At 36.0% G+C, this 278158-nt stretch overlaps 6 protein-coding genes across 14 annotated transcripts; 2 read left to right on the top strand and 4 right to left on the bottom strand.

Moving 5' to 3' along the window:
• Positions 1-19003: 19003 nt before the first annotated feature.
• Positions 19004-63815, bottom strand: UCHL5 (ubiquitin C-terminal hydrolase L5). 6 transcript variants are annotated; one of them, XM_082703950.1, is made up of 11 exons: positions 63373-63815; positions 55156-55219; positions 53671-53776; positions 38265-38390; positions 38121-38182; positions 37903-38033; positions 35901-35964; positions 31136-31238; positions 29669-29782; positions 26505-26603; positions 19004-21351 (listed from the first exon to the last, which is right to left on the bottom strand). In XM_082703950.1, exons 1-11 carry the CDS (start codon positions 63602-63604, stop codon positions 21307-21309), a joined length of 1146 nt encoding a protein of 381 aa, XP_082560076.1. In that variant the 5' UTR covers positions 63605-63815; the 3' UTR covers positions 19004-21306. The 6 variants fall into 6 exon arrangements, with proteins under 6 accessions (XP_082560076.1, XP_082560077.1, XP_082560078.1 ...); XM_082703951.1 differs by lacking the exon at positions 63373-63815 and adding an exon at positions 63156-63255; XM_082703952.1 differs by lacking the exon at positions 63373-63815 and adding an exon at positions 63156-63255 and having other exon boundaries at positions 29669-29779.
• RO60 (Ro60, Y RNA binding protein) lies at positions 63373-92507 on the top strand. Its single transcript, XM_082703944.1, has 10 exons — positions 63373-63510; positions 73721-74316; positions 78123-78343; positions 79052-79198; positions 79653-79790; positions 82852-82968; positions 84330-84443; positions 84715-84861; positions 86251-88129; positions 88173-92507. The coding sequence occupies exons 2-9, from the start codon at positions 73737-73739 to the stop codon at positions 86401-86403; spliced, it is 1617 nt and encodes a 538-aa protein (XP_082560070.1). The 5' UTR covers positions 63373-63510; positions 73721-73736; the 3' UTR covers positions 86404-88129; positions 88173-92507.
• Positions 92508-95974: 3467 nt separating this feature from the next.
• On the bottom strand, positions 95975-102057 carry GLRX2 (glutaredoxin 2). Of its 2 annotated transcripts, none has more exons than XM_082703954.1 (4): positions 101631-102057; positions 99895-99958; positions 97109-97285; positions 95975-96253 (listed from the first exon to the last, which is right to left on the bottom strand). In XM_082703954.1, the coding sequence occupies exons 2-4, from the start codon at positions 99955-99957 to the stop codon at positions 96122-96124; spliced, it is 372 nt and encodes a 123-aa protein (XP_082560080.1). In that variant the 5' UTR covers position 99958; positions 101631-102057; the 3' UTR covers positions 95975-96121. The 2 variants fall into 2 exon arrangements, with proteins under 2 accessions (XP_082560080.1, XP_082560079.1); XM_082703953.1 differs by lacking the exon at positions 101631-102057 and adding an exon at positions 101254-101463.
• A 22075-nt stretch (positions 102058-124132) lies between these two features.
• On the bottom strand, positions 124133-127019 carry LOC309850264 (uncharacterized protein). Its single transcript, XM_082703955.1, has 2 exons — positions 126327-127019; positions 124133-124516 (listed from the first exon to the last, which is right to left on the bottom strand). The coding sequence occupies exon 1, from the start codon at positions 126809-126811 to the stop codon at positions 126491-126493; it is 321 nt and encodes a 106-aa protein (XP_082560081.1). The 5' UTR covers positions 126812-127019; the 3' UTR covers positions 124133-124516; positions 126327-126490.
• On the top strand, positions 126822-249203 carry CDC73 (cell division cycle 73). Of its 2 annotated transcripts, XM_082703945.1 has the most exons (17): positions 126822-127152; positions 129832-129937; positions 132226-132295; positions 137210-137272; positions 137355-137407; positions 140664-140752; positions 151199-151415; positions 153909-154007; positions 156723-156801; positions 158653-158717; positions 208560-208617; positions 215301-215336; positions 216129-216216; positions 228313-228474; positions 231816-231916; positions 237377-237518; positions 238446-249203. In XM_082703945.1, exons 1-17 carry the CDS (start codon positions 127022-127024, stop codon positions 238480-238482), a joined length of 1596 nt encoding a protein of 531 aa, XP_082560071.1. In that variant the 5' UTR covers positions 126822-127021; the 3' UTR covers positions 238483-249203. The 2 variants fall into 2 exon arrangements, with proteins under 2 accessions (XP_082560071.1, XP_082560072.1); XM_082703946.1 differs by lacking the exon at positions 237377-237518.
• B3GALT2 (beta-1,3-galactosyltransferase 2) lies at positions 187153-194942 on the bottom strand. 2 transcript variants are annotated; one of them, XM_082704158.1, is made up of 2 exons: positions 194343-194942; positions 187153-189802 (listed from the first exon to the last, which is right to left on the bottom strand). In XM_082704158.1, the coding sequence occupies exon 2, from the start codon at positions 189673-189675 to the stop codon at positions 188407-188409; it is 1269 nt and encodes a 422-aa protein (XP_082560284.1). In that variant the 5' UTR covers positions 189676-189802; positions 194343-194942; the 3' UTR covers positions 187153-188406. The 2 variants fall into 2 exon arrangements, with proteins under 2 accessions (XP_082560284.1, XP_082560285.1); XM_082704159.1 differs by lacking the exon at positions 194343-194942 and adding an exon at positions 190228-190398.
• Positions 249204-278158: the final 28955 nt, after the last annotated feature.

Below are 278158 nucleotides of genomic sequence, written 5' to 3'. Positions count from 1 at the left end.
TAATTTTCTTTTCTTTTTTTTTTTTTTTTTTTTTCTTTCTGAACCTCTTTTTATCCCCATTCTCCCCACTCACGATTTGGGATCTCTTCTGATTTGGTTAAAGCATATTTTCCTTGGGTTGTTGCCACCCTTTTAGTATTTTACTTGCTCCTTCATATACTCTTGTCTGGACAAAATGACAAGGCGGAAAAATTCACCACAAAAAAAAAGAACAAGAGGCAGTACCGAAGGCTAGGGACCTAATCAATACAGACATTGGTAATATGTCAGATCTAGAGTTCAGAATGATGATTCTCAAGATTCTAGCCGGTCTCGAAAAAGGCATGGAAGATATTAGAGAAACCCTCTCGGGAGATATAAAAGCCCTTTCTGGAGAAATAAAAGAACTAAAATCTAACCAAGTTGAAAACAAAAAAGCTATTAATGAGGTGCAATCAAAAATTGAGGCTCTCTCTCCTAGGATAAATGAGGCAGAAGAAAGAATTAGCAATATAGAAGACCAAATGACAGAGAATAAAGAAGCTGAGCAAAAGAGGTACAAACAGCTACTGGGCCACGAGGGGAGAATTCGAGAGAGAAGTGACACCATAAGATGAAACAAAATTAGAATAATTGGGATTCCAGAAGAAGAAGAAAGAGAGAGGAGCAGAAGGTATATTGGAGAGAATTTCCCTAATATGGCAAAGGGAAGAAGCATCAAAATCCAGGAGGTGCAGAGAACCCCCCTTAAAATCAACAAGAATAGGTCCACACCCCATCACCTAATAGTAAAATTTACAAGTCTTAGTGACAAAGAGAAAATCCTGAAAGCAGCCCGGGAAAAGAAGTCTGTAACATACAATGGTAAAAATATTAGATTGGCAGCAGACTTATCCACAGAGACCAGGCAGGCCAGAAAAAACTCGCATAATACATTAAGAGCACTAAACAAGAAAAACATGCAGCCAAGAATACTATATCCAGCTAGGCTATCATTGGAAATAGAAGGAGAGATAAAAAGCTTCCAGGACAAACAAAAACTGAAAGAATTTGCAAACACCAAACCAGCTCTACAGGAAATATTGAAAGGGATCCTCTAGGCAAACAAAGAGCCTAAAAGTAGTCGATCAGAAAGGAACAGAGACAATATACAGTAACAGTCACCTTACAGGCAATATAATGGCACTAAATTCATATCTCTCAACAGTTACCCTGAATGTTAATGGGCTAAATTCCCCAATCAAAAGACACAGGGTATCAGAATGGATAAAAAAACAAAACCCATCTATATGTTGCCTACAAGAAACTCATTTTAAACCCGAAGACACCTCCAGATTTAAAGTGAGGGGGTGGAAAAGAATTTACCATGTTAATGGACATCAGAAGAAAGCAGGAGTTGCCATGCTTATATCAGATCAATTAGATTTTAAGCCAAAGACTATAATAAGAGATGAGGAAGGACACTATATCATACTCAAGGGATCTGTCCAACAAGAAGATCTAACAATTTTAAATATTTATGCCCCTAACATGGGAGCAGCCAACTATATAAACCAATTAATAACAAAATCAAAGAAACACATCAACAGTAATACAACAATAGTAGGGGACTTTAACACTCCCTCCACTGAAATGGACAGATCATCCAAGCAAAAGATCAACAAGGAAATAAAGGCCTTAAATGACACACTGGACCAGATGAATATATCACAGATATATTCAGAACATTCCATCCCAAAGCAGCAGAATACACATTCTTCTCCAGTGCACATGGAACATTCTCCAGAATAGATTACAGCCTCGGTCCTAAATCTGGTCTCAACTGGTATCAAAAGATTGGGATCCTTCCCTGCATATTTTCAGACCACAATGCTCTGAAGCTAGAACTCAATCACAAGAGGAAAGTTGGAAAGAACCCAAGTACATGGAGACTAAACAGCATCCTTCTAAAGAATGAGTGGGTCAAATTATAATGAAAACACAAAAATCTGTGGGACACAACAAAGGCAGTCCTGAGAGGAAAATATATAGCGGTACAAGCCTTTCTCAAGAAACAAGAAAGGTCTCAGGTACACAACCTAACCCTACACCTAAAGGAGATGAAAGAAGAACAAGAAAGAAACCCTAAACCCAGCAGGAGGAAAGAAATCATAAAGATCAGAGCAGAAATCAATGAAATAGAAACCAAAAAACAATAGAACAAATCAACGAAACTAGGAGCTGATTCTTTGAAAGAATTAATAAGATTGATACACCCCTGGCCAGACTTATCAAAAAGAAAAGAGAAAGGATCCAAATAAATAAAATCATGAATGAAGAGGAGAGATCACAACTAACACCAAAGAAATACAGACAGTTATAAGAACATACTATGAGCAACTCTATGCCAACAAATTTGACAATCTGGAAGAAATGGATCATTCCTAGAGACATATAAACTACCACAACTGAACCAGGAAGAAATAGAAAGCCTGAACAGACCCATAACCAGTAAGGATATTGAAACAGTCATCAAAAAATCTCCAAACAAACAAAATCCCAGGGCCAGATGGCTTCCTGGGGGCAATTCTACCAAACATTTAAAGAAGAACTAATTCCTATTCTCCTGAAACTGCTCCAAAAAATAGAAATGGAAGGAAAACTTCCAAACTCATTTTATGAGGCCAGCATCACCTTGATCCCAAAACCAGACAAGGATCCCATCAAAAAAGAGAACTACAGACCAATATCCTTGATGAACACAGATGCGAAAATTCTCACCAAAATACTAGCCAATAGGATTCAACAGTACATTAAAAGGATTATTCACCACAACCAAGTGGGATTTATTCCAGGACTGCAAGGTTAGTTCAACATCCGCAAATCAATCAATGTGACACAACACATTAATAAAAGAAAGAACAAGAACCATATGATACTCTCAATAGATGCTGAAAAAGCATTTGACAAAGTACAGCATCCCTTCCTGATCAAAACTCTTCAAAGTGTAGGGATAGAGGGCACATACCTCAATACCATCAAAGCCATCTATGAAAAACCCACCACAAATGTCATTCTCAATGGAGAAAAACTGAAAGTTTTTCTGCAAAGATCAGGAACATAGCAGGGATGTCCATTATCACCACTGCTATTCAACATAGTACTAGAAGTCCTAGCCTCAGCAATCAGACAACAAAAGGAAATTAAAGGCATCCAAATCAGCAAAGAAGAAGTCAAACTATCACTCTTTGCAGATGATATACTATATGTGGAAACCCAAAAGACTCCACTCCAAAACTGCTAGAACTTGTACAGGAATTCAGTAAAGTGTCAGGATATAAAATCAATGCACAGAAATCAGTTGCATTTCTCTATACCAAAAACGAAACAGAAGAAAGAGAAATTAAGGAGTCAATCCCATCTACAATTGCACCCAAAACTATAAGATACCTAGGAATAAAGCTAACCAAAGAGGCTAAGAGTCTATACTCAGAAAACTATAAAGTACTAATGAAAGAAATTGAGGAAGACACAAAGAAATGGGAAAATGTTCCATGCTCCTGGATTGGAAGAATAAATATTGTGAAAATGTCTATGCTACCTAAAGCAATCTACACATTTAATGCAATTCCTATCAAAGTACCACCCATTTTTTTCAAAGAAATGGAACAAATAATGCCAAAATTTATACGGAACAAATAATGCCAAAAATTTATTCGAGGAAAGACCTCGAATAGTCAAAGGAATATTGAAAAAGAAAGCCAAAGTTGGTGGCATCACAATTCCGAACTTCAAGCTCTATTACAAAGCTGTCATCATCAAGACAGCATGGTACTGGCACAAAAACAGACATATAGATCAATGGAACAGAATAGAGAGCCCAGAAATAGACCCTCAACTCTATGGTCAACTAATCTTTGACAAAGCAGGAAAGAATGTCCAATGGAAAAAAGACAGCCTCTTCAATAAATGGTGTTGGGAAAACTGGACAGCCACATGCAGAAAAATGAAATTGGACCATATCCTTACACCACACACAAAAATAGACTCAAAATGGATGAAGGACCTCAATGTGAGAAAGGAATCCATCAAAATCCTTGAGGAGAACACAGGCAGCAACCTCTTCGACCTCAGCCGCAGAAACATCTTCCTAGGAACATCGCCAAAGGCAAGGGAAGCAAGGGCAAAAATGAACTACTGGGATTTCTTCAAGATCAAAATCTTTTGCACAGCAAAGGAAACAGTTAACAAAACCAAAAGACAACTTACAGAATGGGAGAAGATATTTGCAAACAATGTATCAGATAAAGGACTAGTGTCCAACATCTATAAAGAACTTAGCAAACTCAACACCCAAAGAACAAATAATCCAATCAAGAAATGGGTAGAAGACATGAACAGACATTTCTGCAAAGAAGACATCCAGATGGCCAACAGACACATGAAAAAGTGCTCCATATCACTCGGCATCAGGGAAATACAAATCAAAACCACAATGAGATATCACCTCACACCAGTCAGAATGGCTAAAATTAACAAGTCAGGAAATGACAGATGCTGGCGAGGATGCGGAGAAAGGGGAACCCTCCTACACTGTTGGTGGGAATGCAAGCTGGTACAACCACTCTGGAAAACAGCTTGGAGGTTCCTCAAAATGTTGAAAAAAGAACTACCCTATGACCCAGCAATAGCACTACTGGGTATTTACCCTAAAAATACAAATGTAGTGATCCAAAGGGGCACGTGCACACAAATGTTTATAGCAGCAAAGTCTACAATAGCCAAACTATGGAAAGAACCTAGATGTCCATCAACCGATGAATGGATAAAGAAGAGGTGGTATATATATGCAATGGAATACTATACAGCCATCAAAAGAAATGAAATCTTGCCATTTGCAACAACGTGGATGGAACTAGAGGGTATCATGCTTAGCGAAATAAGTCAAGCAGAGAAAGACAACTATCATATGATCTCCCTGATATGAGGAAGTGGAGATGCAACATGGGGGGTTAAGGGGGTAGGAGAAGAATAAATGAAACAAGATGGGATTGGGAGGGAGACAAACCATAAGTGACTCTTAATCTCATAAAACAAACTGAGGGTTGCTGGGGGGAAGGGGGTTGGGAGAAGGGAAGTGGGGTTATGGACATTGGGGAGGGTATGTGCTATGGTGAGTGCTGTGAAGTGTGTAAACCTGGCGATTCACAGACCTGTACCCCTTGGGATAAAAATATATGTTTATAAAAAATAAAAAATAAATTAAAAAAAAGATTTTATTATTTTCTATGGCTGCGTAGTATTCCACAGATCCATTTATCAGTGGTCATTTAAGTCATTTCCATATCTTTGCTATTATAAATAATGCTGTGATGAACATAGGGGTACATATATCTTTCCAAATTCGTATTTCATTTTTTTCAGATAAATATCCAGAAGTGGATTTGCAGGATCATATGGTAGCTCCATTTTTAACTTTTGAAAATCCCCCATACAGTTTTCCCTAGTGACTGTACCACTTTACATTCCCACCAACAGCAGGCTATTGTCCTCTTTTCTCTATTTGCTCAATATTTACTTCTCATCTTCTCGATAATAGCCATTCTAACAGGTGTGGGGTGATATTGTGATTTTAATCAGCATTTCCCTGATGATTAGTGATGTTGAGCATCTTTCCATGTGACTACTGACCATCTGTATTCTTCTTCAGAAAAAATGTCTATTCGGCTCCTCTGGCCAGTTTGTAATTGAATTATTTGGTTTGTTTGTTGGTTGCTATTGAGTTGTGTGAGTTTGTTATATATTTTGATTATTAATCAGTGGGGTTAGCATAATGAAGGTCCATGCAGTGATGGCAAATACCTGTTGTCATGGTTTTAAGAGAAAGGGAAAGGAGAGAAATTGATGACAGTGAATACAGATCATGCTTTTAGAAGGAAACTTCCTCCAAACACATACAAGGAATTTGAGTGTTAGTTGTTGAGAAAAGTAGAGTCAAGATACTTTTTTTTTTAAAAAGCTAATTGGAATGATCCAGTAAAAGATGAAAAAATGATACTGTAGAACAAAGAAGAGTGAATTTTAGAATGTTTTCTTGGGCAGACAAGAGGGAATGGCATCTAATGAAGTGAAGAAGCCAGCTTTCAGGAAGATGGGTAGTTCATCTGCAGGAACAGGTAAGAATGCTGAGGAGGTGCTAATGCTTTTAAGTAAGTAGATGCAGTGGTGGAAGTCTATGCAAGTTTTCTTCTGGTTGGTTCCATTTCTCAGTAAAGGAGGAAGTATAGTCATCAGCTGAGCATAGGAGAGATGTTGAGATTTAAGTAAAATGAAAAAAGTCACCATATAATCACCTCAAAAAGAGAGATGAAATGGCCTTGGGATGTATAGAATGCTTACCTCATAGAATTAAGGACCCACTAGAGGTGCATGATCATAATTTCAAGGGAGACAAGGTAACTTGGTTTCATGTTTTTCCACCAGATCAGTTGCAGGTTCAGAAGAATAGTGATTTGGACTTAACCAGAATGTAGTTTTGCCAAAAGAATAGCACAAAGAGAAGGGCAAAGGAATTCAGGGTGTATGCAAGAGAGGGCTTGTACTAACTGACCATGAAACTTAGGTTGGGAAATGAGAGAATAAGGATGTCAAAAAAAAAAAAAAAAAGGGCAAAACTGGAAATGGTGTGGAATTGATGGAAATGAGGATTCCAGTGGAGCCAAAAGATTGCTGGAATTAGAATGCTGGAAGGAGCCAGGACGGGAGATAAGAGGTGGTGTTCAGAGAGATTAAAGAGATGCAAATATTGGTAATAATAAAAGTCAAGGGTATGATCGCAGCATTGAGTGACTTGAGGGCAAGACTAGAGCAGATCACTGAAGAGGAAGACTACAAAGCGCTGAATATCCAGGACACTGTGCACTGAAATCATCAAGAACTGAAACAAGAGTTGTGTAGGACTAAACAACTAAATGGCTCAGGAGTTAAAATTACAAAGAAATGAGGGGTATTGAGAGCAATTATGAGTCATATAATTTGATGATATGAGATCTAAAAACAGCAAGTTTCAAGGAAGAAAGAGGGAGAATGAAAGAGGTACTGGTGAACAAAGGAGACAAGACCCACCCAATCTCAAGACCCAATGGGAGGAAGAAACAGCAACTGCTGTAGGGCAGTGGAGAAAGTCACATTTTTGTGAGAGCAAGAAGGTAAAAGCGATGTTTAAAATGTAGACTGAGGACATAAATTACATAAACTACACTGTGGGCACTATGGAAAGGTTTCCAGAGTCGGAGAGGGTGGCAGAAGGACAAAGAGTCTACAGGTGATAGAGGGGGATAGGGAAGACCCAGGAGTCTGTGAAGTTTTATAGTACAAAGAGCATGACGGGCATCATGCTTTATTTGTCCATTCCTTTCCATATTCACGTTTTCTCCCTCTTTATCAACTCTCCCTATTACAGCAAGTGTGATCGTATAAAATTGCAAATTTGACCATGTCCTTCCCCTTCTTAAACCTCTTCAATGGTTTCTATTAATCTTAGTATGACGACTAAAATCCTTAGTGTAACTCACAAAACTCTGCACAAGCACCACTCCTAGCTCTCCAGACTAACACATGCATTTGCTTTGTGCACCCCAGTCATACTGTCTTTTTTAGCATTCTAAAACACTAAGTTCTTTCCTGTCTCACAGACTTTGTACTTCCTTCTGCCTAGTACTTCCCTCCACACACAAACCCCAGGTTTTGCCTACTTAACCCCCACTTGTCCTTCAGATTTCAGCTCAAACTGTCACCAAGACAGGTCAGGTTCTCCTGTTTGATGATCTCATAGAGATCTTTGCTTTCACAGCACTTAAAATGGTTAGAAATTATGCATTAGTGGTTATCTGTCTCACATCTGTCAACCTCACTAGAGTAAATCCCATGAAGACAAAGATAATATCTGTTGTTTTTACCATGGCATGCCCAGAATCTCATTAACCTGATGCTCAGTATATGTTCAATAAATATTTATTAAATGACTTGATCTAGAGGACACTGTCTCCAGCACTACTATGAGACAAATATCATTAGCCTTAAACCATCTATGTCAATGTTCCTCCTTCTTCTTGGTAGAGGAATCTGATGTCAGAGAAACATTAAAAATAGGATTTCAGCTTTAGAAAACAAAATTTCTTAGTATCTAAAAAGCTATTACAAAAGAATAATGAAAATATTAACACAGCAATAGAATAATGGCGTAAATACGTGACAGGTACTTCATTAGCAAAGAAATACAAATGGCAATTAAACACACAAAAGATTAACTCCACTAATAACCAAGGAGCATGGAAACACTATCTATGCCATTACTGCAGAGATAAGAACTACATATATTTTTATTGAAATTACTGTCAATTTTTTTAAATGATTAAGAATTACTAGTAAACATTGACAGTTTTTACATGTAGAAATAAACAGAGAAAGAACTTCATTGCCTACTAATGCTGTCCTGGGAGTGGTCTGGTTTGCCTGCTTACAAGACTTTAAAATTAATTAATTTTTTTTAATGGATGAAATGAACAAAGCACCAATAAAATAGTAAGGAATTCCCAGTCCAAAAGAAAAAAGAAAAGAACAGTTTAAGAAAGAAAAGAACACATGAAAGATGTTTTTGCCAAAACATGCTGTCCTTGCTCTTTGAGGAAGTTATCACCAGTTAGATTTATAAGACCACAAGGCCAATACCCAGTTGAAGCTCACAGAGCAAGACCATGTCTTTGCATCCATGTATCCCCAACACAGCATTAAATCTCACTCAGAGTAGATGCTTAATAATACCTTTTGGTTGAATGAATTAATGAACGAACAAGCAGACATTCAAGCCTATCTTCAATCTTACTTCTTCTATTTTAATACTATCATGTGGTATTTATAGTAGGGCTTCTGTCCTGACATATACTAATGCTAAAATATATCATCCAAAATTCTTTAAATGTAGTTCTATCACAAGGCTCCAGAATTATCTACATTTATTTATATAGGTATCCAGAAAAAAAGTTGATTTTCCTTTTTCATGAATAAAGGTTGCATATATAAATGACTAGATTTCAAATTGGAGATGTTTTGTCAGAATAGTTTATACAGATGTTTCCCAATTTTATAATGGTTCAACTTAACAATTTTTCAAATCTTCAATGGTGCAAAAGTGATATGCATTTGGTAGAAACTATACTTCAAATTTGGGATTTTGATCTTTTCCTGGGCTGGTCATATGCAGTATGATGCTCTAGTAATGCTGGGAAGCTCCCAGTCAGCCACACAATTATGAGGGTTAGCCCAACTGTAGGCTAATGTAAGTGTTCTGAGCACATTCAAGGTAGGCTAAACTATGATGTTTAGTAGGGAAGGTGTATTAAATGCATTTTAGCCTTAGAATATTTTCAACTTACAATGGGTTTATCAGGGCTTAACCCCATCACAAGCTGAGGAAGAACTGTACTAGCTTACACTCTCAATACTATCTTAGAGGTTAAAATTAGCAAAAAGACTGCTTCAAGATAATAATACAAATTAGATGTATAAGTTTATAAGGCTGTCAATGCAGGAGGCAAAGAGACCCCCAAAGCATAGGGATAAAAGCTTGGGAAACATAACCAAACTTTTTCTAAATATCATCTGTGTTTTAAAAGAAAAGAAAGTCATATAAGCATGATTTCTTATGTTTAGACTCAACCATGAGAGACAGCAAGAGAGGGCCAGAAGTGTTTGTGTCTAATACAAAGAAGCTTTAATAGAGCAGTATTTGTTTTAAGGGTTAGTCATATATACATATGTGAAATTTGTTTGCCAAGTGCTATTTGAATCTTATAAGAAAGGACAAAGTACATTTCAGCAGATAACACAACATAGGCCAAGATCATACAATAGTAATAGCACAGCAGGGCTAGAATCCCAGGTCTCCAAAGTCCAAGTCTGGTAGTCGCCCTCCAACATACTTCACCAAGAGGTTACTATTTGAGAGTAAACTGGTATGCAGAAAGTTCAGTGGCTTACCTGTGACATTGTGTTTGCCAACTTCAAGAAAGTTGGCAAGAGGTACAGTTTGTGGAATGATAGCAGAGGCTAGAGTGGCCAAATTACTCATGAAGTTATACAATGAGGCTACTTAGGTTGACACACCACTGTCTTTTATTGCAAATGTTAATTCAAGTAAATTTTAGTCTAAAATCTGAAAGAGTAACTGCATCACTCAAGGCGATCGCTGTATTTGCAACACAACTACCCCAGTAACAATCTGTGTGCTTCAAAAGAAACACTTCCCACATCATCTTAAGTATGCTAGGTATCCCAAATATGTAAGTTAGATATAAACTATTTCAGGCATGCATTATTAAGGAGGGTCATAGTGGTGATGATTCCTCAAACATCAGTGCTACATAGGTTACAGAAAATATAGACAGAAAATTCATGAAGAAACCAGATAAAAATAAAAAACTGAAATAAAATGAATATGAACTTAAATTATAACATATTTGAAAACATTTTTTTGATATGAGAATGGGAGTAGGAAAATATCAGCCAGAAAAGTGATAATAATGGAGTTTAAAATTCTGATATTGTGTCTCTAGTACCGTGTAGCAGGATGCAGTAACATTTTGGCCAAGAGGCGTGTAATGCACCAGGCAGATTCGGTTGGTGTCTAGTACGGCTAAACATCTCATAGGTTATCACAGCCAGTACCTCTTAAAAAACAAATAATTTCCTTTGGACCAGTTCTATAGTTAACCTGCCTTCTGGTCTTAATTTGGTTTCCTTGGTAAATTTATCTATCTACCAGGGAGAGAATGTATTGATAGGTTGATAGGACTGTCTGGTCTGCTTGGCTGTTATAATTGTAAAGTAAATTAGTAAATTGTCTTTCAGGTGTACATTAGTCTGTAAGTTTTATTAAGTTGTCTCAATTACCCAATGTCCTTATTACCTTCAGTGAGTGTACACTCACTGCCTCAAATCATAAGCTGAAAGGGCAGACCTTGGACTTTGGTAACTTCACTGGGAGACACAACCTGGGAGGCCCAACCTGGATAGCTTGTTAGTCTCTAATCAAAATCACCATAATTACCAGCCCACACAGAGCCACTAGATCCCAGAGCTCACGATTACCACTTACTCTATGCATTCCTTAATAATTCAGTAAAGGGGGGCGGCTGGGTGGCTCAGTGGGTTAAAGCCTCTGCCTTTGGCTCGGGTCATGATCCCAGGGTCCTGGGATTGAGCCCCCACATCGGGCTCTCTGTTAGGCAGGGAGCCTACTTCCTCCTCTCTGCCTGCCTTTCTGCCTACTTGTGATCTCTCTCTGCCAAATAAATAAATAAAATCTGTAAAAAATAATAATAATAATTCAGTGAAGATAATGTCTCCTAAAAGCTTCTAATAAATCCATAAATAGGGTAGTTATTTCACCCAGGAGCCTCCACTTCTTGTTTCTGTCCATAATGCAACTTTCACCCCTAAGATTGAGGGAAGGAAGAGTAAACTGGTGATAGGGAGGGAAAGAAGGGAGGGGGAAAAGGAAGAAAAATAAGAAAGGACAGAGGGAGGGAAGCAAGGTAGGGGAGAGGGTGTTGACAGTGAGGAAGAGAGGGAGGGAGACCCAGTTAGTTGGGTTTGAATCCTAGGTCTACTGCTTACAGAGCTGTGTGAAGTTGAGTAAATTAGTTTTAGTTTAGTTTTTCTTGTTTTTTTTTTTTTTAAAGATTATTTATTTATTTATTTGTCAGAGAGAATGAGAGCGCACAAGCAGGCAGAGTGGCAGGCAGAGGCGGAGAGAAGCAGGCTCCCTACTGAGGAAGGAGCCCAATGCAGGACTCCATCCCAGGACCCTGGGATCCTGAACTGAGCCGAAGGCAGCGGCTTCACCGACTGAGCCACCCAGGCATCCCACACTGTTTTAGTTCTTTAGTGTCCTCATGAAAGTGGGAATAACAGGATGCACTTCTTATTTTGTGAGGACGAGTTAATATGCAAAAATACTTAGAACAGTGCCTGGCACATTGTGACTGATTTTGCATTTTCTTCCTCCCTCCCTCCCCTATCTCTCCCTCTCTTTCTAATTTTCATTTTCAATTCTTTACTTTTTTTTTTTTTTTTTTTTTTTTAATTTTAAGTAGGTTCCTTGACCAACATGGTCAGGAACTCAGGATCCTGAGGTTGAGTCACATGCTCCACCAACTGAGCCAGCCAGGCAACCTGTATTTAATTAGCCAACATAGAGTACATTTGATGTAGTGTTCAATGATTCATTAGTTGCATACAATACCCAGTGCTTATCATATCACATGCTGTCCTTAATGCCCATCACCCAGTTATCCCATCTTCCCACCTGCCTCCCATTCTGCAACCCTGTTTGTTTCCCAGAGTCAAGTCTCTCATGATTTGTCTCCCTCTCTGATTTCTTCCCATTCAGCTTTCCTTCCCTTCCCCTACGATCCTCTGCGCTCTTATATTTCACATGAGTGAAATTGTGTAATTGTCTCTGACTTATTTCACTTAGCATAATATCCTCCAATTCCATCCATGTCAATGCAAATGGTACATATTCATCCTTTCTGATGGCTGAATAATACTCCATTGTATGTATGAACCACATCTTTTTTATCCATTCATCTGTTGATGAACATCTTGAGTCCTTCTACAGTTTGGCTATTGTGTACATTGCTATTATGAACACTGGGGTGTAGGTGCCCCTTCTTTTTGCTACATCTGTATCATTGGGGTAAATACCCAGTAGTACAATTGCTGGGTCATAGGGTGGCTCTATTTTTAACTTCTTAAGGAACTGCCATACTGTTTTCCTGAGTAGCTCCACCAGCTTGCATTCCCATGAACAGTGTAAGAGGTTTCCCCTTTCTCCACATCCTCACAACGTTTGTCCTGTTAATTTTTAGCCATTCTAACTGATATAAGGTAGTATCTCATTGTGGTTTTGGTTTGTATTTCCCTGACAAGTGATGTGGAGCATTTTTTCATGTGTCTGTTGGCCATTTGGATGTCCTTCTTGGAGAAGTGTCTGTTCATGTCTTCTGCCCATTTCTTGACTGAATTATTTATTTTGGGGGTGCTGAGTTTGATAAGCTCTATATAGATCTTGGATACTAGTCCTTTATTTTATATGTCATTTGCAAATATCTTCTCCCATTCTGTAGTTTGCCTTTTAGTTTTGTTGACTGTTTCCTTTGCCATGCAGAAGCTTTTTATCTTGATGAAGTCCCAATACTTCATTTTCACTTTTGTTTCCCTTGCCTTTAGAGATGTATCTTGCAAGAATTCTAATTCCAGAATTAGAATAGATAATTCTAAAGCAATAATTGTAATTCTACTGAAACTGCAAAAATCCTAAGATCAATTTCTTAAGTGCAGAAAATATAGCACAATGCCCAGATTATGAAAACAGTATTTCCGTAAGTATAAAAATAACAAATGAGCCTGTGCTTGTTAAATTTGAATGTGCACAGATATTAACTAGGCATCTTGTTAAAATGAAGATTCTGATTTCATTGTCCTGGGATTCTGCATTTGTAACAAGTTCCTAGTGATGCTGACTCTGCTGGTCTGAAGATCACACTTTGGGTACCCAGGTTACAGATGATTTTATTTAAATATATAATACAGATATAGATACATAAGATGAAAAAGTAAAATAAAATATTTTCTAATGCTAGAGATGGAGCTAGAGACTATTATGCTAAGTGAAATAAGTCAGAGAAAGATAAATACCATAGGATTTCACTAGTAAGAGGAATTTAAGAAACAAATAATATGGGGGGAAAAAGAGAGCGAGACAAATCATAAAACAGATTCTTAACCATAAAGAACAAACTGAGGGTTGTTAGAAGGAAGTTGGCAGGTGATTGGTTAAATGAGTGATGGGTATTAAGGACAGCAGTTGTTTTGATGGGCACTGGGTATTTATATGTTAAGTGATGAGTCACTAAATTTTAATCATGAAACTAATATTACACTATATGTTAATTAACTGGAATTTAAGTAAAAACTTAAAAGTATAAAAAAGTTAATTAATTAAAAAATAAACTGCTGTAAGAAAAGCCACCAGTGGGGAGTACCCCATAAGCACCATTATTATTATTGTTACAAAGACATAGGTATGCCTTAGATTACACCATAAATATATCACTCAATATGTGATAGACACATATATATACATATACATACATAAGCTGCATTTATATTTTGTTCATATTTAAATGCATTAGGGGAAATGCATTTAAATGCATTAGGGAACATCTTACTGAAAGAAATCCTAACAGGGCGCCTGGGTGGCTCAGTGGGTTAAAGCCTCTGCCATTGGTTCAGGTCATGATCCCAGGGTCCTGGGATCAAGCCCCACATCGGGCTCTCTGCTCAGCAGGGAGCCTGCTTTCTCCCCTCTCTCTCTGCCTGCATCTCTGCCTACTTGTGATCTCTGTCTGTCAAATAAATAAATAAAATCTTAAAAAAAAATCCTAACAATACTTTTGTCACAAGAATAATTGGCTAACTTATTATATGATTTATTTACTTATGGTTTAGAACATGAAAGTAATATAGTCTGGTAGGAAAAATTTCAAGATCTCAGAAACCTGTAAATTTGGGGCACCTGGGTGGCTCAGTGGGTTAAAGCTTCTTCCTTCGGCTCAGGTCATGATCCCAGGGTCCTCGGATCGAGCCCTACATCGGGCTCTCTGCTCAGCGGGGAGCCTGCTTCCCTTCCCCTCTCTCTGCCTGACTCTCTGCCTACTTGTGATCTCTCTCTCTCTGTCAAACAAATATATAAAATCTTTAAAAAAAAAAAAAAAGAAAGAAAGAAACCTATAAATTTAAAATGGAAAATTCCCTACTTCAACCTTCTACTTCTAAGCCCCTGGGCTATTAACTGTTAAGAATCTGGTGTGACACTTTTGGGGCGCCTGGGTGGCTTAGTGGGTTAGGCCACTGCCTTCGGCTCAGGTCATGATCTCAGGGGTCCTGGGATTGAGTTCCGCATGGGGCTCTCTGCTCAGCAGGGGGCCTGCTTTCCTTCCTCTCTCTCTGCCTGCCTCTCTGCCTGCTTGTGATCTCTCTCTGTCAAATAAATAAATAAAATCTTAAAAAAAAAAAAAAGAATCTGGTGTGACACTTTCAAATATTTTTCTGTTTTTATATATACACATATAAGATTTTTTCCTCAGAAAATGGATTTATACTATATCACTATAGTGCAACTTTCATTTTCCTTAAAAACAGATCACAGACATCCTTCCATGTTAACGCACAGAATCTTATCTCATTATCTTCAATGATTTGCATAGTATTCCAACATACTATTTTCCCATTCCCTCTTGCTATGCTTTTAGGTTGTTTCCAATTATTTGCTATTACAAAGAATGCTATGATAAATCTTCTTATACATATCTTTACGTACTTGTGTGAACACGTACATAGTATGGTTCTTGGAAGAAAATTATTTTAAGGATATAAACCACCTACATTTTGAGAATTGCTAAATTGCTTTTCAAAAGATTTATACCACTGGTCCATCAGCCTGCCCATTTATGCCCACACTGTAAACTGGATGTTTAAAAGCACTTTAGTTTCCTGATAATCTGACAGGAAAAAGGCATCTCTTTAAATTTTGATTTGTATTTTTTAATCACTAGCGGATTTACCATCTTCTATGTCACTAGCTATTTTTTAACACCTTCTGTGAATTGCCTTTTCATATCACCTGCCAATTTTTCTCCTGGGTAAGAGCTCACTGTAAATTAGATACTAATTTTATATCTAATATACATATTGCATTTTGTTATGATGAAAATTTGTTTTCTTGCTTTTAAGTTTTTAGTGTATTTGTACAGAAATTTCTACACAGTTAGGTGTTTCTCTTCCAGATTTTTAAAAAATGTTTTATTTCTTGCTTAGAAAGCTTTTCTCTATCCCCAAATAGTAAAATATCCTCCCATATTTTTCTTATTATTTCATTGTTTTACTTTTCATATTTACTTCTTTAATCATGGTATATATCAAACTGTTTTTAAAATACACTTGCACAAGACTTTTCCCACTAATTTTATGGTTTAGTCATTACTATACTACATTGCTACAAGAAAGCCTTACATAAGTTTATGCAGACTATCTGATAAGCTTAAGAAAGCACATCAACCAGTGGCCCTAGTCTTTTCTACATGTAATTTTTATTCAACCTATTTTTATATTGAAAATCAAATCAAAATCACCCCAAATCAACTTTCCTAAACCATTTAACTATCACACATTATTAAAAATTAGCATTCAGAATTATTGCATGTTGGTTCTGCCTATATGCAATCCTCTTTCATAGTGCTGTCAGTCCTGCAGAGAATATGCTCTTCATTTAGATCTCTGCTTCAGTATCATCTCTTTAAAGGTATTTTCCATGGCCATCCTATCAACCCTCACCTCCCTCCATTCTTTTGACCTGTTGTTTTTTTTTTTTTATAGTCTTACCAGTACTTGAAAAATTGTACAGGCTTGCCTATTGCCTCTTACCATGAGGTCAGGGGCTTGATCTTGTTCACCACTGCATCTCCAGCACCTAGAACAACTCAGATATATGTTGAATAAATTATCAAAGAAATCCTCAAGACATTAATATAAAGTCAAAAATAAAAAATACTAGGTATGCTTGAAGTGGTGACCCTTTGACCTCTCAGTCATTGGATTTAAGCCAATTAACCATGTGTTAAGAAAAAGAACAAACTGAAGAACATTCATGTTTGACAGATCTAGGAATTCATGTCAGTTTTAAAAATAAATTCCTGGGCACCTGGGTGGCTCAGTGGGTTAAGCCAATACCTTTGGCTCAGGTCATGATCTCAGGGTTCTGGGATCGAGGCCTACATTGGGATCTCTGCTGAGCAGGGAGCCTGCCTCCCTTCTCTCTCTCTGCTTGCCTCTCTCTGCCTACTTGTGACCTCTCTCTGTCAAATAAATAAATAAAATCTTTTAATAAATAAATGAAAATAGAAAATAAATTCCTCCCCCCAAAATCAAACTATCTGGTTTGCGCATTTTGTTTCTATGCTTTACTTCACACTACTAGGGGCTTATTAAATACAACAGAGCATACTTATATATTGGAATACTAAGCAACCATTAAAAAAAAAAAAAAGCTATGATACAAGCACATTTATTAATAAGTTTGTAGGGGCTGGGAAGCATGCAAACAAATATTTCATTGTAATCCCTCTTTCATAAAAACTAAAGTATTTATTACATGTGTGAGTATAAACACATTCTCTGGGGAGATATACATCAGAACACTAACAGTGATTATCTCTGGGTAATAGGATTAGATTTTATTTTCATATTTTTCTTTTCTGTATTTTCTCATTTCTCTAAAGTAAACATGTACTACTCCTATAAAAAGAAAAAATTGTTACCATAGAGGAATGTAATAATGTGTGATGGAGTGGACTTGCCAGCCTCCTACTAAAATGCCTTCTTACTCTGCAGAAACTGGAGAGCTAAAAACTCATTTCTTAGATTCCTTTTGCATAAAACCTAATGTAAGTTTTGAAAGTCAAAAGTAAGGCCTGTTGCTTTAGCTATTCTGAGTGACAGAGTTTATTCTGAGTGGTTTTCGCTATTCTGAGTGTTTAACTGTGGAGAGGCTAAATTTCTTTCCAGTGCTAGTATATAGTCACCACGTGACAACACAAAGTTGCAGCACATTCATTCCCAGACTGCGCACCTGCAGCAGTCCTAACAACAGGGAGTCCAGTGGGGAACCCCTTGATTGCTGCAGATGTAGCAGTTCTGCTAGTTCGCCAGTAACTAAGTTTTGCTGGGAGTCATTCCTGGAAACCCAAACTTGAGCCTACTCTTCCATATCTTTCAATAACCCTCTAACAAACTAAGTTTCAAAATGCTCTTATAACCCCATTCCTCTTCAAATAGCTAGAGTAGTTTGTTTCTTGCAAATAAGTGTCAATGATACAAAAATGATAAATTGCATATCATCTGTTTTAAAAATAATATATACTACGTAAAGCTATTTTGGAATATGCAGGCATGCAAACACAAAAATGCACCCATACTGGGAAAAAAAGAATCACTAAATACACTAAAATGTCAATGTAGTCATCCCTGATGGTAGAATGATGGGTAATTTAAATTTCATTTTTGCTTATCTTTAAAATTTTTTAAAGGAAAAATCTTAAAAGCCTTTTTTTCCCCAAAAGACACAAAATCCTCCTACGGCGGCAGGGGGCGGGGGGAGTGATTTCTGAATGTATCTTGAAATGTTTTAGGCAACTAGATTAACAGAAGTTATTAATCTGCATGTAACACCATCATACACACAGAATATGTATCATGGTCTAAATAGGGGAGCAAGTCCCCATGGCTCACGATCTAAGAACAAATTATTTGTCTATTCTAGTGGCACAGTCAAGCTATCTGCTCTCTGTTAGAAAAAGGGCAGCTATCTTGGGAACTAAACATATGAGGTGAGACTAGCCAGTGCAGCAGCTGTTGGCAAGCTTTCTGTGTTCATGATAACAAAAGTATATTGCTTAAAATTGGCTCGTTATTGGGGCGCCTGGGTGGCTCAGTGGGTTAAAGCCTCTACCTTCGGCTCAGGTCATGATCTCAGGGTCCTGGGATGGAGCCGCACATCAGGCTCTCTGCTCAGCGGGGAGCCTGCTTCTTCCCCCCTCTCTCTCTGCCTGCCTCTCTGCCTACTTGTGATCTTTCTGTCAAATAAATAAATAAAATCTTAAAAAAAAAATCTGACTAGTTATTTAAAAAGGCACAAAACAGAATGGAATATGCCTTCACCTACCCAAGAGTTAAATGAGATTTCAGAAAATAAAGGGCAAAAGTGAAAAGAACAAAGGAGACTTTCTTTTAAATACTCCTGTCAATACATCTTTTCAAGAAAGAAAAAAACTTCCCACATAACTGACATTTATACATTTCTGGATTGCTCTTCATTCATCCATTTTCTCTACCCACCAGCTTCATGACTTAAGACCCAGACAAAGACAAATTGTATTTCTTTATTCACTGGCAGACATTATCATGAAGGATCACAATGCATTTACATTTATCAAAGAAGAAGCAGATAAAAGAAACCGTTCTTAAGCTATGGAAATTCCTATCAAAGAATTTTATTAGAATTAGATTAGTAAGAAAATATCCTTACACCTATTAACAGTTTTATAAAGCTATTTTTTAATGTCATTTGATACTGGTTACTCTTGTTAAAAGCATCTTTCAATGATACGTTTTTAATTTTTATAAAGAAATTTTGGATCTTTTATGGTTATTGCTTTCTTGACCTAAGAAACCTTTGGCTACCCTCAAGTCACAAAGATCACCTACGTTTTCCTCTAAAAACCTTTGTACTTTAGCTATTAAAAAAAGGTCAATGATCCACCTCAAATTCTTTTTTGTGAGGAAGGGGGTCTTGGTTCATTTTCTTTCCACATGGAGGGTTAGTTGTTCTGGCCTCATTGAAAAGACTTTCCTTCTCTGTTGAATTGCTTTGCAACCTTTGTCAAAAATCAGGTAACCATATAAAGGTGGATTTGTTTATAGGCTCTCTTCTGATTCCACTGATTGACTTTGTTGTTGATCCTTATGTTAGTATCACACTGTCTTGATGACTGGATACTATTGACTATAATATTCCTTGTACTGCTTTACAAAATTTAAGCCTCTATAATACAGGGTATATAAGGGTACCTGGCTGGCTCATTCAGTAGAGCATGCAACTTTTGATCTCAGGATCGTGGTTCAAGCCCCACGCTGGGTGCAGAGATCACTCCAAACTAAAAAATCTTAACAAAAACAAAAACAGGGTATATAAATTAAGTCGAAAATAATTGGGATCAAGAGAAGCCTAAAATAATCCTTAATAAATCACTTTTTAAAATTTTATCATGGGTTTGAAAACACTCCATAATTACTATTGTATCCAGAGCAAAATATATTTACCCACAAACAAATGAAAAACTACAAATTCCTCTTTATTATTTTCAACTGAAATTATGTGTGAAAAATATTTTATTAATTTTTCTACTCAATTCCCACCAGATTTTTTCACATTAGTTACTTAGTAATACCACAGTGTAGTAAGTTTTAAAATAATCCTTAAAAAAAATTCATGTGTTTGAAGCCAGAAGATGAATACACAGTCCGTCTTCATGTTTAAACTTCTCCATAATAAACTGTTAAAAAGTCATGCATCAATTTCAGAAATGTATCTAGTTTAAAAAAAAAAAAGTAGATAATTTCCTTTCTAAAGAGAAGTTCCATAAAATCCCCTTTAAAGTTTAACTATGAAAAGATTAAGAGTAAGAATACAATTTTTCCATAAAATAAAAAAAAGCAAATCCCAAAAGTAATTTTTAAAAATCCATTGTGAGCAGACTGTACATGGTTCTTGAAACTATTGGGCTGTACCAATTTCATTCAAACTGGCAAAGAAGGATCTTCTACCACCACATCCTATTTTTTTTAAAAAGCAGATAGCCTAAACTGTCAAACCTCTGATTTTTTTATATACAGCTTAGCAGCCAGAAAATGCTGCCAGACTGAGAGTAACACCAAAAATCTTTTAAGATTTATCATTTATTCTTAACCTGAAATTCTACTTTGAAGCATAATACTTATACCTTCCTAAAATTATTCTAATAATACATAAATAAATAACCCCAAACACTTAAAAATTCTGCTAAAATAAATTGAATGTTTATTACTTTTTCTTCTGGCAGCAATGAAAATCACTAGAATCTATACTTTTGTCTTTTCCAAATGATCTGCATTAAAACCATACTTTCTCGAGACAAAATTCAGTTTTAAAATCCTCAAAATGTTTAGATATAATAGACAAATACTGATTTTTTTCACTAATGATGAGAAACAAGAGATCTAATTTAATCAAGATCTGACATTCATAAGTTTTAAACATGTAACTGAGCTAAAAGATTGAGATATTGATTATAATAATTACAGGTAGAGAATATCATTTATGCAATTTCTAGGTTCATCATGATAGTATATATCCAGAGAACTTCTCTTATATATAAGAGAAGTTCTTGGATCCAATGTCAAATAATGGAATTTGGGCAAGCACTCTTAATATCACTTTTATTTAATATGCACTACATGCACATGATGCAGGCTGGGAAAGAATCCATGCATTAAAGACAAGACAGACTGGTACTATTGCCAAACGTGCATTGAATCAATTAGAATGTTGCTCAAAGTTCTTTATACTTAATGGTTTCCATGAAAATAAGTGCAGAAGCAGAAATATGTATGCATCCCAAAGCGTCGTCTTCATTTGGTTTCCTGTGCTTTCTTTGCATTCTGTTTTTCTTTTGCCTAGAAGTTAAAGATAGTATTCTATAAAATCTTAAAAGTCCATTTTAGATCATGTTAAAATGTGTGTACATGGGCATACTTAAGCTGAAAGACTTGAAATTCATTGTTTTTAAGACTTCTAGAGCATTCGCTTTCATAACTCAAGACTTGCAACATACCACTGCTGGACAAATTATAGTTATGCTCTGCCCCTCAGTAAAAAAGGATCATGTGTGGTTTACAGTTCTTTCTTATCTGCAACTGAAATGTATTATAATTGTAATCATTTCAATATACATAATTACTCATTCCACAAAGTCATACTCATTCATAAATGCTTCAAAACAATATATTTACCTATGTGCCCATTTCTCATTCAAACTGAGTATAAGAAAAATACTAGTTTCTGCATAGTTGGGATTAACAGAGTATCACTGAAGGATCACATATCTGTAGTATTAATAAAATTTACTTATAGAACCTAAGAAAAATGCTCTCATACCTTATTTCATTTGATCTTCATAACAATTATATAGCTTGAACCCAGTAACTCTATTTTATTTTTCAGCAGATGAAGACAGAGCTTATTGATTTCACACTTGAAAAAAGTCACACCGCTAGTATAAAATAAAACCGCAAGAGGTCAAAAGACACCTGTTCTATAGTGGTGCTTTTCAACGTGCATACCAAAGACCTGGGTACCCTGTTATAATGCTGTTGAATAAAATGCCTGAGATTCTAAATTTCTAATAAATTTTTAGGGGATACCAATTCTGCTGGTCTTCAGATGACACTTTGAGAAATAAGATTTTAGAGAACTACAATATAATGTTCTTTCCACTATGCCACTTGAATCAGCAAGGAATAGAGTTTTGCTATTATGCAACTAAGAAAAAAAAACTTCCTTGGATGGAAAAAATAGGGTAATTAGAACTACAATATTTTTATAATGTATTAGGTAGTATAATTATCATACAGCTATATGATAAAATAGTGTTATTCCTTAGAATATATTAAAAGGAAATATACGTACTATATCAAACTGCTTACATAAATATTTTTAATTAACATAATTTATAATTTGATATGTATATAATTTTTATTTTTAAGATTTTATTTATTTATTTGACGGAGAGAGATCACAAGTAGGCAGAGAGGCAGAGAGAGAGAGAGGAGGAAGCAGGCTCCCTGCCGAGCAGAGAGCCCAATGTGGGGCTCGATCCCCAAACCCTGAGATCATGACCTGAGCTGAAGGCAGAGGCCTAATCCACTGAGCCACCCAGGTGCCCTAATATGTATATAATTTTTAACAAAGAAGCTGTTTCTAAATAATAAAAATAAAATTTCTGATATAATTTGAAATAAAAATATGTATTTTTCCCATATTGATCTCCGAATATACTCTGAACATACAGACTGTTTAGTAGGATTAACAAAAATAAACTTACTGGTTTATAACGTAAACTTTATAACATAATTAAATGAGCAGACATATAATGCAGAGTGTGCATACATTTGTTAAACTATATAATTCAGATAAAAATAAGTGAAATAAGTTAAAAATAATTATTACCATTTATTGAGGACTTATTTATGTACTTTATAGATCTGATCTCATTTAATCCTCAAGAATGTGAAGTAGCTATGATTCCTAATTTATAGATGAAGAAATGGAAACTATAATAACTTGCCTAAAAGCACCAGCTAATAACGTATCTTCACTTTAAAACCCAAAGCCTATATACTAAACCGAAAGCTCAGACTTTGTTAAAAATAAAAAACAATATTACATTTCTAAATAGTATGAAAAAAAGGTACACTGTTATGTTCTATACAGTATGCTAATGAAATATCAAAATACACTGACCCAAGTGGATAATTCTGTAACCGTAGATATCAATGTAGATATCACTGGGAATACCAACTGTTCTTCTATCTTATTTCCATTAAGGAATAGAAGAAGTAAGTTCTAAAGATTATTACCAATTGAAGCGTAATGTTTTAGTAAAATGGGGACAAAATTCAACATTGTGAAGGTGTTTTGAATCCCCCCAGGGCAATGGAATCTATGATTTTACATTATGGTAGGTTATGGGTGATTGTTAAAAACCTGGAATAGATAATGATCCAGAATTACTAGGTTAAGATAAAAATATTAAAAGAATTATAAGTATACCTGAACTCAGTAAAAGTTTCACAAATGAAATTTTCATCTAGCTGATTTTATATTTTAAGAAATAGATTTGGTATATGCCATAAGAAGTTTTATAACTATGTACTTTTAGGTTATTTCCTGAGCAGTTCTTACGTAATGCATATTTAACGCCTCAGAAGATTAGAAGCCTCATGTAACAAAAATACTTATAAGGCTAGACCTTAACCTAATTCATTATAGCCATATGGCTTCAGGAGAATCAAAGTCTTGATCTTTTCTTTATTATTCTATAAAATAAAAAGATTTTCAAACGTAAATATTTTTATGCAAGCACAGGCTCTAAGCAACTATCTCAGTTACTCAGGAATCTGATCTTGGACAGGTTTGGCCATTTAACTTACTGCCAAGAGTAGCCAAATTTTTCCTCTTTGGTTCCCTCTCCCTCTTTTATGCTTTATTCTTTTATTATTTTCCCTTGGCATAGGGGGCTGAGGGGTAGGGGAGGAACAGTTAAATGTACTAATTCTGAGTAATTTCAACTTACCCATTTCTGTATTCTACATGTTATTTTTCTTAGAAGTAGTACTATTAAGCAATTACCACTGTTAAAGATTTTGTATTATATATAATTACAAAATCTCATCATTATTTTTTTTTATTTGTAACATTTGTGTTTATCTGCAGAAAGTGATATTCAGTATGATACAATGATTTTTTTTTTCAAAATGAGATGAATACATTTGTGGTTAAGGAAGCTGATTTATTGGTAGAGAATATTGATTCTAACCATGGATTTAAAATTTTGTGGCTGTGAAACTTCAAGTGGCATAAAGCTATTTAAGAGCTACTCTGTGCTCCCCCAGGATCTTCAGCATGAATTGATTCTGGCACTTACTAGAACAATCCTATTCAGCACAATACTATAATTGTTTATTCCTTTCTCCAACTGTATCATGAACTGCTTAAGAGAGAAGAACGTGTCTTAATTATATGTACATCTACAGACTTTAAGAAGTTCTGGAATATAGTTAAAGCTAGATAAATGTTTGACAAATAACTTTAAAATTTCAAAAATTTTAATCAAATAATCCATCTGAATTTCTTTAGATTCCTTAGGAAACATTCCTTAGGGTATAACAGACTGATTCCTTTAAAGGAATTCCTTAGGGGCTAACAGATACTGCATATACACAAGGAATAAACATAATTTCAATATTGCTTATCCAATATTATTAATCAAAGAATAGTCTGAAGAAATAGGCAAAACGTAGATGAGTAACTATCCCTTCAAAAAAAGATGCAAACACAAGAACACACAGAGCTGGTGTCCCGCTAACACAAGACATTCATACACTGCCACCCTGTGTCCAAAATGTGAAGCAAGAAATTACGGTTCCAATGCTTGTTCTCCCTACTATGCTTTCAAAAAAATCTGGGGATATAGTCATTAAAAAACAAAAATGGTTGTTTTCCTAATTTGCATCAAAAAGTTTATCCACAGGCCAATTTTAAAGCAAAATACACATATTTTAAATTCCTCTAATAACATTTGTCTGGCCTTTAGTAATATTTATCTACAGTTAGAATCTGATGCAACAGATCATTTGATTTAACACAATGCTATTTTATTATTATTTTAATATTTTTAATAGAGAAATATTTCATACTGTTTCATACAAAGAACACAGTATCTAGGAACTTCTGAGAATCATAGAACCCTAATTGTTTAATTTAAAACTTTTAAAATCAGTTTCCCATCTTAGAATTTTTTAACTTTAACACCCTGGGATACATGAACAGAAAATCGTATGGAAAACAGTAGACTTAGCAGTTTTCTGCAATAATTTGTGCACTAAGTGCAAAAGCAGAACACACATGTTTCAGGATCCAAAACACTGTCTCATTTCCTTTTGTTTACGATGATATTAAAAAAGCTGGGTTGAAATGTATCTTTGCTTCAGAAAGTTTAAAATTAATAAGAAACATACCAACGATGTACTCTGCTCTTAAGTTAATGGTCCAAAATTTTATTTGCCTAGTAGTGTCTTTTCAAAGTGTTTCTCAAAATTCAGTACACAAACCAGCTGCATTAGAGTCACTGGGGTAACTTATTAAAGATTCTTTCCCCTATCTGAGAAGAACTGAGGAGGGACCAGGTAACATGTATTTTAAGAGTATCCAGTAATGGTCACTTTCGGAAACACTGACTTACAGTATGAACTTAAAAACAATTTAACTGCATTGCAACTATGCAATTATTTTATTTAAGAGCCTTATACTACGGAAAAAATCTTAGAAATCAGCATTTTTCACAAACGTATGTGAACTTTCTTTCGGGGGAAGGAATACTAGCTTAGGAACGAATTAAAAAATAAAACATTTCTTAGTCTAAGCTATAGTTATTTTTCCCCCTTCAGTGTCCATTCTAGTTTTAAATTACATGATAATCCAAATTTTTCCTAATATAAATAACAAGAAATCTACTGTTTCAGTCTTTAAAATCAAAAATTTGCTTTCAACTACCTTAATGGCACCTGGGTGGCTCAGTCAGTTAAGTGTCCGACTCTTAGTTTTGGCTCAGGTCACAATCTCAGGGTCATGAGATCAAGCCCCATGCATCAGGCTCTACATTCCGGGTGGAGTCCGCCTGAGATTCTCTCTCCCTCTCCCTCTGCCCCTCCCCACTACTCCCTAATAAATAAATAAAATCTTTAAAAAATATTTTTTTGCTTTCAGCTTACAGACAGGAAAATTTTTAAATTTTATTCTAATATTAGGTACAACCTAAGTTCTTAACACTAAGGATTCAGGACGGCTAAAGCAGTGCGGCAATTCCTTATTTTATTTTATAATATCAGGTTGAACTAATTCTCATCTAGAATATAAAGCAATAACTAAAAGCAAAAAAAAATTGAAATGGGAATGCTTCAACAAATTTTACCTCTATTCAAGTCAAGATGTTTATCTTGTTTTGGGGGAATCTAAATCTAATTTAAGTATTCATCAGTAAAATACTTACCTTTTCTACTAGTGGTATTAACTGTTGGTGTTCTGCTAAAGTCTTTAATAATTCCATAATGAAAGGCAGGTAATTATGCTTCCTTCTGATATTTTCAATCTGAAAATAAAACAAATATCAAACCACACTAAGTTTCTGACATTTTGATCTTTGCATCCAACTCAAAACAGAAATGGGAGTAAATTTTCCATTCTCACAAGAAAAAATATTAGAAATAATGAGATTTCATCTCCATGAGAAAAAAGACTAATACAACAAAACATGTGACTTTCTTGGGTGTGGCTTCCTACTCTTGGCCTAACAAATAACACTTTTAAAAGTCTAAAATTATTTATGAAAACTTAAGAGGAAAGTAAATTTAAGAAGCCCACATGATAAATTAACACTCTTACTACTACAACTATACAAATAATCAGGTCATACCTAAAGAAACCAGCTTTACTTTGTGATCAAGAACAATCTTTCTTTCAATTACTTTTAATCAAGAAGACAGACTGTAGGGACAGATCTGTACTTCAAGTGAAAACCATGCACTGACTCCTGGGTATTTACCCCAAAGATACAAATGTAGTGAAAAGAAGGGCCATCTGTACCCCAATGTTTATAGCAGAAATGGCCACGGTCGCCAAACTATGGAAAGAACCAAGATGCCCTTCAGCGGACGAATAGATAAGGAAAATGTGGTCCATATACACTATGGAGTATTATGCCTCCATCAGAAAGGATGAAAACCCAACTTTTGTAGCAACAAGGATGGGACTGGAAGAGATTATGCTGAGTGAAATAAGTCAAGCAGAGAGAGTCAATTATCATATGGTTTCACTTATTTGTGGGAGCGTAACAAATAGCAGGGAGGACATGGGGAGTTAGAGAGGAGAAGGGAGTTGGGGGAAATTGGAAGGGGAGGTGAATCATGAGAGACTATGGACTCTGAAAAACAATCTGAGGGGTTTGAAGTGGCAGGGGGGTGGGAGGTTGGGGTACCAGGTGGTGGGTATTATAGAAGGCACGGATTGCATGGAGCACTGGGTGTGGTGAAAAAATAATGAATACTGTTATGCTGAAAAGAAATAAATTTAATTAAAAAAAAAAAAGAAAGAAAGAAAACCATGCATTGTCTAGAGCACCCCTCCCAAGTTATGTGATTCTAGTTTGTTACTGCCCTTTCAGCTATTAAATATTCTGTCTGGGAGAAGTTCAATTTACTTTCCTTTTCTCATAGGAAAAAAAGACAGTTTACATTTTTAGTAAATTCAACATTCCTTTACTTCATATAAATTTGAGCTGCTTTAACTTCTTATTTTAACTAGTTGTGATATCTTACAGGTTCCTTCAATTAATTAATCAATTAAATAAAATCTTAACACATATTCATATTATAGCAGTAAGAGAATCATTTTACCTTTCTGAACAGACATTTTCAAGCAATGTAGTAGGTAAAGATTCTGAAAACTTAATCTGTATTTTATCTTAGGCTAATATTAAAACTTAGTGATGAAATAACCCTGCATTAAGAATATGTAAATGTTGGGTACTTATTTTTATATACCACATAAAATGGAAGATTAGTATCTAAACTTTCATCCCTTACTTTCCTATCTTCCATGAACTTGGAATTCTCTGGAACCAGCCCCTACTACTGTCAACTGAAGAAATCCTACAGTCCAAGGTTGATTTATTTAATTTAACAGTCATTTATTGGCTGGTAAGTATGATGCGAAACACCATGCTAACGCTTTGTTGAGCAATAAAAAAGAAAAAAGGACAATTCTTGCCTTCAACTGAGCTTCAAATGAGTAACAATGATTTTGATACACATGAGAAATGACATAACTACCATTTCCAAACTTATACAAAATTCAAAGCTCCTTCTACTCTTCACTCTCTCTGAAAAAAGCTTATCAGACTGCAAGTGAAAGAGAATGACAGTCTTAAAGACAGACTTGCTTTATATTTGACTCTGAATTATACAAATGTTTGCCATAATTAAAATTAAATTAAAAGTTTTTTTAAAACCCTAAATAACTGGAAAGGAAAATAAAACAAACGAATCCAATTGTGCATTGGTGATATACCCACACCAAGAGAAAATTGGGGACAGAACCACATCAAGAAAAAATTTTTTCAAGTGAATTTAAAAATAGTAATTTAACTGTATAACCAAAATGGGGTATACCCTAAGGAAAAAAATAAACTTCAGAAAAAACTGTATTGTTATTAACACTAGTATTGCTACTCTGAACCTTTCTATATATATCCATAGGTTTTATATATATATAAAATATACATATATTATAAAGAAAACAAGTCATTACGTTAATATTGTTAGGAATCAAGACTTTCAGCTTAAAAGAAGAAATGCAAATGGTTAATTTCAAGTATAATGCCCTTTAACTCATTTTTTTTTTCCTTTTAAAGTAGGCTCCACATCCAACATGGGATGGAACTTGAATTCATGACTCTTGAATTCAAGACTCTCATGCTCTAACAACTGAGCCAGTAAGGTGCCCTAAGCCCTTTATTTCTAAATTTGGAATTTATTTCTAAATTTATTTCTAAATTTTTACTCTAAATTGAAGAGTAAATTCACATTGTACAAATTCACATTGTTTTTTCTTCAAAACTAAAATAAGAAGCAAACAAAAATGTATTCCTTAGCTTTGAAAAGGCCTAGATATAATGACTAATCAGGATCACTGAGTACCCAAATAGTGGTTTCTAAATAATATTTCCCACCAAAAGAACCCAAGGTTTCTTTAAAAAAATGGCTAATCCAAGTATGAAGTAGGAAATGTTCAAGAGGAGTCTGAAACATCTTGTCATACTAGAAATCAAGGAAGCTATCAAAGATGAAGAAAATCATATCAAAAGGACTTAGGACTTGAAATGGATCCTAATAGCCAAAGATAAGACAATTTGATCATTTATTGCAGTGAACTGAAGCATCAAATAGGTTAAAAATTTGTTCATAACAATACTTCAAAAAAAAAAAATCAAAAGAAAGAAACCTCACTAGTTACACCTTTGTGGGGTGCCAAGGAACCAAGTCATTATTCTGAAAACTAGTAAATGATGGGTAAAACAATCACGTATTCAACATATCTTCATGTCAAAATATACTACTCTATATTAAAACAAAGGAACAAATAAAATAGAAAACATACCTTATATCTTTTTAGTTTCTGTACTTCTTCTTCAATAAGCATCTGGTTTTTGGCAACCTCTGACTGAATAGCACTTAACATATTACTACCCTGGTCTGTATCCATGGGTTCCTCCTTAGGGTAAAGAAAAAAAAAGAAAACAGCATACCCTAATGATTGAGGCTTGAATCCAAACTATTTTAAAATGATAACACAGTACAATTATTTTCAAATTTTACTTTTTTTCCTTCCTTCACTATAAAGATTTTATTTATTTATTTGAGAGAGAGAATAAGAGGAGACATGTTAGCGGAGAAGCAGACTCCCCACTGAGCAGGGAGCCCCACGCGGGACTTAATTGTGGGACCCCAGGATCACAACTCGAGCTGAAGGCAGACGCCCAACCAACTGAGCCACCCAGGTGCCCCTCAAATTTTACTCTTAATACTGGTGACAGAATACCAGTCTAATTGCAATGTTAAAGAACAAAAGCCCTAAGAAAGTGCTTCCCATATTTCTATGTTCTACGATAACACATACGAATTTTTACCTAAAAAAAAATCTATACTGCAATATACTATAGTGCTATAATCTTTTATTCAGCCACAAAATGCTTGAATATGCTATTAAGAAAATGTCACCTAAAAAAAAAAAAAAAGAAAAAGAAAATGTCACCTAAAGAATATAAAGAAGATATTATTACCAATTATCTTCTCCAATCGTAATTACAACAAAAAAACAATTACATAGACTAGTAAAGATTTTATGTAAATCTAAATGTACCCAATTAATTCTGTGAGAAATATATTCTAACTTGCTCAATTTCATAATGAAATTAAATAGTTAATTGCTAATACTTACTTAGCATGTAATGTTTGTCAGTCTGTTTTAAGTTGTTTACATATATTATCTCAGTTAATCCTCGCAATAGCCTTCTAAGGTAAATACAATTCACTTCATTTTAATTTAAGAAATTGAAGCACAGGGGCTCCTGGGTGGTTCGGTCAGTTAAACCACTGACTCTTGATTTAGGCTCAGGTCATGATCTCAGGGTCATGAGATGAAGCCCTTCATGGGCTCCATGCAGGGCACGGAACTTAAGATTCTCTCTCCCTCTCCCTAGCCCCCTACCACTCATGAGCACGTGCTCTCTCTCTCTCAAAAAAGAAAGAGAGAGAGAGAGGGAGGGAAGGAGGGAGAAGGAAAGTGAAGCACAAAGAAGTATATTCCAATTCACACATCCACTAAGTGGCAAAGCCAGGAGCTAAATCAAGGCAGCCTGACTCGAGTGTGTTCTCTTCATCACCACTCAGGACACTTGATTAAATCAAGAAGGAAGGAAGGGAGGAAGAGAGAGAAAAAGAAAGAAAGAACAGAGAAAGAAAAAAACAATGAGATCGGATAAAGAAAGAGAAAGAACAAAGAGAGAGAATACCTTTCCTGAGACAACTGAACTAGAACTTTGCACTTAAAAATGTGGTCACAAACCTCAGCAAGTTGTCTTTGTAACTCTGCTATCTTCTGTTCGTATATCATTTTTCTGTCAGACACAATGGCCATTAAGTTAAATCGAATTTCGCCTTCACTGTACCTAAAAAAAGTTAAAGTTTATAATGTAATAAAGAATTGTAACACTATTACAATTAAGATCTATTGTGACTACCCCATGGCTCTTTCGGATAAACACAAATACTATCAATTGGCTACAGTGAAAATTGACATTTAAAAAAAGCTTTCATATATGAAAGGCTATAACTGCAGGAAAAAAACTAGCTAAATTTAATCACAAATATTTTTAAATGTTCTAAAATAAAATTATATCACTAAACATTTGAAATAAAAAATTTCATTTTCCTACTTTCATAAGAAATATGGCAACCATCATTTACTTCAGATCTCATAAAAAAATAACTAAACTAAGACCTCCCAGTTGTTGGATTAATTATTATGGCATTTTGGTGGTAATTAACTGTATTCCTAACTACATACTTTTTTCCAAGTCATGATGTAGCTGCCATTTTTAGTCCATATATTTTTATATTTCACTTATACTTTACATTTAATTATAAACTATAAAATATTGTATAATATTTTACTAATATAATGTGGTTATATCCTGTTGCAAAGTTTCTGAACGCTATTTTATTTTCACTACTCTGATACCAGAGTATCACAATGAGACATCTCACAGTATAAGTTTATTTATGGTAACGATTGACATTAGAATTACTGGTAAGATGTGTAAGTGGTGCTTAATCAAGATGAAAATATACAGAAAATCTAAGCCTGTTTTTGCATTATATACTTAACGACAATTTCGCATAGTTCTATTCACTGAAAGAGTATAGAGCACTATAACTACATGCTTTAAACCATGTAAAAATGTTTTTAAAACTCTGCTGTGGACAATGATCATATGATCTCACTGATATGTGGAATTTAAGAAACAAGACGACAGAGGATCATAGGGGAAGAGAGGAAAAAATCAAACAAGACGAAACCAGAGAGAGAGATAGACCATGAGAGAATTAATCTCAGGGAACAAACTGAGCGTTGCTGGAGGGGACGGGTTGGGAGGCATGGGGTGGTTGGGTGATGAACACTGGGGTGGGTATGTATTGTAATGAGCACTAGAAATGACATAAGATGGATGAATCACAGACCTGTACCCCTGAAACAATATATTATATGTTAATTAACTGAATTTAAATTTAAAAAAATAAAATAAAACTCTGCTGTGGAACTTCCATTTCCTCATTTCTCTCACTAAGAAAATACCAAAATAAAAACACCAGACATAATATATATTTTTAAAAAGAAAACGAAAGCATAAATTGAACATTCAGAAAGGTGGAGAGAAGGCAGAGAAGCTAGGGAACCAGGACCCAAAAATAACACAGTGATGAACTCTGTGAGTCATCTTATATGCCTTCATATAGCCTAGACCTGGAGTTAAAGAAGCCAGCAGCTAAGAAATACCAACAGGCACAGACAAAAAATGGACGAGAAAAAGTCTATTCCTTCTATCCAAACAGGAAAGGAGCAACTCACGAGACAGAAAACTTTTAGATAATAACCACTCTACCATAGCTAGACACAACCCGAAAAAAACTGTGCCCCAACTCTACCTACCAGCAAAGACCGAATAGGGATATAGGACTTTCATCCCTGTGGACAATACTGACACCTATTTGCACCTATTTGCAGTATCTAGAAGAAACTAAAAGGGAAGCCAAGTGGGAAGTTACTACCATACAGTGGTAAAGAAGCCTCTCCCACTCCAGTGACAGTGAAGCCATGTGGTAAGCAGTAACAAGGCATTCCTACTCCTTCCAGCAAGGGTAGTATCAAGTGGACACTTTTTTGGGGGCCAAAACTGCCCCCAGCCCAGTAATAACAAGGAACCTCTTCCCATCTCAGGTATCAGTGGAAGCAGAGTGGAAACCTGAACATCTACTCCCACCTGGCAGTAATGAGGTAACATCCTGATTTACTCAGCCAGAGCAGTGCCCATATAAACCAGCTTAACAGAAATTTCATTTAAAAAATCCAGAGTCTTGGGACACCTGGGTGGCTCAGTGGGTTAAGTGGCTACCTTCGGCTCAGGTCCTTGGGATCGAGTCCCACATTGGGCTCCTTACTTGGAGGGGAGCCTGCTTCTCCCTCTGCTTCTGCCTGCCACTCTGCCTGCCTGTGCTCTCTTTTTTTCTCTCTCTCTGACAAATATATAAAACATCTTAAAAAAAATAAATCCAGGATCTTTTTATATAAAACTACAAATGTCTAGGTCTCAACCTGTAATCATTTGTCATATTAAAAATGATGAGGATCTCAACTCAAATGAAAACACTAATCAAAAGAAAACAGGGCTGCCTATATCACTATGAAATAAAGTAAATTTCAAAACAAAGAAAATTTACTAGAGAGGGACATTACGTAATGATAAAAAGGTCAATCCACTAAGAAGAAATAATGATAAATGTTTAGTTTACACACCAAACAACAGACCTGCAAAATACATAAAGTAAAAACTGATTAAAACTGAAATGAGAAGTAGACAAATCCAAAACTATCCAAATCTGCAAATGACATGATTATGAAGAAAATGCCAAGAAACTCACAAAGAACTTCTAAAGCTGGTGCATGAGTTCAACAACGTCAAAGTATGCAAGAAAGAAAATAACCAACTGTGTTTCTACATACTAACAATAATCAAAGAAATCAAATATGAAAATAAAGTATCATTTGTAATCACTCAAAAGACTCAAGTACTTGGGTACTTTATTATCTGACAAAACATGTAACAGACCTGTATGCTAAAAAGTACAAAATGCTGAAGAAAGAAATTAGAGAAGATCAAAGTAAATAGAGAGACAATACCATGATGTTCATGGACAGGAAGACTCATCATAGTAAAGATGCCAATTCTCCCCAAATGGATAGAAATGTTTCACACAATTCCTATCAAAATGCCAGCAAGAATTTTTGTAGCTATGCACAAGAATATACTAAAACTTATCTGGGAAGACAGAGGAACTATAACAGCTAAAACAATTTTGAAGAAAAAGAATAAAGTTGTAGGTATCAGTTTATCTGATTTCAAAATTTACAATACAGCTACAGTAATCAAGACTGTGTAGGACTGTCAGAGAGCAAACAGGTCAACAGAACAGAGTAGTGAACCCAGAAACAGACACATAAATACACCCACCTGTTATTATAATGCTACCAAATTGTTAGAGGAAGGATAACAACAAATGGTGCTAGAGTAAATGGACATGCACAGGCAACAAAATGAACTTTGACTAACTTCACAACATGTACAAAAATCAATTCAAAATGGATCACAGACTTAAATGTAAAATGTTAAAACATAAATTATTTAGGAAAAAAAGACAAAATCTTCAGGATCTCAGGCTAGACAAAGAATTCTTAGATTTGACAACAAAAAACAATTCATAGTAGAAGAGAGTGATAAATTAGACTTCATTGGGATTAAGAGGTTTTGCTCTGTGACTGTACTGGGAGAATTAGGGGATAGGCTACAGACTGGGAGATAATATCTGCAGGAACATGTCTGATGAAGAACTAGTACTATCTATCTAAAGAAACTCAAGGCTCAACAGTCAAAAACAATCTAATCACAAAATAGGCAAAAGGCATGAAAAGATTTTCAACATCATTAGTCATCAGGGAAATACGGCTTGAAACTATCATGAAATATCACTACCACCTACTATAATGGCTAAAATAAAAAATTTTGACAAAACCAAATGCTAGTAAGGAGATGGAAAAACTGGATCACTCATCCACTATTGGTAGGAATGAAAAATGATACACTCTGGAAGAGTCTGGCAGTTTCTCAGAAAATTAAACATGCATTTACAACTCAGCAATGGCACTTCTGGGCATTTATCTCAGAGAAATGAATACTTATGTTCACACAAAAATGTGTACACAAATGTTTACTGCTGCTTTATTCATCACGGCCAAAAACTAGAAGCAATCCACATATCCTTCAATGGGTAAATGAAGGGAAAAAAAAAAAAAAAAAAAAAAAAAAGGTCCTACCCATACCATAGACTACTACCAACCATTAGAAAAGAATGAACTACTTATTTACTTAACAACCTGGATAAATCTCCAGAAAATTATTCTGAGTGAAAGAAGCCAATCCAAAAAGTTACATATTGTATGATTCCATTTATATAACATTCTTTAACTGAAAAAAATGGTAAAACTAGGGATTAAAGATGGGAGGGGAGAGTGGCAACAGAGGAAGTGGTTGTGGCTCTAAAACCGTGACATGAGAAATCCTTGTGCTCATGAAATTGTTCTGTACCTTGACTGCATCAGTATCAACATCCTAGCTGTTGACACTGTACTCTAGTTTGATAAGATGTTACCACTGCTGGGTAAAAGGTACATGGGATCTCTCCATATTATTTCTATAACTGAATGTGAATATATAATCATCTCAAAACAAGGGTTTTAATTTAATTTAAAAATATGCTTAAAAACAACTCCACAAAACAACCATACAAAATATCTAATGGAGATCTGCATGTTTAACCTTTATAAAGAGGACACATTACCATGTAGAATTTAAATATTTCTGAAATAGATTTCTTGAACATATTAATTCAATCAAAAGTAGATGTTCAAGCACTGCTAAAATAATAATAAAATACAAGATGAAAGAAAATGTTTAAAAACTAGAATACTATGCCAGTGAGATTAGCTGAGCATTTACTTTTGTATCCTTTTTTCTATGACTGGCCTCACTGCGCTGATCCAGTCATCTTGATTGCATGCACCTAGAAAGAAATTTGAAAGCAATTAAATCAAATGAAATCAACAATAAAATTATTTCAAAAGTTAGTCTAAAATATCTTTTTATAAATATTTTGGGAAATTCAGGATGGTAAAAATCCTTTTAGCATAACAATGTTAAGCTTCAATTTAAAGATAAAGACAAAGAAAGCACGAGTATAATTTGCATTACTACATTATTACATCACTTAGCAGGTGCTCAACAAATGTATGGAAAAGTAATTCATTAAGGAGTTATCCCATTAAAATCCACAACTTTGTGAAATAAGAATACCATTTTACAATAGTAAAACCAAGGACTAAGAAAAATAGCACACAAGTTAGTAGCAAATAAGGATTCAGTCCTTATCAGCCTGACTCCCCACCATAACTATAAAATAAAAAACTGAAATCTATATACATAATGCAAAACTAATTCTACCCAGTTGTATTAATCCTCTTTTTCACCATAATTTTTAGCACAGCCACTAGATGTACAGCAAAACTAGCTGTTCTACTTTATCTTTTACTTCCTTTGTATTTGAAGGTTCTAATAAATACAGAGTAAGTGACCAGATAGAAGCCAACAGAGAAAATACAGAGATCAGCTTAACCACCAAACTACAAAAAACTTCAAAAGAATTTTTAAAAATTCTATTTTTCTGTGACATAAAAAATTAAGTATTTTTAAATACAGAGGTAACATATAAATCTTCATAGATGAATTACTGGTTCTATGCAGGGGACATGGTCAAAAAGTATAAACAAAATGAACCTAGGTTCATTTTTTAATCTAATAGAACTACAAAGTTTTATGAACAGCAGATAACTTATTAGGTTTAATAAGAACAGGTTTTGTTGAAATTAAAATGAACCTAATTTTTTAAAAAGGGAAACTTAATGAACTAAAAATAAAGAGTTAAAATTCGTTGTGAGCATGTGATTTTAGTACAATATCAGAACTACCAATTTTACCCTTACCTTGCTAACCATTTATCATTTTTGCTTAAGGTTAGAGATGGGTAGAATTGGGACATATCTACCCTCTGGTTCAAAGAACAGCATATTATTGCACTATTTAAACAGAAACTTCAGGGGCGCCTGGGCGGCTCAGTGGGTTAAAGCCTTTGCCTTTGGCTCAGGTCATGATCCCAGGGTCCTAGGATTGAGCCCTGCATGGGGTTCTCTGCTCATCGGGGAGCCTGCTCCTCCTCGCTCTCTCTGCCTGCCTCTCTGTCTACTTGTGATCTCTGTCTGTCAAATAAATAAACAAAATCTTTTAAAAAATAAACACTTTTGTAGACTGTTAAACCCTGAATTAAAGTGATTCTGAATGATCCAATTCTAAGTGAAAATATTTTAATGCAAAATGGTAAGAAATGCTTACTATCTGTTATCAGTAGGTTAAAAATGACAAGAATAACTTAATATTCACTAAAAGAAGTAGCTTTTTAAAGTTACCTGGAAAATTAAAAAAATAAATTATATAATCTATCCATGGGTTAAAGAAATTTTCTCTTAGAAAAAAAATTAAAGTATTAATATGTCCTTCCTGTTATTTAACCTCACAAAGAAATGAAAAGCTTATGACTTTCATGACATTATACTACCTTACAGTCACCTTCCCCTTAAAATCTAAGCAGAGGGGCGCCTGGGTGGCTCAGTCATTAAGCGTCTATCTTCTGCTCAGGTCATGATCCCAGAGTCTTGGGATCGAGCCCCGCATCGGGCTTCCTGCTCCAAGGGAAGCCTGCTTCTCCCTCTCCCACTCCCCCTGCTTGTGCTCCCTCTCTCGCTGTGTCCCTGTCAAATAAATAAATAAAATCTTTTAAACAAATAAATAAACAAAATAAAATCTAAGCAGCACTGTGGCAAAAACAAAGGAGAATACACTATTTTTTTCCTTGTCAAAAGTGCAATACTTAGAACAGGAACCAGATTACCTAAATCAATTGGTCCTTCTCTTAATCCATCTAATTCATACAATCTTCCATTGACAGGAACATAACTGACAAAATGAAAAGCATCTTCTTCTTTTGCTGATGTCTTTGCATCAAATTCAAACATTTGCTGTCTTCAGTGAAGAAGAAGAAAAAAAAAAATAGTGAGAGACAAACAAGCAAAAAAGAACAAGTGTTTATTTAATAAAAAGTCTCTTTACCTGGCAAAACTGTTGTGTACTTGTCGGATCACATCTGAATTGCTCAGTGCCAAACCTTTCATCTAAAATAAATTGTTAAAATATCCTATTAAAAGGAGAACTATTACAAATAGGACATTTTAGGAATAATAAGAGTATACTCACAGCTGCATCAAAACTTTGTGAAAATTCTTTAAATTCTGATAATGTCTCTCCCAAATGGACATCTTGATGGGTACAGTTCAATAACACACTTACTATAGCTTGGGTAGCACAAGCATTGTTAATTACCTATAAAACATAAAAGCAAAAATATTACTAATTTATTTTTTAAAAAGCAGCTTTTAACTAATGACAATGCCCTCTAAAACATGAATAACGCTAATAGTTTTCTTTTTTTTTTTTTTTTTAAAGATTTTATTTATTTATTTGTCAGAGATAGAGGGAGAGAGAGCAAGTGAGCACAGGCAGACAGAGAGGCAGGCAGAGGCAGAGGGAGAAGCAGGCTCCCTGCCGAGCAAGGAGCCCGATATAGGACTCGATCCCAGGGTGCTGGGATCATGACCTGAGCCGAAGGCAGCTGCTTAACCAACTGAGCCACCCAGGCGTCCCGCTAATAGTTTTCAAAATGTATTTCATATAGTCTTAACATAAACATAATAAACATGTTTAATTCCATTCTAATGTATTTTCAGGAATTTGCTGCAATTCTGGAGTTGAGGATTCTAGGAAATCAAATAAATAAACTCCTAACATCAGTGAAACCAACCAGTTAGGGTAATAAGACAAATCCTTCCTAATTGTAAACATGGCTGATTAAGCCAAAATAACTTGTCCTTCCTCCTATTCATACTTCTTCCTAAATTCGTTTCTGCCTCTCCAAATTTAACCCAAATTTCCGTATTCAGCATAAGCTCCAACTCACCTAGGTGGCTTTTAGAGAAATTATCCAACAACAATTGCTATTAGTTTCTACCTTCGAGTTCCTAGAGAGGATACATTTTGTCCACACATTTTTTTCAGCTCAGTCCTATACAGTCTTCACAGAGCTGTCATCTAGTTGTTAACAATTTATTTAGCAAATTATGTGGACCTTACATTTTAGTAAGAGTGAAAAAACATGTAGATAGCACGTACTATGTGCCAGGTACTTTTCTAGGCACTTCACGTGTATTAATTCTTTTAATTCTCTCAACAATCTATGAAGACGTAGTAATATTATTATCCCCATTTTACATTAGTAGAAGCTAAGGAACAGAGAAGTTAAGTAACTTGCCCCAAGGGCACAAAGCTAAGTAAGAGGCAGATAGTCCCAGTTCTAGAATTTGTGCAGTCAGCCACTATGTAGGCTGGCTCAGCCATTATGTGGTCTCTCTAACGAGATTATAACCTACTGTGGTCAAGGGCTTCTTCCATATTTCCTATAACGCCTATACAGTGTTGAGATTATAGAGCTAGAAAGAACCTCAGATGATCAGTGTGAATACCACCAAGGTTAATTATAAAGTTGAACTAAATTTGGTGAATGACCTTTAAAAAAAATACAGTTTAGTACTATTGCTGTTTATTTTGTTACTACATTATAATTAAATACTATTTTCTAGAGTCGTTCCAAAATGCTAACTCACTTATGTGTTTACAATTTAGCAAGCTATTTATATCCTGCCATATTTCAGAAGAAAAACTTTCAATTATCTTCTGTATTTAATTCTCATAGTCCTCTACTTATTACATTGCCAGAGGCTTTTGAGGTCTTGTGAAATCCACCAGTTCTTACATCATTTGCAGCAGTATGTTTGAAAAATTCCTCAATGAGACTGCTTTCTCTACTAGGAAACATTCTCTTCTACCCAGTTCTCAAACAAATACAACAATACCACCACATTTCTGATATCCTCTCTGATAATATCTTGTACTCATAACTATATTATAACTGACAAATTAGAGAAAAGTAACAGGAAATCTAGAATCCAATTAATAGTGCTGATTTCTTTTAATATGTATTTTTCTCTGAATCACAATTCTTTAGTTAATTTGGAGAAGAAATTTCAATGAATAAAGGAGACTACATAAAGGTTTGGTTTACTAAAACTTAGTAAGACTCAGTGTCCCCTTACCTTGGACCAAATTTATCTGGGATGAAATTATCTGGGAATGCGTTGTAGGAGCAAAGTTAGAAGAAGTTAAAATTTATACTCATTCAAACATTCTTTCAAATTCTCACATTAAGGACATACTATGTACCCAGTGCCAGGTTAGATGCTGAGGCTATGGCAGAGAATCCTCTCAAGCATTCCTATAATCTAAGGACTTCAAATCTGTAATCCATCACTTTAGAAAACTTTTTTAAAGAATAGGGAAAAAAAGCTCCTTCCAAAGTAATCAAGTTACATATGTTAAACATGCATTTTTCTTATAATCAATTTCAATATATTTTTTTAAAAATCCAGTGGTTAATACTTCCCCTTCAATATTAATAATGATACACACTGTCTATGATTTACTACAGCTTATTTTGTGTATGAAGAATAGTAATCATGGTGTGCCTGGGTATAAAAATAGCTTTCCAGATTTAAAAATGAGTCTAGCGCCACCAAGTGGTTATGCTATATATAGCATAAAACTGCCAAAAGAAAGACCTTAAAAAGGGTACCTCCATACAGTCATTCACATATTCACTAAGCACCTACAGTGTAGGTGTGCCATACATTGTAGTGTGTGGGATGCACAGTGAATGAGAGAGAGGTCTTTCACCCAATGAAACTCACATAAGAATCATCTTACATCCATCTATTTGGAAAAACTTTTAGTTCCTGTCACAAAAAATTCACTGCAGCATAAATTATTTTACAGTTCCCAACTTTTTAAGTCTCTAATTTATCCTGAGTATTCTATTATATGCTCTGGCATGTAACACATTTTCAAACACAGTAGTACAGTTCAACAGTTAAAAAAAAAAAAAAAAAGGCCAGAGTAAGAGGTCACAAGTAGGGCTGGCCCAGAAAGAACCTTAAGAATTTGGTTTGAATTCCTTTGAGAGAACATATATTCTTTGGTTCATCCAGGCTCTCCCACTCCCTGTTTCTTACAGACAGCTCAGTTCACGCATGCATGTTGCCAACCTTATACTACAGCCATTTGATTAGCAACCCCTGGACTACAGAATAACTTTTCTCATAGTTTATACAAAAGAATATAGTGGGTGCTCAGAGGAATGCTCCTAAAATAGTTTTAAGTACTGCATTATAAATCACAGTCAATTTTCACTAAGTTGTAGTTATAAAATAAAAATGTTTTCAGTATTTGTTTATAGTCAAGGGGAAAAAAAGGTTGAGAATGAAACTGTGGGGTCCTAAAGGGAAGGTGACTCTAAAATAAACACAAAATCGAAAAAATATATATGTCCTGCCTATGAAAAATTTAGAAAAAAGTCCATACATGAAAAAGAGATGAACAGAAATCCAAAATGATGAAGGAAGAAATCATCTTTAACTGAAGTATCATAGCTTTCTCAATGAATGTAAAATTTTAACAGAGCTTTGAAAGCTTGACAGGACCTAGAGAGAAGAGAAGGAAATTCATTTAGGGAAGCAAGAGGGTCTGAACAAAGGAACAGATTCATGTGGTATGTTCAAGAGACAATAAGCGTATTGGTTTGTATTAGAATGGTTGTGGTCAGGGTATGGCATCATTTGTTACCTTGAAAATCACTGGCCTTGAGCAATTAGTAGTTTGCCCTAGGAGCAGATGATTTTTAATAGGAAAATAACATAACAAATATAGGGTTTTTATTATGAAAGATTCAGATGACAATTTTCAGCAAGGACTGAAGATGGCTGAGAACAGAAACAAGATCAGCTAGATTACCCTATGAAACAGATATGAAACAATAAAAGGTGAGATTAATGGCTTTTTAAAACCTGTATCACACAAATATGTAGTCAAAATTCTAGGAGTCAGGAATACAACAACAACAACAAATGCTGGGTGTCTGGGTGACTAGTGGGTTAAGCATGTGCCTTTGCTCAGGTCCGGATCCTGGAATCCTAGGATGGAGCCCCGCATTGGCTCCCTGCTCCAAAGGGAGTCTCCTTCTAGAACCCTCTGTCCCTCCCCTTGCTCATGCTTTCTCTCAAATAAATAAATAAAAATCTTAAAAAATAAAATAAAATAAGGTTAAAAAGAGTAAGGGCATACTAATATCCATATGAAACAATTTTGCTTTATATGGATATTAGTATCCATATGAAAGATTTTTATAAAATGGAGAAATTTTTAAAAAAATCTTAGCAAAACCAAATCAAGAAGAAAGAAGTGTCTTAAATGGTCTTTTAACTATTAAATTGAACCAATAGTTTAATGTATATACTCACAAAGAAAATACCAGGCCCAGAATTGACTATATAGGCCAATTCTAATAAAATCTGAAAAAAAGGATCATCTAAACTTTATATAAATTCTTTGGAACAATAAAAGAAAGAGGAAATTCCAATTCATTCCATGAAGCTACCAAACCCATAATACTAAAACTAATCAAAGCCATTAGGAGAAAAGAAAATTAAGGTCCATTTCATTTATAAATACAAATGCAAAACACTAAACAAATAATACTGAATTAAATCTGACAGTACATAAAGAGAGAATATATCATGACCAACTGGGCTTATCCCAAATATGAAGGATGATATAATATTTAGAAAAATCATTAACATAGCTGACTGCATTAATCGATTAAAAGAGAAAAATAAACACGATCATTACAGTATGTGCAGAAAAATCACTTGAAAATTTTTCACAATAAAGACATTCACTAAATTAATAAAAAGAATGCCCTTACTTAAAAAACATTTAGAAAAATAAAAATAAAAACCAGAGTAATCATCAACCAAAACAAGAAAATGGTAAAAGCATTCCCTTTAAAATCATGATAATTTTATTGAAAGTCTTAGGCACTAAGAAAAATAAATTAGGGGGCGCCTGGGTGGCTCCGTCATTAAGCGTCTGCCTTTGGCTCAGGTCGTGATCCCAGGGTCCTGGGATAGAGTCCCACATTGGGCTTCTTGCTTGGTGGGAAACCTGCTTCTCCCTCTCCCACTCCCCCTGCTTGTGTTCCCTCTCTAGCTGTGTTTCTCTCTGTCAACTAAATAAATAAAATCTTAAAAGAAAAAAAAAATAAAAGAAATCCTTAAAAAAAAAAAGAAAGAAAGAAAAATGAATCAGAGGTGTAAGGATTTGAAAGGAGGAAATAAAACTGTTATCATTTGATAGAGTAATTTAGATAGAACCCCCTCAAAAACACCAACAAACAAATATTAGAGATAAAAGAAGAGTTTAGCAAGATAGCTAAATATTCAAACATAAAAGTGAACTGCATTTTTTGGCCAGCATCGAACAACCTAGAAAATTGAAAAGAAGATAGGACTTATAATTATAACAGAAATATCAAGGAGTTAGGAGAAATCTAACAGAAGAGGAAATTACCTCTACAGAGAAAATTACACATGTTAAAGATAATAAAGATCTAAATAGATACATACTATGTTCATGACTTAATATGAAGATATAAATTCACCCCAAAGTGATATTTATAGTCAATGCTATTCCATTCAAAATTCCAACAAAATTTTTCATACAACTTGGTTAGATGACTCTGAAATTTAATTGAAGAGCACTGGGCCAAGAACAGAAGGATATTTCTAAAAACGAGCAGGGATGGAAGACATGACCTATTAAATAGCAGACCTTATGAAGAAGTGAAAGCAATTAGGACAGTGATACTGGCACAGCGACAATCTGATGAGTGGAACAGAGTCCAGAAAACACACAAAGTCTGATATACAACAGAGGCAGAATGTTAGATAAGTAAGGAAAACAGATGTTTAATAAATGAGGCTAAAAAAAAAAGATGATCCATATGGGAAAAGATAAAACTGAACTCCTATTTCACATGCTATACCAAAACCCAACTCCTAAGGAATTACAAACATAGATGTCGAAAATTCAAATGGAGGGGCACCTGGGTGGCCCAGTGGGTTAAGCCTCTGCCTTCAGCTCAGGTCATGATCTCAGGGTCCTGGGATTGAGCCCCACATCGGGCTCTCTGCTCAGCAGGAATCCTGCTTTCCCCTCTCTCTCTGCCTGCCTCTATGCCTACTTGTGATCTCTCTCTCTGTGTCAAATAAATAAATAAAATATGTTTTTTAAAAAATGAAAATTAAAATTGAAATACACAGGTAAATATCTTTTACAACTTCAGATAGATAACAATTTATTAAACAAGATATAAAAAGCACTGGCTCTAAAATATAAAATTCTACTCCTCAAAAGACACCCAGAAGGGGCACCTGGGTTGCTCAGTGGCTTAAGCCTCTGCCTTCAGCTCAGGTCATGATCTCAGCAGGGAGCCTGCTTCCTCCTCTATCTCTGCCTGCTGTTCTGCCTACTTGTGATCTCTCTCTCTGTCAAATAAATAAATAAAATCTTAAAAAAAAAAAAAAATACACCCAGAAAAGGTATGCCAACTTGCAGAAGCAGTATCAAGAACTCATAAACAACTCCTACAAATCAAAAAGAAAAGCATAGTTCACCCCTTAGAAAAATAAAAACAAACAGAAATTTCACAGAAGAAACACATATGTCACTTTCAAAATGTAAAAGGAGATGTAAACCAAGACCATGATGAAGTACCATTTTGAAACAAGCTGGCTGGCAAATACCTGACAATACCACATTGGAGCATGCCGCTACATAGTTACTCAGATACTGCTAATGGGAGTGTTATAGGAGTATCTACTTCATAAAACATTTTGATACCTTTATGTATCATATTAAGTAGTCATTTCTACTTCTAGGTATACACCAGGAAAAATCTGCATATATACAGCAGCAGACATGTAGAAAAATGTTTCTAGTCACACAATTCATAGTAACTCAGATGCAAAACTCAAATGTCAGTCTAGGAAGAGTAAGTAAATAAACCTAGCATGTTCAGGCAATTGATCCTATACAGCATGCAAAATAAAGGAACTATGAAGATAAACAATTTATAGAAGAATCTTAATGATATATATTAAGACAAAAAGTAAGTCCCCCAAAATCACACAGAGGATGTGAGAGAGGAAATGAAATGAAGCATTTATGTCAAGAAGTTTTAAAGTGGAGCCAGCCGGGACGCCTGGGTGGCTCAGTAGGTTAAGCATCTGCCTCCAACTGAGGCTCCTTGTTCTGTGGCGGTACCTGCTTCTCCCTCTGCCTGCCACTCCCCTGCTTGTGCTCCCTCTCTCTCTGACAAATAAATAAAATCTTAAAATTAAAATAAAATAAAATAAAATGGAGCCAGGAAGCCAATAAGGAAATGGCCTTATGCACATCCTCACAGGACAAAAACCATGAACTTTTAATTGGGAAAAAGGGAAAAAATCCCAAGGACTCTGCCAAACACCTGCAACTTGCAGTAAGACTTTGCTAAGTGAATGCCGTAACAACCAAACTATATTCAGTCAAGACTAGTCTTTTCTGAGCCAACATCAATCAAAATTCTTTGTAAACAAAACACACAAACATTCCTTTTGTCTTAAGACCCTTGATTTTTACTACCTAGGGAACATAATTTGGGTTGCTACCCAAATCTGTGCTCCCCAATTTAAATTTTGAGACCCCATGTAAGTGCTTTTATTTCAGCACTGCCTGTTTTCTCAATTGGTAAGCATAATACTCTCTATCTAGTCAAAATTTTATATACACACCCCTTTTTAGGATTACAAAAAATATAAAAGAGAAAGCAAAAGGGGATGCCTGGCTGGCTGAGTCAGTCAAGCGGGTGACTCTTGGTTTTGGCTCAGGTCATGATCTCGAGAGGAGCCCAAAGCCTGGCTCTGTGCTCAGTGTTGAGTTTGCTTCAGATTCTCTCTCCCTCTCCCCTCCTGCTCAAGCTCTCTCTTTCCCAAATTCTATATATAAAAAAAAAAAAAAAGAAAAGAAAAGAAAGCAAGGAAATAATATACCAAATCCAACATGAGGATTACAAGGGATGGAGGGAGGGAGGATGAGTTATGCTGAACAATGGTGAGAGAGAAGCAAAAACAGATGAAGTTTACTTGCGTAGTGAGTTCTTAGGTGCTTACTGTATTACTTAAAATAACTAAATAAATAGGAGTCACGAGTATGTGTCATCAATCAAGGATTATCATAAGCCTATTTCATGTACCTAAAGATGAATTTTTTAAAAAAGGAAAGACGAAGAACACAGGCATCATCATTAATTGCTATGTCTTCCCCCTTCATCCCCACATCCAATCCATTACCCGTTAAGAGTGCTAAGTATTATTCAAATCTGTTCATACTCATCTCTACCACCAGTCTTTCACCTACTTTTGCATGTCCTTCTGCAAAAGCCTCCTGATAACTAGCCTTATATTCTATACCAGCATCTCCTCCTCATATGCATTCTCCACACTATGGCCAAAAAGATCTCTTCTAAATAAAAATCTGATCATGTCATACTACTTTAAATAAACACTTCAATAACCTTCTATTACTCTTAAGATACCAAAAAGGAAAAAAAAAAAAAAAGTACAAAGTCTCAGTCATGGCCTAAAATACCATACATGATCTGACCTCTGTCAACATGTTTGCCAGAAGGCTGATATTCTCTAATAACCATCTTCTTCTTCTTCCAGATGAATAAAGTACCCAAATTTTATCAAGGTCCATGACCCTGGAAGGAAGACAACTTTCCCACTCCCCTTTGCTGCTAAGTACAGCTATATGACTAAGGTCTGGCCAGAAAGAAGTAAACATGTAACATAGGGAAATTCTAAAAAAATGTCCATAAAAGGAGAGAAGTGTGCTGTCCCCTTTCTGCTTTCTGGAAAGTCCAATTAAGACAGAATGGCTAAAACTCCAAAGTAATCTTTAGAATAGAATCCACACACAAAGGAACACAACAAAAGAGCCTGTAATTCTGACAGTTCTTGGAAGTGAAAGAGAAAAACTTCTATTTCTTATAAACCAGTGTGTCTCTCTACATCTAACTGTACCTAATTCTTTTTTTTTTTTTAAGATTTTTTATTGGGGCGCCTGGGTGGCTCAGTGGGTTAAGCCGCTGCCTTCGGCTCAGGTCATGATCTCAGGGTCCTGGGATCGAGTCCCGCATCAGGCTCTCTGCTCAGCAGGGAGCCTGCTTCCTCCTCTCTCTCTCTCTGTCTGCCTCTCTGCCTGCTTGTGATCTCTGTCTGTCAAATAAATAAATAAAATCTTTAAAAAAAAAAAAAAGATTTTTTATTATTCATTTGACAGAGAGAGATCACAAGTAGGCAGAGAGACAGGCAGAGAGAGAGAGAGGAGGAAGCAGGCTCCCTGCTGAGCAGAGAGCCCGATGCGGGACTCGATCCCAGAACCCTGGGATCATGACCTGAGCCGAAGGCAGCAGCTTAACCCACTGAGCCACCCAGGCGCCCTAACTGTACCTAATTCTGATTAACATGCTGCCTGTTCATCTCATGCCATCTTCCCCTTGCTCTCTATATGCCAGCTACAACTGGCCCTCTTTCAGTACATTTTACTCTTATTCCCTTTTACTATAAAGCTGCTATTAATCTGGGATGATCCTCAACCTCTTTACCCCAGTTAATACCTACTTAACCTTCAGACTTCAGTTGAACTGTCGATTATTCAGAACTTTCTCAGATCTCCCTAAAGGGGTCAAGTCCCATTTTCATATATATAATAAAAAATTTAACCTTGTCCAAAAAGAGGACTTGCCCTTGCCCTTGGCTTCTGGGAGGTAAACTCTAAGCTCCTGAAAAGCCAGGCCTCATAAGAGCATCTTTGTTTACCTGGGGCATTTGGTCCACAAAGGTAGTCACTGTGACTTCGGGGAGAATTTGGTAACTAGTGACTGAGGTCAGCCGTGGTGGGTGGTCAGCCAGGTCTATGAGACTGAAGCCAAATAAAAAGTCTGGATACCGGGGCGCCTGGGTGGCTCAGTGGTTTGGGCTGCTGCCTTCGGCTCGGGTCATGATCTCAGGGTCCTGGGATCGAGCCCTGCATCGGGCTCTCTGCTCCGCAGGAAGCCTGCTTCTCTCTCTCTCTCTCTCTCTCTCTGCCTGCCTCTCTGCCTACTTGTGATCTCTGTCAAATAAATAAATAAAATCTTAAAAAAAAAAAAAAAAAAAGTCTGGATACCAAGAATTGGTTGAAATTCCCTGGATGACAATCCTCTGTATGTACTGTCCCATATGGTTACCAGGAAAGTTAGTGCCATCTGTGACTCTTGGGAGAAGACAATGGGAAGCTCTGAGCAAGGAACCTTCCCATACTCTGTCCCATCCATCTCTTCCCTTGGCTGAATTTAATCTGTATCTTTCACTGTAATAAACCATAACCGTAACTCTAACAGCTTTCAATAAAGTCTAAGTTTTTCTAGCACATTATAGAAACTGAGGGTGGTCTTGGGGACCGCCCCCAAACTTTCACTTGTCAGAAGTGAGGGCGGCTTGGTGACCATGGGCAGGGATTATGACTATTTATCATTCTCCAAGCACCTAGCACAGTATCTGGCACATTGTAGGCAATCATGCTTTCCTGGAAGACTGACTAAGTAATCAGACAAACCCAGTACAATCCTAGCAAGGACCATCTAAACAAATAAATTGGTGGAAAGTGAAAACAAGAGAATGACATCGAACAGCGAAGTACTACCAAATGTCATTTTTTTTTAAGATTTTATTTATTTATTTGACGGAGCGAGAGACACAAGCAGGCAGAGCAGCAGAGAGAGGGAAAAGCAGGCACCCCATGGAGATTCTTTTCTTAATACTTCTTAATCAGTGATCCACGTACATGCAGTTCCACAATTAGAGTGTATGATCAGCTTAAGACACCAGTATTACTATTACCTCTCTAAACTGATGTAATTCCACCCATAAATACCAAAAATATTTAGTTAATATGTATAACCTTATCATAAATAAATATAATTTAATTACATTAAATTATAAATATATATTTTAATTATATAAATATATAAATATTTCATATAAATATAATTTTAATTTCAATTTTTAAAAATTTAATTACATTAAATTATAAATATATAATATTTTAATTATATAAATATATAAATATTTTATATAAATATAATTTTAATTTTAATTACATTTTTTAATTTTCTGAAAATAGGAGACTCCTGGATAAAATCATTATTAGTTACTGAAGCCTAGAATTAAGGATTATATATTTATGTAATACAAAGTTTCTGGCATAGGCTCAAAGGAGGCATACACTAAAAAGACTAAAAGATATTTTTGGGAAATACTGATTCAGTTCAATACGAACTGCTGAGGTAATACAGTATAAAAAATACCCAGTATTACTGGAAAATCACAAATCCTTGACATTAATAAATATGGCAGGAATAATATAATACAAATGAAACATTAAATTTTAGTTAAGACAGAAATACAGACCTAGAAAAGTATTACAAATTCAAACCCTAGAACATTTTTCTTTAGAGTACTTTCTTTTACCTTAAAAATACTTAGACCTCTATAAATCATTAATGTTATAGTGTTAGTTAATATTAGTGTTAACTGTAATACTGTTAGAGATAAAGATCTCAGTCTACATTTATTGGATATCTACTATGTGCTAGGGACTGTACATAAAAACAAAACCTCAGACTCCCAGGTTCACAATTTAGTGTGAAAGACATACAGAGTGGAAGAAATTAAATGCACACATACACACAGAGAAAATGTTCAAGAATATAAATAATTTCTGTGGTTATCTCTGAAGCAGGGATTATAAGGGACTTTTATAGTTACAATGCTTAAATTTTGTAAAATGAGCATATATATTTATATACCTTAAAATATAAAAAAATCTTCCTTTACAAGGAGAAAAACACCTGAAGGACTTTTAAAATTATCTGTCTCTGGGTTGCCTGGGTGGCTCAATGGGTTAAGCCTCTGCCTTTGGATCAGGTCATGATCTCAGGGTCCTGGGATCAAGCCCCACGTGGGGCTCTCTGCTCAGCAAGGAGCCTGCTTCTCTCTCTCTCTCTCTCTCTGCCTTTCTGCCTACTTGTAATCTCTCTCTCTGTCAAATAAACAAAATGTTTTTTTAAAAAATTATCTGTCTCCTACTTTTTCTCTACTACCTAGATCCTGAAAATCACAGCCTGCAATTTTGAAATTAGAATTACTGTTGTAGGGACACCTGGGTGGCTCAATGGGTTAAGGCTCTGCCTTCAGCTCAGGTCATGATCTCAGGGTGCTGGGATCGAGCCCCACATCAGACTCTCTGCTAAGCGGCGAGCTTACTTCTCCCTCTCTCTCTGCCTGCTGCTCTGTCTACTTCTGCCTACTTGTGATTTCTCTGTCAAATAAATAAATAAATCTTTAAAAAAAAATTACTGTTGTACAATAATACATAAGTACAAGTATTATAATACATAAACAAATTAGTTGTGTTAGAGAAATAAACAAACTCAAAATGTTGATCATTAAGAGATTAGTTAAATAAATTGTAGGACATTTACACCAATAAATTATAGGACACTATCTTTTAAAAAGACTATGTCATGATGTGGTCGAGAGCATAAACTTCAGAGCTACAGTGCCTGAGTTTGCACCCCAGCTCTGCCAATGCCTAGCTGCATAACTTGGGTAAGTTGCATAACCTCTCTGGGCTCAGTTTCCACATCTGTGAAATAATAAGGAATGTATAAAACCACAAAGTGTTGTTGTGAGTATTGGCTACTACAAATAAATTAATACATAAAAATAATACATATGGAAGTACCTAATGAACCTTAAGAAAATGTTAGCTAATACTGAAATGTGTATGGAAATGGAGCAAAGCCAAACTTTTATCATTAAGTGAAAAAAGATGCAAAATATTTTGCATAACAATCCAACTTTAGTAAGAAAATTATAATGAGAATATGTTAGCATATAAAAAGACAATGTGGGAGATAGTATGGCATGTGGAATCACAAACCTAGGTTTTAGACCTGGCTTTAAATTCTGTGTGACCTCTGAAAAATAAGTTAATTTTTCCAGATCTCAATTTCTTCATCGGTAATATTAGGGTAACAACCTCACAGAGTTGTTGCAAGGATTAAATAAGTAAGATATCTAAAGCATAATAGCTGATACACAGTAAGAATGGTAAATGTTGGCTACTGCTGTATTGTTTTCATTATTGAAATTAAGAGGCATGCCTGTCTTATTCACCATTATACCTCTAGTACCTAAAACAATGCCTAGCACAAAACGGGTGCTCAAAACGACTTGTTGATTAAATGAATGAGTCAAACCATTAGAAGTGGTTAGTAGAGAAGGGTGTGGGATTACAAAGTCAGTCATTCTTATTACTATATATTTCTGTACTTGAATTTTTGCTATCAGAAAATAAATACACGATAATATTCTCTTAACCCTTAAAATAAAAGAAGAAAGTGATAATTTCTCTAAAAAACACTCAATTTTAAAAAGCTGGAGGAAAGTGGAAAGTAGTAGTAAGAAGAAAAGGGAAAACAAGTTCCTAAGTGGAATGGCAAAGGCTTCATCCAAAGGACAGTAGTGAGATTTAGCCATTTTATTTTCAACCTTTCTAAAGGTTAAACAGATTATCCTAAGCAATTTTTTGAGTCTCAGAAATGAGTGCAATTTTCAAACAATGTCATCAAATTTAGCTTAGATTTTAAACATTAATCAAACCTCTTTTATCATTCTCTTTTTCAGCTTTTCCAAAAAATGGACCAAATGTATGGAGGCATATAATAATATTCACCACTGCACTGTATATACTAAAACAGCAGTTCTCAAGTGCAGTCCATGGACTCCTGGGAATTCCTAAGACGCTTCTCAAGGGGTTCATGTGCTCAAAAATTGTTCCCATAATAATTCAAAGATAGTTTTTGACTTCTACCCTGCTTTCACATTTGCACTGATAGAATAACAGAAATAGATATAGACATAGTATCTATAGCAGTATAGAATAGCAACAAATAACACTGCTGGTATTTTAGCACCAAATCTGGGCAGTGGCATTAAACTGTTTCATCGACATAGATAGCTTAAAAAAAAGAAAAAGAAAGAAAGAAAAAGAAAAAAAAAACAGTTTTACTGAAGACTGTCTTTAATGAAGCAGTAAATTTTTACTAAAATCTGACTTTGAAATACAAGTCTGTAATATTTTACCAAATGAAATAGCACAAATAAAGCACTTCTGCTGCAAACCAAAATATGCTAGTCATTTCAACAAAAGGCAGTAGTACGACTCTTTGAGTTGTGAGCTAAGTTGGCTACTTTTATCGAGGAACATCTTTTTCATTTGAAAACACAAATGGCAGACAAATATGGTTGTTCAACAGGGTTTGCAGCAGGTATTTTTCTTTGAACTGAGTGAAATGAGCCTGTTACTTGAAGGAAAATCCCTGACAATATTTGGTTTTATTTATAAAATTTGAACTTTCAAGTGAAAATTAGAATTTGGTAAGATTAAGATATTCCACTATTAGTTTAAAAGTTTCATGATACTTAATGACTTCTGATGATACACATGTGATTTATTGATAATGTATGTAATCAAATGTGTCAACATTCAGAAGATCTGTATAAGTCGGTGAACTTTCAAAATGACCAATACACAATGTTATCAAATGTTGCACGAGTAAAAGACCCATTTGCACAGCAAGATAAACCAAAGTTTTTAATATAATAAGGAGTAAAGTTCAATGATATGGTTTCAGATGTCACCTGCAACTAACCTTTAAGAAAGCAACATTTTTAGAGTTTTGATATCAAAGAATATCCATAATTCTCTGAAAGACATTAAAATACTCCTCCCTTTCCAACTACATATGTGTGAAATCGATATATCTTCATATATTTCAGCCAAAAACAAAACAAAACAAAAATACTGCAACAGATTGAATAAAGCAGCAGAAAGGAGAATCTAGCTGTGAGCTATTAAGCCAGACATTAGATCTGCAAAAATGTAAAACAATGTAAAATGTAAATGTAAAGCTTCTTTCTAATTTTTTTTGTTTGGTTAAGTGTGATTATATTTCACTAAAAAATGTGTTACTTATTTTAACATATAATGCATTTACTGTTTTTTAAAATCAATTAATGCTCTCAAAATGGGGGCACCTGGGTGGCTCAGTGGATTAAGCCTCTGCCTTAGGCCAAGGTCATGATCTCAGGGTCCTGAGATGGAGCCCCCGCATTGGGCTCTCTGCTCAGCAGGGAGCCTGCTTCTGCCTCTCTCTCCCTGCCTGCCTCTCTGCCTACTTGTGATCTCTCTCTCTCTGTCAAATAAATAAATAAAATCTTTAAAAAAAAAAATTTATCTCAAAATGTCTGTCTTAATGTCTAATATAATAAATATTGATAAATATAATCCATATAAACAGAAGAGCTCTTTGGAGATCTCAACAATTTTTAAAAATGTAAAGCGGTCCTAAGACAAAAAAGCTTGAGGACTGCAACACCAAAGACACAAAAATGAAATAGACTTGTTTATAAAACTCTCAAGACTTCAGAGTACCCAAGGAGCATACCTGCTTTGCAAAAAATATTGTGTCAAGTCTGGAGTCCTGAACTACAGAGCCTGCTGGTTCTTCTCCTGGCTGCCACTTGAAAAGAAAAATTAACCCATGAACTGGCCTACAAAATAAAATACAAATTAGTGACACCAAAACCTGTTTTTTTTTTAACATGCTGTCAATACATTACATTTTAATCAGCTACTTAACAAATACACTGCAAACAAAGTAAGTTTGAGAAAATTTTTTAAGATTTCTATTGTCATTGAATCACTAGAATGTTGCCTAGAACATGGTTAATAAGCCTTAAAATTACATTAGATAAAACAGAATTAAAATAAAAGGTTTATTCTCAAATCTGGGTTATGCACTTCTACCTTGTACCACTTCACTAAAACCTAAAAATAAGAACATCACAAGACTAAAAGAAGCTGTTAACCGTAGACTGAATTTTAATCTATATGAATAAAATTCACATGGGATATTTATAGATAAATGGCTTATAGCATATATATTATAAAATATATTGTCACCTTTATATAATTGTTGGATTCATGAAAAATCATCAAACTGCAGTATGAATGGATGCTATCTTATACATAATTAAGTCATCCACTTCCCTAAAGGAACTCTTGTTGCCCATGAAACATTAAATCACCACTTTAGGATTCTCTCCAGTCTTTTATAACTGTCTTCCATGCAACAAAACCCTTTCTTAGCCTTTAAAGACAGTTCAAATGACACATTTTAATTAACCTTTCCTGATCACTCAGCCAGAATTGATCCCTTAATTCATCTCAAGTCACTGTTCTTCTGTGGGGAAGGGGAAAGTAGGGAGAAGCAAATGATCTCTTTACTATTAAAAACGGTAGCTATATCCCTACAGTCCCCATTTCCCCTCTAGAAGCCTACTCCTTGTCACATTCCAAGAATCCAAGAATTCTCCCCCCAATGAAAATTCCTCTAGCCCTCTATTCACAATACAGGGTCAATGCTTGCGGGCATGGAGATTGATGTTAGGGGAGTCTTAAAGAGGTGATTTGAGTCATAAAGATGGGGAAAAGGAAGGTATTTCCTAGAATCTGAACTGGAACCTCCCCAAAAAGCAATGTGATAATGTATAGACAAGTTCTGAATTACTATTAATATAGGTTATCTAGTAAATATGCTTTTGTAGATTAACTTATTATGTTTTTAATGTTAAAATGTGTCCTGTGTTCTGACCCCATTGATCTACAAGTGAATATTGTAAAAAATCAACCAGTCAACCAATTCTGACATGGAATTACAGAGACTTACTTTTTAATCGCTTAAAAGTTACCAATATGAGTCTCAGGTCTGGGTTCTAAAATGAGAGTAATAGTACCTTTCTCACAAGAGCAAAGAAAGACTTAAAGGAGATGATGTAATCATTCTAAAGCAAGCCAAGTAAAATAAACAGAAAACAGTCTGCTTAAAGTACGGACATACTATTTTTAACACAGCTAAGATCATACTTACTTTAATTTTTCAAAATTCTCGGGCTCTAAACTCCATATTTCTTCTACTTGGGCTCCTCGGCAACCTGATACAAGAAATCATTTCTTTAGAAAACAAAGTAGCTCATTTTTTTTCCTTCATCATTAAATAAAATGCTAACTGGAAAAAAAATGCAGTTAGGGACAATGAGATAAGATAAAATGAAATGGTAAAACTGATGAAGTTCACAGCCAAATCCTTTTACTTCTTTTACTACTTCCTAGTTATTTGTAATGGGAGTATATTACTTTTATAATTTAAAGAGTTTTCAAGAGTTTTTCACTGAAATGCCACCCCAGACTTCTCAGTCTCTCTCAATCTCTCCCTCTTCTGCATCTGCTCTTTTCATTCAACTGCCATTTGCCTAGTTCTTCCCTTGGCCCTCTTCTTTTTTTTCTATACACTTTTTTTTAAGTCATAATAAATAACTACCATTTAACACTGACTTTCACATCACATGTTTAGTTCTGACCCTTTTCCTAAATTCCAATTCTATATTGTCTTTAATATAATGTTATTTTCAACTATCTCAGAGTCCCCCAAACATACCTTTCCTTAGGATAGTGTTTCTCAGTCAGGTGATGTTTTCTGTCCCCCACTCTCTGCCCCTCCTCCCCCCGCTGCCTGGGAAAGATTTTATAATGTCTGGAGATATTTTTATTGTTACTACTGTCATCAGTGGGAAGGCCTTGGCATCTAATGGATAGAGGCCAGAAATGCTAAACATCCTATAGTGTAAAGGACAGCTACCAACAGTAAAGAATCATTTGCCAAAAAGTCAACATTGCCAAGGTCGAGAAACCCTGTCCTAGTGGTATGTATCATAGTAACAGTGTACTGGTTAAGAGGTAGGCTTCAAAAATACCAGGGTTTGAATCCCGGGTCCTCCATTTACTTGCTATATGACCATTTAACCTCTCTGTCCCCCAAACTCATGGAGTTATTATGAGGAATCAGTGAGAAAATTTAGTATGCATGAGATACATTTAATACAGTGCCTAGCACACTGTAAGGATTTACTCTTAACTAATATTACCTCAATACAAAAAACAGCCATATTTACAGTATCTTCTATCTGTAATGTGCTTTAAATGCATTTTCCCTAATCACTGCAAGGCAAGTATTATACAGAAGTTTAGGGATCTTAAGTGTCTTGCCTAAATTCACTATAGTTAGTATATGCCAAAAAAACTAATAAAACCGACATCTGGTTCCAAAGTCTGGACATATTTTAATATTCCAGATTATTTTCAAGTAAAAGCTAGAGAAGCCTTAGATCTACCTGGAAAAAAAAAAAGTTGGGTAGACCAACTACATGACTTTGGGCATTCATACCTTCTCAGACTCAATTTGTTCTATTCAGCAAATATCTATTAAGTACCTTCTCTCTCTCTTTTTCTTTTTTTTTTTAATTTGTCAGCGAGAGAGTGCGCACAAGGAACAGCAGTAGGAGGAGGTAGAACAGCAGGCAGAGGCAGAAGCAGTCTCCCTGCTGAGCAAGAAGCCCTGCGTGGTCCTCAATCCCAGAACCCTGGGATCGTGACCTGAGGCAAAGGCAGACGCTTATCCTACTGAGCCACCCAGGCATCCCTAAGTACCTGCTCTGCATGAAAAGATATAAGTACAAGGGAGAGTTACTAGATTGTAGTAGAAAACATGTTGCTAGACATTCACATATAGGAAGTTAGAGGAAAAAGCCTTTTAAGTGTGACCTGTATTTTTGAGTGTCAAAAAGGGCACGGAAAGACACTAAGGCTAACACTGGTTACTGCTATTAGAAATCAACTATAAAAAGGCCCAACATCAAAACATTGTACATATCATACTAAAACAACAAAAATCCACTGAATAAAAGTGTCCCAAAATCCTATGCACAGGGTGAATTTCAAGTGGTGACACCTGTTTAAACCTTATGCTAAACACACAGTCTCTTTATATAAAGAAACCATAATATTCAACTCTTAGTACCTATCGTCTTATACACATTCAATATCTAATATGCCCCTTATGTACACTCGATTTCAAATAATGTATGGTACAGGAAAGAGAAAGAAGCAGTGATTCAGGAGAGCTGGATTCCAATCCCAGCACTACCTTAAAATTCTTAACCTTGAGCAAGAACACAATGTCTTTGAGCCTCCCTTTCCCTGTGTATAAAATAAGGTTACTCCTCTGCTTCATCCAATCCACACAGTTCTTGTAAGGTATACATTACTAAACACTAAATATAAAGAATCCCCTAATGCAGACTTCCTGATATATGTTAAGTAAAAAGATGGGGGCAGGGTGGGGAAAGCTTTAAAAAGTTAACAAAATGCTGGTATTTCACAAATACCTTTTATGTGCCAAGCATGGTACTACCTCCTGGCAAGGACAGAAAATAATAAACTATTGTCACAACACTTAATACTATCACAACTAGGGGGGGCCCTGGGGGTTCAGTCAATAGATCCTCTGACTCTTTATGTCAGAGTCCTAAATTTCAGTCCCACACTGGGGGTAAACGAAAGAGAGGAAGACAGGCAGGAAAGAAGGGAGGGAGGAAAGGAGGAAGGATTTCACCACTAGTAGAAAACAAGTAGATACATTTCAAAGACAATGCAGAGAATTTACATATGAAAGAATTTACATATCAAAGTTAAGAGGTAGGAGAGACCACGGCTGTCTTTGCTGATCAGAGACACTTTCCATGGATAACTGAACTGGGTCGTAAACAGGCTGGCCATAGAATCTGTCATCCAAACCAGAACACACTGCTCCGAAGTGAAAGGAAGTACTAAATTTAAAATATGTTTGAAATATTTATGTATTGAAAAACACATTTGCATTATGATACTGGTGGCTTCATAAAACAGTTCTATTCAAAACCTAATTTCAAGAAATAGCTCTCTTAAAAATATCCTGGCACATTTCTCCCCAAGAAAAATACCATGGTAGGGTCCTCCCTGTCGCCAGTGCCTTAAATTTAAATTTAATGCTATCCTCCAACAGTTTTCACAATCTATCATACCCCAACCTAACCAAGTCTACCAGAAGTAAAGGCATGGTCCTGGCTTCTGTACCTCCTACCAAAAAATAGCACCAGTTATCTTCACTAATCATGTTATTCCATGTTATTTAGTTAGTGATGTGACCAAATAGGAAAAACTGGATTGTGGGCACTCAAGCACGCACTTCAAAAACAAAAACTAGACTCAACTATTTGGGAACCTCAAGTTGGAAAGCTGTTGACTTGTATTCCTAATGAGAGGGTTCTATTTTGGGGGCCCCAACAATTATAAGCAATATTTGTTTCTAGGGGTACCAGGTGTACTCTCATAAGTATACCTTTACTTTTTGTGTGAAACCAGTCATTAACTTGCTTCTCTCCTCAAAACAAGGTAACATGTACCTCAAGAGAAATCATAACTGACCTTGGCAAGGCAACTCTATATTGGCCCCCAAAGTCATTCAGATTTGTCTCAACTTCTGCGTCAGAGTTGCGGATGATGGAATTCTGCAAGACTTCTTCCTTGCAAGTCCAGGAGGAGTCCATGCAATCACTAAAATCACTATATACCTAAGTTCATGCCTTAAGTAAGATGAAAAGTCAATACAAAAATTTAAGGAGAAAGCCACCTGCTTTCTAAGGTAAACACTACAAGAGATGAACAGACTTGGTATCTATGGGTCAGGTCCGATTAATCAGAGCAGCTGAAGGAAAGGCAAGTTTGATATAGAAAACAAGAATGGATTTTGTTGGGAGACAACTTTCAATGAGTTTCTCCTGTTTCTACTTGTCTTCTGAAAGTTCTGGACTATCTTTTCAAGGATGTTATTTTGATAAACAGACATAAGACAGAGACAGTACCTCCCCCTGCGGCAGAGATAAGACGTATTTTCTGTCCATAGAATATTCCTAACGGTAAAGGTTGATCAGGTTTGTTAGCAACCTCTTTAATTGGAAGTCCCCTAAGCTCAGGGTTCCTTAACTATCACCAAGATCCATGTGTGCAACATCCACCTGGATCCATCCTGACTCCCATGGACCTGTAGGACAAGGGAACCAGTGCAAACATGAATCTCCAGCTGCTTACTGTGCCAACAATAATACAATTCTTTTTCTCTTTATCAATATATCAGTACAATCTTTTATAAAACAGCCAGACTAACCCATTGGCTGGCAAATGGTAAAATATAATAGCATATATTTCTTAACAGACATCAGATTTTATCAAATGCTTTTTGTGTCTACTGAGATAATCATATAGTTTTTATTTAGCTTGTTAATATGGCAAATCACACTAAATCTCAAATGTTAAACCAACACTGAATTCCCAGGATAAATCCCAGTCAGGCATGATATACTGTCCACTTAATATATTATTAGATTTAATTTCCTAATATTTTGTTCAGAATTTTTGCATTTATGTTGATAATGGAGTTAGGTCTATAGTTTACTTTCCTTATAATGTCTTTGGATTGGGAGTTAGGGTAATGATGGCCCTCAATGAATGAGATGGGAAATATTCCTTCTTCTCCATTTTTTGGGGGAAAAGTTTGTGTAGAATTGGTATTACTTAACCCTGAAATATTTGAAATAATTTATCAGCAAAGAAATTTTGGCTATAGTTTTCATTGTGGCAAGATTTTAAGTTACAATTTTAATTTATTTAGTAAATATAAGGCTATACTGGTTATTCTTGTTTGAGCTTTGGTAATTTTTGTCTTTAAAGAAATTTATACATTTCATCCAAGTTGTCAAATTATTGGCATAATGATGTTTAGAATACTCCATTATCTTTTTAATCTATAAAATCTATAGCAGTATCCTCTCTCTTACTCCAAATATTGGTCATTTGTGTCTCCTTTTTTTTTTTTTTTTTTTTTTTAAGATTTTATTTCTAAACCATCTCTACACCCAACATGAGGGTCAAACTTACAAAGCCAAGATTAAGAGTCACATGCTCTACCAACGGAGCCAACTAAGAGCCCCTGCTCTTCTTTTTCTGATCAGGCTGACTAGAGGTGTATCCATTTCATTGATCTTTGAGAAACCAGCTTTTAGTTTCATTGATTTCCTCCACCATTTTTCCTTTTTGTTTCACTAATTTCAACTCTGATCTGTATTATTTCCTTTCATCTGCTTACCTCAGGTTTCATTTGCTCTTCATTTTCTAGGTTCTTGAAATGGAAGTTGGGGTCATTAATTTGTTGTAGGAAAAGTAAATGCAGTCCCTGTTATTCCATTTTGGCTGGGAATGGAAGTTTACAGCTTCTGTTTTTAATCAGTAGACCATCACTACTATTCTGGTGCATTTATGAATTATGTATGTACTGCACCAATTAAAACTGTAAATTCTGCTTGTACTCCCTCAGTTTCTTAATAAGAACTTTGTTTGTCGGGGTGCTTGGGTGGCTCAGCTGGTTAAGTGGCTCACTCTTGGTTTCGGCTCAGGTCAGTATCTTGTGCTTGTGAGATTGAGCCCTGCATCTGTATGGGGTTCTGTGCTCAGTGAGGAGTCGGCTTGAGGATTCTCTCTCCTGCCCCTCCCTCCCCACACCTGCACACATGCTGGAGAACTCTCTCAAAGAAACAAATTAAAAAAAAAAAAGAAAGAAAAAGAAAAAAGAATATTGTTTTACCATGATGTTATAGTCTACTAAAATTTGTATTTATATATTCACTGACTCCACAATTTTTCCAGTGAAGAAACTTTCAAAATAAACCTACAATAGCTTTCATAACACAATAAGATTATCTACTTTTTAAAAAATAAACTTCAAAAAGCTTTTTAAATCTGAGTTAGATAAGAGAAAAAAAAAGGAAATGATTGGAATAAACTGATTTTCTCTTTGAGGTATCTGATGATGATATACAATTTGCATCATTTAACTTTTTGCAAACTTTTTCTGATAATGTAGCCAATCTTTTAATAGCAATTCCTTCACTTTTCATATGGGCCAGTACAGAAGATACATTTACATATCACTCTAATGCATGTCTTTTAATCATTTTCAATTTTAAGTTTTCTATACATATGGGACTGAAGCAATAACTGTTAATGGAGTGGATTTAAAAACAAACTTGCTTAGTACACTATTTCTTAAAGTTAACTTAAAATGTCATAATAGTTAAGGTTTTGAAGGTAAACCTGCAGACATCTCAAACTCATTACTCAAAAATGGATTCATTTTCTTGTCCATCAAGCTTGTTCACCAAGCTTCATCAGCCACTCAAGCTAGAACCCATGGAGTCATTTTCACCCTTTCCCTTACATCCGGTCAGTAGTCCTGTTGATTTAAATGGAGCAAAATTACTGCAACTGCCTCCTCCTCTTGACCCCCTAACTTTAGGTCAAGCTGATCACCTGACTCCAACCACTTTATGAAACTGCTAGTTTCTCTCCCTTCATACCACTTCACCCTGCACACAACACCTAGTAAACCTTTTTTAATTACAAAAATGTCATTTCAGCATTCAAATATCTTTGGCAGTTAAGTCCCCAGGAAGTACAGGGCAATCCAAACTATACAACTCAGCATACAATCTGGCCTCAGTTTACTTTTCAGCTTCAGATTCAAACAGTTCTCTTGACTGTTACATTATTTGTTGTTTTTTGTTTTGTCGCTTAGCTAGCTGTTTCCTGTGGCATATACTTTAAAATTACTACAGTTTATGTTTTTTCTTTGCTCTTCCATGACCTGTGTTCCCGTAACATTTTGTATATACTCTAACATAGGAATTAAAAATATTAGTTTGAGGGTCAGATCTTTCTAAGAGCAGTCATGGTTTATTCACACTGAACATTCCCAGGCCATGCCAGTGTGCCTGAGATACAGTAGGTAAACAACACATGCCTGATGAATTATATTCGAAATATTCATCTATGCACAAGAGACAGTATCTATATCAAAGTTTAGTTTTCATCCCGAGTACAAGTTTTAACATAATAGCTAGAATTTATAATCTTGAAGAAATGTAGCCATTAAATAAAGCTACTGCCCAAAGAAAAGAATGGGAAGATGGACACAAAAGGATAAAAAGTCAAATATGCTGACTATTTAGGATGTAAGACAAGAAACATGGTCAGGGAAAAAAAGAAGAAAAAAAAAAAAAAAAAAAGCCCTGAGAAAAGCATGTGGCCTCTAGTCTTGAGCACCAGCTCAAGAAACCACACTTTACCGGAAGCCAAAAAACGAGCCGGGAGAAGAACTCGCCAAGTGGCTTGTCAGTCCCATGCAGTCGGCGGGTGCGAACGTCCGCGGAGCTACTCACACCCTCCAGGTGTTCTGCTCTGAGTAACCAGAATCTCGGGCTCCTGCAAGGCTTGGGCCATACGCACCCCACCGTCGAGGAGGTACACCCTAGCTTTTCCTGCAAGACTGCTGGCCTGAGAACGTGCACCCAGGCACACCTGCCGGGTAAAGGGAGCGCTCCCCCCGGGGCAGCGACCGTGGAGAGGGAAAGATACGTGCGTGAAGGGCGGGGGCGAGGAGCGCTCAAGTCAATTAACAAGTCCTTGAGTGCCGAGTCCTGAGGATACGACAGTGCACCAGACAGACAGGATCCCTGCCCTCGTGGTGAAGCTCTCAAATTTAGGGCGGAAACGCGACCGCCCAAGACTGAGGAGGGGACGAGAGACCTCCGCGATGCAGGCTTCTGGAGTCTCCTCCCTTCGGACGCAAGGCGGCGGGGGCCGCAGAGAACCACTCCATGCCCAGCTTGGGCCTCCTCCCGTGACCCCCGGCCCAGGACGGTCCCTTGTCTCTCACCGAATCCTTTAATGAGCTCGGTGAAGACCCCGGGGTCGCTTTCCATGAGGCACCACTCCCCAGCATTGCCCGTCATGGCCCCGGCCACACACCGCCCCTCTCCACCTCAGGATCCGGCCGCCCCCCGCACCAGCTGCAGTCAGCCACTGATCTCGGCAAACCCGCCGCTGAGCTCGTCAACCCCACGTCACCCCGCCTACTTCCCGACAGCCTCCGGGCTCCGTCACCTGCAGCGCGACAGAGCGCGGGAGGACGCTCTAGCCACCCAGGAGACAGCGAAACTCTTCCTAGGCCGTGCAGGACCCGTAGCGGATTCGGAAGGGGCCGGGGCTTAAGAAGACAGGGCGGGGATTCAGCGCGCCGTGGGAGGCCACATCCGGGATCCTCGCCAGTCGGGGGCGGGGCCAAAGGAGAGGGGCGGGGCTCGTTCCCCCGGAGCCTAACCTGGAGGAGTCCCCGGCGGCAGTGGAGTTGGGGCAGTTAAGCGCCCGTGGGGCTGTAGCATCTTCTTGTCGTCTCTCTTGAAGCGCAGGGCTTCTCCCGGTGGCGCGGTGGGTTCGGAGGGTCGGCCGCCAAGCGCAGGTGAGGAAACTGCGGGAGGCCGGCTGGGGCCCTTTGTGCGGTCTGGGCAGAGCCGGGGACGCGCAGGGTTTGGCTGGTCCTCCATGTCCGTCATCCAGCATCCCAGAGGCTGAGGCCGGGGCCAACGCTTGGCAAAACCCTCGTTCTCCCCCGCCCTGCCTCTGAGTCCTGCCGTTGCTGGAGAGCGGACCCAGCATCTCTGCGGGCACAAGCTCGGCTGGCCCGGCTGGGACGCTTCCGAGGGTGGGCCCTTCCCAAACCCGGGAGCGCTCCGTCTTGTGCTTCCATAGCGTTCCCCAGGCCAGCGTCCGGAGGGCCTGCTTTAGCTTTACTCCTCCTCTTCCTCCTCCTCCTCCCGCGGCTTCTGCGCGGAGAGGCGTTGCCCGGGATGTGGGGCTTGGAAAGAGGGATCTTTGTGGGAAGACAGAAGGCGAATTTATCCTCCAGGGAATGACAAGAGGAGAAATTCTGTAGTTCGTGGGGATGATGGACAAGCGTAAGGGGATGCGATGCCTCAAAGAAAAGGAGGTTGAAAAACGTCGTGTTTTATTCTAAAAGCATTTGTAATGTTTCTGAGATGAAATGAGTTAACCCAAAAAATGCCTGTTTTCGCTAAACCGTGAAATTGCCCTCATTCAGCAGGCTTTCGCAGAATACTGGTCTTAAGATTAAAATCTTCAGGAGTACGTTTATTTATGCATCCCTCCTTAAAGCTCCGAATTCCAAGAGAGGCCTTTGGATTCCAGAGAAAAATACTTTTAGCAGACAAAACTGATTCCTTGCTCCTCAAACAGGTGACCTGTACCTCGGAGTTAGCGAGCGCTGTGTTACGGACTCTGTGAAGCCACAAAATAAGCATGACAAATATTACTGAGAGAAACAACAGGACAGTTTGTATATTAAAACAAGCATGGCTATGGGGCGGCTGCCTGGCTCAGTCGGTAAAGCATGCAACTCTTGATTTCTGAATTGTAGGTTTCAGCCCCACATTGGACGAAGAGATTACTTTAAAAAGAAAAAAAAAAAAAGCATGGCTGTATTATGGAGTAGAAATGAAAGTTTGCATCAGGTGTTTGATTTTTTATTTATTTATATATACTGTCTTGAAGTTTCAAAATAAAAAGAGGAGACGGGTTGGGGGGCATGGATTTCTGTTCATTATCTGTTCCGTTAAGTATACTAAATAGAAAAGTTTGTGAGGCACAAGAATCTAGCTTTGTTTCCTTAATAAACCATTCCTAGAATGAGTGTCACTGGAGCCCAAAGCTGTTTGTGATCATTTGTGGTATATTTTAACCTATAGTACTACTGTGAACTTGAAAGTGCTTTCTGTGCGGAATAAGTACTCCTAACTAACATTTGAAACCCAGCTCAATATAGTGCCTGTTGTAGAAAGACCAAACTGAAAATTTAGCCCTTGACATAACCTAGAAGTAACCAGAAAGGAGGGTGAAAATTTCTTCAGTTGTGTTAACATTTAATCCCAACTTCATGTGAAAATCCAGATTTCTAGGTCTTTGAGAAAAATGAGAAAAAAGATTAGGTAATAAAAGGTCCCTACTACATAGCAACCAGTTAGCTGAAAGTGTGTGGCTTCAGGATGGCATGCTGTCAAGTTTGCCACAGTTCCTCACCACTTTTTATTGCATCATTTGACTTGATCAGCTCAGTTACACTACCAGTCTGAATGATGTATTTATTTTAATTTGTGGCCCCAGTTTTTGCAGTATGGCTTCTTTTAAATTTTCTTGCACACTCATAGATGTGTATCAACTTTGACTTCATTTAGAAAGGATTAAGCTGCAAAACCTGTTTGACCTCTTGGGATAAAAGCATTTTCCAAATAACAAATGATCAAGAGACTTTGGAAAGATACTCAGATGTGTACATTCAAGAAAAACAGGAACCCAAGAAAGAGTGTTAGTACTCTTAAAATAAGATAACTATAAATGTTCTAATGAACACAAAGCAGAAAGAAGTGCTATTACATATTGTGTATTAATTACTGGCATTCACTGGTTTTTGCATTCAGTATTAAGAGAGAAGTGGGCACACAAAAATGGCCACAACCAATTTCACATCGTGGCCATACCTTTAAAAATTCTGTCATCTATTTAATTCTTCCTAAATTTTCCCTAAACTTTACTGAAGTTTAAAACAACTTTAGCTCTATTAAAGTCTTTGGAGTAATGTGCTTTAAGAGCACTGGATAGGACAGGCCGACCCAAAGAATTAACTATCTTTTTTTGTAGTTGCTGTTAATCTGGATTTACAACACTTGATTATTCAGGAGTGGATTAATTGATGACCAGGCTCTGACCTCATTCACTGCCCAAACTGCCTTCTAAATCACTGACAGTGGAGCTTGAGCTTTGAAGAGGGAGATGATGGGAGTTGGGAAAAGGGGAAATTAAGGTCCTGTGTATGTCTGTGTGTATCTCAAGTTGCTTTCTAAAGATAAATATAAAAATACAGGGTTAAGGGGAGCCTGGGTGGCTCAGTCGTTTGGGTGACTACCTTCAGCTCAGGTCATGATCCTGAGGTCCTGGGATTGAGCCCCTCATCAGGCTCCCTGCTCAGTGGGAAACTTGCTTCTCCCTCTCCCACTCCCGTTTGTGTTTCCTCTCTCACTGTCTCCCTCTGTCAATTAAATATAAAAATATTTTTTAAAAAAAGTACAGGGTTAAATATCAGTTGAATCTCTATTTATTTATATAACTTCCCAGGTATATTTTAATACAGTCAATTTTTAGTTTTCATTATTTTAATTGATTTAATGACAGATTTTTGAGATAGAATTCCTATGTCATGAAATTTGCTATTTTAAAGTATGCCCTGCAGTAACTTTTAGTACATTCACAGACTTGTGTTGATGTAGGCAGACTGGGTCCATGGATCTAGAAGGAGTCCTACAGGACCAGCCAAGAGGGTCTTTGGCTTTAAAAAAGGATAGAAATCAAACACCACCTGAGAGGAAGTGAGAGTAGAGTTTATTGAAGATATATGGAGAGGACAGATAGAGACATAGTATCTGAGAGACTTCAAAAGGAAAGGAGAGTGAGTCTCCTTTTGCTTGGAGTGTGGGGTTTTTATTGAGGATTGCGATCTGGTGTGCATGTCTTCTTAAGCATCCAGAAACTGATCAAAACAAGGACGAGGACTCAGGTGTCCTCCTTAAGTCACTTACGCCAGAAGGCTTGGTGTCAGGGTATCTACAGTCTGGTCTGCAAAATGTACATGACAAGCTTACCCTGTCACTCCTATCAAAACTGAAATAAGACACCACCTAACAATCACTAGGATGGCTACAATGAAAATGACAATAGTAAGTGTTAGGTAAGGATCTAGAGAGATTAGAACCCTCATACATTGCTAGTGGTAATGTAAAATGATGGATCGATCATATGGTAACTTTATATTTGACCTTTTGAAGAACTACCAGACTGTTCTCCAAAGTGGTAAGGGGTTTCTTTTTGGGGGTGGTGAAGATGTTCTGAAATTAGACAGCCGTGATGGTTACACTGAGATAGGGAAACTGAAGGGACTCCATGAAAGACTGCTTTTTTGTTCCTTTTCTGGCTTCTAATCTTGCCAGGACCTGTACCTCGACATTACACGTGTGCAATGTAAGGGTCCAGCAGTTAATGATTTCTTTGGAGTACTCCAGCACAATTGATAGGAATGACAGGGCACAACCCCTCAGGGTCGATAATTCATTGGAATGACTCACATAACTCACTAAAAGCAGTACCCTTATGATTATGGTTTTAATATAAAGGATATGACTTAGGAACAGCCAAAGTCAAATGTAGTCCAAAGTCTAGAGGCAGGAGAAGGAATACCCTTCGTGTGGAATCCTGGCAGTTCATACTCCCAGGACATGAATTTGTTAACCAATTAGGAAGTGCTACTGAACTTTGATGTTCAGAGTTTGTATAAGGGGTTTTATTACGAGGCATGATTATGATTGGTTGACTTTGTGGTTGGGCCCTAACACCCCTCCTGGGAGTTTGACCTGGCCCAAAATTCCAACCAACTCTTTAATCAAATGATGAGTCTTTCAGGTGACCAGCCCCCATCCTGGATCCCAGCTTGAATCACCATATTAGCATAACAAAGACTCCTATCAATCTGCAAATTCCAAGGATTTTTGAAGCCCTGCCAAGAAACCGGCACAAAAACTAGATACTCTTTTATTATACCACTGTCTTATCACCCAGCCAATTTTAAAGTTAATTTATATATTAGCACTGAGGGACGGGGAGAGTAGCTTAGAACTGCTGCCATTCTGCTTTTCATATTTCACTTTACAAATTTGAATCTGGTAAATTTGCACAAACAAGTAAAGGGGCCATTCATGTGATCTGTCCCACTGTTTTAAGTTGCCTCCTGGAAAGAACAGTCACAGAAGCATGTGAATAGCTGAGAATTTTTTTCCTGCAAAAATGCTGAAAGGGTAGGTCTTAGTGGTTTCATTAACATATGCAAGGGTAAGTAAGATTCCTTTGATGAGGCACTGAGTAAGTAACTACATTTCTTACAACAGAGATTACAAGGATTACCTTTAGGGATAGCTCTTAAGCATCTACCCTTGATTTAAAAGTTCATTTTTCTTCTTGCTCAACAAAAGATAGCTTGACTAATGAAAGACCCGCGGATCCCCTTACCCAAGAATCCAACACTGCCACTGGATGCAATCAGCAAGAGGTTCTTTATTGTTACGCAGGCGCCTGCGGGTGGTCAGCAGCTCCTGCTAGCTGAGCACACCCGGCTGGGGTGGTGCCGGGTTTTTATAGACAGGTACAAACAAGTTTTGGGTGGGGCGCAATTGATTGGTTGACAGAACTTTTGAAAAAGGCATATGTGGAGTTTGCTGATTGGCTTTGGGGACCCACGCGCGAAGAAGAGAGAGGCGGGAAGGGGGAACAAGCTGATTGGTTCTGAGGGCCCGCGCGCACGGGAGGAGGCAGGGAGGGGGAACAAGAAGGGGGAAGGTAGGAATGCCATCATGGCGTCTTCTATTATTTCTATAAGCCAAGCAGTTACAGAAGGGCAAAAGAGCAATTAATAAGCAATTAATAACCTAATTTACGCCTAAAAGCCAGCGGTTCACAGAAAAGCAAACAAGCGGTTAGTTATCCTATCTTCTAGGGGAGGGGTTTTTCACTACCTAATATTAAATATATTAGAAAAACTTTCAAAGAGATACTGTTCTGCTCAGAAGACGTTTTTGCTCTGGACTCATTACTTCCTCTGTAACTTTTTCATGTTTTATTTTCTTGATTGTATATCCACTACCTGCATATAGTACATTTTTTCCTGGTTACAGAATTTATCTTAAAGGCTTGAATTACATTGTTAATTCCACACATTGAGTCTTATTTTTTCTTAATATTTTATTTATTTATTTGATAGAGATCACAAGTAGGCAGAGAGGCAGGCAGAGAGAGAGAGGAGGAAGCAGGCTCCCCGTGGAGCAGAGAGCCCAATGTGGGGGCTTAATCCAAGGACCCTGGGATCATGACCTTGATGAGGGAGCAGGAGGCTGGCTGAAGACAGAGCAAGAGCTGGCGCCTTGCACCCCTTCTCCACTTGTCCCCCCTCCATATGTGTAGCATTCCTCAGGCACCCCTGACCGCCATAAGACGATAAATAGTTAACTTGCAGGGATCACAATCCTGCAGAACAGGAATCTCCCTTGCTCTACAGATGTCCTAGAGACCTAAACAGGGAGGTTACCTTATCAATAGCACAAATTTCCAGAGGCAAATGACTCTCAGTTCCTGAAGCCCTCATGTCTCCCTCCCCACCATAAACTGGAGGAGGCTGAAGTAGAAGGGAATGTAAATGATAGCAGGATCATAACACCCCCACCAAGAATCTCCCAACTATCTTGGTGTTGATGCCTGACCTAAAGACGACATTGATCAAGCCATAAGGGCAAGGCCTTCCTTAACATGTGAAAACTCTTGCAATCTCCCATGCCTTCTCCTCACCTTCCCCCAACCGCAAGATATATAACCTGCCATCCCTCTCAACCTGGGGCAGCAGCTCTTCCTGCCCACAGGTCCTGTCCCCGTGCTTTAATAAACCACCATTTTGCACCAAAGATGTCTCAAGAATTCTTTCTTGGTCATCGGCTCCAGACCTCAGCCCACTGAACCTCACCTAGGTTTTAGAACTTCATCAACCTGAGCTGAAGGCAGAGGCTTTAACCCACTGAGCCATCCAGGCGCCCCGAGTCTTATTTTCAAAATAAATGTTTTACAAGGAAGAAAAACCAATCATACATGATTCTTAGATGGTTCAGAAAATCACTTTAATACTGCTTAGTTATCCTCAAGTATGTATTACTGATATGGTGTTCTAGGTTCAGGATACAAAACTAAACCAGATACCTGCTCTTAAGGGAACTAATATTAGCTAGACATACTCACAAAAAATAATAACAAGGGAAAGAATTTGGAGGGGAGGGAATTTTGAGATTTGGATTGGGATATTTAAATCACACCTCTGGGGTTTTGGTCAGGAAAACTGTTGTATTAGCATAACCTGATAATTAAGTATCATTTCAGTATTATTCTTCTAACAAATATAACTAATAAGCAGGAATAGCCAGGTTAAAGTACCATCTAAGGGTATTTTTGTAAAAGCTTAGAGATGAAGCTAGCAATCCCAAATGCAGTAAAAAGGTCAAAATAAAAGAAAATTTTCTACTGGAATTAGCAATTAAGTAGTTCGTCTTTGAGAAGCATGTTGTTCTCAAAATTTTTTTTTTTTATTAAAAGGCAGATAAAAAACCATATTAAAAAGGGTAAGAATAAATAGCAGAAGCATCATCTGTTGCACGAGGACTTTCTGCCTATACTGCACTGGGTAACTATAAATCAGTCCCTAATGACTAATATAATATGATCATTACACTTTAACACCTGAGGTCTAGGCCAGCTCTAACATTGACTACTTTACACCAGAGCTTTATTTGAACTATGATGCTGATTATTTCCAACCCAATTCAAATCATCCCTCCCCTCCCCAGTCACATTCAAAATGTGAGGCTCTCCATTCTCCCATGAATTTATACCCACCCCATTCTCATTCTGAGACCCAACCTCATTGTTCCCTTGCATACCAGACTACCCACATTAGGAACTTCCTTAATTTCTTTACTCTTCTCTCTTTTCTCTAACCCCTCTTCACCCTTACTGAAGGAGGGATCTCTTTTGCTGTCAATAGGCCATTCTCAACCTGGATGCTCTAAAGCTCATTCTGTTCCACCTTTAGTGATCAGTTATATCCTTTCTCTGCTGCCTTCCACTCTCCAGTTTGAATCATTCAACCTCAGCCTCAGTGTCCTCTCATCTAGAAGGATAAAAAGATTTCTCTTTGTGTTCTCATCTTCTCTGTTGCCATCCCTTTCTGCAAAAGAGTAGTCCACCTGTGAAGTCTCCCTCACTGCATACTCCTAATCTCTCCGTAATCAGGCTTTTTCTTGCAGAACTCTACTACGGTTGCCCTTCCTCATCACTACTGTTTGCTAAATCCAGTGGTCATTTTCCCAATTATTTTACTTAATTTCTGAGCATTTGACATTGCCAGCCCTGACTCCTTGAAATCCTCTTCCCTATAGTCCATGATACTGCTGTTCAGCTATGCACCCCTCTTTCTCTCTCTTCTTTGAAGGGCCTCTTCTCCCTAGCTCTTTTTTTTTTTTTTTTTTTTAGGTTTTATTTATTTATTTTTGAGAAAGAGGGAGAGAACAGGAGCAGCAGGGAAGGAGAAGCAGACTCTGCTGAGCAGGGAGCAGGATGTGGCGCTCCATCCCAGGACCCCGAGATCATGACCTGAGCTGAAGGCAGACATCCAACCAACTGAACCACCCAGGCGCCCCTTTCCCTAGCTCTTAATTATTAATATTCACCAGGATTCCATCTTAAGGCTTACCCACAATATATAAATATGTTCAAACTTGTATCATCCTCAAAACAAAATTGCTTTTACCTTGTGTTGCTCTTTAAGCTACTGCCTTATCTGTCATTTCTTTACAGCTATGCCAGTATACTTAGTTCTTTTTCTAAAATGTAAAGACAGCAAGATTTCAGAAATCCCTTTCTGGAACACATTCCCCCAAGGTTAATATACCAGTTTCTCAGTTTGCCTTCTCTGCACAAGTCTTCTATTATTGAGACAGCACTTTATTCTCCTCTGCTGACTCATAGTACTTTTTTATTAGAGTGCTTATATACAGTTTGCTTTTTGTATGTATATATTTCTACCTCACCAACAGAATATGGTTTTTCTTTTTTCTTTTTTTTTTTTTAAGATTTTTTTTTATTTATTTGACTGAGATCACAACCAGGCAGAGGCAGGGAGAGAGAGGAAGGGAAGCAGGCTCCCCACTGAGCAGAGAGCCCACCTGACCTGTGTTCGATTCTAGGATCCTGAGATCATAATCATGACCTGAGCCAAAGGCAGATGCTTTAACCCACTGAGCCATCTAAAACCATATTCTTTTTTTTTTTTTATCAGGGGGGGGGGGGAGAGCGAGCACAGGCAGACAGAGTGGCAGGCAGAGGCAGAGGGAGAAGCAGGCTCCCCGCTGAGCAAGGAGCCCGATGTGGGACTCGATCCCAGGACGCTGGGATCATGACCTGAGCCGAAGGCAGCTGCTTAACCAACTGAGCCACCCAGGCGTCCCTAAAACCATATTCTAAATGAAAAACTAGAATATGGTTTTTCTAAGGGCAAGAAAAAATGGGGAGGGGGGTACTTTAAAAAAAATCATTTTAATTGAACAGGAATCTCTTTAATGTCTTAAACATAATATGCAGTAAATCCTGGTTAAGTTTTTATTGTTGTTTGTATTGTTTTGTTTGTCATGGGGAGAAGCCTAGTATAGCCACGAGACTTGGGGCACCTGGATAAGCAGCTCTACTGTAGTAAGAGTAGCAGTGGGCTGATAAACTAGTGGACAGTTGCGGTTGCTCCATTAGGAGGATTAAAAGGGACATTGCTGTCGTGTAGCTAGTTCTAGTAGCTTTAGCAGTAATGGAAGGAAGAAAGTACAGGTAATTACAGATCGCATTAGCTATAAATGAGCATAGTTGATAGAATTTTAATCAGTTATGATGCTCTCAACCATGCTCTCAAAATTTATAAAAGGCTTAAACAATAATTAGGATACATTTGTGATACATTATGAAATTTGTAACTGAGGCACTGCCAGGTAGCTCAGTGATACCAGAGATCCAGATTCTTTTCTAAATTTTTTTTCAGTTCTACCATCCTTATAAATTAGTGTATTTTCTTAAACTGACTTTCCCATTGCCTCTAGTCCACCTCTCCAAGCATCACTTCTACATGAGTGTCTGAAGGTAGAAAGGGAGCTTTCCTTTTTGAGAGCCTAAGCCCACTTTGAAGAGTAAAGAAAACCTCAGAAGTGTTCTCTGTAGACTTAATCATGTCACAGTAGCCAGTTGTATGCCCTTACCTGTACGTGTCACATGGCCAAACACATTCATCCCTTAGGACTGGAGAAATGGCTAGCCTCCCCTGAAGGAGTTTATTGCCTGGGAAAAGGGGGAGGGAAGGAATGGATGTTGCATACACTACCAAAACTGTGTACACAATTATTCTGAGAGGAAAGGTAGAAAGATCTTTTTAGCCTCAGCGACCACAGCTGCCCTCCCTACCCCATTGATTCGCTTTCTAAGGCCTCCAGACCTCAAGCCGAGCTGCCTGCTTAGTCTCTGAAGCAAGGAACTAGACTTCAAAAATGTAACCTAATTGTTGCTTCTGGTTATCATGCTACCACTTAATGAGTTTAAAAAATACTCTTTAAGTTAAAAGGTTGTGTAACAGGGGCACCTGGGTGGTTCAGTCCATTAGGCATCTGGCTTCAGCTCAGACTCTGATCTCTGAGTTCTGAGATCCAGCCCTGAGCAGCAGGCTCCCACTCAGTGGGGAGACTTCCTCTTCCTCTGTCCCTCTGCCCCTCTCCCCTGCGAGTGCAAGGGGGTGGGGAGGGCGCTAGTTCTCTTTCTCTCTCAAATACATAAATAAATAAATGAATCTTTCTTAAAAATCAAAAGTTTTGTAGCAGATTTCAAAAAGCATAGATAAATGTTTTCAGAAATAAAAATGTCTTTCTTTTTATAATTTTACTGTTCTTTCTAGCTATAATAACATTTTCCTTTTTTGCTTTTTATAGGTTTCCTAAAAGAAAAATGGAGGAATCAGTCAACCAAATGCAACCACTGAATGAGAAACAGATAACCAATTCTGAAGATGGATATGTATGGCAAGTTACTGATATGAATCGACTACACCGGTTCTTGTGTTTTGGTTCTGAAGGTGGGACTTACTATATCAAAGAACAGAAGTTGGGCCTTGAAAATGCTGAAGCTTTAATTAGACTGATTGAAGATGGAAGAGGATGTGAAGTGATCCAGGAGATAAAGTCATTTAGTCAAGAAGGCAGAACCGCAAAGCAAGAGCCTATGCTCTTTGCACTTGCCATTTGTTCTCAGTGTTCCGACATAAGCACAAAACAAGCAGCATTTAAAGCTGTTTCTGAAGTTTGTCGCATTCCTACACATCTCTTTACTTTTATCCAGTTCAAGAAAGATCTGAAGGAAAGCATGAAATGTGGCATGTGGGGTCGTGCCCTCCGGAAGGCTATAGCAGACTGGTACAATGAAAAGGGGGGCATGGCCCTTGCTCTGGCAGTTACAAAGTATAAACAAAGAAATGGCTGGTCTCACAAAGATCTGTTAAGACTGTCACATCTTAAACCTTCCAGTGAAGGTAAGTAAGTATAAGATTTTTGGGTCGGGGGAGGTTGCAGATACCTGGTAAACAACAAATTTTTATTTGACATAAGATAATTGTGTAATATCTTCTAGAAATAGCCATTCAGTCTCAAAACACATTGGTTGACTAATTCAGATGCGTAATGCCAACCTGGAATTAAAACCCTACCACAGACAATCCAGAAATTACTATTCAAGAATCAAATGACAGATTTACAGATTTAATATTCTAAATCTCAAAATGTCACTGTGCTAACTAGAATGTTTACCCAAGTAAATATGGCTTATGAAAGCAGTATGGACATGGTTAAAGTTGTAGTAAGCAATGGTTAAAGTTGTAGTAAGCAAAACAGCTCCTAGCCAGTAGGTGGCAGATAGATAGACAGGCTACAGTGTTGTAGTCCCTTACGATTTTTTTCCCTCCCTGTCTTCCTAGGATATATGTTCCATGGAACCTAAAGGCTACCTGAAATAGTGCTGAACTTAACAATTCAGGATGTTAATTGTCTCCAAGCAGTCAGCCAGGCCAGGGAACATGGTAACTTGGGGCAGTTTTTCTGTGTCTGCGGGAAGATTTCTGAGAAGTTAGTTGGATGTATGATAATTACTCAGTCCCTCTTAGAAGGGAAATAAGAAAAAAAATTTGGGCAAGAATAATTGTAAAGTATGAACTTCCACAGCATTTCTAAAATTTGCTCTTTTTTAATACCAGAAGTGAAACTTGAAAAGACAGCTCCTCATTAATTTCTAATTTATCCATTTTATTATGAATGGACTTTTTAAAATGAAATTTAAACAGTGAATTATTGCAAATATTTATATAAACCCATTTGTATTTTGTTTTTTTATTAGAAATTATATGTTTGTTTTAAAATAGCTGGATAATACATAAAAATATAATGCAGAAAGTAGGAGTCCTGCCCTTCAAAAGAAATCACTGTATGTGTTGTGTATTACTCCTAAACATACACTGTGTTGGTTTTTTTTTTTAAAGATTTTATTTGATAGAGACACAGGGAGAAAGGGAGTACAAGCAGAGGGAATGGGAGAGGGAGAAGCAGGCTCCCCACTGATCAGGGAGCCCAATGCAGGGCTTGATCCCAGGACGCTGGGATCATGACCTGAGCCAAAGGCAGATGCTTAACAACTGAGCAACCCAGGCGCCCCCATACACTGTTTTATTCACCATTGTATAAATATACTATAATTTATACTATAATTTATTTAGCTAGTCTCTTACTGATGACAGTAAAATAGTTTCTGGTTTCTTAATCTATTACAAAAATACTACAGTGAAAAAACTTGCATAATGTAAATATTTATATAATGGGTAAACCCACAAACAGTATTTAGAAGTGGCCGGTTTCCCCGCATTAAACAATGACCGTTACGAGTGGTTTTTTTTTTTAAATCTCTGCCAATAGGATAGGTGAGAAATTATCTTACTGAATTTGTGGGCAAAAGTTCATCTTCTCATATACTGCTGATTATTTTTAATTTTTTTTGTGGTGTATATTATATCTTTGTCCTTTTTTCCATTGAGTTGCTATTCTTAATATTGATTGTCACCATTCATTCATTCAGCAAATATTTATTGAGCATCAAATGGATGGGCACTGTTCTAAGAACCCGGGACACATAGGAATTTATAGCTTCATATTATATAGATCTCATGCACGTTCTCCCTTTTTTTCTTTTGTCTTTCATTTTTTTTGATGGGGGTTTCTGGCATATTGAAGTTTGGAATTCTAATGCAATGAAACTTGCCTGTTTTTCTTCATAGATTTTTGTTTTATGTTAGGTGTTAGAAAGGCCTTTGCCAACCTAAGGTCATAAAAATATTTACCTGTAGTTTTTTCCCTAACATATTCATGCTTTTAATTTTTTTTATTTTTAACCAACTGAGCCACCCAGGCACCCTTTTTTTTTTTTTTTTTTTTTAATTTTAAATCTTTAATTCAGTATAAGAAGAATGTAGGGATCCAGCTTTGTCTACTGAGATACCACATGGTTGTGTGTACCTAAGTGCTAGTTCTAGTTGGAAAAACTAGTTTCTGAATTTGTGCAAATAGTTCTGGGTTTTGAATTCTTGGTCTATGAAATGAATTAGTAGATGTTCCCTAAACTTACTCCCACAGACAGTATTGCTTAATTCTAAATTTTTTTGAAAGAAAAACTCCTATTTAACATCTTTTAATAATATCAAGTATGTTCAGGCATAAGAGATTCCTAGGCTTCTCAACATGAAAAGAATTCAGAAAAAACTCTGAGCTTCCAGAAATGTAATAATTTTTTTAGAGATTTTACTATTTTGACAGAGGGAGACATAGCAAGAGAGGGAACACAAGCAGGGTAAGTGGAAGAGAAAGAAGCAGGCTTCCTGCTGAGCAGGGAGCTCAATGCGATGCAGGACCCTGGGATCATGACCCTGGGATCATGACGGGAGCCTAAGGCAGACACTTAACAACTGAGCCACCCAGGCACCCCCAAATAAGTAATATTATTTTAATACCTTAACTGAAACATGTATTTGAAACAGATAAAACACGTCAAAATGTAACTTAATTAATCAGGTATTTATTTTATACTTACTGTGTAGCCAACATAGAACTTAAGTAGAATAAAAATAATAATAAGCCTGCCTTTAAGGAAGCTATATTTTATTTGGGAAAGACAAAATAGAAGACATGCTCAAATATGAAATATTTAGTAATTTAAAACAGTATAAGATTTTGTACTAAAATTTGGATGTCTACAAGAGTTACAGTACTTTAGAAGTCCCTACATACTAGTATTGACTTTTCATCAAATTATCCAGAATCCAAAGATAACACATAGGCTCAGTCTGCCTTAAAGATGGATTTTATTGGCCTGCACAATATTTTAGGGGAAAAAAATGAATTCTTTGCTAAAGTCATTTTAAAAAAATCAGAAGACATCAAATAAAAATACTTATTCTGGATGCTTTTGAAAGTACTTTTTTTGGCACCACTAAGTCAAAACTTCACTAAAACATTAGTAGGTACTCTAGTTCATTCTATCATCTTAACCATTCTCTATTATATGACCTGTTCCATTTATTTATTTTAACAGCATTTAGCCCATAGACCTTTTTAAGTTTGATAACTCAAAAACTTCTTCCCCATTTAACAGAATTGAAAACTAAGGCCTACATTGGTCACATAGCCATTTATGGGCAAAGTGTGGCTATAACCTCATCCTCAGTGCCGTCCTCAGTGCCCCAATCCCAAGCTCTTACAGTTACTAAAAGGAATTACAAAAGAAATGAACACCTTATTTTCCTTTTTTAATTTGACCTGTAATACTTTCTCATTTATTTAAAAAAATATATTTAAATTACTTACCTAACTGTCCACTTCCACTTATCTCTGCTACTTGTAAATGCATATTTACTTAGTAGCAGAAGGGGACAAGTGAATAGGAGATTATTTGAGACAGATCTGTACTTTGTGAATCGTTCTGAGATTGTGGACCTGAGAGATAGGTATTGTCTACCAAAGTTCCTAATGCTAGTGTCTCAAAAAGGAAAAAAAGCTCTATAACAAAATGACTTAGAATATAGGAGGTTTTTCTCCAGAGCCTCATATTAATACAGTTGTGATGGAATAAGCAAAATCGTTTGACTCCCATCGGCTTAAGTGTGTTTGTTATATCACAGAAGGCAGCCTCCCAGTGTAAAGAGCTTAGCTCCTCTGTATCTAGTTATTTCATTCTCAGTAAACATGTTCTGTTTTTCACCTAGAAATTCTCATGCCATTTCAATTCTTTATTTTCTTAAAGGACTTGCTATTGTGACCAAATACATTACAAAGGGCTGGAAAGAAGTCCATGAATTGTATAAAGAAAAAGCACTTTCTGTGGAGACTGAAAAATTATTAAAGTATCTGGAGGCTGTAGAAAAAGTTAAACGCACAAAAGATGAACTGGAAGTCATTCATCTAATAGAAGAGCATAGATTAGTTAGGGAACATCTTCTAACAAATCATTTAAAGTCTAAAGAGGTAAGTAAAGTATATTATAGCTTGTGATTAAACAAGTAATTTGTGGCATATATTTGTGCATATATTAAAATTTATGATGTGATACGTATAAAAGTAATTTATAAAATGTAATTTATAAGATGGGTAACAGTATATCCACTTTTTTAACAAAAAATGTAAAATATATCTTGGGCGCCTGGGTGGCACAGTCGGTTAAGCGACTGCCTTCAGCTGAGGTCATGATCCCGTAGTTGTGGGATCGAGCTCTGCATCGGGCTCCCTGCTCAGCGGAGAGCCTGCTTCTCCTTCTCTCTTTGCCTACTTATACTCTCTGTGTCAAATAAATAAAACCTTTTTAAAAAAAAAATGTAAAATATGTCTTGAAAATAGTATTTATGTAAAAAAACTTAATACAATGCCCAGGTGTAGTTGGCATTCTGGTAAGTGTTATATCTGCTTCATAAAGGCTGGTTAATTTGCCTGCTAATTAAAAATAAACAAATAAAATTCTTCTGTATAGTTCCTTCTTAAAATAGACTTTACTTTCTTACTCTAGTAAAGAGAAGTTAATTTGATAAGCCTTTGACCAGTGTGCAAATCTTTTTATTTAGGAAATACTTGGAACCCCAAAAGAAAGGCTTAAAGGATATGTTAGTAATATTGATACCATGGTTATACTGATTCATGTGCCCTTAATCTTTTATATTTCTCCCTGTGTCACTTCAATAGGTATGGAAGGCTTTGTTACAAGAAATGCCTCTTACTGCATTACTAAGAAATCTAGGAAAGATGACTGCTAATTCAGTGCTTGAACCAGGAAATTCAGAAGTAGCTTTAGTATGTGAAAAACTGTGTAATGAAAAACTGTTAAAAAAGGTAAGCACTTGGGCACCAAGGTAACTCGATTGATCGAGCTTCTGCCTTTGGCTCGGGTCATGATCCAGGGGTCCTCAGATTCCCCTGCTCAGAGAGAAGCCTGCTTCTCCCTTCCCTCTGCCCCTACCCCCTGCTGTTAAACACACAGACACACATGCTCCCTCTCTCTCAAATAAATAAATAAAATCTTAAAAAAGAAAAGAAAAAGGTAAACCTTACCTTTGTTAGCTACTACTAATTGAAAAACTCAACTTCTAAATTTTGGAAACATAGCCAGTGCAGTTTCAGGTGTTCTGAGATTTTTATCATACCAGATTTTATTTAACTCTGAAATCGAAGATAGTAAGTCCTTGTTTTTATTTTTTCCTTAGCTACGGTAACAAAACCTAAGACACATAATGACTATCTTTCATTTGAATTTTGCATTTACTTTCTGTCTCTGTCTTGTTTTTAGGCTCGTATACATCCATTTCATGTTTTAATTGCATCAGAAACTTATAAAACAGGTCATGGTCTCAGAGGAAAACTAAAGTGGCACCCTATTGAGGAAATTTTGAAAGCTCTAGATGCCGCTTTTTACAAAACATTTAAGGTAATGGTTTGATTTCTGTTTTATAACAAATGATCCAGTTGGGACTTGATATATTTTATAAAAACCCATTTTAAAGATGATCCTAATAGGTTAACCATTTTTATTAGCTACTCATTTATTTTTCCACAGTTTGTGTAAATGTGGATATATAATTAACATTGGAAGTTTATGAATACAGATTTTCTCCTTTGGACAATATCCAGTCATCTTATAAAATCATTTTGTTAAGTTTTAAAATACCAAATTTAAGATTTTTTTATTCCTGTAGAGTCCTTTGACTTGGTCCCCTGTCATTCTGTTAATGAACAGAGGATCTCTGTCTTCGTGAGAAGTGAATTTTTTTTTTTTTAAGACTGAAAATCCTACATCAGAGCTATAAGTTAAAGTTTTTGATTTTAAAATTTTCTTCTTACTCCTCAAAATAGTAGTAACTAAATTCATCAAATGAAAGGGATTATACAAATGAGATTTATCTTCAATATACAAAAATCAGTCAATGTAATATGTCACATTAATAGAATGAAAGGACAGTTACACAGTATCAGTGCAGTAAAAGTATTTAATAAAATTCAGTACCATATTATGATTTTTAAAAAAAGTAAACTAGGAATAGAAGTGAACTTCCTCAGCATGATAAAGGCCATATATAAAAAACCCACAGCTATTATTATACTCAAAGGTGAAAGGCTGAAATCTTTTCCACTGAGATCTAGAACAAGACAAAAATAACAACTTTTCCACTTCAATTCTACAGAGTCCTGGAAGTTCTAGCAGTTAGGCAAGAAAAATAAATAAAAGATACCAGATTAGAAAGGAAGAAAAATTATCTGTTCTCAGATGACATGATCTTATAAGGAGAAAAGCCTACAGAATCCACAGAGAGCTTAGAGCCAACAAATAAATTCAGCCAAGTTGCAGGATATAAAACTAATGGGCAAAAATCATTAGTATTTCTGTACACTAGCGATGAACAATCCAAAGGCCTTAGCCTTAAGAAAACATTTTTTGTTTAGCCTTAAGAAAACATTTCTATTTACATTAATATAAAAAAAAACAAAAACAAAATAAGACTTAGGAATAAACTGTGAAGGTACAAGATTTGTAAACTAAAAGCTATAAAAAACATTGCTGCAAGAAGTATAAGAAGACTTAAATGGAAAACATTAAATGGGAAACATAAGACTTGTTAAGATGACAGTACTACCCAAAGCAATCTACACATTAAGTGCAGTGCCTATAGCATGTTTTGCAGAAATAGAAAAACCTACTGTAAAATTTATGTGGACTTTGAGGAGACACCCTCCCCACCCACCCCCCGCCGCTGCCCAATAACACAGCTAATCTTGAAAAAGAACGAGGTTGGCAGATTCACACTTCCAAACTTAGTACAAAGGTACAGTGATCACAACCATGTGGTACTGGCATAAAAGCAAATATATAAACCAGTGGAAGAGAATGCAGAGGCTAGAAATGAACTCTCACATGTGTGATCAATTGGTTTTTGACAAGAGTGTCAAAACTGTCCAATGCAGGAAAAGTTAGTCTTCAAAAAATGGTGCTAGGGAAACTGGATAACCACATGCAAAAGAACAAAGTTGCCCCTTTAAATTACACCACATACAAAAATTAAAGTGGCTCAGTGACCTATATTTAAGAGCTGAAACTATGAAACTCTTAGAAAAAAACATAGAATAAAAGTTTCATGACATTAGATTTGGCAGATTTGGCACATATGACACCAGAGCACAGGCAATAAAAGGAAAAGTAAATGAATTGGACTTCATTAAAATTTAATAAACCTTTTGTGCATCAAAGGACTCTCATCAAGAGAGTGAAAAGATACCCTATAGAGTAGGAGAAAATATTTGTAGATCATATGTTTGATAACTTTTTAATGTTTAGAATATAAAGAAGTGCTACAATTCCACAATAAAAATTTTTAAAAACCCAATTCAAGAATGGGTAAAGTACTTGAATAAGACATTTCTCCAAAGAAGATAGCCAGATGGCCAATTAGCAGGTGAAAAAATGTTGAACATCATCAGTCATTAGGGAAATGCAAATCATTGGTTCTTATCAAAAAAGCAGAAATAACAAGGCTTTGGGAGGATAGGAGAAACTGCAACCCTGGTACATTGCTGATAAGAGTGTCAACTGGTATAGGCCTATGGAAAACAGTTTGGTTGTTCCTCAGAAAGTTAAACATACCATTAGCATGCCATCCAGCATTTCCGCCACCTATGTATATACCCAAAGTAATTGAAAACAGAATCAAATGTACCTATAGGTGAGTGTTCATAAGAACACTCTTCACAATAGCTAAAAGGTAGAAACAACCCAAGTGTTCATCAGGAGATGAATGGATAAACAAAATACAATATATACATACAGGGGAGTATTCAGTCTTTACAGCCTATTACAAAGAAATGCATTTTGAAACATGCTACAACGTGAACCTTGAAAATATTTTGCTAAATGAAATAAGCCAGACGCTATAGGACAGGTATTATATGATCCCATTTATATGAGGTATCTGGAATGGGCAAATTCATAAAAAAAAAGTAAAACACATTATAAGGGGCTAAAGATGGATAGGAATAGAGAGTTACTAATGGGTACAAAGTTTCTGTTTGGGTTGATGAAAAGGTTCTGGAAATAGATAGTGGTGGTTACATACCATTGTAAATGTACTTCATGCCTGGAATTGTACCCTTAAAAATGATTTAAAAGCAATTTTATGTTATTTATGTTTTACCACAAAAAACTTTGCTAAAAATTCTCAGTTTACTTTCTGAGGAATGATTTCTAAAAAAAAAAAAAAAACCAAAACAGGAATATAGTAACTTCTTTAAATAAAATTACTAAGTAGGCTATCTTATTTTGTTTTACCCTCTAGTAAAAACTTAAGCATTTTCAAGTACTTGTCCATTAGTTGGTAAATCAAAAACCAGGTCTCTCAAGTGAAAGATGAGTAAATACGATTTTTAGAAATCTAATTGTGATTTCTGTGACTGCTTTTAATGATCATTTTGATATTTTTTTTTTTTTTTTTTTTTTTTAGACAGTGGAGCCAACTGGAAAGCGTTTCTTACTGGCTATTGACGTCAGTGCTTCTATGAACCAGAGAGTTTTGGGTAGTGTCCTCAATGCTAGCACAGTTGCTGCGACGATGTGCATGGTAAGAACACCTAAGACAACTTCGAATTTTTGCCACCCTAAGAAACATTTAATGTGGGGCAAAACTATAAAGTTAGATATGATCAAGGATTACGTTTTTACCTGTTTTTGTCATTTTGCTATATAAGGAGAGTTTTAAGCCTGGGTAGCTCTGTTAAGTACTCAATTCTTGATTTTGGTTCAGGTAACTATCTCAGGGTTGAGAGATTGAGCCTGCCTTGGGGTCCACACTGGGCATAGAGCCTGCTTAAGATTGTCTCTTTTCCTCTCCTTCCCCACTCATGTGCATGCTCTTTCTCTCTCTGACAAAAAAAGAAAGAAAGAAAGGAAGAGGGGCGCCTGGGTGGCTCAGTGGGTTAAAGCCTCTGCCTTCGGCTTGGGTTGTGGTCTCAGGGTCTTAGGATCAAGCCCCGAGTTGGGCTCTCTGCTCGGCAGGGAGCCTGCTTCCTCCTCTCTCTCTGCCTGTTTCTCTGCCTACTTGTGATCTCCCTCTGTCAAATAAATTAACAAAATCTTTTAAAAAGAAAGAAAAAGCAAAGTTTTAAGTATATTGTAAGTATATTTATAAAACATGTTTAAATAACAAATTTTTAATTTTACCGAATATTAAATATTAATGTATTATTGAAAAAGTAGATAATGCTTTGAGAACTTATTAATAAATACAGAAGTTAAAAGATCAGGAACTAATAATAATAGTCAGACTTTGGTTCTAGTCTGTCACTTCTCTTCTGTGACTTTATTCTATATTTATTAAAATGAGAAGCACATATGCACATATTACAAGAGCCATTTGCTTTGTAATAGTTTGTGAAAGTACTTTGAAAGCTATACTGTTACTATGTAGTTCCAAAACAAAAATAAGTTTAGAAATAAATATCTTTTAAAGATTTTATTTATTTGAGGGGCGCCTGGGTGGTTCAGTGGGTTAAAGGCTTTGCCTTTGGCTCAGATCATGGTCTCAGGGTCCTGGGATTGAGCCCCACATTGGGCTCTCTGCTCCGAGGAGAGCCTGTTTCCTCCTCTCTCTCTGCCTGCCTCTCTGCCTACTTGTGTTCTCTATCTGTCAAATAAATAAATAAAATCTTAAAAAAGAAAAAAAGATTTTATTTATTTGAGAGAGAGAAAGAGCATATGAGTAGGAGGGAGAGGGAGAAGCAGACTTCCCACTGAGCAGGGAGCCCGATCAGGGCTCCAACCCAGGATTCCCGGATCATGGCCTGAGCCAAAGGCAGATGCTTAACTAATTGAGCCACCCAGGAACTCCCAAATTAAATATCTTCTAAAGATGAAGTTTTATGAACTTCAAGATACTCTATTTATTTCACTCATATGCTGAAAATTACCACTTGAATTTTTCAGGTTGTCACACGAACAGAAAAAGAGTGTTATGTAGTTGCTTTTTCAGATGAAATGGTACCATGTCCAGTGACTACAGATATGACATTACAACAGGTTTTAATGACCATGAATCAGGTAAGGAACTGTTTTATTAAGTTTACTTAATGTGTTGTATAATAATCTTATATTGATGTTATGTCTGATATTAATGTTTATGAGAATAAATAGTTTTATCTCAATTTTCCCATGAGCACAAAATAATAAATATATACACATGCTTTGAGAAGGTCTATGTTTTAGCCATAAGCAAAATGATAATGTAAAAAAAAATTTTAAGTATTATTTCAAATATCTGAGTATGGAAACTAGGACACTTATTACGAATCATGTTTTTGTTCTGAGTTAGATCCCAGCAGGTGGAACTGATTGCTCTCTTCCAATGATCTGGGCTCAAAAGACAAACACAGCTGCTGATGTCTTCATTATCTTCACTGATAATGAGACTTTTGCTGGAAGTGTCCATCCTGCTGTTGCTCTCAGAGAGTATCGAAAGGTAAAATTCTATTATTATTTCTCACCCCAAATAAGACTCCGTACTAAAATATACACTATATTTTTCCAAAAAATACTTAAGATCGTTCTGTACCTTTGTATAGGGATACAAAGCCAGTTCAACAGTACTTGAAATAAAAAATATTGGTTATCCATATATAATTTATTTCAGCTAGTCCCAAATTCTATGCATTACTAAAATATCCTCTGCAAACTGTTTTTGGCAATAATAAAAATATTTTACCTTAACTATACATTCTTAATAATTCATTGTGCTCCTTGAAAAATTAAAGTATCATTTATGAATTTTGTTAAAGGACTACATAAAATTAAAGCAAAGGTATAATCTGTGTTTTAAGTTTCATGGCTACTTCTGTGTTCTAATCAGTGCTCTCCAATTGATCTCTCAAATCATGGAAATGTTCTTTAGCTACAGTATCCAGTGTGGTAACCACTAGGCACATATGGCTGTCAAGCACTTGAATTGTGGCTAGTGTGATGAGAAGAACTAGAACTTGATGAGGAGTGCTATTTCTCAAATTGGGGTTTTCCTATCTGCAGCCTTAGCCTGGGCCCTTGCTAGAAATGCAAATACCTAGACCCCATGGGAGACCTGCTGACTCAAAAACTGGAGAGTGGGATTGTGTTTTAACAAACCCTCCTGGGGATTCTAATGTATGTTTAAATGTGAGAGAAAGGGAGAGAATAGATTTGTAGTCAAGGCAGGCTGGGTTCTGAGTCCTGGGTCTTTCCCTTTTACTGACTGCAGACCTAAGCAAATTATTTAACTGATGTATGTCATAGTATTTAATAGCACTACTTACCTTTTGAGTTATTATAACAGTTATAATAGATAAGTTAAAGAGTTCATTATGGTATCTGACATATTGTATACTCAATAATTATTGGTTTTTCTCCAAAACTCAGTTATTTTAACCCTAAGTCATAGCTGTAAAGCAAGTTCTGACATGTGACATGCATATATCATATATAACAAAACCATAGACCAAAAGTTGAGAATTGCAGGGAAATGTTTCTTTATATATACCCACACACACTGCCCCAGTATTTGATATATTGGTAAAAATATCTGATGTCCCCAAATGTCCTGACAGGTTTCATAAGTTGAAAGCCTTTTGGCTGCCTAAGAATGTAGCACTCTATGGCCCATAAATAGAAAAGTGGGAATTTCAGGCAGGCTGTTAACACAATTTTATTTTCTGTTCTAAAGATCAGAGTCTGACCTTGATAGATTAACAGATTTTATGGAGAGAAGAAAAAAAATTGACTTCAGAATGAAAAATTGTGATAGCCTTATAAGTGTTTTTGGAGGTTATTTGCTTTTGCTTACATAAATTTTTTAAATATGTATTTTGATCTTTTCCTACAGAAAATGGACATTCCAGCTAAATTGATTGTTTGTGGAATGACATCAAATGGTTTTACCATTGCAGACCCAGATGATAGAGGCATGTTGGATATGTGTGGCTTTGATACTGGAGCCTTAGATGTAATTCGGAATTTCACATTAGATGTGATTTAACCATAAGCACCAGCATGATATCAGAGGTCCGTTGCCATCAGTGATCTCACTAAAAATATGTAGCTACTTCCCAGCTAATCTTAATCCAATGAAAGATGATGATAGTATAGTATGTGCATAATGGAAAATTTACCTTGCCAAAAAAGAAAAGAAAACAAAAAGATGAGCCCAAAGTTCTGTCTACTAAACTAGCTCTTGGGAAATAGCTTCAGAATACCCTATAGCTCCCTCTTTCTAACAGAGAACTCCTTGTTGATAGACACTGTAAAATAACCAGTTTTGCTATGGTGAATAATCTCATTTGTACTTAAGAGAAGTGAGAGCCAAAAGTAAGTAGTTCTATATCATGTCACTTGTTTGAAAAGTGCTTGAAGTTTTCTTAACTGCATTGGGAAAGGACAGCTGTGACAATGTCCAAATACTCTGAAATGCACTGGACCATGTAACTGTGATGGAATATCAAATTCATCTGTAAATTTTTATACCAAGGGGTTTTAAAAAAAAATGATTAAATTATGAACACATTTTTACAAATTCCTTGGAGTTTTCTAAGATCACATAAATAGCAGCTTTCTTACTCAATGAAAAAGATACTTTAAATCTGATATTTTATTTACACTTGTAGAATTGTTACATTAACCAGAAAAAGTGGAAACCCCCTGAGAAAATACACTGAAGTTTGTGTCAGCTGAGGAAGTCTGTTTGGTTTGCTTTTTGTTTGTTTTGGTGCATTTTATTGCTGTGAGTTGGGGCATGACTTGACAGTTCGTGCTGAAATACAACAACATAGCCATGTGTAGCCACACTTTTTCTTTTTTTTCATAGTCTTAACAAACGTAAACAACAAACTGTTTTAAGCATTTAACTCCCCCACTCATAAATATGAAAAGTATGATAATTAAAATCTCAGCTGTAACCAGATTAGCATTTTCCTTACTTTAAATATTCTAATTACCTTTAACTATTTTTTTAACCAGTTGTAAGTGGGTTTTAGATATTTCCTAATTGTAAACATGTCAGTGACATATCTCTGTCCATTATTCATTTGTGGCAAGACATTCTTTTTTGATATTTTAAAAAATAATAAAGCAAGCTAGGTCTTTCATATTTGAAAGGCAACTTTTGAGTAACATTACCACTAACCAGTCTGTAAGAAAATTTTTTTTCTATTTTACTTGTTGTGTATATTAAACTTCCTTTTCATTACACTAAAGTGCATTATTTTCTTGAGCAAATGTCCTTCTTTCTGGGGAGGTTTAACATATTGAAATCCCAATATATTTGCTCAGAATTATATTATGGTTATTTAAGATAACATAAAATTTCAATTTTTTTGTATTCTTTTCCTAATAACTAATAATTTACTGAAGGATTTATAAAGCCCTTCTCATTATCATAAGAAAAGTCAAACTAGTAAATGTAAATTATAACCTTCTGTGTGGTTAGGAGTCAGAGGTTTTGTTTTGAGGGCAAAAGAGGACTTGAATTTGTTTAGATACTTTATGTTTCATAAGAAATTTGGGTCTGGAAGTGCCAAGAAAATGCCCCTTTCAGACTCATTAACAATGCTGGCTCTGCTATGAGCCATTCCTTCAAGGCAACTAGTAGCAATTTGTAAATGTTACGATATTTACCTGAGATTTTTTTGTCAACAAGGTAGTGTGTGGGTACTACCACCCTTGTACATTGCTTCAGACATCATTCTATTTTTTGGCCCTCTGTCAAGGTATTAGCTACTTACAAGGTATTAGCTACTTACAAGGTATTAGCTACCTTACAAGGATGTAAGGTATTAGCTACTTTTGATAACATTAAAATATGTTCGGATTGAATTTAAAGTTTAAAGAGCCTAGTAAAATCGTGTAATAGTTTTTGAAGTTTCTAAGTAAACCCAAGATCTTAAAAATTATAACACGATCTTTTTATTCCTAATAGAAATGTTAATTGGAATATAGCATAAAAGTATATTTCCTTCAGTTATGTACTTCTCCTATAGTGCTTTTAGATGTTCACAAGTCAACCAGTCCATCAGAGAAGTAAGATTAGATGTGACCGTTTTGAAGATTTACGTACATCTAATTAAATGGATTAGGGTAAGATTTAAAGAAGAAAAAAGTCTGAAATTTAAAAGGAGATTTTTAATGTAGGTTAGGGACCCAAGGTCTAAAAGAGTATGGCTTTGGAGCACTGGATCTACCAATCTTGGGCTCTTCATTCCCATTCCAGAATTCATCTCCCCACAGAATGGGAAGACATGGACTCACAAGAGTAGGTGGTGAAATAAAATTATTCAAAACCTTTATCTTTTTAGGTATTAGGAAATAATGTATCTACATGATTGCTTTAGGAGTAGCAAAACAGATTTGTGAACATGTATGCTTTTCTGGTACATAGTAATCCTCAATTACAATTAATATCTGAACAACCTGTGTTGCTATATATAATATAGCCCTATAGAAAAAAATTTTAAAACTTTACCTTATTATGTTGAAGTGATAAAGAAGTTTTATTTTCTGAATTTTAGGATTATTGCTACATTAATATTTAGGGAGATATTGCTTTAAAAACAATTCTAAGAAAAATAAACTTTATTTCCTAGAAAATATGTAAATATTTTCAGGATATAGTTAAAATTAGTGAAACAAAGCTAATCTTATACTCTTCCTTATTTGTTGAAACTTCTTGAAAATGCAATTTATTAACAGTTAACATATTATTTAGTTTAGTCACTGTTTTATGGAAACATTAGTGAGGAAGATACTAGTGAATGGAATTTAGTATTACCCCTCTAGAACCTCTTGCTTATCTTACTTTGGGGGATTGTAGACAACCAGTTTAACCTTCAATTTTGTTATCTTTGAAATGTAACCTATCTGGATGCTGGGCTCTTAGAAGAATCGGTGATTTAATATCTGTATAAAAGTTTAAATTAGGAGGAGGACTTGCAATACAAATTAGAATTTTTTAAATTAGAAACATTGCTAATAGACGATACATGGTTCAAATGATAAAATGTTTTCAAATAACCATTCAGTAGGCTCAGTAATTAATTAAAACATTCCTATTCTGAGTGGGAAAGTATGGAAGAAAAATGTTTACAGTGAAGGTGAGTATTTTTGACTAAAGTCACTATTGTGTGATCAAGAGAAAGTAACACATTCCAAGTTTTAACATCCATTTGGATATAATCTTATACTTATCTAAATGAAGAAACACTATTAATAAGCATTTGATTAACCTTTTAAAATAACAGGTAAATCTACAAATGATTATCATCGTATCAGGATTTGCCCTCATTTTTGGAGATTTTGCAAAAAAAATAAAAAATTATTTTGGAAATTTAAGGTAAAATTCCTGAATAAATTGGAGGATCTGACAATTAAGTGAAAAAAAATTTAAAAGCACATCTAAACAATAATTAAAAAGAAATCATTGTGATCACTTATTGGACTAATTTAACTAATTTAACCTAAAGATTATATACCCACAGATAAAAATTTCTTAAAAAGTGGTGCCCTTAGAGCAAGTTATCAAAAAGGAAAAATTCTAGACTTACATTTCATAGGTTTGGGGTGATTTGTTAAGGCAATATCCCCTCTAGAGAAATGTTCTATAGCCTCAATATAAACATGCACAAGGAAGAATTAGGGAAAAAGCTATGAATTTAGTTACATATACTGTACAGATTTTATTTAGCATTTCCCTATTATTTGCTTCCTAATCTTCCTTGTTGGAAGATTATACCTCGTTTTTTTGTTTGTTCATTTTCTTAAAATTACTTTATTCTGACATTTTTGTCTTCTGTTTCTAACCTTACCTCAGTAATAAAATGAATGACAGGAAAATCACCCATATTCAAAGTTGGGATGAATCTCTTTGCACATTTCAGGTCACATTTTTCAAATTAATAATAGGCAGATCTCTTGAAACAATAATTGGATTAATTTATTTTCTCCCCAATCAAATTCTATTATATACCTTTTGCATTAGATGGTTGCAAAAATTTTGTGGCCTTTAAGTAAGTTTATTCAGTCTTTGTTTGCAATTCTAGATCTACTTTGCTCTTAGAAAACTAATTAACTGAATACTCAGAATAGCATATCTCATGTTCATATTTCCATATAAGAACCACTTTCATTCAAATCTTTCATCTACTAAGTACTTAACTGAGCTTATATATACATCATTTGTGGTGTACAAGAGCCTGTCAATAACTTGTATTCACATTTAATATTTTTTAATTGGTAAGTTTTTTGCTTTTGAAAAATTAAGAAGTTAATTTAAAAATTCTATGGCAATATTTTTTCATGTAGAAATCTAATATAGATAGTTAAGCATATGTTTGAATAAAGTTATAATAAATAACACATTTTCCTAAACCGTGATAGTTTCAAATTATATTGGAAATTGGTAGAAATAAAAACTAGAGAAGTTGCATTGCAAAATTCTATTTCTGAAACTAAGGTGATTATTTTCAATGATTATAAATTACATAAATACAATGAAAATACAAAAAAGCTGTTTCTGAGCCTACAGAGATTTTTCCCTTTGCTTTTTAATTTAGCACCACCATATGTCATATTAATTTTATGAACACAAGTGATACTAAATTTTAAAATATATTTAAGACTTCTGTACTTTTAGAAGTTATCAGAAAACTGAACAAAAGAGCTAATAAGTTAGCTGTATTTCTGCTGGTTTCACTTAATGAACACTACTATTCTTAACAATCCAAGAATAAGGTAAAGCCTTGCTATTTTATGTATCAATCCCACATATAATTGATAGAATATTGGAACTTTTGTTTAAATACAGTTTTTATTTGCAGTGTAAACTTTAGAATCCATATACACCCAAATAAAGTTTAAATTATTAAACAACTAATGAATTGTAATCAAATGTGTTTGTTGCACTGTTATTTTAAACATGGACTATATATAATGTGGTATGAGTAGATGACATTTTTGTAATGCATATGAGTTATATTTTCTTCCTTTATTGCCACCTTCTGATAATGAAGAAATTCTCCAGAGGGATGAGATACATGAAATCATCTTTTTTTAAAAGTTCTTTAGGGGAGAGGTATTACAGTACTAAACTGTCCGTTTGTTTTATATAAAGGCTTTGATATCTGTAATTTACCACTTACTGAATACTTAAATTACACAGAATAATGCCTGCATAGAATAAAATTTAAGTATGCAAGAGCCTTAAAGTGAAAAAAAATGAAATCTTCTGACTGCCTTAAAATATGACTAGCTCTCCACAGGCATACTAGTTACTTTCCATAGGGTCTTGTTCATTAAGTAATGCCTTAATAGCATTAGTGTTTCTGAAGTACAGAACTCAAAGGGTCTTACAGAGCTTTCATTTTTACATAATGGAAATTTAACTGTTAAGTTTTAAAACCTGATAGTACATTAGTAGTTTTAAGTACCTATTAATAGGATAATCTGGGTACACTGATAACATTCTACATTTATGACTGTTAGCATCAGTACTATTTTGTGGCTGTTTAAGGTTTTTTTTTATTGTTTGGTATAACAAATTATCCAAGAAGCTGGACTTTGTGTAACATAATCTCCAAGGACCAAGCTGCATATTTAAACACTATGAATGAAAAACAGAGTTGTACAGTTTCAAAAACGGTTACTTTTTTGAGGAAATTTTTCAAGACAAAAAGCAAATACTTTGTTTCAAGCCTATAGGCAAATTCACTGAAAGATGTGAATATAATTGTAAAACATTGCAATTGTTGCAATAAAAAGTATCCAGGCCAGTCATTTGTTTAATTACATTCACATTTTTATATTCACTTTGCCTTTCAAAGCAGGAGTATTTTATAAAATTGAAAGAAAACTTAAAATTGTCAAGCTGGTGCTTAAGGATACAAAGTTTCATTTATACAGGTTTCATTTCAAAGGAAGGAACCCTAAAAAGAGGGGTGTGGGGGGTTTCTTAGGTCTGTTGATAAACTTATTGATGCGTTGTTGAGTCTTCCATATTTTCTGTAAATAATATGCCTATACCTTACAATGTAATTTTGCTGTTTTCTGATAGAAAATTGATGAATACTAATGTATTAAATTTATTTCATGATAAAAGTTTTCACCGATACTATGAAATGTTTCCTTTTCTCGCCTTGAAAAATACCATACTGAGGACATCATTGTAGACATGGAGTGAGTGCAGATGCACATTACGGGAACTGCTTCTGGTCATTTGTATTATGTAGAAACCAATAGATACACCAAATAAACTCTATGCACATCAAATAATGGTTTTCACTTTTTTTTTCTCCCCCAAAGATTTTTTGAGAGAGAGGGAAAGAAGCAAGCTTCCCCCGCACTGAGCAGGGAGCCCAATGCGGGGCTTGTTCCCAGGACTCCAGGATTATGAACTGAGCCAAAGGTGGACACTTAACCAACTGAGCCACCCAGGCACCCCGGTTTTCATTTCTTTAAAGAAATAAGAATTTTAAGGTTATAATATGCCTTATAAAATCTAAGGCTATCAGTAATCTGTTATAATATTTCAATAAGATGAAATTAGTTTGATAATTAACATTAGCCTTATAATGCCTCTAACTATATCTTTAAAATACATGTGGTTGAGGACTCTTCCCAGTGATTTCTGGATTTAACCAAAATGCGCATTCTTAAAGAGTTTCAACAGGTTTCTTTGGTGAAGAAATTACTCAAAGTTACCTTGGGAAAAGTGACGTTAACACCAAAAATCAATTATGTAAACAAAAAAAGTTTTAGTGCCAATGCAGATATTTCTTTTCTCTCTGAATTCCCGTAACTTCTGAAAACTAAGATCTGAGCATATAGGTAATACATAAGAGTAGAAGCAAGTTACATCAGAATATACCTACCAAAACTTTGAACATTTGGTTGATCTTATAGTTCTCTATTTAAAGATGGCAGCAGTTATATGGAGAAAGTAAGATCACAAATTATGCATTTCTTCATGGATAAAGAAAACTAGGCTTAAAAAAATACTTTACAATAGGGGGTGGCAGGTGGGTCAGTTCGTTAAGTAACCCACTCTTGATTTCAGCTCAAGTCATGATCTCAGAGTCCCCTGAGGATCAAGCCCCATGTTAAGCTCCCTGCTCCATAGAGTCTGCTTCAGGAGTCTCTCCCCTGCCCCCCACCTCCACTTCTCTCTGTCTTAATTTTTTTTTTTAAGTTTAAAAAAAATATTTAACAATAAACCTTATCAAGAAGCCGTGACTTCAAAACTATTTTCAAATGGTATTTTTTAATAATATTAGTAAACAATCTAGATCCACTTAGACAAAAGACCAATTTTTTTCTCAACTGTTTTTTTAGCTTCCCTTTTAGATATTTGGGCAATTGAAGGATAAATTGATTAATGATACAATGAGAAACGGTCAATTTTTTCATATTAGCTGGCTACAGTAAACAGTTTATTTTCTAAATCTTAACATTAAAAATTAAAAAGACTGAAAAAACAAAAAAGATAACATCACCTTTTCTTAAACTGATCACCATTCTCTTCTAGCCTTTGGTTCTGGAAAAATAGCTGCTGGGACAACTTATACCTAGTTTTGCCTTAGATTTGTATTATACTTTGTTATCAAACTGTAAGAATGGTATTACGGAGTAAATGTCTCCCCAAATTTTGTATGTTAAACCGTGATTTCTAGTGTGATGGTATTTGATGATGGGGCCCCTTTAGGAAGGTCATTAGTGCTTTGAAGGTGAAGCCCTCATGATAGTTTAGTGCCTTTGCAAGAAGTGACAAGAGAGCTTGCTTTTTTCTCTCTCTCCTGCTGCACAGACACAGAAGATGACCATCTGCAAACCAAAAAGCACGCCTACACCAAAATCAAATTAGCGGGCTCCCTGATACTGGCCTTCCCAGCCTCCAGAAATTTGAGAAATATTTCTTGTCTAAACTTGCTATACCAGCCCAAGCTAAGACATGGGAAAAGAGAAGAAATGGAAATACCCCTCCCTAAAATCTTAACTAGGACATTGGAAAATCCTGATGGGTCCACAAGATAATCATATTTCTGAGCCACTGTGACTATAATAACCATTACATATTGAAAAGTGTATTTATACTAAGCACTGTGTGATGTGATTTGCATTATTTCCATTTCCCAAAATAAATACTAAGGAAATTGGTTTTATCCATATTATATAAAAAGGAATTTATTGTTCGAAGAGATTCACCTGCCTACTGGCCATACCCAGAAAATGTGATTTGTGTTTTGAACACTTCTCTGTCTTGATCTAATAGGTATTAATCACTGTTTAAGTACTAGGAATGAATTTCTTTCACTGAGGATTTAGTGTTTTGTTGTAGTCGCTATCTGAATCCCTCCCCTATAACCCTAGGTTTTGTAACTAGCTCCTTTCAGTTAAAACTAAGTATTGGTTATCTGGAATGGGCATGTCAGGGCAGCTGCTCAGTCCTACAGGACTGCCCCTCAAACACTGCTTCAGGCACGAATCTGAAATCCAGGTTGTCACCTGTTATCCTGACTGACCAGCTCTAGATTAAGGGTTCCAAGGACCCTGGATCGAATCATTTGCTAGAATGGCTCACAGAACTCAGATTAGTTGTTTATTATAAGAGTTCTTGAAGGTGAAGATAACATAGCGAGCATGTAAAATTTCTCATTGGCACAATGCAAAATAAAGGACTAAAGGACATGGTATTCTCTGTTCCATTCCAGTGTTCTAATTTACCACACGAGAATGAAATAACTCAAAATCTTGCTTTCCCAAGGTCTCCTAATGGCAGTTTAATAAATCCATGTATGAAGCATCATTGATGGCATATGGCCAGAAAAGCCACCAGATGTCTCCCGCAGAACTGTCCCAGATTCCTTGGTCCATCTTGATCAGAAAGCAGAAGCACTTCACCCAAAATGCGCTGTCCTCCCACTTCTGAGCAAGTTTTTTCTCTTCCCAGAATTTGCAATCTGCTCTATTGACTCTGTGGGATCAGCTAGGAAAATACTTCCCAGGAAGTGCACTTTAAAAAGTCTTGTTGACAGGCACCTGGTGGGCTCAGCCCATTAAGCATCTGCCTTTGCCTAAGGCCAATGGAGCCCCCACATCAGGCTCCCTACTCAGCGGGAAGCCTGCTTCTCCCTCTCCCACTCCCCCTGCTTGTATTCCCTCTCTCACCATCCTCTCTCTGCCAAATAAATACATAAACTCTTCTAAAAAATTTAAATTAAATTAAAAAATAAATAAGATTCTTGTTGATAAGTTTGATATAGGGATTGGATTAATCAAGTATCCAAAATTTTTTTATTCTATTTTTTTAGAGATTTTATTTATTTGACAGAACAAGTGAGAGAGCACAAGTGGGAGCAGCAGAGGAAAAGGGAGAAGCAGGTCCCCCCACTGAGCAGGGAGCCTGATGTGGGGCTCAATCCCAGGACCCTGGGATCATGACCTGAGCTGAAGGTAGACCCTTAATGACTGAGCCACCCAGGTGCCCCTTTCATTATCTTTTGACACAATTTCACCCCTGTAGTTTTAAATACTATCCCCTTTGCTCAAGAATTGGCAAGTAGGAAGAAGAGATTCCACAGCAATTTATTGTTTTACAACTTTTTCGGGAAGACAATTTACAAATTTAAAACATCCTCAAACATTTAAAAGGCATTATCAGGCATTATCACTTTACTAGCAACATTTTATTAGCAACATTATGAGCGCCTACAAAACTAAAATTCTTTCCTCTTACTTTTTTTTAAATAACACTGATGAACTAGTGGAAGCAATTTCCCTTCTTTGTGAAGCCTGTGAGTGTCAGTTGCACCGCCAATAAAAGTTCCATTGATAAATATTCTTGGTACCTGTAGGATAAACAAAAGATCAGGTGTCACTCTACTGTCAGAAGTATAAGACCTTTCACATAATAATAATGGATGCTCATACTCTGGGTACTTTTATGGGCCAGGCAGTAGACTAAGCTCTTTCACAAAGTACTTAAATCTTTACAACCCTTGAGGTAGGTACTAATTTTAGCCTTATTTTGGAGGGAAATGAGGCACAGGAACTTGCACCAAATCACAACGATAGCAAATGACAGAGCTAGGATTTAAATCCAGGGCAATCTGACACTCAAGCCTTTCCTTCTAACTGCTATGGCACATAAAAGGTAAAATAACAATCTGTAATTATTGTTTATAAACACCTTCCACACATATACAAACAAGAAGGAAAATGGCAATATTATGTATTTTCCCGACAATGCATTTCACTGAAAAAATGCATATGGTTGGACAAATTTCAGAAATCCAAAAACATGAAGAACTAAAGCACTCTTATTAGCACAGCAGCTGAAGACTGACCCATGGTCCGTACTGTTTAAGTAAGGGGAGAAAGGATTTCATCTTGAGAAAAGCTCAAGGAGGATCTTCAAGTTTCACAGCACTCACGACAACCCCACCCTCCTAGTCAAAACATACACACACACACACACACACACACACACACAAATATGGCAAGAATAAAGATAAAATAATGAATTCTGCTGTTTCTCAGTCTCTGAATCTTATTCCCAGATCTGCCATTTCTTTATCCAAAAAAGATTCTCAGAGGATGAGACAGAGAATGCTTGGCTCACTTTATATAACACAAGGGCCTAGGCTGTAGGTGACCCAGGTACCATTTATTTGGAGGAAAAACACAACAGAGGATACACTCACAGTTCTTTCACCGGTCATTTTGTAGAGAGCATCTTGAAATTGACTTCCATATTCAAGCATGTCCAATTCCACCACTTTATACTTAACATTCATGTCATGGAAAAGTTTTTTTGCCATTGTACAGTAAGAACAAGATGTTTTTGAGAAAATCACCACACAGTTATCAGAAATTGTTTCCTGAAGTCAAACAAACAAACAAAAAAATGTTTTAATTCTAGACGTTACCTTCTGGGAAGAAACCATTATAGAGGAAAGGGGATGGATTTGGAGACTCATGATTCAGTGTTCAAATTAAGTCTCCATCATCTATTTTCTCATTTGCAGATTGAGAATATTATTTATTTATTATTTATTTAAAAGGGATGTTTTTAGGGGGAAAAATGGGTTACAACAGAGGCAAAGTTAGCATGGAGTGATAACAATACATAGCCAATTCACATACAGCAAACATCTCTGTATGCCAGACACAATTCTTAACATCTAATCTTCACCAGCTCATGTAAACCTCACTATAATCCTGAGACAGGTCCTATTATTATATCTACTTTACAGATGGGGAAAGTGAGGCACAGATGGGGAAAGTGAAGAAGGGAAATGACTTAGTAGTCATAGTCCTCACCTAATGAGACCTGGAAAGCTTGAGATTTGAGCCCAGGCAAGTCTGATTCTACAGACCAGGCACTTAACTCTGTTACATTGCCTCTTAAATACTCAGCAGGTGTTCAGGAGCTAACTCCTTACCTTCCTTTACTTTTAATGGTGAGGACTGATATACGAGTTCCATTTAAAATGTAAAGGTTTCACTGATCCAGATATAAAAACAATTTACCCCCTCAACTTTCACTCCTTCCTTTATATCTTTATAGTTTTAAAAAAAAACCATCATTATCATTACAGTATTGATAAGGCATTCTTATATTCTTGTTCCTGGAAAAGCTACTACCAGAAATGCTGATTCAAAGGGTTTCAGGCAGAAGTCAAAAGCTTTTCTTTTTTTTTTTTAACTTCCCAGTCAGCCTGGTTTGGAAACTACTCTCCAGGCCTTTATCACAAAGACCATGAAATTTTCCTACGCATCTGCATTGCCTGTGAAGTTTGTTTTCTTTTTTGTTTCTAAATACATGAATGTCCAGGTCCTTCAAGGAATTCTGAATAGATAAGTCTAGCACCCAGGCATCTATGTTGTTCTTATGTGGGTCATAAGCAACACCTTCAAGATGAAAGCCAAAAATCAGAAAGTAGAGTACCAAGGCAAAGTAGTTCTAAAGTTACATCCAGGGGTGGCTCAGTAGGGTAAAGCCTCTGTCTTCCGCTCAGGTCATGATCTCAGGATCCTGGGATCAAGCCCTGCATCGGGCTCTCTGCTCAGCAGGGAGCCTGCTTCCCTTCGTCTCTCTCTGCCTGCCTCTCTGCCTACTTGTGATCTCTCTCTGTCAAAAAAATAAATAAAATTTTTAAATTAAAAAAAAATAATAAAATAAAGTTACATCCATCCTTGGGTGTCAGATTATAGGCACATTAAGACCATCGTGTATAGAGAGATGAGCATCCAGGGTGCTGACATGCAGTAAAAACACCGATTGGGGTGCCTGGGTGGCTCAGTGGGTTAAACCGCTGCCTTCGGCTCAGGTCATGATCTCAGGGTCCTGGAATGGAGCCCCTCATCGGGCTCTCTGCTCAGCAGGGAGCCTGCTTCCCTCTCTCTCTCTGCCTGCCTCTCTACTTGTGATCGCTCTCTGTAAAATAAATAAATAAATCTTAAAAAAAAAAAAAAAAAAAAAAAAAAAAAACACCGATGAAGGGGCGCCTGGGTGGCTCAGTGGGTTAAAGCCTCTGCCTTCAGCTCAGGTCATGATCCCAGGGTTCTCAGATCGAGCCCCTCATCAGGCTCTCTGCTCAGCAAGGAGCCTGCTTCCCTTCCTCTCTCTCTGCCTACTTGTGATCTCTGTCAAATAAATAAATAGAATCTTAAAAAAAAAAAAAAAAAACCCACCAATGAAGAGATTCCAAAGTGAGTTGAAACAAGATATCAAGCCAGAGTGTCTCAAACAACCCTTCTCATCTCCCTCAGGCTCAACTTAGCTGAATTTTCATCATTTTGTATTCTCACTTTAAGAAGGAACCCTCACAACAGGTTTCTAGCATTGCTGTTACATTCATCAGCTGTGAGTGAATACTTTTTTAGCCAAATAAATTAAAGGCAGATATGTTATCTATGTTGTCGTGGCTGGTGATGAGGAACAAAGAAAGAAAAACATAAGTGTGTCTTCTAGACCTCGAGAGAAGAAATACATAGAAGGTTTTCTGAGGCAGAATTAACTGCGTTTTGCAGTAAAAGAGAGGAAAACAGTACACAGCAGCAAATGGTGTCGCTAAGAGGATCATTTATAAAGTAACTACAGTACGCTCAGTTCTGTGTTGGGGGAGAAAGCTGTGAAGCAGCTTCCCAGGCCAAAATCAAACAGTATCCCTGGCGAAGGGCAGCCTGACTGGTATCAACAGGAGACGGAGGTAGGTCTGAGGGAAAGGAGAAGCTAACCTCACAGACCCCACTTAGAGGGAGTAAAGACTCCATTAATAATAAACCTCATAAATTTTGGCTACCAATATGATCTAGAAATTTTCTGTCACATGGATTATTTTGATAGCACACTTTAAAGTATACATTTAGTAATTCATTTGCCAAACTATGTCAGGTTGGATACTGAATATGCATGTTAAATGTGTAAAACACAATTCTTTTTCTACAGAGGAAAGTTTTTTCCTATGTCTCCCACATCACTCACTTGAATCTGATTCACAGGAGCAGTTGCTGAGTTCCCCAAAGATGATGATGTGCTGTTCCCCATCCTAAAAAGAATTTTAAAAGGCAGTGCAGCTTTAAACATTAAAGATAATCATTAATGATAATATAGCAAATGAGATCCATTTAATGAAAACCTGATATGCAAATATATACCCAAATCTATAAAACAGAAAAAAAGAGTTTTACTTATCACTAGTACAACAAGACCAGTTTAGGGGCGCCTGGGTGGCTCAGTGGGCTAAGCCTCTGCCTTCAGCTCAGGTCATGATCTCAGGGGTCCAGAGGTGGATCTGAAATATCACCCCCTACCCTCCCAAATAAAAGTTTCTGGAAAGCACCTTTCTCCCTCAATTCTGGCTGAGCTTGGCAAAAGTTACTACCTAGTAAGGAAAGAGACGTCAACACAGAAACGCGCAAGAACCGTTTCACTTCAACACTGATGCACCCATTAGCCATGCCACATTCATGGAGCGCCTGCTATATGCTAAGTAGGCGAAACATCATTGGAAAAAGACATCTGGGGCTCAAGGACAGTCAGTCAAAGAGTTAACACCACGTAGTCAGCCCCTTCATGGACTGGGTCACCAGCTAATAGAAAGGTAATCAACAGTTCCTACAGTCTGGCAGAACTGATCCGAGTTACCAAACCAAGCAGGAAGGAAGAGATTCCAACACAGAGGGGTGGATGCGCAGCGGCAGGCAAAGACACTGGAACTGTCAGAACCACCATGGAGCAGCGGCTCGGGTCCAAGGGCCGCACAGCCATCAGCCCAGGCCGGGGGTCCTCCACCGCAGGCCTGGTACTGGAGGCCGGGAAGCACAGGGAAAGCAATCCTCGGTCTAGCCAGAGGCGACATCTACATGAGTTAAGTCACAGTCCCCATCCTCAAAGACTGGGCCCTTTAGTAGGAAGCTCCCCCTTCACTTCCAGCAGGAGGGTTGCCAGGTTTAGCAAATAAAAATGCAGAACGATCGATTACATTAGAACTTTATGTAAAAAAGCGAGTAACTTCCGAGTCTAAATATAATCCGCGCAATATTTCGGATAAACTAAGAGTAAAAATTAATCGCTGTTTATCTGAAATCCCAATTTATTAGACGGGGAGGGGGAGGGGAGGTTCCAAGCTCCACCAAGACCACAACTCGGGTGTTTTCGATGGTCGAGTCACACGATCCGTAAGAAGGCACTACGGCTTAGGGCATCATTCACCGCCCACCCTCCCCGGGCTCCCGCCGCCCTCCGAGGGCCCCACCCCGCGCCGGGGAAAGAGGCGCCTGAACCCTGCGAAGCCTCCGCGCCACGCCGAACCCCCCGTGCCCTGCCCGCCGCGCCCCGTACCCAGAGGCCGCAGCTCCCACTACCCCGCCGAGCCGGCCCGCCGAGCCGCTCCCGCTCCGAACCAGCCTCGTCCCCCGCAGCGCAGCGCGGCGCCAAGACATGGTCCGAGCGCCCGGACGCCGCGAGCCGACAGGGTGCGACCGCCGCCGGAGAAAGCCCGCCCCCGCCGGCCGGCTCGGCCTCCGCACGCCCGGCCCCTGCGCGGCCGGTCCCGCCCCTCCCCGCCCCGCCGGGCTGCCCGAGCCGCAGCCGGGCTCCCCGGCGCGAACGCGTGAGTCCTCCCGACGCGGGCGGCCGGAGCGCGCAGAGCAGGGGTGCGGGGGGCCCGCGGCCCGCGAGGGGTGAACCTGCCGCCCCGGCCTACGCGGACGCCTCGCCTGCTGGCTTCCAGGGCTCGGCCCAGCCCCGCTCCTGTCTTTAGGGGTTAGGGACGCTCATCAAGGCCCAGGGGCCCGTGGAAACGACGCGTGGGGACTGTGGCCGACATTCCGGCGAAACGGAGGAAAAAAAAAAAAAAAATGACTGTCCGAAAGAAAGACTCGAAATGCCTGGGATGTTTACAGGAAGGTAGCAGCGTCATCACAACTTCCGGTCAGACAGGTGTCTCGGCCGGTGATCTAAGAGCCTAACTGTGTCATCTTAAAATGCGGCTGCTGATCCACAGCCCGTATAAACCGTGGGATTGTTAGAGTTTACATCCAGAATGAAAAGAAAAAAAGTAATCCAACGCAGAACGTTCCTTCCAAAGAAAACAAAATTTGTGTTTATAAATGAAAATGAAATTAGGAAATAAAACTTGAACCGGCCCGGAGGTGTTTTGTCATGGCTGGGAAAATTGCTGAGTGCTAAGGACAACATTGTGCCACTCGTCGTAATGACAGGCCTTTGGGCGTCACTATATGAGAAGGGAGGGGTCTTTATTTATTTACTGAAGACATTGAAATCTATTTGTTAAGGTCAGAGGACAAATATGGTATTTTTTAAATTCTAAACAATTATTAGAACAATCCAGACCTTTTTTTGATCCTTCATATTCAACCAGCTAAGTTTAAGATTCGCGTTACCAGGTTACAAAATTAGAACGTCTTGTTTCTGACGGGGTTTTTCCCCCTTTTTTCAAGTGAGTGGTTTCATTACTTCATAAAAGGATGAAAATTAGTTACAAAAACAAATACCCCAAAAGGTGTGAAGTCACACTTCATAAATCCAAAATTAAAAATTTAAGATATGTAATCTAAGGTGTTATGGGGTTTAGTTTTGCTCTGATTCAAAGATAGCTATTTAGGAAATTTACTGTGGTGTTTCTTTTTTAAGATTTTATTTATTTATTTATCTGACAGAGATCACAAGTAGACAGAAAGGCAGGCAGAGAGGGAGAAGCCGACTTACTGCTGAGCAGAGAGCCCAATGCAAGACTCGACCCCAGCACCCTGGGATCATGACCTGACCCGAAGGCAAAGGCTTAACCCTCTGAGCCACCCAGGCGCCCCTATTTTTGTTTTGAAGTAAAATTTTACCTTATTGTTGTAAACTGTCTTACAAAATAGAAGCCACTATGAAGTGAAACAGTCATGTCACAATTTAATTTCCATATAGTACAGCCTATGTTAAGTACAGAATTCACTGGACAGATTTTGAAAAAGGGATTCCCAAATGAAAATACTTTAAACAAAAGTGTTGTGTCTGGATTAAGCATAATGTATTTATAACCTTCCATTTCTTTGTGCTTCATTGATTGGGTAGCTACAGAACTGATGATTCTTGGTCATGATCGTGAGGTCTATGATAGTGCTTTTACAAGTATGCTGCTGGCTGTTTGCTTAAATGTATGGTGTGAACACAAGGGGGGATAGCCAGTATAGGTAGATAAAGAATAAATAATTAAATACAGTCTTATGAGTTCTATACTTTTTTTTCATGACTGAACAATGAAAAGAATTGACATATCTTGGGCGCCTGGGTGACTGACTCAGACAGTTGGGCCTCTGGCTTCGGCCAGATCATGGTCCCAGAGTCCTGGGGTGAAGCCACAAGTTAGACTCTCTGCTCAGTGGGGAGCCTGTTTCTTTTCCTTCTCTCTCTGCCTGCTGCTCCCCCTGCTTGTGCTCTCTCTCTCTGTCAAATAAGTATATAAAATCTCTTTTTTTAAAGATTGTGTGTATTTATTTGACAGATAGAGACACAGTGAGAGAGGGAACACAAGCAGGAGGAGTAGGAGAGGGAGAAGCAGGCTTCTGCTAAGCAGGGGGCCTGATGCGGGGCTTGATCCCAAGACCCTGGGATCATGACCTGAACCAAAGGTGGACCCTTAATGACTGAGCCACCCAGGGGCCCCAAATGCATAAAATATTTATTTAAAAAAAAAAAAGAAGAATTAACATATCTTTAGATATTCCTTCAACTTGTTTTTTATTGCTTAAATTGTCAAGTAAAGCTCATACCTTTTTTTTTTTTAAACCTCAGAACAGGTTTATCTCCTGCCTAGGGTTGAAGGCTACTGTTAAAACAAAATTCAGCTGAGTAAATTTGAAATTAACTGGCTTTATTCATGATTCATAAATTGGGCAGCATCTCATATAGCAAACAGAAAGGAGCTCTAAGATGCTATACAAAAGGGAAGACTTTAAAAGGCAGCTAGGAGGTAGGACAGGAAGTCATACGAAACGAAAGGAATATTTCAGGCATTATCACCTATCCTTGGGGAAGAACAGGTCTATCAAGCAGATAACCTCACTGGTTCTCACCAGGAAACTTCCAACCAGTGGAATACCTAAGTGGCTCAGTCAGTTAAGCGGCTGCCTTCAGCTCAGGCCATGATCCCAGGGTCCTGGAATCCAGTCCCAGGTTGGGCTCCCTGCTCAATGGGAATCCTGCTTTTCCCCCCTCTCCCTCTGCATGCTGCTGCCTCTGCTTGTGCTCTCTGTCAAATAAATAAATAAATATCTTTAAATAAATAAATAAGTGGGAAATTCCTAACTAACCTATTAATATATTCCTGGGAAAGGCTAAAACTGCAATTAGGTTAGGTATTAACTATTCTCAGTTTGGTGACAACAGCTTAGCACAACTGACTCCATTTTGGACCTGTGGGTTTTTTTGTGTTTGTGTGTGTGTGTGTGTGTGTGTATTTTATTTATTTGACAGAGAGAGATCACAAGTAGGCAGAGAGGCAGGCAGAGAGAGAGAGAAGGAAGCAGGCTCCCTGCTGAGCGGAGAGCCCGATGCGGGACTCGATCCCAGGACCCCAAGATCATGACCCAGGCCGAAGGCAGCAGCTTAACCCACTGAGCCACCCAGGCGCCCTGTGTCTGTGTTTTTTAAACACTGCTAAGATTAATAAATTAAATCTTTTCACTTGAAAGGGCACTTATGGGAGGTTCTCTATACTGTGTCCAACCTGTGGACCTTAGCCACCTGGGAACCTTTATAAATTCTCCTTCCAAAGAAACTTTTCTAAAAAGAGCATGACTTTGAGCCCTCAGGGGTCAGCTATTATCTTTGTATCCTAAGGCTGCTGTAACAAATTATCACAGATTTGAAAAACCAGAAATTTATTTTCTTACAGTTCTGGAAACTAGAAATCCAAAATCTGGCAGGGTCGTGTTCCTTCTAGAGGCTACTATACAGGAGAATTCATTTTCTTCCTCTTCCACCTTCTGGTGGCCCCAGGTGCGCCCTGGCTTCTTTGACTTATGGCCACATCACTTCACTCTCTGCCCGTATCTTCCCTTTGCCTTCTCTGTCTCTGAGGATGAGATTTAGTCCACATCTGAATAATCCAGGATGCTCTCATCTCAAGGTCCTTCACTAAATTGTATCTGCAAAGAGTCAGTTTTCCAAACAAGGTAACATTCACAAGTTCCAGGGATTTGACCTCTATATTTTGGGGTAAGGACCATGTTTTAGCCTATTGCAATGACAATACTTAAAACAGCCTGGAGAAATCCTGATATTCATTAAAGTCTTGGGTATTTTGTTAAATTCTGTGAATGCTGTGTTATAGTCATTTTCTCTTTTTGTTTTAACGTATTATTTCATTCATCCTTTACTATGTCAGTCATTGGTCGGGTATAGGATACAGACTAGGTCCCTGCCTATAAGAGATAAAACCCCATCTTTTCTCCAATTTTTTGAACATGGTGTAAAATCCATGGTTCATAAAGATGTGTCATATTTTGGGGACCCTGGGTAGCTCATTTGTTAAGTGTCTGCCTTCAGCTCAGGTCATGATCCCAGGGCCCTGGGATCAAGTCCCACATCAGGCTCCCTGTTTAGCAGGAAGCTTGCTTCTCCCTCTCCCACTCCCCCTGCTTGTGTCCCGTCTCTTTCTGTCAAATAAATAAATAAATAATCTTTTTTAATTTTCTTTTATTTATTTATTTGACAGATCACAAGTAGGCAGAGAGGCAGGCAGAGAGAGAGAGGAGGAAGCAGGCTCCCTGCTAAGCAGAGAGCCCGATGTGGGGCTCGATCCCAGGACCCTGGGATCATGACCTGAGCTGAAGGCAGAGGCTTTAACCCACTGAGCCACCCAGGTGCTCCTAAATAAATAATCTTAAAAAAAAAAAAAAAAGATGTGTCATATTTTTAGTTTGACATCACTGTTCAATATCCCCATCTGAAAAGATAAAAAAAAAAAATTTATGTGTGCCCATGCATTGTTTTAGACTAAACAATGTCTCTCCTTTTTGTCTGTTTCCCAAATACACTGCAGCTATAATTAAAATCACATTAGTTTAAAACCATTACTGAAGGGACACCTGGGTGGCTCAGTCAATTGGGCATCTGATTCTTGGTTTCTGCTCAGGTCATGATCTCATGAATTGTGGTATCCAGTCCCGAACTGGGCTCCATGCTCATGGGGGAGTCTGCCCCTCCCACCTAAAATAAATAAATAAATAAATAAATCTTTAAAATATAATTACTGTAATTTATTATAAGCCTTTTATCACTATAAAGTTTTTCATTCAACAAGTACAAAGGTACAAAAATTAAAACACATGATATCATAGGAAGATGTAAGAAAGGCTGTTTTCTTTTCCAAACAACAGCCAATTTTCCAATGCTCTCATATCAACTGCGTGTTCTACAGTTCAATTCCATTCTAACACAAACTACTATACTATACCAAATATAGACCCCATAGGTCAAGGACTCAGACCTACAAGACTGCCTCTACTTCAAACCAGCCACAAATGGGATGTCCTAACTACCTGCATTTCTGCCTGGTCAACTACAAATTGGGGTGTATCATGACCTTCCCTCAGGTTCAGTAATTTGCAAGAAAAACTCCTTAAACTTGGGAAAATACTATACTTATAATCACAGCTTTGTTATGAAGGATACAACTCAGAAACAGGCAAATTCGAGAGATACATGGGGCAAGGTTGAACAAGGGCAGGTGCAGAACTTTCATACTCTCCTCAGGTGCACCACCCTCCCAGGAAATCAATTTTTACCAACCCAGAAGCTTCCCCCAAACTTTGTCACTCAGGAGTTTTCATCAAAGTGTCATTGCTAGGGAAGACTGATGAAATCATTTGCCCTTCGTGCATGAACTCAATCACCAGTACCTTCCCCTCCCCTGAAGGGTAAAGGGTAGAGGATGTGGGGAGAATTGGAAGTTCCTTAAGAATAGCCAGCTCCTCTCTTAAAACTAAGGGACATCAAGAATCACTTAATCACCATAAACACAGGTACAAGGGAAAGAGACTTGCTATGAATAATAAGACTCCTCAATCCTTAAGGAAATTCCAAAGGTTTTAGGAGCCACGGACAGAAAAACCAAGTATAGTGGTGCCTGGTTGGCTCAGTTCATGGAGGGTGCAGCTCTGGATCTGGGGGTTGTGAGTTCAAGCTCCACACTGGGGGTAGAGATTACTTAAAAATTAAATCTTAACAACAAAAACAACCTTAAAAATTTTAAAAAATTAAAACCCAAATATACATTTTTATTATACTACAAGGACCTATCTGGTCTTTTTATAGAAACAAAGGTAGTAGTAACAACTGGAGGTATCCGATATTACTTCAAGTTCTTATACTCAGAAGGCATATAGTTCAGGTTCCTAATTCAAGAATGAAAGGAATAAAAAATACTTTGGTGGGTAGAATATCTGTCAAAATAGTAGGAATGGAAAGGATTATCTAAGGGTTTCTTCAGAATTTTTAAGTGTCAAATTGAAATATACTTAAATGCTCCAAGCCCAGTGAACAGGGGAAGGAAAACTAGATAGTATTATATATCTATACGGAAGAATTGGGAGCAGGATATTCCTGAACTAAGAATGTTCTATATGTATTTACGAAGGAAATGAAAGATATATCATAGATTAGGGGAAGTTCTGTTTAAAAATGTGGTAAATTTACTAGCTCAATTCACTGAAGAAATAGAATCCAGTATATTCTAACGAAAATATTTATCTAACAAGTTTTTTATTTTTTACCAAGCATATTTCCTTCCTTTTTTTTTTTTTTTTTTTTTAAGATTTTTATTTATTTACTTGACGGAGGAAGAGAGATCACAAGCAGGAAGAGCAGCGGGCAGAGAGAGGAAGAAGCAGGCTCCCCGCTGAGCAGAGAGACCTATGTGGGGCTCCATCCTTGGGGCTTGATCCCAGGACCCTGAGATCATGACCTGGGCCGAAGGCAGAGGCTTAACCCACTGACCCAGGCACCCCTATTTCCTTCCTTCTATATCGTTCCTATATCCATAAAATGTATGTTCTTAAGTCTTTGGGTCAATAGACTTGGAATAATAAGACCAGCACATATGTTTTCTTTTGAAGTGTGAGCAAATTACTTTTTTAAAGATCTCGGGTCTGTAAGGTCTGTAAGCCTTGCACTAGACAAATTTATGACTAACTCAGAGTGCCATCTGGTGTTGAACAAATAGCATTTTGCGATAGATGTTTCCTAACCTTCGCATTCTGAAATTTTGTCTTTTCGATCTCTTTGGAGAGGTCAATATTGCTTTGTCCAGTCTTACTTTCTTTTTGTCAAAGGGAGGCTGAAGTTGTGTTTTTATTCTTACTTTTCTTACAAATTCAAAGAGAGAGAATGAGTGGGGGAACTATGTTTTCAGCTTTACTGGTGAATATAATCATAATCATATTTGAGTCTAAAAATTTACCTAATATTATGGAGAGTTTTAACTATTGATGCAGATGAATAAAAGATATGTCTTGCAAAACCTAATACAGACACATAGTAAGTAAATTCATGTCATAATTTAGTAACATTATTTCGTTCAGACTGTAGATTGAGAAATTTCAGTGGTATTTCAAAAAAAGAAAAAAGCTATAGTGGTAGTTGGGTCCCACCAAGTCTCTTTTTGGAATTGATACAAAAGTATTAGGGAACAATGCAACAGAAGTGCATGTAATCAAATTCCCTTAAACCTAATCTAATTCCCCTTAATTTTAGAGGACTTTCCCGATAAACTTATCTAAAATAATACTTTTACTCTGCTTAATTTTTCTCTGAGACATTTATCACTAACTGGCTTTGTACATGGGTATATATGTATTTATTGTCTCCTTCTCTGTGCGAATGAAGGCAAGATAGGGCAGAAAATCTGCTTTGTTTAATGCTAAATTTATTTAAGAAACTGTTGTTTTGGGGGCTCCTGGCTGGCTCAGAAGAGCATGCAACTTTTGATCTCGGGGTCATGAGTTTGAGCCCCATGTTTGGTGTAGAGATTACTAAAAAAAAAAAAATTAAAAAAAGAAACCTGTTGAGTTTTCACTACAGTTGCAGGAATGAACAAAAATGTGTACATTTAAAACTTCGTATGATTTAAAATTTAAAATAGTAAAATTAATAAATGTCACAAAATACAGGATAATTACATTGGAAATATAATAATATTTGGTCAGAACAGTAGGTTGATAGTTTTCAGAGAAGAAAATTATGATGATCTTATTACTCATACTGAATTAGCTAATGTAATGTTTAATGGTTTCTACAACAATATGATATGGGAGAAAAGAGTCCAATCACTTAGGAAGACATCTAATCAAATATAAATCAAATTTATTATTATTTTATTTTTATTTTTTTTTTTTTAAAGATTTTATTTATTTGTCAGAGAGAGTGAGCGAGAGCGAGCACAGGCAGACAGAGTGGAAGGCAGAGTCAGACGGAGAAGCAGGCTCCCTGCGGAGCAAGGAGCCCGATATGGGACTCGATCCCAGGACGCTGGGATCATGACCTGAGCCCAAGGCAGCTGCTTAACCAACTGAGCCACCCAGGCGTCCCTAAATCAAATTTAAATCAATCCATTCCAACTCTTTTTTGAATATAACGAAGCAGCTTATCAGAGAGGTCTTCCCCGATAATAATACATGAAATAGCTAACACATCTTGCACTCCCTCTAGTTCTTACTGCTTTATTTTCCTTCAGAGCATTTATCATTTCCTGACATGTTATATCTGTTTGTATTTATTATCGGTGTTCCCCCAAAGAAGGTAAGCTCCATGAGGCAGGGGCCTCAACTATTTGGATTACACCAGATTCCCAGGTATGCTAGAACAGGATCTAGCATGCTGTAGATAGTCAATAAATAAATGATAAATGCATGAATTCTTTCATTATATTTGAATACAGAATATAAAATTTTAATTTAGTGGTCATTAAAACAAATTCATAGCAGTCTATTGAAAAATAATATAATTTTAATGATAATAGTTCATATGGGATAGTTATCTCATTATAATTAATCTAATATTTCTACTGTTCCTAATTTACAAGTCATAGAAAAGAAAGTATTTGACTCTAGCATTTCAGAAAAGAAAATCCTCTTATTTTCTCCTCTAAACTAGATCCTCTGACAATTCCCATTTGAGAATGTGCAAAGTGTTTTAGAGCCATTAGTAGCTGTCTGATCTCCTTTTAAATTGCAAAAAATGTTGAGAACATACAGTTGCAATATATACATATATCATATGATTGTATTATACAACTTAAAATGAATACAATATTATTTGTCAATTATATCTCAAATACATATGCACACATTGCTTATTACTCTTTGTCATTCTTATCATTTAGACTTGGAATAAAATGTGATGCTTTAGAAAGAGATTATGATTTTGTTATGAACCTGAAGTTATACTCAAGTGAAAAGATGTTAAGCATCTGTGAGGTGGGCTCCAGAAGTAAGCAACTGCATAATTCTCAAACTAAAATCTGCTAGTATGAATAGAATTTCAAGATACAAATTCTTTAGTGATAATAGCAAAAGCATTTCATTTGATGTTTTCCTTTCTTTTTATAATTCTTATCATCACATATATTTGATATGTTTGTGCATATTTGCCTTCATATAAAGTAAATTAATTTTAGTATGGGTTCTTTATGTATTTCATTGCATTTCCTATGTTTCCCCGCAAACCATTTTTCTTTGTTTTCCCAAATAATCTAATTTTTAAAAAGTAACCCAAGGGCTCCTTGCTAGCTCAGTCAGAAGAGCATGCGACTCTTCCTTTTGGGGTCATGAGTCTGAACCCACACAGGGTAGACAGATTACTAAAAAATAAATAACTTTAAAAGTAACCCCAAAAATAGAATAGAATGAAAACAGTATTTTTTTATAACTGAAAAACACTCTGCATTCAGATAATAATTTCCCACTGTAAAAGTAAATGAAGACTATCCAAATGAGAACAAACAGAGGCTATTTATTAACAGTTTGCTATAGTAAGGGAGTCAGCACTTACCACATGGGAGTGGGAAGCTTTGTTAAGGAAAAAAAAAGAGGCTTCAGGTGTGCTCTGATTAGAGGTTGTTGCCATAGGGAAGCTGGAGGCAGGCTAAATGGAAGCAAGACATGGGATTAGGGAGCATATCTGGCTTTTCCTGGTTAATCCTAAGGCACAAGTGTGGGCAAAAATTGAGAAGCTGGCAGTCATTAACCAAGTCCTGATTGTTTTGCCTGTTTGCTGCAGTTACAGTTTGACTTCCTGGATTTGGTGTTGCAGAGGGTGTGAGTCAGAGTTCTATTGTCATATATAGCCTGGCCATTGTCCATTTGTATATTCAGTCTCTCATCACTAAATGATGGGAGTTAAACTCTTCTTTTCCTGCACTCAGTACATTTTATGTGCTCCTGTTATCCAGGCACTGCAATAAATAATATAGAAATGGTACTAGCATTCACAAAATCTAGGAGTTCACATAAGAGGGCAAACTAGGTTGAATTTGAGTAACAGGGAAGGTCTACCAAAAGGTAAACCTTCTAATTCAAGGTTTCTTTTTTTTTTTTTAAGATTTTATTTATTTATTTGTCAGAGAGAGAGAGAGAGAGAGAGCAAGAGCGAGCACAGGCAGAGTGGCAGGCAGAGTCAGAGGGAGAAGCAGGCTCCCTGCGGAGCCAGGAACCCAATGTGGGACTCGATCCCAGGATGCTGGGATCATGACCTGAGCCGAAGGCAACTGCTTAACCAACTGAGCCACCCAGGCGTCCCAAGGTTTCTTTTTTAAAAAAAATATTATATTTATTCATTTGACAGAGATCACAAGTAGGCAGAGAGGCGGGCAGAGAGAGGAGGAAGCAGGCTCCCTGCTGAGCAGAGAGCCCTCTGCGGGGGCTCAATCGCAGGACTCTGGGATCATGGACTGAGCTGAAGGCAGAGGCTTAACCACTGAGCCACCCAGGTGCCCCTAATTCAAGGTTTCAACAAGAGTTAAGAATTATCTAGACAAGGGGGAGGTGGAAGGGAAATGAAGAAGAGGAAGAGGCTCTAGGCAGTGGAGAAGACAAAAGAGATCACATGCTTTCTATTAAAATACTTTTGATGTAATCAGATTTGGAATTTAGCCATTGTTCTTTATTTTAAAGTGCTGATTTAAAAAACAAGCATGAGTAGTTTTTCTGTTTGTATAATTCAAACTCTGCATTGAAAGAGCAATCAAACCAACAAATCCAGTTTTGTCATGTGCCTTACTTTTTCCCCCTCCTTTCTTTTCTTTGTTTGGCAAACACTAGTCATTAAATATTCTTGCTGGTGTGAAAGTTCTGACTGAGTTGGGCTTTGCAGCTTCTTCCTGTTGGACATCCGATATTTCATTCTTTTTAGAAAAATTCATTCTTGTGTTGCACTAGTAACCAACCAGATAGAGATGAGACCATCATCTTATCTTCCCTCACCCTCACTTCCAACACATCTCTGATATTTCTTGGGGCATCCTGAAACAATTATCAAATTGCTTTGTGCTAGGAGAAACACATTGTGTGCATTTTCATAGCTCAACTAAATTCTGGAAAAAAAATTGTGATGGCTAACTTTATGTGTCAACTAGGGCATGAGATGCCAGATATTTGCTAAAAAATTATTCGGGTGTTTCTGTGAGGGTATTTCTGAATGAGAACAACATTTATATTGGTAGACTGAGTAAAGCACATTGCTCTCCATAATGTGGGTGGCCTTGTCCAATCAGTTGAAGGCCTGAATAGAGCAAAAAACTGACTGTCCCCAAAGGAAGAGAATTCTCCTGCCTGGTGGCTTTCTTACTGGAACACTGGATCTTCCTGCATGACAGCATTTGAGCTGGGACATCAGCAGTATATATTTTGGACTTGTCAGCCTCCATAATCCCATGAGCTGATTCCTTATAAGAAAACATACATATATTGTTTCTCTGGAAAACCCTATTATTACAATATCCAACTGTTTTAGCAAAGATAAGAACATTGTTCTGTTGGGGTCGATTCCACATTAAAATGTTAACCCCCTAGGGCCTGCCTGGGTCTACTTAGCCATAGTAACTCCATGTTGCCTAGGTAAACATTTTGTTGTTTAATAAATGCCTCAACAGTTATTGATATCAGTTCCAGGTAACTGTTACTAAAACACACACCTGAAACAAGGCTATTTTGTTTATATCGATTCCAGGTAACTATTACTAAAACACATACCTAAAACAAGGCCATTTTGTTGTTTATAAACGCCTCAACACTTACTAGTATTGGTTCCAGGTAACCGTTACTAAAACACACAGGTAGGAGACATCCAATCAGCCAAAGCCACATATGCAGATGTCTGCGATTGTGCCCTATAAAAACTAGCCTGTAAGACCGAGGGGTGTCGCTCTCTTCGGAGGCGGCCCTGGCCGGTCAGTCTGACTTCTAATGCTTGGCATAGAATAAGGCTTTGTGTAACTTTGTCTCAGTCTCGTTCCTTTGATAACGGACCCAACAGTTCAACTCTTTATTAGTTGTTTGTTCAGAATTACTTATGTCTTTATGGTTCCCCAAAACCAAAAGTTTAAATTCAAGCAGCCTCATATTCCTTTTCTCTATAAAATTCCTGAACCTTGCCAATCACTAACTATACGGATCAATGAATCATATTAGAATCCGTTCTGCAGGGAATTTTTACAGCACTCAGTCATTTCATTTTAAAATTTTATTTATTTTGTTATTTTTTAAAGATTTTATTTATTTATTTGACAGAGATCACAAGTAGGCAGAGAGGCAGGCAGAGAGAGAGAGGAAGAAGCAGGCTCCCTGCTGAGCAGAGAGCCAGATGCGGGGCTTTATCCCAGGACCCTGGGATCAGGAGCTGAGCTGAAGGCAGAGGCTTTAACCCACTGAGCCACCCAGGAGCCCCTCATTTTAAATATTTTTAAAGATTTATGTACTTAAAGAGAGAGGGAGCATGAACGGGAGGGACAGAAAGAGAGGAAGAGAGAATCTGAAGCAGACACCACACGGAGCACAGAGCCCAATGCAGGGGTCAATCCCATGATCTTGAGATCTTGACCTGAGCCAAAACCAAAGAGTCAGAGGCTTAACTAACTAACTAACTGTACCACCCAGGCACCTAGTCCTTTCATCTTAAAAGATAAGAACAGTGTGGCTTAGAGAAGTTGTCTGACCTACTAATGATCACACACTACGTGGAGGCAGCGAGCAGACTAAAACATCCATGTTCTAATTTCAAGAGCCAGTGTTTCAACAGTATTCTTGAAATTCCTTTGTTTTCCTTTGAAATATATCTTTTTTCGTTTCTGGGAATCCTCACAAGAGAATACAGGTAGATTTATGGAAGAAAAAGATTTTCTAAAAAAAGGGCAGCGTCGGAACGCCTGCTTGGCTCTGTTGATTGAGCTTCTGATTGGTTTTGGCTCTGGCCATGATCTACCTGATTGCAGGGTAAGGCCCTTGAGCTCCGAGCTCAGTGGGGAGTCTGCTTCAGATTCTCTCTCCTGGGGTCCTGGGATCGAGTTCCGCATCGGGCTCTCTGCTCAGCAGGGAGCCTGCTTCCCTTCCTCTCTCTCTCTCTGCTTCTCTGCCTACTTGTGATCTCTGTCTGTCAAATACATAAAGTCTTAAAAAAAAAAAAAGATTCTCTCTCCCTCTCCCTTCCCCTCTGCCCCACCCCGCTCCATTCTCTCTCTCAAATGACTAAACAGGATCTTTAAAACAAACAAAAAAGGGTAAAGTCAGTATCAAGAGAGGACATATGTGAGCGAATAGGAACTCATACAGATTCTTAGATTCACAAGAAGGATATTGTTAACTTTCAAGGGATCAAATTCTCATGAATGGTCATGGAAGTAGTAGAATTCAGATCAGAAGAGCCTGACAAAGGGATTGATTGAGAAGGTGTGGATGTAGCAGGCCCAACTAACTGAGGAGAAAGAAAAGAAAAATGAAAAAAGGTAAAGGAGAAAGTTCCAAGATCACTAAGAATTTCACAGTGCTGTCTGTCTGACTTAGGATGAAGGCAACTGGAGCCTAAAAAAGATCTTTTTCTTCCTTTCTCTCCATTAAAGAACAATGAGATCAATAGGCCTAACACTCTGCCAGGTCCCAAGGAGATTATCAAAAAGCACTTTGGAAGAGGAGGAAAGAACTCATATTTATTGACTTGTCAGATACTGCATTTGAATGATTCACATATAAAAACTCATTTAGTAAACAACAGCTTTCTTGGGAATACTCTAGATATTTTTTTTATTGAACTTCCTTAGCATCCATACGAAGCAGGTATGTTCTTATCTCCATTTTACATATAAAGAATCTAGAGCACCAAAAGATTAAGTAGCTTGCCTAAAGTTATACGGTTGATAGATAGGGCTTTTAATCCAAGGAAGTCTGATTCCAGAACCCAGGTTCTCAATATATTGCCTTTGCCACAAAATATTTGTCTCTAATTAGTGACGAAATGGAAAGGCAAAAAAATAAATAAATAAATTAAAAATAATAAAGAGCAAATGACACAAACAAGGCTACACTTATTAGTTGGTGACACTGGACTTAGACTTACGGTCAAATTCCAATGTCACCAACTTTTCATTGTGCTATGAAGGTTAAACACAGAACAAAGACCTGTTTAACTCTTTGCTCTATCCTTTTTTTTTTTTTTTAAAGATTTCATTTATTTCATAGAGGGGGGGAGAGAGCAAACACGAGTGGGGGGATGGGGAAAGGAAGAAGCAGACTCTCCACCAAGCAGAGAGCCCGACTCCACGCTAGATCCCATGATGCCAGGATCATGACCCAAGCCAAAGGCAGATGTTCAACTGACCAAGCAACCCAGGCACCCTGTAAAGTGCATATCTAGTAGGGCATTTGAGAGAGGCAATCAGGACAATAGTGGTGAGAGAAGTCAGTACGGCCTTCTACCTATTCATAAAGAGAAAAGCTCTCTCTCTCTCTCTTTTTTTTTGAAGATTATTTATTTATTTGGGAAAGGGTGCACGAGCAGGGGGAGGAGTGGAAGGAGAGGGGAGTAGACTTCGTGCTGAGCTGGGAGCCCAATGTGGGCCTTGATCCCAGGACCCTGAGTTCATGACCTGAGCCAAAGGCAGACGCTTAACCACCGACTGAGCGCCCCGGGTGCCTCGAGAAAAGCTGTCCTTGATATTCAAGGTCTGGATTGGCACCAACAGTTGGGCTTCTATGTTCTATCAAATATAAATAGTTTGACAAAACATCAACATCAAATGCATCTGACTGATGAGTTAAGACAAAACAATACCACTCGGTCATCATGTTGAACACATACGCCAAATGACCACTACAAGTGACTGCTGCTCCTTTGCCAATTATAGCTTTAATTTCACTTTGTTTTCCCACCTACTAGATAAGACAAACCATAGACTTCTGGCCAAACTGGGCCTTGGCTGTTCTTGTACAGATTTTCAGCTAAGAATGGCTTTAACATTAAAAAAAAAAATTTTTTTTTTTTTTTTTTTTTTTTTTTTTTAAGGAAAACGAAGAAGAATATGTGAGAGAGACCAGATGTAGCCCGCAACGCCTAAAATATTTTCCATCTGGTCATTTACAGAAAAAGTTTGTCAACCTTTATTCTAAAGAAAATTGGGATACCCAATGATAAAATTACCTTTGCTTTCTGATAGGGTCCAATAGAAAGCAAAGATCCACATCCTTGAATGCTCCCCCAAATCACCTAACATGAACCCCAAATCCTACACTAAGTCCTATTCAGTACGCTGTGACAGACAGAGATACTTCCAGATACAAATAAGGTATGGTCTTTTTTTTTTAATTTTTAATTTTTAATAATTTTTTTTTTTTTTAATTTATCTGACAGAGAGATCACAAGTAGGCAGAGAGAGGTGGAGGAAGCAGGCTCCCCACCGAGCAAAAAGCCCAACTCGGAGCTCAATCCCAGGACCCTATCATTACCCAAGCCGAAGGCAGAGGCTTAATCCACTGAGCCACCCAGGCATGCTTTAGGTATGGTCTTTCTTATAGCAAACGGTCAATAAGTCCAACTTTGTTTGACTAATAAATATATCAAGAACAATAGTCAGCAAACCCAGAGTCAGCCAAATCCCATATATCACCTGGTTTTGTAGGACAGTAAGAATGGTTTTTATAAATTAAAGGGTTGTTTCAAAACAAACAAATGAAGAAAAACATGTAACAGAGACCACGTGTGGCCCACAGACCTTAATGTACTTACTCTTACAGTTCTTTACAGAAGAATTTGCCCAGTCTTGGTCAAGAACTGTGAAGAGTCATATTCTACTGTACTGGCAAACTGACGAGTTAATTTGGGACAGTTTCGTGGATCATGACAAACTTATACATGAAATTTCTGGATCAGAGATGAAGGGCTTTATTACTGGAAGCAGTAGCCAGAGCATCAGCGATTTGCTCTGGTTTTCTGAGCCTCAGTGCCCAAAGGGAGATGTGTAGGGCCAGATGATACCAGCATCTTCAATGAGTGTCTTTACAAGAGAAGAACCCAGGGCTGAGGGACCAGCACTTTTTGAGCAAGCAGCAAACATTATAGGATGATGCAATTACACCAGCACCCCTCACCTGTGGACTGAGCAGTGGTCATGTTGCAGTTACCTTGACATAATTAGTTGCCTATAGGACTTTCTACAGCAACTGTTCAGGATCAGGAGATGGGCAGGTAAAACTTATAGTCTGACATCCTTAGTAAAAAACACTCAGGGATGCTCAGGACCCATATGGACTGCTGCTTCCCCGCATTGGGCTCCAGAGGACTCTGTTTGAAGGTCATGATGGAAGTGATGTTTCTACCAAGATTCAGCTGAAACCCTCACTGCCACAGATTGGCACCCTTGCCTCTCTAGTGTGGACATCTGAAATCTCTCGTGTCTCCCTCTGGTGAAGGTCCTCATGCCTTGATTGGGTGGGTAAATTTATGTTTAATTGAGCTCTGACATTTTATTGAAGTCCTTCACATTGGGTTTTCTTTTGTTTTTGTTTCATTTTGTTTCTTTCCTTAGGAAAAAAGTCTCCTGGGATCTTTCTGTTAACTGACAGATGGCTATTGTTCCTTAGTGAAACTGTTCTCCCTAGCCTTTTAACATTTTCTCCTGTGGTCCGTCTGCTTGTCTAGTTGTTTATTAGAGGACAAGTCTATAGGAAGAGGACAGGCAAAGATCTGACTATCCTTGAGCTGGCCCCAGGGGCACAGAAATTCAGGTCTTTCAATCAACTTTACTTTGAGTCTCCATTTTTAAAATTATATAAACACTTCTTCCTTAGTCTTGTCTTTGTGCCCTGTTTTAATGTCATCTGCTTGGAAGCAGAAGGTTTGTCCAACCTGTGCTTGGTGACATTTAGCCTTTGTCCAACTTGAACACCATCTTTAGAGAACACTGCAGTTCTCATAGGGTCTTCTTAATTGAAAATTGCTGCTTCCATGCCAAAACACTGCTTCCTTAATGCATTCACACTGTCACATTAACTCATATGCTTTTCTCTAATTGGCATAATTGTACCAGAAACATTTGGAATTATACTAGCCACCTTAGCTACTTTTGACAACAAGATTGTTCATTTAGGAGGTGCTTTGGAACAGAAAAAGGAAGAAAACTTGATGAGGAAATTGTCTCGTGTATATAAAAAAAAAGAACTTCTTTATTTCAGGTAGGAAACACCCCCTCCTTCATATGCATACTTTGAAGATTAATAAAGACTGGCTTTTTAAATTGTATGGCTAAATATAATTGTCAAGAAGCCAAATTATCCTTTAAATTAACTATAATAGGGGCACCTGGGTGGCTCAGTGGGTTAAAGCCTCTGTCTTCAGCTCAGATCATGGTCTCAGGGTCCTAGGATCGAGCCCCGCATCGGGCTCTCTGCTCAGTAGGGAGCCTGCTTCCTCCTCTCTCTCTGCCTGCCTCTCTGCTTACTTGTGATCTGTCAAATAAATAAATAAAATCTTTAAAAAAAATAAATTAACTATAATAGAACTTCTGTGTATGTGTGTATGTGTTAAAATGTTATTTCTATATCAAATTCTTCTTCTTTCTTTGCATGGAAAATATAAATTAGCATTTTACAGTAGTAATTCAAGATTTGTCTGAAGCTGGCTCCTTAACATTTTGTTCTGTTTTTCTCTCTCTTGGCAAACATAAAGATTAACTGATGGATCAAACAAAAACATAGTTATAATGTGCTCATTCTAGAAATATCTAGCCCAGATTAAGTAAAAAATCTAAAAGAAAAAACAGTTGTCAAATTCTTACTGCTTATTTTGTGAACCCTGAAAAGCATATTTACTGAATAGCCTTTGTTACATAGTTACAAGACAAAATGACAAAGCTTTAGTTAGTTCCAAAATAAAGGAAGAGCTTTTGATATGATTCAGTTTTTATATTTTAATTTCCTTTATAAAAATTATTTCAATACAGTATTTTGTTTGTACAGGACTAAGGTTAACATTTTTTATGATTTAAACTTTCTAAATTTCCTATGTTGGTTTTATAAGTTAAGTAATTTATCATTTTTCTATAACATGACTAAAATTACATATATGTATGTGCTATACATATAATACATGAAAATATAAATCTATATAATGTATATAACTAAATGAAATTTTTATAATACTATAAATAATGATTTAATGTGTTAGCTAAAACTGTAAATTCCAGATCCTTAACTAATTTTAAGACTTTAAATGAATAGTTAACTAACTAATCTTTTGATGTCTGGGTGGCTCAGTCAGTTAAGCTGCCAATCTTGATTTTGGCTCAGGTCATGATCTCAGGCTCCTGGGATGGAGCCTCACATCACATCGGGCTCCCTACTCAGCGGGGAGTCTACTTCAAGATACTCTCTCCCTCTGTCCCTCCCCATTTGCTCACATACACACACACAAACACACACTCTCTCTCTAATAAATTAAATAAATCTTTAAAAAAGAGAGGTATTGCTGCTTATCAAGATGTTAAATTTAATATGATGTATATATCTTGTTCTCAGTCAGGGTAGTGCACTTACATGGTGAAGATGGAAACTTCAAGGCCTCTTGAGGTCTGAACTTCATAACCTGCACAGCACTACTTCAGCCACAATCTGCTGGTCAGACCGTTTGGGAGGGAAGAGGTTCTGCCGAAACAAGCTGAAGCATCTGAATGACCTTAAACCTCAAAGTCGTAGCAGGGATCCTTCCAAAGAGGCCACACGCAGATGTTGCTGCTCACTGGATTTTGCCCACCATAGGTGCTAGTGTCTTAGTTTTCCTGTATTGTTTCGACACATCAGAGCGCAAATCCTCCTGAGACTGTGTGGAGTCAAAAAGCATATCCACTGGAAATGCAAGCTAGAGATGTCTTTTGAAGCTTCTCAAGGCCCTTTTCTTGAACCCTGCCAGGTGTGTGCTTCCCCCTTGGAGCCCAGATAATTGGCCAGACATCCACCCCAGAACTGGGGCCAGGGTCCTTTCTCTCTCCACTGGCTTCCACCAGCCCCTCTATGTTTCCAAACTTTGTTTTATAATTACAACCCATATGTCCTGGTGACATTGTCCTTTGGTATAAATGCCTGCTTTCCAATACATCAAATGAGTATTAGACATTCTTAACAGGGAAACATACTCTGTTTTTTGAAACTTTTCTTTTTCAATTTTTATTTGAGGGAAATATATATGTATATAGATGTATATATTATATATATGTACGTATGCATATATATGTATATATTATATATATGTATGCATATATGTATGATATATACACACATACTATAAATAATAATATACATATTTTAAGGCTATTGTTAACAACTTCAAATATTGGGGTGCCTGGGTGGCTCAGTGGGTTAAGCCTCTGTCTTAGGCTTGGGTCGGGATCTCCGGGTCCTGGGATAGAGCCCCACGTCGGGCTCTCTGCTCGGCGGGGAGCCTGCTTTCTCCTCTCTCTCTGCCTGCCTCTCTGCCTACTTGTGATCTCTCTCTCTCTGTGTCAAATAAATAAATAAAATCTTTTTTTTTTTTTTTAAAGATTTTATTTATTTATTTGACAGACAGAGATCACAAGTAGGCAGAGAGGCAGGCAGAGAGAGAGGAGGAGGCAGGCTCCCCGCTGAGCAGAGAGCCCGATGCGGGGCTCGATCCCAGGACCCTGAGATCATGACCTGAGCCGAAGGCAGAGGCTTAACCCACTGAGCCACCCAGGCGCCCCAATAAATAAAATCTTAAAAAAAAAAAAACACTTCAAATATTAAGGCGCCTGGGTGGCTCAGTCGGTTAAGCGTCCAACTCTTGATTTCAGCTCAGGTCATGATCTCTGGGTCATGGAATCAAGTCCCCCATCAGGCTCTGTCCCTTCTCCTCTGCTCCTCCTCCCACTGGCTCTCTTTCTCTCTCTCTGAAATTAATAAAATCTTTAAAAAAAAACTTGAACTATGTTAATTATTTGTATATTTATATGTGCATTTTTGCCTAAATACACACATATATAAAAGCATACTTATACATTTTACATTGACAATAGTCATGCAAATAATGTACAAAAAAAGTAATATTAGAATATGGGTGTTTTTTTCTGTAAGAAGATTCAGTTCATCTGTGCCCAAATTAGTAGATGTTCCTTTTTGTCACCAAAACATTTGTTAATTCTTAGTGCTTTATCACATGTTCTTAAACCATTTAGAAGAAACTCCTCTTTACTTTTGAAAAAATTCGGCTCCTAATACCATTGCTGTCTATTGGTATGTTTTTACAATGTTGCCTATAAATATTCCTTGTATTTAGATACTGAGAAAATTCTTGTTTGCTCTAATAACTATTCTTAATTTTTATTTTTCTCAATTTAGTCCCCAGATTCAGAATAATACCTCATCTCTCATCAGGTCTCCCAAAATGGCCATTAGGAAACAGAAAGAATTGCTACTTTACCCTACACATGAAAGGACAATAAATATAATTAGGTTTTTCCAGAATTCTTCAAGTTTTAAAAAATTATTATGAGAAATTGTTCTTTGTAAAAGTTAGGGAAAGGTTGATAATACAAAACAAGGTTCATCTTCTTAAGCTAATTATACAAAAAACAAATGTATTAATAAAAATATTTTTGGGGATGCCTGTGTGGCTGAGTCATTAAGTGTCTGCCTTTGGCTCTGGTAATGATCCTAGGGTCCTGGGATTGAGTCCTACATTGGGTTCCTTCATCAGCGGGGATCCTGCTACTCCCTCTGCCTGGTGCTCCCCTGGTTGTACTTGCTCGCTCTCCATTAAAAAAAACAAAACAAAACAAAAAAAAAAACCCAACAACAACAAAATACCCAAAACAAATCCTTAAAGAAAAAGAAGTACTTTTCTATGACTGTATACTTTTCAAGTTAAAAGAAGATTATCAAAAGATTTTGCTTCCAGGACCCTAGATCAAAAGTCCCTTTTATCTTTTTGTTCATGAGAAGTCTGAATAAGCACTAGATCACTGACTCTGGAAATTATTACTTATTTCAGTCTTTCATTATATTCAGTAGGCAAAGTTAACCTGTCTTGGTGGAGAGCTATAACAAAACTGTAGTAAAACACAGGAAAGCGTCAGTTAATTGCTCTAGGGTTTCCACTAAACCGAATTGTTCCCTAAGCCACTCAAGACTCTCTCATTGACAAAAATCACTCAGCACTTCTCAGGTAGTTGCCTACCCTCCTATAAAATACTCATTTCCCTCACACCACACTATCCAGGACTACAACACTAAATCCAGTTACCCTCTTTCCTTTACCAAAAGAAGGAGAATCTAATCATTGCTTATGTCTGTTAGGAAACTATCCATAATACAACCCCTTAAACTCTCTTGGATGTGCCTGATTTAATTTTGTTTCCTGATGTTTCCTGAATACAAAGAATGATTAAAAACTTCCAATAAGGTTATGCTATCAAATACCCAAATTTACCCTTAAAATATCAGGCTCTCCCAGAATTAAATTACTTCAGATACCTAATTTCTCTTACCTAAATCTACCAGCTGACAAAAGGTAAGAGTATACACACACACACACACACAAAAGTAAACATATGTATATATAGAGTTTTATATATTTCAAAAATGATAAGCTTAAATACTATGTGCCCTTCATCATCATAAAATCCTAATCTTAGAGCATGAAAGGTATATACATATATATACACATATATGTATATATGTATATATATTATATATATAATTGTGTATACATTTACACATAGTTCTTCAAACATGAATGTATATATATGTGTTTATATGTGGTGTGTGTGTGTGTGTGTGTGATAATACATATATAATCCCATGACCTTGGAATGCTTTGAAAACAGAATCCTTAACCTCTACAGTAGCCTCTCAAAATGAAAAAATTACAACCGTTTGGATGCTTTGCTATTATCTAAGGAAAAGATGATTTTAAAAGTGGATTATCATAATGCCTCATGATTAAGCAATATAGCAGGGATAAACTGACAATGATGTGGAACTAACATTAGTGGAGGTAATTGTAGAGATATTACTGAGCATGTTTTCAATGTGCATCTTATCAGCCTAAGACCTAATCTAGCAAGCAGTAAATGTAGGAAATGGACAGAAGCCAAAGTCTTGATGACCCTTTGAACACCGCCAAATGGATTTTACACAAATTCCTCTAGTAATGAGCTACGAACATGTTCAGGCTGTTTGTTTATTCTCAGGACTGGGCAGAGGTTTGTCTTTGTTGGGAAGCCATGGCTCCACATCCTTATCTTCCACAAACTTTAGGAAAATGAAACAGAATTAATGGAATCTTAAATTTAAAATTAACAAAGAAAATTTTGAACTTTCTTGGCCTTAATTTTGACATTGGCCTTGGTGGCAATAAGATTTACTCCCACTGAAACCTATAGATTATCTCCTCATGAGTTAACAATTAACCCCCACCCCTTGCACTTGAAACATTTACTTCTAATCCTAGATTCTATCCATTACAGACTAACATGAATAAATACTATTACTGATTTATGGTGCATCCAAAATGATCATTAGAAAGTTCAAGGTGCATTTCCAAAAACCTATTCAAACATACCCTTCTTAATTTAAAACCTGGATATTAAGTCACCTGCCAAAGTTATCAGAGTGTAACTATCCTTGGAATTGATGGAAAGGATCCAATCAGGCAGTTATTGTTAACAATGGACATAGCGGCACGACTCTAAGGTAATGATCTTTCATCCATGGTTTTCAACTAAAAAGATGTACCACTGGGGCACCTGAGTGGCTCAGTGTGTCAAGCCTCTACTTTCAGCTCAGGTCATGATCCCTGGATCCTGGGGTGGGACCCTGCACTGGGTTCCCTGCCCAGGAGGGAGCCTGCTTCTCCATCTCCCTTTGCCCCTCCTCCCCACTTAGTCTCTCTCTCTCTCAAGTAAATAAATAAAATCTTAAAAAAGAATAAAAAGATGTACGTACCACTTCCTCCTGGTTGCTGGACATTTATCCTATCAGGATAATTCAAACTGAGAATGGCTAGGAACTCTTTGGAAACTGATGACTGAAGAAGTGGACAGCTTTCACCCAAGACAAAGAAACAAGACTAAATTTTCCCATTTTTTTCTAGTTAATTTCCTACATTCAGCTCTAGTACTAATCTTGCCTTTTATTGTATTTCGGAAAGAACATCACTGAACTAATACTAGTAGGGTGACTGCACGGGATTTAAATAAAAACAAAATGATCTACATATTTCTTTAACTGTTAACAAGCAACAAATTACGAATGTCGTAACTCCTTATGTTGAGTTTACGAATCACTCCCCTCAAACCCACAATTTATCCTAAAAGAGACTAACTGGTCATTGCGATAGACAGACTGTGGTCACTCCCTTTTTCTCCCACCATGTGAGCCTGCAATATGAAGACTGGGGTCTATGAACCAGAAAGCGGCTTCTTAAAAGACAATGAATCTGGGAACCTGATCTTGGATTTCCTCGCCTCTAGAACTATGAGAAAGAAATTTATGTTATTTATAAGCGCCCCCCACCCCCCCGCCAGTCTATGGTATTCTCTTACAGCAGTCTGAATGGACTAAGACAGTCATTGTTTGTGTAGGAAATAAAATTAAGTATCATTTAAAGGAACCATGGCTAACTCTCCTACCCATCAAATCTTGAGTTTGTTGAACTCATCTATCCATTTATTAATTTAACATTTTCCAGGAGCCAATAATGTGCCAAATAATGTGCTAGACACTAGGATATGATGACACAGGTCTATTGCCCTTTGGTTTTGCAGGAAGAGGCCTGCAAGCAAATAAGGACTGTCAAGTAATACCCGGTGCTCTGATACAAGCATGATTAGACAGTGCGGGAGATTAGAGAGCAGTTAAGTTCTTTATACTATCTGTTTTTGCAGTGAGGTCCAGGAAAATACTACAGGGTATTTTCTCAACCGACAAAATAGACAAAATTTCTCAAATTCATTTGCAAAATGGCTATAGATAGTATAGGACCCGAACTACACACTTATATCCCTCTGTAGTGCACATAATAAAAATGGATTCCTTTCAAAACAGGTCAAGGTATTTGGTTATGTCAGTAAAGAAGATGCCTCCCCACCCCCTCCTTTCTGCTATAGTACAAGGAATTAAAAAAATTATGGGCCTCACCAGATATTTGGTTTAAGGTATACAGGCCACAGTATATTGAATTTATTTCATTGTTTCCAGCAAGGACAGCCTTTAGACTTCTGGTGCCAATTAAAAAAAAAAAAAAAGTAATCAAAGTGTTCTAATTTTGACAGTTTGGAGTTTGTGTTTTCTTTTTCTTTTCTTTTCTTTTTTAAGATTTTATTTATTTATTTGACAGAGAGAGAGATCACCTGTAGGCAGAGAGAGAGGCAGAGAGGGGGAAGCAGGCTCCCCGGTGAGGGGAGAGCCCCATATGGGGCTCAATCCTAGAACCCCGATATCATGAGCCAGAGGCAGAGGCTTAAGCCACTGAGCCACCCAGGCGCCCCATTTTTCTAACATTTTTATTAGCATCTTTGAACAGAGCCATTTAAACACACCTCTTTGGGGCTGGCACGGAGAAGGGGCCAGGTTGGAAAAAGTCATCATCTAAAGAACGGAAGTGCAAGATCCAACATTAACGGTACTTTGATGGTTTGCTAGGTAGATGCTAGATATTCTCATCCTAACTCCTTTTCTCCCGTAACCAATGAATGCTGTGAGAAGGTAAGTGTCTTAGCCAAGGTCAAACAACAGGTAATAAATGTAGGTGCCCGACATTGATCTTTTCCAGACTAGGTCTGAAACACTATGCGAATACACTAAAAACAAAACAAAACAGAACACCCCAAACTACCCCCCACCAAACCTCACCCTTCTATAGGGGCTTCATTAGATCACTAAGACTTAGAGGCCACTTAGTGGGTCCCATTTAGTCGGTACGGTAACCCCAGCATTCCGCAGCTCTTCTGCCAAGCTCCATTCCCTTCAAGGGAACGTGCCACAAGCCTCCGGGCGCAAAGAGGGTCGGCGATCACTCAGTGCATGCTGGAGGGACGCAAAGACGCCGCTTCCTCGCAGGTGCGCGCGCACCTGTCGCTAGCCGCGTGCGCGCTGCGAGGGACGAGGGACGTGTCCGTGCGCGTGCGCCCGGCAATATTCCCCGTACACGCGCCGTACGTGAGCGCCGTATCCCTGCGCTCGGAGTTTCGGGCCGCGATTCGGTCCCGTGCCGAGTGGAAGTCTGGGAGGGGCGTGTTCCTGGGCGGTCGCGGCTCCCCCTGGTGGCGGCCGCGGAGCGCTGGAGGCGCGCAGTCAGGCGTTCTCCACGGGCAGCCGGCGGCGGGGCCTTGCCTCATAGCGCGGGGTCCTCGACAGCCTGGGTGTCTACTGCCCCAGCTGCTGTCGTAGGCGAGGACCGCTGCTAGTGCGGCTGCTGTTGGTTCGCGGCGGCGGCGGCGGCGGCGGAGGAGGAGGAGGAAGAGGGCGAGGCAACAGGGGAAGAAGGAGGCAGGCGCGGCGGCGGCGGCTTCGCCCGGGGCCGGCGGCGGCGGCGAGGGGGGGGGAAGATGGCGGACGTGCTCAGCGTCCTGCGACAGTACAACATCCAGAAGAAGGAGATTGTGGTGAAGGGAGACGAAGTGATCTTCGGCGAGTTCTCCTGGCCCAAGAATGTGAAAACCAACTATGTAGTTTGGGGGTGAGTCCGGCGTGGCTGTGGCCTGGGGGATGGCCGGGCAGAGTTGGGCGCCCCCAGGCGACCTCTTTCCTAACCCCTCCCCCCGATTCCCTATGGGGATGGAGGGGGGAAAAAAAAAAAAAAAACAAAACGGGTCCCTGGGTAAAAGTTTTCCCTCTAGAGAAGAAGTTACACTTGCAGGTGAGGAGGGGATCGGAGGAGGTGCGTCTTGAGTAGTCCATTTTCTTTCAGTCTTTGGGACGCCGAAGGGGAAGGGACCAAAGGGAGTTTCTGACTTGTCTAGTTCATCGCTGCGGGTGCGTGTCGAGTGTTAGCTGTGTGTGAGGCTGCAGAAAAGGGCACACCGTCCGGTCCCGGAGACGTCTTTCTGTGTTCTGTAGTTTTTTGTTTTTCTTTCTCTCCCAGGCTGCCATGTGTTTCACTATCCCTCCTGCCCCTGGCAGCTCCTGGTCTGGTTTCTTTTTTCTTTTCGTAAAATTCCCTCAAGGAGAGAGAAGGCGACCAACTCCGTGGAGTTAGAACGATTGGGTCACTTGGGAAGAGCCCTCCCACCCCGTGTGAGTGAGGGGCGAAGGCAGGAGTTTCCTCCTGGAGCCAGGAGTTACACGGGTGAAATGGGGGTGCGCGTTACCGAGCTACGGGGGGTGGTGTGTGGTTTTTAGGAAATGTGTTTTAGAGAGAACTGTCTTGGAACGTTGGTCCCCGCGGGGTTTTCTGAATTGAAGGCATTAAGGAAAATCTCTAGAACTAGGTCTGATCATCGTGTGGGGCCTTTGTCGTGATGTTTCTGTCATTGGTCTTTCATTTGGGTGATGGGAAGCTTGGGCCAAGAACTTCCATACTCATCTCGCTTGATTGAATGGGAGCACAGGGCTTTTATGAAGAGTTGATGAAAAGCTAGGGGAAATTGAGTTTGTGGGTTTCTAGTTTTTTGGCCTTGAGGGCTTATGATTCGAGGAGCTTTATGAAATGTTGATGCAGTGACATCATTGGGTTTCCTGCCTTTTGTCCTTACAGAAGAATTTGTACAGATAGTTACATTGGTGGGAATTTTAACTGATTTATTTATTTTTTTTTTCTTTAAAACATGGTTGAGGAATAGTCACGATGTAGGGTGGTTCAATGTGAAGAATAGAAAAGTTTCGTAACACCATGGTTCCTGACTCAAAGGAGGTGAACTTCATCAGAGTAGATCAGATAAAACAGATTATTTGGTAAGAATTGCATTTTGGCCTTTAAGAGAGTAATCACTTCTAGGTGGGGGTATTAGAATAGGTTTCACAGAAGTGTGTTTGGGATGTAGATGTGCTACAAATTTTTCTTGAACAAATGAGTAAGCTTTAAAGAATGGGTAAAGAACTTGAGGGTGACATGATGGGTTAGGTCTTTTTTTTTAAAGATTTTTTATTTTATTTATTTGTCATAGAGAGAGAAGCAAGAGCGAGCACAGGCAGACAGAGTGGCAGGCAGAGGCAGAGGGAGAAGCAGGCTCCCTGCCAAGCAAGGAGCCCGATGTGGGACTCGATCCCAGGACGCTGGGATCATGACCTGAGCCAAAGGCAGACGCTTAACCAACTGAGCCACCCAGACGTCCCATGATGGGTTAGGTCTTAAAGGACATGCTTAATGGCATGAGAACTGGAAGGGAAATGTTTTGATAGTTCATTGAAGCTGGTAGTGGAAAAAGGACTGCTTAGAATAGATTTCAAACTGTAACAACAGTGAATCATACCAATAAATACATTTTTAGTTCATTTATTCATCTCTGTATGCATGTGTACATACATCCATAACTGTAAACAATAGCTATCCTTATTACATGCTGTACATACATTATGTTACTTTGCTTTTCTTTATCATCATCAAAAAAAGTTACCTATATATTACATTTCGTAGTACAATATTTGGTAACGATGTGTGATCTGAAATATACCAGTTTAGAGGAAAAGTGGAAATGCAGGCTAGAGAGGTGTAGGTTGGGGCTGATTACTTTGGGCTGTATTCAGATGAATTTAAATAATACATTGACATTTTCAGGTGAGGAGTATGTAGTAGGAAGGGTGAGATTGAACACTAATATTGTTGAGCAAATAGTATTATGTGCTTTCATTAAAGAGCCTGCACCTCTAAACTGCATTGTTTTATCACACCTAGAATTCATTATGTTTTACATCATTACTTTAATTTGAAGGATGTTGTAAGAATTATACCTCTGAAATTCATTGTTGTGTTTACTCTAAGAATGTCGTTAAGGGTGCTATTTAGCAGTATCTCACTTTAGGAGACATAGGATAAATTTCTTCTAAGTTGAGCCCTGGCAGTAGTTGTATTTCTCCTAATTGGTTTGTTTTCTCTTTTGGATCCTCTTTAACTGATTAGATTCCTCTCTCTATTGACGAAGACCAGAACCAAATTTGGGCTAGTTCTAAAAAGTGTATATAGTACCTTAGAGTATGAATAGGGTGTGCTTTCCTTCTTGCTTTTTGTCATTACCTACCTTTGTGTTCTTTTGCTTAAAAGACAGTTCCACTTATTAAATTTCCTATTTTATGGATATTTTTGTTAGTCATGTTAAATTCATTGTTGGGTAGCAAAGTAAGTATAGATAAATTCAAACATATAATTAAGTCCAAGGAGCTAAATTAAAATTGAGTATAAATCTTGTTTTAATTATTTCAGGACTGGAAAAGAAGGCCAACCCAGAGAGTACTACACATTGGATTCTATCTTGTTTCTACTTAATAATGTGCACCTTTCTCATCCTGTTTATGTCCGACGGGCAGCCGTAAGTAAAATTCATTTTAAAACTTTTTTTATTTCTTTTTTTTTCCTTTTTTGATGGAGGAATTGTTATGTCATCATGCACTAAGATTGGTGTCTAAGAACTTTATTTCAGTGTGCAACATTTGGCGCCCAAACAGGGACCTCTTCAGGACTCCATAGAGTCCTTGTAAGCAGTGTGGGACGACATCATTTGGCATGAATCACTTCCCTCATGGGTTTCAGATCAAAAGAATAAAAGGTTTGTTTGTATGAGAGTCTACTCGAGGGTCAAAATTAGATCACTGTGATTTATGCGGATTTTTAAATCTGTGACTTTCATGTAAAATGTGGGTACTGTTTACAAGAACAGAAGTTTTGAAGGCATTTATAGGAATGTTTTAAATTCATAAGCCTATGGAAGGACTCCGATATGCCGAACTTTAGTTTAATCTCGAGAAAACTTTTTTGGAAGCATCAAAAAGAACCAAGATTAACAGACAACTTTAAATTTTTAATCAATTTAATAAACCTTTTTAATACTTCATTGACAAACTCATTTATTTTCAGTTTTGCCTGCCTTCAGCATCTCAGTATTTGAGCACCTTGTTTCTGAATAGGATATAAATATTCACAATCTACTACATATTGAAGAAGTGATACATATGGTAAACTACTTGAGATGTGGGAAATAGTGGGATAAAAATAACAATGTTTCTATAAACTTACATTACTCATCTTAAATTTTTAAAACTGAATTAGGCAGTAACTAGGATATTTTGTTGACTGTGTCCATTCATTTTGTGGTAATAAAGATGATCCAGGTACTTGCTTTAGATTTAGAAATTATATTATTGAAAAATGGTTGTAGCTGTAATTGTTACCTTTCTTCCCATGTGTTTTTCTTAAATACTTCACAGAAGTAAAATACTTCTATAATTTTAGGGTTCTGCAAATTTTATTCTTTCCTCTTTTTTGTTGTTTGCTCTTTCTTGTGAGCAGACCATTTCTGAAGTAAGTTTTCCTAAGCCATGGCTACTTTTTTAATGTGTATCGACTTGTATCTTTCTCAATTTGTTGTATTATGTCCATAATTTGTTAGTAACCAAATGATGAAGTTTGTTATCAGACTTAGAAACAGTAATTTAAAGAAAATTAAGTCTTTTAACTATTTATGATATATCCCATGTAGGCTGGTTTTTAAAAATAAGCACACAAAAATCTGTGGGCTCTTAAATATTTATACTCATAGCAGAAATTAAAATTTAGCCTGCTCTTAAAAAAAAAAAGTTAATTTTAAGTGATTCAGTATAGTTTATTTCTGTCATCAAGGAGTATGTGCAGAATGGTGCAGTAGTTAGTATAAGATAATTAGCCAAAGGATTCTTGTTACTTCATTTTTGCTTATATAAAGTGACAAAGTGATTTTAATTTAAAATCTTGCAGCCACCTGTCATTCCTGTACTCCGTTGTTGATATTATAAAAATGATATGGAAAATTGTGGTAATAACAGGATTTATTGAACTCATGGCCCCAAGATGACTTGGTGACTAAAGTATGCAGTTTTATTTGTTTTGCATACCTCTTTACAAACTGCTAATACAGAAGCTTAAAGGGAAATTATCCATTTTACCAAAATAGATACATTTTCCAGGTTTAATTTTTTAAATCTTTTCCCCTTTCTTACAGAATTTTGTATACACTCGAGGATAAAAAAGAAATGTGTGATATGGAAAGTAAACAACTGCCATTAATGTTTTCTTGTATAATTTCCTCAAGTTTTTTTCTCCATGCTTAAATAGCACATACCTATTGTTATTATGAAAACTTAGGTTAATGGGTAAGATAGTGTATTTTGGAGTTCAAGTAGAATGTTTTGAAGAAGTCTGTTTTGTGTTTGAAGCAAGAAGGCACTTGGAAATTTGTAAAGTGAGCAGGCAGTAGGACTAAAAAGATAATTGCCTAAAGCATGCAGAGTATCATGAATAAAATAAAAAAATACTTAAGGTAAGCCAAGGGAACAAAAAAGATTGCAGTTGATATTTTGAAGAAGGAGGGGTCATTGTTTTATTTTTACTGATTATTTTTTATATATCTTACTTGAATTTCAAGAATGAAGTTATTTAAAGTTAATGTTCATCAAAATTTTCAAGACTCTTATTGGCTCTTTTAGCCTAACTCCCTAAGGATAAAATCGTAAATAAATACTATCAAGATATGTTGGAATGAAATTCATACATTACACAATGTTTGTCTTTATTGTTCCTTATAATTGTGTTGTTTTGATAACTAATTTAAAATTTTCACTTCAGACTGAAAATATACCTGTGGTTAGAAGACCTGACCGAAAAGATCTGCTTGGATATCTCAATGGTGAAGCATGTGAGTAATTTTTAACTTTCTCTCACTTTTATTTATTTATTTATTTTTAAAGATTTTATTTATTTACTTGACAGACAGAGATCACAAGTAGGCAGAGAGAGAGAGGAGGAAGCAGGCTCCCCACAGAACAGAGAGCCCCATGTGGGGCTCGATCCCAGGACCCCGGGATCACGACCTGAGCTGAAGGCAGAGGCTTTAACCCACTGAGCCATCCAGGCGCCCCTTGCTCTCACTTTTAAATAGCCATTGTTTGTTTCCTTCCCCTGTGAAATAAAAAAGCAATGGGATGAGAATTTGTATTTCCACTAAAAAATTAACTTTCAGCAGCATATGTTTGCATATGCTCTCCATTCTTTTCTTATATGGGGAATGCACTATTTTTGCTTCTAAGGCCAGTCACACTTCTCTGTCTATAGACTCCATTTCCTTTCATACTCTGAAAGACTTTGCCTTTAAGAATTGTTACTTCTCTCGCATCATCAGCTTTCTAGTTTTCTCTTTACTGTAAGATCTCTCATTGAACAGTTTTTTGACCCCACATTCCTAGTATCTGTTGAATTTGTCTTGAATTCTTTGTTAACAATTGTGTGATCTCACTGCTTCCCTCCTGACTCCACTTCAGTCTGACTTTCCTACTCAACATCTCTAAAATCACTGTTAAAAGTCAGCACTGATTTAGGGGTTATCAGTTCCTTTCATCTCATATCCATATCTTGGCCTCTCAACAGCATTTGACACTGTTGATTACTTTTTTTTTTTTTTTTTAAGATTTTATTTATTTATTTGACAGGCAGAGATCACAAGTAGGCAGAGAGGCAGGCAGAGAGAGAGGAAGAAGCAGGCTCCCTGCTGAGCAGAGAGCCCGATGTGGGGCTCGGTCCCAGGACCCTGGGATCATGACCTGAGCCGAAGGCAGCGGCTTTAACCCACTGAGCCACCCAGGCGCCCCTGTTGATTACTCTTTTTTGGAAAGCCTTTCTTCACTTGGCATTTGGGGCACCAGACTCCTTTGATTTTCTTTCTATTCATTGTCCATCTCTCATTTTATTTTGCTTACCAATCTTCAGCACTGATCTATTCCTAAGCTCAAGTTATAAATCCACTGTTCACATCTTTCCTTGGATATTTAGTAGGTATGTGAAATTCAACATATCTGAAATAGAATGCTGATTTCCTCCTTCCTTTCTCCCCTCAAACAAAACTAAAATAGCAGGTCTGGTCTCCCAGTGTTTCCATCTCAATAAATTCTTTTTTATTCATGTAGTTGTTAAGGAAAAACCCTAGAAGAGTCTTTGATTACTTTGATCAATGTCATGAGCAAAATCATTTTTTTTTTTAACTTTAAAAGTAAGACACTTTTTAAAACCTTCTATCCTATCCTGTTCCATTCTCCCCCTTTAGACTTGCATAGCCCTCTTACAGGCCCCCACTCCGTATTTTCTGGTCTAGTCTTTGGCCTACCCGTTAAAGTGACCTGTTTGTGAAAATGCATATAAACTTAATTGTGTCACTTACTTGGTCAAGCCCATCTTGCGGCTTCCCGTCATACTTAGAATAAAGCTTACACTTCTTGTTCTTTTCTGACGTATGTGATCTTGCTTCTGCCTACATCTCTGTGGCCTCGTCTTCCAACCCTCCTCTCCTTGCGGCAGTCCTGTCTTATTGATTCTTTTAACTATCCTAACTTTTCAAGTCTTTGTACTTGCTGTTTTCTCTGTGTTAGTTCTTGTTTCTCTACATTGTCATATGTCTTACTTCTTACTATCTCATTCACATCTGTGCTTATTAAGTCTTCTGTCAGGACTTACCAGGGGCGCCTGGGTGGCTCAGTTGGTTAAGTGGCTGCCTTCAGCTCAGGTCATGATTCCAGGGTTCTGGGATTGAGCCCTGCATTGGGCTCCCTGCTCAGCAGAGAGGCTGCTTCTCTCTTTCCCTCTGTCTGCTGCTCTGCTTATTTGTGCTCTCTTTCTGTCAAATAAGTAAATAAAATCTTTAGAAAAATAAGGACTTAACCATTCTAAAATATAAAATAGTATTTTGCCACATGTGTGCATCTATGTATAGTATCTTCCTGATTTATTCATCAAATTCCTTACATTGATTTGAAATTACATATTTGTTTATTTATATATTGTCTCCCCCACTAAAGGGTAAACTCTAAGAGGGCAAACACTTGTTAAATACCCAGCATTTAGAGCAGTGGTAAATAGTGGGTGCTTACCTGTATAAATGAGTTATCATTAATTTGCTGTCTTAAAAAATATGAATAAATAGGTATAATAAATTGTTACATAATATACATTGATGGGTATGAATAAATTTATATAATCTTATAATAGTATGAATAAGTCAATATAGTTCTGATTGGCCCTAACCTTTCTTGGGGTGGAATTTACTACCTTTAAGTCATTAATAGCTATCTTATCATACACTGTGCTCCACGGCTTTAACAGTAAGACTGATTTGCACAGTCTCTTGCATAATGGAAAGACCATCATCTGGAGTGTTATCTTTTTGTATTGTCCTCACTGAATATTCAGTAAGCACTTAGTGAGTGGTTATTCATTTACTTTTTTTTAGATTTATTTATTAGAGGTGGATGGAGGGAGGTAGCGTGCGAGTGGGCATGAGCTATAGGGAGGGGCAGAGGGAAAGGGAGAGAATCTCAAGCAGCCTCCCTGCAATCGTGATCTGAGCTGAGATTAAGAGTTGGATGCTCAACTGATTGAGCCACCCAGGTGCTCCTTGAATGGTTATTCTTATAGGCATTGTACTTGGTGCTATATACAAAATGCAAAATTCCTGTCCTGAACATGTTTACCATTGTGAAAGACAGATTAAATAAGGGTTAAAATCTTGGGAGAGGATTGAGGAGGGCTTCTAATCCTGCTGCGAGGAGGATGGAGTTGAGGATAGGCAAAGACTTTTTTTTTTCTTTTTTCTTTTTTAAACTATATGGTGCACTTGTTAGAAAATGGACTTTTTTCTTTTTTGCTTCAGAAGATCTGGTATAGATTTTAGGATTCTCTATTTTTAAGTATCTCAGGTGAGCTTGATAAATAGACTGGTTAGTGGGGGAGAGTACTTTAGGGGAAGTAAATGGTTTTTCTTTTCAGAGTCCAGAAAAAAGTTACCCTTTAATCATCCATGTCATTTCCTGTAGTTTCTATAGGACAAATACATTTAGTCATCAAGTATATTCCTTTGGTATTTTTAAAACAAATTGTTGAATTAATGGTTTAATGAGCAAGTTGAGGAAATCCTAAAGACATTCCATGATCTTAGAGAAGGAGACAGAACAGCTTAAGGAAATCAGTTCATAATATAGATTACATATTTAACATGATCCCAATAAAAATCTTTAGTTTTTCTTGAGGGGAGGGGTGGAACTAGACGTGATGATGTTAAAATCCATTTGATGAAAGTAACTATCATTAAAGTTTGGAGAAGAGCAATGAGAAAATACTGTTTTGGAGTGTAGAACTAATTTTAGAGCCCTAGTAATTTATGTGAATAAACTGATAGAACGGTTTTTTATATTTTAAATGTTAAATTATGTGAATTTGACACAATTAAAGAAGGAGGTCAAATCCGTGGGGGAAAGATAGGATTATTCAAGTAATAGGTTGGTAAAAATTCGAAAGTTCTGTATTATTAAAGACCTGACAAGTTGGAAAAAAATATTTCAACTCCTGTCACAGTGAATTGACCGGTCTTACTGATAATATGAAGTGGTTCTATAAATACATGCATAAATGACCAAATACCCAATAGATTATAGTCACAAAATTCAAAGAAAAAGTGATGAAATCATCTGAAAAATGTTTATTTCACTCATAATTATAAATTTAAAGTATATATAGTATTTTTTTTAGCCTCATTGATAACAATTTTTCAGTTTAATAATACACTTAGGAGTCCCTGAGGAAACAGATATCCTAATGTAATTTTAGTTGTAGTGTCACTTGATGAAATTCCCACTGAAAACACTACATCTGAGACTTTATCCTAGAGGTATGATTGAAAATGCATGAACAATGTGTCATTGTTTGTAGTGACAAAAACTGGTTAGAACTGAACTGCCCGTGGATAGATAGGGTACTAGTTAAATAAATTATAATTAATCCATACAAGAAATACTATGTAGATTTAAAAAGAAAGTTAAAGAATGCTGCACATACTGATATGTTAAAGCTCTGTTATTAGGTTAAAAAAAAAAAAAAGTTCATGACAGTGTGTATAGTGTGCTGTTTTATATGTTAAAAGAGGAGAAGAATAAAAGTGTATCTTTGTATTTCTTGTAACTACAGAGAGAGACTAGAAAGATCCACAAGAGACTGACAGTAATGGAGGGTGGTGAGAACTAGATGGATAGGGACTGGTACATTCTTCTGTTAGTTTCATTATTTTGAACCATTCAAAAATTAAATGATTTAATTTAAAAAGTAATTATTATTATTATTTTTTTACCAATTGTGAGTAACTAAAAATTGCATTTTTAAGGCGAATGCTAGTTTAAAGAGTTTTTCTTTATACATATATGTTTATCTATTTATTTTAGATAACATTTTGTGTGTATGTGTGGTAATTAACATTAGAGTATATGTTCTATGAAGTGACCAGTTGATTTTTCAGTCAGATTATTACAATAATTTGTGAACTAAATTATTAAAAATATTTTGTTCTTTTACAGACTTTTAAATACAGATTAATCTTTTCTAATTTTTTAGAAAACTGCTTTAAAACTTATTTTTTTTTCCTTAGGGAAATCACTGTATTATATACAGTAAGAATTATTATTGTAAGAATTATTATATGCAGTAAGAAATAACAAATATTGGGCATTTCTTGTAATAATGTCAAGTATATGTGTTCAAATACTGATTTTCTTACATAATTCTTTTAAATCTCTAGCAACATCCGCAAGCATAGACAGAAGTGCCCCTCTAGAAATAGGTCTTCAGAGATCTACCCAAGGTATGTTTTGTCACATATTTATATTGAACTTTGAAAAACTTATTTCAGAACTATGTACTTACTTACTTTTTTTTTCTTAAAGTAAAACGAGCTGCAGATGAGGTTTTAGCAGAAGCAAAGAAACCACGCATTGAGGTAATGGGACTTTATTTTAAATGTGAATCGTAGTATTACTACATTGGGTTTGTATATGAATAAGAATTCTTTTTCATAGTAGTCCCACGAGCTTTTTTTCTGGAAAAATTGTTCTAGTATAATGAATGTTTGATTAATAGTAGTTTGAGCTGTAGTTTAAGATCTTTTACATAGAAGTTATATGTTGGACAGATCACTTTTCTTTTATATCCTTATGAAAGTATTGGGCTAGGTCAGGAGTTGGAAAACTACTTCTGTTAGGAATCATTTTAGTAAGTATTTTGGGCTTTTTGGGTCATTTAGTGTCTGTTCAACTACTCCATCCTGCAATTACAGTGCAAAAGCAGGAAGACGCAATACTTACATGAATTGGCAAGGCTGTATTCCAATAAAATTTTATAAACTGGATGGTGAGCCTACTTTTGGGTTGTAGTTTGCCTACCCCTGGAATAAGATGGTCTGAGAATTTGCTTCACTCTTCAGAACTGTGAACATGAAGTGCTTATTGCAGTTATTTCTTAAAATACTGGTGTGTATTAATATAGCCACCTGAGCGGCTCAGTCATTTGAGCATCCTGCTCCTGGTTTCAGCTCAGGTCATGATCTCAGGGTCTCGTACTCAGCTGGTGTCTGCTTGAGATTTTCTCCCTCTGCTCCTCGGCCCTCCTCCTCTTTGCATGCACCCCCTTCTCTCTAAAATAAATATTAAAAAAAAAATACTGGTGTATTAGGTTACATATTTTTTTTGTGGTGTATTATAGCCAGCAAGTGGAATACTAATATTGGTAAATAAGGATAGGTCACATGAAATAGAAGCTGTATAAGAAATAGAGTTACCTTTAAATAGAAAAGTCATTGAACAGCTAGGGTGCTGCATAAGAAAGTTAAGCCTTAGAAATTCTGATTTTATGATTATGAGGTTATTTATTTACATTTTTTAACAAATCCCAGATCAGTTACATATAAAACTCCCTGACCATGGAAGATTATGTACTAGAAGTAGCCTTAAAATCTGAGAAATGGGTGCGCCTGGGTGGCTCAGTGGGTTAATGCCTCTGCCTTCGGCTCAGGTCATGATCCCAGGGTCCTGGGATCGAGCCCCACATCGGGCTCTCTGCTCTGCAGGGAGCCTGCTTCCTCCTCTCTCTCTCTCTCTGCCTGCCTCTCTGCCTACTTGTGATCTCTGTCTGTCAAATAAATAAATAAAATCTTTAAAAAAAAATAAAAATCTGAGAAATGACTGAACTGGTCAATATATCAATTAATAATATAGAAATAGTAGTCATCACTAATGTTAACATTACTAGAAACCATAATCTTTTCCTTTCACACTTGTATAAAAATCAAATAGTTGTACCTTTTGCCTGCTACATAAACACAAAGCATCCATAGTTAAGGATAAAATGGTAACTTTTAAAGGGACAGGGTTGTTGGTAAGTATGTTCTATGTAATCAGTGACAGAATTTGATGCTAAAATAGTACAATTTTGTTCTAATTAATTTTAAGACAATTTTAATTAAGCATACTCTGAGACATGGACTTGTTATTTCTTAGTTAATCATAGTAATAATTAGCTCATTGTTTTTCCTCTGTTCTTGGTGACTTTTGTATACTTTATGTATATTAACTCATGTAATCCCAGCCACAGCCTCCTGAAGTTGGCAGTACTATGCATGTCATCAATGAGCAAACAAACCCCTCAGAGAGTAAGTTACTTGCTGAGGTTCACAGAACCAGAATTAGAGCCCAGACTATCTGGCTTCTAGCCATTCTATATATACTGACTACAGATTTGGCAGCAGTAATACAGAAGTTTTCTCCAGCTCTCTTTGTATGAAAGAAGGTTATGACCCACTGTGAACAGTGAGTGAATTTAGAAACACTATTTATTTGGAAAAACCTGAATTTACAGTTAAATTATTTTAAATAAATAGAACATGTTGAAAGTACTAATTTGCTAGGCTACCATTAACTTGGAACATCAGCAAGAAATAGCATAATATAATTCTTTCCAGAGTATTTATAAAGTTACAATGAGTTACATAAACAGTTTTCAGTTCAGTGCATATACGCTGGGAAACTGCAAGGCGCTGGGCTAGGAGAGAAACCTTGAGAGCAGAGATTCTGATCTAATCTGATTAATTTCTAGGCTGCAGTTGTCTTTAAAATCAGTAGTTTCCTAAGGAACTTGAGTAATTTGTATTATTACTTTCATTACAAATGGCTAAAATTTAATGCAGCTTGCTAAAATACCATCTTTGCATTCATGTCAGCATAGTGTTTTAAATGATGTTAGTATTAGAGCATGGATTGGATGGAGCACAACATCGAATATACAGATGCTTTTTATACAGTACCATATTTTGTTAGCCACAGACACTGACTGTGATCCTTAGTTTTCTCATTTGTTGAATGTGGACATTGAACTAGATCAAGTTTTTTTTGTTTGTTTTTAAAGATTTTGTTTATTTGATAGAGAGAGACATAGCGAGAGAGGGAATACAAGCGGGGGGAGTGGGGGAAGCAGGCTTTCCACCAAGCAGGGAGCTTGATGCGGGGCTTCATCTCAGGACCCTGGGATCATGACCTGAGCTGAAGGCAGACGCTTAAAGACTGAGCCACCCAGGTGCCCCTCAAGTTTTGCTTTTAACCGAACACTTTCCAGACTAAATTTTATCTGAAATTCTGACATGCAGGTTAGAGAAAAGCTGAGCTACCAAAGGTTGAACTCAGAGAAATGACCATGGGGCACTTTGTAGGTTATGCCTAATGTTCTAAGGAACATGCTTTGAAAGCACTCAGGTTTTACTTCTGATCCTCAGAAATCCTGATAGATCAGGACCTGGGGCAACAGGTGCAAAAACCTATCTCCAAAATGAAATTTTTGACTATGGTGAAGGCGTTTCATAAAATTTAGTGATAAATTTTCCTGAAGAGAAGGAATTTATTTGTGGTATAATACCTTATGAATAAAAGTAGATATGATACATTATGGGAAGAACGTTTAATCTTGGAAAAAAGTTGCTGAAGTTCTTTGGTAAGTTTTTAATCAGTTCTACTCTTATATGATCCAACATGTATTTATTATTGTCTTTCTGTAACTAGAAGTAATCTTTCAGTTGAGCTGACTTAAGGCCAGCAATGCTTGGAATGTTATAGGCAGGAATTTATGTAAGGAAAAGTTACATGTTTTTGTTGTTGCTCTACAAGTTAGGTAAAAATGTAAAATAGTCACTAACCAGTGATTATTTTCAGGATGAAGAGTGTGTGCGCCTTGATAAAGAGAGATTGGCTGCTCGTTTGGAGGGTCACAAAGAAGGGATTGTACAGACTGAACAGATTAGGTAAGATTTTCTGTAGTAGAAAGTGTTAAGTGTATATGGAAAAGGAGATGTTAATACATTATCTACATTTACTTCACCTCTTGCATTCATTATATGCTACTGTGACCTAAGTTCAGAAGATGTGTGGGCATGTTTTAGGGTAGAGGAGATTGAAAGTTTTTTTGTTTTGTTTTCTTTTGTTGTTTGGTAACTTATTAATTCTTGTGGTAAGGAAAACAGTCTGTGATTGGTTCATTCATAAGTGAATTGGCATGGCTGGATTTGGCCCGTGGTATTATTTGGTGATCCCTGATTTTTACTGTAATTAGAATCACTTTATGATTTTTTCTTGGCACAATATAATGCTTTGGAGTTCTATTCAAACTTAAAAATTCAGTGCCTATTTTTAAAAGCTTTATTCAAGGTGACTGACATAACAATAAGCTGCACATATTTAATATAAGTTGAAAGCTTTCACGTATGTATACATCTGTGAAACCATCATCGTAATCAAGATAATGAATATAGCATCACCCCTATAAATTTCTTATGTACTTTATGATTCCACACTTCTACCTATCCCCATATCCTAACCTTTGTACGTAACCATTGATCTGCTGTTAACATAAATTAGTTTCTTCTAGAGTTAAGTATAAATGGAATTATGTAATATGTACTTTTTGGGGGGCTCTGGCCCCCTTACTTAGCATAATCATTTTGACATACCATCCATATTATCAGATGTATCAGTAGTTTGTTCTTTATTATTACTGGGTAGTTCATTCTGTTCCATTGTATGGACGTAAAACAGTTTGTTTTCCTAGGTACCTGTTTATAGATATTTAGCTTGTTGCTGTTTTTTGGCAGTTGCAGCTCAAGCTATGTTCATTTTGTACAAGTGTTTTATGGACATATGTATTCATTTCCACTATGTAAATACCTAAGAGAGGAGTGATTGAATTGTGTACTTTTCTAGATCTGCCTTTTAAAGAAATTATCAAACTTTTCAGAGTGATTGTACCATTTCACTTTTCTACCATTCCTACATAAGAGTTCTAGTTTCTTCACAGCCTTGCAAACACTTGGTGTGGTCAGGCTTTTTAATTTTAGCTGTGCTTATAGGTATAGGATGGTATCTCAATTGTGATTCTATCTTGCACTTACCTCATGATTTCTTGCACTTACCTCATGATACTATGAGTATCTTGTGTGCTTATTGCTGTCTTACATCATGTTTGGTGAAGTGTGTTCACATTTTGTCCATTTTTTCTTACTGGATTATTTTCTTATTACTGAGTTTTGAAAATTTGTTGTATGTTTTGGTTAAAAATCCTTTTTCAGACAGGGGCTTTGCAGGTATTGCTCCCAGTCTGTGACTTGTCTTTACATTCTCCTAACTCCCTTTTGAAAAGGAGCTTGTTTTGTTTTAATTTTTATAACATCTCATTTATCAACATGTTCTTTTTTGAATTGTGTTTGGTGTTATATCTAAGTTATCTTTGCCTGAACAAAGCCAACAAAGATTGTCTCCTCTTCCTTTGTAGAAAGTTTTTTAGTTCTAGGTTTTATGTATAAGTCTGGAATCTATGTTAATATTTTGTTTGGGTTATACAGCATGGATCAAAATCTTTATTTTTTATGATCTAGATCAGTTTAGGGTATGTGGATAACCCACTTATTTCAGCACTATTGGTTTCCGTTGAGTTGTCTTTGCACTTTCATAAAAAATCAGTTGTTAATATGTAGGTCTGTTTCTGGACCCATTCTGTGCTGTTGATCTAGTAGTCTTCTTGCCTATCCCAAACCGTTTTAATCTAAGTTTTGAAATCAGATGGTGTTAGCTTTCCAACTTTGTACTTCTGTTTCAAGGATGTTTTTCTCTGTTTTAGGTTCTTTACATTTTCACATGAGTTTTGGAATTAACATGTCATTTCCTATAAAAAAGCTCACTGGGATTTTGACTGGGATTAAATTGAATCAGTAGACCGGTTTGGGGAGAATTGACATCTTAAAAATACTGTGTCTTCTGACTATGAATAAGATGTATTTATTTCCCTGTCTATTAATGGAAAGATATTTAGATCTTCTGTAATTTAACATTTCATAGTTTTCAGTGTGTAGGCCTTATATATCTTTTTGTTGTATTTCATACTTTTTGATACTATTATAAGTGATAGTTTAAAAAAATATTCCAATTCTTGATTTATTGCTAGTATGGAGGTACAATTGATTTTTGGGTGTGGGTCTTATATCCTGCAATCATGTTAAATTCATTGATTAGTTCTTGTAATTTTTTTTTTGTAGCTGTCTTTAGCTTTTCTACATAGATAATTATGTTGTGTACACATAAAATAAATTTTTTCTCTTTTTTCCCTCTTTTTTTCTTTCTAAACTGGATTCTTTTTATTTCTTTCCTTACTGCACTGGCTAGACTTGCTGAATCCCCACTAATCCAATGTTGAAGAAGCAGTGAGATCAGACATTCTTGTTTTGTTCCTCATTTTAGGGGAAAGCATTCTTTCACCATTAAGCATGTCAGCTTAGGGGTTTTTTTTGTTAGATACCCTTCAGTAGGTTGAGAAAATATCTTTTTCCTTGTTTGCTGAGAGTTTATCAGAAAGGAATGTTACTCTTGTCACTTTTTTTTCTGATTCTATTGAGATAATGGTATAGTTTTCTTGTTGATAATGATGAATTAAATTAATTTTTTGATTGCATTTCATGGATAAACACTACTTCATTATTTTATTAGTTATCGTGCCTCATAACAAATTTTTTTAAAATTTATTTCTTTTCAGCATAACAGAATTCATTGTTTATGCACCACACCCAGTGCTCCATGCAATACATGCCCTCCATAATACCCACCACCTGGCTCCCCCAACTTCCTATCCCCCGCCCCTTCAAAACCCTCAAATTGTTTTTCAGAGTCCATAGTCTCTCATGGTTCATCTCCCTTTCCAATTTCCCTCAACTCCCTTCTCCTCTCCATCTCCCTGTGTCCTCCATATTACTTATTATACTCCACAAATAAGTGAAACCTTATGATAATTGACTCTCTCTGCTTGACTTATTTCACTGAGCATAATCTCTTCCAGTCCCGTCCATGTTGATACAAAAGTTGGGTATTCATCCTTTCTGATGGAGGCATAATACTCCGTAGTGTATTTGGACCACATCTTCCTTATCCATTCATCTGTTGAAGTTGCCACATAACAAATTAACCTGAAACATACTCGCTTAAAATACACATATTTATTATCTCACGGTTTCTGTGGGTCAGGAGTCTTGGGGTGATTTGCGTATCTTCTTTGCTTTAGGACCTCTCACAGTGTTGCAGTTCAGTTGTAGGCTTGGTGGGAGAAGGATCTGCTTATAAGCTCAACCATGTGGTTGTTGGTAGAATTTAGTTCTTGACAGCTTGTTAGACTAATACAATAGTTCCTCAGGTGTTATCTAGAGGACTCTCTTGGTCCTTTGCCGCCACATTTGGTCTCTCCATGGATTATTTCACAGAAATAATCTTGAAATAACCTCATCAAAGTGAGCAAGCAAGAGTGCCAAGAGAGCTGTGAAGCAAGATAGAGATTTCTTTCTTTTTTAAAAAAATATTTTATGTATTTATTTGACAGAGAGAGAGAGAGAGAGAGAGAGAGAGAGAGGGAGAGAGGGAACACAAAGGGGGAGTGGGAGAGGGAGGAGCAGGCTTCCCACCAAGCAGGGAGCTTGATGTGGGATTTGATCTCAGGATCCTCAGATCATGACCTGAGCCGAAGGGAGATGCTTAACGGCTGAGCCACCCAGGCGCCCGAAATTGTTTTCTTATAGCCAAATCTTCAGAGCGACACCCTATCATTTGTACATCATTCTATTTGTTAGAAGCAAATTAGAAGCAAGATTTAGCCTCCCCACTCCCACAGGAACTGGATTATACATGGGCATGAATGCCAAGAGGTGGATATTGTTAATTATTTCAGTGGCTGCCTACCACAATCATACTGTATTGTTGAATTAGAGTTTTTAAAATTTATACAGAATTTTGTACCCATGTTATTGAGGTCTGTCGTTTCTTTATAATGTCTTTGTGTTGTTTCCTATCAAGATAATTCTGGTCTCAGAATAAGTTGGAAAGTACTTCCTTTTCTTCATTTTCTGGAGAAGTTTGTTTGGAATTGGTATTTCCTCCTGCATTTGGGAAAATTTGAGGAAGCTATAAAACTATAGTTTTACTTATTTTCATGTATTTCAGGTAAAGTTTTTAACTGCATATTCAACTTGTTTAATAGTAATAGGTCTATTCTAGTTCTCTCTCTTTGAATGGTTCTTTGAAGGAAGTTGCCCATTTCATCTACATTGTCAAATTTATTTGCATAATGTTGTTCATGTCCTTTTAAGATGTCTATAATCTGTAGCAATGACCCCTTTTTCATTCTTTGATATTAGTTAGCAGTTGATGTTTCCTGTTAATTTCCTTATTGCCTGGCCAAAATTGACCAGTTTTATTGATTTTCTCAAAGAACCAGATTGGGGTTTTCTCTTCAGTTTTTGTTGTTTTTGTTTTGTTTTTTCCTTTTTCTTTTTGACGCTTCAATTTCTGCTCTGATGATAACTTCTTCTGCTTTATCTGGATTAATATGCTGTCTTTTTTTATGGTTTCTTAGAGGGAAATTAATGATCTCAGCTTTCATTCTAAGAACTACTTAATGACATCTCATATTGCTATGTTGTGTTTTCATTTTCATTCAGTTCAAAATTACTGTCTAATTTTCCTTTTGATCTCTTCTTTTACTCATGGATTATGTTCAGTTGAGTTATTTAATGTCCAGGCATTTAGGATTTTTTAGAGATTTTTGTTACTGATTTCCAGTGTGTTCCAAAGTATGGTTGTGTATTATATGACTTTGAATCCTTTGATAAGTATTGAAACTTGGTTTTTGGCCCAAAATAAGGTCTGTTCTGTAGGCACTTGAATGTGTATTCTGCTGTTACTTTGGATTGTCTTAGTATAGTCAACATGGTTGATAGTGTCAGTAGAGTCTTCTATATCCTTACTTGTTTTTTGTCTTGTATTATTGATTATTGGGATGGAATTACTGAAATCTCTGGCTCTGGATTTGTCTATTTTTCTTTGCATTTCTATCAGATTTTGTTCTCTTACTTTGAATCTCTGTTATTAGGTGTAAATGTTTAAGGTTATGTTGTCATGATGAGTGGATCTTATTATCATTATGGAATGATCTTTACCTCTGGCAGTATTCTTTGTTAAAAAAAAATCTACTTTTTCTTGTATTGACCTAGACACTCCTCCAGCTTTCTTTTGGCTTATGTTACCATAGTATATGTTTTTATCCTTTTACTTTAAAAAACAAAATACGGTAAAAAACACAGATAACATTTATCATTGTAGTATTTTAAATGTGTAGTTCATAGCCCTAAGCTCTTTCATATGGTGTAACTGAAAACTGGAATCCTTTTACTTTTAATCTATGTGGTCTTTATAGTTTAAGTCCTTTAATTGTATGTGTGGATCTTTTATGCTTAATGTGATTATTGATATGGTTAGTTTTAGTCCATTTTGCTTTTTTTTTTAAGATTTTATTTATTTATTTCACAGAGACAGTGAGACAGGGAATACAAGCGGGGGAGCGGGAGAAGGAGAAGCAGGGAAGCAGGCTTCCCGCTGAGCAGGGAGCCCGATGCAGGGCTGGATCCCAGGATCCTGGCAGACACTTAACGATTGAGCCACCCAGGCATCCCTTGCTTATTGTTTTTTATTTGTCTTTTCTTTGTCCTGTTTTTGGGCTTTGTATTTGGAATAAGCAAATATAAGTTAGAATTCTGTTTTTTCTTATTGGCTTATTGGTTATAATTGTCTTGTTATTAAGGCTTTAGTGCTTTTAGTATGCATGGTTTGTAGCATCACAGTCTATCCAGAAGTGTTATACTCACTACTTCATGTATAGTATGGGAACCTTAAAATGGTATACTTATACTGTGTTGTAAGCACCAATATGCATTGTTCTTTAAAGTGTTATCCTTTAGGGCGCCTGGGTGGCTCAGTGGGTTAAAGCCTCTGCCTTCGGCTCAGGTCATGATCCCAGGATCCTGGGATCGAGGCCTACATTGGGCTCTCTGCTCCTTGGGGAGCCTCCTTTCTCCTTTGTCTCTGCCTGCCTCTCTGCCTACTTGTGATCTCTGTCAAAAATAAAATAATAAAAAATCTTAAAAAAAAAAGTGTTATCCTTTAAAGAGCTTTAAATAAGAAAAAAATCTTTTTTTTTTTAAATTTTATTTATTTATTTGAGAGAGAGATCACAAGTAGTAGGCAGAGAGGCAGGTGGGACGGCGGGGGTGGGTGGGGGGGTGGGGAGCAGGCTCCCCTGCTGAGCAGAGAGCCCGATGCGGGGCTCAATCCTAGGACCCTGAGACCACGACCTGGGCTGAAGGCAGAGGCTTAACCTACTGAGCCATCCAGGCGCCCCAAGAAAAAATCTTATGTATTTACAGATACCATTTCCATTGTTCATTTCTTTGTTCAGATCTATTTACCTAATTTTTTCCTTGTTCCTGAAGGATTTCTTTTTTCTTTTCTTTTTTCTTTTCTTTTTTTTTTTAAGATTTTATTTGTTAGAGAGAGAGAGAGCACGCACAGGCAGACAGAGTGGAAGGCAGAGGCAGAGGGAGAAGCAGGCTCCCCGCCGAGCAAGGAGCCCGATGTGGGACTTGATCACAGTATGCTGGGATCATGACCCGAGCCGAAGGCAGCCACTCAACCAACTGAGCCACCCAGGCGTCCCTCCTGAAGGATTTCTTTTAACATTTCTTTTTGTGCAAACCTGCTAGTGATTAATTCTTTGAACTTTTGTAGCCTTTATTTTGCCTTTTTTTAAAAAGAAATTTTTACTAGATATTAAATTTTAAGTTTCTTTTTTTTTTTTTTAAAGATTTTATTTATTTGAGAGAAATAGAAAGTGAGCACGATTGGGGGGAGGGGAGAGAGAGCAAGAGAAGCATGCTCACTGCTGAGCAAGGAGCCCAACCCGGGCCCCAGTCCCAGGACCCTGGATTCATGTTCTTTCCTAAAGGCAGATGCTTAACCAACTAAGCCACCTAGGTGCCTCTTAAGTTACATCTTTTTAAGTACAGGTCTTCCTTTTTTAAATTTTTTTTAATTTTTAAAGATTTTATTTTTTTGTCAGAGAGCATAAGCACAGGGGCATCGGCAGGTAGAGCAGGCAGAGGAAGAAGCAGGTTCCCTGCTGAACAAGGAGCCTGATGTGGGACTTGATCCTAGGACCCTGAGATCATGACCTGAGCCGAAGGCAGACATTTAACCCGCTGAGCTGCCCAGGCATCCCAAGTACAGGTCTTCTTTGACTTAAGATGAGTTACATCCTGATAAACCCATCCTAAATTGAATATATTGTAAACCAAAAATGCACTTAATATACCTAACCTTCTAAACATCATAACTTAGCCTAGGCTACTTTAAATATGCTTAGAATGCTTTCATTAGCCTATAGTTGGGCAAAGTTATCTAACACAAAGCCTCTTTTGTAATAAAGTATTGAATATCTCATGTAATATATTGGATGTCATATCAAAAATGTAACACAGAATGGTTGTATGGGTACAGAATTATTTTAAGTGTATTAATTATTTATTCTGGTGATTGCTTGACTCACTGAGGGCTGTAGCTTGCTGTCACTGCCAGGCATAATGAGAGAGCATTGTACTACATACCACTAGCCTTAGAAAAGATCACAATTTCAGGTATGGTTTCTTTGGAGTGCATATCACTTTCATACCATTATAAAGTTGAAAAATTATAAATCAAACCATTGTAAGTCAGGACCATCTGACTTACAGATGTTATATATACAATCTGACTTATTAAATGTTATACTTTCTTAATTTCTCAATTGCATTGTTGCTGGGAAGTCTGCCGTCAGCATTTTCTTAAGTTTTTAAATTTTTTTATGGAATGTATCCTTTTTTTCTCTCTGGGTACTTTAAAAGTTTTCTCTATTACAGGTTTTGAGCTGTTTATCACATAACTTGGCCTTTTCTTCATGGTTCTTAGGTTTGAAGTCCATTGAGCTTTTGGAGGGAATTTTTGTGTTCATAATTTGTATTGAATTCAGAAAGTTTTTGGCCTTGTTTCTTAAAATATTTGGGTTCTTTTTTTTCTATTCACAGGATAGTTTCTGTAGTTGTGTCATTCACTAATATTTTTTTCTTTAATTATATCTGTGATGTATTTATAGTCTCCATCGTGATTTTTTTTTATCTTTGCAGGTTCGTTAAATACATAGTCCATATCTCATTTAATTTGTTGAGTATATGGAATAGAGTTACAATAATTATTTTAATGTCTTTGTTTGCTAATCTTGTATCTGTGTCAATTTATAATTGATTTTGATTTTGATTTTTCCTCATTCCAGCTTATCTTTTCCTGCTTCTTTACATGCTTTGTGATCTTTGGATACTAGACATTTTGCATTTTACCATATTGAGTGCTAGGTATTTTTGTATTTTACAAAACTGTTTTGGGATATAGTTAAATCACTTGGAAACAGTTTGTTCCTTTTATGTCTTGATTTAAGATTTGTTATTTGAGCTGGGTTCAGTTAGGTTAGGGTAATTATTCCCCACCATTGCTTACAGAAAACCATTCTGAGTACTCTACCTCATGCCCAGTCGATGTGAGGTTTTCAGTTTGGCTAGTAGGAACGAGAACTTTTCCTTGCCCTCTGTGAGCTCTGGACATTGTTCCCCTCTAATCCTGTTGGATGGTTTCTATACCCAACTTTTGTTTTCTCATAGTCCTGTGCTAATCAGTATTCTCCCAGAATACTTGATGGGCATCTTCATTGCAGCTCTTTCTTCTCAGGTACTTAGGCCTATGAATTCCAGCCACCTTGGTTTTGCTGGACTCTCAGCACCATTTCTCAAATCAGGTAATCCACTCAGTTTTGCCTCGATTCTCCTCCCTTTGCCATTTTGAAAACTTAAAAGGCGGCAAACTGCAGCATTTATAGGGCTCACTTCATCTTGTTTCTGTTTGTCAGAGATCATAGTCGTTCATAGCTTGATACCAGGTATTTTGTAAGCTACTCTTTTATGTATTTTGACTGGCTCTTTGGAAGCAGGAGAGGTTAATCCAATCCTTGCTACTTCATTTTTTTAGCTCGAAGTAAAACTCCCAATGATTTGAAGGTCCAGTTCACATTTGACTATGATTTAGAGAAGTATTTTAGTTCGATTTAAGTTATGCCGGTTTGCTTTAGAGTTTAAGGAGAAATGGCATAGCATTATATAAAAATGAGTCAAATACTAGATGTATATTGAGCACTGCTATAAAGTTCCTTCATACCTTATATAAATAAACTAGTATACTATATAATACTACCATATTTAAACCTGCAGGGATTTCCTGTCCTTTTTCCAGATGTTGTTTAAACATATTTCAAGATTGTCACCTTGTGATTAAAGTAATAATTTTGTCAACTCTTAAGGTACCCAAACCCTTTTTATTTTTATTTTTTAAATATTTTATTTATTTGAGAAGAATGGTCAGAGAGAGAGGTAGAGGGAGAGGGAAAAGCAGACTCCCTGCTGAGCAGGGAGCCCAACATGGGGCTCAACTGCAGGACCCTAGGATCATGACCTGAACTGAAGGCAGATGCTTAACTGACTGAGCCACCTGGGTGCCCTTTCCCAAACCCTTTTTAACTCTTTTTCTCATTTTGTGAAAAACAACACTAAACTTACCTTAATGAAGTTTATATTTTGTGTTAAGTCTTTTTTTTATAGTTCTCAAAGTATACCCCATGTTTGCTATTTTGCCTGTTATTTGAAAATCAGGTAAAGAAAAGAAAAAGAAAACTGCAAAATATGGTTTTATCTTACAGATAGTAAAAGGAATATATGTTGATATGGCATATAAAAGCCTCCTTCACGTATAAAATGGGTATGTTACATTCATTATGAAGGTGTGACACCTTGAAATAAAATTTCAAGGGAAAGCTAAGCTTTGAATTGTTTACAGAATGAGTTTTTCCACACGCAACCCCCCTAGGTGGGGTGTGTTTTTGTGTGTTTGTATGTACAGTTTGTGTGGATAGAGAGGCATTGGTAAATAAAAGTCTGAGAAAACATTAAGGAAAGCAGCTATATTAATGGATTCTGCCTTTGGGGAAGGGGGCAGATAAACACAAGTGCAGGGATTTTTGTTGCATTGATCCTGCTAAGAAGTTACTGATTTGCTTATAGAGTAATATTTCTACCTGGACTCTTGATCTTACATGATTATTAAATATCAAGTATGTAAGTTTTAGATAAGAAAATCTTAATTATTGCCACTTAAGGTTATTTTTACCAAGAACTTATAAGTGTAACAAAATACGTTTATAATGTGCTTGAGATCTTTGCTATAAAAATTTTAAAAAAGGAAATTGCTTTCAGGTCTTTGTCTGAAGCTATGTCAGTGGAAAAAATTGCTGCAATCAAAGCCAAAATTATGGCTAAGAAAAGATCTACTATCAAGACTGACTTAGATGATGACATAACTGCCCTTAAACAGAGAAGTTTCGTGGATGCTGAGGTAGATGTGACACGAGACATTGTCAGCAGAGAGAGAGTATGGAGGACACGAACAACTATCTTACAGAGCACAGGAAAGGTAATTAAAGTTTTTCACTCCTTCATTAGAGTATGTATAACTTGTCTGTGAGTGGTTATAGAATTGGCTGAAGTTTGCTATTACTAGCAATTTTCAAGTTTTATCTCCGGAAGATCAGTAATAATGTAGATTTCTAAGTGGCCGTATTTACCACTTAGTGGTTGTTGGTCACCAAAGAAACTGATGAAAATGTCTGAATCACAGTGCAAACCTCTTGATTTGCACCTCATTTGTAAATCCAGTGAATAGTCCAGTTTTCTTGTTGATGAGATTCTTGCTTCAACCTAATGAGGAGGGAATGTTGATGGCCAGCTGTGTGGTTATTAATATTGTTATTCATTTTTTTCCCCCACAAAGTAGAAGCTTATGAAAATCAGCATTTATTTATGTATTCTATACATTATATTCTGTTGTGTGGATGTAGCAATATTTATTTATTCTTTATTAATGGCATTGGGTGGTTTATTTGTTTTTATAGTTACAAGATTGTGGAATTTTTTTCCTCTCCCTTTTCCTCCTTTCCTTCCTCTCTGACTCCTTCCCTCTCTATTCACAATTACAAGTAATGCATTAAAAAAATCCTTATACATGTACCTTTGTGCATTTATATGCATACAACCAAAGGATTAATTCCTAGAAGCAAATTTCGGGTTAAAGATGTACACTTTAAATTTTGAAAGATTAAAAATTTGGAAGATTCTAGATATTTGGTATCCTAATGCGTCTCCAGAAGATTGCTTTGGTCTCTTTCACTGGCACATATTCATCTGTCTTTCCCTCACCTCGCAATTTTCTCTGAAAGAGTGTTGAAGTATGTGAGGTTACCAATGAAAGTGAACTTAAACTTTGGCCAAGACAGACTGGTTTTATTTGTAGATCTGGATTCTGGTCTTAAATTTACTGTGCCATGTTAGTAGGATTCAGGTTACTTGAAAAGAGTAATATGAGGGAAATAACTTTCTTTTGTACTTTGTCCTATTTTACAAAGTACTTGAGGTTAAGTTTAGGAATTATTCCTCAGAGCTTAGAACTAGAGAAATCTGAGGATATAAACTTCAGTTTTTGTATTTACAGTAAAGTGATCTGTTGATACTCATTTTCACTGCATAATATGGCTAATAGTTGAATATTACAACCTGCTAATGTTCTACCAGTGTTCATTGTAATAGCCCCCAAATTTGAATCTTATAGTAAAGGAATAAAACATACCTTCTGTGCTCCATCTTACTTTTAGACCAAACATTAAATTTTCAAAATCTGAGATGAACAATTTTCTTTGAGCTCTAGGTGGCAGGGTTTTACCATCATTTTAAAACTTAGTGCTCTAATTTAAGTTAGTGTTGTTGCTATCACAGTATAATTTAAGAAATAAATTATAGTTTAAGAACTGTTTGGTAGCTGTTTGGTTTACTTCTGTGAGCATTAACATTTTTAAAAACCAGAAACAACTGTTTTGACTGATAGTCTTTCTGTATATGGCTTTCCTCTCCTGAACACTAAAAATTCTTTAAGGTACTCAGTCCTAATAGACCCTATGATTTTAGATAGATCTTCATTATTACTGGGGATTAGGGCCTTTTCACCTTCTAAATTTCTGGAATAAAAACTTGATGAGAAAAATAAGTATGTTCCTTTATAATTATATTATTATTGTAAGCAACCCAGTTTTATAAAGTCATTAAGAATATACTTATAAACTTAAATAAGGTAATGTTCCTTATTGAAAAGTTGATTTAAAAGAGATCATTAAAAGGAAGATTATAATCACCTGTAATTCTAGGACATAAAAATAGCTGATAACATGGATTCTTCTAGAGTTAGTGTCTCTTACACAAAACTTTATTATTTTTAAAGTTTGGGATTTGATTTTCATATATTTTTAGTGATTTTCATAGTAGGATTAAGACTTTGTTTGCATTTCACTGTGTTGACTTCTGTCCTGCTGGTGCAAAAGCAGTGGTTGGTTAACTCCTGGTATTTTGCCATGAATCAAGTTTTTAAAAATACTTCCCAATTTGAAAATCTTTTAAAAGCATACAATAACTCCTAACAAAGAGTATTTTAAAACCTTCCACATCTTATATAAATTGTAGCAATCTGAGATTAGCACTAGAGTTTATTATACCTACAAGACGATAGAATTGATTTCTTTAAAAATTAAGAAGCCTCTTGTGACAGCAAATCTCATTTTTACTTCAATAGCTTGTTTCCTAGCTGCATATTTGAATAGATGCAGAATATGAATACATTTATAGCCAATTAAACAGTTTAAGTAAAATAAAAATAAATGGGTAACAGTGTGTTTATCATATTTGGTTTGGGGATCAATTTTTAGTGGTAGTTCGATTTTTATTGTGTGTATAGTAAAGAACACCTCAGTGATGTAGTAGAGAAGAACTAAAGGAAGAAAAGTCTGAAATTATTTATTAAATAAACTTACTGCCTTGAATACTTAATTTTAAGTGGACTGATTAAGATCCATTTATATTTTAGAATTTTTCCAAGAATATTTTTGCAATTCTTCAGTCTGTGAAAGCTAGAGAAGAAGGGCGTGCGCCTGAGCAGCGACCGGCCCCAAATGCAGCACCTGTGGTATGTTTTACTGCTTATATATTATTTTTAATTAAAATGACTCTTGTTTTTCAGTATTGTAATTTTGAAAACATCTCATCTTAAAGTTCTTAAGTCAGTACTTTTAAACCTTTTCTTGCTTTAGTATTCTTGAAATATGTGAAAATTTTTCCTGCCATTAAAGCTTACACAGTGAGATCTCACCTCACAGAAGTTAGATTGGATATTATCAAAAAGACAGGAAGTAAGTGTTCGCAAATATATGGAGCAAAAGGAACCCTTGTGTACTTGTGGTGGGAATGTTAATTGGCGTAGCCACTAGGAAAAGCAGCATGGAGGTTGCTCAGAAAATTAAAGAAAGAACTGCTGTATGAACCAGCAGTTATCCTTCTGGGTATTTATTTGAAGAAAATGAAAACACTAACTTGAAAACTAACTTGAACATCTTAATGTTCACTGCAGCATTATTTACAGTAGTTAAGATATGGAAACAAGTGTCCATTGATGGATACATGGATAAAGAAATTGTGATATGTACATACAATAGAATATTAGTCAGCCATAAAATATAATGTAATTTTGACCTTTTTTTTTTTTTTTAAGATTTTATTTATCTATTTGACAGAGAGAGAGAGAGCACAACTAGGCAGAGTGGCAGGTAGAGGGAGAAGGAGAAACAGGCACTTTATTGAGCAGGGAACCTGATGCAGGGTCAATCCCAGGACCCTGGAATTATGACATGAGCCCAGGGCAGCCGGTTAACTGACTGAGCCACTCAGGCACCCCTAATTTTGACTTTTGTGACAACATGGATGGACCTTGAGGGCATTATGCTAAGTGAGATAAGTTAGAAAAAGACAAATTACCTTGCTGTCTCCTTTATATGTGGAACCTAAAAGCAAAGCAAACTTACAGATACAGAGTACAGATTGGTGGTTACTAGAGGTGGGGGTGGGTGAGAAATATGAGAAGTAGGTAAAGGGAGTCAGAAGATAAACCAACAACAACAGTAACAATTAAAAAAAAAAGGAAAAAAAACCAAGCCACCAAAACAGGAAAAAAAAAATGTTACTTAAGCAATAGTTCTTAGAGATGTACTTGAATTAGTTCTGAAACAGGTAAGTTAGGAAAAGCCCTCTGAGAAGTTGTGTAAAGTAAGTAAGAGACCTATTACTCATTGTTGCTTGGGAGAATCATTACCATTGTTAGAGATATGAATGTTACAGTCCATTTTGGAGCTTTTTCTGAAATCATTGGTATCTGTGACTTCCTGGTAAATGTGTTTCTCCTCATCTCATAGATCATTGGTTCTTTCATGGTACTTTAGTTTCAGCCATTTGGAGAGTTGACTGCCTCACTCATTTGAGTTGCCACTTAGGACCCCTCCAAAGTAAATTTCATGTATGACATATAGCCTATATTTAAACTCAAACGTGTCCTCCAGTTTTGTTGAAAATCCTTCCAGCTAGTTTCATAGGATCCAACAAAGGTAATAAATATAAATAAAATTGTTTTTATGTTATATAGTGTTCTTTTTAAAGTATATTAAAATTTGGAAGAGTGCTAATACACTCTTGGCAAGATCTAGTAGTTTTGCTTGTTCATAAAATCATTGGTATTTAATTAAGAGGTAGGGGACTTTTATTGGTATTTAGGTTAATACTTTGAGTTGACTTCCCAGCAAGGACTTAAGTAACTACTATTGTCAGTCAGTGTGCTGACACAAATACAAGAGATACCTGTCCTCTTTGAGCTTAAAGTCTAGTAGGACATAGAGATGACTAAAAAAAAAAAAAAGTAGCGAAACATATACTGTGATGGTAAAACATAGGGTGCTTATGATTATGAATTGGTTGATTTGATAGCATTGGTAGGAAACTTATATCGGATCTTAAAACAGTTAAACCGTTATCCTTGTGATTGAATTTTTTCTGTGTTTCTGTAATCATTAAGATACATAAAAATTTGGGGCGCCTGTGTGGCTCAGTGGGTTAAGCCTCTTGCCTGTGGCTCGGGTCATGATCTTAGGGTCCTGGGATCAAGGATTGCATCGGGCTCTCTGCTCAGCAGGCAGCCTGCTTCCCTGTGGAGCTCAGTCCCAGGACCCTGAGATCTTGATCTGAGCATAAGGTAGATGCTTAAATGACTGAGCCACCTGGGCACCCCAGGCTGAATTTAGGTAAAGTATTTATGAATTAAGTTGACATCATTAGGTTGACAACTTATTCTAAGTATTTTAACAAGTAACATCTTTATTAGCTTCAGTCTTATCTTGTGCATTTATAGTGGTTTTATTGTCATAGTTGTCATATTTATTTAAGTATTAATAACAGTTTGGAGAGTAATTTTGTTAAAACACTCTAAAATATCAGTTCAGTAAGCTTTGAATTAAGTTTTTTATTGTTAAAAATAATTCATAATTGGGGATTTATTATTTCATGAAGAAGTTTAGGTAATAAGAATGAAATTATTAAGCACACCTATTTTATTTCTGCAGTTTTGTGTTTTGCCATGATACAAGTTTATTTGGAGTCCTTTGCTCTTGTCCCTTATGCAATAATTTTCTACCAGTAAATAATATCTTGAAAATAAATATCAAATGATTCTCCACTTTTCTCTTACTGCCTAGTGTAAGGAAAAAGCCTAGAAAATAATACACTTACTGTGGTTCTTCTTCTGAGTTTTAAGTAACAATTGAAAATATTAACATGTAACTCATACTTAATTTTTCTGTAGGATCCCACATTGCGTACCAAACAGCCTATCCCAGCTGCCTACAACAGATATGACCAGGAAAGATTCAAAGGAAAAGAAGGCAAGTTACTTAATTTTATATTTCCCTTACTGTGGTGGTGATGAATGTGAGAGGTGGTATAGCTTGATGTTTACTATGGGCAGGTGTTGGCAAACTTCTGCAGGCCAAGTCTGGCCCACCACATATTATAAATAAACTTTTGCTAGAATACAGTGGTATTCATTTATGTATTATCTGTGGTTCCTTGGTGCTGTGACAGCAGTGTTGAGTTGTGACAGAGATTGCGTGGCCTGCAGAGCCATCAAATACTATCTGGTCTTTTACAGAATAAATTTGCCAACCCTTGGGGTGCCTGGGTGGCTCAGTTAGTTAAGTGTCTGACTCTTGATTTCATCTCAGGGCATGATCTCAGGTTTCTGAGATTGAGCCCCATGTTGGGCTCCACAATGGGTGAGAAGCCTGCTTGGGATTCTTCTTTCCCTCCCTCATCTCCCCCCACCCCCACCCATGCTTGATTGTGCTCTTTCTCTCTCTCTCTCTCAAAAAAAAAGCCAACCCCTGGTTTAACTTCATGGATTCTGGATCCAGATTGCCTGTATCACAGTTACTTTTTGTGTGAATTTCAACAAATTAACTGCGTTCTGTTTTAATTTCTTTGTTGTTTCATTGCAATACAATAGTAGTGGTAGTATCTATCTTTTAGTTTCATTGTGGGGATTAGACTAGTTAATGTGTCTAGAATAGTGACTGGTATATAATAAGCTATCTATAAATATTTCCCGTTATTTAGTATTCTGCTTCTCAGAAGTTCAGACTGGAGATTCTATATATCAAATCCTGTTTCTGAAGTTGCACATGTATGCATTAAGAAATTGGGAAGTATTGATTTTAGTAACTATGTGAGGGCTTATTTTGGGGTAGCCTACATGGTATACTGGCTAATGCAGTGGTGAACCATTTCCATGTTATTGTGGTGGTTAGTGAAGTGGTACTAATGTCATTGTAATTTCTCTTGGGATCTTCATTTATTTTGATTTGTGGGAAAAAATGAGATAGAAGCAACTGGAAGTTTAACTTCTCCATTTAAATTTCATTAAAATTTCATATTGCTTCTGTACTTTGTGTGCTGACTTCATTTACTGGTTTAAGGCATGTCCTGTGAAGACATGCTGTAGAAATACAGTGGTTCATTCTTCTATTCACTGTAGTTTTTCTTGTGGAATGAATTAGGTAAAGTAGGGTTTGGCAAATTACGATCCTCTGTGGGTCAAATCAGGCCATGCCCATTTATTTACATATTTTGTTTATCTTGCTTTTCCACTGATGTGTAAAATCAGCCGTTGTGATAGAGACATACAGCTTGCAATGTGTAAAATACTTAATATATTTGTACTGATATAATATGCCTTTACAGAAAGGCATTTTTAGACTCTGTCCTGGAACCTTTATCATTATCTGCAGCATTGCTTTTATACAAGTTATATATCATATACTTATGATTGTAATTTTAAAACAGAACTTTTCATAATTTAAGACCTTCTCATGATACTAGAAGCTTTTAGTGCTACTGTGAACGAGTATTAGAAGTAAATAATTTAAGGTTATAAAGTACTTTATTCAGTCTAATTTTTGATATTCCCAAAATAACAAAACTTTTGAACACAATTGTAGAAATAGTCTTAATCAACTTCTACAAAAGGCCTCACTGGCATGTATTGAATATATTTTTGGGACTAGTACTGCTTTTAAGGTTTTTATCTTCATAGGCATGTAATTTAATTTTCTATGAATAGTACATTTGATGCTTTGTTACATTATTAAACTGTCAGATTATAACACAGATTATTACTTTAGTTTTGTTATTGATCACAGAATGCATAAAATCTAATAGCAAGTCCCCTTTCTTTGTAGAAACGGAAGGCTTCAAAATCGACACTATGGGCACCTATCATGGAATGACACTGAAATCTGTAACGGTAAGTCACTTTAACTGCAGAGGTTCTTTTGTTCCGGGCATTTTATGTGAGTAGCAGATGTTGAAGAAAGTCTTTGTTCTCCATTATTTTCTGTTTCAGACGTTTATCTTTAATGAATAATTGTGCTGATAATCTGTAGGTTGGTTGGTTGCTTTGTGGATATCCTTCTTTTGGTTTAACTGAGTTGAGTGTGTTTAAATAAAAGCTGTTTTGGTTAACTTGCAAGTAGGGTGGGTGCTCCCTGGTTAGAGTATTTAATGCGAGGGAGTAGTTGCAAGGTCCGGTTTGGACTTATTTTCGATAGTCTCTTACGTTTTTTAAAATGTAATGCCTTGTGCTCTTTAAGAAAACAGATTGTAATGGTTGATGTAATATTTACAAAGTGTGTACTAAACCAGAACCAGGTACTTAGAGGACTGCACTTAAAAGCCTTTGGCTCACTTTTGGCAGACTTTCTTTTATATATATATTTTTAACACAATGAAAATGATTATTTCCGGATGTTCTGTTTAGGCTGTGTTTAACACAATTTTTATTTAGTCAGTGATAGATAGGACTTGGTAATGTAGAACAGGAATTCTATTAACCTTATTTTGATTATTTATATTACAGATTATTATTATACTTGAAAATACTGTGTATATGTATTAGAGTACCACTAAATTTTAAAGCTAATATCAGACTTACTTTGTTTTTGTTTACTAATCATCAGATCTTTGAGGACTCAGTATGACATGGAATCTTCATATATTTGCTGTGATTTCTCAGAATTAAGATATATCTTGCCATGCCTTCCAGAGCAGATAGCAAATAAACATGAAGGATCTGATATTAAAAGTTGACCTTTTTTTTTTCTCCTGGACTTGAAATTGGAATTGAATATTAGATATTTTGCTAATACACTTGTTTTTTAAGTTGTCATCAGATTTGTTTCTGTGTGACTGAAATTGTATGTGAGCTCATTAATTCATTTAACAAGTACTTACTGAGCACTTGTGTCAGACTCTTCTAATTGCTGGGATTATAGCTGTAAATAAGACAGACAAGGGTTCTGTAGAGAGAGTAGTCAGAGAGGCCTCTCTGAGTAGGTGACACTTGAGCACAGCAGACCTTGCAGAACCGCATTCGGTGAAAGATTGGTCATGATTGAGGCCCAGTAGAGCATAAATGAAGGCCAGTATCTCCAGTGTGTAGTGAATGAGGGGAAGGTGGTAAAAGATTAGACAGACTCATCTTATGAGATCTGCCTAGTTCTTCTGACTTCAAAATGTAGCTCATGGGTGTAAGATTAAATTTTTGGAAGATTCATTTATTGACATTTTCTTGGGAATAGAACTTACCTACTGGCCATTCCCTAAGTGAATTATCATGGAACTGCATTTGTTATCCTTAGGTAACCATGAGGGGGACTTTTTTGTGGTTGTGGTCATTGTTTTAACTTTTGTCTCATCTGAAATGCCATGAAACTGGTTTCATTACTGAACTTCTGTGCAAATAGTAAGACCAGTGATAGTTTTTATAGTGATGCTTTTTACAGAACAGTTTTTCTAGAATCCAAGGACAGCTTCTTAATTAAACAGAGTGATACAGCTCTGCTTCCTCATTAGACTTTGCTTCTAAATATACTTAAAATAGAGGTGAATTTAAGCAAATTTATGGCATTTGTTTTTACAGCAATAATCACATATAGACATTGTGTGGGAATGCAACAGAAAGACTAAAAATGGTCAAATTGTTGGTACTTCCCATATTTTATTTTATTTTTTTTTAATATAATTTTATATATATATATTTTTTAAGATTTTTTATTTATTTATTTGACAGAGAGAAATCACAAGTAGATGGAGAGGCAGGCAGAGAGAGAGAGAGAGGGAAGCAGGCTCCCTGCCGAGCAGAGAGCCCGATGCGGGACTCGATCCCAGGACCCTGAGATCATGACCTGAGCCGAAGGCAGCGGCTTAACCCACTGAGCCACCCAGGCGCCCCATAATTTTATATTTTTTATAAACATATATTTTTATCCCCAGGGGTACAGGTCTGTGAATCACCAGGTTTACACACTTCACAGCACTCACCAAAACACATACCCTCCCCAATGTCCATAATACCACCCCCTTCCCATATTTTAATACCCCGTTTGAATCTCTGTACTGTTTGTTGTTGGAGAATGCATGCAGAGGTTGACCTTGAAAGCTTTGAAGTTGTTCTGATAATTATTTCTTTTTATTTGAATCTCAAGCTTAAGCTTCCAGTGTAATGTTTTTTCCTTGTCTTTTTTCTTTTGAAATTACTAGTTTCACCAACTTTGTCTTATTCTCGAAGGAGGATTTCTCTTGTGATATCCACCCAGACACACAAAAGCAGTTAAATGTATGTTAAAGGCTTTGTTGCACTGATGTGACTTCCTTTCTAGTTTACATATAAGCTCCTTTTAGGTACCACTGCTTTTCAGGGTTTTGACATGTGTAGGTGATCTACATAGTTACTAAAATTGTACCAGTCTATATTAGGATTGGTCTGTATATCTTTTAAGTTCAAGACACCAGAGTCCTGTTAGATATAAGATTAAGTTAATCAGGTTGTGCAGATGTCTGGAAAATTTTTATGTAATTGATTTTTTGTCTTCATTTGTTATAGAGAAAAGGAGTATGTGATTTGACAGTATTTCTTAAGAGCCATGTTATTGAAATTTATGTTTATGAAGGCAATAATTTATAGAAGTTCAATATATGAATAGAAGCCCAGGTATTTTTAAAGTTACAAGTTTATATAGTTGAATCTGGTTAGCTTTTGACATAGGCCAAGAAATATAAGTAACACAAGACATGGATGTTGGAGTTGCTAAAGGGCTTGGCGAAGTTGGTAGACTTTCCCCAAAATGTGTTAGTTGAGTTATATAATGTTTAGGAAATAATAAATTAAATGGATTTTTATGGTACAGGAATTTCGTCATTTCTAATATATGTATATCTAAATTGAAAAACAAGAGTATGTGCTCTTTCCCAGGATTGTTTGTCCCTTTTCTTTCTCCTTTTGAGAACACTGGAAAGAACTAGAATTGTGTAGTGAACTATCTTAGTCATTATGGGTTGGGACCAGAAACCATTTAGTATAGGGAATACCAGAATGTATTTGCGAAGATTCTTTTTGTGAAAGGAGCCATCTTTAGACTAAGAAAGTGCCACTTGACAGTACTTTTCATTGTATAGAAAAGAAGAGGAGGTGATGAAGACTTTTCTGTGTTGGCAGACAGCTTATCTGTTGTTCCACTAGAGTAGGAGTAAAAAGATAGAGTCACAGTGCACTCTTGTTATTTGTAAGGATTTGATAATTGAATTGAGGACTACTGGGACGCCTGGCTGGCTCAGTTGGTTAAGCAGCTGCCTTCGGCTCAGGTCATGATCCCAGCGTCCTGGGATCGAGTCCCACATCGGGCTCCTTGCTCCGCAGGGAGTCTGCTTCTCCCTCTGCCTCTGCCTGCCACTCTGTCTGCCTGTGCTCGCTCTCGCTCTCCCTCTCTGACAAATCAATAAATAAAATCTGAATTGAGGACTACTTCATTTTAACCTCCTAATCTAGCTTATTAATGTTCAGGTAGGAAGGTTATATACTCTAGCCCCCATCTATTCTTTTCTTAGTTCTTACTGAATATCACTGACTCTCAGTTACCTTGCTGTCTTCATTTTTGAGGAATATTTTACACTCCGAAATTGTGCAGATCAGAAGCTTTCCTTTAAGATTGTTCTTTGATTTGACTCCAGTAGAATTGTAGTTTTTATAATAAGCCTTTTCTTGGGAACCATTTTCCCAATAGTAAGTACAGTTGGGTAGATATTCAGAATTTACAGTAGAGGTGTAATCATCATCAACTTTCACTGTTAAATAATAACCAGAATCTCAATCTCTCAGTATAAAGTTATATTCTTAATCAGGAGTGCATTTATTAGTAACCTTCCAGTTCCCATTTTATAAAGTTTCCTTCATTCTCATTTGGTTTTTGATTAATTTGTTCATCTTTGCTTGAAGTGTTAGGGGAGTACTCTAGTAGTAGTAATGCTCTAGAGTTGTGACTAAGAGTTCAGGCTAGCAGGAGATGGAGATTGTTGATTATGACTTTATTACTAAACACTCTTCTTTCCTTCCCTTCTTTTCCTTTAGCAAATATTTTTTGAGTGCTTATTATAATAGTTGTGTAGATTTTAAGGGTGCCTGTGGGAAAATTTCTTCTCAGAGTTAGATGCAGCATGTCTGTTTATAAATGCTAGTGCACTGACATCATATGCCTCTCTTAGCATACTTCTGGGATTATTCATTGTGCTGATCTAAATGTGGTCCCACATACGTTTTATTAGGCATCTGCTATCATTTAAAATTTTATTTTACGCAGTAAGATTTAAAAATAAAAATATGTCACAAAAAGAGTCTGGATTTTCACCTTCTTTTGAAAAGCTATCTGGCTTTTGGTAGCATAGTTAAGTCCTGGGTAGTCTAGTGTAGTAGGAGTCACACAGATCCAATGACTGCCTTTAGATGGGATGTTTTCTTTAGGTAGTCCATAGACATCACTGCCCTGTTGCCTTTGATAGTCTTTACTTATACAGTTGACCCTTAAACAACACTGAGGTTAGGGATACTGACACTCCCTACCCCCTGCAGGCAGATGAGATTCTGCATATAACTTTCGACTTGCCTAAACTTAACTACTAATAGCCTGTTGGTGAATGGAAGCCTTATAGGTAACTTACAGCCTATTAACACATATTTTGTATGTTATATATATTATATACTGTATCTTACAATAGAGTAAACTAGGGAAAAGAAAACAGTTAGAAATAAGAGGAATACATTTATGATACTGTACTACTAAAAAATCCACATATGAGTGCATTTGTGCAGCTCAAACCCATGTTGTTCAAGGGTCAATGGTACTATCTTCTTAGACCCTACTGGCCTTTTAGTTTGAAATCCCTGATCTGAATAAAGGCAGTGTTATCTTATTAAAGAGAAGGTAATCAGTTGAAAGCAGTATGTATTTAAGGGTTCAAAGTCAGTTCTGGCTTTGAATCCCAACTCTTCCATGCCACTTAATGAAGGTGAGATTATTTAACCTTTCAGTGATGGATTTTGTTTTTATTTTGTAATAAAGAACTCACATCATAGTCTTATTGAGGACTGAAAGACACTATGTAAAATGCTTATTAGCACAGGAAAGATATCAAATAAATAATGGTTACTTTTATTAATGAATTTATGATTTTTATTACTTTTATTAATGAATTTTTATTTACTTATGGTTTTTATTTACTTTTATTAATGAATTTATGGTTTTTATTAATGAATTTATGATTTTACACCTTAATTGTACATGTAGGCAGCTTTAGCGTCACAGGTGTATTTAATATTACATGTTTAACGATGCCTTGTTCATTCAAAGTTATGAAGAGTTTATTTAAATATTATGAAAACTTGGGGCACCTGGGTGGCTCAGTGGGTTAAAGCTTCTGCCTTCGGCTCAGGTCATGATCCCAGCGTCCTGGGATCGAGCTCCACATCGGGCTCTCTGCTCAGCACGGAGCCTGCTTCCCTTCCTCTCTCTGCCTACTTGTGATCTCTGTCTATCAAAAAAACAAAAAACAAAAACAACGAAAACTCTTTTCTTCTATAGTAATGGGAATATTTTTACTGTGGCTGTGTATGTTTATCTTAGTGTTCTTTATCCTGTGAGAGAAAATTGCTGCAAAGAAGTTACATGGTAGGTAAGAACTTAGCTAGGTTAGGCTTTTCTGTCTACTTATGGAGACCCATATATAAAAGGAAATGAGGGATGCCTGGCTGCTCAGTTGGTGGAGCATGTGACTCTTGATCGCAGGGTCGTGAGTTCGAGCTCCACATCTCTGGCATAGATTTTACTTAAAAAAGTTTTTTTAATGACATTTATTTAGATTTAAGTTATTTAATTTTATCATAAAAGTATATGGGGAGGATGGGTGAAATTGGTAAAGGGGGTTAAGAGGTACAAACTCTTATAAAATAAGCCACATGGGATGAAAACCATAGCATAGGAATACATTCAGTATTGTAATACATATATCATGGTGAAGTATTTCATTGTATATATAATTATCAAACCACTATTTTTTATATTGAGAGTATATGAGCTGTACTTCCAATAAAATTTTTTTAAAAATCAAAGCATAATAAGTATTGGGACATTAGTATGAGGTAATAATTGTAAATAAGAATATTACTTTTATAATTCATAACTGTCTGCATTCTGTATTTATATTGGTATATTATTCTGCTTAAATATTATATTGCCCTTGAAATAATTTTCAAAACTTGCTGGCTATCTTGGTATTTCAGGGAACAGAGTGGTTCTGTCCTGTGTCAGCCTGAGCAGTATCAAGGTGCATCCCCTAAACAAAACGAAATATTATTTGGTTCTGTCATTTACTTGTTCTGTGTCTTTAGTTTTTGAAAGTTAATTTTATGTTTATTGCCTGTTGCATGATGTAATACTTAAGTATTAACATATTAATATTTTTTACAGTTTATTTCTAATATTTGCATTTTTATAGACTTTTCTAAGAGTTCATCACTTAATTAGACAATATTTTTTCTTGGTACTCAAAATACCTCTCATATTCTTTGTATAGTAGTTTTGTCCTAGTGATTTTTCCAGCTTTTTTGCTTTTTTCTTTCCTTTCCTTTTTTTTAATGTGTTCTTTATAGATTTGGACTCTGTCTATTTACAGGGAAGATGAAGTACAAGAGTGAGCTTTTTTTAATTTTTTTTTTCTTTTTAAAGATTTTGTTTATTTGGCAGAGAGAGATCACAAGTAGGCAGAGAGGCAGGCACAGAGAGAGAGAGGAGGAAGCAGGCTCCCTGCCCAGCAGAGAGCCCGATGTGGGACTCGATCCTGGGACTCTGAAATCATGACCTGAGCCGAAGACAGAGGCTTAAACCACTGAGCCACCCAGGCGCCCAAGAGTGAGCTTTTTGTTATGGTTTTTTTGAGCTGTTCCTTGCAACAAATTAGACATCAGTTTTGTTCATCTGAAAAATGCTATTACAATAACTTCTCTGGCTATTTGTTTTGAGGTTTACATGTGTCTAGGCATACCTTGTTTACTTTGTTCTTTACAGTGCTGTTTGCCTGTAGCATTGAGTTATTGAGGAATATTTTTATATTAAACATAGGTAATATTTTGTGAACTTTTCATACTGAATAATACAGAAAATACCCTCCTCTCCTTTATAAAGGTAGGTAGTATTTAGACGGAATACTTATTTAGATGGGTGTATATCAGGCTTCTTGCAGTGATACTCCTTGTGGTGAGAGATATTAAAATCTAATTTTTCCTTATTATTTTGTCAACATAACCAATATATGATTCTAATCTAATTCAAGAAAAATGAATTATAAAAAATCAATAGGTGTCAGGAAATTTTAATGCATATGAAGTACATATTTATAATACTACTTTTTTGTTTCTTTTAGTTTATGTATTTTATTGAGCTTTATTGAAAATCTTTTGCACAGTGGATGTTACTTTTGTTGTAAGCCTATACAGTTAAACTCTATTAATTTAGCTTTGCATTTCTTTAAAGAGTGATTATTGGCTTATCCAAAGTGTCTTAGAGATTTTAATAGTATCTATGAGATTTCTTTAAAATTAATCTACTCACGACCATGTAGTTAATATCATAGTCGCAGAACTTCTGAGACTTACTTTTGAAAGAAACAAAGTTTATGTTGGCACATATGTCAGAAGTAGTCTAGAAACTCTTGTGTAATTTTTAATAACAATGTTAATGTCACCTTTTTTCCAGTGTTTGAATATTGATCAATGTAAGAACTGGGGAAAATAGAAACCAGTTTGGAAATATAATAATGTTTGCTAACAGCATGATAAACATTTATACTATAAGATTTCATTTTGATCATATAAAATCTTTCCGTTGTAATTCCATGTGTAATGCTGTAGTTATTCATGATCCAGATGTGCACAACAACAAACTTCTTTTAAAAAAAAATCTCTCTTGGACCTACTATAGTACAGCATTTTATTCCAGTTTCTCTTTACCTTCATCAGTACAACTTCAATATCTGGAACATACTTTATCACTTGCAAATTATAACTCCTCTCAAGTATATTTTTAGACTACCATATAGGCATGGCTGTATTTTATATATTATGTATTTCTCTTCATTATTTTGAGGGAAAAGTGCCAGTATTTAATATTTCCTTTATTTCATGACATGATTTAAATCAGTTTGTTCATATGAAAAAACCTAGTATAACATTCTGTAATTAGATGTTTAGGTAATTCCTTGATAGGTACTTTTCTATTGGTGGTGGTTGACTGAGTTTTAGACTGCTGTATCAATTTCTAGGTCTTCATAATTTGATTTAAATGTTCAGTGAATTTCAATCTTTTGTATAAACCTTACATTCAGTCTTTATTTTCTTTGTTGTCTTAATTATATTTGTCTTAATATTCATTGCATTTCTAGTTAGTTCATCCCCTTCCCTTCCCTCTCCCCAACCCTGCCAAACCTCATTTGATCTTTAATTCTGAGTTTTGGTTTCTTTTCCAGGTCTTTTTCTTGGTGGATGTTTCTTTTAGTGTTGTTCTTCTTGTCTTTCCTGCTTCTCATGTTCCTCTGTGAGTGACTGTTCCCACATTCATTTTAAGTATCTGTTTTTTAAACTCTTACTTACTTCTGGTCTGGACAGATCTTAGTATTTAGAAACTAAGTTCTTATTTGAAATTTCAGAATGGTGCTTTGCTGTGAATAAGTTGAAGACATTCATTTGAAATGCTAAGGAAGTAAAGTTTTTTTTTAAAGATTTTTATTTTTGACTTCATTGGAGATAAAAGGCATACCATAGAACTCAGGTAATTATTTCACTATTGAAGCTGTCATATTTTATGTTGTCATTAAAAAAAATTTGCTCTTTGTATTTAGATTTAATAGTTATTTTGAAATCAAGTCAATTTAATATTTTACAAATTTTAAGTCAGAAATAACTGATTTAGTATTATCTACAAACAGTGAATTCTGGACACTATCCATCTAATGATTTACCATCCTAAATTCAATAGATGCTTCAGTCTTTCAGTGTCTTTTTGTCTTATACATGTGTTGCTGTAAACATTCTGGAATTGAATTCCTTATATTTTTTAATATGTCAAATTTGAGAACTAAAATTAAACAATTCTTTGACCTTTCAGAAGAATTTGAACTCTGTTATATAGAAGGCTTTTGTTTTTTTAAATATTTTTTATTAAAGATTTTTTTATGCACATGTGCATGAGTGGGGGGAGAGGCAGAGGAATAGGGAGAAGCAGGGAGCCCGATGTGCTTGATCCCCGGACTCTGGGATAGTGACCCTAGCTGAAGACAAACACTTAACCAGCTGAGCCATCTAGGTGCCCCTATAGAAGGCTTTTAGTTTTCTTTATTAAAAAAAAAAAAATTCAGCTTCTGATATGATTAAAATATAATTTTATCTTAAAACGTTATACAAAATATTTAAGTGTCCTTAGGAATTGAGTTTTAACATAGAACTACATCTTTTTTTTGAAGATTTTTATTTATTTGACAGAGAGAGAGCACAAGTAGAGGGAGCAGCAGGCAGAGGGAGAGAGGGAGAAGCAGGCCCCCTGCTCAACAGGGAACCGGATGTGGGGCTTGATCCCAGGACCCTGAGTTCATGACCTGAGCTGAAGGCAGATGCCTAATGGACTGAGCCACCCAGGCACCCCTATAACTACATCTTAATAACCAGCCATTCTGATAGTAAATTTGTGGGTACATTGTAATTCATCAAGAACTTGGATATATATTGTCACATTTTTCCCCCTATAAAAGTTAAACAGGAAAAATAAACATTAAAAGCTTAATTATTTAAATTATTTAAATTTATATTGGTAACATTTTTTTCTTTATCTTGACTAAATGTAATAGATATAATTGATCTAATATCTTCCAATAAATTGGTAAATACCAAATTAGGGGAGACCCATAGTACACATTTGATTTCTAAACATTCAGAGTCATCATTAGTTTTTTTGAAGTTCATATAATATACTTTTTAAAGCTTTATAAACATTAGCATGCTGATGCAGCATGCATCATTATGGAATACTGGTCAGATTACATTTATTTATTTATTTATTTATTTATTTTTTAAGGATGAATTTTGTGCCACGTCCATGATAGATCAAGAGAGGGTTTTTTTTTTTTTTAATTTATTTATTTATTTATTTATTTGACAGAGAGAGATCACAAGTAGGCAGAGAGGCAGGCAGAGAGAGAGAGAGGAGGAAGCAGGCTCCCTGCTGAGCAGAGAGCCCGATGCGGGGCTCGATCCCAGGACCCTGAGATCATGACCTGAGCCAAAGGCAGTGGCTTAACCCACTGAGCCACCCAGGCGCCCTCATTTATATTTTATATTGGAACCCTCCTGTGGATTACTGAATCCAATCCATGGTCATATAATCTGGTTCTAATTGCATTCAGAATTTTCACCATCAATTTTATTATGTAACAGATTAAAGCATAAATAAATGCTGCTGATGAACAGCGAAACAGAAGGGGAAGATGAGTTGTGTGGATCCCAGGTTGTGTAATAGGGTGGCATTTCCTTATTAATATGCTGTGGCCCAGAGAAAGGCTGAAAAACTGGGTAATAATACCATAAGAGATTTGTTACTCAAGCTTATGATAGTAGCTTTTGAAATGCTAAATGCTGATTTATTTATTTACACTGAGAAATGTAATTGCCAAGATTGCTGGGTAGTTTCTAGCACATATGCATTCTCTGTGTAAAGAAGCTCATGGGAGATCATGGTATAATGGTAAGTTTGCACAGTGACATTAAATTATATCCTTCAAACGTTTAATGGTATTAAAGTAAGACTGCTTGATATTTGCATCTCTTCCATAAAGACCTATTTGCAAGGCCAAGGAACCTTTCTCCTTGATCACTGCTTAGAGGGGCGTTGTAATAGTTCGCCATTGTGACTTCTGTTCTTACTGGTGTGTCTGACTAATTTCAAGTGCATATGATGTATTTCTTTAGATGTATAGATTACCGATTCAGATTTAGGATAATATCTCATTCTCTTGTATTTGATTTATTTAAAAATGTTGATTTGGGACTAGGTCTTTTGAATTTAAAATTCATGATGTTGATATCCAAAGGTTCTTATTTGTCACAAGAGAGTAGACAATCATAGATGACCTGGCTAGAAATCTGAGCTGTAGATCTTGAATTAGTCCTGTTTAGTTTTGTTGATTTGGAAGGGGACACAAGGAGCAAAAATTCCCTACAGGATTCTGGAAAATCACCTATTTCTGTCTTCCACTTATTCTTAGAGTGATGTTAATGAGTTTACTTAAATCCCACGCTACTAATTAATCAATAATTTTAGTGCTACAAAGACATTACAATTTAAGTGTTTCTTGCATTCTGTTTAAGTATTTAAGATTTAGAACGCAGTCAGAATGAGTACAAAAACAAATATAATTAAAGTTCAAATGGGGAAGTACTAATATGAGTACCATTGTAGAAGACTGTAAGTAGATACGTAATCGTGCTATCTTGGGATGAATCTTTTTTTTTTTTTTTTTAAGATTTTATTTATTTATTTGACAGAGAGAAATCACAAGTAGGTAGAGAGGCAGGCAGAGAGAGAGAGAGGAGGAAGCAGGCTCCCTGCCAAGCAGAGAGCCCGATGCGGGACTCGATCCCAGGACCCTGAGATCATGACCTGAGCCGAAGGCAGCGGCTTAACCACTGAGCCACCCAGGCGCCCCTAAGAATTTTTTTAATAAGGATAACTGGTCCTATAGAAAATTTTCCTTATTTTAATTCATGATTTATTTAGTTATACTTCTTATCTACAATTCAGTTAGATAAATTACAGAACTATTCCTTTTCTTTCTTTTTTTTTTTTTTTAAAATTTTATTTTACTTGACAGACAGAGATCACAAGCAGGCAGAGAGGCAGGCGGTGGTGGGGGGGAAAGCAGGCTCCCTGCTGAGCAGAGAGCCCCATATGGGACTTGATCTCAGGACCCTGGGATCATGACCTGAGCCACAGGCAGAGGCTTTAACTCCCTGAGCCACCCAGGTGCCCCAGAACTATTTTCAGTAATAGGAGAGTGAAAATAGTTTTCTCTTACACACATAAATGACTATCCCCCCCATATAATCTGCCCCCTCATAAATGCATAAATAATTATGATAAAAATGTGCTTGAGGTCTTTGTTGGTACGCTTAAACTACGTATGCTAACATTTGTGTTTGGTCTACAGTGAAAAACTGCTATTTTTATTTAGGCTATTATTATTATTATTTTTTAATGCTGTATTGATTTTTGGTGTTTACCTATAAAAAAGTAAGCAAGTCATCTTTTACCCTGCAATAGAAGTTTCTCATATGAGCTCTGTTTTGCTTTGTAATTTTAGGTTAAATTCATTGAACAATTATCAAGTCTGTAGGGAAAGCTAATTTCGAAAACCACTCTGTTTGTTATCTGAGCTGAATTCTTAGAAACTATTGTGAAATTGGTTTTAATGAGTGTAGAGAAATGTAGAGTTAGATATGAATAAAAGTAATTAATGTAAAGGAATTTGTATGGTTTAAGAGTGTTTTCATTATTGTCTTACATTTTCTAGTTTGTAATGATTTAAAAGGCTTAAATGTAATGATTAAAATCAAGGGTTGGCAGACATTTTCTGCAAAGGGCCAGATAGTATATATTTCAAACTTAAGGGTGATAAGCAAAATCAGAGATTATAGGTAGGTGCTTACATAACAGGAGATAAATACAATCTTCACAAATTTTCAGTGACAAATATAATAATAATAAATGAGTAAAATTTTGTGTAATACTGATCTGATGAGAGGGACGGAATTTATTTTGGTGACAGGATAACATTTTGTGGTTCAAAGTTGGTGTTCTGTATCACCAAAATTGATTGTAAATGTTCTGTAAATCTGTAAGCCTGGTCTAATGAAATTTTATGTATGTTGTCTCTGATATGTATTTCGTCTCTGAAAAACTGTGTTTTCATACAGATAGAGACTGGCAAGTGCTTATATCAGCACATGAGCATGTGATACTAACTGAGCATATCTGTCACTTGGAATGTGTTTCTGGAATTTTGTTAGATTATTTTCTTTATATTTGCCTTTTTATCATCTCATTTTGGATTTATTGTTATCAATTGAAGGGTAGGTGGAAGTTCCAAACTTGTAGTTAAAATTTTAATGTTGCTGTATGGACAAATATGGGACACAAACTTCTGTCTTTTGCATTCGTGCCATCAGTATTTACTGTGTGCCTGCCATATGCTGGGGAGTAGTATAGGTTATGGGGATGCAGTGCAGTGATAAATGGAGGAGGAACGAACAAATAAAAGAGCAGTGATACATGCTTTTTAGAAAATTAAAATAGGATGAAATGATAAAACTGCATTCTTGCTGTGTGCCACTCACCGGTGCTAAATTATAAGAGGTCTTCGTCTCAAGTATGTAACTGCAATGGTGCGGAGGCAAAGTTACAGTATATGAGTGAATATGATTACATTCCAATAACTGTAAAACTTCCTTTATGGATACTGAAATTTGAATTTTGTGATTTTTACGTGTCGAGAAATAGTATTATTGGGGCGCCTGGGTGGCTTAGTGGGTTAATAAGCCTCTGCTTTCGGCTCAGGTCATGATCTCAGGGTGCTAGGATTGAGCCCTGCATAGGGTTCTCTGCTCAGCAGCGAGCCTGCTTCCCCCCACCCTCTCTGCCTGCCTCTCTGCCTACTTGTGATCTCTGTCTGTCAAATAAATAAGCAAAATCTTAAAGAAAAAAAATATATATATTATTTTGATTTTTTTTCTCTCCATCTTAAAAAAATGTAAAAACCAGTTATGGCCCATGGGACATACAAAAATAAAGAAGGGTCTGGATTTGATCCACTAGGCTATAGATTGTTAACTTTAGGCTTAATTTTTTTTTTCTTTTGCTTGTAATTTATTGTCCCAGTTCTGGAGGCCAGAAATCTGAAATCAAGGTGTCAGCAGGGCCATGCTCCCTCAGAACCCTTTAAGGGAATCCATCCTTGCCTTAAGTTAAATTTTTATGAACTGATGTAGAAGGTAGAAATGAATTTTATACTGAATCCAGCAGTCAATACTTGAGTTGAATTTTATGGGTTGAGGAATTGGTATTTAAATGAATTTTAGGAAGCATGCTATTTTAAACACACACATAACTAGTATAGTCATTAAGTAAGAACACTAACTTTTAATGTTAAATGTAAGAGAGGAGGCATTTGTTTTGCATACTGGCTATTGCTTGTGTAGTGTAGTTAAAACTATTATTTCTTTTTGTCTTAGGATATGAAAGAATATTAAATGAAAATTGTTGGGCTTGGGTTTTAGACTAAGAGCAATGAGAAAATTATAAATTTCCTACTAAGGAAATTAAAATTTTATCAGTCTTTTATAAGGAATTTTTTATTGCTTAAAGCCAAATAAAATGGATTTTTGGTTTGTTTGTTTGTTTGTTTTTTAAGAAAACTCATAATAAAAGAATGTATCGAATTTTGTTAACACATTCTCCTGGTGTGTGGGAATGTGATATTTGGGGAACAAAGATAATATTTTTTGATCTGACAGCCAGACTGAGAAAACACTTCTGCAGAAACAGAAGAGCAGTTGATGAGTCTGTTGAGTGAGGAGAGCAGAACAGAGTAAATAGCATGGATAAGAAGAGAGGATGAGCAAGCTCACCTTCCTGCAGACTGCAGAGCGCCCTTAGTGTTCCTCCGTTAAATATGCTAAGCTGAAGAGCTGTGTATAGCCTATTCCAGTTACAAAAACGGAAAGGGTTCCTTTTCAATTAGTCATTATTTGGCATCCTGGGAACCATTTTGTATAGTCCAGGTGCCTAACTACAGCATTCCCCTACCCCCATCCAGATTTTTTGCTTTCTAGCAGTCATGAAGATTCCAGTGATCTGGCACTGCATTGGTAGTTAGTAAAGAAGCACAAATTACCTAGCTACCCTCATTCTTCTCCTACCCTGTTCTTTCAAATGTCAGGTTCTCCTAAGTGTGAAGCCTAAATGTCATTAGGACTTTTTAACTTAAGACTGTAACTTACTATTTTTTTTTAAACCAGCACTAATTCCAGTGCTAAGATGTGCTGGTTTGATCAGAGACTAATTTTCTAGGACCAGGCAGCTGATAATAATGGCAAGTTTGTTTTTTTCTTTGAAATGAGCACTGTTAGACAAAGGAGTGCATACTCATAAGATACGAATGCTGCCAAAGCTGTTGTTAATAATGCTGCTGTCTTGCCTGAACATCGTGGGGGAAAATCCTAGTTAGCTCGCACCCTCAAGTCAGATGACCTAGGTAGTCTGGGATATTAGTCTGATAGACTGAAGAAAAGGTCATCTTTATTTATTTATTCTTCAGATAACAGTGCTTCTTTGTAAATTTTTTTTTTCACTCTGGGGACTTCTTTTTTGCAAAGCAATCAGTGAATCCCCCTGCCCAATTGTAAAAAATTATAAACATAAATATAATTAGAGAAAATAGAATATGTTTTTTTCTATCTGCCCATCACACAGATTTCTGTAATTATTTTTAAACCACTCTTCATATGTTCCACATCTCCTTTTTCCTGAAGTAGTATAAGGCAAAACCCAGACACTGTTCCTGCATACTTTGTACTTCTAAAAAAATACTAAATTCAGTGGCCCTCTTAGCGCAGTGGGCAGCGCGTCAGTCTCATAAAAAAATACTAAATTCTTTTTACTTAGACACAGAGACATTATTGTACATTACCAAAGAAAAAAACTTATCCTCTTTCACCCATTTCATTTTCCATTTTCTTTGAAAAAATTTTTTTTGTAGATGATTCATTGGAAATAGGGCCCAAACAAGTACCAAAAATTGCATTTGGTTGTAAGGAATAGTAGGTGTTTTTGTTTTCCTGTACATTAGAGGTAATAGTCTTTTTTTTGGTGCATGGACCCATTTGTTGGACTGGTGAATCCTGGGAGCCTGTATGAGTCTTTTCTCTGGGTAACAGATATTTTTTAAGATTTTATTTATTTATTTGAGACATAGTGAAACACTAGTAGGGGGAGGAGCAGAGGGAGAGGGATAAGTAGACTTCACACTGAGCACGGGGCCCTATGTGGGGTTTGAGCTCACCACCTTGAAATCATGACATGAGCTGAAATCATGAGTTGGAAGCTTAACCAACTGAGCCATTCAGGTGCCCCTGAATAATATTTTAATGCATAAAATAAAATGCATAAAATAAAGATGTCCAATTGTATTGAAAGAAAATTATCAAGAGACTTTAAAAATACAAATTTATGACATGGTAATTTGGGCTTCTCTACTAATACATTATATAAAAAGATCTAGTGACAAATCTAATAAATGCCAGAATTTTGAAGTATGAGGAGTGTACACAATATTTCAAGATGTCTGTAACAGTTGTAATGTGATATCAAATCACCTGATTTCTTTTGGTGACAGAGTCATGCCAGTGTTAATAGGACTGAGGTTTAAGGGTATGTTAATTTCTGTTAGAGGTTGGTGAAAATAAAATTGTTATTTTATTTTTGCCCCTTCCAGATTAAGGACCCACAACCCCCTGCCCTACAGTAAAAATTTTAAGAAAGGTCCTGGCTGCAATTGTTTTATTGTTTATTTTCTGTTTTTCTGCAAAATTGTCAACTTTTTCAAAACTCCTGGCCTTTGTCTTTGCAGTTCTGTTTTTCTCAATCATTCTTCCTCTTCTCTTTATAAGACTGGATCCTCATAATTCAGATCTTAGTGCAAAGGTCACTTTCTCAGGAAGACTTGCAGGTTTTTTCTGGTAATCCTGTTTTGTTTATCTCGACAATTTTCTTTGAATACGAGGATTTAAAGGTAGGAACCACATCTTTCTTGCTGTCTAGTGTAGTTCTGAGATCAGAGTATCTGGCAGAGTTGTTGCTTGAAAAGTATTTGTTAAACTAATGAATGTTTCCTAAGCTCATATTATACATTGTATTTTTAGTTAACTTTCCATTCTTTCATATGTGTACAGAGTAGTACTTAAAATTCATTATTGTCATTAATGATTTTGTAATATGTTGGCCCTCACTTCCACTTCACAGTCCTTTTATATATTTCTTGACAGCCCTTCACTGTGTCTTCCTTGGTCAGTCAGGATCTCATACAGTGTTTTTTTTCTCTCTGTAAACATGGCATCATTATCTCCTCTGTGCCGGGGTGAGAATTTTAGGCATCATCCTTGCCACCTGTTCCCCCCGCCCCCCCAATATCTAGACATCGTGCAGGCCTGTTGACTTACTTCCTAACATCTCTGGAATTCTTTTTCTCCTTATCATTGCCGTGCTGTGCTCCAAATTATTTTTATATCTTCCTAGGATTTTGCAGTAGTCTCACAGTTGTTCTGCTGTCACATATATGTCTCTTCAGTATTTTCTTCACATCGTAGCCAGAGTGCTTCAGAAACGGTTAAGATAGAGGCCATTAGGAGCACCCACTGGTGGCTCAGTGGGTTAAAGCCTCTGCCTTCGGCTCAGGTCATGATCTCAGGATCCTGGGATTGAGACCTGCATCAGGCTCTCTGCTCAGCAGGGAGCCTGCTTCCTCCTCTCTCTCTCTCTCTCTCTGCGCCTGCCTCTCTACCTACTTGTGATCTCTGTCTGTCAAATTAAATAAATAAAATCTTAAAAAAAAAAAAGAGGCCATTAGACATGAAGTAGCCTCAGCTTTTTTTCTTTTTTCTAAATATTGCTGTATTTTCTATGGATTTTTTTTTTTTACTCTTAGGATGAAAAAAACGGAATTATTCTTTTTTTTTCTTAATTGACATATAATGTATTATTAGCCCCGGGGGTACAGGTCTGTGACTCGCCAGGTTTACACACTTCACAGCTCTCATCATAGCACATACCCTCCCCAATGTCCATAACCCAACCACCCTCTCTCAAACCCCCTTCCTTCAGCAACCCTCGGTTTGTTTTGTGAGATTAAGAGTCTCTTATGGTTTGTCTCCCTCCTGATCCCATCTTGTTAAAAACCTTACTTCTTAATATGTGCTGTGTCTTAATGTGGTTTTACCTGTTTCCTCCACCCCCAACCCCTACTCCTCCTTTTTTAACCTTTCTAGCATATACTTGTGAAGCATTGTGCATTTTTCCTGAATGACAGGTACACAGTTGTCCTTCCTTTTTTTTTCTTTTAAGATTATATTTATTTATTTGAGAGAGAGAGAGAGTGAGAGAGAGCATGAGAGACGAGAAGGTCAGAGGGAGAAGCAGATTCCTCATGGAGCTTGGGAGCCTGATGCAGGACGCAATCCTGGTACTCCGGGATCGTGACCTGAGGCCAAGGCAGTTGCTTAACCAACTGAGCCACTTGGGTGCCCTGTCCTTTCATTTTTATGAAGATTTGTTAAATGGATATTTTTCTGTCAAAGGAGTATTACCTCAACAACTTAATGATTATTTTTGTCCATTGTTGTATCTATAGCTTATGAGTCAATGCCTAGGCTATCAAATAAATTAAACAGACTTACAGATGTTTTTTCAACCCTAAAGAGGACTGGACTTGAGAATTTTATTAGCCTAATGTTGGAATTCTAGAATATAACATGGTTAGACTGGTCTGTTTGGGAAATAATGCCCAGCAGTTTCATTTGTTTTGAATTTATTATTGAGAAAAGTTAAACCTCACTTTTGATCTTCTTAGGCATCATAATCCCTGGTTAGAAATGCAGTGATATGAAGTCCTTTAAAACATGTGGCTTTTGATAAGCTTGATCATCAGCACTTTCACCATGGCGTCTCTGTTTATGATTAAGTTTTGATAGGCAGTTTGTAAATCCATTCTGTATAATCTAAGATGATTGCGAGGGATTTAAAGTTTGTATAACTGACCATAGTTGTTATTTCTAGGATACTCATACTTTCTTTTTGTATCAGTTTGTATTGAAATCAGTGAATGAATCTTACCACTATAGAGAAAAATTGATCTGATACCTTAAAATGTTTTCCTTTCTAATAAAATAAAAATTCTATAAGCTGATAGGGTGGTTGGGTTATGGACATTGGGGAGGGTATGGGCTGTGGTAAGTGCGGTGAAATATGTAAGCCTGATGATTCACTTACATGTACCCCTGAATCAAATAATAGATGTAAATAAAAATAATTTTTAAAAATGCTCTAAGCCAAAAAGGTGAGGTTGTTTCATTGAGTCAGATTTCAGTTCAGTGTTTCTAGTCTAGAATTTGATGCTGTTGTTGTTTATTGCCTTAAAATTAATCTTGAGGAAGAAGGAGGTAATTTACAGAATAAAGTAGAATGCACAGATTGGACCAAACGATTGGTCATAGAGATTATTAGCAAGGAGGAGACCCATTTATGGATCTTGTGGCTGGCCAAGGATTTCAAGGATTCTGGTCTTTTTCCTAAGAACATTGGGAAGCCTTTGAAGCACTGGAATGATGTGAATAGCTTTTTGTTTTTAAAGTAATATTCTGGCTGTAGAATGGGAAATATTGCATGAATATGAGGAAACCCAATTGTGAAGGTATTGCAAGGTCAAGTGAGAGCTACTTATTTGAAGTACTAGAGGAGTAAGATGAAAAGGGGTGGGGTCCATTAGGAATCCAAGTTTTAGGGATAGATTTGTATGGTGATAACAAGAGAAGGCATCGGTGACTCTTGGTATTCTCATGTGGCCACTGACTGGGGAGGGCCACTAGCTGGAACATGAAATGATGAAAAAGGTATTAAATTTAAAGATGAGAGAAGATAACTTCAATTTAAACATACTGTAAATTAACAGTAGGTGTACCTATATAGACACTCAGACCATATAAATAGTTTAAATTTGGGGTTAGTGCTTATGAAGTTTGATTTAAAGATTCATTTTATTTTTGTAAAAATTATCTTAATTTTTCTCAGCTATTAGTTTTCTCTCTTCAGAGTAGAGGAGTCATTTATTCTCTTCTCCTGAATAAACCTACCAGGAAGAAGGTTGTAGCTGTTTTTAGTTTATTTTTTGCTTTTGTTTGCTTTTTACCTTGTCAGGAGACAGGTTTTTTTAAGAAGTACAACTTTAAATAGCAAATGTGAAACGGTGTAGGCTTGTCCTCCCTGTTCATTAGTTTCTAAGCTCAGACAACGTTTTACAGTTTATCAGGCTCAGGCATTCAGTTTTTGTGGTTACTTTCCAGAAGTGTTGGCTCTCCTTCATGGTGGTATGACTTTAGGAAACCAAGTACCAAACCCTGTTTCCCTGACCTCTCCTCAGTAATAAGGTATTTATAGCAATATAGTCTCAGTTGGATTTTTTAGAGAGGGGGGGATGGGCAGAGGTAGAGGTGTTGAGAATTCTCAAGCGGATTCACCACTGAGAGCAGAGCCCTATATGGGGCTCAGTCCCAGGACCCTGAGATCATGACCTGAGCTGAAACCAGGGGTCGGACACTTAACTGTTAACTGACCGAGCTCCCCACGTGCTCCTCAGCTTGCTTTCTTTAACAGAGAAGTTGTTCTTGTACACCTTTGCATTCCTGATTTGTTCAGATGGCAGAATACATAGAGGGCATGGTCTTATGGAGCATTATGGAATCATCACAGGAGCTATTTTATTACTTCAAAATTTGCTGGTGGTAGCATTTCTCTCAGTTACAATTCTTTGGTTACAAGCAAAAGTGGAGTCTTAACTATAGCAAAGAAAAAAGTATTGGAAATTATGGGTAAGCTCATAAAATCAGAGAACCAGTTGGTAGAAGAAATAGGTTGGTAGAAGAAATAGGAACCATAGCAGCTTTAGGGATCTGGATAATAAGAATTAATGGAGAATTTCTTCACGGTACTGAAGTTTAAGTGAGTTAGCTACATTTTCTCTGTATGTGGGTGTATGTTATTTTCTCTCAGATTCAAATTACTAGAAGAGAGGGTCTTTGATATCTTAGCTTGACCAGTGCAAGGCAGGCTACCTTGACTGAAAGTCTTCTAGAACTTTCTAAATTGGGGGTGGAAGATTTCCACAGGAAGTCTTTCACTCCTGGGAATTTTCTGGAATTTTTAAAAAATCATGATTCTTTTTTAGGAGTATAGCATTTTCAATGGATGGAACTCGAGTTTTCTGTAGGAGTAGAGTTTAAGAATAACTATACACAGTAGTAACTCAAATCTGATACTCTCAGTTATAACCTTTTTCTTTTTAATGCTTAAAAAAGCAGCTCCTCTTCAGTCTATACTCTGTGCTTTTACATACATTTTAAACCAGAGCTTTTGTAAATTTGGTACTTCTAATGATGGTTCTCTGTTTTCCCCTTCTTGAGGCTTAATGGCTATCCAGATCTGAGTCTGATGTTTTTTTTCTTTTCTAATGCTCAGAGTTCCCCATGATTCTCTCACTCATGCTTTTTCCCTTTCTCTACCTACCAAATGTATGTTTGTGTGTGTGTGTCTGTGTGTAAATCCAACCTGTATTCATTATTTACTTTTATCTTTCTTATGGTGATATCCTTGAGAATAAATAACCTTTATTCTTTTTTAATAAACTTGCTTTTCCACACCTGTTCTAGTGGAGATGTGCATAAACATGGATATATCTGGATAATCTGTAGAAAGAAGAAATTTTCTTAAATAGTTCAGTTCATAGCATTTCCTAAACACTTTAGCATAGTTTGTTTGCTCTATCTGGTATTTCAGTAAAAATTTCAGAGTAACAATACTAATCTTACTGTTTACTATAAAGTATTTGGATGCAATTTTTTTTCCTTAATAGACTCTATTCCACTAGAGATACATAGTCCCAATATGTTGTAGTGTACCTTGGTTTATTTAACCAGGTCCATATGGATGGACATTTAGGTTGTTTTCTGTCCTCTGCTATTACAAATAATGCCTCAGTAATTAGTTTCATGCTTCCTTTATCTCATATTGTTATCACTGTGTTTTGGGAAGAAATTCCTAGATGTATAGAATCTCAGTAAGTGAGGGGTAAATGGTTTTGTACTTTTGCAGAATGTTAATCAAATTCTACTCTCAATCCCCCACCATTAGAAGTTGTACCATTTATGTTTCCACTGGTATGTATGAATGGGTCTATTGCCCTACAGGTCTATCAACAGAATATAATGTCAGGCTTAACTTGTTAATTTGATAGGTGAGTAATGATTTCTTAGCGGTTTTTTGGTGCATTCCTAATAAGTGGTTTTTGTATGCATTCCCAATAATATGGTGACGATTAAGGGTGATTAAGGGGCATATCATTTCTTTCTCTGTTAACTAATATTTTCCCCCATTTTTCTATCAGAATGTTGGTCTTTTCCACCTTCTTTTCGATCTCTTTATCTTTTCAGTATATTGAGGATAATAAGTTTTTATAGGTTGCAACTATCTTTACTCTGCTTGTCAGTTGTCTTCCCATTTTGCTGATGTTTTTATTGTCATGCAAGAGTTTCTTTCAGAATCTTTTGTAATCGTATTTATAAATCTCTTATTGCTTCTGGGTTTTGTCGTATTTAGGGAAGTTAAGACTTCTCCCAAATTACAAAGGTATTCAGTTGCCCCCCATAGAACTGGTGTCTTTATTGATATTTAGATCTTTGATCCGGTTGGAAATTGTTCTAATATATGATTGAAGAACAGATGTGATTCTTTTTTATTATAACTGGTTAAGTAACCAAACATCATTTATTAAATTTAGACCATATCTTACAGGTTATTGTCATAGTGTCTCAGATTGTAAACTCTCAAAAAATGTTTGAATAATTGAAAAAAGTATCTCAGAGATCTTCTAGTCTGGTCATTTTATTAAAATTTTGATTGTCATCTCTACTTCTAAAAAGTTCTTTAAAAATGTTTAAAATTTATTAGAGTTAACTTCAGTGAAAATGTGCTAATAATGCAAGATAAAATACAAACTTTGATACTATGCTCATTAGCTTCTTAATGACTTTTTCATTCATTTTAAACCTGGAAAGATTAAAAAATACAGAAATATAGAAGAAGAAAATACCCATTTTTCCATTTTCCAGAAATGACATTTATTTTTTAACATTTTCTGGGGTTTTCTTTTGGCTGGGGGAAAATGTGTATTTTTGTGGAATATGAACCATATATATTGTTCTGTTTTGTTTTTGCTTCATAAAGCATGTGATTGTTTTTCTGTTGTTAGTCTCTGAATTCAGGTTTTGAATGACTATAATATTCCATTATATAGCTAGCACAGTTCGTTTAACATCTATTTTGAAAATTTAAAGTTTTTTTCCATGATCAGTTTAGCCTTATAATAGATTTGGACTAATGGCTCAAAAGGTCTGAGTTTTGTTTGTTTGTTTGTTTGTTTGTTTGTTTTGGGGGGGTTAAAATTTTTTTTTTAATGATTTTATTTAGTTATTTGATAGAGAGCATGGACGGGGGTAGGAGCAGTGGGAGAAGCCAACTCCCTGTTGAGCATGAACCCCCACCCCCCACTCCCACCCTGATGTAGGGGCTCGATCCCAGGACGCTGGGATTATGACCTGATCCAAAAGCAGACACTTAACCTGCTGATCCACCCAGGCACTCCCTGGTTAAAAATTTTTAAGTTGCTTTTCAGAAAGTCTGTACTAATTTATACTGCCTCTGTGGGGCATTTTCTCATTTTTACTACCTGCATAAACTATTATTTTAAAAAATATCTTCCAGTTTAATAAAGATGGGACCTAGTTTCTAAGTGTGTTTATATGACTACTGATGAGTCCGAATGTGTTTTACTTAATGGATGATTTCTTTGTTGTTTGTTGTTTGTGATTTATTTATGGTTTATGGTCTGAAATATTTTGGAATATTGATATTTTCTTACTTGTAAGAGTTCTTTGTATATCAAAACTATTTTCTTACTTGTAAGAGTTCTTTTTATATTAGGACACATGTCCTACCATCAGTTATTGTAAATATTTCCTCAATTTACAGATTGCCTTTGTCTTTTAATTTTGTTTATGGCAAAAGCTAATTTTATGTAGAGGTTAGTATTATTTATCTTTTTCTGCCTTGATTTCTTTCTCTGTGTTTGATTTCTTTTTTAGTCTTTGATCAATAAAATTGTCCCCATAATCCCTCATTAAAATGCTTAACAATATCTGGCATGTGGTAAGTTTGATAAGTATTAGTAGAGTATATATAGTACTTTGCTGCACCTGAAATTTGTTTTTGTAATAGTATAGGACTTGACCTGAATCTTAAGCATTAAGTCCTGACATCAACCAGTTTCTATTTAACAGTAGGGGAATAATAAATTCTATCATGCTCATCATGTCAGGTTACTAAATGTTAGAATCTCTTTCAGGTCTCATTATTTTTTTCTTTTCTTCCTTTTTTTAAAAAAAGATTTTATTTATTTACTTGACAGAGAGATCATAAGTAGACAGGCAGGAAGAGGGAGAGGGGGAAGCGGGCTCCCCACCAAGCAGAGAATCCCATTTGGGGCTCAATCCCAGATCCCTGAGATCATGACCTGATTCGAAGGCAGAGGCTTAACCTACTGAGCAACCCAGGCGCCCCTCATTATTTTTTCTTATTTAACTACCTAATTATTATGTTAGTATAAACCAAAATCATTATTGCTTTATAGTAAATTCTTTATGATTATTTTGAATATTTTCTTAGCTACTGATACCTTTTTTCCATATTAACTTTATGTTCATATCTTGATTTCCATCCACACACTAAAATCTTCAAAAAATATTCATTAAGATTTGATTGGGCTTATACTGACCCTTTATATTACAACAGTTTTTCTCCTAGAATATTTAGAAAATGTAGCTGAAGAAAACTGTTAATTGGGGAAGAATAGCCATTTTTATTAAAAGTAAAAAGAAAATGGTCTGTTCTTAAATTGTCAGAATTTTTATACCTCTCGGTAAAAGTCTGATATGTTTCATAAAATTCATTACTTGTGATCATTCTTTATTTTTTAATTGTTGCCTTTGTGAGTTATTTTTTTACCATTTGTATTGTATTATGTATATATTATATATGTATTATGTGTAAAACTCTCAGATTACTGTTTTAATCTTGCTTTTGACTGATTATCTACATTCCTTTTATTCTTTGAGTTGATCTATTGAGCAGATATATGTATTTTTCTATTTTCTGTAGTTATAGTTCAGTTTAAGAATCACTGAGGTGAATTCTCAATGAAAACAACAAAAACATTGGCCCTCTTTTTAGATGAACTTTGTCTTGGAATCTTTTCATATAAAACATGAAAGTGCAGTTTATTAAAGTGAAGCAAGACTCTAGAACACTGTTTTCCTGGTTTTACTAATTATTACTGAGATACCTGAGGACTATTATTGAACCATAAAACAATGTCTAGTCATGGATTCATTGAACATTTTTATTTCTGTTCTTAATTTTGCCTGAAAGTAAGTAGATTTTGGCTATGGCTTACAGTAATTTCTTCTAGTTTTAATTTTCTTGGTAGTATTTATTTTTTAACTCATAAGTGGAAACAGTTTTATTAAATTCCTTTAAATAAACTTACTATGTTTATAGTGTGTTTTCATTAACTTGTTTTAAACCTTGAGTGTGTTAGAAAACACACACTGTCTTGATTCATCAGAATCTCATGTTAATTCTGTTAAGTACATTCTAATATGTTTTTAGTAGCATTTTAGTTATGACAGATACCTTTAATTAGTTTTATTCTTTTGTATAAATTCATATTTTTTTAAAAACTCAAAAGCATGAATTCAAGATTTTGCATATAACATTAGTTTTCTGTTGTTTAGTATTTTTTTATAAAGCTCTTAACCTGTTTTTTCAGGATGAAAGTGAGATATTCACATTTAGATCTTAGAATTCAGCTGGAATTTGAAATAATTACATTAATAAACAGACTGAGGCAATTGCTTTAGCTCCAATTGTTCTTTAGCTCAGACATTTGCTCTGGTAAAGTGAGAGAAAACAATTCCTATAGGTACAGAACTGTTTTGTTTTTGTATTTGTTTTTTTTTCCTTCTTCTGATATATTGTATCTTGAAAGTAGGAAGATTTATAGTCATGTCATGCTTAGAGGAGGGTTTGTTTTTGTGTATTGATGAATTGCAGGACAGGTTTCTTCCTAAAACTCAAAATGTCACTTTGCTTTAGTATTTGTGTGCATTACCTATCTTCTGAGAATAATGTTTAAGTGATAAATTGATTTTTTTGAGGTATATTAAAAATGTATGCTAAGTAGCAATATTCTTTTTATCTTTTTAAACATATGCTAATTTAATAGTTAAATTTTGTAGTTGAGCAGTAGAAAATGGAAAGACAAACAAACCCAAAACTTAAAATCAGCTAGGTAAAAGGTTTTTACCACCTCATCCCAAAACAGTGGGGAACTAACCAGTAGAGTGAGTAAATACAGTGTCACTTTCGTTTGTTAGAAGTGATCCAGTTGTGCTGCAGATAGCCATCTTTTTATAATTTCTAACTGCAACATTGCCTGTTGTTTACAGATGTGAATACAATGATCTCAGTGTCCGAAGAAGCAAGAGATAAACTGTAATGCTTAGAGTTTTCTAAGGTTTTGCCCAACAGATACAAATAATTGAAATGGAAAAGAAAATAACAAAGGGAACAGATTTTCTCTCTTTACCCTTCACTTTATTTGCACCTAACATCAGGTGCTCCTCCAGTGTAAGAAAATGGTTTTGAAGTTCCTTGGCAAAAGATGAAGATTAATCAGTGAATAGAAGAATAGAGGACAGGCTGTTTTTGCTTAGCTCTTTAGACTTTATAACAGGTGTCATATGTGCAATATACAGCAGAATAACATAGTGGTTGAGAACATGGTCTTAAAGGTGGAACTCTGCTCCTTTTTACTAGCTGTGTGATCTTAGCTATTTAACTTCTTGAATGAGTCTTCCTTTCCCATCTTTTAGTGTTATTTGTAAGGATTCTATAAGATCATGTATGTAAAGTGGTTTAACACAGAACCAGGCATAAAATTTATCAGTAAATAGTTTCCTGCTGCCATTGTTGTTATTATTTTTATAGGGGTTTTTGGTTAATAGATGTCAGTAAGATTCCAGTTGAGATTATATGATTCTGCTGCATACTAAGAGGTGAGAAATTTAAATTATTTGCTTAAATTAGAATTTCATCACCTATAATCTTGATCAAAACAAGCTAGTATAACTATTGAAAGTTTTGGTATTTTTATCACTTTGTTCATAAAGATTACATAGTTGTTCCTGAGTTTTTTCTTTGACCAAATGCAATGCAAACATAATTTTAAATTATAATTTCATGGATAATAAAAAAATTATATAGTACTGGGCATGAATAACACACAGTTAATACTTCGTAAGATGTTGATATTATAATGTAAAAATTCATATTTTCTGAAGAATTAATCTTGCATATTGAGAGTGGAGGGACAAAAATAAATTATAGAATATTTATTTTAAAATAAAGATTTTCAGCAGTATCAGGAAACTATATTTTTTGATCCAGTGTTCTTTGAGAACAGAGTGTTACTAGCTTACTGTCAGTTCTTAAGATCGTATTCTCGGGGATATTAAAATGATTTGGAACTGATGTCTGAGTTGGGAGAAATTTAGTTATTTGTTAAGAATTCTGTTTTTCATAAGTCATCTTTTTAAACTTGAATTTTTCCAGAAGGAATATGCTATCTTTTAAAGATCCTAGTCTGTAATCATAATTTAGGCAAGAAGTGCTTGGGTTCTGTTTCTGGGTGCGTATGCATACATGCATACACATATACTTCCCCCCCTTTTTCTAACTTCTGAAATAGAAATGAATTACTCTACATTGAAGGAAGAGTTGTTTTTGTCTCTCATCAGATTTACTTATTTGATTTGGAACTACCCTCTTAAGTGTGACTTTTATTTAGTAACTTCGGCATTTAGTAATTTTAGTCTTTTTATAATCTTATAGATTCACTTATAAATTAAGTGAAAAATGAACTTAAACAAGAGCTGGGGGTATTATATAGCTTAGCTTTCAAAATTATTCTATGCAGAATAGAATACTTAGATTACTAAATTGAAAATGGAGATAAATTCAGTATAAATAGAATTCAACAATATTAAATGGTAAGTACTTAAATAGTTTATGTGGGTCCGAACTTTAACAATTATAAAAATTCTGTTTAGGTACAATATCGCTTTAAAATAGAATCAAGGATAAAAATGGTTGTCATTGGAATTAGGATGAGTAATATCTTCATTAGATTAAGTTTTATGTACTTTTATGAAATAAAAACACTTTTAAACTTAGTAGGTTACTATTTCTTCGTTTTAAAATTTGTAATGGAGCCAAACAAAATTATTTGTACTGTAACACTCAGTAAAGAATTCTTCATTTACCTTTTTTTTTTTTATTAAAAACTTGGGAAAAGTGCATCGTATACATTGTCATCCTAGCATCAAGTGTTCATTAAACATTTGTAGTTTTTCCCCATCCCTCCAAAAAAAGGTTTGAAATTGGTGACGCAGAATCATTGTCATCTACCAAATTAAAAACTGCAGGTTTGTAAACTTGGCACTCTGAGAAAGAAGTAGGTGCCATAAAATGATTAAGTATTGGCATGTGTACACCTGCTGTCAGGAAATAAACTTCCCATATGTTGCAGTTTGGCAGACATGCATCTTAAAAATGTATCGAATGAAACTGCTGCTGCACTCTACCTGTATCTTTTTTCAACAGTACATTCTCTTTTTGCCTGTAATTACTTTTGCTTCCGTTAGAGGAACATGATATATTTTTACAGATATCCTTGAAGTTAAGTGGTAGTACTCCTTAAGAGTGCAGTAACTGATCTAATACAACAACTCATTGAAGTGCTAGCTTGGCCCTTAACTCCAACCAGGAAACAAACTATTTTGAAACATTTACCTTTTTTTTTTTCTTATAAAAACTTGAGCCTGAGACACATTGATTTTTCACATTTTATCACATCATGTCAAAATAATTTCCCCCGATATATGTACTAATAAAAGAAAATGAATGTGTCAGTTGTTTTAAAAAGGTAAATACTTAGATGAGAATTGCATTGACGAAACATCTGAATTTCATAAATGTGTTTTATGGACTAATGCAACTAAATCTTATTGCGTAGAATATAGTTTTATAACCCTCGAATAGTCAGGTCAGAAAATTTGTCCTTTGCACAATTACGAAGTTTCCTTAAGATTGACAGTAATGTTTTATTTACATTTAATTATATGTTAAAATGAAAAACTAATTCTAAAATGAAGGGTCTTTTGACTATCTCCATTTCTTAAATTAAAATTTGTGTGAAAAATATATGCAAATACATCTTACTGGCCCTTAACATAAGCCTCGAACCATTGATGTATGCATGCTTGTTATTGCATGTTAATACACAGAATCCCTTTATACAGTTTTTTTTAATAGATTCTTTTGGGATACCTTTCTGTTATATAATGTTGTATTTTTAAGAATTACCTTCAGAAATTAAAAAAATAATTTTTGAATTCCTTTATGTGATGAGCTTTAACTAAAACTTGTCCTATGGATGTAATCAGTTTTAACTATACATGCTTTTAGCAATATTTTACAGATTGCACATTTGAAAAAAAAAAATTGTCTTCTCTAGTGTAATTTACGGTGGCGATACCTGCCTGCCTTTTCTTTTGCTGCGTTGGCACAAGCGTTGTGCTTATTTTGTTGTAAGTGGTTCCAGTATTTTATCAGTTCACTAGGCTGGAACTGATGAGAGGTAATTAGGTGGCTGTATTTACAGCTTGAATAAGAAACTCGCCAGTGATTGAACACAAACTCATTGGGAGGGGGCACAGGATCAATTCTCAACTTGGCAAGACAGATCCCTACATAAACATCTTCTAAGTGCAAACGACGGATACTTAAAGAAACTTTAAATATCTTCTCTGCCAGATCTCCAGAAAAAACATAACCAGTCCCAGAACAAAAGACAGGGTAGCGTTCACTTGGGTAGAGGTCTGGTGGCATGTACCACTTGCTATCTTTGTTCCGATTGGGTGCATATCCTCTCATTAGGTAACCAGTAAAATAGTTATGTCTGGGAGGCAGGTCTGGCTTCAATAACTTATGTATTAAATATTCAGTGTTGACAAACATGTCACTGTCAGTTTTCATAACGTATGGAATATGTGGACAGTAGGTTGCAACCCAATTCATGCCCATAAGTGTTTTAATTGTCAAATTGTAGTATGTATCTAAATATTCCTGTTGAATTATATCATGATATTGTCTGCTTTCTTCCAGTAGTGCACGTTGAAGGTAGCCATTTAACTTAATACTTACGCCCAACAAAAAAATTCGTGTGATTTGGATACCAGGTGCTAGACTTTCATTGCCCCACGTTTGCCGAATAGCTCTTCTAGCTTCTATTTGTCCAGGTTCTGCAGCTATTAGCAGTATTAAAAAAGGGGTTTTCTCCTGGCATTTTTCAGGTTCATTGATAATATATTTGAAATGGTAAGAATTTGGATGTCCAATACCTTTTTCATTGTAAATACTTCCATTGGCACTAAGTGTATTCTCCAGCCCTGTAACTCCTTGTGGTGACAGGTCTGTGTTATTGGAGTTAGTTGCTGTTTGAGGCCTCAGAGTGTGAGGGACTGTTTCTTTCCAAATGTTCCGGAGAGAGCTGTGGTTTGTCTCACTTTTTGTAGAACGAAATCCTCGGAAAGTATATGTCACAGGGTTTTCTTTAAATCCAGCTCTGCCTGGCAGCCAGTCATGATGATTGAAAAATAAAAACACAGCAAAAAGGAACACTAGAGAAAGTACACCAATAAGATGGGTACGGAACAGAGACCTCTTGGCATTCCAGCTCATCTTTGCAAAGCAGCAGTGTCTTCTCCTCCACTGAAGCATGTTGCAAATATCCAGTAATGGGATATGAGATACTACTGGTGGCAGAAAATGTTTCCTTCTCCTGAATCAGTACTATTCTTTGGTAATCATTTTTAAATTCAGCCACGTTGTCTCCCATGTAGTCATTCTGTAAAGATGAAACATAAAAATTTACAAAATGCTAAATATTTACAGAACTGCCTGAAAAGAGACTTCAGGTGTTAATAGTATTAGGGCAAATAGTAATTTTGTAAGTTGTGAAAATACGATAACCCAGGAATGAAGTGTATAATTTGCTTACCCTTGGTAACATCACTGAGGACAGGATAAGCACTTCAAAGAGAGAAGTGATGGATTAATTTTCTTCAGTTATTTCATTGTCTGAGTAACTCTGTCATTTGTACTTTTGACCTGAGTTAAAGATTTAAAAATTGTATGTCGGAAAAAAAAAAAAATAAAGTTGTATGCCAGTAGAAGAGAAGGATGTTACTAGATTCCTGAGAGAGGCCATGTTAGAAGGCCTGAGAGCAGATGGAAAATTTATTGGCATTAATTAAAATTGATTTGACATACCATTGGTGGTATGGTGCACAGTCAGTGGCCTTTTTTGTAAAATGGTCATGTATCAGTTGTGGGACAGACGGTGCAAGGTTGATTATGGCAGAGTTCCGTTAGTCACAGTACACTGCTTGGCATGTTTCCACTGGCCCCTACTGTGTTGAGAAAGTCAGTGAGAAGATGCACCTGTCAAAATTAATTTTCAGGGTCCAGTAACTTCAGTAGAGGATTTTAAGACAGTAATAAATGATGAACATTTTCAAATACTTTCTGATTTTAACCTTCCACTTCAAAGATGAGGTATTCAGATCATTGTCCTTTCTTAGACTTGAGATTAATTTTTAAAATATAGCAATTATCCTTTAATTATCTTTGGCCTTGGCAGAACACTATCACATATCTCAGTTGAGTCTTCATGTTAGAATTAAACAAAGAACTACTTTGAACAGTCCTTTCAGATTTCTTACAAAATATAGGCACTAGGTACTATCATAGCCAGCAGTTTAAAATCTGAAATTTTACAAAGTGCATTTTAGAAGATTCTTGAATTTTGCTGTGTTCTACATTTGTGTGCAGAGAATTTGTACATTTTTAGGACTTCTGGTAGCATGATACTTAAAACCCTAGATTTTAAAAAAGATTCTGAGATGTCAGTATAGGAGGTTCATGATGCTACCTATTTAAAACTGGTGGTGTTATCTTTGAACAAGATTTTTCAGTACATAGCACAAATTTGTTCATGTTTTTTGGCTTTTAGTTTTTCTGGATCAAGATACGAGGGTAGAGGTGGGTAAAAGGAGCTGTAGCTTGATTTCTGTTTAAAGAGGGAAAAAAAACTTGTTGAGAAGGGGGCTGATAACTAATTTTAATTTTTTCAATTTTTTTGATGAAAATTATTTCTTACACAAAAGAAAACTAGTCAGTTAAATTTAATGTAGTAACTTTTATTTAAAATTCTGTGCCTGTATATCTGTTTGTGTGGCCTATGGTTATTAAGAGATTCAAGCTTAATGCCAAATTTGCTTAACCTTGACATGAAGCTTAATTATCTTGGGGAAATGGCATTTACATGGACGTCCTCATATAACTGAATAATTACAGGAAAATTCACGTAATAGTATGAAGTATTTGAAAAATACTGATTGAAAGGGTTAGACATGTATGAATGAAAGTACTATTCTAGCAGCAGCCACTAGGAGGAGCAAGTAGGTGGGAATTGGAGCAAATTTCCAAAGTATAATAGTAAAGGGCGCCAGCTTTTGATAATTTCTAGTATCTGAAATTATGTAGTACTTTTAGAAGTTATGGTTCTCAAATGTAAAATATTGTTCAGTCATTGTCTATGATACAAACTCTTTTTTTTTAAAGTTTGGTGTTTTAAAAACATAGAACCTAGTTTGCTATTTATTAGAGTTAATTTACATGAATTTTAATTTCACATTACTATAATAAAGACCAAGGATCTTTACTGTACCAGCCAAACATAGTTCTGCTGTGAACTAACCTGAAAATAAGTGAGTGTTCTGATTTAGACATTCAGGTTTTTTTTCCTTCCAGTACTTGCAAATAGTTGGCCATTCTATTTAGTGCAGAAAACTCTTTCTAAGCTTTTATTTTCACATGAAATATTTGATAAGTAGTAATGATTCTTCTTTTACTCCATAAAGAAGCCACTAGATATAAGGGTTATGTATATAAATTTAAAGGAAAAGTTTTTTAAAATTTATTTGGTAATCTATTTCAAATATTCCCAAACTAAGTTAATGTGTCACCTTTTTTGTTGCTATATGCTTGGTATCTGGTTGAAGTCCCATCATTTATGTCTTTTAAAAGTGTAAATTCGATGATTTAAGAAGCAGTAAATATAAGGTCAGACTTCTGAATAAATGACTGAAGAAATGAATGAAGGCAAATATCATAATAATAAATTCTAATATTTTTTGAAAGAAGTATACCTGAAATGATATCTCTAGTATTTCTATGTTATAGAAAACAGTATATTATTATATATTGTGATCTAGCATAAATATATAGTTTATGGTCCTGTATGATTTTGTAGCAATAGGTGATGGAGATGCATCTTAATTTAAATTTATTATATTTGTATGTTTGTAAATATTAAGCTCACCAGGCTTTAAATTCATATTTGCTCAGTTGGTAATCTCCCATTGATAAATGAAGTGCATGTGTCTAGCTTTAAACATTTCTTTATTAAAAGTTTCTCAGGTATTCATAATTTTTCTGTTAAAAAGAAAGTAAAATTAAAGTAACTGTTCTTCCTCTTATTAAGAGTTAAAATTATTATCCAGTTACTGCCTGTTGTGTTTTAATTCTTAAAAAGTGGGAACATGAAAGAAAAGTTAAAATATTGTAGGAGTCTAAATAATTTGCACTTCTGCATTTTCAGCATAGAATTATGTTTGATTTAGCTTAGGGTTTTTTTGATGATTTTTTTCAAGTTATTAATGTGTATTTACATCTTATGAATTGAAGTTCGTGGAGAGATTGTTAACTGAAATGTTCAGTTACTTCTCACATACTCATTTTCTCTCTGTCTCTCTGTTTCTCTCTGTCTCTCTCTCTCTCTCTCACACACACACACATACACACACAGTTTTTTATCATTTGGCTTTTAAAAGTGTTGTTATTTTGTGTTGGCACAGTCCTAGATTTTGTTCGTGCCTGAATAAAAAAAAATTCTGTGCTTTTGAGATATCTAGCTTATAAAAATGTTTAATTGGTGCTGTTAACATTGAGAGAAAAGGCTCTAAAAGAGACTTGAGATTTTTCAGAACTATATATTTTTTTACTTAATACCATCTGATTTCATTCTATAGTGGAATAAAAATTCATGGTATGGCAGTGAGATGTGATAGTAATAGGGCCTGATAAACTTGTATAATTTTAATTTTAGAATGTATGCTTATATGTCTTTTACAATGTTTGCCTTTTGTGATTATTATTTAATAGCTTATTGAGTTGTGTTGTGAGGTTGAACAATATCAGGATCTGTGATAGAGCTGTACAAAATTTTTGAATTTGAGTTCCTGAGCCATGAGTTGCTATTCTGTGATTGTTGTTTAGTTTATTAAATTTATTTCTGCCCAGCACACACATACCATTGATGGTAGTTCGTTAGTACATGTTAATATAGCCTTGAAGCACAGTAGGTACGTTTAGATTTAATTTTTGTCCTTTTATTGCTGTTCATGAATATTTTTATATCATTATTTTCATATTCTCTTTTGAATTTCACTTTAAAAATTATCAAGAATAATCTTACATTTGATTATTTAGAATCTGTCAGTTGCTTAAAATGAAAGGTCACTTTTTCAAGTGGAATTTTTACCAACTATTGATATTTCTTTGTTTAAAGTTGCATTCATGGACACTGTAATAACATGCAAATCTACTGTGGTGGTGTGCTGTGCATAAAATTCACACTGCCTTATGTGATCCTATGCAAATGCTTTCCTTTTAGTATTCTTATAGCTCTATAATAGTATTTGTTGATACTCTCTTAGATTGTTTGTTATCTTTATTTGGGGAGATGAATCTCGGAGGGAAGATTTTTGTTAGTAAAAGGTGTTATATATTAATAACGTGTTTTTAAAAGGACTTTGAAAAAAGCTCTTAATATTAAGACCATCTTTGATACTCTTTAATATAATTTCACTGCATTGTCTCTTTTGATAGCTGCTTTTAAGAGATCACTTTAATTTACTAGATAAGAATTCATTTTGACCTAATTTGATAGAGGCTTGCTGTGTTTTCTTTAGAGGGCTACAGTTTTTTTTCTTTTTAAGTTTTTTTTCTTTTTAAGTTTAATTTCTCCGAGAATCCTTTAACATCTTGTTACTACTATTTGCCTTTTCTCTCTTTTATACATTCTTATCCTTTTCTCTCTTTTGTACATTCATAATCCAAAATTAGTTCAAACTACATATTTACTTGAGTAAAGCAATGACAGCTTTCACAATGACAGATTTTAAAATCATATATCTAGAAACCCTTTCATAGTTTCAAGGACGGTGAACTGGAGGAACTTGTTTATCAGATATTAGTGCCTCCCCAGCTATGAAAAGGTAACATACATTTAAATGAATATTACACACAAGATATCGACATACCTTCCTTGGTCAGGCCATTTATGTGGAGAGGATTATGCCCACTGAAAATACTTTTGGCACGCCATCACTTCAGCAAAAAAGATGCTATCGAACATGCGCACATCCCCCAATAGTCTGCCTCCTGCGATTGCTTTTCACAGTATCCAAAGTGTCCATCTGTCTGCTTGTCTTCGAGTTACCCTCCTTGTTCATATGGGTCCTAATCATCTGAGATTTTTCCTTTCTTTCATTTTCTTTCTCGTTCTTTAAACAAAAGAGCTCTAGTTGTCCGCTGTATTCGGAGCACTGTTGACTCTTGCCGACAGTTGATGCATTGAAGCTTTTTACATCTGCTGTTTTCTTGGCCGGACAATGCAGTGCTGTATTCTCTTCTCAGTATCCATATTTCTAGTAATAACACTGAGCTGCAATGTAAAGCAGCCAGAGCTAGAATGTAGTGCTTCGATTGTATTGGAATAGAATAGGATTTAACTCTCTTTCGCTGTTGCCTGGCAGCTGCAGGAAGGATTTTGAGCAGTTCTGAGGTTTTAGTCTGTAATATGAAATCCACGGTTCCTCAGCTGCTGCACAGGCAGGCAGCAGTTTAAATGTGGGCTTGACAGATGCTCTCTCTGACAGAGCAGAATTTAACGTCACTGCTTGGCTGAATCCCACGTGATTGTTTGCATTCATTTTGACTAAAAACCTAGGTAGGGAGAAGCTTAGAGATTTTGCTTCTGTCTGATAAATTATATATATTCTGTGTTAAGTGTAGTGATGAGTGCCTCATATGAAAATGGGATGATTATTAAATGGTTATAATTTTATTTTTTCCTTTTTTTTTTAATGCTTAAGCACAGGCTTTCTAAATGTTTTAGTGTTAGATGTTGGTTTTCATGTTTCTCACATGATTTTATAGGACCTAAGCAATATAAGCTTTTATATATAACTTGGTGCAATTTAACCCCTTCAGTGCAATCCCTTCCTTTGAAGTTTATTTTCTCAAATTGCTCCAGTTTTACTAGTCTCTAGATAAGACTCCGATCATCTTTTTTTATTTATAACTTAAATACTCCCACACCCAATTTTCTAGAGTTTATAAATCAGCTGGAGTGGGTCACTTAATGGCACATGATGGGATATAGCTCACTTCTTTTTTGCACTTAATGTTGCTTTCTAGTGTTCTTGAAAGCAGCAGAACTTTTTATTCTTCATCACCTTTTAATGTCAGCATTTATTTTCTATTTTTCCTTTTCTTTAAAATTAACATGTATGATAGAATTCAACAAAATGATAGAGTGGATATAACACACTTGTACAGGATCTTCTTGGTGAAAAATAAGGTTTTATTAAGTATATGTGCTTCTCCTAATATTTCAGGATTGTTTATTAAGTTGCCTCTAAGCACATTTTTTCAGTAAGCACTAGATACACTGAAATATTTCTTTGTATGGTTAGTCTCCTGGGCACCTTTTTTTTTCTGCAGAATACCGGGGCATTGTCTCCCCCCACGCCCCCTGCCTTAATAGCCTGAATTATCAGTTTTTCCTGGGAGACTTTAGGGACTTTAACTCCTAAAGATTTATGGTTTTATAACTTAAGCCGTGTATTTGTAGTGATGTGTACACTTTATCCCACCTGTGTTTCCCAGTTAAATCTGTTAGTTCAAATACAGATTTATACTTTTTCTAATACTTTAAAATTTTTTGCCGTCATGTTTTTTAGTGTAGCTAATAAAATTTTTCTGTAGTTGGAGGAATCCTATGATCGTTTCTTTTCTTTTCTCTTTTTTTAAGGAGTGTATGCAACTTTCCAAGAAATGTTAGAAGGAATATTAAGAGTTTTATAATTGGGAAACCCAGGGTCTAGAGCTTTGGCTTTTCCTGGTTAAGTGTGAAGAGAAAATTGAAAGTCAGTTTTTATTTAGTCCCTATGTCTTCTCATACTTCATGCTCATTACTTTTTTTAATATTACATGTAGGTAGCAGAGTAATGCTGAAGTGCCTACTAAAAATAATGTATTTTACAAAAGTAGAGTTGGATTTTAGGATAAATCAGTATTTATCAGTATTTATACTATAAATAAATCAGTATTTATCAGTAATTCCTTATGTAGGATTTGACTATACAGCTAGCAGCAGTGACTATTATGTACCCAAAATCAGACTGGATGCTAAGCTTACTAAGTTGTTAGTTAAATGACTCTTTTCCCTCATAATGATAGTTTATTATACTACCCATTTTAAAGATAGGGAACCAATGCATAGAGTTGTAAATAATTATCCCAGATATCAGCTAACTGGTGGCAAGAGAAGCCAGTTGGGAATTAAAGCAAGATTATCTAAGTCTTTATGCTCAGTTCTTAACCATTTTACTAGGTAACACTGCTGGGGAAATTGTGGGAATTCTTTTGTAGGACTGGCACAGCATATCCAGAAATCATTCAATTACAAATGGATGTTTATATTTTCACCTTAATTCACTTGTCAAACAAATACATATTGATCATTTACTGTGTGCCAGTATTTACAGGTAGGCACAATTTATTGAATGTTAGGGAGATAGAAATGGTTTAGATACCTTCCCTTCCCTTTCTCTAGGAAGGATAAAACTATTATTTTTGCTAGTCCTTTGATTTGACTCTTTTGGAGTCCCACTGGATTTATTATAGATCTTGATTATTAAGAGAACTCCATCACATAACCTGGTTAATGGTTCCCCCAGTATTGGTTTGAGCCCCTGAATTCCCAGTGGACTGTTGTTTCAACTGTGCTTGCTATGGAGCAAGGGTTAATACAGCAAAAGAGACTCCTAGAAACTAATAAAAAGGTGCCTGTCTACTTAATCAGAATTCACTTTAAACTTTTAGATACACTTGCCATCAGTTTCTTAAATTTAAATTAAGCTACCTCAGAACTTTACATGAAGTACAGAAAAACAGAGCAGACACCAGATAAAAGTTACGTTAGTGACTTTTTCTAACAATCTGCATGTTTCCAGCCAAGAGAAACTGTAAAAATCTTATGACAGGCAAGCTTGTAGAAGTTCTTCCTTTAGTCTAGTTTCTTATAACATCTGAATTCTATGGTTAAATTTTCTCAGTAAATGTGACAGATTTCTTTGTCAGACTCAGGAAACTGGCAGCTATTTTGTTAAGTTTTATAGTTATAAATGTCTTGTAATTTTTACTTGCAGAGGTCTACTTTTTAACCTTATATAAAACATATCTGATGGGAAAAATAAGCTATTAACTCTATATTTTGGCCGGAACTGTCCAGGTTGGTTTTGGGATTTTCCTGGGCAGAATTTAAAGACAGGATTTGCATAGCCACATAACTCTTAGTTTCTTTTGAGTACAGAAGTAATTATTACTTTATTCATTTGGCTAGTAGTTTCTGAGTCACTATAACATGATGAATCAGATATAGATTTTCTCACTAATAATAAAGATAAATCATTTCTGGGAATTTACTACCTATATAAATTCAACTAAATGCCCTTGGTAAAAAGAATAAGGGAGAAAAGGGTGTGGGGGATAACGCTTCAACCATGGCAGGTGATTTACTGAGAATGAGCAAATATCCTTGAATAATTTGAGAAGGGGAGACATGAATCTGGTTTTTCCTACATTGGTCTTCATTCCTGTTGGTGCTTTATTATGAATAATTGGCCTCTAAATGCAAGCCATTTTTTCAGTGCTGGAGAAAAATCTTAATGTTTTGGGTCACATGTCATTTCTACCATAATACTCTGAAAAATGCCATTTGATATAGTTATTTAGAGACCAGCTTTAGTTTTAATTGAGATCAGTTAACAATTTAGCGTAGAGTAATGTTTGCTTAGAGTTTGTATCTTTTGACTTAAAATCATGAAATCTTTTTCATATTACAAATATGTGGACAAATAGCACATTTTTGGCTATTTAATGTTAGTAAGTTTTCTCTTTTTAAAGAAAATGACTGTGTTCATTAAAGTTTACAGTTTTTCTTTGAAGTCAGTAGATGATTTATGAACCAGTTTTACTTTTCCTTGAACTTACTACAAACCAGGAATTAGCCTGATTTCAAATTAGCAATCTCAGAATGACCACAAGTGTCAGTGTTCGCCTGCCTTATTTTTCTTCTTCAGTTTTCACCAGCTTGTACAGCAGACACTCATACTATATAAGAGTTTCTTTTGACTTGAAAGCAGAGCTAAATTTAAGTGTCTCTTTCAGAACTAATTTTCAGCACCCTCATCAGTTTTAATTTATACAAACTATTAATGATCCTAAGGGAAAATATAAGCATTAAGATCAGCAGTAGTTTTTATTATGCTTGTATGTTCTTCAGTTTCTTAGTATTGTAGCTGCTTCAGTGTAGCATAAATCACCTATACTCTTTCATTTGTTTTTTGGCACACAGGGAATATTCTTCTGAAGAGCTTTGGTTCTCAGTGGGAGAAATGCTATTTTCTCGGAGGTATTGTAGAAGTTTATGAGGGTATTTTTAGTTGACAGAATAATTGAAGGGCATTTAGTGAGTGAACAGGGAAGGAGGTCTATAGTGGGCGGGACAATTTTAAATGAACCTAAAATTTAATTAGAATACAAAGTGTATTTTGTGAAATTTTAACATATACTGAATTTTTCTAGGTATATAGTTATAGTGTCCAATAAAGAGGGTTGTACCCAACTTTGTTCTTAACTTGGCAAGTAGTTCACCATTTTAAAAAATCCTATTGCCTGTGGCAGTCATGTTTGTAGTAGGTGACTTATCAGTAGAGTACACCGGTCTGTGGACATCTGTAATCGTTACATTCACTGTGATTTTATGAATAGGTACTAGCATCGGATTGCTTCATTATGTCTTCTGGTGTAATTGTTTCTGAGAGTAATACTGAAATACTTGTGTTTATCATAAACTTCTTTTAAAGTTTCATTTTTGTATATGTTAGGATATTGATTTCCTTTAGAAACAATTACATACATAGGTTGTTTATATTACCTGTGCATTTCATTTTAGATTGTTAAAAGGAGTCAGTGTAAAATATTTTCTACACGCGGGAGACATACTGAGTTTGATAAGGGTGTGAAGCCCACTAAGTCAGTATCTTTAAGTTCTCAGGCACCTTAACTCCCTACTCCTCAACACACTGATAATATTTAAAAGTGTAAACACTGTTAATTTATTACAAAGTGTATTAATACAATTTGTAGATTCAGGTAGATGTCATGTGTTGAAACTTAAAACTCTGCTAAAACTTCACAAAAGTGAATATAAATTCCCATAGAATTTATTAGTATTAGAAAATGCTTTTTATTTAATAGCTTTAGTAGATAAGGAAAGAAAGGAAAAAGTCAGAAGGAAATAGAATGTTTTCCCCAAAGGGTTTTTTGAGAAGAGCTGGAAGCATAAATATGCTTGATTCTAAATTCAAGGAATTCTCTTCAGAATGATTATTTATGATCTGATAGGAAATAGGAACTTTAGTATAAAGAAACTTTGCAAAACAAGAAAGAGGCATGCAAAGGTTATAGGATTAGGAATGGGTAATATTTGACTTCAGGGTTTGGTTTTCTTCTCTTTCCCCAACTCCTTAGAGGATACCTAAGGGATTTACTTATATTCAACAAATACATTGAACATTTTTTACATGCAAACTGCAGAGGGGTATGAGCTTTATCATTAGGTTCCTTTTATTCAAGAAATTGATAGACAGGATACATAGATCATTCTATAGGTAGCAAAGTAACTTGAAGAAAATTTAATTTTTTTCTATTTATTTAAGTTTTTTCCCTTCAGTTTCAAAATGTTTTCTATAATTCATTATTGTGTCACTCAGTTTCACTTTTTTGATACTTTTGATCTTCCTAATTGCAGTTGGTTTGCATTACATTTTTATCATCTTAATTTTTTATGCTTTTTGAATATTTTTATTCCCTTTAAATAACACAGTGTCTCAAGGATAATACAATTGCTGAGTTTTAGTGAACCAAAATTTTAAAAATCAAAATGTTTATATTTTTATTATACTCTCCATTTTCTTTTATCATCTCCCTGATTACTTACTAACATATTGAGTCTGTTTCTTTTCTGTATCCTCATAGTTGACTTTGAATTTTTTCTGTACTTCCTCTGTAACTTTTCACAGATGTTATACTTATTAATATCTCTGGCATTTATAATCCAGAATATTTCATTTGACTCTGTGTTTGTCAGAGAGTCAAATAGTTAAATATATACAGGTCTGTGTTTATTTTAGCTTCCTCATTCCATTTATTGAGTTATATTAAATGGTAAAACATTGAATGTTTTCTTTTAAAGCTTACAATTTGTTATTTTCCTTTCTACCTCTGTTGTCAGTACCTATAATTGTGTGATTCTCTAAACAGTCAAATTTATCTAATTCCAAACATATACCCTTTGATAGAGGGAGATGGGCAGAAGAATATTATGTTTTTATTCAGTGAAACAGAAGAAGAACAAATTTATATGGCCATACCATCTTTGAAGAAACCTATATTGAATTATGTCTTTAAACTCAGTTAATTGGACATTTGAGGTCATACTGCAGTGGCATTGTTCTTAATGGCAAGTTATTACTTACATTTAAGTAATGGACTTTCTGGGGGAGAATTAGACCTTTCTAATCATCTAAAAATCTAGTTGTCTCATTTTGGTGGCAAGATAATCAAGAGGTTGTGATTTTTTCAGAGCTCCTCTCTTTAATATGTCAGAGTCAAAGCTAGAACCGGGGGTTCAAAACTTTTAAGTGAAGTTTTTTGCACTGATTTACACTGCCTCTCGTTACATCAGTATATTTGTTTTTAGTCCATGGACCCATAAGGTACACAAATGATCACTTAACCCTCGCCTTCTGCCACTATAAAAAAACCTGCCAGTTTTAAATAAGAAAGATTGTGCTTTTATTAAACCTCAGTGACACATATTAAAGAATTGCTCATTTGTGCCAGAAACTTATGTGGCCATTATAGACTTTGGTATTAAAGGAGATCAATTTCTAGGCTTTGGTTTGTGTCTAATGTAGTTTTATAATTAAACATTTCATCTACATTTATGTGGATGTAATTTTTAAATCTGTAGATAAATAAACGAAAAATTTTTAAATATTTTCCCATTATGCAAGAATACCCTGTTAAAGATTTTCATATTCTGTCTCACTCTCTTTTCCTCTCTTTTGATCCAAATTTCACTTGCTGTACTAATATTAGTCTGGATTCTCCAGAGAAAAAAACCCAATGGGTGGATGGATGGATGGATAGATGGATGGATGGGGAGGAATTGGCAGATGTGATTATGGAAAAGGAAAAGTCCAGGATTTTCAGTCAACAAGCTGGAGACCCAGGAGAGTTGATGGTATAGCTCAAGTCTAAGGCGGGGTCCAAAGGCAAGAGAATAGGGATGTCCCAACTTGACAGCAGCTAGGCAGAGTGAAATCTTTCTCATTCTGCCTTTTTGTTCTGCTCATTTCTTCAGTGGATTCAATGAGGCCCACCCACAATGGGGAGAGCAATCTGCTTTACTCAGTCTGTTGATTCAAATGTTAATCTCACCCAGAAACATTCTCAGGGACACATCAGAATGATGTTTTAACAAAACTATCTGGGTGCTCCATTGCCCAGTTAACACATAAAATTAACCCTTAGAGTTACATTCTGAAAACATCTTAGAGAATGATGAATGGAAAACTGGTATTTAGTTTTTTAATCAGTGAGTATCTTCTGATGTTATTCACAAGCACTTGTATTCCAGTTTTGTCTGTGACTGTAAAGTTTTAATTCTGTTAGTGGATTTGGGTAGGAATAGATTTTTGTTTTATCTTCTCTGAGATTAAAATATTACTTTAGTCTCTGCTTCTTTGGTTTCAAGTAGCAGAAACTTGCTCAAGTCAGCATAAGGAACAAAAGGAAATACATTATAATGGTATAGGAATATTCTGCTGAATCCAGGACTGAGAAATATAAATTGGTCTTAACACAGTGAGACATTGGAAAACTGTCAGGAATCAAGGAAGCTTTTCTGTTTCTGTCTGATGCCATATGATTACTTGAAACTTTTTCTGCATCTGTACACCAGCTTCCTGGTCCTTTGTTAGTCCTCCTTAAAGCCAGCCTGCTACAGATAACTGTAGCTCCCATTGCTGGGCATATCTCTTGGTATGGATTTTGAAATCCAAAGGAGAGAAGATATGATTGGGTCAGCTTGTTCACAAGTTTATCCTTTGTGGGTATAGTCCAGCTCTAAAAAGGGGAAATAGGATGTTGTCTGAGTAGACATCCTTTGAAAAGTCTGCCATCATTTGTAATTAGACTGTGTTTATTCTTTTATGCATATTTTGTGTTTTTTAGAAAATATTTTTTATTATTTATATATATGAATTATTTTAAGGGTATAGTTCAGTGGCATTAAGTATATCCATAATGTTGTGCAGCCATCACCACTCTGTATCTCCAGAACTTTCTCATCATCCCAAACTGAAACTCCGTACACATTAAACAGTTCCCTGTTGCCCTCTCTCCAGCCCCTGGTAACAACTACACTGCTTTCTGTTTTTATGAACTTGACTCTTCCAGGTGCTTCATAGAAGTACAGTCATGCAATATGGGTCTTTTTGTGTCTATCCTACTTCATTTAGCATAATGTTTTCAAGGTTCATCCATGTTATGGATATATATATATATATATATATATATATATATATATATACCCTTTGATAGAGGGAGATGGGCTGAATGATATTCTTTTTATTCTTCTTTTTAAAGACTGAATGATATTCCATTGTATGTATAAACTGTAATTTTTGTATCCATTCATTTGTCAGTGGACATTGGGTTGTTTTTACCTTTTGGCTATTGCGAATAATGTTATGCACATCAGCATACAAATACCTGGTCAAGTCCCTGCTTTCAGTTCTTCAGTTATATACCAAAAGTTGGAATTGCTAGATCATATGTAATTCTGTGTATTTGATAATAGCTGTCCTAATAGGTATGAAGTGTTATCTCACTGTGGTTTGTAGTGATGTTTGAGCATATTTTCATGTGCTTGTGGACCAGCTGGAGAATGGTCAGTTTCTCAGGAGAAATGTCTATTCAAGTTTTTAGCCCATTTTTGAATTGAGATGTTTCTTTTTCGGTTTTGAGTTGAAGGAGGTGTTTTGTTGGGTTTTTTTTTCTTCCCTGAGATTATTTGAGAGAGAGTGAGAGAAGGTTCACTTGCGAGAGCAGGGGGAGGGATAGAGGGAGGGACCATCAGACTCAGTGCTAAGTGTAGAGTCCACTGTGGGGCTCAGTATCACGAGCAGGAGATCATGACCTGAGCTGAAACCAAGAGTTGGACACTTAAACACCGAGGTACCCTTTTTTCCCCCTCCTAATTTCCCTGGCTAGAATTTCAGATGCTATGTTGAATCAAAGTGGTGAAAGTGGACATACTGTTCCTGATCTTAAGGGGAAAGGTTTCAGTCTTTCCCATTGTGCATGTTAGCTGTTGTGAATGTTTTTATATTTAGTTTTAATTATGTTAAAGAAGTTTCTTTCATTCCTAGTTTGTTAAGGTGTGTTTGATGTTGTTTTTATTCATGAAAGGATGTTAAATTGTCAGATCCTTTTTATGTGTCGGTTGAAATTATCATCTATTTGCCCTTCATTCTGTTAATGTGGTATATTTCATCTATTGATTTTCCTATATTGAAACATCCTTGCATTCCAGGAATAAATGACACTTGGTCATGGTGTATTCTATGAACTTGGTTTGTCAGAGACTGTTTTCTTATGGAAAGAAGTTAGTTTAATAAATACTAGTTCCTCTTGGGGCGCCTGGGTGGCTCAGTGGGTTAAGCCGCTGCCTTCGGCTCGGGTCATGATCTCAGAGTCCTGGGATCGAGTCCCACATCGGGCTCTCTGCTCGGCAGGGAGCCTGCTTCCTCCTCTCTCTCTCTGCCTGCCTCTCTGCCTACTTGTGATCTCTCTCTGTCAAATGAATAAATAAAATCTTTAAAATAAATAAATAAATAAATAAATAAATAAATAAATACTAGTTCCTCTTTATTTTGGGCACTAAGTTGAACATATACATACTTACAGAAAGTACTTATGTGCACAATAATAAATAACTAAATACATATGTAATTCTTTATAATTCTTAAACTTTCATTTACTTATCCTCCATTAAATTACACAACTCGATTAAGGCAGGGATCCCTTTGCTCTTGTTTATACTGATGCTTTCCCAGTTTTTTTATACTTTGTGCTTTGATGAATATGTATAGAATGAATAAATTAATGTTTAAGTCTCTCAGTAATTCTTTATGATATTTTTACCATCTTTATTTAGCAGATTGAAACAGTTTAACAATAGTGAATCAGTAGTACTAAGGGAAATGTCCTTGTTTTAATTAGTTAATGTATATTTTTTAAGGATCTGCATTACATTAGGCACCATGTAACAGGCATAGAGACATAGTGGACAGTCCCTGACCTAAGTTAGCATACAGTCTGGTTGAGAGAAGCAGACAAATAGAGAATTCTGTAGCAAATGAGGGATTTGATAGAGGTATCAAATCTATATATTTTATAAATACAGTATATTTTAGGAATGTGTTAACTATTTCCTTTGTTGGCTGACATTGTATGCATATGCCCCTGGGTTATGGCAAATGTAAAAAAATAAGTTGTGCTTATAATTTGTGTTTTGCTCTTAAAATCTTCTATGTTTTCAGCTTCATTGTCATTTGTCTACGGAGTTGCAATTTTCTTTTTCTTTCTTTCTTTTTTTTAAAAAAATATTTTATTTATTTATTTGACAGACAGAGATCATAAGTAGGCAGAGAGGGAGGCAGAGAGAGAGGGGGAAACAGGCCCCCCATTGAGCAGAGAGCCAGATGCAGGGCTTTATCTCAGGACCTTGAGATCATGACCTGAGCCAAAGGCAGAGGCTTTAACCCACTGAGCCACCCAGGCGCCCCGCAGTTTTCTTTTTCTACATAGTTTTTCAAAAATTTTTTTATTTTTAAAAAGACCCAATGTACTTAAAATTCAAATGCTTTTTAAAAGAGCATCCTGGTAGTTGGGGATTCTAAATATCAAATCCACATTTCATGGGAGTATGTTACTATAGAAAGACAAAAGCATATAAGGGTACACTTAGTATTTCATTTTTAAAACATGTTTTTTTGCTGTCATAAGTACAGTAGTCAAAATGATAGATTATTAACTGCATATGTATTGTGTGCTTTCTTCATTTAGAATTTTCTGTATTTTATGAAGTTACATACAAGCAGCATTTTTCCAAATTAAGTAAATATAATGTATTCTTTTTCATACTGACACTTGTTACAAATATTTTTTTCTTACGATATTACACATCATGGTATTATTTCCTGCTTGTTTAAAGCAGCAAATAACCAATATTATCTCTCCCAGTACCAGAAGATTTTTAGATTTTCTCATTTGCTGAAATAAGGCAAGTAAGGATTATAAGCAGCATAGTTTGTGTTGCCTTGTTATGTTTTACAAAAACGATTCTATCACTTCTGCCATTCTTATCAGTTATTTCTTTTCCAGAATGCCTCAAGTCTCTGTGGAAAATTGTAATTGTTCTGACTTTTCAAGAGAAAGCAAGTTTTCCTCTTCAGTTAGCACAGCTTGTCAGCTCTTTCAGTTGTTGGGGATTTTTTTGTTTGTTTGTTTTGTTTTGTTTCTTTGCTGATACTTTATTTTCCCAGATGGGTATTATTTTTCTTCTCCCAATCCAAATATCTCTAAAAATATAGAACTGTCAGTCTCTTCCCCATATTACTGCCAAATTATTGTTCCTTTTTCTTAACGTATGCCAGATACACCATTTTGTAGCCTTTGAAAAACTTCACCTTTGTTTCTTCATGTGGGGTTGATTATATGGTTTCTGAGGTTCTTTATGCAAGGACTTCTATAATTTTATTTCAAAATAGTACAGATTGGAGTGGAATGAACTTTCAGCCCTTAGTATTGGCTAGGGAGTCCTGAACGGGCTATTCACTGACATGATCAGCAACGATCTCCCGTTTTTTTTTCCAAGGAGTCCACAGCCTCCACTTTAATAGCTGTATAGCTTTGTATGTGTGTGAGAGTGTGTGAATGCGTGCTTGTGCTTAACACTTATTTGTGTTTGTTTACTAACTCCAAAATTAAACAAAGTTATACTGTATTGACTCAGATTTTCAGTATATCTGAGGAGACAAAGTTAGAACTCTTCCAGTTGCAACCAACAGTAACTCTGCTCAAGTAATTAGATAAAAATGTGTGTGGGAGTGCATAGTAGTGAGGTGAGAGATTTTAAAGGCTCATATAATCAAGAAGAGGTAGGGGAGAAGAGGCCTTGCAGGCTATTATAACTAGATAGGTGTTATAAAGGATGCTGTGTTCTGCCTCTTTATTTTGTGCATATTAGTGTCATTCTGTCCTCCTCCAGATGGGCTTTCCCCAGGAGTCAAGAGATACATGGTCATCTGTAATTTTTGGTTTACCACCTTGCAGCCGTGTAACATGCTAGTTCCAATTTATAAACATACAGGGGAGAACTCTTGATTGACCTAACCTAAGACATATGCCTCTTCCAGTGACCAAGGGCTAAGGCTTATTCCCCAAAAGGGATAATTTGGAGTAGGAGAAGGTCATCAAGCAATGATAGCTTACTTTGTAAACAGAAAATACCCAGTTTTGAGTTTACTCAGAAGTATAGAAAAACACTTAAGGGTTAGAATTTGTAATGGAAAAGATTTTTTTTACATATTACTTCTGTGTGCTTGTACCTTTTGCTGACCCGTGTTATAAGAGCCATAATCTCTTCATATGGTATAGGTATATTTTAGTAGTCACATGAATCAGTTTTGGTTCTGATAGTTCTCCATATGCAAGTGGTGCTGTTTTGTTCTTGTGATTTTGAACTTCATCTGCTCTTTTGAAAAAGAGGGGGCTTTGATTTGGATCCAGCCAATCTTACAGTCAAAATGTAGACAGGAAGATATCTGCATGTGTGTGTGCTCATTGTTCTTCTCTCTCATTTTTTAAATTTTTTTCTGTTTCAGTGTGTACTTAAGTCACATTCCATGACTCAGTATTTACATATAAGGATTTCTTAAGTAATATGGGTAACATTTATTTTATTTTCATGTTTATTGTATAATACCTAGTTGATTCTCTTTCTGGACTAACATGAGATGGAAAGCTAAAATGTCTTTGGTTTAGTTATTTATTTAAAAAACAACTGTGGTATAGCCTACCATTCCAAATTATTTTACTATGAAGAGTCTCAAGTTTTGAAGACAATGTAATATGGTTAAAATTAACATTATTTAGCAGTATTTCTTTAGAAATGTTTCTGTGATTCTAATACCGATTTTTATTATGGATTTATGTAGTTTCCCTGATAGTCACCAAATTTCATTCAGTTGAGTACGACTAGAGTCATGGTACCAGTTGTTTTGAAATTTACATTTGTAGCTTTTTTTTGTTTGTAGTTTTCTATTAAGTGTGAATATTATTAAAACTGTTAAAGACAGCTTTTTGAGTATCTTAAGCATTTCAGAAGCATCTACTCCTGAATATGTAATTGATATATTTCAGTACTTAGCATATTTTCTTCTATATATTACATGCTTAGTAATTAGTTGAGATTGTTATTTAGTTAAAATTTTCAACCATTCTTAAATGTAATAAATCTTGTCTTTATAAATGTGATTATTTCCCTGAATATTTTAAAGGCATTTAATTTGAAATGTTTGTGGGATTTTTTAATGCACTGCAAAGTAACATCATTTACATCTTTCTAATGTGAGATTATATATCATTTATTCATTTTAAACTATTTGATGGAAAAAAGATTGACTTGATTTTAAAATGGGTAATAACATTTATGCAAATATTAAAATTGTCAACAATTACGTATATCAAATATTTGGAAAATGTTATAGTCTTAGAATAAACTATATGATAATATTTTAAATTTATTTTCTACTAAAGAATCCTTTTATTACCTCATGGCCAGTAGCATAAAAGATAAGGGAGGTGTTTTTGTTTTCTGCGGGGGTTTTTTGTTTTGTTTTGCTTTTTGTTTTAATGCTTAGTCTCATAACATGTTTAGTGGAGGGATTGATTGAGAAACAAGGAGATACAAAATTTCTTTGCAGTAATTAAATGGAAGTATTTATTATGTAAAGGAATTCTAATATTATTTGTCAATTTTTATTCTTTTAAAGGAAGGTGCATCGGCCCGTAAGACTCAGACTCCTGCAGCACAGCCAGTACCAAGACCAGGTGAAATACAAAACTTCAGAATTTTTTTGTTTGTTTGTTTTTTAATTGTCACATTTTTTTTTGATACTACAATGCTTTGAAGGAATTGAAATTTTACTTTAATATAAAGTAATATAGGAACATTTACTTGAACAAATAGAGTTGAAGAGTTAAATTTTTTTAAGAAAATGTTTGTAAGATCTTAGAAAAATGTTTTAAAAAACTATGTATATGTACACATCCCCTCACCAGTTTCTTGTTCGAGGTACATATGGATGTGATTTTTCCTCCTCTGTCGGAAGCACAGCATTATAATTTTAATAGACTGTTCAGCAGCTTTGATGCTTAGAATTTCAGATGTCTATGTTCTTGAACATACAAGATTTTGTAATCAGTTCTGTAAAATGTGTGGTAAACATAAGCATTACTGAAGCTATTTCGGAAATATTTTTCTTCTCTATTCCTAGTTTCTAAAAAGGTTGATCTTTATAAGTGCATGTAGAGACCAACAATATATTCATTTTAGGTGTTTTGGGTTTGATTTTGGTGTTTTTACATTTAGTGTACTTAAAGTGTTAGGCTGTACCTTTTCTTCTTTTACCTCATCAGTGGTTTTGAAAATGGCTATGAAGAAAATGAATAGGATTGGAAATGCACAGGCCAGAATTTAATTGGGTGCTCTTCCTCTTAAATTTGGCAGTATCAATAGTGCAGAATTGGTTGTCTTTTTATTCATAGTATGTTTACAAGCTAACTCTAAAATTATGTAAATTATACATACTAAATACTTCTGGAAGCACTTTAGAAGTACAGTATTATGAATATATGTGGCTTATAGTGGGATTATTTTTATATCAGAATGTGTCCTGGATCCATATATCTGGATTTTGACATGAGTAGTATTTACTTTTTCTTTTTCTTTCATTCTTCCTTCCTTCCTTTCTTTCTTTCTTTCTTTTTTTTTATGACAGTGGATTTGTTTGGAAACTTTATCATTCCTGTTTTTGCGGACGAGTGGAGAAGAGAAGGACTTCATTAGCCATTTGTTAACTTTGGAGCACACTGGATAAATTTATTTCAGATAACAGGACTGTGGCACTGTTTATTAAGTACCGAGGACCTTAATCAAAAGCCATATTAAGAGTATAAGGAAGAGCAATTAAATTCAATAAATGTTAGTTGAATGCCTTCCATGTATGTACTCAGGGCCAGAAACTAGAAAAAGGAGTTCTTTTCAGGAAGGAAGAAAAAGTGAAGGCAATAGGAATTGCTGTACTCAGTTGGGCCTGAACAATACAAACTGTGCAGTAGAGGGGTATTGTAGAGGCAGATGACTGTTACAGGACTGTGCTTCTTTGGGGCGGTGGGATGGGAGGCTGTAGTTGGTCAGTCTCCAGAAGGTCACAGGAGAAATGCAGAATTGGTGTAAGAGGGGAGAAATCACCCCTGGAGTTTTCTAATGCACTTTTGTGTTGTATAATGTAAAATTGTCATTTCACGTTTTCTCAAAATCATTTGGTAGACAAGCAGAGGGGTAGGGGAGGCACTGATATCTAAATAAATCAGGTTGTTCAAATGTACCATGTGATAAAATGAAGTTAACGGAGCTGGATTCTATCAGTCAGTTTTGTGACCTTGGGGAAGATCATATGTAAACTATGGAGTTCTGAGTCTTTTCAACTCTTAATATTTTATCATTCTTTTTCAACTGTTCTATCAAGGTACCCTGGTGATTAAACTGATTGAAATTAATGTGAATTAATATCTCAACACATATTCTGATGCCCATCCATGTGAGATCTCCTCTTCCTTTTCCACAAGTTTTTAGCACTCATCTATGAATAAAAACTCATTTTAGTGGATGTTCAGCAGTTTCTCACCTTTGTCTTGATTAGTGAATTTTTCTTTTGCTGTAGAAATGTTTTTTGTATTTGCCTATGGGATGCTGCCCAGTTTTGAAGAGATAACTGTGTAATATATGACATGTTCACTTATGCTGTCTTTTCAAAATTAAAAAAATATATGAATGCTCAAAACCTATTTGGCAGTATAATATGTTATAGATGAGAATTTAGCCATTCATAACATTTATTTGTAGGTAGAGTTCGAATCATTCGAAAATGAAGGACTGAACCACCGTTTTGTTTACCTCTTCAGTGGGGCAACTCAAATACTGAGTGCCATTATTGATTACTTTTTTCCTTTTTATTATTATTATTATTTTTAAAATATTTTATTTATTTATTTGACAGAGAGATCACAAGTGGGCAGAGAGTCAGGCAGAGAGAGAGAGGGGAAAGCAGGCTCCCCGCTGAGCAGGGAGTCCGGTGCGGGGCTCCATCCCAGGACCCTGAGATCATGACCTGAGCTGAAGGCAGAGGCTTAACCCACTGAGCCACCCAGGCGCCCTCCTTTTTATTATTCTTTCACCACATGTTTATCTAGCACTAATTGTGCCAGGCAAGTCCCTGGGTAAATTTGATACTTGAAAGTATCTACAATTATTCTCAACTTCTAAATATTTATTTGGAGAATGTAACTAACAAAAAGCACCTGTTTTTCAGTGGATTAGGAAGGATAAGCCTTTGATAAGCCATAGTCCTGTACCTTACTGTCATTTTCTTTCTAGGTTAAATCTCTTACCCATATCCTTGCTTCCTGCCTCTTTCTTATGCATGTACAGTGCATATTTTATTTCTCCAGCTTTAATTTTTTACTTTTATTTCATAGATTGCCTGAAATGGGTAGGTGAACTGTAACTCGTTTGTCTGCTTTACATATAAGATTGATAGAGAGAATTAGCCATTTGTATATTTTATTTATTTATCTATTACTTATTTAATTTTTAAAATATTTACTTGAGAGGGAGTGTGAAAGAGAGATCACTAGCAGGTGGAAGGGTAGGGGGAGAAGCAACTCACTGCTGAGCAGGGAGCCTGATGCACGGCTCGATCCCAGGATCCTGGGATCATGACCTGAGTTGAAGGCAGAGGTTTAACTGACTGAGCCACCCAGGTGCCCCACCCCTTGTATATTTTAAAAATATTGTGCTGGTTCTGGTATCTCATTCCATAGTATTACGTCTATGCTGATGATTTTCAAATTTGTATCTCCAAATCAGACATCTCTTCTTATCTCTGGTATCTCGTATAAATTGTCTAATATTTGGATATGCCATAGGCATCTTAAAACTGATGTAAAACCTCTGTTGCCTGAACTTTTCCCCCAAGTGTCTTCTTCATGAATAAACGGCACCACTATAAACTCTGTTTCTTGAGCAAAAAAATTCAGGCATTACTCTTCATTATTCACTTTCCACATTTGCTTATTGCTCTCATCTAATAGGTCAGTAACTTCTGTCAGATTTACATTTTCTGTGTTTCAGATTTGTCTCTTTATCTCTACGACAAGAATTTAAGTCTAAACCATTATCATTTCTCTAGACCAGTGCTTCTTGAAGTGTTAGTCCATGACCTATTTCTGGCTTCCAACAAGATGCATATAGAAATTGAGAGTACAGTACTATCACAACATCCAAGTCCATGATCATTTTCTAGTAATTCATTGTTACTGCATTTTATTCACTTGACCTTGGAAATTTCAAATATTAAAAAAAAAAAACCCACCTCTTATCTTTACACTTAATTTGAGTAGCACCACTGTGTGGACTGTTTTTAATAATCTTGAGCTTTCTTCTTTCATGCTTGTCCCCTTTTGATCCTTTATCTCAATCTTTTGTTTTTCTTTTCCAGAAGATGTGAAATGAAAATCAAATTATGTCGCTTTGTGGCTTAAAAATTACAGGGTTTTCCAGTGGCATTTACTTACAAACCTAATGTTGCCTGGAAAATGTGTGTGTGTGTGTGTGTGTGTGTGTGTGTGTGTGTGTGTGTGTGTATTTTTCCGTTTGAAAGCATATATTTTTAACCTCATTTCCTGCCATTCTTTCTTTTGTCCCTGTAGTCTATACATTTGCAGTTCCTTAAGCACAGCAGTTTCTTCCTGTCTTTGGCATTTGCTCACATTTCCACCCCTCAGCGGGCTGTTCTTCACTTATTCCTTGCACAATGGCTCCTTTTCATCATTGAAATCTGAGCTTAAATGCCACTTCTTTGAGAGGCTTTCTCTGCGCGTTCTTTCCAAAGGACACTTTTCTGTCAATTGTACGTGCTTTTTGTTTCTTAATAATTGAATGTTCAAACTTGTTTAAATATGTTTGTATGCTTACTTATTTATGGTCTGACTCCCCTACTTTACTGAAGGGTTTTTGAGGGCAGTGACTATTTCTGTTTTATTTACAATAATAAGAGGGCCTTGTGCATAAGGCTCTGAATATTTAAGTGAAGACTAATTATATTAGAAATCATACATAGCAATCAATAATAATTACTTATTCTCAGCTTGTAAATTTTCAGTCATGGAATTTGCTGAAGGTAGTGGTAGTATTAGTGGTACTAGGAGCAGTAGCATTTAGGATGAGCTGCTATAGCCACAGGGTTCGCTAAATATTAAATATGAGCCAAGATCTGATTAAGGACTTAACCAGCATTGTTGTTTTTAAGATTCTTACAGCAGTTTCAAGATGTAGAAACTATTATTACTGATTTATAGTTGAGGACAACTGAGACTGAATGAATGGTCTATCAATTCAGCTTACAACGGTAATTTGCCCAGGAAGTGGCAAAATGTAGATAGGAATTGAGGTAATCTGAGTACAGATTTTTCCTCTTAATCACTGTGCCTTATGAACTGTGTTATTCTGCCCTTTTTTCCCCTTTCTCCCACTTTAAATCAAACTTAATATAGTGTGTTTGTCATTGTGTCTGGACCTTGGTCCTGATTTAACTAGGGAACTTATTTATATTCTTATGTAATTATTGTTTTTGCTATGTTTCTCAATTTTAATATGTGTGCTTTCATATTTTATCTTTTTCTTACATGGGGTCTTCTCACCCTTGACTTTAGTGAATCTTTTCCTAAATTCCTCAGTCTATTGTGGGCTTCTTTAACCAAACCAGTGGTATTTCAAGCAAAGAGTTCTTTTTTCTTGTTTCCCTTACTCATTTTTTTTTTTTAAGCAAGTCCTGTCTCCTGTTTATCCATGTATCTAGCCATCCTGTCATTACTTTACCCCTCCAACAAATACCAAATATTTACTGAGAATATATTATATTCCAAATGATGTTATCTAGCTAATCAGGTCTTTTCCTTGAGTCCTATTTTTAAAAATGTTTGAGAAAGCTTTAGTATTTTTTTCTTAACAAGTAGAAAGAAAGAGAACACTAATAAATATGTATATGCATGAACTTGTATTTAATATATATTTCTCTCCTTTATGGGACTGGAAAAATCATACTACTGGACTCCATAAAATTTTATCACAGTAAATAGCTGTAGAAAGGATTACAAAGTATTAAGTTAAAATGTAGCATTTTACTGCCTTAAAAAAGAACATATTCCAAAAATGAGTTGTATCCCCTTTAAAAATAGTAATCTGTTTTTAACAACTGATGTTGAGTGAGAATTTTAAATCTCCTAAATTTTTATTTTTGTGATTTAAGGAAGTGGAAATTTTAATATAGTACATGACAGAAAGCCATCAGTAAATTTTTTTGTATGTGTGTAAATTCTGAAAATTGAATGTACAGCACTTTTAGATTCTAAAACATAATAGTCTTGAACCAGGCTGATGTTGCTGTTATTATGCCAACACCTATTTCCATTATAAAGTCTATTATATAGACAAATAATAAAAAAAAGAATATTTGTATTTTTTAACATAACATTCACAATTTTTAACTTGAATTTCAGTTAGCTAGCATATAGTAAGTACATCATTAGTTTCAGATGTAGAGTTCAATAATTCATCATTTGCATGTTACACCCAGCACTCACCACATCATGTGCCTTCAATGCCCATCACCCAGTTACTCCCATCTCCCCACCCACATCTCCCACATTCACAATTATTAATAATATGGGCAACTGGGTGGCTTAGTCAGTTGAGTGTTCGACTCCTGGTTTTAGCTCAGGTCATGATCTTGTGGTCATGAGGTTGAGCCCCACATCAGGCTCTATGCTCAGCACTGACTCTGCTTCAGTTTCTCTCTCCCTCTGCCTCCTGCTCTCGCTCGATTTCTCCTCCCCCCAAATAAATAAATAAAATGTTAAAAAAAGGGGGGGGGCAATTTAAGATAATATAGACCTGCCCATGACTCATTGCCTATAATCTTCTTCTAATGAAAAAACAAATATGAAAAGAGAGAGAAATGGTAAGAAGTATTTTAGGTCTTAGTTCCCAATAATGCCTTTCTTTTCCCTCCCAGATAGTTAAACACATTTCCTCCTTCCAGCCTATCACCCAGTGTTACATGTTTTTGCATTTACTGCATTGGCTATCATTTAATTAAGAAACTATACTGCTTTTGCTAGACTATAATATCTGTTAATGTAGATACTCAAGAGTTTAGCAGCGTAGTATATCCACTTTGTTACAATATATTGTTATATAATGGTAAGGCATTTTAATGTTTTTGTGAAACAGAGAAATTGAGAAGATTGGTATTATTTGGAAAGATTGCAATATGTTTTAAAACTTTATAACTAGTCATATGTAATTTAAATTTTTAGGCCTTAGTTGCTTTGTAACTTTGAAAATAAGAATGTTATTTTGTAACAATCATTTTTTTCCCCTCTCTTAACAGTTTCTCAAGCAAGACCTCCCCCAAATCAGAAGAAAGGTGAGATTATGCATATAAGTTTAAACTTATTTTATTTTTTATTTTTTTCTTTTTAAAGATTTTATTTATTTATTTGACACAGATAGAGAGAGAGCAAGAGAGGGAATACAAGCTGGGGGAGTGGGAAAGGGAGAAGCAGACTCCCTGCTGAGCAGGGAACCCAATGCAGGGCTCAATCGCAGGACCCTGGGATCATGACCTAAGCTGAAGGCAGACCCTTAACATACTGAGCCACCCAGGTGTGCCTGATTTTAAAATTATTTTATTTTTAAGATTTTATTTATTTATTTGACAGAGAGATCATAAGCAGGCAGAGCGAGAGGGGGAAGCAGGCTCCCCTCTAAGCAGAGAGCCCAATGAGGGGCTCGATCCCAGGACCCTGAGACCATGACCTGAGCCGAAGGCAGAGGCTTAACCCTCTGAGCCACCCAGGCGCCCCAGCATTTGACTCTTGATCATCATGAATTTGAGCCCCATGTTGGATATAGAGATTACTAAAATAAAGATAAAACTTAAAAATTTTTTAAATAGAAAGTAAAAGTGAGTAAGCCAGATTACAAAACGAAGGCTGATATTATGCTTGTGCAGTTATATCAGATGTTTGTTCACGGTATCCATTCTGATTAGTCTGTACTCAGGTCATACTGATTACTAAATATTTTGAATATTATTGTTGACTTAAATATTTCTTTAGCTCAAAGGAGTTAAGATTATAAATTTATTAATTACAAAAGTAACTATATTTCTTTTAATAGTAACATATTTGCTACCTTTATAATTTTGTCTTTATAGGATCTCGAACACCCATTATCATAATTCCTGCAGCTACCACCTCTTTAATAACCATGCTTAATGCAAAGGACCTTCTACAAGACCTGAAGTAAGTAATTTGTTAAAGTGTCGTTTTCATTGGATATGGAGATGTCTTTGAGAATTAGTAGTTAAGAATCTGATATTCCTTATTTGGAGAAAACGATTTCAGCTTCTGTGCTATAGGCTTTATAGATAGTCTGAAGTATAATTTTCAGAGCAGAGTACAGAGTACTTGAACAGTGCAGGGGTTTGCGGTACCGATCCCCCACACAATCAAAAATTTACATCGAGCTTTTGACTCCTGCAGAAACTTAACTCGTAATAGCCTATTGTTGATGGATGCCTTAATGATAACATAAGTAATATGTAACATAACAGTCTATTAACACATATTTTGTATGTTATATGTATTATATAATGTTTTGTACAATACAGTAAGCTAGAAAGAAATGTTAAAAAATCACAAGGAAGAGAAAATACATTATTGTATTTTTTTAAGAGATTTGGCTTATTTATTTGAGAGAGAGAGCAAGCATGAGCCATGTGGGATGGAGGGCAGAGAGGGAGGGAGAAGCAGACTCTGATGAGGGCACCCGATGTGGGGCTCAGTCCTAGGACCCTGCGACCATGACCTGAGCTTAAGGCAGATGCTAATGAGCTGAGCCACCAGGCGCCTGAGTTGCATTTATGTGGCAGGCGGAAATCCTGAAATCCTGTGTATAAGTGGACCCATGCACTTTAAACCAGTGTTGTTTAGGGGTCCACTGTATAGTCTTTTCTCTCTGGATCCTTTAGGGAAAATAGGGAAAGTTTTGGCACAATTTCTAATGAAAAGGATACTATTATGTTAATTTTTAATATGAATTGTTTTTATTTTTTTCTGAAGAGCTTGAGGAAGTTCTAAAACAAATTCCAGTTCTCTCCCTCTCCCCTTCTCCAAGTAGTAGTAAAGAATGGGAAAAGTGGGGCACCTAGATGGTTCAGTCGTTAAGCAGGTGCCCTAGGTTCAGGTCATGATCCCAGGGTCCTGGGATTGAGCCCCACATCTGGCTCCCTGCTCAGAGGGAAGCCTGCTTCTCCCTCACCCACTGCTGCTGCTTCTATTTCCTTTCTTGCTGTGTCTCTGTCAAATAAGTAAAATCTTTAAAAAAAAAAAGATAGATTGGGAAAAGTGATAAAAAGTTCTGTATATATTGTTTACCCTGGGTGTAGGGGATGGTGGAGGTTGGGAATATAGTTTACCCTAGAAATTAGTAAAATTTAATTGAAGTTAAAATGAAACCTATATCCTATGTTAAAATTCTTAGATACTTAGCTTCCAGAAATTTTTTTTATTGAGATATAGTTTATTTGACATTATTATTAATTCTGAGTATACAGTGTAAGAATTTAGTATTTGTATATATCGCAGAGTGATCACCACAGAAGTCCAGTTAACATCCATCACCATACATAGTTGCAAAATGTTTTTCTTGTGATGACAACTTTAAAATTCCATTCTCCTGACTACTTTCAAATATGCAATGCAGTATTATTAACTGTAATCAATGTGTTGTACTTTACATCCCTAGGATGTATTTATTTGGTAACTAGAAATGAGTACCATTTTCATTTGTAACTGGAATTTTGTACCTGAAATTTTTAGTCTTTCTCTCCCTTCCTCATTTCCTGTTTAAAATGAATATAATCACAGTTACACTCAAACTGCTCTAATAAACACACATCATGGTGTGTACATAATCTCTCCCCTATCCAACCAGCTTCAGACTTTAAGTATTTTCTAGAAGTATTTAGTTTTTAGTTAGTATGAATAGGTGTGCCACTTTCAGAGATCATGATGAGTTTTTTAAAATCTTTATACTTCTTGTATTGGCTGTCATTTACAGAGGAAAAATGGCAGGGTTAAAATTGTTTTAAATAACTTTCAGTTATATGTACATTTGCAAGGCTCAAAATTAGCCATGGTTAAGTGATTTTCAGAATGCTGTCAAGTTTTTGAGCATTATTACTAGCACGGCAGATAATCCGTGGTTTCGCTAGTAATTTCTGGATGTCCGCTTTTGCTAATGACAAGGATATCCACCTTGCTTGCTTCTCATTGTAAATGTCATATGCTAGATTCTCATGATGATGATTTGTGCTATTGGTGTTGTTTTTTGTTTGCATCTGTGAATTGTGGGTGGACCTTGTTCTAAGTTATTACAATTTAACATAGTATACATTATCTTGAATTAATAGTCTTTCATTTAAAACTGAAAAATGTGTGTGGGCAAGGCACTGTGTCATGTATGTCTGCATGGTGGGGTGGTGGCAGCACAGGTGTTTCAGCCGCCTTGTTCAGCTAAGCTATGCTTGTCTCCTTTTTAACAAGTTCATTTTCTCTTTGCCTGTGTGATACTAGACTTAATAAATTAAATACAATCATTTTATTATTTTTTTTTTAACGATTTCTTTTGTCCGAGAGAGTGAGTGAGAGAACACAAGCAGGGGAAGCAGCAGGCAGAGGGAGAAGCCAGGTGTCCCACTAAGCAAGGAGCCCAGTGTGGGTCTTGATCCCAGGACCCTTAGATCATGACCCAAACCAAAGGCAGATGTTTAACTGGCTGAGCCACCCAGGCATCCCAAAATACAGTCATTTTAATAAAATACTTTCAAGGGGAAAATTTGTTTTCCCTCTTCCCACATACAGACCCATGAGTTAATACAAGAGAATAATTTCTAAACATTTATTGCGGAATTCATATAGTTTAAATATAGTAAAATGTATTTGAAGAAAAAGCGGTCACCCTATCCTATAGTGTTGTTTCGATTTTTGTCAGTCATGCTGATTATTAAAATGGGTAAATTGTTTACAGACTCACTTAAACACTGCTGGATATTTAGCATTTTAAGATTGTTCATTCTGCTTTTCATCAGGTAGGTGAAAGAAAAAGGAAAGCCCAACACTATATATTCTACATAATGTTTTAGAGGATAAGAGTGGTGTGTGTTATGGTCATTAGTTGTAGAGAAAGGGCTTAAAGGTATTCTGTTACAACCTTTTCCTAGTATTTGGTACTCTCTAATGGTGCTTATTAAATAGGAATCATCAGATTGTCCAATTACCTTATGTAATTAGTGATTAAGTCTTGGCATTTGTTATTTATTTAGAGTTTTGCTCACTAAGTTTTAATTATTTGAAGAAATTCTGGATTGAAGACATCCCTTACTTACAGAATGATTTTTATAAATTTGCTTTTGTTGGGTGCCACAGGGAATATGACAAGTCTAAAGTTGATTTTTATTTGTTTTTTTTTTATTTTTTATTAATTTTTTTGACAATTTTATCTACTTGAGAGAGAGAGCATGAGCAGGGGTTGGGGGGAGAGGGCAGAAGCAGGGATCCCAAAGTGGAGCTGGATCCCAGGACCCCAGGATCATGACCTGAATTGAAGGCAGACTCTTAACCTACTGAACTGCCAAGCACCCCTTAAAGTTGATTTTTATGTTAAATTATCAATTCGAGGATTTCTAGTCCACCAGCATAGCATAAATTCAAATGCATAGTAGACCAGAGTGACATTGGGGTAGGCTCTTGGCTGACAAATTATTGAGGACTCCATTTTCCTCCCCTACACTATAGCCAGATCACGATGGATACACGTCCTTAAAACTTACTTGGAATTTTTTTCCCCTAGTTTATCCTTTTGTTGATTGTTTACCTCATGTAAGGTTCCATTTCTAGTTCTTTGTGTCCATCCTTTGTGTGGGTGGTAAAAACCAAGTCTCAAGTAAGTGTTCCTGTCTTCCGTTTTCATCCACTGCAGCACCAGTGATTTCTGGCCCATGACTATTTTCTTTCCAGCTCAGATATACATTTCAGGTATTTGTTATATTTTATCTGACATTTCTTGGAAGGGTTTTTATAATGATTGGAACTGGAATTTTATAAGGTGTATTTAATCTGTCTGTACTTAGTTCATTCAACACTACAGAGCAATAACTAAAAATCAAAGTGTTATGTAGGTAAATACACTGCAAGCTCAACCTTCTTGGAGCTCACATGATTGTGTTAGGAATCATTTGTTGTAACTGATGAGAAATAAAATATGTTCCAGCAGTTAGTATAAAACCCAATTTTAATGCCTTATTATTGAGAGTACAGTGAAAAGTATAATTTTCTTTGACATTAACTTATAAACAAATCACATCTTGAAGAAAAGTTCAGAATCAAATTAGACTCAGCAATAATATACCACCCATTAAAAACGTCATCTAGCTCCTCTCACAAATAATGTGGTGTTAGTGAGATCGTACGTAACCATAGTGATTTATGTTAATAATCTAAGGAAATACTTGACATTTACTATTTTCTAGATTTTGAGACCCAAAAAGGATCGTCAGAATACACTCTTACCTTAAATGAAAATGCTGAGAGATAAGCGTAAAGACTAATGGGTGTTGTTTGCAGAGCAGGAAATACAACCAGGTTTCCCAAGGACCAGTTTAGTTATTTTAACCTTTGATAATGGAGGTTCTTAACAAACATTCAGATTAAGTAATCGGGTTTTAGGGGCACCTGGGTGGCTCATTCAGTTAAACATCTCTTTTTTTCTTTGCAAGTGTTTTTGTTTTTTTAAGATTTTATGTATTCATTTGACTCAGAGAGAGAGAGACTACAAGCAGGGAGAGTGGCAGGGAGAAGCAGGCTCCCACAAGAGCAGGAATCCTGACGTGGGGCTTCATCCCGGGACTCTGGGATCATGACCTGAGCCAAGACAGATGCTTAAACCAACTGAGTCACTCAGGCGCCCTAAGCACCTGACTGTTGATTTCCACTCAGGTTGTGAGATGAGGGAGGTGGAGCCCAGCTTCGGGCTCGGTGCTCTGTGGGAGTCCGCTTGAGGACCACCCTCCTCTACATGCGTGCTTGCACTCTCTCTTTCTCTAAAATAAATAAATTTTAGAAAAAGAAATTGGATTTTATTCTGGAACAGAATACTCTTCTGCAATATTCAGGGCCTTATATTCACTGTTAAGTACAATAACAATATTTTGTAGTTTGATCTAACATTGAAAATTCTTGTTAAATATTTTTGGTGGTAACTAGGAAAATATTTTCAGTCAATAACATAATTAGTATCCAGGAAAATAATGTGAATGCTCTGCCTTCTTTCTCAGTAAAATAACAATGACAATTCTTGAAGAAAACAAAAGCAACCTGACCTCCAAAAAGAAAATCATAACTGCTTCTACAATAACTTATGACTAATTAAAAATGAGATACAAAATAAGTTACAAAACTTGATTTCAGGTTTTAACAAATGCAGAATTGAATTTAAGTACCTTATGAATTAAATAGCTTTATAAAAAATATAGGTAATGAGGCACAAATATATCTATACAGTATTTTTTCTTTAGTATTTGAATGAAATTTTTGCTGAACTTTTTTTTTCCATTAACAGTAGGGAAAGAAGGATTTCTGTTTTATACTTTAGACTTTTTTCATTTAGTGTTCTTACAGTGTTATGAATCACATGAATTACTTCCTCAAGTCACCTACAATTGGGTGAATAAGAAATACAATCATTTTGGCCCTCCTTGAAATTTGATAATGTAGCTGAAACTGTGTCAGACCCACACAAAAATGGATTTCATTAACTGCTATAAAAAGGTTTTTTTGGTGGTTTTTTTTAGCATTCTTATGTCTTCTTTCCACATTCTAATGAATATACAAGTGCAGTTTTTTCATTGTTTATATTCTGTGAAGTATGATATGCATTTATATTTTTGTTTTTGTTTTGTGATGCTTTGTGTGTTTTACAATCTGGCAATCTGGCACCCAGTTGGAATTCACAGTTCCAACTAATACTTGTGACTCATTAGAGAAAAGGGCTTGTTACTTTGTTGTTATTTGGACCTCCATCTTTGAAAACAGTGTTTGTCCAATGGTGGATATTAAATAAATGTCTAAGAAACAGAAAAGGAGGGAGAAACACATTGGTAATTTGGAAAATGGCAGACTTACGTACTTGAAATTCAGGTTTTGTGTGTGTTTGTGCATTTCATTTAGTATATGTCTAATTTCAAATTCCTTCTTTGATAGTTTATCTGTATCTGGGATTTGATTTTAGGTCCTATGAAGTGTCATTATTCTTGGCATTGTATTTTTTGTACTTAATTATATTTGGATCAGGTAATTTTTAAAGCCCTTTGTAATTCTTTGATTTTTATGATTTGTAAATTCAGTATTTCCAACTCTCACAATTTTTAGTAATTGACAGCTATTTATATATATTTTTTATAAATATACCTTAATGGTTATAGAAAATTCACAGTAAGTTTTTGGAATATTAAACAACAAATTTTGCCTTTAGTTTTTCATTCTTCAGAAACTTACAGTGCTCATCTGAGGGTATTACAAATTTAAATCTTAAGTATTGTTTATAATGGAAGATAGTAAACAGTGCAAAGAAATCACAAAGAAAATTTTAGTGGTTTTCTCCTTAGACTCACAACAGAGAAACCAAACAATTAAATAGACTACATTCTTAGGATAGACTGAGCCTAATTTTTCTTCTAAGTATAAAACACTCCCTTCATTGTTTAACACCTCATTGCAACTGACATCTCCCCTACAGTTTGAGTCAGCTGGAGGCTTTGCTATGTAATTAATGCATAATTGAAACCTCCTCCACACAATTATAGTACTGGCTGTACCCCATAGCTCATTTTGGCATAGATTTTATTTGGTTTCATTTAAAATTAAGGATTTTTCAATTTTTTAGCCCTTCATAGGTAAATGAAACAAAACACAACCCACCTTAACTTTAAACATCCCTAAGTAACAAAGTTAAGGTTATATTATGAAAGTATTAAAAAGTACATTTTACATAAAATAATAAATGTGATCTTGAGAGGAGTTTTAGTAGGACTATAAGTTTATTTAAATAAAGTGATTGGATGACATGATTCTAGCCATGATGATAGCATCCCAGGACAGAGGTCCAAAGAAGAGAGATTACACATAGAGAGTGCTTCAAAAATATCTAGAGGGTTCCCCTCACATTAGTCAGATACTGTTGAGCACATTCATATGAGAAAACTACTTGAGGCTTTGGGAAGAAGCAGGCAGAACAATTACTGGAGTTTACTCAGGACCATGAGCAATTTATGTTCCCAACAGCCACAGGTAATGCAAAAGGATTCAACCACTTTGGAAAACAAATAAAGGAATCCCCCCCCCTTCCCCACCCATTACATTGAGGATACTGTTGGGCTACATTCTAGCTTCCTGTGTTGGTTCCATAAGTCACCTACTGGTGTGATAACCAATCCTATGAGGAAATCTGCTTTACCTGGTTATTTTAAGGACCATTTTAAATTTGTTCATCTGAATTTGTTCATCTAAATTTGTACATCTAGATGTAGATCTCTTGTATACCCGCCTTGAGGATTCATTATAATTAAGTGTATGGATTCGTGGGGCACTTGGGTGGGGCACTTGGGTGGCTCAGTTGGTTAAATGTCTGCCTTCAAGTCAGGTTAGGTCATGATCCCAGGGTCCTGGGATTGAGCCTTGCATTGGGTTCCCTGCTCAGTGGAGAGCCTGTTTCTTCCTCTGTCTACCACTCTTCTTGTGCTCTCTCTCTCTCTCTCTCTGTCTAAATAAATAAAATTTTTTTTTTTTTTTTTAAGGTGTATGGATTTGTGGTGGTGGGGGGTGTCAGTTCTGAGTCCTGGCCCCTTTACATTCACACCTACTCCCATCCCCCTTCTCTTCTCTTTCGGGGACTTTAAATTTTAGTAGTTCTGTTTAGTACTTTTTCAAATCTTTGGTCTTTTTATTTATTTGTTTATTTTTTAAGATTTTATTTATTTATTTGACAGAGATCACAAATAGGCAGAGAGGCAGAGAGAGAGAAGGAGGCAGACTCCCCACTGAGCAGAGAGCCCGATGCGGGTCTCAATCCCAGGACTCTGGGATCATGACCTGAGCCGAAGGCAGAGGCTTTAACCCACTGAGCCACCCAGGTGCCCCTCTTTGGTCTTTTTAAAAGTATTTTTTTCCCTCTTGTACATATCTGCAGTTGTGTTTTATAAGCTTTGATCTTTGATAATGGCATTATTAGAAGTCCTTAGTTACCTTTTTCTTTTGACGGTTGTTTCTTTCATGATACCTCTCATTGCCTTGTGTGTTTTTAGTTTTTTTTAGTACATTTAATGTTTTTCATTGTCTTCATTTACTGTTCACTTTCTTAGAATTTTTTCTGTGGAAACTCTTGAGTTCCAAAATGAAGGTGGGCAGGGGTGGGGGGAGGGGTAATCCAGAAAAAAATTTATATTTGTGTATGCTAAGTACCTGGGAGCATTGCCAGTATTACATCACTTTAAATTAAATTCTCAGTTTGAGGTTTTTAAACATCCAGACATTGTTGCTTTTTCTTTTCTCTACTTTTCAAATTCCAACTTCTTTTATTAGGAAAAAGGAAAACTATATTTTTAACCTGGGAAATAATTCATAAATTTGCTGTTTTTAAAATAATATAAAGTCTGTAATTTATTTAGCTATATCATTTATTTGAATTTTATTCTTTGATAGTACTAATAGAATTATTTCAATGGAACTGTACTTATTTAAATAGTAGTCACTTTAGTTGCATCATCACCCACACTCCTTTACTCATGGAATGTAGAGTAGAATAAATAATTGCAAATACTGGATAAGTAAATGGACATAATATTTCTCCAAATCACATACATTCATCCATCACATCCATTGTACAATTCCGGTTATATTTCTTAGAACATTTTTAGTTGTAAATGATAAATACCAACTCAGAGTAGCTTTATCAAAAAAAAAAAAAAACTTTATTGACTCAATGTGACTGAACAGTCCTGACTTCTGACACAGCTAGATTTACTGTTGAAATGATACAATCAGGAGTTGGTCTCCATCTCTCTGATTCTCCCCTTTCAGAGTCAAAGAGAACTATCAAACACTCCAGGTTACTGATCACAGTAGAAAGATAGTGCCTATTTCCCAATAACTCTAGCAAAAATTCAGATTTAAAGTCTCATTGGCCTGGCTTGGATAATGTGTTTATTTCTCAATCAAGCATTGTGGTCAGGGTGCTTAATTCTTGCCTCAAATTCAGGTGAGGGCCAATTTACAGTTCTGAGATTTGATTTTCCTTGCAGTTTCCAGGATGTTGATAACAGCTAGAGGTGAGGTACAGAAAAAAGATTAGGTACTGGGTTTATTTCAAGCTTTATGGTAAATTTAATCCCTGAGAGTCCTGACTTTTTAAAAGAAGGAAACTTCTGTTAGATTCCCTCCCTTGAGCAGAATTTGGGCTCTATTTCTTAACTCCAGGATCCTAGTGAAATATAGTTTAAAAAAATAACAAAGAAAAAGAAAAAAGCTTGAGTTTAGTTCACTTGCTAGTGCCTTCCATGGATAGAGAAGTCTACATTGTTTTTTGGGGTTGTTTTTTGGAGGGGGTCGTTTTTTTGTGGGTTTTTTGTTTTGTTTTGTTTTTTGGGTTTTTTTTTTGCTTTTGGTTGTTGGTTTGGTTGGTTGGTGGTAGTGGTTGTTTTTTTCCTCCATTTTATTTTATTTTATTTCTTTTCAGTGTTCCAACATTCATTGTTTATGTACCACACCCAGTGCTCCATGCAATACGTGCCCTCCATAATACCCACCACCAGTCTCACCTAACCCGCTTACTCCCCTCCCCTCCAAAACCCTCAGTTTGTTTCTCAGAGTCCACAGTCTCTCATGGTTTGTCTCCCCCTCCGATTTCCCCCAACTCCCTTTTCCTCTCCATCTGCCAGTGTCCTCCGCAGTTACTCCTTATGTTCCACAAGTGGATCCATCTGATGATTGACTGTTATCTGCTTGAGGAAGTCTGTATTTTTACTCTGACTTTAAGTTTAGGAGAATAGGATAGAAGATCTCTCCTTATGTTACCACATGAAATCAAGGCTGAAAAAACGTTTTGGAAAACAGCTGCATTTTACTACAGTGAAGGTTTCCATTCTAAAGACCTAGATATATTCAGAAATTAAAATACTAGAACATCTAAAAATTGTAAGATGATAGTTAAAGAACCATGTTAATTACTCAGAACTTTGTTGAAATTTCTGTCAGCAAATATGTGAACATGCAAATGCTATGTAACTCATTTTTTAATGCATTAGAAGTTGAATAGATGTTTTTAGACTTTTTAAATTTGGATATTATAGATCACTCATTTGTATGTATATTATGATTCATTAAAGATTATAAGTAATTTTGCATAAGTAGTTTTTTATTTTTACATTTAAAATTTCAAAAGCTGCAAGAGTGAGATGCAATATTATATTTAAGAATATAAACATTTCAGTCCCATTTAGAAATAGAATGAGATAAAGCATCTTTCTCTTGGCAGTGAGACCACTTTGTTTTGGAATGTAAGCTTGAAGAGGACAGTGACTGTGTGTTTTGTACAACTGTGTATATTGTGTAACTAGCGCAATATATTACTGTTAAGTTGATACATTTTTGTTGTAGTTATATATGAAAACTGTTTCCAACAGTGCATGTCAATTTTAAAGTGTTTAATTATTCAGTGTTAGTATTATATTTGGCATTTTCTAAGTGGGCTTGATTAATAAATAACCAAAATCCATAGGGAGTAAAATGATTATCTGGAGGAGGTTTTTAAGTGATAAGCAAATCTTAACTCTTCTCTCAGATTCTGATATGGATATGAAAACAGCTCAGAAATGAAGTTCCACGGCGCCTGGGTGGCTCAGTGGGTTAAGCCTTTGCCTTCAGCTCAGGTCACGGTTGGTCTCAGGGTCCTGGGACTGAGGCCCACATCCTGCTCTCTGCTCAGCAGGGAGCCTGCTTTTTTCCTCTCCCTCTGCCTGCCTCTCTGCCTACTTGGTGATCTTTCTTTCTTTGTCAAATAAATAAATAAAATTGTTTTAAAAAAATGAAGTTCCATTTATCACAATCACATCTATTAAAAACTTTGATGAGTATAAGAGCAGTATTACTAATGATGAATTTAGCATGTGATATTGAAAGTTTTCAAAGGACTCTACCAAGTGAAAGTGCTTGTGCATCCCCTCCACCCCCATTTATTTGCCTAAAACTTTAGAGGGGGAATGAGTCTTAATGTAACGATTGCATTGCCCCTATTTAATTGGCAGTGCCAGACCATAGCTAATAAAATAGGCTAATAGAGTGTGTATCTGGAGTATGCATGTTTTTAAAAGAAGACCATTTGGAAATGCTTTATGAACACCCACAATCTAGAGCTAGGAACTGCCCTGCACATTGCTAAATTATTTTTGAGAATATCTGTTGTTATAAAGTAGAGAATTGAATCCCATGGTAGAGCTGGTAATTTACAGAATTACTAGCAGTATTTATACTAAGACAATTGGCATATACTTACTTAATTCCTCCTTGAAAATTTGCAAAGCAACCCTGAAATTAGATAACATTTTTCTAATTTTGCTAAGTCATAATCCATGAAAAGGGGTGTCTTGTGAAGCTTTTGGGCTAAGTCACCTATCCGTGAAGAGGCCATATCATCATTTCAGGTCATGTTTTTTGTTTGTTTGTTTTTTAAAGATTTTATTTATTTATTTATTTGTTAGCGCGCGCGCGAGCATAGGCAGACAGAGTGGTAGGCAGAGGGAGAAGCAGGCTCCCTGCCGAGCAAGGAGCCTGATGTGGGACTCGATCCCAGGACGCTGGGATCATGACTTGAGCCCAGGGCAGCCACTTAACCAGCTGAGCCACCCAGGCGTCCCTCAAGTGATGTTTTGATTTATAATAAAATTTCTTTCTACTAGCATTTGAAAAATCAAGGGTTAGTATGGTCTTTTATGTAACTTTGGAAAATGCTAAGTGCTAGATGAATGAATATAAATCGTGTGTGACAGAGACACAGATGTGTGTGAGAGACACAGATACAGACATATACATCGATTTATGGCCTGTGTGAGCTGAGTACTCTCGTGGAAAGGAAAGATTATACTCTCCATACATTGTGATCTGTACATGCAGAGCAGGTTCATTTAAAAAAAAAAAAAAAGGTTTGGTTTAAAATTTTCAATATAATGTATTTTCCTTTTTGCATCACGTTGCAACATTTGACCTTTTCTCATCTCTGTTTTTTCAAAGATTTGTTCCATCAGATGAAAAGAAGAAACAAGGCTGCCAACGAGAAAATGAAACTTTAATACAGAGAAGAAAAGATCAGATGCAACCAGGGGGCACTGCAATTAGTGTCACAGTTCCTTATAGAGTAGTAGACCAGCCCCTTAAACTTATGCCTCAAGACTGGTAAGATCTATACTTTTATTGTAGTCCTTAATCTTTTTTGTATAATTAAAAAGTACCAAATTTTGTCATGAGTTCTAAATAGAAACTATCCCTAAAAACCGCATTAATGTCTAAGTTGGTCATTAATAATGTTCACATTTTAGTAATACCTAAATAAAAATGTATTTGGATAGCTAAACTTTATTTTTTACTTATAAGAAACACTAACTTCAGGGGTCCTGGGTGGCTCAGTTGGTTAAGCATCTGACTTTGGCTTAGGTTATGATCTCAGGGTCCTGGGATTGGGTCCTTGTCAGGCTCCCCACTCAGTGAGGAGTCTGCTTGTCCCTTTGCTTCTTCCCTACCACTCGTGTGCCCACACTAACTTCTGGAAAATTTAGTAAAAATTCTTTTTACTGTTTATTTTTTCTGAGTCAGTCTTTAGAGCAAAATTTCCAAATAGACTAATGTTGTTTCAAGAGCTATAGTTTCAGATTTTTGATTTGGAGAATTCACACTTTTGGGTAAGAAATGATAAATGAAAGAATTGTTACTTTTATTGTAGGGAATAATTTAATGAAAAGAATAACATGATTACTCTGGTTTAGCTCTTTGATTGCGTTAAATTGTCCTTTAAAGAATATTAAACTATTTATAACAGAGTGCCTATAAACTCAGATAATGTGAATTATCTTAAATTATTTTATTAATCAAAGCTGGAATAAAAATACAGAGTTTGAGAGTACATCTCTCTGACATAGAGAATACAACACATTGATGAGTTATCTGGCTTACCTTTAAAGTACTCATTAGTCTTCACACATTAGGAAGTCAGGGCACTCAGAGTATAAATATGTTAAAAATTTAAAAATTTATGTTAAAAATTTAGCTACCTGTGTGGCTCAGTTGGTTAAGCAACTGCCTTTGGCTCAGGTCATGATCCTGGAGTCCTGGGATCAAGTCCCTCATCAGGCTCCCAGCTCCACGGGGAGTCTGCTTCTCCCTCTGACCTTCTCTCCTTTCATGCTCTCTCTCTCTCAAATAAATAAATAAAATCTTTTAAAAAATTTATTATGTGAAGTAAGATGAGAATTTCAGATACCAACTTTAGAAATTTTAGGAAGAAGAAAAGTTATACCATTTTTATTATATGTTTGCAGTTATTTGCAGAAAAAATACAGTGTGTACAGGTGCTGTTACCGTGCTACAAAACATTGCTCTTATATATTAGCTAGATCCCTAATCATTAATTTCATAACTTAGGAATAATATTTTCCTTACCTTCTTTCTTTCTCTGATAATTGTCTTTTCAAGAACTCACTGAGAGTAGTATTTTTATTATCCTGCTTACCTCTTAACCCTGTGAAACCCAGTAGGATCTAGGTGATGTCTCTCCAGCAAATTTCCTTTAGTTTGGCAGGTGCCTTGGGGTTTCAGCTATTATAAGGCACAAGCTATGTCATGAAATTAAGAGGCCATTTAATAGTGTGCTCTATTACCAAAGATAGTTTTGCACTATGGACCTTATGTCCTAAGCAGGGAGGACATTTTTTAAGATTTAATGTTAGCCTTAGAGATTTTGTATAGGTTAAGAATTTTAAGCTGTGGTTTTTCATAGTAACTTGAATTGTTGCTATAGGTCTTTTACTTGAATAGAAGATAACCCTGGTTTAATGCTTTGTTGGTTCTATCTTCTAATGCACTGGTTATCAGAGTATCATCTGCTAACCTCTGGGCATTCCTAAGACCATTTCAGGGAATTGTGAGGTTAAAACTATTTCCATTATGGTACTGGGCTGGCTGTTCTCATGATTTCTCAGTCCTCACACAGGAACAGTCTAGCATAACCAGTGCACAAGAGTAATCATTCCGTCTTGCTCCTCACTCCTCTTCTTCCTTACATTTCTCTTCTGACTAATGGACTGTCTATACACTTCTATTTCCTCATCTGTAAAATGGGGGTAATAATAGTACTCACCTCAGTGGATTGTTTGGAAGATTCAGTGTTATTAACATATGTACTGTGGAAGGTGCTTAGAACAGCACTGGCACATAGTGAATGCTCATAGTACATCTTAATTAATGTTAGCTGTTATTGTTTATATTATAGTTTTACTCTCACTTTAGTTCTAGGCTTAAACTGTCTATGGTTTTTATACATACAATTTTTCAATTTAAATAAATATTTTCTGAGCTAATGAAATATGAGGGCCCAGAGAAGGATTTGTTCTTTTTAGGAAAACAGTTGAATGGTTGAGAAGATAAGTTACTTTAAAAAATGCTAATAGGGGGGCGCCTGGGTGGCTCAGTGGGTTAAAGCCTCTGCCTTCGGCTCAGGTCATGATCCCAGGGTCCTGGGATCGAGCCCCGCTTTGGGCTCTCTGCTCTGCGGGGAGCCTGCTTCCTCCTCTCTCTCTGCTTGCCTCTCTGCCTGCTGGTGATCTCTGTCTGTCAAATAAATAAATAAAATCTTAAAAAAAAAAAATGATAATAGGGGTACCTGAGTGGCTCCGTCTCTTGATCTCTGCTCAGGTCTTGATATCAGAGTTGTGAGTTCAAGTACTGTGTTGGGCTTCACACTGGGCATGGGGCCTACTTAAAAAGAAAAGAAAATGACAATAGAATTTAGGTGAGTGAAATGTAAACAATTGGAAAAATTAAAGTCTGATGGCTTTTATACTCAAGATTACTTTCCAAATAATCAGAACTCAAAAATAAGGACTTGGGGGCTTTATAAAATGGTTGATGAGTTACTGTAATTTATAATGTTTTTAAATTAAAGTATTTAAAATGTATTTGAATTTTAGATGATTTTTTTGGGGGGTGCAATTTATTTATTTGACAGACAATGAGAGAAGGAAAGAGCACAAGCAGGGGAAGCTCCCTGCTGAGCGGAAGCTCAGGACTAGATCCCAGGACCCTGAGATCATGACCTGAGCCAAAGGCAGAGGCTTAACCCACTGAGCCTCCCAGGTGCCCCTAGATGATATCTTTTTAAAACCAACTTTTTCAATTAATATATCAACTCTTGTTTCCCATTGCATAGGAAAAGTGGACCTTTATTCTAGTAGAACAGCAGGTCAAAAGGTTAAAAAGATTACTTATAAGGATTGTGTGTGTAATTATGTTTGAAAGACTTAGGTGCAAAAAACAGATGCATGGGAAGTGTAGCAATCATTAGTGTGCTCTAATGGTGGCATTATAACAGAGAGTTATCTAATTTGCCTCACAGATTTGTTGACAGTAGATTGTATCACATGAGTAATTGAATCCTTTCCTTAAGGATTTATAGTAATCAAAGTTCATGTTTGAGGTATTGTCTCAACCCTGGAGCTCTAATCCTGCCCCTTTTGTATTTATAGGGATCGGGTTGTAGCAGTTTTTGTGCAGGGTCCTGCATGGCAGTTCAAAGGTTGGCCATGGCTTTTGCCTGATGGATCACCAGTTGACATATTTGCTAAAAGTAAGATTCTCTTTATTTTTACTGCTTATCCAAAATAGAAATGGTCTTGCTTTTATATAAGAGAAAGCCATCTATGGCTATGCATATATGATGTGTATATCAAATGATTCCATTAACATATGCTAATTTTTAAGCACCAGTGAAATATTTTTAAAGTCTTTTTTGAACATTAATATTTTTGTGTGTACTTATATTTAAAAGTGAATTATCTCCCATTCCCTATATTAGGTTACTTAAAAAGCATTAACATTTTTGCACATCCACACATTTTTATTAAAATTGATGACCAGTTTTAAATGGGTTGACTTTTGCTGAACATGTATAGTGAGAACTTAAAATACCATATGACTTTTACCAGCTTTTTCCATTGTCTGGAATGATTGTAGCATGTTTGACTTTTTCTTTTCATTCAAGTCTAAGTTCAAGTATTTTCTTCTGAGAATCCTTCTCTGACCAACCTGGAAACAGCCATTACTTTCTTCCAGTTACGCTTCAAGCTCTTCTGTTCTCATGATAGTACTTACTGTTGTTTGATATTATCTTATTTATATCTTTATTGTAAGTCTTCCCTGGCTGTAAGGCCAAGTTCCTTGGTGGGAGGAGCCTTTTCTGCCTTGTTTACCCTTGAATTGTTATCACAGAAGAGTGCCTGGCACAGGGGAAGCATTCAGTTGCTATCTGTTAAATGAATGTTTCATGTGGCTTTTATCTATTGGTGTATTGGTATAGTTACGTACACTAAACGTAGATTAATTTAATCTGGTTTTTACAGTAGAGATATTCCAATTATTATTTAATTTGAGTACCCAGTTAAGTTAGTACCATAGTAAAATTGTTTTTTAAAAAGCATTCTCACAAAACAAGTATGTTTATTAGAAATGACAACTTAAGTTATTATGAATATAGATTGTACTACTGTAAAATCCAGCCTTTTTTTTTTTAAGCAACTTCAGCGTATTTAGTGGTTACCACCATTCTTCCAAGATGGAAACTCCCCAAGCTTGGAAGTTTTAATCATTTATTCTTTTCTACTTTAATTCATTTTAGAAAGTGATTCTAATATAACTAATATTGTGATAGATTTTTATGTTATTCCTGAAACTTGAATAACGCACAGTGTTGATAAATAGAAAGTTAAACATAGAGAAAATGGGAATTTTAATAAAAGTAAAATGTCCATGAACACGAATATCTTACCTACTTGCTTGCCTTTTTGAATAGTGTTGTAACAAGAAAAAAAAATTACACTGTTTTAAAGATGTAAATGCTGCCTAAATTTCATTCAGAATGTAATGATATTGTAATTGTTTTGTCCAGATTGGTAGTCTTAACGAAATTTAGATGAGACTTTTTTATACAGTTACGAATTACGATTTTCTTCCATAAATTATTCTTTGTTTTCAGTCTTCCTTCCTTGATGAATACTTTGTATTAGCATTTAAAATGAAAGTACTCTTGCCACTTCCCATCTGAAAACCCTTTCTCGTGACCTCAACTCTAGCTCCTCTCTTTCCTTTTATGAAACTTTTGAATTGTCTATACTAATTTTTTATTCAGTTCATAGTTTGCTGTTTGGCTCTCTTGCTCTTTACTATTCTCACCAAACTTACCAGGGACCCAAATATTAGATACTTTTGACCTCCTTATCAGAATTTGATTCTCTTCACTCATTTCTTCTTTTTTAAAATGTTCTTTTCTAAGGATTTGTTACTCTTTCTCAGATTCTCCAGCTATTTGCCCTCTGGCTTTCAGCTACCTAATTATGTCTTGTTTCTATTCTCTTTTATTATAGGTAACTCTCTTAAGGAAGTCTGATAGCTTTCAATTACCATTTATAACCCTCCCCTTATTCTAAGTTAAGTCTCTAGCCTTATATTCTGGGTCTGTTTATCTCACTAATCCTGAGATAACTCCTCTGTGAGGTTCTGTTGGTACATCACACTCAACCTGTTCCAAAGGAATTGTCTTGTACTCTTCCTCATTCCCAGTTTTTCTTTTTCTCAATTAGTTTTCTTTTGTAACTTACGTTAGCCAGAAATTTAGGAATATATTGTCTCTTAGCTCTTAGTTGGTCTCCTTTTTAAAACTCTGCCTTTTCTAGGTTTTCACCCTTTCCCCCATAACACACATAGAAAATAGTAACATCTATATAACGAGGGGGAAAACGGAAGGTATTTGGGAGCATCTGTATGGTCCCTGATTAAAACAAAACAAAACAAAACAAAAACTTCTGTTTTCTTCACACTGCACAATAGAATACAAAATTTTAGAAAAGATAATAAGTATTGATTTGTATAAAAGTGCAAGTATCCATTGAGTTTTTTTTTCATGAGTAATCTATTGATGTAATCTATAAGTAATGTATAATTATGTTGTTCCTCTGTTATCTGACATGCCATCATTGTACTACTAAATATTATTCAGGAGCATTGTCTATTTTTTTTACTTCCTTGTTTCTGTAAAATCATGTCGATGAGATTCATGCAGTTTGCCAAAAATAAACAATTCTGAATTGTGTGAAGCATTTTGCTTTATTATTCATTGTGCCACCAGATAGATGACTGGCTCCTTATAAAAGAAATTCATTTGTTCTATTTTTTGCTGAGTTTTAAAAACTAAAAGTCTTTCTCTGAATAAGAAAGATGTTTTATAGTGATGTCGTAGTGTAAGTTTGCTTGCCACCATTCCTTCATACTAATAAAATATCTTATATGATTAGAGAAATCTTATGCTTTCTCATTTGTGATTTGAACTTTTTGGACTCTCATGTTTCACCTTAAATTTTAAAAGTTGTCTATTCTAGTGGAAAAATACATACTATATAAATTAAATCTATTAAAATTAAGGAGTGGGGGATGGTAGGCTTTTAGAACTTCAGATAAATCATTTTTTAAAAAATATAACTAATATATTTTTAAGAATGATGGGCATCTGGGTGGTTCAGTCAGTTAACAGTCTGCCTTTTTGGCTCAGGTCATTTTCCTGGAGTTCTGGAACTGAGTCCCGCATCGAGCTCCTTCCCAAGCGGGAAGTCTATACTTGTCCCTCTCCCTCCGCCTCCTCCCTGGCTTGTGCACTTGTATTCTCTCTCTCAGCTAAATAAATAAAATCTTCAAAAAAAGAATGATATAGGGGCTCATTTGGTTGGTTGACCTTCTAACTCTTGATTTCGGCCCAGTTCATCTCAGGGTCATGAGATTGAGCCCTGCCTCAGGCTCCTCACTCACCTGGGAGTCTGCTTGAGATTTTCTCTCTTCTTCTGCCATGCTACCTCCCATCTCTAAATAAATAGATAGAAAGATGAATATTTTTTGAAGGAATGATTTAAAATATATCCTATTGAGAAAATTAAAGTGAAACATGTAGTGGGGAAAATAGGAAGTATTGAAATGTTAACTTTATTTAATTTAAAATTTTTTAAAATTAAGATTTTTTATACTTGTAAATATTTTGAAAATGGGTTTTCTGAAGCTATAATATATAGCCCTTTTAATGATTCAGTTTAAATCCATTACATTGAATTACATTACATTACATTACATTGAATTAAATTCAAAATGAATAATGTATCTGATGAGGGGACCTTTAATTATACAAAAGCATAGTAATTCAGAAGTAATGTTTATATGTTTCTTTTTGTGCGCACAAATGATTCATCTTGGATTTCCATCAAGAATTATACTTTGGGGGCACCTGAGTGGTTCAGTTGGTTAAGCATCTATCTGCCTTCAGCTCAGGTCATGATTCCAGGGTCCTGAGATCAAGCCCTGCATTGAGCTGTCTGCTCAGCAGGGAGTCTGCTTCTCCTTCTCCCTCTGCCTGTCGTTATGCCTACTTGTGAGCTCTCTCACTCTGTCAAATAAATAAAATTTTTTCTTTTTTTTTTTTTAAATAAAATCTTAAACAAGCAAAAAAGAATTTGATTCATTGTTAACATCGAAAGCTAGTAGGCCAACAAGCAGTGTGGAACAAATAATCCATAAAGTAGCTATCAAAAAAATTATAACAAAGTCTATCATTTTTATCTTTAGAGACCTCTAATGTTAGATGTTGATGATAGTAACAATTATATCTTACATGTTAGAAAAAAGGTAAATTGAAAGGAAAGCTAAACTTCTTACATGTGTATGTGTAAAACAAAAACTTCACTGCTGGTAAACTGATTGCACAGTAACCTAGCCAGGATGATTCAACTGGATGATCAGGGAGAGAGAAGGATTGAAAGTAATACTTTATGGTCCATTTGTTAACCCTTCTGCAATATACACTACTTGGGAGGTTTTGACCTAAAGTCTTTTGTTTGCCCAACACCCAGAATTAACTATTAAAAATGAAAACCAAATAATTTCACCTTCTAACTGTAAACTTTCTGGTGGCTTACTATTATATATGGAATAAATTCATTATTTTTTAACCATAGCCAAATTCTACGTATAGGACATTGCCTGCAAAAGAGGTTATACTTGTTTATAGAGTAGGCCAAGCTTGCTTTCATTTTAGAATCTCTTTACCAGCTGTTCTGTAAGCCTGAAATACTCTTACGGGCCTTTGCTGGACTCACTCTTTATATCCTTTAATTATCTACTTCTAGGTAATGTTCTCACAAGGCTTTCCAAATTTTTCTTTTTCCCTTTTCATCATTTCTTATCAAGTTCCATTAGTTCTTATTCCTTAATTATTTCTTGAATCTTTTTCTTGCCAGACATATATCTTCTCCCAAGTTGAGCAAATGTCTTCTCTAGATAACTAAATTATATCAGTAGTTGCTGCTAAACACTTGGAAGTGATTCTCCCTATCTCTCAGATAAAAGTCCATGCCCCTTAATATGACCTACATAGCCAAAATTGTTCTGAATCTGTGGTCTTACCTTTTACATACATTACTTTGTATGATGCAGTTCCGTTAAATTTCTTTAGTTACTAACTGAAACCATTTTCTCTGTGAGCATGTTCTTGGCTACCTGGGTCACTTTTGTTATGTGTTTGCCTAATCTTACTCAACCTATAGATCTTAGATTAGAGATCATTACCTGTGTAAGCCTTCTCTGAATTCCATGGTCTGGGCAAGGTTCTCTTTTATGTTTCTGTGATATTCTACACCTTTATCATACTGTATTTGAATAGGTGCTGCTGCTGCTTCTTAACTTTCATCAGACCATGTGCATTTTATCCTGCCATATTCCTCATTTCAGTCCCAGTGGCTGGCATGTATAAACCTTCAATAGATAGCTGTTGAATTGACTTTTTTGAGGTTGTCACAGTGCTTATTAGCATCTATTTCAAAGATCACTTTGGTTATAATGTAGCTTCATTTGGTTGAAGAAAGTTTGATTTTTTTAAAGTTTTTTTTTTGTTTAGTTTTTTGGTTAATGTCTGTATTGGCTATTTTTATTCTTTTGTAAAATATTTTTATAATTTTGATTGCAGTTTGAATAAAAAATATTATTTCCCCCCATATAGTTAAAGCCTTCCATCTCAAATATGATGAAGTTCGTCTAGATCCAAACGTTCAGAAATGGGATGTAACAGTATTAGAACTCAGCTATCACAAACGTCATTTGGATAGACCAGTTTTCTTACGGTTCTGGGAAACATTGGATAGGTAATTCTGATCCTAAAATGCACTTACTTCTGCTTTATTTTAGTAATTTTCCTTTCTCCTCAGTTAGATTTTAAGTTCATTAAAGTATGTTAACATATCCCTCAATTCCCCCTTTCGAACATTGTCTGATTTGATGCCGATCTCCAGTAGATAATAAACAAATATCTTTGTTTTATTGATTTTAGAAACAGATGGAGAAAGGGTATATACCTGGATAGAAAGAACAGTAGACTCTGAGTCAGAAGACCTAGATTTTAGTTCTGATTTTGTGATCTGGCTCTAATGAACTGTGACCTTTCTGAACCTTGTTTTCTGTCTGTCCAAGGGGCTTAGATTAAGTGATCCCTATAGTTTTGTTTTTGTTTTTGTTTTGCATCAAAAGGTCACTGACTGGATTTGTTATGGGTAGCTTGTGAAAGGAATTCAGTTTAGAATTTATTTTAATTACTATTATACATAGAATTCTTAAAACCCTTTTACAGAAACACCAGTTTTACAATCGGAAAATTTAAGAATAGCATATGATCACAATACCATTGAATTTATTCTCATTGAGGTGCTCTTTAAAATCTTCCTCTTTCTTGGTATAAGTCTCTTGACGAATATTAAGGGTTTTCCAAAGTCAGAGATGACTGAGGTAACCCAGTGATTATAATTGATAATATATTAAAGAGGAACACTTGTTATTCTAGCTAGAAGCTCTGAGATTATAGAATTTAATGAGAAGAATGTTTTTTCTGGCTTCAGAAGTTCTTACTCTGTATTTCCAAAGTGTAGTATCAGGTTTCCAGTTTTTTAGAAAACAAAACATCCTGTTCACTTTTGAATTTTAAGTTTAAAAAAATGTTAACTTATTTTTACATGTAATATTCTAAAAATTCTACCATTCTTGTAATCATTATAACCTATTATAATATTATTTTTCAGGTACATGGTAAAGCATAAATCCCACTTGAGATTCTGAATTTTACTTGGTTTCTCTTTTTCTGGAGATCTGGATTAAGAAGCATGGATATACCTTGACCTAAAGACTGAAACTCAAGCTTTATGAATTTATCAAGAATTTACGAATGAAGAAGGTCACAGATCGATCTTTTTATAAGACCTTATTTGATGCTTTATGCTTCAAGGGGATGATGCTTGTCATCCATATAAACAAACTTTTTGGCTTACAACTATTTTTTTAATATTAGCCTTCTAGTCTGTAATGGAAATTGTATATTTTGATAGAAGTTTTTTCTCCATTGGTTAAATTAGCATTACTTAAAATTTGTTTCTTTAGAAAATAAATACAGGTTATAAAATGTGTGTATATTTAGAGGTTATAAGGCTCTCTAGGTCATCTTGCTTCTGATTTTTCATTGCTCTATAATTCCTTTTACTGGAAATACTGTGTTATGAATGGTATTAAATTTTAGTCTCTGAAACTTTGAAAACTAGCAAAGGGATGTGACTATTTTGAATGAATCAGAATGTCAACTGTATGTATACTATACCTATACTTATTCTTTATTTAAAAAAGAATAATGAAAAATCAAGAACAATTCTTCAGCTGGTTGAACTGTTCAGCCTTTTCAAGACTTCTTCACTTTTAAAATGAATACGTTTAATGAATGTACATTCTTCTCACTGACTTTGGTGATTTTAAAACTTAGAATGATATATTTCTATCTGTGCTATCTTTCCACTTGAAAAATCTCAAAACACAGATTAAAACCTGATAGGCTATAGTACTTTTTATTTTGGAAGACAGAGTATGTTTGGGGGAAGGAAATGTATTAGTTCTACTGCAATGTAACTTTAACCTTCTTATCTTTTCTCATAAGTTCACCTTTGATTCTTACTTTATATGTATGACATAGGATTTTGAGTCTTCTATTTCTAGGCATGTTGATCTTGGAGTTCTTATCTTCCATTATCCCTAAATATTGATAAACTCCCCCAGACACCAAAGAACACATTTGCTTAATTGTCTGAACAGAAACAAGATAAAAACACTGGTATTTTTATGTGTGTGTTCAATATCGTATAAAATATAAAACCTATATTTTAACTTAGTAAAATATTTTACTACTTCTCTACTTTAGAGTATTGCATCCAAGATACAAATGAATGAGCATTTTCCTTGAGTCTTGATTTCACTGTTTATTACCTAAAATCAACTGGGAACCTCTACTCCCTTAAAGAGTTTTTGCCATTAGAATCCTTGCTGATCATTCATCTTGTGTCACTTTTTTCCTCCATCCCCCCCCCCCTCAGTGATCTCTCTTAGTTGTGTGTATGTGTGTGTATATATATATATATATGACAAAATATATATATATATTTTTGGTAAACATTTAGCTCCTTCTTATGTTATGCTGACATTACCTAGCCTTGTTTTGAAATTTAATGCTATCATATAAATGAGAAGCACTTATTATTTATTTTTAAAGTAGTCACCAAAGTCCGTACCAATAGTAAATAGAAAAAGTATTTATTCATGTGGAATAAATGGTTCTTAAGAAAAGCAGTCAGCATTTTAAATTATTAGATTATAGCATATTTATAAGGTTTGAACAGATTCTACCCCCTTCCTTCCTTTCTTTGCATCCTCTCTTCAAAACAAGAGAACTCAAATTTGTTCACTTTAGAATTTCTCAGCATATAAACTGTTTTCAAAATAAATTATGTATTGTATAAACTTTCTCCATGATGAAATCGTCGAGAACTAGAATCTGTGATATTTTAATGTAAGATTACTTAAGACTACTACAAGTGGACAAGAACTACCTTTCTATAAAGATTTTTAGTATTTATACTTATGTCATATATGAAACTTACTTGATACAGAGTGTGGTTAAAATTGGGAACATCTACTTTGAACAGGGTTTATTTTTCTATCTTGAATTTGCCTTATGTATATTCAAAGGCTTCTGGAAATACTATAAAGAAACATTAGGGAAAGTACAAATATGCTATGCTATTATGTATTTTAAAATCAGACTCTTAGTATGTGCTTATTTTCTTTTTCTTTTTTTTTCAGTAGTTCAGTCCCTTATTTAGGTCCATGTAATTGATTTAATAGCCATTAATTCCAAAAACAATTTTTTTTCAGCCAGTCATTATCTCCTGATTCCTGAGTCCTACAGCAGCACCTATAACTGTGCCTTGCACATAGTAGGCATTCAGTAAATAATTTATATGAAGGAATTAACGACCTTTTCCATGTAACTGATTTATTACAAAAGTACTTTGACTAGATGTTGGAATTTGAAAGTATGGAATTACAGGGAATGAAGAGATACACACAGATATTTTCATGGAAATGAGGTATGCATTAGTAAACCTGACATATCTATAAGTTACTGTTAACTGGAGACACCCTGGTCTTGTCCCCCGGTAAAAGAAAATTTCATTTCTTTATTCATAGGATCCTCTTCTGAGTCAGATAACATTAAGAAGCTTCTAGGTTTCAGTCAGTAACTCTCAACCCTGACAAACCATTAGAATCATTTGGGGGACTATTTAAATACACTATTGCCTGATTCCTGATTCTGATTTAATCTGGGCTGAGACCTGATCATCAGTATTTTCAAGAAGTTCTCAAGGTAATTTCATGTTCAGAAAGGATTGAGAATCACTGATTTAATTTGTTACTAAAAACAATACCAGTATTAAAATGTGTTTCCTCCTCACCTCTCCTCTCTTTTTTTTTCCTTTCCTGCTTTTTTTTCTTTTGATGACCAACCTTTACACTAGACCATCCCCCTTATTGGGTACTGGCCTATAGTTCCACATGACAAATTCAAGTCTTATTTATTTAATATAGGAGTATTTTGCTGTTTTATATTTAAACAATGTTAAATATATTTCATTATAAACTAGTATTATAGTTTATGATTTGTTTTCCATATGTCCATATCTTTTACTAACTTTTAAAAGATATCAGCATAACAACAGTCCATACAGAAATAACTAGTTCATAATGAGGAAAATTTCATAATTAATTTTTAAGGTAGAAGACAGTAAAGTATTAATTTCTTATCTGCCATGCAGAATTAGAGTTTGCTTATGAAAGGAAAGAGGCATACTTTTTAATTGGTCTGCACAGAAAAGTAAAAGTAAATTATTCATTTAAATAAAATTCATTATCAAACATTGAAGGAAATTTTTCCTAAATAAAAATTTTTGTGACTCCTAACAAAATTAAAGTGATACATTCTTCTCTGGAGGGTGGGGAGGGGGTATTTAGTTGCCATATTTCTTACAATTCCATTTTATTGATAATAACAATAGAAATGATGATACGATATACATATGTGGCCAGAAATAAAGTGCCACTTTGTCAGATAATGATTATCTGAGTCTTAGTTGTTGAACTAATTAGTTTATGAAACTTTTGAGACCAGTGTTTTTTATAAATATTGGAAAAGCTAATCAAAATTAAAACATGAAAAATAAATTTAATTACATGAGCCTTAGTATTACTTGACTGAATTTTTATTCACTTGGATTTGATATGCAACTGGTTACCCTAACCAAAGTAAATTAACTTTATAAAAGGACAAATGACTGAATTTGACTTAAATTAGAATTGGATTAGGAATTTGAACTGCCATGTCCTATATATTCTGGCTTCTCCATTGCCACATTTGGCTGTTTAGTGGTGCCATCATGGTTTCTATATTAATATGTTGGAAATATAATTAGGGAAAAGTTGAAAATGTATAATAGGTGTATAAAGAATTATATTTAGTAAATGCATAATAGGCAATAATACATTCAGGCCATTGATCTGTTTGGGCTTATATGTATTATTTTAGGTAGTGTTTATTAGAGTATCTTGGGAGTTAAAAATGTATGCCATTTAAATGAGTAAAGGTAATGAAATTTTATTGCCAAAATTCAAAAAGTGGGGTGATACTATGTCACATTTAAGTGAATGATGTACTGAGAATTTTGTTTGCTACTGAATTCCCTTTCTATCCAGTTTAAGTTGACTAAAATTTACTTAACCTCCAAGTTTGATTATAGTGGTTTATATATAATGTAGTTCATTTACATGGTGTAGGCATTATAAATGATTGTTTAGCCACCAATTTGTATTATTTCTCAAGCACAGTGTTTCTTGAATGGAGCTTTAATTTGGGCCATGTGACCTGATAAAATGTTCTAGTTATTCTTATGCCATTTCAGTCAATTTTTAAATTTCAAGTTTAATTGTAAATAAAACATTTTATAAGACTTTACTTCAGCAGTCTTGGGGACGTTCCCACTCCCAGTTCTACTCGGCTTTTTGTCCCTCCAACCAAAAAATCACATCCAACCAAGAACACAGAAACTCTATTTTGGGGTAGGATATGGATGATGACTGTCTTTCCATGAAAGGATTATGAGATTTTTCAGGCATAGTATTTCTCTGTTTTGAAAATAAATGCAGTGTGAGTTTTCACTTTGAAAACTAGTGAGTTAAGTACATTTATAGTTTTCTGTTAATGCGTTAAATAATGTAGGGAATCATAGTTCTTCCTAAAAGTAACAAGCCACATGCTCTGTTGAACTTGGTTTGCTTATGGTCCAATTTACTATGTCCTTTATTGTTTTAATAGAATTAAGAATGTATCTGGTAAATTACATTGTTTTTACAGTTTGAGTACTCTGATTTTAACATTTTATAGTTTGAAAACAAACTGTACTCTGCATATAATCAGATCATTAACAGCATCAACATATTGGTTGTGCCAGTGATAACGTCTGACTCTTTTGCAACAAAATTTCTTTAATGAAGAGTTTAATGGGCCCTGTTCAAACTTAATTTCCATTCAGTTCATAAGTGCCCACATAATATGTGTTTTATCTTGCTCTTCTATTCATTTGATCATTGGCTCTTAGTCAAATGAGCAGTCACATAACTAAAATAGATATAACATGAGTTGTAAATGCTGTTGGATTTTTTTAAGGCTCAAAGGTGCTAGTATATGTATAACAGCACATTGCCAAATAAGCTTTTTTCTCCTCATTTTCTAAAACACTTCCCATTTTTATTTAATCATGTAATGATCAGGTATTTATGGTAGCTTGGAAGACTTCCTCTTAATTTTCTTCAGTGACCATAAAAAAACATAAAAGTAGCTCTGGAGAAGCCTGTGTTGAGTCTGTCATAATTATTTGTAGATACTTTATCCCAGAATTATAGTTCATAATTCATCATCCAAAGAATGTTGATTTATATTACATAACTAATGTAAATAGGAATCAGTATAAGAAAGAAGAAATTAGAGATTTGATTAACCACACTTGAATATTTTTTTGGACTGTACTTCATTTACCAAAAATTTCCAAATGGAAACACATTGGGTGGTTATACAACATTCACTGTGATAAAATGTGGTAATTTACACTCACAGAAGAACTACATTCATGGAGTTTACCATATTAAAAATGTAAATATGGTAATGGTATCAATTTCTCTTTAAAATTATTAAATAATATAAATATGTTTTTCTTTAAAATTAAATAGTTTGAAATTTTATCAAGTTGGTGTGTGTAATGGTTGGGGAAGATCAAATGAGCTTGCTCGTGGCTTATTCAATTATTTTACCCCAGTTGGGCATCACTAAAGTTTATGGTCATTTTGACTGTAAGACAGTTTTAAAGTATTATATTCTTATTTATGTGTTTATTTCATAATACACCACTGAGTACAAAAAAGGAAGTTTAAGGGTTACTGATGATGAAATAAACTGGGGGGCATTCATGGTAGTTGATGTAGGAATTGGAGGAGAAAGAAGAAATTATATGGTCACTCTAACTCATTGTGAAACATTGTAGTAGGATTTAGGCAGTGATGTATTTTTGGGGGGTTTAGACATAAACGTAAGTGAAGCTAGGCAAACCTGTGGTATGATTTTTCTCCAGCAGCATGTAGTGGCTTGATTGCAGATATAGAAAAAGCAAATAGATTTTCAACTTTTGATGGAAGTAGAAGCAAGCCAGGGAGGTGAAGTTAAGTAACAAGTGATGATTATAGTACCAGAACATGGAATCTCAGCTCTTCAAGGAATAAACAATATAAAGGAGGTCATGGAGTGTATGAAAATGGGGCTGACTCATGAACCGAAAACTTCAGTGAAATGAAGCTAAAAGTAAGTCTGAAAGAGAAAGGAGGGTGGGAATATGAGATTAAGAGTTCAGAGGTGATATGATAGTCATAAGGAAAAGTCAAGACCTTGGAAGTGACTGAGGAGAAGAGCTTTTTGGAGTCAGAGATCTGAGACCACAGTTACTCATGGGAATGTTGAAATAACAGAACGACAAGAATAGGGGTGACAGGGAAGATGGCCACAGGCTGGTGACTTACATCAATGACATCAAGAACATTGTAACTGAATAGCATGAGCTTTAAAGCATCCATGCTCAAAATCATTGGCTTTGTATCAAGAGATCAGTGAATGTACATTTAGATATTTTTAGAATTTTTTTAAAGGTATAGATCATTTCATTGCCTCTAACTTTTTTTTTTTAAATTGTGTGCTTGTTCCATTAGCATAGATTATGAGGGCTTTTACTGAACTAAGTGTAAATCCTGACAGACTTTCTATCTTCTCTGAGTCCATTTTGCTGCCACATCAGGCTAGATCTTGTATTGTCTCTTCTGTAGTTCAATGATAATTGGAAGTGGATAAAATTCTTTGTTGGAAGGCCTGAGCACCACTCTGTTCTGAGGTTTCATAATGTGCCCAAACTGAGGTCACTCCTAGTTGAATATACATCTCATTTCTGAGGGAGAACTCCATGAATGGTTCCCAAAGTGGCTCCGGGGTGCTGGAAAAAAGGGATACCTGAAAGTATTAGAGGTTGGAAAGGGTTTTTCATTAGCTTTTCTTTCTTTCTTTCTTTCTTTCTTTCTTTCTTTCTTTCTTTCTTTCTTTCTTTCTTAATTTTTTTAAGATTTTATTTATTTATTTGAGAGACAGAGAATATGAGAGGGGAGAGGGTCAGAGGGAGAAGTAGACTCCCCAGTGAGCAGGGAGCCCGCAGTGGGACTCGATCCTGGGACTCCAGGATCATGACCTGAGCCAAAAGCAGTTGCCCAACCAACTGCGCCACCTCATTAGCTTTTCTATGGGCATCTTCTTACTTCCTCAAGTTTGTTTTGTTCTAGATTTTGGATGAGAATTCTTGGAATGTTGTCAGCTTTCTTTTCTTACAGTGAGGTGGGTTAGATGTTACTTTGAGCCTAATTTAAACCTTACCAGAATCTGTTCCTTTCTTTTCTTTATCAACATGAGATGGTGTGTATCCTTTTCTTCTTTGGTGGCTGATGGTTTTCTGGTTTTCCTTTTTTTCTTCTACCAATTTTTTAGTTGTTAAAGTGTGGTGGAGCTATGCTCTCACATCATTGTCTTCACCCAGAAGTGACCTTACTATTCTTGATGGAGGAAACAAGCCATGGAATTCTTAGTACTATATCTCAGTAACATGCATTTAATAATCTTTCCTCCTATTACAATTTTTTATATGTCCTGTCACCCATCAAGGACTTGTCTGTTCATATGTGTTCTCCTACATCTCTCTCCACTGTCATGAGTTTTGCCCTATTACCGTTCCCTCTCTAGCTTGCGTCTTCATCCTGTCACCACCCTGTATTTGCCCCTTCCACCCACATTTAAAACTGGGTTGCACCTTTCATCTTAAACAGGGTTCTAGGGGGATGGCTTGAATATGAGCACCTCTCAAAGACTCATGGAGTTAGAGGAAAACTGTGCAATCCACATGTGTGGTACTAGGAAAACCAGCTTCAGAGTACCTGCTAGGCTACTGCATGGTGGGCTCTCAGTTCCTGTGTGTATGGGTCCTGGCAGCTTGCTGGTTAACACATCCTCGGTACACAGAAGCAGAGGTATTTGGCTTGCTTGTATTGCCCATAGGTTTATTGCCACTCAGACTGTCCCACAGTTGGATTTATGCCAAAGGGTGAATGAGTAGACAAAGGAAAAGAGTCCAGAGAAGCCTAAAGAAAAAATAGAATTAGAGAACATTCAGAAGTGAGTGGTGTTGAAAATGAACTGCTGGTGAAGATGGCTGACAACTTTAATTTTGAAAACGCAGATGAGGAACTTCACAGCGTGAAGTAAGCTTTCTATAAATTAAAAGCCCAACACATTAAAATATAGTAAAAGCAGCAAATGGCCGCTCTTGAGGACCAAATTAGTGGCTTAGAATTTGTGCAGTAGTAATTCTGTCTAGAAAATCAAAACCCAAAGACCTGAAGATCGTAGTAAAAAGGAGAACAACTTAAAAGCTTAGGATATTTAATGTGAATAAGTGAAGAACCACAAGGAAAAAAAGGAAGCAGACTTACGAAAATAATTTGTAAATAGTAGAGGAACATTTCACTGGTTTTAAAGTGTTCTTGCTATATAGGTTCCATGTAACATCAAGGAAAATAAAAGACACTAGGCAGACATTTTATTCAAGTATTTATTGTCTACTTCATGGCAGTGATAAGCACTTAGTCACGGGAATTTAGAGTGAACAAAGCATGAGCCATGCCATCATTGAGTAGGAAGAGGTAGACAATAAAATGAATAAATATGTCAGATGTGAGTAAGTGATAGAAAAAAAAAAAAAAAAGAGTGATTAACAGTGTTGGGATAAGGTAGAGGCAAGATACACTATTTTATATTGGTGGTCAGAGACCGTTACGGTGACATTTGAGTGGAAATGAGGGAACCGACCTCATAAATCCCTGGGGAGAAAGTACTCCAGAGGGTGAACAGGAAGTTTAAAAACCCTAAGGTAATATCATAGCTGTGACTCCCAAGACTGGCAAGGAAGCCCCTTTGGTAGGGCTGAGGGAGCAAGAACAGTAAGACGTGAATGCAGAGTGGCAGCAGGAAACAAAATTTTATGTGGGGCTTTGTAGACTGTTGTAAAGCCCTTGGCTGTTATTCATTGGTACATATGGGAAGCCGTTCGAGAGTTTTTGGGCAAAGGAGTGACCTCCTGTGACCCTGGTTTCAAGAGTCACAATGCTGTTGGAAAAGAGACTATTTGAGGAGTAATGGCAGGAGCTGGGAGGCCAGTCATTAGCTACTTCAGTCATTGAGGTAAGAAATCACTAGGGGTGGGACCAGGGTTACTGGTGGAGGAGTGATAAGTAGATTCTGGAAATATTTTGAAAGTACATAGATGGGGTGTGTTGTGTGATAGTAGAGTCAACAATCAGGTCTTTTGGTTTGGGGCTTTTGCCTAATAACTGGAGGCATGGGATTTCTGCTTACTGTGCTAGGAGGAAATTAGATAAGGGTCCGATTGGGGGATGGTATGTAGCAGCAGAGTTTTGGGAATGCTGAGATTGAGATGCTTATTAGACATGCAGGAGGAGATACTCAGATTATTTCAGGGTAAAGAGAGGAATTTATAAAGGAAAAAGAAAAATCACCATTCTTTAGAGAATGACCATAACTAAATCTGTTTCCCAGGTGAGACCATTTATCTTGAGGCTATGCAAGGATCCAAAGAATGTATCTCCCAAGTACCCTCAGTTGAAGAAAATGCACATTAGAACTTTGAAGAACTTCAAATAAAGAAGTGTTCTGTGGTAGAGTGGCTGGAAATTTGTGATGTTAAGTGATAAGTAAGTACTCTTCAAGTGGGAGAGACCTACTACTGGAGAATCTCACATCATTAACCTCAAGTACTAAGTTATCTCAGCAAAACCAGAAGTGAGGCCTGAGCAAGAAGTAGAGAGAAAGCATTCTAAATTTCTCATCCCTGGTGAGAAAAATGATTTTATGGAAGATGAACAACACTTGTTCTTGCAACTAATCAGAAGTTCTATATTTTTGGCAACTTTTTTTTTTTTTTAAGATTTATTTATTTATTCGACATGAAGAGAGCACAAGCAGGGGGGAATGGCAGGCAGAGGATGAGGGAATAGCAGGCTTCCCACCGAGCAAGGAGCCTAACGCTGGGCTCAATCCCAGGATCCTGGGACCATGACCTGAGCTAAAAGTGTAGACCCTCGATGGACTGAGCCACCTAGGTGCCCAGACAAATAACTTTCTAAAACCCTCTAAAGCACTTTGGGATACTTAGAAGAAAACAAACAAACAAAATATCGCATTAATATTTTGGAGATTTTTAAATAGGTCATTTTGGATTTTAAATAGGTCGGGAAATTATTTCCAGTTGTTAAGTTGTGAGGATGTGGACACTTTGATAGGTATTATATTTTTAGCTGCAAAAGCACAAAATAAAGAATTTTTCCGATAACCATTTTTAAATGTTCTTTCCATAGCACAATTTTTTCCTAGCAGTAATTACTTTTTCTTCATTCACATACTTCTGATCATCTGACTTCATAGTAATTTCTAACCTTGTTATTTGGCAAAGAGCTAATTTAGGTTTAAGAGAAAGGTCAACTCTGTCATTTTCTTGTTCCCACTTGGTTCCATTATTACTGTTATCTTTAAGGTGTTTTGTTTGTTTTTGTCTTGTTTTTCTTAGAGATCTCTTTATGCCACTTTTCCATTTTGTAAAGTATAAAGTGATGTCTGTCACACTATGCTGGAGGAGGGAATGAGAATTTCACTGTCAGGTCTTCCCTCAATTCACCTTGTACTGTATACAGATCAAGTGAAGGCATCTGTGTCAATTCATATATTAACTCTTAATAAAGCTTAATTTAACTGCAAATATATATTTTACTGTCTTCTTCCCGCACCTGACTAAATCATCTTGCATGCTCCCTGGAGTGGTTATGCCCTACTTTAGAGACCAATAGCATTCACTAAGTAAAAATGTTTTCATACAGTATTTATCAAATAGTGGTGTTTGGACCAAGAGTGTTAGCTTTCCACAGTGGGGGTGAATTGTGTGATTGTTCAAGTACAGATACCATGACCTTTATTTCAAATTTACTGAGTGGGTTTTTGTGGGATAAAGCCAAAGAATCCACATATTTAACAAGATTCTCATATGACTCATGGGATGCACCATCTTGAGTGTCACTGACTTTGAAAACCTGAAGCCAGATTTTATTTTCAACCTCATTCAACGCTTCCCTCCCAAAAATTTAGGTCCAGATATACTGCTTTGCACCCTTTCAACATGCCATCCTTTTTCATAGCTCCATGCCTTATTAAGTACTTCTCTCCCTGCCTAGAAGATGTGTTCTTACCTTTCAAGACAGTTCAAATCACACCTGTGAAATTCACATCTATGCTTATCAAATTACACATTTTTGTTTTTGTGATTTCTGCCCATTTGCCAATGTTAGCCATGTGCCATGTGAGGAAAAAAATCAGACCATACTCACTGCTCTTAAAACCAATTGAAGAGAGATAGATGTGTTTGCATCAATGTCATCTCTGTTGATTGATTTGAGAATGGACAGCCAACTCTTCATTTCCCACATATATGATATCTAACTTACTTTAAAATATTAAAGAACTCTACCTATGTAAGGATTATCACAGAGATTGTCTCGGAAGAAATGAAACAAAATGAAATATAGAAGAAAGGCTAAGCAAAGATATATCAATACCGAATAAAGTGTACATATTCCCATTTTTCTTCTGTTTGTTTATAGCACCACTGCACTGTAATTAACCGTATTTCAAGATGGTAAGGTAGACCAGTTATCAAGTTGCTGTCTCTCAGCTCCAAATCCACCCTCTTTGCCCTATTTTGTGATGTTGATACTGGACCCTGTATAGGTTTCTCCTGCACAGCCTTGATGTTAGGCTGTCACTGGATGAACAACATAAGGCGGTAATAGAGGAGTTTCTTTTCCTATTTCTTGTGTGCTGTGTTTGACTTTGTTGCCACCAGCAGCAGATCAGCATGCAGAAGTTCTGGGAGCACCCATTCAACAGCCTTCATAGATCATCTGCAGCCTCCTCCTCCCTGAAAGTTACTTTGCTCAAGGGAACAGTTCTAGAGACCAACTGTGACCTACCCACAACCTCCAGGGACTCTACTACCTGGTGAGGTGCTCTAACTGGGCTAACTCCACCTTCCCACAGCTGACAGTCTGTGTTCCTCTGTGAGCCGTGCCCTCTCCAACAAGTTCTGACTCACTGGGGTAAGGATGGGCAGAGGGGTGGCTCTAGTTCTTACTTTCTTTTTTATTCTCCCACTACTGTAGAAGGAGGGACTTTTTTTTTTTAAGATTTTATTTATTTGACAGAGATCACAAGTAGGCAGAGAGGCAGGCAGAGAGAGAGAGAGAAAGAGAGGAGGAAGCAGTCTCCCTGCTGAGCAGAGAGCCCGATGCGGGTCTTGATCCCAGGACCCTGAGATCATGACCTGAGCCGAAGGCAGAGGCTTAAACCACTGAGCTACCTAGGCGCCTAAGTAACTTCTTTCTAATCTCTGTATCTATTAGAATCTTCTTCAACCACCTTTAATTAATTCTTCTATATATTTAATTTTCTCTATCAAGATTAGTGATGTGGTTCTTGTCTCCTGATTGGATTCTGATTGATATATAAGGGTGGGCTACTCACGAGAGGTTTCTTTGAGAGTGAGGTATAAACTACTTCCTAGAAGCTGTGTTGCATCAGGAAGGACCATATGCTAGAATTATGGTTTATATAAATATTTGAAGTTTCAGAAAGAGCAAATGAGAAAAGCAACACTGGGGTGAATGTGTGGAAATGAGAGAGAGAATGATTTGATAGAGTTTTGGTGGCTGACCTGATTGAAACCATGGTGGTGGTTGTGAGAATCTCTAGATCAATAAATATTAGTTTATTCACATGCTACCAAAAAATAAAAAAGGAGGTGATCACTGTGTCCAGATTCCTGGGAAACTTCCAGAGCTATTTTGCAGATAAATGGTCCAATATATAAGCATCTCTCTCTCTCTCTGTTCACCTAATAGTATGTCTTGGAAATCACTATATGTTCAGTTTTTTTCTGTCTTGCTCATAATTTTTTTTTAATTGAAGTAAACATCATATAGTAAATATCTTTTTCTTTTGAACTCACTGTGTATTGTTTCACACTAGGGCTATCCCAGCACTGTGGAGGATCTCTGTGTTGAGTCCAGTTCTGTACCATTATAAACAGTGTTACAGTAAACATCTATGTACACATATATTTGTACATGTGTAAGAGTATCTTAGATAAATTACTAAGAATGGCATCACTGACTCAGAGATCATGTATTTTTTTAAACTTCTTATCTTGAAATAATTACAGATTCATAGAAAGCTGCAAAACTACTACAGAGGTTCCAGGTGTCCCTTACCCAATTTCTCTCAATGACATCATCTTATATAACTGTAGGACAGTATTAAAACTAGGACATTGATATAACCTACACTCATTTCAATTTCACCAGTTTTACATGTCATTTTTGAGTGTGTGTGTGTATGGTTTTATGCAATTTTATCACAAGTAGTTTTGTGTAACCACCACCAAAGACAAGATGCAAAACTGTTCCATCAGCGCAAATATCTTTTGTGCTACATCTTTGTAGGCATCTCCTTTTCCGTTCCCCTGTTCCTGCTCCTGGTAAACAACTAATCTGCTCTAGAGTCCTATAATTTTGTCATTTTGAGAATACAGTAGACCCTTCTTAACTGTGGTTTCACTTTCTGCAGGTTACAGTTCCTCATGGTCAACAGCTATCTGGAGGGAGATGACCCTCCTTCTGACCATGTTGTCCAGAGATCAGTAGTAGCCTAATGCTATGTCACAGTGCCTGTGTCATCCCCTCACTTCATCTCATCGTGTAGGCATTTTATCATCTCATATCATCACAAGAATAAGAAAGGTGAGTACATTATTATAAGATAGTTTGAGAGACTACATTCACATAACTTTTATTATAGTGTGTTATAATGGTTCTCTTTTAATTGTAACTAAATAGTGTTATCTTTCTTTAGTTGTTAATCTTTTACTGTGCCTAGTTTATAAATTAAATTTGATCATAGGTATGTATATATAGGAAAAAACATTATATATGGGGTTTGCTACTATCTCTGGTTTCAGGCATCCACCAGGGGTCTTGAAACATATCCTCTGCAGATAAGGGGAAACTGCTCTTTTATAAACGGCATCATACAACATCTAACCTTTGAGATTGGCTTTTTTTCATGCAGCAGAATGCCCTTGAGATCCATCCAACAGTTGCATGTGTCAATAGTTCTTCCTTTTTATTTCTGAGAAGTGGTCACTGATATGGAGGTATCACCATATGGTTAGCCATTCACCAGTTGAAGAGTGTTAGGTTATTTCCATCATTTGGCTATTATAAATAAATCTGTGAACGTTCATATACACATTTTTGTATGTTTCTCTTCTGGGAATATGGTTGCTGGGTTGTATGGTAAGTATATTTTAGTTTTTTTAAAGAAACTGTCAAACTATTTTCCAGAATGATGGTACCATTGTACATTCTCACTAGCTGTGTATAAGAGATCCAGTTTTTCCACATCCTTGCCTGCATTTTATATTGTCATGATTTTTTTTAGGAGTTTAGCTGTTTCAGTAGACGTGTAGTGATATATCTTAATGGTTTTAATTAGAATGTTCCTAGTGGCTAATGATGTTGAACATACCTTCAGATCCTAATTTGCTATTTGTATATTCTCTTTGGTGAAATGTATGTTCATATCTTGCCCATTTTCTTTCCTTTTTTTTTTTTAAGATTTTATTTATTTTTTTGACAGAGATCACAAGTAGGCAGAGAGGCAGGCAGAGAGAGAGAGAGAGAGGGTGAAGCAGGCTTCCTGCTGAGCAGAGAGCCCTCTTGCCCATTTTCTAATTTGATTTTGGTTTTGCTTTTTTGTGTGTGTATGCTTTTACTCTTGCATTCTTTATATAGGCAGTTCTCACTTTTCATGGTTCTAATATGCAAGACTTTCTTTTTCTTCTTGGTTGGAACAGTTCTTTTTTTCTCCATTAGCTTTACTGAAATATAATTGACATGTAACATTGGGTAAGTCTAAGGTGTACAGTGTGATAATTTGATACATGCATATATTGCAAAATGTTCACTACAATGATACTAGCTAACACATCCTTCACCTCACAGAATTACTTTTGTTATTGTTGTTATGGTGACATTTAAGATCTGCAGTCCAAGCAACTTTCAAGTATGCAATACACTATCCTAATACACTCATTATCCTACTATATATTACATCCCAAAACTTACTCCTTTGGAAGTTTTTATGTATTGACCAACGTCTCATAATTTCTCTCACTGCCCAGCCCCTGGCAACCACCATTCTGCTTCTATGAATTTGGCTTCTTTAGATTCCTCATTTAAGTGAGATCGGACAGTTATTTGTCTCTCTCTGTCTGACTTCTTTCACTTAGCATAATGCCCTCATGGTCTAGCTATGTCACAAATGATAGGGTTTTCTTTTGTTTTATGGCTAAATAATATTCATAAGCCACATTTTTCTTCATTCATCCATTGGTGGAAATTTTAGTTGTTTCTATGTCTTGACTATTGTGAGTAATAGTGCAATGGACATAAGAGTATAGGTATCTCTCAGGGTTAGTGACTTAATATCCTTTGGACATATACCCAGAAGTAGAGTTCCTGGATCATATGGTAGCTCTATTTTTAAGTTTTTGAGGAATCTCCATACTGCCTTCTATAGTAGCTGCACCAATTTATCCTATTCCCACCAACGGTGCACGAGGTTCCCTTTTCTCCACATTCATAGCACACTTACTATCTCTTTTCAATAAAAAATTGCCATCTTAACAAGTGTGAGGTGATATCTTATTGTGGTTTTGTTTGCATTTTCCATATGATGAGTAATGTTGAGTACCTGTTCCTGTTTCTGTTGCCCACTGGTACATTTTCTTTGGAAAAAAAGTTATTCCGGTCTTTTGCCCATTTTTGAATTGGTTTATTTTATATTTTGATACTGGGTTGTATGAGTTCCTTATATATTTTAGATATTTTTACCCCTTAACAGATACTTGGCTTGGGTATGTTTTCTCCCATTTGATAGGTTGCCTTTTCATTTTGTTGTATGTTTTATTTGCTCTGCAGAAGGGCTTTTGGTTTGATATAGTCCCATTTGTTGATTTTTGCTTTTGTTGCTTGTGCTTTTGATGTCATATCTAAGTAAACATTTCTAAAATCAGTGTCAGAGAGCTTTTGTTCTGTTTTCATCTAGGAATGAACTAACATTTTGTCCATTGTTAGTGTACAGAAAACAACTGATTTTTTAAAAATTCTAGTTAACATGCAGTATAATATTAGTTGCAGGTGTACAATACAGTGATTCAACACTTCCATGCATCACCCAGTGCCCATCACTACAAGTGCACTCCTTAAGCCCCATCGTGTATTTCCCCCATCCCCCCACTGACCTCCCCTCTGGTAACCATCCATTTGTTCTCTGTAGTTAGGATTCTGTTCCTTGGTTTGCTCCTTTTCCCCTTTGCTCATTTGTTTTGTTTCTTAAGTTCCACATATAAATGAAATCATATGATATTTATTTTTCTCAGACACATTTTGTTTAGCACAATACTCTAGCTCCATCCATGTCATTGCAAATGGCAAGACTTTATTCTTTTTTATGGCTAAGTAATATTCCTCTCTCTCTCTCTCTCTCTCTCTCTCTCTTTCTCTCTCTTTCTGTGTATGTGTGTGTACGTGTACATCATATCCTATATATATACTATATCTTCTTTATCCAATTCATCAGTGGATGGACACTTGGGCTGTTTCCATAATTTGGCAACTGTAGATAATGCTGCTATAAACATTAGGGTGCATGTAACACTTTGAATTAGTATTTTTGTATTCTTTGGGTAAATATCTAGTCATGTGACTGCTGGATTCTAGGGTAGTTCTATTTTTAACTTTTTGAGGAACCTCCATACTGTTTTCCAGAGTGGCTGCCCAGTTTGCATTTATGCATCTATATTCATTGGGGATATTTGTCTGGAGTTTTCTTTCCTTGTAATATCCTTATCTGTTTTGGTATCTGGATAATGCTGGCCTCATAAAATGAGTTTGGCAGTGTTCCGTTCTCCTAAACTTTTTTGGAAGAGTTTGAGAAGAATTGCCATTCGGTTATTCTTTAAATGTTTTGTGGAATTCATGAACAAAGCCACCTGGTCCTGGGCTTTTCTTCTTTGCGAGATTATTGATTACTGGTTCAATGTGCTTACTTGTAATTGGTCTGTTCCGGCTTTCTATTTTTTAAATAATTCAGTCCAGCCAGTTGTATGTTTCTGGAAATTTATCCCTTTCTTGTAGGTTGTACAATTATTAGCATACAATTGTGAATAATGGTCTCATGATTTTTTGTATAGGGGTGGAAGGAAAGGGAGAGAAAGAATCTTCAGCAGACTCCACACTCAGTGCTGAGCCTTATGCAGGGCTCAACATCATGACCTGAGCCAAAATCAAGACTTAGACATTTAACCAACTGAACCACCCAGGCTCCCCTGTGGTGTCCATTTTATTATCTTATTTTTCATTTATAATTTTATTTATTTGAGTCTTCTCTCTTTTTTTTTTTTTTTGGTAAGTCTAGCTAAAGGTTTATTAATTTTACCTTTTAAAGAAAACAACTCTTAATTTTGTTGGAGTCTTCTATTGTTTTTCTATTCTTTATTTCCTGTATTTCTGCTCTGATCTTTGTTATTTCCTTCAATCTACTAACTTTGGGCTTAGTTTGTTCTTTTTAGAGTAATTCATTGTAGTATAAGGTTAGTTGTTTAGCTGAGGTCTTTATTGTTTTTTAAATGTGGTTGCCTATTTGCTATAAACTTCCCTCTTAGAATTGCTTTTGCTGATTCCCATAAGGTCTGGTATATTGCATTGCCACTTTCATTGTTTTAAAAAATTTGTTTATTTCCCTTTTACTTTTTTCTCTGACCAATTGATTGTTCAGGTGTATGTTGTTTAATCTCCACGTAGTTTTTAATTTGCCACTTTTCTTTCTTTTATTGACTTTTAGTTTCATTCCATTGTGATCAGAAAAGATACTTAGTATGGTTTCAGTATTTTTAAATTTGCTGAGAATTGTGACCTAACACATCCTGGAGTGTGTCCTATATGCTGATGGAAAGAATATATATTCTTCTGTTGGTGGATGGAATGTTCTATATATGTTTGGTTCATTTGGTCTGAAGTACTGTTTAAGTCCAATGTTTCCTTATTGATTTTCTGTCTGAATGATCTATCTATCCATTGTTGAACATGTGGTTTGGAATTCCTCTACTATTATTGTTTTGTCTGTTTTTCCTTCAGATATGTAATTATTTACTGTATATATTTAGGTGCTCCAATGATGGGTATATAAATATTTACAGTTGTTATACCCTTTTGATGAATTAACCCTTTCTTTCTTTCTTGTATAATGGTTTATATAATCTTTCTTTGTCTACATTGCAATTTTTGTCTTAAAGTTTGTAAGTATGAGTACCTTTGCTTTTTTGAAGTTCCCCGTAACATGGAATATCTTTTTCCATCCCTTCACTTTGAGCCTATGTATGTGCCTAGAGCTGACATGAATCTCTTATAGGCAGCGTAAACTCAGGTCTCTTTTTTATTTTAATTTTTTATTCTTTCAACCACTCTATGTCTTTGATTAGAGAATTATTCCATTTACATTTAAAGTAATTATTGATAGGTAAGGACTTCCTAATGCCATATTATTCATTATTTTCTGCCTATTTTACAGTTTCTTTGTCCCTTTTTTCCTCTTTTGCTGTCTTCCTTTGTGAACTGATGATTTTTTGTAGTGATATACTTTAATTCCGTTCTCATTGTCTTGTGTCCATTCACTGTAGGTTTTTGCTTCGTAGGTACCCTGAGGCTCACATGAAACATCTTTTAGATACAACAATCAATTTTGAGCTGATAACAGCTTAACTTCGATTGCGTTAAAAAACTCTAACCTTTTTACACACACGCCCATACTTTGCTTTTGATGTCACAATTCAAATCTTTTTATATTGTTTACCCATTAACAAGTTATTGTAGCTATATTTATGTATTTATTTTTGCACTTCTATTAGAGTTGAGTGATTAACACATGAACGTGTTACAATGTTGGAGTTTTCAGAATTTGACTCTGTACTTAGCTTTACCAGTGTGTTTTATATTTTCATATTTTCATGTTACTAGCTAGCATCCTTTCATTTCAGCTTGAAGAATTCCTTTTAGCATCTTTTGTAAGACAGGCCTAATGGTGATTAATTCAGTCAGTTTTGTTTCTCTGGGAAAGTCTTCATCTCTTTTTCATTTTTTAAAATCTCCTTTTCATTTCTGAAGGATAATTGTCAAATAGACAATTATTGGCAGTGTTTTTCTCTTAGCACTTTGGATATATCATCTCACCTTCAGTTGGCAACCGATGTTACATTGGTTAGCTATTCATGTAAATGTACCGCCCCTAAACCATTTATTATTGCATTTATATTTAGTCTATGGGTCATTTGGTCTCTTCTGGCTTTGGTCTTAATCTTAGTTTTAATACCCGTTGGGCTGTTTTTGGCAGGGCTTGCTCAGGCATCTACATTCAGTTGGCAGATTGACTGTAGTTTGGCTTTAGTCTGCGATGGACTGGTTCTTATGTGTAGAGTTGTTTGGATGACAACTAGAGCAGCAAAGAGTTAGTAGGCTCTCTGCCTCTCATTATCCAGTGTAAGATTGAAAAATGTTCTCTTGCTAAAGACTTAGGAACCAGAGAGAACAAAAGCATCCAAGGCCTCTTGAGCTGAGCTCAGAATTATCACACTTTCACATCCATCACTTTCTGTTGGCCAGTAATAGGTCACAAGTCAAGCCTGGATTGAAAGGGTGAGAAAACAGTTTCTGCCTCTTGATAGTAAAAGCTTAGGGTTAGAGATTATTGCTTATTTTTTTCATCTTCTTTTCTGGCAAAATGCCCTGTATATAGTAGAATGTAGTTATTTGTATGTGTATGCTTCCAGTTCACTTTTCTGAATTGTTTGTTGAAACACTAGAAACAAGTAGAAGATAGATTACAAATTATAATGCATCCTAACCTTGTATGATATCAAGCAATTCTTCTGCTAACAGGTAGGAATGAAATGTCCAACCTGGACCTAACAGTGTGTATTTATGTTGATTCCAAGGAAGCCCCGTCTGTATCTACACATGATTGATTAGTACAGATGGTCCCTCCTTAGAGAATCAAAGGGTGATGATGGAAAGTTGATAAAAGCTCCAAAGAGCCTTAAATATTTTCTCAGAGCAAAGCATACTACAGCAGTGATGGATACTAAGATTTATGTCCTTGAGTATATATTTGATATTTGAAAGGGAAAGACAGAAATTATAGTTGGTCAAGGGAAAATTTCAAAAATGCAAGTGAACCTTATACACATTTTCTGCAAATTACTAAATCCTTCTCTCCCTATTTATGGAAAGTATTATAATAGTTTTATAGGGTTACCATGACAAAATACTCAAGACTTGGTGACTTAAAGAACAGAAATTGATTTTTCAGAATTTTTGAGGCTAAGATCAAGGTGTCATCAGTGTTGGTTTCTTCTGAGTCCTTTCTCCTTCACTGTAGATGGCTGTCTTCTCCCTGTGTCTTCTTGTGGTTTTCCCTGTCTGGATGTCTGTGTTCTAATGTTCTTTTCTTCTAAGAACACTAGTCATGTTGGATTAGGACACTCTCTAATGACCCCATTTTAACTTAATGACTTTTTAAAATCTTGTCTCTAAATATAGTCACATTATAATTTTTTTGTGTGTAATCTTTTCATTTTCCTCAAGGTAAAATTTTCAGCAAGCCCTTTACTTTTCTGCTCCCTCTTATATGACAGTACTATAGTTACTTGAGTCATAAACACAGGCATAATTTAATTCAAATATTAAAATGTATAGTTAATCAAAGCTCAAATTTGATTTAATGCCACATTCTCACACCCTTCCTGGCTGGTTGGAGGCACTGAGTGGTGAGGGATCAGGGTGTGGCAGCTTCCCTTTTTCCTCCATTTCCTCCTCCCTAAAGTTGACCTGTTCCTCTACCCCTACTTTAGCTCCCAACACTGGAGCTAGGAGGGAGGAATGGTTAGACATGGAAAATTCCTATAGGGACTGGTATCCTTGGGAGCTGACTTCATACTCTTTGAGCCCAGCATATGTTCAAAGCAGACTTTGGCTCTTGTGGGTGTATTTTGTGGATTGGCAGAGGCTTTGTGCTGGGTGCCTCTCTTCTGCAGTTCAGAGGACCTGGGAAAATTCCTGTCTTTTTCCCTGGGAGAGTCTTGATACAACTTCCTCCTTACCTCCAGCTTTTTATAAGATCAATCTGCTTCTCCAGCAGACAGCCCCTGCCAACTCCCTCCTCCTCATGGCCCGCATCTAGCCCATGGAGAACATCTGCCAGCTGTCGCGCAAGCCACCATCTGTGTTAGCTCTCTCTGACACGAGTTAGCACAAATTCTCTAAGACCTCCAACTTCAAGAAATATTGTTCCAGTTCTCCTTGGGGTCCTGTGAGAAACCTCTTCCTTATCCTTGAAGCAAGATGTAGTGCTTTCCCTGCACTTCCAACCTCTCTTATCCTCTCACTCTCTCCCCCAGCCACAACATGGCCACCGACTCTCTCTAAAGGTGATCATCTCAAAAATATTTCTCCTCTCTGCAGGTCTTTTTACTGGATGAAGCATTTCAAAACTCCAAGAATAATTGTCTTCCTTTGTGAATTATGTAGATGATGATTGGGTTTTAGAATTTCAAATCTGTTGTATCTAGTTCTATCTCAGTCAAAACTTTAATCTTAACATCCTGTTACATTTCTTTATTACCTGTCTTCTTCAGATGAAAGTCTTAGGATTTCTAAAGTTACCAGTGTGGAAAGTAAGAGCTTATCTGAAGTCTCCTAGGCTATGATAAGAGAGGCATATGATACAGTCTCTTCGGGGTTATAAATGAGAGAAGAATGTTCTTTTACTGAAAAGGCCAGCAAGTATTATGAGTGGCTTATATTAGCTTACGTTCTACATGTTCACACTCTTACTTCATATTGAAACATTGGAAAATTACTTTAAACTTATTATTTAGCCTGCCACATAGGGTGATAGAAAAAATATAGTCCTTTGCTTAATCATGCCACTCTTTTAGAACCATTTATAAGAGAAGAATCTGATCTCTTAGTTACTTGACAAAACAAATTCTGCTTATTATTACAAAGCCATATCAGTTTAAAAATATGGAAGTTATCAATCAGCTTAGTGAAATTATGAATAACATTGGTCTTTTGTATGCAACAGTAGTTAATCATTGTTTTAAAAAGGATATTTTGATTAGTCCCTTGAAGAAATCAAAGCCCTTGAATTTAAAATTAAGTCATCTTATAAAACCCTTTAATTTATTACTACACTTTTCTAGTTATTTTATTTATAACTTCATCTTAAAAGATTTTTCACTGCCTCAGTACTGATGACAATTTTAGCTGTTAGTGTCAATAGCCACTAAGCTCTCTTATTGTCATAACTACAATTTCAGAGGAAAAGTAGCTTTAGTATACAACAAACCACAGAAAAATTAATGGTAAAAACAATTAACATTTATTATTTTTCATGATTCTGTTAGTTGGCTGGACAGCTCTGGTTTTGGCTGGCTTAGCCAGAGCTGGGTAATCTGTGAAGTCATCATTCTCATGGCTGACCATTGTTTGACTAGTTAGTCTTGGTTAAAAGCTTTCATAGGAGCTTCATTGGTTGGAGGCTTGGTCTGGATGGGGCTCATCTGGGACAATTTATCTCTGTTCCACACAGTGTCTCATCCATAGGCTGTCAGATGCTTCTTCACGTGTTAGTCTTAGGGTCAAAAAAAACCCATGTAAACCATTGAGCCTGATGTGGGGCTCAATCCCAGGACCCCGAAATGATGACCTGAGCTGAAGTTAGACACTTAACCAACTGAGCCATCCAGGGGTCTCTAGAAATATGGGAGGAACTGTGAGGTCATAGTGCTAAGGATATGTGTATGGGAATAAAAGAATGTGTAGCCATTCTTACAATCTATCACAAACGTTTTAGCTTTGTTTTCTCTTCTAGTTTTATCAAGAGGCTCTCACTAAAAAAACAACAAACAAAAGCAACCTCTTGGTAAAGTAAATATACTCAACTTTAGATTTTTGTTTTGTTATTTTTTGCTTTTGAATAAAGTCATATAATCTCATTACCTAATCTGTGCTTTCCTTTATATCTACTCTTAATCAGCATATCTCCATAATCTTTTAGATCTAAGAGCCTACATTCCTTTAGTAATTATGATACTACAAGAAAGCTGTTTATTTTATTTTTTTTTTTTTAAAGATTTTATTTATTTATTTGACAGAGAGAAATCACAAGTAGATGGAGAGGCAGGCAGAGAGAGAGAGGGAAGCAGGCTCCCTGCTGAGCAGAGAGCCCGATGCGGGACTCGATCCCAGGACCCTGAGATCATGACCTGAGCCGAAGGCAGCGGCTTAACCCACTGAGCCACCCAGGCGCCCGCTGTTTATTTTTTTCCCTCCAAATACTATAGATTGGCAAGAATAAAATTTTGATTTATGATTGAGTTAGAAAATGAAAATAAAAATTGTAATAGTTGGTAAATCTACTTAAAAATGACTCTTTTTAAAAACTGGATGCTTAATCTACCCAATTAAGTCAATTGAACAAATATTTATGATGGTTCTCTGTATGACAGACAGTGTTCTAAATGCTGAAAAATACAGTGAACAAAATGGACAATGACCTGTTTTCACCAAGCTTACCTCTAGTGGGGAAGGCAAATAATAATAAACTAAACAAATAAACAAGTGCAATAATTTTATATTTCTATTGGTTTTATAAGATAAAGCATAAAAATAATGATGGAGAAAATACAAATATTAGGTATCACTACTATGAATATATCAGAGGCTCATTAACTTTGCCAGTTAAATTGATAATTTTATAAAACATTGAAATGTGCCAAAGCCCAATTTTGAATTTAAAAAAGTCAAATAAAACCCAACAAATATAGGCTCACAGTTCTGAAAATAATAGTTTCTTACTCCTGTTTTAGGAAATAAAAGATGACAACTGCATGTAACAAGCATATTTATATTGAATTTCAAGAAAGGTTACACTAGTGTTCTTTTTTAAAAATTACTTTTATTAACATGTATTATTTGCCCCCGGGTACAGGTCTGTGAATCGTCAGGCTTACACATTTCACAGCACTCACCGTATCACATACCCTCCCCAATGTCCATAACCCAACCACCCTATCCCTCCCCACAACCCCCCAGCAACCCTCAGTTTTTTGTGAGATTAAGAGTCTCTTATGGTTTGTCTCCCTCCTGATCCCATCTTGTTTAATTTTTTCCTTCCCTATCCCCCACATATCCCTCTGCCCTGCCTCTCAAATTCCTCGCATCAGAGATATCATATGATAATTGTCTTTCTCTGATTGACTTATTTCACTCAGCATAATACCCTCTAGTTCCATCCATGTCATTGCAAATGGCAAGATTTCATTTCTTTTGATGGCTGCATAGTATTCCACTGTAGATATATACTACATCTTTAACCATTTTTCTGTTGATGGACACCTAGGTTCTTTCCATAGTTTGGCTGTTGTGGACATTGCTGTTATAAACATTCGGGTGCACATGCCTTTTTGGATCACTACATTTGTATCTTTAGGGTAAATAATAGTAGTACAATTGCTGGGTCATAGGGTAGCTCTATTTTCATCTTTTTGAGGAACCTCCATGTTGTTTTCCAGAGTGGCTGCACCAGCTTGCACCTCACCAACAGTGAAGGAGGGTTCCCCTTTCTCTGCATCCTCACCAACGTCTGTTGTTTCCTGATTTATTAATTTTAGCCATTCTGACTGGTGTGAGGTGGTATCTCATTGTGGTTTTGATTTGTATTTCCCTGATGCTGAGTGATGTTGAGCACTTTTCCATGTGTCTCCTGGCCATCTGGATGTCTTCTTTGCAGAAATGTTTGTTCATGTCCTCTGCCCATTTCTTGATTGGATTATTTGTTCTTTGGGTGTTGAGTTTGAGAAGTTCTTTATAGATTTTGTCATTTGTTAATATATTCTCCCATTCTGTCAGTTGTCTTTAGGTTTTGTTGACTGTTTCCTTTGCTATGCAAAAGCTTTTGATCTTGATGAAGTCCCAATAGTTCATTTTTGCCCTTGCTTCCCTTGCCTTTTGTGATGTTTCTAGCAAGAGTTGCGGCCTGTCTCCTCCTCAAGGATTTTGATGGATTCCTGTCTCACATTGAGGTCTCTCATCCATTTGGACTATATTTTTGTGTGTGGTATAAGGAAATGGTCGTTTCATTTTTCTGCATGTGACTGTCCAATTTTCCCAATGTCATTTGTTGAAGAGACTTTTTTCCATTGGACATTGTTTCCTGCTTTGTCGAAGATTAATTGACCGTAGAATTAAGGGTCTGTTTCTGGACTCTCTATTCTGTTCCATTGATCTATGTGTCTGTTTTTGTGCTAGTACCATACTGTCTTGATGATGATAGCTTTGTAATAGAGCTTAAAGTCTGGAATTATGATACCACCAACTTTGGCTTTCGTTTTCAACATTCCTCTGTGTATTCAGGGTCTTTTCTGGTTCCATATAAGTTTTAGAATTATTTGTTCCATTTCTTTGAAAAAAATGGTTGGTATTTTGATAGGGATTGCATTAAATGTATAGATTGCTTTAGGTAGCATAGACATTTTCACAATATTTGTTCTTCCAACCCATGAGCAATGTGTTTCCATTTCTTTGTGTCTTCCTCAGTTTCTTTCGTGAGTACTGTATAGTTTTCTGAGTACAGGTTCTTTGCCTCTTTGGTTAGGTTTATTCCTAGGTATCTTATGGTTTTGGGTACAATTGTAAATGGGATCGACTCCTTAATTTCTCTTTCTTCTGTCTTGCTGTGGGTGTAAAGAAATGCAACTGATTTCTTAGCATTGATTTTATATCCTGCTACTTTACTGAATTCCTGTATGAGTCCTGGCAGTTTCGGAGTGGAGTCTTTTGGATTTTCCACATAAAGTATCATGTCATCTGCAAAGAGTGAGAGCTTGATGACTTCTTTACTGATTAGGATGCCTTTTATTTCATTTTGTTGTCTGATTGCCGAGGCTAGGACTACTAGTACTATGTTGAATAGCAGTGGTGATAATGGATATCCCTGCTGTGTTCCTGACCTTAGGGGAAAAGCTCTTGGTTTTCCCTCTTTGGGGATGATATTCACAGTGGGTTTTTCATAGATGGCTTTGATGATATTGAGGTATGTACTCTCTATCCCTACACTTTGAAGAGCTTTGTTCGAGAAAGGATGCTGTACTTTGTCAAATGCTTTTTCAGCATCTATTGAGAGTATCATATCTTTCTTTCATTAATGTATTGTATCACATTGATTGATTTATGGGTGTTGAACCGTCCTTGCAGCCCAGGAATAAATCCTACTTGGTCATGATGAATAATCCTTTTAATGTACTGTTGAATCCTATTGGCTAATATTTTGATGAGAATTTTTGCATCTGTGTTCATCAAGGATATTGGTCAGTAATTCCCCTTTTTGATGGGGTCTTTGTCTGGTTTTAGGATCAAGGTAATGCTGGTCTCATAAAATGAGTTTGGAAGTTTTACTTCTATTTTTTGGAACAGTTTCAGAAGAATAGGTATTAATTCTACTTTAAATGTTTGGTAGAATTCCCCTGGAAGGTATCTGGCCCTGGGCTCTTGTTTGTTGGAAGATTTTTGATGACTGCTTCAATCTCCTTACTGGTTATGGGTCTGTTCAGGTTTTCTATGTCTTCCTAGTTCAGTTTTGGTAGTTTATACATCTTTAGGAGTGCATCCATTTCTTCCAGGTTGTCAAATTTGCTGGTGTATAGTTGCTCATAATATGTTCTTATGATTGTTTGTATTTCTTTGGTGTTGGTTGTGATCTCTCCTCTTTCATTCATGATTTTATTATTTTGTGTCCTTTCTCTTTTCTTTTTGATAAGTCCAGCCAGGGGTTTATCAATCTTATTAATTATTTTCTTTTTCTTTTTTTTTCCATTTTATTTTATTTTATTTCTTTTCTGCAATGTCCATCTGGTGTACTGTGTCATTTAAAGCTTTTATTTCCTTGTTGAAGGGGGAAATAAATAAATAAATTTATAAATATACAATATATATTATATATTTATATATATAAGTAAATATATATATATATATATATATATATATTTTAGACTGGTGAATAGAACAGAGCCACTCACTTGATTTTGGTTGTATTCTGGTCTCTTGGGAGAAACTACCTCCCAAAATTTTAAGGAAAGAAAAACTTATATATTTAAAAATAAAAAGGGTAAACACGATGAAGGGGTGGAATATGACTGTAAAGATGAAAATTTTAAAAGACTCAAAGAAAGGAATTGTTAAGTGGTTGGAAAATAAAAGAGGAGAGAATGTGATCAGGCTGGAGCTAGATTTAAGGTATATTTTGATCTATTAGAAGAAATTATATCCCAAAATTATAAAAGAAAAAAACCTATATGTATACAAAAAATAAGGTTAAATACAATGAAGGGATAAAATATGACTTTAACAGTGAAAATTTTAAAAGATTTTTTTTAAAAGGTAATGATAATATAAAATAGTTTAAAGATGTTGAAAGAGGAGAGAGGAAAAATTTGGAATAAGAAAAAAATAAAATTAAAAAAAATTTTTTGAAGACTAAAGGATAATGGAAGAAAAGCCATGAATCTATGGGTTGCTTTCCCCTAGCCCTGGCGTTCCATAGTTCTCCTTGATAGTGAATTTGGTCTTGGCTGGATGTTCTTGCTGATCTTCTAGAGGAGGGGCCTGTTGCAGTGATTCTCAAATGTCTTTGTCTGAGGGGGAATTGCACCGCCCTTACTAGGGACCAGGCTAAGTAATCTGCTCGAGTTCCTTCTCACAGCTTTTGTTCCCTGAAGGCTTTCCATAGAGCTCTGGAGGATGAGAGTAAAAATGCTGCCCTCCCAGTCTCTGGCCCCAGAGGAGCCAAGAGCTTGGGTCCCATGCCTTGGTGTGTCCTCAGAGAAAAGCAGTCAATCCCTCCCATCTCCCTGGTCTCTGGCCACGCTCTGTGCTCATCATCCTGTGACGGAGCATTTCTATCTCTGGCGCACGGCCCCGTTTGGAGTCTCCAAACTCAGATTCCTGCCATGCCACTCCTCCCAGAGGAAGAAGGTGAATCTCCCTGAATCTGCCACTTGTGGGGTTCCTCCTTGAAGAGCAGTGTCCCAACTATGCCTTGGATTACAGTTTAAGGTCTCCCATCCAAGTACTAACCAGGCCTGACCCTGGGATTGCAGTTTAAGGTAACCTTGAGCTGAGAGCCCCCACCTTGGCTCTGTCTCTGTAGCCAGCTTCTCCGCTCTGATACCTGGCAGCTCTGCCACACTCAGATACCGCCGGTCTTTCTGTGACCTCACGGGTCCTGACACCACACTGTCCCTGGAGGACTCCACCTCCGCTTAGCCTCTGGAGTAAGTCCCTCAGGGGAAGAGACTTCTAAAAGTTCTGTTTTTGTGCTCTGCTGCTCCACTGCTTACCAACAGCCGGCCTCTCCTGCCGTGGCTTATCTTCCCATTGCTTTGGATTCACTTCTCCGCATGTCCTACCTTCCCCAAAGTGGTTGATTTTCTGCTCCTAGAAATGCTGCTCTTCTCTGCTATCTCCTGTTGAGTTTGTAGGTGTTCAGAATGGTTTGATAACATAACTTTGCAATATTCTTCCACTATGAATGTGGCTTTTTGCCCTACTCCTTGACTCTGAGCTCAGTTTTGGGACTTGCTTCAGTCAATGGGATGTTAGTAAATGTGATATAAGCAGACACTTGAAAAATGTTTGCACGATCATGTTTGTTTGCTCTTACTACTCTGTCATTACCACAAGAATATGCCAGGCTAACTGTGGGGAATGAGTGTCACACAGCCCAGTGTCCCATCCTCACACTCAACAACAGGCTCCCTGCCAGACAGGTGGAAGAGCTCAGCCGTAACATGAAGATCCACTTAATCACTTACTGGAAGATATATGAGCCATGTAGTGCTCATTCTTTTAAGGAACTGGATTTTAGAGTTGGCTACATAATATTTTGGTGACAAAAACCTGATATGATGAGGATCTCAAAAGAGTAGCTGATGGATGCCATTTTAGGCGCAGCTATTGTTAGGTCTTTTGTCATTCTGCTCAGCATTCAAATTCTATAAATTGACCTAGCTTGAGTCATGTGTGTACACCTTGGCCAGAAAAGAGCAGATCACCCTGTCATTTCTACCAGTCTTTAGTCCATTGAAGGATGTGCTGAATCTCCTTTAAAAAGGCAGAATGAATATTGATTTCACAAAAATACCTACAGGGCATTTATTTACTGATTAACACTGAGTGTTTAAAAATTGTTTTATGTTGTTGACAGATATTTGACTCTTAGGGTGTTTACAAAGAAAAAAGATTTTTTTTAAGGGTCAGTTTGATTAGGAATTCATTTATTCTTTCAACAAGCACTTACTGACCTGCTACCATGAGGCGCTATGCAAGGGCTAAAGATACAGACATAACAAATCCATGTTTTGTTTTGTTTTTTCTATTCTTAAGATCATCCGCACTTGGAGAGATAGGCAACGAATCCCATGTTTGGGATGAGATGAGAGAAGGTGTGGGTGGGTCCTACCTCCATCTAGGGGTCTCAGAGAGGAATAGAAGAGGTAAATGATGCTTTAACTAATCTTGAAGGTGGATGAGAATAGAGAAGATTGTTCCAGACAGTTTATGTGTAAGGACAAGAAGGAATGCAAGAAAATGGCGAATTGAGGAAATTACTTATATTTGGTATAACTGAGTGGTTTGAACAGACAGTGGCCAGATCATGCAAGATGATGCTTGAAATGTTAAAGGGCTTTAGATGTTGTCCAAAGGTAATAGAAAACTATGAGGAATTTTAAATAAAAGAGTGGTATGCTTATTTTTTTTTAATTGGCGTTAAAAACCATATAACATAAAATTTATCATCTCAACCATTTTTGAAGTATACAGTTCAGTAGTACTAAGTATATTTACATTGTAGTGAAACAGAACTCTAGAACTTTTTCACCCTATAAATTTGAAACTATATCCATTAAGCAGCATTTCCCCTTCCTTCTCCCCACCCAGCCCTCGGTAATTACCATTTTACTTGCTGTTTCTACGAGTTTGACTACTTTTGTTACTTCATATAAGTAGAATCATACAGTATTTTTCTTTCTATAACTGGCATATTTCACTTAACATAATGGCCTAAAGACTCATCTACATAGTATGTATGTGACAATATTTCCTTCCTTTTTAAGGATGAATCATATTCTATTGTATGTATTTTCTTTATTCATCTGTGGACATTTGGGTTGCTTCCACCTCTTGGCTATTATAGTGCTGCTATGAACATGAGTGTGCAGAGATCAGTACGCTCATTTAAAGAAGCATAGCAGCAACAGTCTAGTTGGAAGATGGACAGGAGTGGTTTGCCCCTGGAAGCGGGAAGGTGAGATCACAGGTTCCGAACTCAGATAGTGGTAGTGGTAGAGACAGGCAGGACAGATCTGAAAAAGATTCAGACTGACAGAATTGAAAATACTTCCAGACTGAAAAGTTAGATGCTGTGTAGGAGGAGCGAATGAGAAAAAAGGTGTGATTGCAGTTGGTTTACAGGTAGAGTATGAATGAAGCCATTGGGTTTTGAAGCTAATATCAACTTAAGGACCGATTTGTGAGGAGAGGCTGTGCCTGACTAAACAGGAAGAGTAAAACACTGGAAAGAAAAATGGAGACCCACAGGTTCCTCAATGTCCAGATCTAATTTATATGCAGGATAAATATAGTCACAGGAACAAAAGGGGTTAGTTGTGGCCACATTCTTTTTGTGAACTGGCAGCATGAAAAGAGCACTTAGAGAAGACATAACAAGGGAGGCATCTGCATTTGTGTGATGCCACTTTAGATAGTTTGGGGTTAAGCACTATTATTATAGGATCAAAGGCTATATGTAATGCCAGAATACTCAAGCTCATGCCGAATTTTGAAGCTTGTGAACCTTGAATGCCTGCACAGTATTAGAATAATCCTGGAGATCATAAAACAAAGAGGCTCCACATACCAAAATTATTGTTGCTGAAATCATACTTGAAGGCTGGTGTTCCCAGGACTGACTTTATATTAACACCAGTTGTACATGGGGCTTAGAGAAGTTTGCATCCTACAAATGTGCATTTTTTAATATTTAAATTTTTGCTACACGAATCCCCTTTTCTCCATATTTGGATTTTGAATAAAGATTTGATGTTCTAAAATTTTTATCTGGAAGTAATTTCAAATTTACAGAAAGGTGTAACAAGAAACAGTAAGAAACCCCAGACATCCTCTACCCAGTTTTACATAATCTTAAAATAGTTTAACATTGTTAACATTTAAATGCTATAACATTTGCTCTTTCTCTGTCCCTATCTCTCTCTCCCATCTGTCAAAACACACACACACACACACACACACACACACACACAATTTCCCTGAGAGTAAATCATTGAGAGCATGTATCATTGTCCTCGTATTTAGTGTGTATTGGTTAAGAAGGGGGAAGGGGGATATGTTCTTATATAAACACAATACAGTTATCAGTGTAAATAAATTTAATATTGATGCTATACTTTATCTACTCTGCCATCTGTGTTCTGCTTTTGTTGATTGACCCAGTGATGTCCCTTTTATAACATGTCCTCCTTCCGGTACAGGATCCAGTCTAGGATTACATATCAGTTTAATTGGCATGACTCTTTATTCTTCTCCAATCTGGAGGCGTTCCCTGGTCTTTTTTGACACATGTTTAAAGAATACCATCGCCTTCTTTTAAATAAGATGCTTCTCGAGGCACCTGGGTGGCTCAGTGGGTTAGGCCTCTGCCTCAGCTCAGGTCGTGGTCTCAGGGTCCTGGAATTGAGGCTTGTGTCGTGTTCTCTGCTCAGCAGGGAGCCTGCTCCCCCCCCCCACCATCCTCTGCCTACTTGTGATTAAACAAAATATTAAATAAATAAATAAATAAATAATAATTTAAGTGCTGCTGAGACCTGCTGAAGACACCATATCTAGAGGCACACAATATGCTTTTGCACCTTTTTGGTGGTGATATCTGATCACCTGGTCAAGGTGCCATCCAGTTTCTTCACTTTGTATTTACAGTCTTTTCCTTGCATACTTAATGAGCAACTTGTGGGGAGATGCATTAAGATTTGTGCAAATATACTGCTTCTCATCCAAAATTTCCTCCTTGATTCAGCTTCCGTTGACATTTCTTGCCTGAACTAGTCTTCCCCGCTTTCCAGGGATGATTGTGAAATGGTAGCTCTGCCACGTGAGTCCTCTCTTCTCCAGGCCGACCAGTTGGTGCTTAGCCAACTGGGCGCTGAAAAGCATTCTCCCATTTATCTATTTGTATTTTAAGCCGTTTGCTGTCAGTTCGGACTCACGGATTCCTGTTTTATTTTAATGGCTTACAAATGCATTGCTGTCCCACATTTCTCCTGTGGGATTCCCTTCACGCTATCTCCGATATCCTTGTGTCACCCTCTCCCCCAGCCCACTTTTGAACATTTTCTAACTTTATGGCACAATAAGACTCAGAAGATTTAGATTTAATCATCTGAATCAGGCTAAGTCTAATGTAAGTCTAATGTAAAATTGAGTCATCTTGTTCACATATGGAATCTTCATCTCATGATGAAAATTGTTAAAGAGATGTCTACCTTTAGGACCCAAAGACAGAAAGTCATCTGACAAATCTATCATTTGGTAATTGACAGAGAAATCATCTGTATATCATAGGATATTGAAGAATTTTAATAAATCTTTGCTTTGTGACTGTTAAAAGTTTTTACTTGGTGACCTTATTTAAATGGCACATTACCTATTTTAAAACAATCTTCATAGGAATATGGAAAAACACTTCAAAGATAGGAATCTCTTTGGAAAAGCATCCTTAGCTAGTGGGTCTCACAATACAGAAAAATTTTTGTTTTGTTTATTATTCATTTGTGTTAAGATACTTTAAGCAAGGTATTTGAAATTTCTTGAGAAATTTTGCTCTAGATATTTCTTTTTATATTTCTATATACTTCAACATCATATCACTATTTCATGTTAATTGTCAAATTCTTTCTTCTGTGCCTTTTTATTTCATGCTCATGCTTCTCCTCTCCTAACACGTTTCCCTGTCAACTTTGGCTACAAGAACGAGAAATCAAAGTTACAGAGATCAGAGATCCTTGTCAGAGATCTTATTTCATGAAAATGTCCCTTGTGTCAAATTATTTGAGTGGTGTTTAGAATCAATCTCTCAGAAAGAAGTATATTCTTTGTGTGTTTTATTATTTGTAACTTAATTCGTAGTAGCTTGAGTAATTTTCTAACAACATTTAAGTGAATAAATATGCAATAATATGCTTTATTGAAACATCTTTTAAAAAAAATTAATTCAGCAACTATTATATATTTATTTAGTTGCTTTGATTACTTACCGTGCACTTGGCATTGTGCTATTTTAGGGGCATCCAAAACATTCTATAATATTCATTCTTTGAAAAGCTTAAGACTTTTGGAAAATATAAAAAAAAATTACAAGAAATATTAGATGGTAGTACGAGTGAGAATTACTGGGTTAGATATTAGCATAAATCTACTATTTAATAGAGCTGTGCTTGAAATTCTTTCTCTGAGTGTACTATTTATCTAGCAGTGTGTCACAACGTATCCTGAACCTTGGCAGCTTAACACAACAAACAATTACTATTTCACAGGGTTCATGAAGTCCAGAAATCCAGGAGTGGTCTGGCTGGGTGGCTCTGGTTCAGCATCTCTCTCAAGGTTCCTGACAAATTGTCGGTAGGGGCTGCTGACATCTCAAAGCTTAATTGGGGCTTAAGAATCTGCTTCCAATCTGACTCATATCAAGATCAACAAATCTGTTCTTTTATAGCTGTTGGGGGAGGCTCTAGTTCCTCACCATGTAAACCTCCCCATCGGACTGCTCTACAGTGTGGCAACCTGCTTCCCCCAGAGTAAGCAATCTGAGAGGGAAAGAGAGTGGGTGCCCAAAGTGGAAGTCACAGCTTTTTATAACCTAACCTGGAGAGTGACATATGCTGTTGGTCACACAGACTAATTCTGGTAAAATGTATGGAGGATGACTCAGAAAGGTGGGGATCAGGAGGCAGCGTTTACTGGGAGCTGTCCTGGGAGCTGTCTGCCGTGCACAGGCAGGTCATCTGAGCAGAGAAAGAACAGCTAGTCCTCTAAGGCAGCTGATGGAGTCTAGAGTGTACCCACTAAAGGCCTCCAAGCCCATACCTGCTGGCAGCTGGCCCATTTATAATGGTTGCTTGGGACCCGGATGGCTGGTTGACTGAGATAGACTTAATTTCAAGAATCTTGAGGAGGTGTGGACAGCGGATAGTATAGGATGTCAGAAATACAAGATTTGAGCCATCCCTTTGATCTTGCCTCTGTCTGGCCCCCTGCATAGCCTTTAATAAGCCTATTTCATCCTAGCATATTTACTGAACCCTGGAGATACAGTGGTGAACAATTAGAAATGATTTTGACCCTTACAAAACTTTCAGTGTGATAGGCGAAATATGTATTAAACAACTAATTTCACAGATAACCGTTTAATTACAGTTTTGACAATGGCAACAGTTTTGTTTTAAAGTCCATGGGAAGTGTCAGTGCCTCTTCTAGGCAAGGACACAATGTCAGCTTTGAGCTGATTTTCAGAGACCTAATAGTTACGTAAGTGTAAAATGAATGGGCAACCTGTACCTTTGGTTTAGAATAAGACCTTTTTTTTTTCCCCGTAGAGGAGGCAGATTGCTTGCAAACTGCTCCCTTTGTTGATGTGATGAGTTCAGAGAAGCCACACAGAGGAGTTCTGAGAATAGAACACACATCGTCTCCTAGAGCCTGATCTTTAGGTTCTCGCTCTATCTTCAGCATGTTGAATAGCAATGTTTCTGGGAAGACTTACAATTACAGAAAGTTGTTTCCCTTCAGAATACATAATCCCTGCTGTAGTCATTAGGCACATTAAAAAAAATAAATTAATAATCTACTGAAGGTATTGATGCTTTGGCAATTAGTTTAGTTAATATTTGATGTGTCTCATATCTTCTAGCTTATATATTTATTTTTTCTAGTTTATTTATATTAAAAACACAAATTCAGTTGAAATTTTAATCTTCTTTTAAGTGCTTTGACTTTTCATCAAGCGTTTTAGGTTAATTGGTCATAGTGCTTGCTTTGTTTCTGAGATTGTATCATGATGCTATCTTAAGTTGTCTTCCTTTGATAGAGACACATTTTTTATATTATATGTAGGAATATTTTCATAGGTTGAAATAAATAGGTTTTCCCCATTTTTCTTGAAACTCAAAAAATTCCCATTTTCTTGGTCTACCTTTCATTCCCCCACAGTTGAGGCAAACATATATAAAAATATAGTTCATTTTTCTCTAAACTCTTCAAAAGAAAAAAAAAAAAACCAGTGCATCCACACTGATAAATGCCAACTGATATTTGGCCTCAAGTTAGGGAGGCAGCAGGGGATAGCAGGGACTGTGGTGTACAGGAGGGTGAATGCCATGTTAACAGGAACAGCTACTGCTTGGGTTCAGCCCAGGTTGCCATTGTGGAATGTGGGCCCATTATTGGTAGAGCTTCCAGATTTTCAAAAGAAGCTGTCACTCCAAATTTTCATGTGAAATGTCCTGGCATTCAAAGATCAACCTTATGGGATAGGTCATTTGCAAATATCCTCTCGCATTCTATAAGATGCCTTTTAGTTTTGTTGGTTGTTTCCTTTGCTGTGCAGAAGCTTTTTATTTTGATGAAGTCCCCATAGATTATTTTTGCTTGTGTTTCCCTTGCTTCAGGAGATATAACTAGGAAGAAATTGCTCTGACTAATGTCAAAGAGTGACCACCTGTGCTCTCTTCTAGGATTTTTATGGTTGCTGGTCTCATATTTAGGTCTTTAATCCATTTTGAATTTTTGTGTGTGATGTAAGAAAGCGGTCCAGTTTTATCCTTCTGGATGTTGCTGCCAGGTTTCCCAACACAATTTGTTAAAGAGACCATTCTTTTCCTGTTGGATATTCTTTCCTGCTTTGCCAAAGATTAATTGGCCATATAGTTCTGGGTTTATTTCTGGGTTTTCTATTCTATTGATCAGTGTGTCTATTTTTGTGCCAGTACCATACTATTTGGTCACTATAGCTTTGTAATATAACTTGAAGTCTGGAACTGTGATGTCTCCGTCTTTCCTTCTTTTCAAGGTTACTTTGGCTCTTTGGGGTCTTTTGTGGTTCCATACGAATTTTTAGAATTGTTTGTTCTAGTTCTGTGAAAAATGCTTTTGGTATTAAAATAAAAACTTTTTTTTGTTGTTGTTTTGTTTTTAAGTGCCTTGTTAAAAAAAAAAAAAAGGAAAAGAAAAAGAGTGCCTTCTCTAATAAATAAATAAAGGTCAATCTTAAATAGACAAAAAATCACCATTTGGGCCAAACAGCATGTATCTGCAGGCTGAGTTGGAACTGTGAGGGGTTTAATGGAGTGTGGGGAACACAGGCTCAGGCACCTGAGGCTGAGCCCGGTGCACTGGTCTGGAGAATGAGAGCTGTGCTGGGAAAGCAGAAGCACGCCTGGGACCTCACTGCCATCCGCCAGACACCAGAACCACATGGTGAGGCATCCGACTGTTTGGGCCCAGTCTTCTGTTGAGTCAGAGAGAAATGACGCCGTGATGGGCTGCACAGACTCCAGTGTGTCCTGAACTTGGAAGTAAATGTCTTTAGGACTGGATTCCAGAGTCCTGGACCATATAGGGGAAACCTCAAGAAGGAGATGGTAGACTTCCTTCTTTGTAGTGCTGGTGGGTTCCTAGGCAGCTAATTGCCGTGCGCGCGTGCGCAAGAGAGAGAGAGAGCGCGTGCGAGCGCTGTGTTTAGATCTGAGATTGATGAAGTGTGTTACGAATGTTAGAAATGCTGAGAGGAAGAGGTGAGAAGGCATAAGAGAAGGAAGTGACCTAGTCTAGGGGTCAGGGAAGCCTCCCTGAGAAAGTCAGTTTAAGCTGAGATCTGAAAGGTAGGTAAATAGCTAACTAGGCAAAGTGCAGGTAGAAAGACCTCCAGGTAGAGGAGCTAGCATATGAACTGGCCCCGAGATAGGAAAGCTCACTGTGCATTTGAGGAAATTGAAAATGTGCCAAAAAGGAGAGCTATCCTTTTGAAGGTGGAGCTGCGCTGTCAAGGTAAAGTTGTAACATTGTAGCATGACAGAGAGGCTGACCTTTAGTCCTAAGATTGATATTAAATAGGAGGACAGCATGATCAGATTAGTGTGTTTTTTAAAGTAGTCTTTGAAGTATCGTATGTAGAGAAAAGAATGGAAATCGTAACCATGTAGTTTAATGAATTTTTACAAAGTGAACTCTCTCATGAAATTAGTACCCAGATCTGTAAACAGACGTCCTAGCACCCTAGAATTCTCTCTTCCAATCATTATTTACCCCCAGGCTTATTAGTGTCTTGACTTCCAACATCAAAAATTGGTTTTGCTTCAACGACCTAAATAGGCACTTTTTTTTTTCCCCAAAGAAGACATGGAGATGGCCGAAAGGTACATGAAAATGTGCTGAATATCACTCATTATCAGGGAAATGCAACTCCTATAGTACAGTGAACTACCACCTCACACCTGTTCGGATGGCTTTTACCAAAAAGATAAGGGATTACAAAGGTTGGTGAGGATGTGGATTAAGGAAACACTGTGTACTACTTACAGAAATGCAAACTGGTTTAGTCACTATGGACAACAGTATAGAGATTCCTCAGAAAATTAAAAATAGAACTAGCCTGTGATCCAGCAATTTCACTCTTGGATATAGACCCAAAGGAAATGAAAATAGGATATCTAAGAGATACATGCACTTCCATGCTTATTGAGGCATGATTCAAAATTGCCAAGATGTGGAAACAACCCAAGTACTTGTGAACAGATGAATGGGTAAAGAAAATGTGATATATATGGAAATCCTGCCGTTTGTGACAACGTGGATGGCCCTTGAAGACATTATGCTAAGTGAAATAAATGAGAGAAAGATGAATGCTGTATGATCTAACTTACATGTGGAACCTCAAAAAAAAAAAAAAGTCAAGCTCATGGAAACATAGAGTAGAATGGTGGTTACCAGGGATTTGGGGGTGGGAGAGTTGGGGGGATGCTGGTCAAAGAGTACAAGCCTTCAATTCTAAGGTGAGTAAGTTCTGGGAATCTAAATCATGGCGTGGTAACTACAGTTAACAATACTGTATTGTATACTTGATATTTGCTAAGAGAGTAGAACTTATGCATTATATTACATACACACATCACACACACACACATGCTAACTCTGTGAGATAAAAAGTGTGTTAATTGACCTGATCATGATAATCATTTCACAAAGTATATGTATATCAAATAGCCCTATTATATACCTTAAATATATATAATTTTATTTGTCAGTTATACTTCAGTAAAGCTGGAGAAAAAGAACAAATTAGTTTTGCCTAATTTTGAACTTCATGCATGTGGAATTATATATGCTTCTTTGTGTCTGATTTACTTACTTCAACATCATGTTTCTGAGATTCCTCCATATTGCTATGCCTAGATATAGCTCTTTCTACTTTCTTTGCCATGTAGAATTCTCAGGTACCCTTTCTACTGATTATGGACATTTGGGTTGTATATGGTTTGATGCTATTACAAATAATTCTGCAAGGAATAATTTGTGCATGTCTCTTGGTGAACATACTATATACATGAATTTCTGTTGATTAGTTTTAAAAAGAACATCGTGGCTTCTGTGGTAGAATGAAGTGGAGGAAATGCAAGAGTAAATGTGGAGAGAAACGGCAGATCTATTGCAGTCAGTCGTCCAAGTCCTGAGGTGGTGGTAGCTTGAACTAAGGTATTAGCAGTGAAGATGACAAGTTGACGGATCCTGAAGCTTTTAGAAGCACTGTCACAACGTAGTTACTGATCGGCTGTAGAGATGAAAGAAGAGCACGTGTTAGTCGTACCTCCAATATTACTGAGGCATATCATGCGGAAATTGGTATTTAATTCAACATTTAGGCACTCTGGTTTTACTAATTTGGAAGTCATTTGTGGAAGTGCTTGAGTTATCATGGCTTGAGTTCAGTACGTTGAATTTTAAAAAGTAATGATTTTAGAAAGTCATCTAAAACAAAGTATAATGATTTGCATGCAATTTTTACAAAAAACTGATTACTGTAATCTTAAGCTTGCAGAATACATGCTTATATATTCTCCCTAAAGTGGTTTTAAATGTGTTCGTTTGCAATATTCCAATTAAAAAATGTTCATATTTAAAAATATGTAAACGGGTAAGGAGTAGATTTCTATTCCTAAAGGAATTCAAGCATTTTCCCTTCTGTCATGGCTTGATAGAGATTGAATTATATCACTTGATGGCGGGATATTGTATAAAATGAATTGTTCTCAATTCCATTTCTTATAGGCCAGTGCTTTCATCCCTAAATTGCTACTGCAATAGCTAC

Source organism: Mustela nivalis (assembly GCF_964662115.1).
Source record: "Mustela nivalis genome assembly, chromosome: 16".
Lineage (NCBI taxonomy): Eukaryota > Metazoa > Chordata > Mammalia > Carnivora > Mustelidae > Mustela > Mustela nivalis.
The sequence above is the reverse complement of the archived record's forward strand: the minus strand, read 5'-3'. Positions and strand labels throughout refer to the sequence as shown.

Bases quoted from the DNA above. Each gene is read 5' to 3' on its own strand.
- UCHL5 (XM_082703950.1), bottom strand. From the start codon at position 63,604: ATGACGGACATGGAGGACCAGCCAAACCCTGCGCGTCCCCGGCTCTGC. The intron at 38,034-38,120 runs GTAAAGAGACTT...TCTTCACTGAAG, and splicing joins GTACACAACAGTTTTGCCAG to ACAGCAAATGTTTGAATTTG. The intron at 21,352-26,504 runs GTAAGTATTTTA...TTTAACTTCTAG, and splicing joins TAATACCACTAGTAGAAAAG to GCAAAAGAAAAACAGAATGC.
- RO60 (XM_082703944.1), top strand. From the start codon at position 73,737: ATGGAGGAATCAGTCAACCAAATGCAACCACTGAATGAGAAACAGATA. The intron at 82,969-84,329 runs GTAAGAACACCT...TGAATTTTTCAG, and splicing joins TTGCTGCGACGATGTGCATG to GTTGTCACACGAACAGAAAA. The intron at 84,444-84,714 runs GTAAGGAACTGT...GTTCTGAGTTAG, and splicing joins TTTTAATGACCATGAATCAG to ATCCCAGCAGGTGGAACTGA.
- GLRX2 (XM_082703953.1), bottom strand. From the start codon at position 101,354: ATGTCTTGGCGCCGCGCTGCGCTGCGGGGGACGAGGCTGGTTCGGAGC. The intron at 97,286-99,894 runs GTGAGTGATGTG...GTTTGACTTCAG, and splicing joins CTCCTGTGAATCAGATTCAA to GAAACAATTTCTGATAACTG. The intron at 96,254-97,108 runs GTGAGTGTATCC...TTTATCCTACAG, and splicing joins AAATGACCGGTGAAAGAACT to GTACCAAGAATATTTATCAA.
- LOC309850264 (XM_082703955.1), bottom strand. From the start codon at position 126,811: ATGAGGCAAGGCCCCGCCGCCGGCTGCCCGTGGAGAACGCCTGACTGC.
- CDC73 (XM_082703945.1), top strand. From the start codon at position 127,022: ATGGCGGACGTGCTCAGCGTCCTGCGACAGTACAACATCCAGAAGAAG. The intron at 151,416-153,908 runs GTAATTAAAGTT...TTTATATTTTAG, and splicing joins TCTTACAGAGCACAGGAAAG to AATTTTTCCAAGAATATTTT. The intron at 158,718-208,559 runs GTAAGTCACTTT...ATTCTTTTAAAG, and splicing joins TGACACTGAAATCTGTAACG to GAAGGTGCATCGGCCCGTAA.
- B3GALT2 (XM_082704158.1), bottom strand. From the start codon at position 189,675: ATGCTTCAGTGGAGGAGAAGACACTGCTGCTTTGCAAAGATGAGCTGG.